This window comes from Paramisgurnus dabryanus, chromosome 4 (assembly GCF_030506205.2).
Source record: "Paramisgurnus dabryanus chromosome 4, PD_genome_1.1, whole genome shotgun sequence".
In the NCBI taxonomy this organism is placed as follows: Eukaryota; Metazoa; Chordata; class Actinopteri; order Cypriniformes; family Cobitidae; genus Paramisgurnus; species Paramisgurnus dabryanus.
In genome coordinates this window covers 45,853,350-46,141,707 of record NC_133340.1, presented here as the reverse complement: position 1 = coordinate 46,141,707, position 288,358 = coordinate 45,853,350, and the positions used below count along the sequence as shown (strand labels likewise).

Here is a 288,358-nt window from a genome sequence, read left to right as displayed (position 1 = left end):
GCATGATGCTAACATGATTAGCATGAAGCTAGCATGATGCTAGCATGATTAGCATGAAGCTAGCATGATGCTAGCATGATTAGCATGAAGCTAGCATGATGCTAGCATGATTAGCATGAAGCTAGCATGATGCTAGCATGATTAGCATGAAGCTAGCATGATGCTAGCATGATTAGCATGAAGCTAGCATGATGCTAGCATGATGCTAACATGATTAGCATGAAGCTAGCATGATGCTAGCATGATGCTAACATGATTAGCATGAAGCTAGCATGATGCTAACATGATTAGCATGAAGCTAACATGATGCTAGCATGATTAGCATGAAGCTAGCATGATGCTAGCATGATTAGCATGAAGCTAGCATGATGCTAGCATGATTAGCATGATGCTAGCATGATTAGCATGAAGCTAGCATGATGCTAGCATGATTAGCATGAAGCTAGCATGATGCTAGCATGATTAGCATGAAGCTAGCATGATGCTAGCATGATTAGCATGAAGCTAGCATGATGCTAGCATGATTAGCATGAAGCTAGCATGATGCTAGCATGATTAGCATGAAGCTAGCATGATGCTAGCATGATTAGCATGAAGCTAGCATGATGCTAGCATGATTAGCATGAAGCTAGGATGATTTAGTATGAAGCTAACATGATGCTAGCATGATTAGCATGAGGCTAGCATGATGCTAGCATGATTAGCATGAAGCTAGCATGATTTAGCATGATGCTAGCATGATTTAGCATGAAGTTAGAAAGATTTATTATGCAATTAGCATAAAGCTAGCATGAAACTAGCATGAAGCTAGTATGACTTAGCATGGAGCTAGCATGAAGCTAACATGACCCAAAGACCCAACCCCCATGTCTCTATGATGTTCAGATCTAGAGATATAATGCTTTGTTTATTATGTTGCTAGGGTGCTCATATTTGGTTGCTAGGGGCGTGGCTTAATACCTCAATAAGAATCCTAAGAGACTGATTGGATTCCTGAGTAAAATGAGCCCACCCCTATTTCTCTATGACACTCTGGTGCAAAGATATCCATCTGGGCTTTTTATAATGGTAGTCTATGGGAGATGTTGCTAGGGTACCCAAAATTGTTGCTAGGGGCGTGGCTTAATAGCTTTGGGGTGATCCTAAGAGACTGATTGGATGCCTGAGTATAATGAGCCCACCCCCATGTCTCTATGACATTCTAAAGTGAAGATATTCCATCTGGGACGCTTTTATTCCCTTTTATGGGCATGTTTCCTGCCCCATTATAAGTCAATGGGAAATTTTGGGGGCCTCTTACACCCCAGGGGTAAAGCTTACACCCCATTGTTAGGTATGTTCTTACACAGCCTGTCAGCCTCTTTAAATGTGGTAAGCCACAAGTTTCTACAAGTTTCTCACTCACAGCTATGACCCATCAAAGTTTGTCTCAATGTTAAGTCAATGGAAATTTTGGGGTCTTTGAGCCCCCCGTTTAGGAATTCGGAAGGTCCCATCAGTTAGAAAAGATATAGCACACTAAGTCAGACCAGTCTGAAGGTCCGTGGAAAATTTGGTGTATGTAGCTTGAAAGCTCTAGGACGAGTTAGTGTCAGAAATTTAGTCTCAGAAGAAAGCGGAATAATAATAATAACTAGATATTAAAGTTTGAAGACAAACTTTATGTTGGCTTGAAAAAGCGTAGCCTGAACGTTTAAAACGGATTGACAGAAGTTTAGTTTAGTAGGCTATCTGGCAGTTAGTATGTTTAAGTATAAAGCTAACATGATTAGCATGAAGCTAGCATGAAGCTACCATGATTAGCATGAAGCTAGCATGATGCTAGCATGATTAGCATGAAGCTAACATGAAGCTAGCATGATTAGCATGTAGCTAGCATGATGTTAGCATGATTAGCATGTAGCTAGCATGAAGCTAGCATGATGCTAGCATGATTAGCATGAAGCTAGCATGATGCTAGCATGATTAGCATGAAGCTAGCATGATGCTAGCATGATTAGCATGAAGCTAGCATGATGCTAGCATGATTAGCATGAAGCTAGCATGATGCTAGCATGATGTTAGCATGATTAGCATGAAGCTAGCATGATGCTAGCATGATTAGCATGAAGCTAGCATGATTAGCATGAAGCTAGCATGATGCTAGCATGATTAGCATGTAGCTAGCATGAAGCTAGCATGAAGCTAGCATGATGCTAGCATGATTAGCATGAAGCTAGCATGATTAGCATGAAGCTAGCATGATGTTAGCATGATTAGCATGTAGCTAGCATGATGCTAGCATGATTAGCATGAAGCTAGCATGATGCTAGCATGATTAGCATGAAGCTAGCATGATGCTAGCATGATTAGCATGAAGCTAGCATGATGCTAGCATGATTAGCATGAAGCTAGCATGATGCTAGCATGATTAGCATGAAGCTAGCATGATGCTAGCATGATTAGCATGAAGTTAGCATGATGCTAGCATGATTAGCATGAAGCTAGCATGAAGCTAGCATGATGCTAGCATGATTAGCATGAAGCTAGCATGATGTTAGCATGATTAGCATGAAGCTAGCATGATGTTAGCATGATTAGCATGAAGCTAGCATGAAGCTAGCATGATGCTAGCATGATTAGCATGAAGCTAGCATGATGCTAGCATGATTAGCATGAAGCTAGCATGATTAGCATGAAGCTAGCATGATGCTAGCATGATTAGCATGTAGCTAGCATGATGTTAGCATGATTAGCATGAAGCTAGCATGAAGCTAGCATGATGCTAGCATGATTAGCATGAAGCTAGTATGATGCTAGCATGATTAGCATGAAGCTAGCATGATTAGCATGAAGCTAGCATGATGCTAGCATGATTAGCATGTAGCTAGCATGAATCTAGCATGAAGCTAGCATGATGCTAGCATGATTAGCATGAAGCTAACATGATGCTAGCATGATTAGCATGAAGCTAGCATGATTAGCATGAAGCTAGCATGATGCTAGCATGATTAGCATGTAGCTAGCATGAAGCTAGCACGATTAGCATGAAGCTAGCAAGATGCTAGCACGATTAGCATGAAGCTAGCATAAAGCTAGCATGATTAGCATGAAACTAGCATGATTCTAGCATGATTAGCATGAAGCTAGCATGATGCTAGCATGATTAGCATGAAGCTAGCATGATGCTAGCATGATTAGCATGAAGCTAGCATGAAACTAGCAAGATTAGCATGAAGCTAGCATGAAGCTAGCATGAGAATAGCATGATTAGCATGAAGCTAGCATGATTTAACGTGAAGCTAGCATGATTAGCATGATGCTAGCATGATTAGCATTAAGCTAGCACTATTTAGCGTGCAGCTAACAAGATTTAACATGAAGTTAGCATGATTTAGCATGAAGTTAGCAAGATTTATTATGAAATTAGCATAAAGCTAGCATGAAACTAGCATGAAGCTAGTATGACTTAGCATGGAGCTAGCATGAAGCTAACATGACCCAAAGACCCAACCCCCATGTCTCTATGATGTTCAGATCCAGAGATATAAGGCTTTGTTTATTATGTTGCTAGGGTGCTCAAATTGGTTGCTAGGGGCGTGGTTTAATACCTCAGTAGGAATCCTAAGAGACTGATTGGATGCCTGAGTAAAATGAGCCCACCCCTATGTCTCTATGACACTCTGGTGTAAAGATATCCATCTGGGCTTTTTATAATGGTAGTCTATGGGAGATGTTGCTAGGGTACCCAAAATTGTTGCTAGGGGCGTGGCTTAATAGCTCTGGGGCGATCCTAAGAGACTGATTGGATGACTGAGTAAAATGAGCCCACCCCCATGTCTATACGACACTCTAAAGTGAAGATATTCCATCTGGGACGCTTTTAATCCCTTATATGGGCATGTTTCCTGCCCCATTATAAGTCAATGGGAAATTTTGGGGGCCTCTTACACCCCAGGGGTACAGCTTACACCTTAATGTGATGTATGTTCTTACAGAGCCTGTCAGCCTCCTTAAATGTGGTAAGCCACAAGTTTCTACAAGTTTCTCACTCGCAGCTATGGCCCGTCAAAGTTTGTCTCCATGTTAAGTAAATGGGAAATTTGGGGTGTTTGAGCGCCCCGTTTAGGAATTCGGAAGGTCCCATCAGTTAGAAAAGATATAGCACACTAAGTCAGACCAGTCTGAAGGTCCGTGGAAAATTTGGTGCATGTAGCTTGAAAGCTCTAGGACGAGTTAGTGTCCAAAATTTTGGGGTGCTAAGAAGAATAATAATAACTAGATATTAAAGTTTGAGGACAAACTTTATGTTGGCTTGAAAAAGCGTAGCCTGAACATTTAAAATGGTTTGACAGAAGTTTATTTTAGTAGGCTATCTGGCTGTTAGCATGATTAGCATGAAGTTAGCATGATTAGCATGAAGCTAGCATGATTAGCATGAAGCTAGCATGATGTTAGCATGATAAGTATGAAGCTAGCATGAAGCTAACATGATTAGCATGAAGCTAACATGAAGCTAACATGATTAGCATGAAGCTAGCATGATGCTAGCATGATTAGCATGAAGCTAGCATGAAGCTAACATGATTAGCATGAAGCTAGAATGAAGCTAACATTTATTCCATTGCTAGGGTACTAAGTTTGGTTGCTAGGGAGAAAATTGGCATCCCATAATGATCAACCTTCAAGCCACAAGTAAAACGGTCCAACCCCCGTGTCTCTATGATGTTCTGAAGCGGAGATATAAGGCTTTGTTTATTCAGTTGCTAGGGTACTAAGTTTGGTTGCTAGGGAGAAAATTGGCATCCCATAATGATCAACCTTCAAGCCACAAGTAAAACGGTCCAACCCCGTGTCTCTATGATGTTCTGAAGCGGAGATATAAGGCTTTGTTTATTCCGTTGCTAGGGTACTAAGTTTGGTTGCTAGGGAGAAAATTGGCATCCCATAATGATCAACCTTCAAGCCACAAGTAAAACGGTCCAACCCCCGTGTCTCTATGATGTTCTGAAGCGGAGATATAAGGCTTTGTTTATTTCGTTGCTAGGGTACTAAGTTTGGTTGCTAGGGAGAAAATTGGCATCCCATAATGATCAACCTTCAAGCCACAAGTAAAACGGTCCAACCCCCATGTCTCTACAATGTTCTGATGCTGAGATATAAGGCTTTGTTCATTCCATTGCTAGGGTACTAAGTTTGGTTGCTAGGGAGAAAATTGGCATCCCATAATGATCAACCTTCAAGCCACAAGTAAAACGGTCCAACCCCCATGTCTCTACAATGTTCTGATGCTGAGATATAAGGCTTTGTACATTCCGTTGCTAGGGTACTAAGTTTGGTTGCTAGGGAGAAAATTGGCATCCCATAATGATCAACCTTCAAGCCACAAGTAAAACGGTCCAACCCCGTGTCTCTATGATGTTCTGAAGCGGAGATATAAGGCTTTGTTTATTCCGTTGCTAGGGTACTAAGTTTGGTTGCTAGGGAGAAAATTGGCATCCCATAATGATCAACCTTCAAGCCACAAGTAAAACGGTCCAACCCCCGTGTCTCTATGATGTTCTGAAGCGGAGATATAAGGCTTTGTTTATTCCGTTGCTAGGGTACTAAGTTTGGTTGCTAGGGAGAAAATTGGCATCCCATAATGATCAACCTTCAAGCCACAAGTAAAACGGTCCAACCCCCGTGTCTCTATGATGTTCTGAAGCGGAGATATAAGGCTTTGTTTATTCCGTTGCTAGGGTACTTAGTTTGGTTGCTAGGGAGAAAATTGGCATCCCATAATGATCAACCTTCAAGCCACAAGTAAAACGGTCCAACCCCCGTGTCTCTATGATGTTCTGAAGCGGAGATATAAGGCTTTGTTTATTCCGTTGCTAGGGTACTAAGTTTGGTTGCTAGGGAGAAAATTGGCATCCCATAATGATCACACTTAAAGCCACAAGTAAAACGGTCCAACCCCCGTGTCTCTACAATGTTCTGATGCTGAGATATAAGGCTTTGTTTATTCCGTTGCTAGGGTACTAAGTTTGGTTGCTAGGGAGGAAATTGGCATCCAATAATAATCACCCTTCAAGCCACAAGTAAAACGGTCCAACCCCCGTGTCTCTAAGATGTTCTGAAGCGGAGAAATAAGGCTTTGTTTATTCCGTTGCTAGGGTACTAAGTTTGGTTGCTAGGGAAAAAAATGGCATCCCATAATGATCAACCTTCAAGCCACAAGTAAAACGGTCCAACCCCCGTGTCTCTATGATGTTCTGAAGCGGAGATATAAGGCTTTGTTTATTCCGTTGCTAGGGTACTAAGTTTGGTTGCTAGGGAGGAAATTGGCATCCCATAATAATCAACCTTCAAGCCACAAGTAAAACGGTCCAACCCCCGTGTCTCTATGATGTTCTGAAGCGGAGATATAAGGCTTTGTTTATTCCGTTGCTAGGGTACTAAGTTTGGTTGCTAGGGAGGAAATTGGCATCCCATAATAATCAACCTTCAAGCCACAAGTAAAACGGTCCAACCCCCGTGTCTCTAAGATGTTCTGAAGCGGAGAAATAAGGCTTTGTTTATTCCGTTGCTAGGGTACTAAGTTTGGTTGCTAGGGAGAAAAATGGCATCCCATAATGATCAACCTTCAAGCCACAAGTAGAACGGTCAAACCCCCATGTCTCTACGACACTCTAAAGTGAAGATATTCCATCTGGGACGCTTTTATTCCCTTATATGGGTATGTTTCCTGCCCCATTATAAGTCAATGGGAGATTTTGGGGGCCCCTTACACCCCAGGGGTACAGCTTACACCCCATTGTGATGTATGTTCTTACACAGCCTGTCAGACTCCTTAGATGTGGTAAGCCACAAGTTTCTACAAGTTTCTCACTCGCAGCTATGACTCGTCAAAGTTTGTCTCAATGTTAAGTCAATGGAAATTTTGGGGTGTTTGAGCCCCCCGTTTAGGAATTCGGAAGGTCCCATCAGTTAGAAAAGATATAGCACACTAAGTCAGACCAGGCTGAAGGTCTGTGGAAAATTTGGTGCATGTAGCTTGAAAGCCCTAGGACGAGTTAGTGTCAGAAATTTGGGGTAGAATAATAATAATAACTAGATATTAAAGTTTGAAGACAAACTTTATGTTGGCTTGAAAAAGCGTAGCCTGAACGTTTTAAACGGTTTGACAGAAGTTTAGTTTAGTAGGCTGTCTGGCAGTTAGTATGTTTAAGTATAAAGGTAGCATGATTAGCATGAAGCTAGCATGATGTTAGCATGATTAGCATGAAGCTAGCATGATGTTAGCATGATTAGCATGAAGCTAGCATGATGCTGGCATGATTAGCATGAAGCTAGCATGATGTTGGCATGATTAGCATGAAGCTAGCATGATGCTAACATGATTAGCATGAAGCTAGCATGATGCTAGCATGATTAGCATGAAACTAGCATGATGCTAGCATGATTACCATGAAGCTAGCATGATGCTAGCATGATTAGCATGAAGCTAGCATGATGCTAGCATGATTAGCATGAAGCTAGCATGATGCTAGCATGATTAGCATGAAGCTAGCATGATGCTAGCATGATTAGCATGAAGCTAGCATGATGCTAGCATGATTAGCATGAAGCTAGCATGATGCTAGCATGATTAGCATGAAGCTAGCATGATGCTAGCATGATTAGCATGAAGCTAGCATGATGCTAGCATGATTAGCATGAAGCTAGCATGATGCTAGCATGATTAGCATGAAGCTAGCATGATGCTAGCATGATTAACATGAAGTTAGCATGATGCTAGCATGATTATCATGAAGCTAGCATGATGCTAGCTTGATTAGCATGATTAGCATGAAGCTAGCATGATGCTAGCATGATTAGCATGAAGCTAGCATGATGCTAGCATGATTAGCATGAAGCTAGCATGATGCTAGCATGATTAGCATGAAGCTAGCATGATGCTAGCATGATTAGCATGAAGGTAGCATGATGCTAGCATGATAAGCATGAAGCTAGCATGATGCTAGCATGATTAGCATTGAAACTAGCATGATGCTAGCATGATTAGCATGAAGCTAGGATGATTAAGTATGAAGCTAGCATGATGTTAGCATGATTAGCATGAAGCTAGCATGATGCTAGCATGATTAGCATGAAGCTAGCATGATGCTAGCACTATTTAGCGTGCAGCTAACAAGATTTAACATGAAGTTAGCATGATTAGCATGAAGCTAGCATGATGCTAGCATGATTAGCATGAAGCTAGCATGATGCTAGCATGATTAGCATGATGCTAGCATGATTAGCATGAAGCTAGCATGATGCTAGCATGATTAGCATGAAGCTAGCATGATGCTAGCATGATTAGCATGAAGCTAGCATGATGCTAGCTTGATTAGCATGAAGCTAGCATGATGCTAGCATGATTAGCATGAAGCTAGCATGATGCTAGCATGATTAGCATGAAGCTAGCATGATGCTAGCATGATTAGCATGAAGCTAGCATGATGCTAGCATGATTAGCATGAAGCTAGCATGATGCTAGCATGATTAGCATGAAGCTAGCATGATGCTAGCATGATAAGCATGAAGCTAGCATGATGCTAGCATGATTAGCATGAAGCTAGCATGATGCTAGCATGATTAGCATGAAGCTAGGATGATTAAGTATGAAGCTAGCATGATGCTAGCATGATTAGCATGAAGCTAGCATGATGCTAGCATGATTAGCATGAAGCTAGCATGATGCTAGCACTATTTAGCGTGCAGCTAACAAGATTTAACATGAAGTTAGCATGATTTAGCATGAAGTTAGCAAGATTTATTATGAAATTAGCATAAAGCTAGCATGAAACTAGCATGAAGCTAGTATGACTTAGCATGGAGCTAGCATGAAGCTAGCATGACCCAAAGACCCAACCCCCATGTCTCTATGATGTTCAGACCAAGAGATATAAGGCTTTGTTTATTATGTTGCTAGGGTGCTCAAATTTGGTTGCTAGGGGCGTGGCTTAATGCCTCAATAAGAATCCTATTAAGACTGATTGGATGCCTGAGTAAAATGAGCCCACCCCTATGTCTCTATGACACTCTGGTGTAAAGATATCCATCTGGGCTTTTTATAATGGTAGTCTATGGGAGATGTTGCTAGGGTACCCAAAATTGTTGCTAGGGGCGTGGTTAAATAGCTTTGGGGCGATCCTAAGAGACTGATTGGATGACTGAGTAAAATGAGCCCACCCCCATGTCTCTACGACACTCTAAAGTAAAGATATTCCATCTGGGACGCTTTTATTCCCTTATATGGGCATGTTCCCTGCCCCATTATAAGTCAATGGGAAATTTTGGGGGCCTCTTACACCCCAGGGGTATAGCTTACACCCCATTGTGATGTATGTTCTTACAGAGCCTGTCAGCCACCTTAAATGTGGTATGCCACAAGTTTCTACAAGTTTCTCACTCACAGCTATGACCCGTCAAAGTTTGTCTCAATGTTAAGTCAATGGAAATTTTGGGGTGTTCGAGACCCCCGTTTAGGAATTCGGAAGGTCCCATCAGTTAGAAAAGATATAGCACACTAAGTCAGACCAGTCTGAAGGTCTGTGGAAAATTTGGTGCATGTAGCTTGAAAGCCCTAGGACGAGTTAGTGTCAGAAATTTGGGGTAGAATAATAATAATAATAAAATATAAGTTTAATAGCAATAACAATATATTGGCTTTTTCAAAGCCAACATAATAAAATATAAGTTTAATAGCAATAACAATATATTGGCTTTTTCAAAGCCAACATAACTAGATATTAAAGTTTGAAGACAAACTTTATGTTGGCTTGAAAAAGCGAGTCTGAACATTTTTAACAATTTCACAGGATAAACGTTTACTTGAGAAGTTTAGTTTAGTCTAGCTGTTTGCATGTTTTAGTATGATGCTAGCATGATTAAACAAAGTTACAATGACTTAACATGAAGCTAACACCATTTAACATCATTTAACAAAGTTAACAGTATGTTAGCATAATTTAGAATGAAGTTAGCATGATTTAGCATAAAGTTAGCATGATTTAATACAAAGCTATAGCCTATAGTTTAGCATGAAGCTCCCTGCTGAAAAAAACTGCATCACACCAGCATGGATCAGCGTGGAAATTATGCTGGTTTGATGCTGGTTTAGCTGGTGGTTACAAGCACCAAAACACAACATATGCTGGTCTTGCTGGTATGACCAGCATGGGATGCTGGTGCTACTGCTTGTTTGGTGCTGGTTTAGCTTGTGCTAATGCTGGTGCTGGTTTAGCTTGTGTTCAGTAGCTAACCAGCACCAAAACACAACATATGCTGGTCTTGCTGGTAGGCTATGCTGCTTTGTTCAGCAGGGCTAGCTTGATTTAATATGAGGCTAGCTAGGATGATTAGCTAGGATGCTGCTATGCAGTTGCTATGTAATTGTAAGCTACAAGATCAGAGTATGCAGTAAACATGAAGGTCTTGATGCTTGAAACTTCAATATATTTAAATTCATTATTAGTTGGGAAAACATTTATGCAGCATTTTTCGGACAATAATGTAATGCATAATGATATTCATGTTTTTTTACGTCTGGGAACTGATACACAGTATACTTTAATGCACACTGCTGTTGTTTGTATGTGAATATTGATGCATCTTTTCCTTTATCTATGTTTTAGACAAGATAAATAGGATGTTGACCTTTGATTTTTCCCAGCTGGTGCTTTACTGCAACATCTATGTGAATTGTTTGCCATTTAAGAGGTTCACAAATAGTCACTAGGATAATGACACTGATGATAGTGTGTCTGTACCTATCAGTGCCATCTTATCACTGTGTAATATTTTAGGCCAGAGCTTCCCAAACTTAACACTGGTAAGCCCCCCCAAAAACATAGCAAAAGCTCCACGACCCCCCCCCCCCCATTTGTAGTATAACATATCTTTTTAATAAAGCCGATTGTCTCTTTGCACATTACCAACATTTAATAACCAGTTTTTAAGAATCTCACGTGAATCATGAGAACTATGGAAAGTATTTTATATTCTGTTGAAAGATGACGTAAAAATTCTTTACAAATAAATGAAGAGTTAAACGAGATAAATCCATTTTTTAACATTTTTGTGAAAATATGTTTATTATTATGTTATCATGTTATTATTTTGTTTTATGGTGCTACTTAGCTGTATGTTTTAAGTTTTGAAGGTTTAAATCAAAACAAAACAACTGCAGTTGAATTGAAATTAATTGGAATGCACAACCAAAAAACAAGATTTCTGAACATTTAAAAAAATGGTGGTTATCTCGTTTTGCAACGAAACTCTTCATATATAAAACCATAACCCTACATACTTTCTGCATAGTATTTACCATTATAACACAAAGGGGTGGTTTCCCGGACAAGGATTAGACTAGTCCTAGACTAAAATAAATATAAGAGCTGTCCAAACTGAAAACAACATGCACTGACATATCTTAAAATACATCAGTGCCCTTTGTTTTTCCTTAAAATGCACGCCAGTATGTTTTTAGTAAGGCATGTTTATTCAAACTAGTTATATTTCATAATTAAACTAAGGCCTTGTCCTGTCTTAAGCTAATCCCAGTCTGGGAAACCACCCAAAAGTGTGTAACAGAAGCTACATAGCTCACAAATAGTTCATAAATCTATTGCAATTAATTACATAACTATGTTAAAAAATATTTAAAAAAAATATAAAAACGTTTAAGCAATGTATCTCACCTCAGTATAATAAAAAAATGAAATAAATATAAATAAATATAAATATATACATAAATACGCTTTAAAATCACATGATTTTTTTATTTAGCCTAGTCAAGGTCCCCCGCAGTACTGCGACGGCCCACTGGGGGGCAGCGCCCACAGTTTGGGAAGCACTGTTTAAGGCAAAGAATTTATCAATTTATTGTAGAATTGTCCATTTTGGGCATTTCTCAAAGTTAATCAATTAAATAAAATAACGAACAAAATGATAAGCATTTTATATATATAGGAGCAAATGAGTTCATATGGCCATTGATAGCATTATATTTATTTTATTTTCATTTATATTACTGTTTAAGGAAGGTTTTCTTGTTTTATTATTTTTAATATTATGGTTTAATATTGTCTGCCCCGTATCCAAAGCTCAAATGTGATAATATTTTATATATATTTTTGAAATACTTTTGTTACACGACTAGTATTCTGGTATTAGGTAACATCACGTGATTAATTCAAACCAATGAGACGACAGCTTTGGACGAGAGTCTGTATAGCTAATGAGCTTGCTTCACTGGTTTTGCCTTCACTGAGCGAGCGCCACTTTCTCAGCTATCTCTTGAGGTAGGTCAAATTTCCTCATAAAAGTCTTAAAATTTCACAGACAGACGGTGGATTAATCAATTTGATGATTTTAAATATGTCGATTGTTAATTTAGATGAGTGTAATATTACTTACGTTTAAACAATAAAAAAATATAACGGATTATCTTCTGCTATCATTGTTTTCTGAGGTAAATTATGCGTTGGAAAAAAAACAAACGGATAGTTCAAATAATTGTAGCCTAAGAAATTGTGGCTAAAGCCCATTTTTATTGTTTATATGATTTTAGTTTGATATATTGTTAATGTGAACCGTTAAACGGACGGACCGACCGAACAATTTCAGTGAGGGAAAAGGTAACCGTTAACTTAAGTGGTTGTCAGACACTCAGGCGTCTGCCTGTTTTTGGTAACAAAAATCAGCTTAACCGAGGTTATATGGATGGTAGGAACAACCACTTAAGTTGTGGACTAACATATGCAATTATATATAATAAATGCATGGTGTCGTCTATAGAAGAATAACATAACGTTACGTTACTCGAAGCTACAGTGACATCTGCAGGCGAGGCTTTACTTAAATGCCTTGTTTGTTCATGAGTTTTTTACGTGTTTCATATTTTATCATAGTTTTTTACGTTCATTTTGAAGTTATGGTAACTTAACTTATTTGTTTAAGATACGTTTGGTAGGCGCGAACCCGGGAGGTCGCGCCCAGCTTGAGCTTCCGCATTATTAACACTGTTAGCTTCACTGTTATTTGCGATAGACGAAAAATGTTTGAATAAAGAGCCTAGGTAGGGGGAAGTACGCAAAATACATGGGTTTTTTCTAGTGTAACGTTTATTAATATGTTGGAGGCAATTCCTCAAAATATACTTTATAAAATATACTATTGTAAACAGAATATGGTTGGTATATCAACCCTTATGATTTGATAATAATGTATGTTTTTTTTCTCTTCCCCCTGTACTTTTGTTACATCATTTTTTTGCTGTCTAGACATTTTTGTGGTAAGTCATTTATATAACAATCTCTGTTGCAACATAATACTTTTTTTCTGAACAGTTAACCTTGCACATGATATTTAAATAGTAATGTTTAATTTTTCTTTCTTTTGCTCTTTTGAAAACATTTAACTGCTTTAGCTAAGTAAGTATTATTTTTGAATGTCAAATTTTTACTAAATGTACAAGTTATGACATATTTTATTTAGATATTTAGTGACCATTTCTTTTTCTTCTGTTTGATTTTCTTTAGACCTCAGCCAAATTCCTGGTTTTGCTGGGCAACAGCACCTATTTCATACAATTTTGTTATAGCGAACCCAAAGGCTCTTTTCAGAGCCATCCACATTGCGTCACTGGTAAGTCATTTTCAATTACTTTTGAATCAGTAATTGCCTAATGACATTATAACATTGTTTTTCTGTTAATGTAACAGATATTGTTTACCAATGTTTATTGTTGTTTGTCAGTTTTGGCCATTTCAGCATGTTTGAAATAGGGGTGTAACGGTTCAAATTACTCACGTTTCGGTGCGTATCACGGCTTAGGGTCACAGTTTCAGTACACATTGGTCACAACAGGCTGCTTTACAAAAATAAAAACCTAAGCCGTTTTTAACCTCTGCCAAAATCAACATTTTCACTTAAGAGCACTTGTATTATTATACTATATACCAGCTTTACTGTGCAATTCAATATGAACATAAAATAGCTTAGAACACTGGGTTACTTTTTATATTCTATGCCGCTATCTTCAAGTTTTTTTTGCAAGAAGATAGGTTTGTTAAAATTCAAACACAGAAGGCAATTTGTGCTGTTTCTGTCTCACCTGCGATCGTGTGCTATCAACAAAACCCTGGTGATGACGTGTAAAGCGACTCGTCATATTAGATGTATTGCCTTAGGCATACAGCACTTGCGAATTTTACAGTTTTGTCCACATTTTCTTGAGCATCGCTGCTGCAGTAGACTTAAATGCAGCTGGGGATGACTCTGTTAGCGTCTTTTCTCCTTCGTTTGCCGTGCTAAACGGTCTGTGAAACACACAAACACGCGAGGATGAACTGTGAGGTTGGCAACAAATTTGCATACTTCGAGTTGATTGGACAGGTACTCTCACCTTAACACATGCAGAGATTATTCAGAACCATACATTTGCTTTTTTATGCATCGTTTTTTCACCAAACTATAATAGAAATGTGTGGTCGAATTAAACACGGTGCACGTGCGTCCCAAACTGTGGGCGGAAAACAGGACGATTCGATTCTTTACCGAGAACCGTTACACTCCTAGTTTGAAAGTAAAACTGACTTTATTGAAGATGTACTCCACCTTCAGAAATAAAAATGATAGATTTTTTTACTTAGCCCCATCTAAGTCATCTAAGGTGTTTATGCCTTTTTTTCATCAGCTGAACACAATCAGAGTTCTAATTATTAATATCCTGGCTCCTTTTTGCTTTGTAATAAGTTTGATCATGGACCAAACATTCACGATCTCAAAAAAGTCCATCCATCCATCCATCCATCATTAAAGTAATCCATATACAACCCAGTGGTTTAATAAATGTATTTAGAAGCAAAGTATAAGGTTTATAAGAAAAAGTTTAGTTCTGAGCACTTTTAGTGATTAGTTACATATACGTAATTTTATAAAACAAAATCAACTATAGATTTAAATATAGTGGTATGTAAAATCTTATTGGTTCTTGTGTTTCATCATGAGTTGTGACAAAACTGACAGTCGTTAGACACTAAATGTTTTATTGTCTGTTTATTTAAGGTATGTTTTGTAACTAAAAGGTCAAAATATGAATTGTTTTTTTATTAACCCACTGGATACATTAAATTTTGATTACTTTAATAATGGATGGATGCAGTTTTTGGAGCTTCTAAACATTTGGTCTCTGATCAGAGCCATTACAAAGCAAGGAACAGCCAGGGTATTATTTAATATAGGTCTGGTTGTATTCAACTGAACAAAGAAAGACAAACATCTTGGATGACAAGGGGGTGAGTTAAAAAAAATGTTTAATTCTGAAGGTGGCATTTTACAGTTTAGGTTCTATTGTGTTGCCTGATGCGATAATTTATTAAATTAACAATCTTTACATTAATACCACAGGAAAGGAAACATTTTGAACAGGAATATCATATAATTAATTGTTTATTCTGAAGCATATGTGACTAAGTAGATCATTTTGGGTACGACTAAATAAGATCAAGACTTAATTTTTACCAATTATTATAGGACAGCAGAAACACTGAAGTTTGAATGACATTATACTGCACATTGTGGACCTTTGTATTTAGAAACTATTTAGACCCCCTACACAGTTCAATTTTGTTAGGTCTCAATCTGATACTACAATAACCCCCCCCCCCCCCTTATTATTAATCTGCACTCAGTACCCCATTATGAGAAACTGAAAACAGGATTTTGGAAATGTCTAAATGTATTTAAAAGAAGAAAAAAACTGAAATTATTCAGACACTTTACTTGGTAGTTAGTTGAAGCACTTTTTGCAGCAAGTACAGCCTCGAGTCTTTTTGGGAATGACGCAACAAGCTTTGCACATCTGGATTGAAGGAATTTCTGCCATTCTTCCTTTTAAATCCTTTCAAGCTCAGTGAGTTTGGATGTGAACTGTCGGCTGACAGCCATTTTCAGGTCTCTCCAGAGATGCTTGGTGAGGTTGAAGTCAGGGCTTTGGTTGGTCCACTTCTCGCATAGTTGTCCCTAAACCACTACTGTGTTGTCCTTGTTCTTTGCTTAGGGTCATTTTGATAAGGTTTTAGTGAGGATATCTCAGTGGACTCGAGTCAAGGTGTAGAAAATCTCGGCATTGATCAACACAAATAAATGGCACCTAAACAAAATGTCTAGTGTTATCGCAAAGGGTCTGAATACTTAAGTAAATGTGAAATTATTTTTTTCCTTTAAAACATTTTACAGAAATGTCTTAAATTCAGTTTTCACTTTGTCATTATGGGGTACTAGATGTTGATTAATGAGAATGATTTAAATTCTTTTTTTTTTTTTTGAGTCAGAACATTTTAATTAGGCCTTGAAAAGCTGCATCTGACATGGGACTTTTATTAACACACCCCCAGGTTCACAGACAAGGTTTAGTAAAACACATCTTAAGATATGCCAGTGCCATTGATTTGTCTTATGATACACACCAGTAATGTCTTCTTCAAAGGAGTGCTTTTTAAAGATGCTTAATAGGCTTGTCTGTGAAACCAGTCCACAGTGTTTAATATTGTGACTGCGTTAAACTGCATTATCTTTGGAAAGTAATATAATTTTAAATTCTTGAGGTATATATAAATTATTAAAAGGATTAATGCAAACATAACAAATTTGCAAATAAAGTAAAGGGGTTTAAGTACTTTCTAAATACACTGTAAATGTGGTCATGCCTACTTTGAACTAATTTGTCGTTTTTGTTGATTTTGTTTTTCCTAGATTGGACATCTAATTCATCTTTGTAAGTAACAGTTACATATTTCACATTTAAAGCAATAATTCATCTTATGTTTATCAGCTTACCCCCAGGCCATCCAAGATGTAGGTGAATTTGTTTCTTCAGTAAAACACAAATATAGATTTTTAACTCCCAACTGTTTCAGTCTGTCAGATGTATAATGCATGTGGGTGGTAACAAAACTTAGAGGAATGTACAGACAAATCCAAATTAAACTCTGCGGCTCATGACGACAACTCAATGTCCTAAGATACGAAACGATCGGTTTGTGCAAGAAACCGAAAAGTATTTATATAATTTTTTTACCTTCAATACAGCACTATGCCTAAAGGAGTACGTGTGTACACATCTTCTTCTTGGTGTTTAAGGGTGGGTTGCAAACCAACTTCATAAGAGCATACCGCCACCTACTATATCGGTGCCCCGTATAGTGCTTATGCACCCTCATGCAGTGCACCCGATACAATAGGTGGCAGTATGCACCTATGAAGTTGGTTCGCAACCTGTTGGTTCAGTTTTATCTCTTAGGACATTGATGTGTCGTCACGAGCCGCAGAGTTATTTTTCTCTATCAAATTTTAATACCATCCACATGCATATTCACTGAGAGACTGAAGGGTTGGAGTTAAAAATCTACATTTGTGTTTTACTGAAGAAACAAAGTCACCTACAATTCGGATGGCCTGATGGTAAGCTGATAAACATAAAAATTTTATTTTTAGACAAACTATTGCTTTAACAATGGGGGAGAGATGACTGGGATTTTATTAAAATAATTTTCCTAAGGCTGAATAATATTACTCAACATAAAATTTGTACAGATTAAAAAATTACTACATATCACATACCTGGCTGTCAGAATATTGCGCATTACATGCCCAAAACATAAGATCATACATCGTCCTGCTGTCTAGTCAATCTGAACACAACAAACCCATGTGTAGTCACATCCTTGTTTCTGCCAAAATGGCAAAGCCAATATGGTTTAAAGGTAGCATCTAGTAACTGCAATGCACAATTGATTTTCACTGCCTGGTTACTTTATGACCTCATGAAGGAACATACACTATTAAATTTAATCAGCAGTTTGCATGGAAAATGAAAAATATTATATGATTTTAAAAGAAGAAATCAGAGTCAGTTTGTGTCATACACTTAACACTGTACAGAGCATCAGCTTTTGACTGCCCCACCCTTAACAGAATGGACATACAGACTGGACCTATATTCTGTGTAACCAAGATAATTCAGCCTTTTCAAAAACTGATATTAGAGTGTAGTTTTAATATGATCTTAATACTTTGAGTTTAAACAAAAATTTTAACTTATTTTTGTCCTGCAATATGTTTTGTACAATTAAGTATGTACTGTTAATCATTCTGTAATATGCGTGCTATTTTGACTTTAGAATGTAACTAACTTGTTTTTTTTCTCTTTGTGTTGTGTTTGTTTGTCATGTCCTGTCCTGACCTTTATATACATTTTCTTTCAAACTTTTATCTTGCTAAAATCATTGCTTCTCTTCTATTCTGTACTTTTACTTCACAAACACCTGGCTGCGCATTTCAAAACGTTGCTGCTTTGCTTGCTTGCTTCCTCTTCAAACGCATCCAAACCGCATTTAAACACTGCAAAACATGCCATGCATACCCAAGCAGCTTGCCTCTTAAAAACTGCCAGGAAACCCAAAAAATCACCGATTCAACTAAAAAAACAAAGCCTACAATTTCTACCCAAAAAAAACGACCCAATTTTTTACCCCACCCAACCAATCTGTTGCCCTAACCCCCATACACCGACTTTCCCCAAAACAGAACGCCCTTTTAACTTTTTGCTTTGACAGAAAAAGTGAGAACAGAACTACCTACAGCTCCAGTGTGCCCTGCTGCCTTGAGTGTCTTCACAAAGCAACGTTGATTAGAGGACTGCGTTGGGAAATCAACACCATCAACACACACAATAATTTACTATAGTTTTAAAATTACATAATTTCCTATAGTCTTTTAGACTGCTTATAATAGATAATACACATTACAGTACTTTTAAAAGTCATTAATATATCAGTAAAAAAAAATTGTTTTTGAAGTTCATCTTTGAAACGTATTACATTTATATCTGAGTCTTTTCACATTTGTCTATACTCTACTAATTAATTGCATTAGTAATATTGCCTTTGGTTATCATTTCTGTACAATATTGGGGTTAACAGTTCAACAGTTCCATTGCTATAGTCTTGTGTGTTTGTATATCTAATTTCTTGACTGTTTTAACGGTGAAATTTTAGTACAGTACTTTAATATATCAGTAAAATATTCTAAGTTTGACTGTTGTTGTAACTGCTATTTGAATAGACTACATTTAAAGGTCATTAAAATATTTTGGTTTGCCAAGTTCCTCTTTGAATCTTACCACATTGTAACATTTACCTTTATTAATTGGTTGCATTTCTGATATTGCTTTTGGTTAACATTTTTGTACAATATTGGGGTTGACAGTATAACAGTTCAATTGCTATAGTTTTGTGTGTTTGTATATTTAATTTGTTGACTTGTTACTAAAATTTCAGTCTTGTACTTTAAAAGCTAATTAATATATCAGTATTATATTTACAGTTTGACTCTTGTTGTAATTGTTATTTGAGTGCAGTACATTTAAAGGTAATTAAAATATCAGTAAAGTATTTTGGTTTGGCAAGTTCATATTTGAATCTTACCACGTTGTAACATTTGCCTTTACTAATTGGTTGCATTACTGGCATTGCCTTTAGTTAACATTTTATAATTCAGTGAAATACAAAGGCTTGACGGTATAACAGTTACATTGTGTGTATGTAAATACAGTAGGTTGACACTTGTTACTGTGGTATACTAGCATAACGTATAATAAGCATTAATATTCATTGAGTGGGTCTTTGTATTTGTTATTAAGGTTTTATCCGGAAATTTGCACTTGTTTAACATACGAAAGGTACTTTGCTATAAACAGATCTTTAGATTTCTAACACCTGTTCCATCGTCATGCCACGTAAAGGTAAACGAAGTGAAGCCCAGAAGCAGCGCAGAAAGGTAGAAGCTTCACTGTGCATTAACTCCGTGTCAAGTGCGAGTGACGTAAGCCCAGACGTGCTTTCTGTTACGGCGTCACACTGTCAAAGTGACCCGAGGTACAGTATATATTCTAGAGGCCAACAGTGCACGTGCAATTCCTTAATGTTTCTCGCGGTGCACAACGAACGTAATGAGCTGGACAGTTTGGAATTAGATGACATTTTAAAGAAAGGTGATGCTTTGTACACTCTTGTCAAGCAAACACTACAGAGTAAAGGACAATTTCGGAGCAATTTCCTTGATTTTGATGAGCTACCGGATAAACTTGAGACAAACTTGTGCTCTTACAACATCATTAAACATGGCCAGAGGTTTGGATTACTAAGAGATGCACCTGCACTAGGCAGCTATGACAACCTCGAGAATACTCTGCAATGTCTCAGAAGTGAAATCAGCAACTGCCTGTTTTTGTGTGGACTTTATTGTGTTGCTTTGTTTAGAGATCGCTCAGGGAGGTTTGGATTTTTTGATTCACACTGCAGAACACCAGATGGCATGTCTACTAATGATGGCACGGGTACTGCTGTAATGTTGACATTTTCACGTTTAGAAGACATGATAGAGAGACTGTTGCTGTTGTTTCAAGGGTGTTTCCAGTTAAGCGATAACGTGCAATTTGATCTGCTGCCAGTATCATTCATAAGCACAACACAATGTACTGATGTCTCCATGGAGTACCTTGAGCCGTGTGTAGCATCTCAAATATGTGAAAAACAATTTCTGTCCACTAATCACCAATGTGCACCTGCTGCATCGTCACAACAGCAAAGTCAGGTAATAAATCCAGTTCAGTGGCCAATCAACATAACAGATGAAGTTGAAATGGAGATTCAAACTACTGTTACTGACAATTTGGACAGAGAGAAAAATGTTCAATTAAATAAACTTTCTCATAACATCTCAAAAGATTCCTCAATTCAAATTATATTGTCAGATCCAAATGATCACTGTTTGGAAACATCCGACTTGAATCAACAATCAAAAAAGCTTAACAAATCCAGAAGGCGCAAGGATTACAAGATAAAATGGCACAAAAAAATGAATTCAAATAAAAAAGCCATGATAAACAACTATAAAAAATCTGAAGAATATAAGAATAAAAAAAGAATTTATGCTATTATGAATTACAGGAATAATGAGGAATACAGAGAGAAAAAGAAGAGAAAAATAATCAGCAGTTACAGTAGTAATGCAAAATTCAGGGAGAGACAAAGAACTTATGTCATAAGAAATTACAGAATGGATGAGCACTTTAGAGAGAGACAAAAAACGTATGTCACAAAAAATTACAGAATGGATGAGCACTTTAGAGAGAGACAAAAATCGTATGTCATAAAAAATTACAGAATGGATGAGCACTTTAGAGAGAGACAAAAATCGTATGTCATAAAAAATTACAGAATGGATGAGCACTTCAGAGAGAGACAAAAAACGTATGCCATGAGAAATTACAGGAACAGTGATAAATTAAAGGAAAAGCATAAGGGGTACATAACTGATAGATATTCAAGAGATGCAATTTTTAGGCAAAGGCTAAAAGACTATTATAAAAACCGGTGCAAAATAGATTTAAACTTCTATGAACAAAGAAAGGTCATGTTTCAAAAACGTTATCAACATGACTCGCTTTTCAGAGCTCGTCAGAAGGCATATAATTTATTCAAAGCTAAAGACGGGATATCAGCACTCAAATTTCTTCACAAGATAAACTGTGCACAAGACATACAGCACAAATATAAAGTAATTGACTGTGAGCGCCAGGCCACACAAGTGTTCAGACATAACCAACCTGTTGAAATACAGAATCCAGTGATATTGAAGGCATTGCAAACTTTCAGAGACATTATAAAACAGGGACCAACATATATATGCACATGCTGTGCAAGAGCACTCTTCTCAAATCAAGTGCGCACCTGTGATCGTGAAAGCTATCAAAAGAATCCAACAGTTGTTTCACTATGTTTGACAGGTAACTATGTTCACATCTGTTCTGATTGTACTGATCACTGTAAGAGGAACACAGAATGGATCTGTCACAGCTGCCATTCAACGCTTTTGAGAGGTACAATGCCAGACATTGCTGTAGCCAATAAGCTTCAGTTTAGTCCTATTCCTCCAGAGCTATGCAATTTGAATATTCTAGAAAGACATGTTATTGCAAAGTACATTCCTTTCGCTAAAATCTTAACACTTCCTAAAGGCCAACAGAGAGCTATAAAGGGTGCTGTGATTTCAGTTGCATCTGAAGTGGAAACAACAGTTAATTGTTTACCTAGACCAAGAAGTGAATCGCAGCTGCTTACAGTGAAACTGAAAAGACGTCTTTGTTACCAAGGTCATTATCAGTATCAGACTATTAATATGCACAAAGTTTTATCTGCTTTAGGAAAACTTAAAGATATGCATTCCGAATATAAAAATATTGTTATAAATCCATCTCCGCTGGCAGATGAAATGCTGAATGAACAGTCTTTAAATGACAGCAGTGCACACAATGAGCCAGTGGACATTGACAACAACAGCCAAACTGAAAACACAGAACGACAAAGCAATGAAAATGAACATGATAATTCAAGTGATGACCCTGAATCTAATAATGAACAACAATCGGGTCTTGTCTTGGACACATGTCTACAGCCCCCAGATCCTGGTCAACATTTGTTGTCTTATGATGATGGAATATTTTGTATTGCCCCTGCAGAGAAAAACAGTCCTGTAAGCATTTTTAAAATTCCTAAGCTTGAGTCTATGGCATTTCCAGTGCAGTTTCCTGATGGTAAGAACACTTTTGATGAAACTGACAGAGTGAAATGTGTCTCCCCCAGCAGATACTTTAACACCAGGTTATTCTCTGTAGATAACCGTTGCGCGAAGGATACAAACTACATATTTTTTGCACAGTTTGTCACAGAAATGCACATGGCCAAATCTAGTATGTCCATTCAGTTAAGAAAAGCAAAACCTATGACACGTGATGGTCGTAGAATAAACTGTTTACTGCTGCAGAATAAATCTGAGTTAGAAAAACTTGTACACAACAAAGAGGCAACACGTTTCATGCAGCCACTAAGAGGAACACCAGCTTACTGGGAGAAAACTCTGCGTGATTTGTTCTCTATGCTAAGACAACTGGGCACACCTACATTTTTCTGTACATTTAGTGCTGCTGAGATGAGATGGCCAGAAGTTATTACTGCTATTAAAGCCCAACAAGGTGAAACAGTCAACTTTTCTGAATTAGACTGGTCAGAGAAATGTGACATTCTTAAAAGCAACCCAGTCACAGCCATGCGCATGTTTGAAAAACGAGTTGAAGCCTTAATAAGAGATCTAATAATGTCACCTGCTCAACCCATTGGTGAGGTAATTGACTTTTTTTATAGAGTAGAATTTCAACAGCGTGGCTCTCCACACATTCACTGCCTATTTTGGGTGAAAGATTCTCCAGAATTTGAAAAAGATCAAGATGAAGATGTGTGCAATTTTATTGATAAATATATCTCATGTAAACTACCAGACCCAAACAAAGACCCAGAACTGCATAGAATTGTAAGTGAAGTACAGATGCACAGTCGAAACCACTCCAAATCCTGTAGAAAAAACAATAAGCACTGTAGATTTGGATTTCCTAAACCACCCATGAACACGACCATGATAACTCATCCCAGGCCTCCTCCAATAGATCAGTCTGATGAAGAAAATGAAGCAACAGAGGAGAGAGAAAATGACAGTACTGCACAAGCAAAAGCACAACTTCAAAAAGTGTGGGATCTGCTGAATGACACAACACAGAGTTTTGAAACCACAGCACAGCTGCTTCAAAAAGCAAACATGACATATGAAGAATATAAAAAATATTTTCAATGTCTGTCAACATCAAATGTAATTGTCATGGAGAGACGACCACGTGACTGCTGGGTTAATGGCTATAATCCAATGCTGTTAAGAGCCTGGAATGCAAACATGGACATACAGTTCATTATCAATCCATACAGTTGTATCATGTACATTCTCTCATACATTTCAAAAGCTGAACACGAGATGAGTGATTATTTAAAAAAAGTAATAAAAGACTCAAGTCATGATAACATGTCTGACTGTGAAAGCATGAAGCAGGTCATGAATTGCTATGCAAAATCTAGGGAAGTTTCCGCTCAAGAAGCAGTTGCTCGCACATGCAGTCTAAAACTGAAATCATCATCACGAGCTGTCATATTCATACCCACGGATGACAATGCTGTAAAGATGAGTTTACCAATGAAGTATTTACAGACAATGGACCCTGACTTAGAGAATGTGTGGATGACTGGACTGCCAGAAAAGTACAAGGCCAGACCAAACAAACCTGAATTTGATAACATGTGCATGGCAGAATTTGCAAGTGAATACCGCATTGTTTATGGAAGACAGAAAAAGGGTAAAAATGTTTTGGCACTCCAAAAGAATATAGGACACATTCAAAAAAGAACACGGGGTAAACCTGCTGTTATTAGATTTGCTCGTTTCTCAGAGCAAAAAAAACCAGAAAAATACTTTGGAACATTGTTAAAACTCTACCTACCATATCGCACAGATGAACAGCTTAAGTCTCCAAGATTCCCAACATATGAATCATTTTACAAATTTGCTTCAGTAAACCTTCCAGGCACTGATGAACTGCAACGTGTGTGCATGATTGTAAATAGAAACCGTGAAAAGTATGAGAAGCATAATGAGGCAATAGAACAAGCAATTGAGGATTTTGAACAGAACGGTCCAGTCGAGGACGCATGGACAACATTAGCACCGGCAACTGAGGTGATCAGGCTGGAATGCATAATGGAACGTGAACCATCTGATGCAAACGATGAACAAGATGATATTCCTGAATATACAGCATCTTCTTCTGTCAATAATACAGCTATGCCAGTAATAGAAGTTCCCCAGCTCAATTCTGCACAGATTCGCAAAATGTTTCAAAGCTTGAATCAAACACAAGCTTCTGTATTTTATGCAGTGCGAGACTGGTGCAAAAGATGTGTTTCTGGTGAAAACCCACAACAGTTTCTATATTTTTTGAATGGAGGAGCAGGAGTTGGCAAATCACATGTTATTAAATCTATTCACGCAGAAGCATCTAAAATATTGCGCAAACATCCATGTGTGAGAGAGCACACTGACATTTCCAAACCAACAGTTCTTTTAACAGCATTCACGGGTACTGCTGCTTTTAACATTTCTGGTAAAACATTGCACTGTCTTTTAAAACTCCCAAGAAGCTTAAAACCTCCATACCAAGGCCTAGGAAACAGCTTGGATGAAATCAGGGCAGATTTTTCTAACGTACACATTATAATAATAGATGAAATATCTATGGTGTCAAAACAGTTGTTTGCGTATGTTAACTGGAGACTGCAACAGATTAAAGGAAACCAGAAACCTTTTGGCGGATTGTCTGTTCTTGCTGTTGGAGATTTTTTACAACTTCCCCCACTTGGAAAAGCTAGACCACTCTGTGTGTATGAGAATCATGTGTTGGACTTCTGGAAAGATCAATTTCAGATCATAACACTGACACAGATTATGAGACAGAGAGAGGATCTTGAATATGCTGAGCTGCTCAACAGACTAAGAGTAAAACAGAAGCATGATAGGCTCACAGCTGCAGACCAGTGCTTGTTACAAACTGTCATACGTTTGTCTCCTGAAGAGTGTCCCACTGATGCATTACACATTTTTGCAACCAATAAAGAGGTAGACAATCACAACACTGCAGCCATATTCTCTCAATTTTCAAATATTATTACCGTTGATGCCAATGACTACAAAAAAGATCCTCGAACAGGTGAAATGAAAAAGCAAGTTGCACCATTTAAAGGAGACAAAGGTGACCTTATTGACAAACTACAGATTGCAATTGGTGCACGAGTAATGCTTACCAGAAATATTGATGTGGAAGATGGACTGGTTAATGGTACTTTTGGTAAAGTGGCAAAAATTACAACTCAGGAACGAGATGGTGTTCCATGTGTGCTTTTAATTGGTCTTTACCTGGATGATGTAAATGCTGGACATAAACATCGTAACAAAGCACCTGGTGGAGATGACAACATTGTTTATATTGAGAGGTCAGAGGAGCCACTAAAAAAAAAGGGAACAGTTCGAAGACAATTTCCAATGAAACTTGCTTTTGCATGCACTATACACAAAGTTCAAGGAATGACAACTGATCGTGCTGTTGTATCTCTAAAGCATATTTTTGAACCAGGCATGGCATATGTTGCACTAAGCAGAACCACAGCGCTTAGTGGATTGCACATCATAGACTTTGATGAAAAAAAATTTTACTGTGATCCAGAAATAAATGCCTCTTTGGAGAACATGCCAAAAGCTGACTTTCAACATGTCCAACCTCTTCTACACACCGAGTATGATGTAAATTCTCCTCTTACTATCATTCATCATAACATAGAGGGACTACAGTGTCATATGGATGATTTAAAAAGTCATCATGAGCTTTTGTTGGCTGATGTTTTGTGTCTTACTGAAACACACCTGTCTGGCTCATCTGCTCATGAGTGTCTCCAGCTGGAAGGATACAGAATTTATAATCGCAACAGACATACCTCTTACACAAATAATCTACAGTTGGCAAACAAAAATGGTGGTGGAGTAGCCATTTATGTGAGAAATAGCTTACAAGCTCATCCATTGATGTACATACAGAACGTGACAGACCTGGAATATTTGGTTTTAAAAGTAGAACACCCCAAAGAAGCACTGGTCACAATAATCTACAGACCACCTAAATACAACCTAGGAGTGTTTTTGACTAACCTAAATGCCCTTTTGACATCCCTAGAAATCATAAACATCAACCCTGTTATAATTTTAGGAGACTTCAATGAAGACCAGCTGTCCCATGGGAACAAACCCATTTTTAAACTGTTTAATGACAAAGGATATACACAACTGATCCACACTGGGACTACTGAAAACAACACCCTTCTGGATCCTGTGTTTATTAGTAGCACACACTCACATGTCAGAGCAGGAGTACTGCAGACATACTACAGTTATCATGATCCTGTCTACTGTATTTTGGAATAGATACTGTAAGAAATTATCAGCTGTGAAACTTCATCCTGATCAACATGGCAAGTAAACATTAGGACTAACATTGCTTTTAAAACATTCCAGATTAAAAAGATTCCAACAAAATATACCCACTTCAGAGTTTATTAACAACAATATGTCACAAGAACAAAATATATATTATGATGTTATCATATTACATAAATGTGGATGAATTTAATTTATCACACTTACTATCAGGGATGGTGCAACCCTGCCATTTAAATGCACACACACACACACACACACACACACACACACACACACACACACACACACATTCTATTTGATTCATTTTTATCTGTGTGGGGACATTCGGTCCTCACAACGTAAATACCAGGTGTTTGTGCACATGTGCACATGTGCACACACACACACACACACACACACACACACACACACACACACACACACACACATTTCTATCTTTATGGGGACATTTGGTCCTCATAACATTATAAAAACTAGGTATGTGCATGTGCGTAAACAGACAAACACATGCCGATTTCATACTCTTCCAGTTTTCCTATACTATTCATGATTTAAACATTTAAACAGCAACATATACTATAATGCTTTTAAACATGATAAACACATTAAAACTTCTCAAGTGCCCCACTACCAACCCCAAAAAACACCTACATGATAAGAGTTGCCAAATGGGATGGAGCATGAACCAGGTGCATGAGGTGATGATCCAATGACGGGTAAGACTCTCTTTTGGCCAGCGGAGGGCAACCTAAGGCAGGACATCACCGCCCTGGGCACCTGCCCGAGCAGGCAGGTGTGAAATGGATCAAGAAGTGGATATGATGCTTTTTGGGCCAAAAGTATCAAATAGGAGGGGCTGTAAGACATTACAAGCTGCCTCAATCAAAAATCCACCAGATCCTCCCGACCAGCTCCTCAACCACATCATCCTGACAGGCAATTCTGATTTTTGTTGCCACACTACTTGAGTGTGAGATTAAACAATTATGGAGAATCAAATGTGGGTCACTTGAGAATCATCTCTAAATTTGTAAGGCTACATTTTATAGAAAACATACAGCAAGCCAAATGGATGACTTTAATATACACAAATATACATATACAAATGTCTGTGTGTGTGTGTGTGTGTGTGTATCAATACAAATAAATAACTGTTTAAACAAACTTACTTCTTGTGGTTCTTTAATATTTCATTACAGCATATCCAAACCCCTCATACAATAAAATTGTATGTTTAAGCAAGGATGTAAACTCATTTAAATATTAAGCTTAAAGGAACAGTATGTAAGAAATTTATATAAATTAATCATTAAATGGCCCTGAAATGTCACTAGACATTAAGAAATCATTTTCATTTCAAATACTCATATCACTCACAACAGCGGTCCGGCCAAGATATTGTCATTTAAAAAGTGGAGTTGCAGCCCTCAACTGATGTTTATGTTGTCGTTTGGTATATTGGCCACCAGCTGTGTGATTGCAGTACCAGTTTTAGCCACACATTTTGTGATTGCAATACCAGTTTTGGCCACAATCCTACATACTGTTCCTTTAAATGTTTTAACGTTTGTGTTTTAGCATAATAACAACATGAAACACCTTGAATAAGGGCAACACATTTTATCATGTTGTTAGCTTGTTTTACAATAATGATAACATGTTTTAGCATGATACAGTTGTTATATGGTTTTAAAGGTTGTTGCTAGGGTGCTGCTTAGTAGTTTCTAAGGGAACGCTGGGTGGTTGTTATAGTCTTGCTATGTGGTTTGCTAAGATGACAATTTATTTGTATAGCACAATTAAAAACAATAGCTGTCGACTGATATGCCATTGACAATGTAATCAAATTCATACTAAAAATAACAAACAATACAAATAACAAAAAACAGAAATGAACATAAAATCATACAATCACATGATTAATTTGCATGACACAATGTCAATCAAAACCTTTTAAAATGTAAAAAGTTTTTAGTCTGGACTCTGGACTTAAAAGTGAGAAGAGGTGAACTTGTCATATGCTAATTGAAAAGGCATTCCAAAGCCTGGGAGCTGCAATAAAAAAGCTTAATCTCCCATACACTTAAGCCTCAATTTAGGAGTACACAAAGCCTGATTTGATGACCGAAGAGATCTTGAAGGTTGATATTCAGTCAGTAGTTCAGAGAGATAGGTTTGTGCTAAGCCATTTAAAGGTTTGTAGACAAGTAACAATATTTTAAAATTTACTCTAAAATGCACCAAAATACCAGGGGCCATTTCAATAAGGTGGTTCAACCTACTCTGAGTTAAAACTTGAACTCCAAGTTGATTTACCCTGAGATTGGAAACTCTAAGTTTTCGGTTTCATAACAGCTGAAAAGAGTTAGTTTAAGCAACTCTGAGTCTATGAAAAGTCATTACCAAATGAGCTCAGATATTATGATTCACCATGGCAACAGCATGTGAAAAGTGGTCTGGTGTCATGAGCAATTTTGTCCCCCCTTACAATTTTGCTCCCCAAGGTCCCCCCACTGGTATCTAACACTATTGCCTGATCAAAATTTGTCATTGCGATATCATATAGCAGTCTAGCAAACTAATTACTTTGTACAAAATAAAAGCATACAAAATACTTCTTAAATAAAAGCTACAAAATAATATAATAAACTAATATTCATGTTGCACACACGTCAGTAGTTGAGTGTCATAATTTGCCTTAAAATAATCCATATTCAACATTTCTAACATACATATGTTTTTATAGTAAAAGTTTAGTAATATTGGCTTATAAATGATAATTTTAATGTGTGATTCAACTATGTAGTAACCATGTTCTGTATAAGTAATTTATATGCTGTAATTTGCTGTAGTATGCAGCAACAACACATATGTAAATTTAAATATCATATATATCAATAATTGTTGCTTGAGTCAATACATAAGTTTTTATCCTTGTAAAACATTAGAGGTAAATAAATTGAAGACTACACTAAACCGTATATTGAAGATTCAATCCCATGGACAAAAAGAACATGACAGCAGCTACATATGTAATTAGGCATAAAACTTGGGCATAAAAGACTACCTGACTTTACAAAAGTTTGACACTAATAAAACCAAAGATGTTTGCATGATTTATCATGAAGCTAGCATGATTTAACATGACGTTAGCATGATTAGCATGAAACTAGCAAGATGCTAGCATGATAAGCATGAAGCTAGCATGATTTAACATGACGTTAGAATGATTTATCATGAAGCTAGCATGATTTAACATGACGTTAGCATGATTAGCATGAAACTAGCAAGATGCTAACATGATTAGTATGAAGCTAGCATGATGTTAGCATAATTAGCATGAAGTTAGCATGATGTTAGCATGATTAAGATGAAGCTAGCATGATGCTAACATGATTAGCATGAAGCTAGCATGATTACCATACAGCTAACATGATGTTAGCATGATTAGCATGAAGTTAGCATGAAGCTAGCATGATTAGCCTGAAGCTAGCATGAAGCTAACATGATTAGCATAAAGTTAGCATGAAGCTAGCATGATTAACATGAAGCTAGCATGATGATAGCATGATTAGCATGAGGTTAGCATGATGTTAGCATGATTAGCATGAGGCTAGCATGATGTTAGCATTATTAGCATGAAGCTAGCATGATTAGCATGAAGCTAGCATGATGCTAGCATGATTAGCATGAAGCTAACATGATGCTAGCATGATTAGCATGAAGCTAGCATGATGCTAGCATGATTAGCATGAAGCTAGCATGATGCTAACATGATTAGCATGAAGCTAGCATGAAGCTAGCATGATTAGCATGAAGCTAGCATGATGCTAACATGATTACCATGAAGCTAGCATGATGATAGCATGATTACAATGAAGCTAGCATGATGATAGCATGATTACCATGAAGCTAGCATGATTAGCATGAAGCTAGCATGATTAGCATGAAGATAGCATGATTAGCATGAAGCTAGCTTGATGTTATCATGATTAGCATGACGCTAGCATGATGTTAGCATGATTAGCATGAAGCTAGCATGATGCTAACATGATTAGCATGAAGCTAGCATGATGCTAGCATGATTAGCATGAAGCTAGCATGATGCTAGCATGATTAGCATGAAGCTAGCATGATGCTAGCATGATTAGCATGAAGCTAGCATGATGCTAGCATGATTAACATGAAGCTAGCCTGATGCTAGCATGATTAGCATGAAGCTAGCATGATGCTAGCATGATTAGCATGAAGCTAACATGATGATAGCATGATTACCATGAAGCTAACATGATGTTAGCATGATTAGCATGAATCTAGCATGACTCTAACATGATTAACATGAAGCTAGCATGATTCTAGCATGATTAGCATGAAGCTACCATGATGTTAGCATGATTAGCATGAAGCCAGCATGATGCTAGCATGATTAGCATGAAGCTAGCATGATGCTAACATGATTAACATGAAGCTAGCATGATGCTAGCATGATTAGCATGAAGCTAGCATGAGGTTAGCATGATTAACATGAAGTAAACATAAGGTTAGCATGATTAGCGTGAAGCTAACATGATTTAACGTGAAGTTAGCATGATTAGCATGAAGCTAGCATGATGCTAGCATGATTAGCATGAAGCTAACATGATTGTAGCATGATTAGCATGAAGCTAGCATAATTAGCATGAAGCTAACATGATGCTAGCATGATTAGCATGAAGCTAGCATGATGCTAACATGATAAGCATAAAGCTAGCATGAAGTTAGCATGATGTTAGCATGATTAGCATGAAGCTAGCATGATGCTAACATGATTAGCATGAAGCTAGCATGAAGTTAGCATGATGGTACCATGATTAGCATGAAGCTAACATGTTGCTAGCATGATTAGCATGATGATAGCATGATTAGCATAACGCTAGCATGTTGCTAACATGATTAGCATGAAGCTAGCATGATGCTAGCATGAAACTAGCATGAATCTAGCATGATTAGCATGAAGCTAGCATCATTCTAGCATGATTAGCATGAAGCTAGCATGATTCTAGCATGATTAGCATGAAGCTAACATTATGCTAGCATGATTAACATGAAGCTAGCATGATGCTAACATGATAAGCATAAAGCTAGCATGAAGTTAGCATGATGTTAGCATGATTAGCATGAAGCTAGCATGATGCTAGCATGATTAGCATGAAGCTAGCATGAAGTTAGCATGATGGTACCATGATAAGCATGAAGCTAACATGTTGCTAACATGATTAGCATTATGATAGCATGATTAGCATAAAGCTAGCATGTTGCTAGCATGATTAGCATGAAGCTAGCATGATGCTAGCATGAAACTAGCATGATTCTAGCATGATTAGCATGAAGCTAGCATGATTCTAGCATGATTAGCATGAAGCTAGCATGATTCTAGCATGATTAGCATGAAGCTAGCATGATGTTAGCATGATTAGCATGAAGGTAGCATGAGGCTAGCATGATTATCATGAAGTAAGCATGAGGTTAGCATGATTAGCATGAAGCTAGCATGATTTAACGTGAAGCTAGCATGATTAGCATGATGCTAACATGATTAGCATAACGCTAACACTATTTAGCGTGCAGCTAACAAGATTTAACATGAAGTTAGCATGATTTAGCATGAAGTTAGCAAGATTTATTATGAAATTAGCATAAAGCTAGCATGAAACTAGCATGAAGCTAGTATGACTTAGCATGGAGCTAGCTTGAAGCTAACATGACCCAAAGACCCAACCCCCATGTCTCTATGATGTTCAGACCAAGAGATATAAGGCTTTGTTTATTATGTTGCTAGGGTGCTCAAATTTGGTTGCTAGGGGCGTGGCTTAATGCCTCAATAAGAATCCTATTAAGACTGATTGGATGCCTGAGTAAAATGAGCCCACCCCTATGTCTCTATGACACTCTGGTGTAAAGATATCCATCTGGGCTTTTTATAATGGTAGTCTATGGGAGATGTTGCTAGGGTACCCAAAATTGTTGCTAGGGGCGTGGTTAAATAGCTTTGGGGCGATCCTAAGAGACTGATTGGATGACTGAGTAAAATGAGCCCACCCCCATGTCTCTACGACACTCTAAAGTAAAGATATTCCATCTGGGACGCTTTTATTCCCTTATATGGGCATGTTCCCTGCCCCATTATAAGTCAATGGGAAATTTTGGGGGCCTCTTACACCCCAGGGGTATAGCTTACACCCCATTGTGATGTATGTTCTTACAGAGCCTGTCAGCCACCTTAAATGTGGTATGCCACAAGTTTCTACAAGTTTCTCACTCACAGCTATGACCCGTCAAAGTTTGTCTCAATGTTAAGTCAATGGAAATTTTGGGGTGTTCGAGACCCCCGTTTAGGAATTCGGAAGGTCCCATCAGTTAGAAAAGATATAGCACACTAAGTCAGACCAGTCTGAAGGTCTGTGGAAAATTTGGTGCATGTAGCTTGAAAGCCCTAGGACGAGTTAGTGTCAGAAATTTGGGGTAGAATAATAATAATAATAAAATATAAGTTTAATAGCAATAACAATATATTGGCTTTTTCAAAGCCAACATAATAAGTTTAAAAGCAATAACAATATGTTGGCTTTTTCAAGCCAACATAACTAGATATTAAAGTTTGAAGACAAACTTTATGTTGGCTTGAAAAAGCGTAGCCTGAACGTTTAAAACGGTTTGACAGAAGTTTAGTTTAGTAGGCAGTCTGGCAGTTAATATGTTTAAGTATAAAGGTAGCATGATTAGCATGAAGCTAGCATGATGCTAGCATAATTAGCATGATGCTAGCATGATGCTAGCATGATTAGTATGAAACTAGCATGATGCTAGCATGATTAGCATGAAGCTAGCATGATGCTAACATCATTAGCATGAAGCTAGCATGATGCTAGCATGATTAGCATGAAGCTAGCATAATGTTAGCATGATTAGCATGAAGTTAGCATGATGTTAGCATGATTAGCATGAAGCTAGCATGATGTTAGCATGATTAACATGAAGCTAGCATGATTAGCATGAATCTAACATGATGGTAGCATGATTAGCATGAAGCTAGCATGATGCTAACATGATTAGCATGGAGCTAGCATGATGCTAGCATGATTAGCATGAAGCTAGCATAATGTTAGCATGATTAGCATGAAGTTAGCATGATGTTAGCATGATTAGCATGAAGCTAGCATGATGTTAGCATGATTAGTATGAATCTAACATGATGGTAGCATGATTAGCATGAAGCTAGCATGATTAGCATGAATCTAACATGATGGTAGCATGATTAGCATGAAGCTAGCATGATGCTAACATGATTAGCATGAAGCTAGCATGATGCTAGCATGATTAGCATTGAAGCTAGAATGATGGTAACATGATAAGCATGAAGCTAGCATGATGCTAGCATGATGCTAGCATGATTAGCATGAAGCTAGCATGATGCTAGCATGATTAGCATGAAGCTAGCATGATGCTAGCATGATTAGCATGAAGCTAGCATGATTAGCATGAAGCTAGCATGATGCTAGCATGATTAGCATGAAGCTAGCATGATGCCAGCATGATTAGCATGAAGTTAGCATGATGCTAGCATGATTAGCATGATGCTAGCATGATGCTAGCATGATTAGCATGAAGCTAGCATTATTTAGTATGAAGCTAGCATGATGTTAGCATGATTAGCATGAAGCTAGCATGATGCTAGCATGATTAGCATGAAGCTAGCATGATGCTAGCATGATTAGCATGAAGCTAGCATGATTTAGTATGAAGCTAGCATGATGCTAGCATGATTAGCATGAAGCTAGCATGATGCTAGCATGATTAGCATGAAGCTAGCATGATTTAGCATGATGGTAGCATGATTTAGCATGAAGTTAGAAAGATTTATTATGCAATTAGCATAAAGCTAGCATGATGCTAGCATGATTAGCATGAAGCTAGCATGATGCTAGCATGATTAGCATGATGCTAGCATGATGCTAGCATGATTAGCATGAAGCTAGCATGATTTAGTATGAAGCTAGCATGATGTTAGCATGATTAGCATGAAGCTAGCATGATGCTAGCATGATTAGCATGAAGCTAGCATGATGCTAGCATGATTAGCATGAAGCTAGCATGATTTAGCATGAAGCTAGCATGATGTTAGCATGATTAGTATGAATCTAACATGATGGTAGCATGATTAGCATGAAGCTAGCATGATTAGCATGAATCTAACATGATGGTAGCATGATTAGCATGAAGCTAGCATGATGCTAACATGATTAGCATGAAGCTAGCATGATGCTAGCATGATTAGCATGAAGCTAGCATGATGCTAGCATGATAAGCATGAAGCTAGCATGATGCTAGCATGATTAGCATGAAGCTAGCATGATTAGCATGAAGCTAGCATGATGTTAGCATGATTAGCATTGAAGCTAGAATGATGGTAACATGATAAGCATGAAGCTAGCATGATGCTAGCATGATTAGCATGAAGCTAGCATGATGCTAGCATGATTAGCATGAAGCTAGCATGATGCTAGCATGATTAGCATGAAGCTAGCATGATTAGCATGAAGCTAGCATGATGCTAGCATGATTAGCATGAAGCTAGCATGAAGCTAGCATGATGCTAGCATGATTAGCATGAAGCTAGCATGATGCTAGCATGATTAGCATGATGCTAGCATGATGCTAGCATGATTAGCATGAAGCTAGCATGATTTAGTATGAAGCTAGCATGATGTTAGCATGATTAGCATGAAGCTAGCATGATGCTAGCATGATTAGCATGAAGCTAGCATGATGCTAGCATGATTAGCATGAAGCTAGCATGATTTAGTATGAAGCTAGCATGATGCTAGCATGATTAGCATGAAGCTAGCATGATGCTAGCATGATTAGCATGAAGCTAGCATGATTTAGCATGATGGTAGCATGATTTAGCATGAAGTTAGAAAGATTTATTATGCAATTAGCATAAAGCTAGCATGAAACTAGCATGAAGCTAGTATGACTTAGCATGGAGCTAGCATGAAGCTAACATGACCCAAAGACCCAACCCCCATGTCTCTATGATGTTCAGATCCAGAGATATAAGGCTTTGTTTATTATGTTGCTAGGGTGCTCATATTTGGTTGCTAGGGGCGTGGCTTAATACCTCAATAAAAATCCTAAGAGACTGATTGGATTCCTGAGTAAAATGAGCCCACCCCTATGTCTCTATGACACTCTGGTGCAAAGATATCCATCTGGGCTTTTTATAATGGTAGTCTATGGGAGATGTTGCTAGGGTACCCAAAATTGTTGCTAGGGGCGTGGCTTAATAGCTTTGGGGTGATCCTAAGAGACTGATTGGATGCCTGAGTATAATAAGCCCACCCCCATGTCTCTACGACATTCTTAAGTGAAGATATTCCATCTGGGACGCTTTTATTCCCTTTTATGGGCATGTTTCCTGCCCCATTATAAGTCAATGGGAAATTTTGGGGGCCTCTTACACCCCAGGGGTACAGCTTACACCCCATTGTGAGTTATGTTCTTACACAGCCTGTCAGCGTCCTTAAATGTGGTAAGCCACAAGTTTCTACAAGTTTCTCACTCGCAGCTATGACCCATCAAAGTTTGTCTCAATGTTAAGTCAATGGAAATTTTGGGGTGTTCGAGCCCCCCGTTTAGGAATTCGGAAGGTCCCATCAGTTAGAAAAGATATAGCACACTAAGTCAGACCAGTCTGAAGGTCTGTGGAAAGTTTGGTGCATGTAGCTTGAAAGCCCTAGGACGAGTTAGTGTCAGAAATTTTGGGGGGAGAAAAAGAATAATAACTAGATAGTAAAGTTTGAAGACAAACTTTATGTTGGCTTGAGAAAGCGTAGCCTGAACGTTTAAAACGGTTTGACATAAGTTTAGTTTAGTAGGCTATCTGGCTGTTAGTATGTTTAAGTATGAAGGTAGCATGATTTACCATGAAGCTAGCATGATGTTAGCATGATTAGCATGAAGCTAGCATGATGCTAGCATGATTTACCATGAAGCTAGCATGATGTTAGCATGATTAGCATGAAGCTAGCATGATGCTAGCATGATTAGCATGAAGCTAGCATGATGCTAGCATGATTAGCATGAAGCTAGCATGATGTTAGCATGAAGCTAGCATAATGCTAGCATGATTAGCATGAAGCTAGCATGATTAGCATGAAGCTAGCATGATTAGCATGAAGCTAGTATGATGCTAGCATGATTAGCATGAAGCTAGCATGATGCTAGCCTGATTAGCATGAAGCTAGCATGATGCTAGCATGATTAGCATGAAGCTAGCATGATGTTAGCATGATTAGCATGAAGCTAGCATGAAGCTAGCATGATTAGCATGAAGCTAGCATGATGCTAACATGATTAGCATGAAGCTAGCATGATGCTAGCATGATAAGCATGAAGCTAGCATGATGTTAGCATGATTAGCATGAAGCTAGCATGAAGTTAGCATAATTAGCATGAAGCTAGCATGAAGTTAGCATGATTAGCATGAAGCTAGCATGATGTTAGCATGATTAACATGAAGCTAGCATGAAGCTAGCATTATTAGCAGGAAGCTAGCATGAAGCTAACATTTATTGCGTTGCTAGGGTACTAAGTTTGGTTGCTAGGGAGAAAATTGGCATCCCATAATGATCACCCTTCAAGCCACAAGTAAAACGGTCCAACCCCCGTGTCTCTACAATGTTCTGATGCGGAGATATAAGGCTTTGTTTATTCCGTTGCTAGGGTACTAAGTTTGGTTGCTAGGGAGAAAATTGGCATCCCATAATGATCACCCTTCAAGCCACAAGTAAAACGGTCCAACCCCCGTGTCTCTACAATGTTCTGATGCGGAGATATAAGGCTTTGTTTATTCCGTTGCTAGGGTACTAAGTTTGGTTGCTAGGGAGAAAATTGGCATCCCATAATGATCACCCTTCAAGCCACAAGTAAAACGGTCCAACCCCCGTGTCTCTACAATGTTCTGATGCGGAGATATAAGGCTTTGTTTATTCCGTTGCTAGGGTACTAAGTTTGGTTGCTAGGGAGAAAATTGGCATCCCATAATGATCACACTTCAAGCCACAAGTAAAACGGTCCAACCCCCGTGTCTCTATGATGTTCTGAAGCGGAGATATAAGGCTTTGTTTATTCCGTTGCTAGGGTACTAAGTTTGGTTGCTAGGGAGAAAATTGGCATCCCATAATGATTACACGTCAAACCACAAGAAAAACGGTCCAACCCCTGTGTCTCTACGATGTTCAGATCCAGAGATATAAGGCTTTGTTTATTATGTTGCTAGGGTCTTCATATTTTGTTGCTAGGGGCGTGGCTTAATACCTCAATAAGAATCCTAAGAGACTGATTGGATGCCTGAGTAAAATGAGCCCACCCCTATGTCTCTATGACACTCTGGTGCAAAGATATCCATCTGGGCTTTTTATAATGGTAGTCTATGGGAGATGTTGCTAGGGTACCCAAAATTGTTGCTAGGGGCGTGGCTTAATAGCTCTGGGGTGATCCTAAGAGACTGATTGGATGCTTGAGTAAAATGAGCCCACCCCCATGTCTCTAAGACCCTCTAAAGTGAAGATATTCCATCTGGGACGCTTTTATTCCCTTTTATGGGCATGTTTCCTGCCCCATTATAAGTCAATGGGAAATTTTGGGGGCCTCTTACACCCCAGGGGTACAGCTTACACCCCATTGTGAGGTATGTTCTTACACAGCCTGTCAGCCTCCTTAAATGTGGTAAGCCACAAGTTTCTACAAGTTTCTCACTCGCAGCTTTGACCCGTCAAAGTTTGTCTCAATGTTAAGTCAATGGAAATTTTGGGGTGTTTCAGCGCCCCGTTTAGGAATTCGGAAGGTCCCATCAGTTAGAAAAGATATAGCACACCTCGTCAGATCAGACCGAAAGTCTGTCCAAAGTTTGATGGCTGTAGCTTGAAAGCTCTAGGACGAGTTAGAGTTAGAAATTTTAGTCTCAGAAGAAAAGAAGAGGGAATAATAATAAGTTTAAGTGCAACAACAGTATGTTGGCTTTCTCAAGCCAACATAATAATAATAAGTTTAAGTGCAACAACAGTATGTTGGCTTTCTCAAGCCAACATAATAATAAGTTTAATAGCAATAACAATATATTGGCTTTTTCAAAGCCAACATAATAAGTTTAAGAGCAATAACAATATGTTGGCTTTTTCAAGCCAACATAATAAAAAGCCCAGTAAGAACAGTACAGCGCATTTTCAATGCACTGTAATTAACATTTTGTACACATACATTTTAGCAGACATCTTTGTTTCATCTTTGTTGGAAAACAGTTTCTAAAGATACAAGTGAACATCACATGCCTGGCATGTCTTTTTCCAAGCAATGCTAAAGTAAGTGATACACAACAGTATTTGCTATGAGCTGTTACATAAACTTTATGTGGTTCATGTTACCATAGAACTTTAATGTCCAAAAAGTGTAAATATGTCTTTCCACTTCATGGTTTTGTGCTGTGTGCAGTGTAGTGCTGTAAAAGCTGAGGGATGCAGACCTGCAAGAAAGTTATGCTGTTAGCATATATTCTCCATAGAAGTAAAACATAACCCTACATAACTGATGAGAAAATATCACTGATAGCACTAAATTAAGATAAACTATCATGTACATAAACTAAATTCAGAACATCTCCTGAGATGAACATCTGCAGTGTTTAGTTATATAAAAAGCTGTTTTTAGATGCCCATCAACTGATTGTCTAGCTTCTATTTTTAACAATGTTTTAATATGTGTGTTTCTGTTTAAAAACAGGTCATACGCATATAGCATTGTGTCAGTCAGGTGTAGGCTAAACAGTGGTGTTGTGTGTAAACAATAGCGGAATGTATGGAATCATATTACACAGCACACACTTAAAATATCCTGTAGTGCAGCCGTACTGAAAGTTGCCATCAAGGACAACATGCAGCAAATGTGAATTATTGTGTCTAAACTACACGCCATGTAGAGAATCACACGCCATTTAACTTACAAGAGGATATGCATCTCCTCTTGTAAACAATGGTTTCTCAAGGTTGCATACGGCGCAAGACAAGTCATAAAGATATTACATGATAGCAAATATAAATGAGAACAACTGACTTAGTTCATGAATAATATCCTCTTCCTGTCGGTCTTGATGCAGAAAGAGTTTCATTGTTATTCTTAGGTAAAGATGAACTCTTCCTTACTCTTTCCCACTGTCCAAACATAACAGAAGATCTTCCTCACGTGTGTATAATGTTTATCATCCAAACACCTTCACGTGTGTGTATAATGTTTATAATCCAAACACACAGTAATCTTTAAATGTGATAAAACTTTATACTTTGTCAAGTGTTTAAAGAATTGGTTGTTGCTTAGTAATTGCCAAATGAATAACGGGTACCGCCTGTGGGCGTGACCTCATTAAAGATAATGAGGTCAGCAAAGAAAAACGGTACCTCTCATTACTTTCATACAATTTATTTAAACTGGCAATATTTGTTTTTGATTTTAATTAGTTTCTTCAAAGGTAGATATTTCAGGCCTACTTTGGATATATGTATCATGTTTGTGTGACGAGTATTCACGGAGTTTCAATTGATTTTTGTAATGTGTTTTGAGAGACAGTTTGTGGCGACAGACGTCTGTCAGCGCACCCTGTTTATTTTCTTTATTTGACAAAAACACAATGATTTGTTAGCCTGGCTAACACCAGACCAGTCTCCTAGAGAATGAGACGTGGTCTGGGAACCATATGCTAATTTTCTCGTATTTGAGGCGTGGTTTACGAATGCCCAGAGACGTTTATTGGGCGCTACGAATGTCTATCAAATGCGCCTCTACGTAGCTCATAGCCAATCGTTTCAATTATACCAGATGACGTATGTAGAGCGACATCAATTCAAACGCGAACAACTTTTATCGGTACGTGTGCACACAGCTGAAAGCTATGCAACTAAACCTGTAGCTGTATATTGATATTGAAAAGCAACTCAATTTAGTGGCACTGTGACAACCACAGTACAGGCATAATGACAATATGATATTAATAAATACCACTTACCATTTATAAGTTAATTGTACTTCGTTGACGACGATGCCTAGCAGGTTTGTCTATTTTGAGGTGCCGTTAATTTGAACTAAAATGTGCTAAATGTATTTTTAAAATGTATTTAGGTACCACTACATGTACATTTAAACCCATCTTTGTATGAAAGATGGGTTCAAGTTTACGACAAGTGGTAACTAAATATTTTTTTTCCTATACAGAGATAGTATGTTAAAAGCACATTAGTTCATATTTATAGTGTCTTAAAATAGCACAGAAAATAAAAGGCTTTGAACTGGTTCACAGAACTAAAACGAAAACCAGAAACTTTTTATGTTTTGCTTGGAACAGAAACGAAACCAGAAACTTACAAAAAATATATGTTCTGGAACAGAAACGTTTATTTAAAATAATGGTAGCCAGTTAATACCGTTATTTTTTTTTCCCTCTTTGACAAGATTTCTGTCTAATATAACTCGGTGAAGTTCACTTCTGGTCATTGTTGACTCATTGGAGAAATGAGAAGCTTGCCACCAGCAAGTAGCCTACTCAAGCCCAAGTCTCTAATGCTCAATCATAAGAAGTAAATATTGTAGGCTACCAAGTATCTCAAAATGTTTGTTTTTTAATACTGATTAGTGTAACGGATCGCAGTTGATCCAGATCCGTACAGATCACGATCCACGGTTTGGCTCGCATGCGATTCGCGGATTAATTCGCAAATTTAAATAGGGTGAAAGTTGGTATTTCATGCTGCCTGTAGGTGGAGCAGTGACTATCAATGAATTTTGGCATGTAGATGTGTTCTATGGAAGGTATTTTTGGCCTTTTTTTAAATTAATTAATTAAATTATAAAATAATTAAATCATAAAATAAAAAATATGCCCCAAATTTGAAAATAAAATGCTAAAATAAAAATTAAAACATAATTTAATATAATTTCATTTTCATTTTTAACGTGATGAAGCATCATTCCGGCCAAATGGAAAAATTAAATTAAATTGATGATTTGACATTTCATTTTCAATATAATCTTGAGACTGACAATATTAAAATAAAAAGGCAAGCTTGAAAAGGAATCTGTAAATACATTTTTTAAAAGGCTTTTTATTCATGCCCAAGCAATAATAGGGACAAAACTGAAATGTAAAGTTCAGTTTTAATTTTATGTTCTGTTTTTCTTTTTCATTTTCGTTTTAATTTTCGTGTTCATTTTTATTTTCAACTTGTATGCAAATTCAATGTTAATCAGTGGGTGGGGCTTACTTGCTTTTAAAAAGGGGATTGGCTGAAGCAGTGTTGCCAACTAAGTGAATGTGTTGCTTGCCAACTTAGCGACCTTATTGCTACATCTAGCGACTTTTAGACCCATTTAGCCAAACTTAGCGACTGTTTGGATGAATCTCAGCTTCACATCTGTACAGATAGGCTACTGTGTCGATTGTACTGGCCAACGAGTGCGGGTGGCGCTGTCATGGTGAAATGTGTGTCTACCCTCTGTGCATGGAGCTGGGCAGCGAGCAACATTTAGACAGTAGGATTTATTGCATTTTTGTTGGGAAAAAATTTGTTTTTATAATGAATCTTTGAACATCAAATTATGGATTTGAATTTTTTATGTTTTTATAACCTAAAGATGCTATGTGAAAGTTTGTAACAGAAAATAGTGGTTTTCATCACTTTCTTGGTATAGAGAATTAGTCAAAATGGATTTATTGCGTTTTGGAACCAAACTCTTCATATTCTCCACACACACACAAACACAATTCTAAATAGATCAAGAAAAATACTAGGATCAAATCAGGATCGGTATCGACCGATACTCAGAATTCAGGTATTGAAATTTTATCGTAATGGAAAAAGTGGTATCAACCTACCCCTAAAGTCAGGGGTTTTCAACTTTTTGCAACTTACGGCCCAATTTAAATATGCAAATTACCACTCAGTTTCAGTGGCAGCTGGTGCTAAAAACATTTGGGGGGGTGCAAACACACTCAAAATCAAACTTTTACTGTAGTAATGCAGTACTGTTAATAGCCATTTATCAGGTGATGAATATCATTAGGCTACTACTTAGCTAAAATGCTGAAAATGTTACAGTTAAAATCAAACGCACGAAATAAATGTAATATGAATCTGTAATGAACTAATATCAAGGTAATCATTCACACACACACACACACACACACACACACACAAACGCACGCACGCACACACACACACACACACACACACACACACACACACACAGAGGTTGCGATAGACTTTTTCTATCTCCGTCTTTTTTTTTTTTAAAGAGTCCGTCACAGTCAGTTATTATCCGTCATGTCATGTTTTAATTATTTTCATTTTCGTTCACATGTCCATTTCTAATCATAAACTTACAAGACGAGCATACAAGTCAAATGTGTTTATTTATTTGTTTAGAGAACAGCTAAACGGAGACCGTGCATCACTTTACATGTTTAATATCATATGAAGAAGATGAATGAATGTTTTTTTCTCACAGTGACAGCGGAGTCGATAAAACACATGCTGTATTGCTGAACAAACAAATATGAACACATCCAAAACACTATTGCGATTAAAATATCAATAAACGAGTAAAAATCTGAATTGAACTAAACTCCTCTGAAACCATCTTGTGTAATAAACGCATGGAGGCAGATTAATGCAGACTCTTGTCATTAGATTTTGTATCTTTACCTTAGACAGGCGTCTTGTTGCAGCGCTCCTGTAGTGTTTAACTTCAGCAGCCATGCGCAGACCAATCAGTGTATGACATCAAAATATCGCGAGAATGTTTAGAAACCAGGGCATTTGAGCAACACACTGCCACCAACTGGACATGCCTAGGAATTACATTCTCAAGTTAAGTTGTATGGACAATCTGCCAAAATGACGTTCAGATTTTTCTTTATCCTGCTTAAAAATTTTTCCGTCAAAGACTTTTCGTTTAACACGACCGAACACACACTAAAAGATACACTAAAGTTGCCTAATCACAGGCTCTTACATTTGTTTTTGCTTTTATAGCAATAGCACAAGCACATTTTTCCCATCACAACAGACTAAGTACATACAATCCATCAGCTCAATATGCACTATTCGTGAAGTTTCCTTAAAAACAGTGGTTTTCTCGTGGGTGCTTTTTTAAACTCTTCAACAACAAGTTTACCAAGCCATGGAATATACCGGATTATATATGAGCTCTCGCTCTCATTATGTCCATGCAACACAAGCTCAAACGCGCCACAAAAGTTCATGTCGTGCACATCTATCACGCATACAGACGTGATAAAACAGAAAACAGGGAAAAAATAAAACTCAAGACTTACATGATATCCAGCAAGCCAACTCAGTTTGCCATGAGAAGTGGTGGAGCACACAGACAGCCATCATTTGACTTCGTTGGTCGATCTGGTCCAAGCCTCTTAATCCTTTATTTATTCATCAATTAAAGGAACAGTATGTAGGAATGTGGCCAAAACTGGTACTGCAATCACAAAACTTGTGGCCAAAACTGTTACTGCAATCACATAACTGGTGGTCAATACACAACATGACAATATAAACATCAGTTGAGGGCTGCAACTCCACTTTTAAAATATCCTGCCTGGACCACTGTTGTGAGTGATATAAGTATTTGAAATGAAAATTATTTCTTATATTTTTTATATAAATTAATTGATATAAAAGCATATTTTCCTTCATCTCAAGATATTTCACTTGCTTTCACTGATCTGTACTGTAGCTATCAGTTAACACAGCAATCTCCAACGCAGTTATGAGACTCTGAGAACGATCCAATCACAGGAGGTAAAAAACATTAAAAACAATATTGATTCGCTTACAACATAAGTGGGAGGATTTGGGGCGCACAGTCCTGCGCCCCAGGGCAGATCCAAAACCAGCCACTTAGAGCTCAGCCTCAGGTCACATGTTTTTACCCTTTTTACTGACCTACATAGACACTCATTAGGGGTGCGCCCCAGACACACAAACATGACACACACACAATGAACTCAGTTTTGATTTTTAATTGTTTTAAATAAATTATAACATGACTAACAGTAAAATAGTACAAATAAACGATTTTATTTTGTATTAATTTGCACTATATATTTAACTTTTTGGTAACATGTTAAAGTAGCTTTCCTCTCTGGCCAGCTTTAGGGGGCGGCGCCCCCTAGTGACCAGCCGATACTGCTCAGTTCAGAGGGCAACATGTTTTATCTAGCCATATGCATGAGCAGACATGCATAGTAACAAAAAAGCGATAAACAAATGGAAATAATTAAACATTAAAGAAACTGTCACTGTCTTTTTTGCATGTTTGTCACACTTTAATGTTTCAGATCACCAAACACATTTAAATATTACATAATAACACAAGTAAAAACAACATGCAGTTTTTAGATAAAGTTTTTTATTATGAAGGGAAAACAAAATCCAAACCCACATGGCCCTGGTGAAAAAGTACCTGCCCCCTAAACCTAATAACTGGTTGGGCCACACTTAGCAGCAACTGCAGTCAAACATTTGCAATAACTTGCAATGAGTCACAGCGCTGTGGAGGAATTTTGGTCCACTCATTAGGGGTGTGACGGTCATTATATAACCATAAGACCGACGGTTATAGTTGAACACCATCATTAGAAATCTATAACCACCAAAACCGTGTTATTAACTCTTTCACCGCCAGCGTTTTAAAAAAAAGTTGCCAGCCAGCGCCAGCGTTTTTCATGACTTTCACCAAAGTTTAATGCCTTTCAGAAAATGTTCTTCTTTAAATATATAAACATACAATATACCAAATGAAAGAACAGACCCTCTGCTTTCAAACAAAAAAAACCGTTTCATCCTACCTTTAGTGGTTCTTTTGCAATCAGCTTTTGAATATGGGTAGGTTTTTGCAAAAACACCATATTTTGAGCAAAAAGCAGATATAATTCCATTTTTATGACGGACATTTCATAGAGATCACATTCAGAGCGATCTTTAAAACAGACACGGACATGCAGCAGCTTGCCATAGGGCAATACTTCCGGTTTTAAAAAGTTGCGAAAGGGCGCCACCTGGTGGATAATAGCGGTATTGCAGAAAGACGGAAAATCTCGTCATTGGCGGGGGAAGCGTTTTCTCTTAATTGACGAGATATCTCGTCAATGGCGGGGAAAGAGTTAAAATATTTTTTCTAAAAAAAATTATCATGAAGAATTTTTAAATACTAAATAAAACAATTGTTAACAGTCTGTGTTACACGACCCACCATGTTCTCATGCAGTGAAAAATACAGAGCGGAGCAGACACTGACAACGCGCTGACATACAGGACAGACCAGGTTTACTTTCGGTTTCTTTTGAGATTACACATATTATTATTATTATTATTATTATTATTCATTATAATTATTAATTATATTAAACAAAGTCTCACCTTTGAAATCATCTCTTCCTTCTAGTTAATTTATAGCATCAAATAAAAATAAATGACCATGAGAAGGAATGTTGTTTTAATCGCGGAAAGGCATCTCCTCTCCGCTTTTCAAAGTTAAATCTTCCCATGCAAATCTACTATCTTTCCTGAAAGCACATTCACTGCTAAATTACACTTTCACAAGCAAAATTACACTTTCGTGTCAATCCACGAGCATTTAAACGAGCAAAACACCCCACCAACCAATAACCGACGGTTATGTCACCAATTCTGAAACCGGCACACCTCTACCACTCATATTTGCAGAATTGTTGTAATTCAGCCACATTAGAGGGTTTTCGAGCATGAACCACCTTAAAGGTCATACCACAGCATGTCAATATTGAGATCAGGACTTTGACTAGGACACTCCAAAGTCTTCATTTTGTTTTTCTTCAGCCATTTAGAGGTGTCCTACTGTAGAAACCAAGTTCGCTTCGGCTTGAGGTAACAAACAGATGGCCGGACATTGTCCTTCAAGATTTTTTGGTAGACTGCCAGGCCCAGCGCCAGGATGGCAAAACTGGGGGGGCACAAACATTTCTTGTGTGGGCATTCACACTATACCTTATTCTGACCTATTTCCTGCTCCTTTTCATTTATTTATTATGACTTCCTGTATCATTGCCTGTATTATGCCATTTGTACATTCGACTTTCACTTTTAAATCGCCTAACAATCTTGCCTGACAAACATGAATTTACTTTGCTATCTCTTACCTACTCTCAGGCTAAATATTTCCGTGCACAAATGAAAAACGGCGCAGTGAAATTCAGCGATACATGTGGCAATGACGCTGTCATACCATCATCATGGGAAAAAAAGACACAAAAGCGAACTGCAAAAATAAATCTGACGAGAGTTAGTAGTATTCGGACGGGATAAGTTTTACATGGAGGTGGGGTAAAGCAATTTTTATCATGGCTTCTTAGTGATTTTAGTCTCGTTGGAATGCTCCATGTCATTAATAATCATTACGGACAATGTCAGTAAAGATTATGGTGACTTTTACCTTCTGAAAGGTCCGAAGAGATTACCTCAGGTAATACTAATCTAGTGCGACTACATCATCGGTAAATATACACGTAAATTTCATCAGGGCATGAAAAAGTGTGACAAACATGCAAAAAAATCAGGAAGGGAGCCACACTGTAAACCTAAACAGAACAATGTACTCATTTAAAATGAGTGATCTGTACTTAAACAGTGGGTTTGAGTTTAGGGGCAGAAGGAAATAAAACAGATGAAGACTTTATGGAAATGGAAAGTGTCCTGCAGAGAATTATGATTTACACTAAAGATCTCACTAAGCATAACTTTTTATTGTAATATACACGCCACTGCTGATGATTGAATAAATGTATATCTCTTACCCACATATTCACACACTTTTTGATCTACTCAGACTCATAGAGTTAATCACATTTTTCCTTTTGTTTTTTGTTTTTACTCTGTTATGTGTTATGCAGTCTAGATAATAAAGTATAAATGTATAAACTGCTTAATCATAGAATAAGGAACAGTTTCAAAAAACTATATACAAAGTTGTGGCCAACCAAGTCACTTACTCATCTGTATTAACTGAAATAAAATATAAAATATACTGAAAGACTAAAATAAAAATTTAAACTAAGGCTAAACTATAACTGACAACCAGAGGAGGTAAAAAAACTGAAAATAACTAAGTAAGAATGTGAAATTAAAAAACTAAATAAAAAAACAAAATTAAGGGCAAAATTTACTAAATTGGGCTAATTAGCATAGCGCAATTAGCATGGGAGTGGTAATAACTGCTGGTTATTTACTAAAAAGTGCAAATTAAATAACACAGTTTATTTCCATAATGACCAACGCAATCTACTAAGAGCAGCGCAAATTAGTTCAGGGTCACAAATAAGCGGATCTGATCTTGAGTTCAGCACCATGGACATCGCAGTGAAAATTTTGTGGTGTGTAATCCCAGCTAAAGAAGCCATAGTACACTGAAAAGAACTGAAGGACAAAAAATGTAGTTTACAAGATGTTTTGGGCTGGCGCAAGCTGTTAGTTAATCTGGCCCCAAAAATCCAAAACTAAAATAGCGTTGCTGTGTTCATTATATAGTGTTATAGGATTTATGTAAAACCATGGTGGCATAATCAATGACTTTTTGCTGTCACACTATACAGGAACACAAAATAGAATTCAAATATATAAAAACACAAAGTCTTGTCATTTCATTGTGGTGTAACTCTCTTATTTTGCAGAAAGTTAGTGAGAAGGTTGGAGGGGCAGAAGGAACTAAATTAGATGAAGACTTTACGGAAATGGAAAAGGTAAGTGTCCCGCAGAGAGAATTATGTTTTACAGATTTCAAATCTCACTAGCATAGTTATTTATTGTAATATACACACATATGTTTCTAATTTTGGAGGCTTTTCATTAGGCAACCTGTAGACAAACTCAAGGCCGTAGCTAGAGATTGTGGGCCCCCTGATAAAATATAGATGTGGGCCCCCAGCCCCCCACCACCCTCAACCTGTATTATATACTGTATAGACGGTTTCAACAGGAACAACATAAATGGCTTTTGTGGAACAAATGTAACTTCTGATAAAACCATCTAAAAGAAATACAATTATCTAATTTAATTGGCTATGGCAATGATATATCTTACAAGTAGAAACAATGGATTGTTATGTACTGTAGGGGGCGTCCCATACTACATACACAGCTACATACGAACTAATATTACTGCATAATTATGGAGAAACGGTCAATTTTCTTCATTAAATGGCTATAAAAATTACTTTATTTACAAGTAGAAAAAATGGACAGTCATGTCCTGTAGGAAAAATATTGAAAAAATATTGCTGCAAGCAACGATAGTTGACCTTCGCACAGCATTTTATTGCTACATGGTGGCTCCCAAAAAACGACGTAGAATAGACACATTTAGCAATTAAGTGGGTTAGGTATATATCAGTGTACTACTTTGGGCTCTATCATACACCCGGCGCAATGCGTGACGCAAGTGTCTTTTGCTAGTTTCCACCCTGTGCAATTATCATTTTCACGTTTAGCGCCACGTTTTTTAAAAAGCAAATGCATTTGCGCCTGCTTTTGCGCCCATGGGCGTTCTGGTCTGAAAACGAGGTGTGTTCAGGCGCATTGTTGGCGCGTTGCTATTTTGAGGCAAATAAAATAGACTATGCCATTGACCAACAAAAACCTGGTCTAAAGTCTAAAGTCAATGGCCTAATATGTTTTTTGTTATTTAAAGAGCGCATTAGTAATATGCGCCTATAAACGGGACGACAACGCGGGTTTGCTTATCACATACATGAATGCGCAGCAGCACAAAAACCCTTTTAAATATGAAAGATTAAAGGATTAAATGTAAAAGATTATTATTGAGTCTCTTGGACATAAATGAGGACTAATTTTGAGACGTTAGAAGGTGCAAAGAGCTGCTTCACCTGCAGCCTGGTAAGTAAATAAATGCTTTGCTTTAAACAAATGCATCTATTTTTAAATGTTTTTAAATGCTATCTTACGGATTTATTGTACATGATGACACTGTACCTGTGAATATGGTAAGATGAGAAACATTTTAAGTAATGCTTTGTAAAAAAAATCCCATGGCGCTGTTCTAGTGCTGAAACGCTTCGGCTCTTGGCACGTTTGTCATTCTTTATTTCTTGTTTGTATTTAAGAGTACAAACATTTTCTTGCATATTTGCTAATTCTTTTATGAGATTACATTGATTATGTAGGATATCAATACACTTACAGCAATTCAAAGCCTGCTATTTGTACTTCTATGACTGAAAGAAAAAGGCTTTTAAAGATTTAAATTCAAAAAATTAAAATTTCAATAAAAATGAAAACAACAAATTTGATCTGGGTTATAAAAACATGTTATAAGAATGTTTTCTTTTTATAACATTCTTTTCATACTTATATTGCTGTAGAAAGTTGACACCACGACAAGGGCCGTGTTGGAAATTATGACCAAGACAACAGAGTATCTGCAGCCGAATCCAGGTATGTGTTTTAAAAAAAACATTTCTTTATTATAACTAGGGCTGTCAATCGATTAAAATGTTTAATTAGAGTAATCATGAATAATTTCATGTTAATCGTGAGAATAATTTTTGTTAAACATTTTTCTCATCATTTACTATATGCCACAAAGTCAATCATTAGACTGAACAAATTCAATGGTAACACTTTACAATAAGGTTCATTAATTAAACATTAGTTAATACATTAACTAACATGAACTAACCATGACCAATACATTTGTTATTGTATTTGTTAATCTTTGTTAACGTTAGTTAATAGAAATACAGCTGTTCATTGTTAGTTCATGTTAGTTCACAGTGCATTAACTAACGTTAACAAGATTTTAATAACGTATTAAAAAATGCTGAAATTAACATAAACAAATATTAATAAATGCTGTATAAGTGCAGTTCATGATTAGTTCATGTTAACTAATGTTGTTCATTAATGTTAACTAATGAACCTTATTGTAAAGTGTTACCAATTCAATCACTTGCATTTTGAGAGTAAAAATAAATGACTAGATCTATGAGGAATTTTTCTCGTAAACAATTTTGTGCATTATTAGTAAAATCTTTGGCTGCATATATAAATGGTGATAATATAGAGAACACAAGCCACATACAGTACAAAACATATGTGAAACTGGACCACAAAAATAGTCATTAGGGTTGATTTTTTTATTATTATTGAGATTTACACATAATCTGAAATAAATAAGCTTTTTGATGATGTATGGTTTGTTAGGATAGAACAATATTTGGCTGAGATACAATGATTTGAAAATCTGGAATCTAAGATTGCAAAAAAATGGTATACGAGAAAATTGCATTTAAAGTTCAAGTCCAGATAAAGTTTTAGAGTTTTATGTCGTAGCACTTTTTACTGGCTTACTGCTTTAATGATCTTGTTGACTGAATTGGGGAAGTTGTAAGCTTTAACATAAAAAACTAACTTAAATGGAAAAGCCAGTTTCTGGTCAATTTTGATTGCGATTTTGCTGCACGCACTCACAAAAATAAACCTTTGATATAGTTACGGTAGGAAATTTACAAAATATCTTCATGTAACAACATGACCATAATATACTTATGATTTTTGGCATAAAAGAAAAATCAATCATTTTGACTCATGCAATGTATTTTTGTCGTTTTCTACAAATATATCATGCGACTTATGACTGAATTTGTGGTCCATGCTCACATATGGTAAATGAGATACACAGAGATCACCATTTGTCGAAACATGTTTAATGTATATAGAATAATAAGTGAGGGGAATTAAAATGGGTTTATTATTGATTACTAAACTCCAAAGCAACCATTGCACCCTAAATTTAAAGATTTAAATTTAAAATTTAAAGATTACTAAATCTGTTACTAAATTGAAATGTTTGTCATTTGCATAGTTGCTTTGGCAAAGCATCTGTCACAGTCAAAGCCTTACGTTTCACACACACGCGTACCCCACCTCCGCCTTGTCATACAGTACGCCACCTAGTCTGCATCAGGAAAAACACATACTCATGTGCCTTTTGGTAGTTTGTGGATCTAGAACTCTGCCACATGCCAATTGGTCCCCACAGCATTAAAAACATCTCCAGTTACAATCGTGATCTCGGTTCCTTGAGGAACAAAACATTGCGTTAGAAGCTCTGGGATCCGATCCTCCCTTCAATGGCCAATAAAAATAAATACTATAAATATTAGTAAATACTGCCCACTTAAGTGCATACACTGTTTGGCACACTCAATGGGGCATACCGACGAGGCTGCCGCCATCAGCCCTTAAAGTCTCTGATACCGTTTCAACAGCACAGCGCAGCCAAGGCTGAAAGCACTTAGAGCAAATGCCAGATCTTGTTTGCGCTCATCTGATAAAAAATCTCTCAACGAGTCCCAAAAACACAATTTCTTAGAGCACTCTTCTGTATATTCACACACAAACCCAGGTTGTCTAAGTGTGACAGCAGTGCATCTCTGTGGCTAATGAGCACATCTCTGGATTGGCTCAAATCAGCCAGTTGTCCAGATAATTGAGGATGCGCATACCCCTTGCTCTTAGTGGAGTCAGAGCTGCATTTACATTACATTACATTAAATTACATTAAATTACATTTAGAAATTGTGTCCGGGAGAAGAGCCAGCCTGAATGGAAGTACTGTGAACTGGTAGGCAACACCGCCGAATGCAAATTTTAGAAAGTGATTAAATATATATAAAAGTATGCATCTCTCAAATCCTCTAAAATTAACCAATCCCCGGGTCGTATCTGGTAGAGGATCTGTTTCAGTGTGGTCATTTTGAATGCATGTTTGTGCAACGCTCTGCTTATCGGCCTCAGATCCAAAATCAGTCTGAGGTCGACTTTCTTCTTCAAAACGACAAAACAACGTCTGGAGAAGCTCCTTTCTCTCTCCTGCATCGGCACTGTTCTAATGATCGCTTGGCAAGGAATTAGCAGATTTCCTGATGCAACACCAAGCACCCATTTCGATATGATCGGGATGGCTTGCCAGGCACCTAAGTGCGGATACAATCGACAGAGCGCTTTGTGCTTGTTTCACTCCCTCTCATTCTGTAGCCTGTGTGTACTCGCGGTAGTAGTTAGAGCACTGTGAGGAGGAACCATGCTCGGTTTGAGACGGGTCGTGGGTGCTGTGCACAGAGGCAGAGGTCATGAAGTGCCGTTCTCTGTGTTGTCCCGCCCACACTCTCTCAGCAAAGTGTGTTTCATGGGCGCATTTCAGACCTCCTCAGGCAGGTTGTAGAGCAATGTTCTTCACATCCAACCCCGGAGAGCCGGTGCACTGCAGAGTTAAGCTCCAACCTTAATCAAACACACCTGAGCAAGCTAATCACCTGAGCAAGCTAATCAATAGCCGTTTCTCAATATGCGTTCTTGTCTGTACTTGTGTTCTTGTGGACTTGTGAAACGTCATCAGTCGCGGCCCAAGTACTGTTCCAATTCAAAGTTCGCATCAAGCCCAAGTTCACATAAAATCCCCGGATGTGTTCTTGATCCGCCCATTTTATCGAGGATGCATCAGAGGAGACTTGTGTGGACTTATGACAGCGAAGTTTCCCAGAATGCATTTCGCGTCAGGAGTTCGTTCTTCCGAGTCTGAACTTGCAAGTTCGAACTACGAAGGACACAAGTCCGAGTTCGGCATACTTGGTTTTGAGAAACGACTAATGTCTTCATGATCACAAGAAAATCACAGGTAGGTGTGTTTGATTAAGGTTAGAGCTAAACTCTGCAGGGCACCAGCTCTGCAGGGTTGGATGTGAAGAGCACTGTTGTAGAGGAAAGGGTCTCTCTCACGGCGGTTTGGTTAAAGGGAACCAAAAGTCCAACTTTATTGGGGCTCCACTTGAGCGCATCGCTTGATGTCCAGGTCCTGCACGGCCTTGGAGAGGATGCAGACCAACTCATCATAGAAGGAAGTGCTATAAACAACAGGCCCAAGGAGACCCCAGTGGTACCGAGAACAAAGTACTTACTTAAGTAAAATTAAAGAAGTACACGCTTTCAAAGTTCGCAAGTATTAAAGGGCACCTATGGTCAAATTCATGATTTTACATTTCATTTGGTATGTAAGTGTGTATTAGTACATGTTAACAATATGCAAAAAGGTACATACCCAAAAATAAACAATGAATGAAGTTATTGTCTCAAATGTTAATCTCTTTTCTTAGACTACAACAAACACATGGATTGTAGGCAACAGTTTACTTCCTGTGATTGGTGATGTAGACAAGACCGACATTATCATAATTCCTCCCGCTTCGGACTCAGCCTGTAAGTTAACTCCTGTTAGCATTGCATTGTGACCGAGTCTTTCAAACATGGTAAGGGATGACATTAGAGGTTTTCAGGCCAATCACAATGTACAGGTTAGCTGGCCAATCAGGGACACAGCACTTTTCAAATCCATGAGTTTTGTACAAAATTTGTGCTTTTCTGGAAGAGACTGAAATCTGGAGCTAGAAAAATATACGGTATGTGGAAAATATGTTATAAAATGAGTTTTTTAAACATAAACCACGCCAACACATTGTAACATATACACAAAATAACGTTGGGTTTTTTTTGCAATTAAATGTGCACTTTAAAAGTAAAAATGGTACTTATTTTATGCCAGTGCATTGTTTTATTGTCGCTTACCTTATCCCTCTGAAGCAACCTACTGAATTTTTGGTTACTGTGGCTTTTCTTAATTGGAGTAAGGTTATTATAGAGTGAACATTTTTAATTTGTGGATACTATGGTTTTACTGCAAATACCATCCCTGCTGGAAAAATACAATGAATTTGTGAATTAAAGGAGTACATGCTTTCAAAGTTTGCGAGTATTAAAGGGCACCTATGGTCCAATTCATGATTTTACATTCCCTTTGGTGGTACATAACCCCAAATAAACAATAAAGGAAGTTATTGTCTCAAATGTAAATCTCTTTTCTTAGACTACAACAAACATCGATTGTAGGCAACAGTTTACTTCCTGGGAAGTAATTCTTCAATGTGCGTGTCCAATAGTGTTGTTTTTAGGGCTGCACGATTTGGGTAATTTTTCCCATTGCGGTTATTGATGCTAATATTGCGATGTTCGATTGCGATTATAATAAATGGTATCATGAGTCAACTTGATGGGTTTTAAGGAAAATCCACACACAGTTTAGGGATAATGCTAAAATGTGTATTTGTAAAACTAGAAATGTTTTCGTATTGCCACGTGATGTAGCAACTGCTCAGTGTCAGTAATCCTAAATCCAAAATACCACCATACAACAGACGTAGAGTTTTTTTTTCAGCCACCAGATCACTGTCAATCTCCTCTGCATCCATCTTCGCTCTGGTATTTCCGCGCTGCGAACACACAAGTGACAATGCACGCCACACACGTGCATGCCACACATGCACTGCCTTTTTTGTTCGTTTTTTTTTCTTTTTTTAAACAGCAAGAAAAATCATAAAACTGTTATCAGAAAGTTTGTGTTAACAAGTCCACACATTTATTTATTTAATATAATTGCAACATTTTGCTGTCATATAATCGCACAGGCTGACATTGCGATTGCGATGCGATTAATTGTGCAGCACTAGTTGTTTTCGTCAACGATGACGACAACAAAATTATTTCGTTTGATTAAGGTTAGAGCTAAAATGGCTCTAAGGTGACGAAAACATGACGAGACGCTTTTGAGTGTCGTTGACGAGACGAACGAAGTCTGACGTTCAACTTCACAATGCATGTCATTTCTGCCTATTTTGTGTGAAATCAGCAATGTTGCCGCTTCCTATCTTTGTTTTGGGTACACCCAACACCCGGCTTGCGCCTTGCTGCGCACGTGCACCAGATACCACACAACAACAACACACATGCGGCTGCGTGACTGCATTTGTGTGCACTCGTGAGGACGTTTTTTCCCTGTGGTTTTTATGCGCGCAACTTTTGGGTCTGATTAAACGCGATAGAATACCACCAACCTCAAGCGGCACCTGAAGGCTCATCAGGTTGAGATTTTTTCAAAGGTAACGTCTCGGTTACGGATGTAACCCTCGTTCCCTGAAGGAGGGAACGGAGACGTCACGTCGTGACCGACGAATTGGGAACTCGCTTAGAGAGACCAATCTGCTTCGAATACTACTAAAACGCCAATGAACTTGGCATTGAGATATTTGCATAATGCTGGCGCCGCCCCGCCAGGTGCGTATATAAGCAGCAGGTGCAAATGAGGAAATTAGCTTCTTTTTCGCTGAGAAAGCCGGAAAGTGTGACCGGCTGTAACAGCAGGTGGCAGCACCTGTGGCGACGGGACGTGACGTCTCCGTTCCCTCCTTCAGGGAACGAGGGTTACATCCGTAACCGAGACGTTCCCTTTCAGTCGGTCACTACGACGTCACGTCGTGACCGACGAATTGGGAATCCCTACCAAAACGCCACTAGGGGCTGACCTCTTCCAGTGTCTGCGTAAAGCCCTCCGGTTCCACTTAAGGATAAGGAGAATTAGGTTTTAAGGCAGAAGGCCGGGCACTAGATGTTCCTTTAACCCCACAGAAGTGCCAGCGACTGGGAAGCGCCCTACCTGAGCGGGATAGGAACGCTGCGGAAGCCACCACCCGTCTTAAGGGTTAATGGTGGGCGAAAGTCAACCGTAGTTGAGGTAAAATGACAGCCGTGGCTGTGTAAGCAAAGCAGTGCTCTGCTAAGGGAAACGTGGGCTAGTAGGATTAACCCCACGGAAAAATACTCACAAAGGAACCCGGTGGGACACAATGTGGAGCCCGAGCCAACACATAGGTTCGCGAGGATGCAGCTAGTGAAGGCTGACAGCCAATGCTCCGCAACAAAGGCTGCCAAGGCAGCGGAGGAAGAGCAATTCAAACCATTACGCATTTTTGCTCTGAAGGCCTTCCATACTGACACAGTTATGAAGCATCAGTCGGAGGCTGCAAGCCGACCTGCGAGTCTGCTCTCCGTGCCCTCCCTGGTGAGGAAAGAACACGAGAGGATACAGGCTCGATACGAACACTGTAAAATCTAATGAACGTATTAGGTGTCGCCCAACCAGCAGCTCTACAGATGTCTGTTAGCGAGGAACCACGAGCTAGAGCCCAAGATGAGGCAACGCTCCGTGTGGAGTGCGCTCTCAAATTAAAGGGGCAAGGAATGCCCTGAAGATTATAAGCCAGGGCGATAGTATCAACTATCCAATGAGACATCCTCTGCTTAGTGACAGCTTTCCCTTTCTGCTGGCCACCATAACAAACAAAGAGCTGGTCTGAGGTCCGGAGGCTTTGCGTGCGATCCACGTAGAGTCGCAGTGCGCGTACGGGGCACAACAAAGCCATGGTTGGGTCTGCGTCCTCCGGAGGCAGCGCTTGCAAGCTCACCACTTGATCTCTGAAAGGAGTAGTGGGAACTTTGGGCACGTAACCTGGTCTGGGCCTCAATGTTACACTTGAGGCAGCAGGACCAAACTGAAGGCACGAGTCGTCAACAGAGAATGCATGTAAATCCCCTACTCTCTTCACTGAGGCCAATGCTAGCAGGGTCAGAGCTTTCATTGATAAAAGCTTCAGACTCACAGACTGCAAAGGCTCGAACGGGGGGGCCTGCAGGGCTTTCAGCACCATGGACAGGTCCCAGGGAGGAATAGAAGGAGGGCGCGAGGGGTTTAGCCTACGAGCGCCTCTTAGAAATCTTACAACCAAATCATGCTGGCCAACTGTTCTGCCGTTAATAAGTGAGTGATGAGCAGAAATAGCGGCGATATCAACTTTAACGGTGGAGGGTGACAGCCTACCGTCTAACCTATGTTGAAGATATAAAAGCACGGTGTTAATAGGGCATTCTCTGGGGTCCTCGCGTTGCGAAGAGCACCAGGTGACGAAAAGGTTCCATTTAAACGCGTAAGCCCGTCTCGTAGACGGAGCTCGTGCCGCGTTGATTGTGTTAGATACCGCTTGCGGTAAATCACTTAAACCTTGCGCGCGCTCAACGACCACACATGGAGATCCCACAGGTCGGGGCGCGGGTGCCATAATGTGCCCCCTCCTTGAGAAAGAAGGTCCTTCCTCAGGGGAATCCGCCAGGGAGGGGCTGTCGCGAGGAGCATTAACTCTGGAAACCAATTCTTGCTCGTCCAATATGGGGCGATCAGTAAAAGGTTCTCCTCGTCCTGCCTGACCTTGCACAGTGTCTGTGCGATTAAGCTCACTGGGGGGAATGCGTATTTGCGCATCCCCCGAGGCCAGCTGTGTGCCAATGCGTCCACGCCGAGGCTGCCCTCGGTTAGTGAATAAAACAGGCGACAGTGGGTATCGTCCGGCGACGCAAACAGATCTATCTGCGCACGACCGAACTTCTTCCAAATTAGCTGGACCGTCTGGGGGTGGAGTCGCCACTCGCCGGGGCGCGCAGCTCGAGAAAGCGCGTCCGCTGCTGTATTGAGCGAGCCCGGAATGTGAATGGCACGAAGGGACCTCAGATGCTTCTGACTCCAAAGGAGGAGATGACGAGCGAGATGCGACAGGTGACGGGAGCGCAAACCGCCTTGACGGTTGATATACGCAACGGTCGCAGTGTTGTCGGTGCGTACTAGTACATCCTTCCCTCGCAGCTCCGTAGCGAAGCGTACGAGTCCCAGATATACTGCCCACAACTCTCGGCAATTGATATGCCAGTGCAACTGGGGTGCTGTCCACACCCCTGAAGCTGTAAGCTCGTCGTACGTGGCACCCCAGCCCGTGTCGGACGCATCTGTGTGTACAACAGCATGCTGAGCGATCTGTCTCATGGACACACCGGACCTGAGAAACGCGGGGTCCGACCACGGGGGGAATGTTAGGCGACACGCAGGTGTAATGGTTACACGATGGATGCCGGCGCGCCACGCTCTCCTCGGGACTCGATCGTGAAGCCAACGCTGAAGCGGTCTCATATGGAGCAGTCCGAGCGGTGTCACGGCCGCTGCTGCAGCCATATGCCCCAGGAGCTTCTGAAATTGTTTCAGCGGGACCGCATTCTTCCCTCGGAATGAACCGAGGCAAGTCAGAATTGACTGGACGCGCTCTTCTGTCAAACGCGCCGATAAATCGATCGAGTCCAGTTCCATCCCGAGAAAAGAGATCCTCTGCGTGGGGCAGAGTTTGCTCTTTTCCCAGTTGACCCGAAGACCCAAACGGGCGAGATGCCGAAGCGTTAAATCTCTGTGCTCGCACAGCGTCCGTCGAGAATGCGCTATTATAAGCCAATCGTCGAGGTAAGCCAATATGCGAACGCCGCTCTCTCTGAGGGGTTTTAACGCTGCCTCCACTACTTTCGTGAACACACGGGGAGAGAGGGATAGCCCGAACGGTAAAACTTTGTACTGGTATGCCCGTCCCTCGAACGCAAACCGGAGAAACGGTCTGTGACGAGGGATTATGGACACATGAAAGTACGCGTCTTTCAGGTCTATTGCCGCAAACCAATCTTGGGGGCGAATTGAATTGAATATTTGCTTCGGTGTTATCATCCTGAAGGATCTCTTCTGCAGAGATTTGTTCAGAACGCGCAAATCCAAGATCGGTCGCAACCCGCCGCCTTTTTTGGGTACTATAAAATACGGGCTGTAGAAGCCCGATCTCATCTCGGTTGGAGGGACCGGCTCGATCGCGTCCTTCGCCAACAGGACTTCGACCTCTGCACGCAGTACGTGTGCATCGGACGCTTTCACCGTGGTGAAACGAATGCCCGAGAATTTGGGTGTGTGCCGGATGAATTGAATTTCGTAACCGAGGCGAACAGTGCGTAAAACCCAACGAGACGGGCTGGGAAGCTGAAGCCACGCCCCCAGGGACCGTACGAGGGGAATTAACGGCACTGTCGGGGTACCCGCGGTGGGGCGGCTGAGCGGGACAGGTGGTACTGCCGGTACGTCTGCTGAGGCAGCATAAGTATCTACAGTATGTGTGTGTGTGACACTGACCTGAGCCCGCTGAGGGTGACGGTCGTCTGGTCTCCTCAGTGGAGAGCACAGACTCCGAGGAGGGTGCTGGTGGTCCCGTCTCCTCAGCGGAGAGCTGGAACTCCTCAGAACACCCGCTGGCGATAGAGGAGAGGGAGGAAGAGCATGTGAATGCCCGCTCACATCTCTCTCGATCCTCTGAAGACCTGGAGAAGGAATAGGAATGCACTCTTTTTGTGGTTTTGTGGGTGCCGGCTGAGAAGCCGGCGGAACAGAAACAAAAGGAAACCAAAGATTCTCCACCCGGCCCTCTACCGGTGGAGGGAGCGATGCCATCACCGTCTCCCGTAGAGTGATCCCATCCAATCCCAGGTCGCCCGTCTCAGGGCCGCTTCGTCTTCCGTTTGCCACGGGAAGCGGGTGGGGCGGGCGGGGCGGGCTGTCGACGGCTGTTCCCCCTCCGTGGCCTGGAAGATCTTCTAGTGGGGGGGGCGGAGGCAGCCGCCGCAGGGCGCCCTCGGCGAGGAGCAGACGGGCCCGCCGGCGCTGGAGGGCAAGATGCAGGTCGCTTGCGCCGGGGCATGATCTGTGCGATCGCCTCTGTCTGCTTCTGGGCGGCGGAGAACTGCTGGGCAAAGGACTCCACCGACTCACCGAAGAGGCCAGCCTGTGACACTGGAGCGTCCAAAAACTTGTTCTTGTCCGCTTCCGACATGTCAGCCAGACATAGCCATAAGTGGCGTTCCTGGACCACCATCGTGGACATGGCACGACCAATCGCCTGCGCTGTCACCTTCGTAGCGCGAAGAGCCAGGTCAGTGGCAGCCCGGAGCTCCGAAAGGACAGGCGAGTCGTGTCCTCCCTCGTGCAGATCCCTCAAGGCTTTGGCTTGGTGAACCTGCAGCAACGCCATTGCGTGCAGGGCTGAGGCCGCCTCTCCACATGCCTGGTGGGCAGCGCCCGTTAAACCGGAGGACTGTCTGCAGGCACGAGAGGGGAGGGTTGGGCGGTCCTTCCAAGAGGGAGCGTGTGCCGGACACAGCTGCATCGCGACGGCACGCTCCACGGGAGGGATCCCCGTATAACCCTTAGCGGCTCCGCTGGTGAGGGAGGTGAGGGGGGAGGGCTGAAACGGCCGTAATCTCATGGAAAACGGCGACTTCCAGGTTCTAGTCAGCTCCTCGTGCACCTCGGGGAAGAAAGGCACCGGTGGAGAGGGTTGTGAAACCCGGGCAGCTCCAAAGAACCAATCATCCAGGCGGGACGGTTCGGGCTGAGGGGGGGGAACCCACTCTAACCCTACGGTCTCCGCCGCTCGAGCGAGCACGGCCACCATCTCTGGATCGAACTCCGGCGTCCCAACCCGACCAGAGGGAGGAAGGGCGTCGGGGTCCACGTCAGGGGGAGGAGGCCCACCCTCGGATGCTGCGGCGTCGGTGGACCCGGAGGGCGGCACGATGGATTCTAGAGTCATCGTAGAACACGACGCTGAAGTCTCCATCGGCACATCAACCGGCTGTGGACGAGAAGGCTGAGAGCCTGAGGACGAATCCCCCGCTCGGCTCAGCACAGTGATGCGCAGGTCGTCCTTTGAGAGCTTCACAGCCGCACCGTGGCGGCGTTCAGCACTCGCATGACGAGGGTTGCGTTTTTCCCGGAGGAAAGACAACCGTCTGCGCAAATCCACAAGGGACATGTTCTCGCAGTGAGAACACTTACCCCCAGCGAACGCTGCCTCTGCGTGCTCGATGCCCAAACACGAAAGACAACGCTCGTGACCGTCCTTCGGACCCATGTACTTGCCGCACCCAAGATCGCACGGACGAAAAGCCATCCTGAAAAGGACGCTGATGTCCGGATATACGAGAGAGTGGCTGCCTTTAACAAGGCACAAAGCTCTCTCGTATCACTCTTTTAGGGAAATTCACTCAGATGCTTAGTTGATGAGCGCACAGGAAGGCAACGCACACACTAAACTCAAAACAAAATAAAGATGTAGAGTCGTGGAATTAAGCGAAGCGTCCGCTGTGGTACTGCTAGTCCAACCAACTTCAGCAATCGAATCCCACCAGAGTAGAGTAGCTTCTCAGTAGCAGATACTGCCGGCTTTCGAAGCGATAAAAAGCTAATTTCCTCATTTGCACCTGCTGCTTATATACGCACCTGGCGGGGCGGCGCCAGCATTATGCAAATATCTCAATGCCAAGTTCATTGGCGTTTTAGTAGTATTCGAAGCAGATTGGTCTCTCTAAGCGAGTTCCCAATTCGTCGGTCACGACGTGACGTCGTAGTGACCGACTGAAAGGGAACTAACAAGTCACGCTGTTAACATATCATGTACATTCAATTTTTCTCCGACAGTCAGCTTGTGACACATTTCATGGCACGGTCCATGAAAAAAATCCGAACCGTTCGGTTCGCTTGTCTCGGTTCGGAGCGCGTGTGTGCCGCACGGTTCAACGGTTCATGGCATGCGCAATGTAGTCTCATGCCCTGTATGTGACCTCAGATAGCGTGTTTCCCTTTCGCGCGAAAGAAGAGGTGACTGGTTTGGAGTATAAGTACTGCAGGTTATGTTACGTGTAGAAATGGCAAGTGGGAGAGAAAAGGAAGTCTGCCCGCAGTTGGAGGATGCGCCAGCGTCGTATAAGTTTGGTGTGGAAACATATTTTTATTTCATGTTACCTATGATGACAGCGTAAATGAAACAATAGATTGAACTGCAGTCTATGGGTTGAATGTGCTCGAACAGCCACAGGAGATCGCCTTCTCTCCGACCATTTATCTAATCTGAGGTACTGAACACAATGTTTTACGTCTTTTCGTATTCAGCGCTATTTTTAGCCTTTTATTGATAAAATTAAAGCGGCTGATTTCCGCGTAGTTTCATTTTGCTAGCGTGTGAAAGTGGCGCAATCTTATTTCAGAAATTGCCCCTCATAGTAATCACGACAGAAGTAGTCATCTTTGTGTGCTAAAAATGCACATAAAGTTCATGTAGATGGCAATATACATTCTCTTTTTTGCCAAATAAATGAAAAGCATGTTGAAATCATCAATGTCTTCCCTCTTGCTCTATCAAAATCTCATCTGGCTTTCCTCAGAGATGGTCCCAATAATGCGCTTAAAGTCAAATTCAGTTTGTGCATGATTACATGATATAACTTTTTTTTTAAACTGTATCCTAAATTATGGATAATTAATACATTAATAAGATAATACATTTCTGGAGTGTTAAAAATTGAAAGAAAAAATAACAACAAGAACCGTACTAAACCGAGAACCGTGACCATAGAACCGTGATACGAACCGAACCGAGGGTTTTGTGAACCGTGCCACCCCTAATAAAGATCTTAAACAAACTTTAAATAAGAAGAGAATGACCTTTCAAAGGAATGAGACAGACACAGTAAAATAATTAAATAAAGACATTAAATGTAAGATAAAGGAGGCCCAAATACAGTATAAAGGCAAATTTGAAAATAAATTTAAAACTGGGAATGTCAGAGATGCATGGAAAGGACTAAATATAATGATGGGCAAACAACAGAAACGGACACCATTGGCTGTGGTTGACGATCCCTATAGCTATGCAAACAATTTAAATGTTTTTTATTCAAGAATTGACAATCATATAGATATTGAGCATAATGTTTCTCTGATAGAATCTGAACCTATTAGAATAGAGGTAGGGGAGGTTATCAAAGTGCTCCGTAGAATCAAACCAAATAAGGCTACTGGTCCAGATGGCATTAGGGGTATTGTTCTAAAAGAGTGTGCAGTACAACTTGGGTATGTATGTACTAGGCTGTTTCAGATCTTTTTAGATGATGGCTTTGTGCCGGTAGCATGGAAAAATACTACCATTATTCCAGTACCCAAAACCACCTATGCAAAAGATCCTAAGGACCTTTGGCCAATTGCCCTCACATCAGTCCTGTGCATATTGAGCAAGGAACTTTTAGCACAAATTAATGGTTCTGTTGACCCATTACAATTTGCTTTTAAGCCTTATCGGAGTACCATTGATGCCTCCCTGTACCTGACCTTACTTCATAAAGCTCAGCATCATTTAGATAAAACTGATGCTTGTGTCAGAATGTTTTTTATGGATTTTACATCAGCATTTAATACTGTACAGCCACAAATTTTAAAAGGAAGGTTAAAAGATTTAGGTGTACATAGCTGGTTAATTTTATGGATTGAGAAATTTTTAAGCAATAGGCCCCAAAGAGTCTGTGTTAATGCAGTCTCATCTGACTGCATAGTCTTACATTCTGGGTTACCACAGGGATGTGTATTATCCCCTTTGCTCTTCTCTGTTTATACCAATGAGCTCCAGTGCAACAGGGATGATCTTGCTCTGATTAAATATGCAGATGATCTGGTTTTAATTTCTTGCCAAACAGACAGGAACTGTTCCACCTATTTTGAGTATATTGAAAGTCTTGTACAATGGTTTGACAACAGTCATCTACGGTTGAACATTGGAAAGACAAAGGAATTATGTTGTGGGAATCAGAATAAGAAATGCACAACTGCTCTCCCATATGAACAAATTACTATAAAAGGTGTAAAAATAAAGCAAGTCCAAAATTTTAAATATTTAGGCACAATCATCGATGACAAACTCTCGTTCCAGGATAATGTGGACTATGTACATAAGAAAACTAGACAACTTTTAAGTCTATTTAGAAAGTTGTGAAACTTCGACACCGAAAGGAACATTTTAACTACTGTATATAGATCAGTGATTGAAAGCATTTTAACTTACAACATCGTCTCATGGTATGGAAATTTAACAATGAAACACAAGAATAAATTAACACGAGTAATTAATGAAGCGAATAAGATTATCGGCCATAAACAGAGTACATTGCAAGAATTATTCTCACACTTTCTGGAGAAAAGGGCGTTAGCGATTTACTCAGACCAGACTCATCCCCTGCACTACTGCTTTGAGGTCCTAGCTTCCGGGCGTAGGCTACCCGCACCATATGCCAAAAAGAACATTTTTAAAAGATAATTTATTCCATTGACAGTGACTGTTTTAAACCAAACTTTTAACTAGGGCCATTATTGTGAATGTTGTATTAATCAACTGAATCATGTATCTTTTTTTTTAATTAGTATGTATGTATTAAAGACACACTATGCAGTTATTTTACCTTAATATAACAGCTTCAAAGTTATTTCGGTGGTAAACAAAGTCATAGTAAGGCGAATCATCCTCCTGTTGAAGCTCGGGGAGGACGCCGCTACCAAAACCAGCAATGCAAGCTTGAGAGAACCGCCCCTGACAAATCTCGCGAGAAGCACGACTTGCTTTACGGCAACGACGTCACACACGTTAGGCTTGTTCGACTTCATGTGGCGCTGCAAGAACCGACCGCCGGATGACGTCAAAGTACCGCGAGAATGATCCGAGACGGCACTTTGACGTCATCCGGCGGTCGGTTCTTGCAGCGCTGCATGAAGTCAATCAAGCCTATAACAACAACTGCACACGCGAATTTGAGACGTGAGGCTAAACGATTTAAAAGTTAAGAAAGCGCGTTCGGAAGCGAGTAGGAAAAGATAATCTGACCGCGTTAAGAACCGGACAAGAGTCCCACTCGGTCAGGTTTTTACTTGTTGGCGTGAGCTAAAAGACAGCACTGGATGGGATGCTGATCTGGCGATCTTGTTGATGGACTAGTAAGTAAATCTCTCATTTGTAAACTTGTTTGCGGTCTATGTTGTATGTTGTTGCACTTGCTTGTAGTATGTCATGCGATTATCATGACAACAGTTGTCAATATCTCACATAATTATCAGGACATAAATAAGCCTAGAGGTTGTAAATAGTGTGAACAAGCACAATTTGCAAACTATTATGATAAATAGCAATAATCATGTATAGTGACATTATAACGAACAATGTTATGAAATAATGCAACGTACACAATTAACTTTGTCATGGCATTTTGTAATGTTTAATTGTGATTTAGCTGCAATCATGTTAAAACATTATAAGCTAGCAAACGCGGTATTTTATTATTATATGCACTCTACACTTGGAATAAACTTCTTATTATCCGCCTATTACCATCATCTGTAGTTTAGTAGACTATGCAGTAGCCTAATATTTGTATGAAATTGTGAAACATTACCTGGTCATTATCTTTGGAGTACTAGAGTGGGAAATTACGACAGTTGCAAGTATTCTCCAGCGACTCTAGGGGTCGCAGTTTGACAAAAACGCCGAATTGCATAGAGCGGCTTTAAGTATTGTGTGATTTATAATGTGTTTTTATTTTGTGGTGTGTAATGTTGTTGTGGAATGTTTGTTGAAGCCAGTGTCAAACATGAATTTCTGTCCAGTAAATCTGAACAGACAATAAAGTCAAATCAAATCTCTACAAGTTAGCCAGACACAAACTTCCTCTAATGTGCATATTATTTGTTAAATGATCATTGAATGATTCTTGTGAAGGAGAAAGTTCAGAGGTTATGCCGCTCAGACGGTGCCTAATATAGCAGAGGCAGTCCCGCCTCCTTTTGCCATCTTGAGCGTCATTTGCCAACGCGAGTTTCAACTGCACTGGCTTTATGCAATAAGGCCTCAAGGAGTTTGTGATTGGAGGGAGGATCCCATCAGCTTCTGACGCAATGTCGAGAGACCGCTCTCGAAAGGGAACACACCTCCTCCCCACGGCCTACAGTTTAAGCCCGGGCGCAGTGCTGGTGGTCTAACTGACTGTGATTAATTGCTTTAAATTATTTGAAAGCGTTAATGATTAATGAATTAATTGCATGTGTTAACACATTAGCTTTGACAGCCCTAATTATAACCCTATTGTGGAAAGTGGAAATAATCTGTTTTGTGCTTTTATGTTTATGTAGCAACTCGTGCTAAAATGAGTATGATGAGCTCCATGTCTAAAATCCGAGGAGGAGATAAAGGTCCTGGCTACACACAGACTGAAACCATCCTGGCTGAGTCCATGCAAAGGTTTGGCAGGGAACTTGGAGAGGAATCCAACTTCGGTAATGCTTGCTTCCCTTACGAAAAAGAAGTATACTTCAAGTTCATTTTATTAAGTATACTTAAGTAATGTTGGAGTGTAGTTTTAAGTATACTTTATGTAGTAAGTGTACTAACATTTATGTTCTAGTAGTATACTTGTAAGTGTACTGCTTGAATACCGCTTGGGACTAAATTGGCCCACTTTTAGTATATAAAAGTTTACTTCTAAGTGTTCTATAAGTGTAAGAGTAGTCAACTTTAAGTGTACAACTAGTGCACAATTAGTTTTTCATTTGTACTGCAAGTGAACTCATGACTATACTAGTAGTTTAGTTTCTAGACTTTTACTTCAAGTGAACATGCAAGTGTTCTGTTAGTGTACTCTTAGTAAACTAGTAGGTTGCTTATTGTGTGCTGCAGGTATACTTCCAAGTGTTCTTTTAATATACTTTTAGTTAACTAGTAGTTTACTAGTCATATACTGTAAGTGTACATGCAAGTGTTCTGTTAGTGTACATTTAGTAAACTAGTAGGTAACTTATTGTTTACTTATTGTATACTGCTTGTGTAAAAAAGCACTTTGACACTGAGGATCCATCTGCAGGTTTTTAATAAACATACGCGTATTCCAACAGGTAAGGTCAAACAACAGCAAACACAGCAATGTAGGGCAGGCAAATCTCGTAGTCATGGCAAAAGGGTCAGGGCAGGCAACAAACATACTCATAAACCGGGTAAAACAGATAAAGATCAATAAATACAGATAGATATGCAGACAGGCAAACCGCTCAGCAAAGACAGCCGGTACAAATCAAGACTTTGCACTGACTGAATGTTTCCAGAGAGTTTATATAGGTTGTCCAATGAGTTTCAGGTGGCACAGTAATCAGTCCAGGTATGCGGGATTATTGGAAATGGAGTCTAGAATGAAAGTTAATATTCAGGGGATTCAGCCATATATATATATATATATATATATATATATATATATATATATATATATATATATATATATATATATATATATATATATATATATACAATCTCAAATCAGAAAAAGTTGGGACACTGTAGAAATTGTGAGTAGAAAAGAATGGAATAATTTACAAATCTCATAAACTTATATTTTATTCACAATAGAATATAGATAACATATCAAATGTTGAAAGGGAGACATTTTGAAATGTCATGGCTTAATTTGGATTTTATGAGAGCTACACATTTGATAAAAATTTGATATGTTATCTATATTCTATTGTGAATAAAATATAAGTTTATGAGATTTGTAAATTATTCCATTCTTTTTTTTACTCACAATTTCTACAGTGTCCCATTTATTATTTATGTTTGATTAGCTCACTGATAGCATATGAAAGATTGAGCTTCAAATTGAAAGTACAATTAAAAGGTATATGAAAGTATAAAAATTAATACACGGGACATTGTATTGTACTTATATATATATATATATATATATTTATAGTATGATGTTATGTCCACTTAAAGTAAAGTTGAGTAGTAAACTTCTAATTAACAAAAAGTATAGTTAAAGAATACTTGCAAGTATACCTGCAGCACACAATTAGTAACTTACTAGTTTACTAAGTGTACACTAACAGAAACCCTTGCATGTACACTTTCAGTATGAGTACACTAGTTAACTAAAAGTATAGTAAAAGAATACTTGCAAGTATACCTGCAGCACAAAAATAATAACCTACTAGTTTACTAACACTAAAGAGTCTCCATAAAGATAATATACATTTGTACACTACATATACTTTCAAAATTTACTTAAAATATACTGTTTCTAAAGGATGCTAAATAATGTATTTTATAAATATGCTGTCAGTGCATTATTATTATGATAACTTTAACAGATAAAGTATACCTAAAATAAACTTTAAAATAAGTTCAAATTAGTATACTTTAAAAAGTGCACAGAACTTTAACTCCAAGTATATTTTTTGAAAGTATACTTTTAAAAATATACTAAATTATAATTATTTTGAAATATGTTAAAAGTGTAATTGTAAGCAAATATGTTGTAAGCATACTTTCAATATATTCAAAGATGGTACATTTCTTTCTAAATATATTTGTAGTGTACTATTGCATTGTTAAATATACTTGAAATACAATAAAGTATATTTATTTGTCACCAGGGCTAGTCATATGGCTTTTTGCAGCTTTCTTGATGTAGCTTTCGTTGTTGCATTTTTACTTTATACTTTTAAGTATATGTCAGTAAACAAGTATAGGCCAAATATACTTAGACATTTCGGTCAGTATAGATCGAGTATACTTTAGTACAATTTAAGTATATTTCTGAGAAGTACCTAAAGTACATTTTAGAGAAGTACATAAAATGTAAACTGAAAGTATACTTTCTTATTTTCAGTTTAAAGGAAGTATACTTATAGCACACTTGAATAAACTTCTTTTTTGTAAGGGTTGGCTAAAAAGTACATCATATAATCTGGCTTCTATAATTTTGAGATTTATCTGCAATTTACCAAGAACTTCTTTTAAATAGTTATTTTGCAAGTTTTTTATATTGACTGTCAGACAGTATTTTCAAAGTTCAGTTTTCACACCACATGCAGTTAAATATGCCTGTGCCCTGATTTGCTAGGATTCCACATAAAGGACACTAAATTGCTTGTGCAATCTAACAAATTCTCTTATTGTGAGCAAAGTACAGTCATGAAATAAACCCTGTCAGTGTGATCAGGACTCGATCACATAATATTTTATTATCCCGCTTATTAGTTTATTTCTGCGATAACAACCCGCTGCCTCTGCATCATCCCTTTCTTATTACACGCCAATCTAAAATACTTGATTCTGATCCAGAAATTAGGACTGAGGTATGTTATTCACAGATAGAATCTCTAAAACGGATAACCCACAATTCATCTGGGTACTGTGAGTTGTCTTGACAAATTCAGTTTAATACTTGCAAATAAATTCAATATAAATATGTATAATTAATAATACGTTTGAGACTGTAATAGGGGTGGCACGGTTCACAAAACCCTCGGTTCGGTTCGTATCACGGTTCTATGGTCACGGTTCACGGTTCAGTACGGTTCTTGTTGTTATTTTTTCTTTAAATTTTTTACACTCCAGAAATGTATTATCTTATTAATGTATTAATTATCCATAATTTAGGATACAGTATTAAAAAAAGTTATATCATGTAATCATGCACAAACTGAATTTGACTTTAAGCACATTGGACCATCTCTGAGGAAAGCCAGATGAGATTTTGATAGAGCAAGAGGGAAGACATTGATGATTTCAACATGCTTTTCATTTAATTGGCAAAAAAGAGAATGTGTATTGCCATCTACATAAACTTTATGTGCATTTTTAGCACACAAAGATAACTTGCATTTATTAAAATGCCAACTTCAGTGTAGCTCTTAGATTTATCACTGAGAGGCTGCTTTAATACTGAGAGTTTATGTGGACGAGAGAGAAACATAACCTTTGCACCTGTAATATTTAAATCTCTTTAAGTCTCTTTTGTCCACTTTTGACCACTTCTGATTACTTTGAGGGGCAATTTCTGAAATAAGATCGCGCAACTTTCACACGCTAGCAAAATGAAACTACGCGGAAATCAGCCGCTTTAATTTTATCAATGAAAGGCTAAAAATAGCGCTGAATATGAAAAGACGTAAAACATTGTTGTCAGTACCTCAGATTAGATAAATGGTCGGAGAGAAGGCGATCTCCTGTGGCTGTTGGAGCATATTCAACCCATAGACTGCAGTTCTATCTATTGTTTTATTTCCGCTGTCATCATAAGTAACATGAAATAAAAATATGTTTCCACACACCAAACTTATACGACGCTGGCGCATCCTCCAACTGCGGGCAGACTTCCTTTTCTCTCCCACTTGCCATTTCTACACGTAACATAACCCGCAGTACTTACTCCAAACGAGTCACCTCTTCTTTCGCGCGAAAGGGAAACACGCTATCTGAGGTCACATACAGGGCATGAGACTACATTGCGCATGCCATGGACCGTTGAACCGTGCGGTACACACGCGCTCCGAACCGAGACAAGCGAACCGAACGGTTCGGATTTTTTTCATGGACCGTGCCACCCCTAGACTGTAAATATAATGTGTAAATATAATGTGTAAATATACATTATTAAACCAAACTGTATGTTTTTCCTGTTTGAACTTAATCTTGGAAGATTTGCAGTTGTTACAAATTTTAAAGGTTACCAATATTTCAAATAATTCCATATTTCTTGTCGAGTATTTACTCATGTGGCAAGTAGCTGTGTAATAAGCATGATAATGTACATCCAGGGATTTTAAGGCTTGGCACCCTTACTCGCCCTATCCTGCTCCCTCAGATCACCATTAATGTTGAATTGGATTTTAATGATAAAATGTGCTATTTACATTTGCCTCACAATCACATTTGCCTAGTGTATTGTCTTCCTAGAGTGAATAGTAATCCAAAAGAGCAATATTTTAGTTATGGACAGTCTTGACTAAGCGTGCTCCCCAACCTAATAATATGACATAAAATTTCTTGCACTACGGAAAGCAAACACGAAGGCTACGAACATTCCATAATTTTAAGGTTGTATTGCATTAACTAATTTTAACATGGACATTCGAAAATGGATTTAAAAGAAAGACTACAGCATCTGCCACTCTGGGTCTGCGCTCCAAATAAGCAGTGTTGTGCTAAGATGTAGATATGCATTTTTTGTTGTTGTTGTTTTTGTTGTACATAGTAAGATTGTTCAGAGCTCTGTACGTTGCATAGCTGCAGTTTTTGCAGTTTATTACCGAGATGTTTGTTTATAACGCATTAAAACTAAGTAACGTACCAAAGCTCCAACACAAATGTTTTTCCTTTATGCAAATACACCATCCTGATGTTCTACCTTGCAAATTTGTGACCAATGCTTCTGAATGCCAGCATGATAGATATAGATAATAAGTGGTTTACTCTTGTTTTAGGTCTGGCTTTGATTGACGCTGGAGAAGCCATGCGAGAGCTTGGTGAAGTTAAAGATGCTTTAGATATGGAGGTCAAGCAGAACTTTATTGATCCCTTGCAGAATATCCATGATAAAGACTTAAGAGAGATCCAGGTAAGATACAACAAATTCTTTGCAATATGTTTCATAATATTTTAAGGGGACATATCCTGAAAAGTTGACTTTTTCCAAATTTTTTTTTTGTTTTAAGTGCTATAATTGGGTCTCCAGTGCTTCTATCAACCTAGAAAATGTGTAATGCTGAGTTTACACCAAACGCGTTTTGGGTGTCAAAATTTGGGCGTCTACCGCGCGTGGTCAAAATGCACAAAAGCACAATTCGCGCGGACCGCGCACAACGCTCAATTCGCGCCTTTCGCGCGAGCTTCACGCGCGAATGAGGCGGAAACGCGTCTTCCGCGCTGCACGCCTCTTCCGCGCCGCGGGACCTCCTGACGCGCGTCAACGCGTCTTCACATTGACTTAACATTGAAATCACTCGCGCTCAACGCCTCTACCGCGGTTGGTGTAAATGCAGCATAAAAAGAACAACCCAGTAACTTAATTTTGGTAAACCATTCTTTGGCAGGCATGTGACAAAATAGGTCATTGATATCTGGCTCCCCTTGTTATGTCAGAAGGGAATAATATTGCCACTTAATCTGCACTATCCAACCATGGCACTGCCATTTAGTGCAGAGATTAGCTCATCTGCATTTAAAAGGACACACCCAAAAATGGCACATTTTTGCTCACACCTACAAAGTGGAAATTAAACATGCTATAATAAATTATCTATATGGTATTTTGAGCTACAACCTAACATATGTACTCTGGGGTCACCAAAGATTTGACATTTAGAAAAAATCTTGTGAAATGTCCCCTTTATTGAAGTTCAATTAAATTCTCTTTTAACTCTTTCCCCGCCATTGACGAGATTTCTCGTCAATTAAGAGAAAACGCTTCCCCGCCAATGACGAGATATTCCGTCTTTCCGCAATACCGCTATTATCCACCAGGTGGCGCCCTTCCGCAACTTTTTAAAACCGGAAGTATTGCCCTATGCCAAGCTGCTGCATGTCCGTGTCTGTTTTAAAGATCGCTCTGAATCGGATCTCTATGAAAAGTCCGTCATAAAAATGGAATTATTTCTGCTTTTTGCTCAAAATATGGTGTTTTTGCAAAAACCTACCCATATTCAAAAGCTGATTGCAAAAGAACCACTAAAGGTAGGATGAAACGGTTTTTTTTGTTTGAAAGCAGAGGGTCTGTTCTTTCATTTGGTATATTGTATGTTTATATATTTAAAGAAGAACATTTTCTGGAAGGCATTAAACTTTGGTGAAAATCATGAAAAACGCTGGCGCTGGCTGGCAACTTTCTTTAAAAACGCTGGCGGTGAAAGAGTTAATTCCCTTTTTAATTATGTAGGCTATGTTATGAAGCCATTACAGGCATCATACTTTGGGCCAGAGATGCTAAGCAGGGCAAATTAGTGTGAGAGCGCAATTCCAAAAAAGCGCAGGTGGGAGTGGTATTACCTGCAGGTTATTTACAAAAAAGCACAAATAAAATAACACAGGCACAACAGCTAATTTTCATAATGACAAACGCAATCTACTAAGAGCAGCACAAATTAATTCAGGGTCGCAAATAAGCAGAGCTGATGAGTTTTGCATGATCTATTAACGTGTGAAGCGCTTGAGTTCAGCACCACGGACGTCTCAGCTAACAAAGCCATAGGACACTAAAAAGTGAAGGTTTACATTAAGTTTTGAAACACCTGGTATTGTGTGACTTTTCCTAGTGACTCCTCTTTTATTTACTCACCAATTTAAAAAACCTGCTTGGCAAACAATATTTTTGAATAATATGTTTCTCTGGCATTCCAAATAAACCATTAAAAAACATGTTTTAAAAAAAAATCCTTTGCCTTAAATCATGTGCTCTCTGATGCCTCTACTATCAGCTACAATTTCAGCAATTACAAGTGCAAAATGCTTTTTTCTGCGTTAAATATGGTGCAAAAAACAATAATATCACACCAGCAAACATTAGTAAATCACATTGGGTGAATCATTTAAATAATCTCCTCCTATACATTTTGCGTCTTAAAGGGAAACTCAGAAGGCATATGCAATCAGGTCAGTCGCAAAAATAACTAGACCACACTATTTCAGTGCTAATTATCCACTGCATCCCGACCATCGTTATTTAATCCCAAAATGATGGTTTGTGCTGGCACAAGTTGTTAGTAAATCTGGCCCATTGATTACTTAACAATGAGGAAATCCCTGCCCATTCAGGAGACATTGGTCAATTCTTGCCTCACAGGGTGTGATCTTAAAGCGCACCTATGGTCCGATTCACGATTTTACATTTCCGTTGATGTGTGTGTCTTGGTACCTGTTACCGATATGCAAAAAAAAATACATGCCCCAAAGTAAACGATAACGCGAGTGTAACAAACACACAGATTGTAGGCAACAGTTTACTTCCTGTGCCTGTTGACCAAGGCCTTAGCATAGATTCTATCTTCTTCCTTTCTCTCTCTGGACCTACAAGCTTGGAGCTCTTCTGCTCTTCAAGGACCGCCTCCCTGGGGGAACATTCTTCAAACTGTTCTCTGTCTTTGTTTCCTGCTTGGCAAACTTGATCTACCAAACTAAAATCGCTTTGTTACTTTCGTCCCACATTACTTTTGCCTGTAGCAAATCTGCTTTCAAATGAATGTGGTTTCCACATTGAACTTGGAGATTTGGATAGTCGGGTTAAGATGCATTACCTCTAACAAACAGTAGATGGCAGTATGTCTTGGGTGTACTTCTTTGTTTCATCTCTCTTATCCTGACTTACTTGGGCTCAATAGCACCACCTTTTGAGCATTCTCAGTTGGTCTCCTCCCTACTTCCTGTTTATTTTTTCCTTTTTAGTTGTACTATGCCTTATTTTCTTGGCTGTTTTATTATGTAATATGGTCATGACTTATTAATTGTTGTTATTATTTAGATAATAATAATTATTATTATTATTGCTAATGTATTGCTTTATTTATTCATTTAAATTTTTTTCCCTTTCTTGTATTTCATTAGTTCTCAGATACATTTAAGATTCTATTTGGTTGAATCTAAACTTTAATTTAATTTGTTTCATTTTAAACTTTGACTGGATTAATTCAATTGAATTTAACCTTTAATCAAATTAGTTTAATTAAATTTAAACTTCAACAGGATTAATTCCATAAAATTTAAACTTTGATTTGACTTATTTGTTAAATTTGAACTTTGATTTGGCATTATCGCCTTTGTGTGCTTGGACAAGTCTGATTATAGTCAGCTGATCTGGTTATTGGTTCACACCAGTGGTGGACGACAAACCTTCTGTAAAAGTAGAGATACCCAAGGGAAAATCTTACTCCAGTAAAAGTAGAAGTGCTTGATTTAAATTTTACTTGAGTAAAAGTACAAAAGTATTTGCCTCAAAATGTACTTAAGTACAAAAGTACTCTGATTTATTATTATGGCTATATATATCATATCTCAGATTATGTGGAAAATCTCTCTTGTTTTACCAATCTATTAATAGAATGACATTCATTAATCAGACACTGATGTCTTTTAAAATTGTCATAAGCCTAAAACCTTAAAGCCAAGAAAATTCATTTAGAACCAAATTAAATAACAGGAGAGCAATAAGTTTCGTTTCAAGATTTATACAAATGATAATTTGTGTTTGTTACTGTAAATGATAAAAACTAAGCTTTATATACAATTCCTTAAAAGTTTATTTTTAAGAAGAAAAACAAATTAATGAAAAATGTATGATTTATAGACACTACGCTTTATTATTTTGCACAGAATTACCTGCTTGCTAAATTGAGTTTGATCATCTCTGTATTCACTAGGGGTGTCACGATTCTTCAAATCCTCGATTTAATTACATTTTAGATTCTAAGGCCACGATTCGATTCTCGGTTTTTAAAAGATTAATTTTTTTTGAAAGACAAAAATTATATGCCATTATTATTATTATTATTATTATTATTATTATTGCGCTTCTCTCTGTCTCACGTGCACGCGCTCTCACATCTGTCCGAAGTCTAAACATAAACTAAACTGGTGGTTCTCTCACAGACGTGCAGAGAGCTGCGCTCTGTCCGAAGGCAGATCACCAGGTAGTAATCCTGTTTATGATATGCATTACAAGGAGTTGTAGCAATACATCCCTCATATTTAAAATATAAATCGCATTCCGCTGGATCTATGTTTTTTAAGGCAGCTCTGAGAGGTTTATTTTCCCCCACTTGATAAGCCGACCGGACGTGACATGGGGCAGCATCGACGATCCCATTTTTTAATTCGAAGTTCGAGGTTGTGACTTAATTTCGATCGATTTCGATTTAAAATCTAAATCGTGACACCCTTAGTATTCACTTTAGGTACAGAAACAGTTGATCATTTTTATATCATTTGTTTCAGGAATCTCTTTTCTATCATTTGAAAGTGAACACCAACCATAATATTAAATCACAAGAGAGACAATCATGTCAAATATATAGGTTTGGTGCAGATATTTTTCATCTCATCACCGAAATTTAATGAAAGGTTTTCCTGTTTTGTAGCCCAACTTTTGACAAGATAACCACCCTGTTTTAAATACATTTTAAAACTTAAACCTGTCGAAAATAAATCTGTTGTTTGAAGTTTAGTTTGATGAACTCCTATATATGATCTTAAATATGACAGGCAGACCACCTAGCGCATTCGGCTGCATGTGCCTGTCACGATGGGTTACAGGATTAAGGACACAAGTGCAGAGTTCGGGATAAATAAATAACATTTAATGATAACAAGAAACAAACACGAGAATCAAACAACGGGCAGGAAAGTAAACACAGGAACAGACAGGGAATCAGCGACAATGATCCAGCAGTGAGTGTGACACAGACAGGGGTATAAATACACAGACGAAATGACATACAGGTGTGATGAGGCAGATAATTAATTAATGAATGTCCAGGTGACAACAATCGGAACAGAAACAAGACATGACACGGATTAACCGTGACAGTGCCAGCACACAACAGCGCAACATTGTTACAATGAAAAGCCATCCAAACAGACTTAAACTAGATCAGAATTTACCTTTATAATAAATAAATAAAAAAAGTCAGAAGTAACAAGGGGCAGAACAAATGTGACCAAAATGCCTGAAGTGCAGGGGAACAAAAAACAAGGCACAAAATAGTCAAATCAGATAACCTTCTGAAAAAAATTCCTAAAATAACCAAAGTATAGCCAAAATTCACAGTTTTGTCTTTTTAACAGCAGAAGCAAAGAGACAACTGCTTTGCAATGGTTTATTAAACTGGAAACTTCTTACCATATGGACGGTAGCCCTGTCCTGTGGTTGTTGGATTTATTAAAGGATAAGTCCATTTTCTTTTTAAAAAATCCAGATAATTTACTCACCACCATGTCATCCAAAATGTTGATGTGTTTCTTTGTTCATTCAAGAAGAATTTCTGTTTTTTGAGGAAAACATTACAGGATTTTTCTAATTTTAATGGACATTAATGGACTCCAAACACTTAACTCAACACTTAACAGTTTTTTCAACGGAGTTTCAAAGTACTCTAAACGATCCCAAACTAAAAATTAGGGTCTTATCTAGCGAAACGATTGTCATTTTTGACAAGAAAAAAAACATGCACTTTTAACATACGTCTGTCTCCGGTCCTGTGATGCGCCAGAGCGACCTTGCACGTTTGCTTTGATTCATCTCCTGCCTCTTGACCACAGAGACATTCGTCCCAACAACAAGCCACCATGACAGCCGAACAGCAAGAACATGCCAAACTGAGGTATGACTGGAACAAAGTGACTATCAGATCCATGAGCCTGGGCCCAAGCACAGGAACCTTTAATTTCCAGTCAGCGAGTTTATATAAAGTGCACTTGGCAGGTCACCAAGAATTTCTCTGAATGGTAAATTCAAATCAACATGCATTGACCACATTTTTACAAATGTGTATGAGTTGTGTTCACATGTCATATTAGGAGTAGGATGCAGTGATCATAATTTAATCATCACAACAAAGAAAACTAAATTGCCTAAATCTGGTGCAAGGATTGTCTATCGAAGGTCTTACAAAACGTTTGATTCTAATGCGTTTGTGGAAGATGTTGAAAGGTCCACTTGGTCGGCGGTTTGTGACGAGGAGGATGTTAATGCTTCTTTACGTATTTTCATGGATAGGTTTGTGAAAATAGTTGACAAACATGCACCAATTAGAAAAAGGTCGATAAAAGGCAATAATGTTCCTTGGTTAGATGCCGAGCTAAAATCTATTATGAGGGAAAGGGATAATGCCAAAGCTGAAATTCTAAAATCTAAAAGTGATATGGATGAAAGGTATTATTGTAAGTTGAGAAATAAAGTGACAAAGCTAAATAGATTAAAAAAGAAAATATATTTTAGCCAAAAGATTAGTAAGTCATCAAATAATAGCAAGCAATTGTGAAAAGTGATAAATGAAATAATGTGTAAAAAGCCAAAGTGTTCTAATAAGTATTTGGAAACAGCAGCAGAAATACTAAACCTTTGGATATAGCAAATCATTTGAATGACTTTTTTATAAAGAAAACTGAAAATTTAAGATCTAGTATGTTATCATACCCCGAGGATTCACCTTGTAGTAATGTGAAGAACATTATGAGGAATAAATCTTGTTCATTGACATTTGGTACAGTTAGAGAGGAAATTGTTGAAAAGATGTTGCTCTCTCTCCCGGAGGAAAAAACTGCAGGTACAGATCACTTGGATGGTAAAATTTTTAAAACTGTTGCTAACATCTTATGCAAGCTTATTAGTCATATTTTAAATAGATCTGTGATAAGTGGGGTGTTTCCGGAAATTTGGAAGCAGTCCAAAATTATACCTTTATTGAAAGATGATAGATTGGGTCTCACTGAATCAAACTGTAGACCAATTAACATTCTACCTATATTGAGCAAAATATTTGAAAAGTTACTTTTTGATCAAATGATGCAGTACTTTGTATCAAATGATTTGCTCTCCAATTCACAACATGCGTATAAGCCAGGGCACTTCAATAACACTGCATTGGTAGAAATGATAGACCAGTGGTTAACTTTTATGGATGACAAAAAGCTTGTGGGTGCTGTGCTGCTGGATTTCACAGCAGCCTTTGATGTTATTGACCATGACATTTTACTGTCCAAGCTTAAGTGCTATGGGTTTTCACATCTATCTGTATCATTGATAAGCAGTTATCTCTCTGGTAGAAGTCAGCGGGTATTTTTCAATGGGAGCTTTTCTGATTGTAAACAGTTGTCATGTGGTATTCCTCAAGGCAGCTGTTTGGGTCCATTGTTGTTTTCTGTGTTTGTTAATGATCTGTCACATGCTGTGTCAAGAGCAGATGTTGTACTCTATGCAGATGATGCTACAATGTTTTATGCATCACTTACAATAATGGACATAAATTGCACCTTGCAGAGTAAACTTAATGCCATTACAAATTGGGTAACACTTAATAAATTAGCTCTCAATATATCTAAAACTAAATGTATAATCTTTGGTACTAAACGTATGCTTGGTATGCCTTGTAACTTAAATTTATTTATTGATACATCTGTGATAGAGCAGGTGAGTCAGACTAAACTCTTGGGTGTGAAGCTGGATAGTCAGCTCTCTTGGGCTGATCAGAATGACCATATTGTGTCTAAAATGGCCAAAGGCATTGCTGTTTCCCGGAGATGTTCAGTATATTGTCCACCATAAGTTATAAAAACAGTTGTCCAGTCTTCAGTTTTGTCACATCTGGAGTACTGCCCAGTAATTTGGTCCAGTGCTGGACAGGAACATCTGAAAAAATTACAAATCGCTAGAACAGAGCTGCAAGGGTAGCCCTTGGTTGCTCTTTTCGTGGATAAAATGCATACCTGTTTGGGCTGGCTAAATTTTAAGGACAAACTTAATATAAGTCTTCTATGTTATATGCATAAAAATAATCCAAAATCTTTTGTTGATAAATTGGTTTTTAGTGGGTATTGTCACGGACATCAGGTGAGCTCAGGAAACGCGTCAGGTGAGCTCAGGTGTGTTAGTGGTTCCATCTGCAAGGTCCAATTGTATGATAAGAACAGTATTAGTTAGATCAGCATCTGCTTGGAATAAATTGGACTTGATAATAAGGCATATATCCAACATATGTAATTTTAAGAAGACTTTAAAACAGATTACAATTAATAGTCTTATACCAGTTAATTTGTGACTGTTATAGGTGATGATATTTTTTAAATGCTGTATGTGTGTGAATGTGTATATGTGGACAAAAGTATAAATGTGGTTATGTTATATGTATGTTAAACCTATGTATGTTACACTTGGTGTATTTTAAATGTACATATGTTTTAGCACTTTTTTGGCCCCCAGGAAGACTAGCAACCACATTGGTGGAAGCTAATAGGGACCCAAATAAATAAACAAATAAATAAATAAATAAACCAAGGTGTCAGGTATGACCCATCATAGTCGAACCGACCAAAGCCCAAGCTCACATTGTTTAACACACTCACGATCAGCAACACACCAGACATTACCTTGGCTGTCAAGTACACACTGCCTGTTGGACTCTTGCCTGTCAACCACGGTAACTGTCAACTTGCAACTTCAAGTGGAGTGTCCAAGCTGAACCTGTTACTACCTGGTTCACAGCCCGGTCAAGTGCGAGAACCTCCTGTCAAACCAGGCCACACCAGAGGCCTACACCCTGGTAAATTAAAGCCTGCTATTCCTTTGTCCACCTCAGGGGATAGCCATTCAGCACACCACGTGGCCAAGCCCTCATCCACCCACCTTCATTGAAATGGCTGTAGGTCAAACCCCCTCACTGGACTGTCTGTCACCCCATGCCCTTATAAAGCGCATGACAGCGGATGATCACTATGAAGAGATGGACCACATCCTGCACATGCTAACAACTGCTATTGTCTTTTTCCTCACAAAAAAAAGATGGGGAAAGAATGTCAACTTTGACAAACATTACAGCGAAACTCAATCCAGCTGCATCCAAGCCATACCAAGCCCCACCACAGCCAGAACTGAAAAGTTTAATGCGCCTTTGCAATCATTCACAACAGCTCAATGAGACTCTGCACAGCCATTAAAATCTGAAGCTGGCCTGCTTAGTCATGTAAATGAACATTCTGATAAGTGCCAGAACCCAGCTCAAAATCAAATGATATTGAATCCGGCATTTTTTAAGCCACACAAGACTGTGAAGCATGTCTCAGAACTATATTTTTTTCTGTGTAGCCACCTGTGACACTTCATCACGAATTAAGCCACTGCACAACCCACAACTTCTCTTCTGGAAAAGGACTGCCCTTCATGTGTAAATGCTCAGGACCACAGCATGAATGAGCTCACATGGCACCTGTGCCTCAACTCTATGTCTGGCATACACTTACCCAAAGAAGTTCTGTTTAAAGCTGGATTCACCACCACTGTCCCCAAACTGTTCCATACCAACAACAGGACCAGAACATAGGGCATGCTTGCCCCAGTTAAACACTGCCCCCACCAGAATGTGATAAAAGAGCTCTGTTGTGCACTACATGAGTCATCCAACAGGTCTCCATTCATAATGGAGCACAGAATGAGATCAAGGAAATCTGTTATCAACCTGGTTTGTTTCCCAACAGCCAATGCATCCCCACAGCAGGCAAAACGCACACACAGGCAAATGTTCGCCAGCTTTCCAAGGATGCAACGCTGAGGCACGTTGTGCCCAGAGCAGGTGTTCTATGTGTAAATGACAAACCTGACCCACTGCAACACTATCTCTATTTAATCTGCTGAAAAAATGATGTTTGAAACTAATATTATACTTATGCCAGACAAGAGACTCCAATCTTGTCAAAGCCACACCACTCACCAGTACCTCAATGGATTAAACAGGTGCCAGACAACAACAGTTGCTTTTACCTAGTGACAGCTCCAAGAGAGCCTGGATGGATCACAGGTAAAGTATGAACGGCAATATTCACGAGAGGAACATGTTGTGTAGCCACAACGGCGTCGGTTATGCGTCGGTTTTCATTTATACTTTTGCGTTGTCGTCCGCGTCGACGTGCAAACACACGGTAGGCAGTATCCACGCGTGTAACCACAGTAGCAGCGCGACCGCCAGAGAAGAAGAAGCATGGCAAGTTTACCCACAAACAAAGAACAAACAGCAACTTGTTGTGTATGATTTGAGAAGACCAGCAGTGATGGAAGTAAATAAACAGCGACTTTTGTTGCAGTTTGAGTTAAATCACTCCTCAACTTGGCTCATCTTTGTTTTTACCGTCACAAACGGAAATACCTACACTCTAAAAACAAACGGTGCTATATAGCACCAAAAGTGGTTCTTTGCTCGTAATCATACAAGAACCGTTTTAGTGCCATATAGCACCGGTGAAGCACCAGTGAAGCACCTGTGTAGAACCAAATAGTGCTATGTAGAACCATATGTGGTGCTATATGGCCCCTATTTGGTTCTACACAGGTGCTTCACTGGTGCTTCACCGGTGCTATATGGGACTAAAAACGGTTCTTCTTTGATTACGGGCAAAGAACCACTTTTGGTGCTATATAGCACCGTTTGTTTTTAGAGTGTATGATGCAGTTTTTTTTACCTGACGGGAGGGGTGGACCAATCACAGCGCTTGCGGTCGGCGTAGAACTGACGCGCTGTTAAAAATTTTGCAAGGTGCAGGGCGTAGAGCTTACGCACGACTATAAATCGGGCTTTACAGCATCCTCTGCCTGTATGCAACAATGCTGACGACAGTAACGAACCACTTGCAATCCCACTCTCATGACCCAACTGAACATTGTCTGCATAAGTTTACACAAGAACTTTGACCTATGTATTGAGGTATATCTAACATCTGTCCAGGGCCAAAATTGTTGGATCAAATTTAAGGTGGCTAATATATAACATAATACTTAACACCCTGCTTTTTTATTTTCAGTGCAAAAAAGACTCAAATTACTCTGCTGATTTTGGACATACGTATATGATTTATACATCATTCAAAACTGTAAAGTGTGTAAGTTTTATTGTGTCCACTCCCAAAAAAAACTATTAAGAAAATAAACATGATGCACGTTCTGTTCTCTCTCCCTCAGTGAACTATAACTATAACTATAACAGTGTTTCCCAATCCTGTTCCTTGAGTACCCCCTTTCAGAATGTTTTAGATGTCTCCTCATTTTAAACACCTGATTTAAATCATCAGGTTGTTGGGGAGACATGTTAACTGGTGGTGGCCGGTGACCTGTTTTTTGAGGGCGCTCAATGTGAAGTTCATCATAACATGTATGTAGCCCGTCATGTGGGTGGCTCTTCATTTCAAAATATGTGTTTGGCACGTAATCTAAACTTATGTACATGATGCAGGATGTCAAAATAGAAGCCTGCTGCAGATGCTTCGAAGGGGTTTATGATAAAAGAGACGCTCGCATTTGCCAGATACTCACTTATGTGTAACTAGAGTTAAGTGTTAAGTTAGTGTCTTGTGAGTATCTAGGTGAGCATCTATTTTATCATAATCCCTTTTAATACGGTGCAACGGGCATGTATTTTGACCAGACGTGGTTCACATGTGGTTCACATGACACAACGAACACACACTTTGAAATGACAAGCAACACACATGACACTCCAAGCATATATTTTGAATTTGCGCCCCTCGGAAGAGAAGTTACTGGCTGCCACTGATGTTACCCATTCTGGAAGGAGGCTGATGAGTTGAATCAGGTATTGCATAGCAAATATTTCAATGTGTATAATGTGTGATATTTTATGTTTATGATACTACACTCTAAATTCTGCTGGGTTATTTTTAAACAAATGCTGGGTAAATAATGGACAGAACACATTTTGAGTTGTTTTAACAGAATGCTGGGTTGTTTCAACTCATGGTTGAGTTAACAACAACCCAGCATGCATTCTGTCCAATATTTACCCAGCATTGGGTTTTAAAATAACCCAACAGAATTTTAAGTATAAAACATACTGTAACCTTCAAAATTCAAAGGGATAGTTCACCTCTGTTTGGTCCAACCTCCCTCAAAAAAATCTCATGATTTGATAAATAAATTAAATCAGATTCATTTATTAAAATTTGGGGGTAAACTATCCCTTGAAAATGTCATTTTTCTTGAAAGTAAGTTGCAATTCTTCCTATATTCTTTATTTTGTGGCACAAGAAGCGAAGCTTATAAGTGAACCTGAGGATTTAGAATGCTTTTTTAACCTTTTTTTAAAAACAATAATTTACTTATGTCAGTCAGTGATATTGACTTGAGTTTATCAATAAACAACAGACCTTTCCTCGGTGTGACGCTTTAGCCAAAAGACCCTTGTGTACACTATGCTTCAGTAGAAAAATCTTAATAACTTAAACAGTTATTATATTATGTTGTTATGTAATCTAATTATTGATGCAACAATTAAATATAAAATGCTTGGTGATCACTGGCTAAATTGTCTTTGAGAGAGGCAAAGCTTTGAAATCCATCAATTTGAATAAACATTGTCAGTAGCTGAACGTCAGTTTATACGTTTTTTCTCCATTGCTAACTTTCTTCACAGCATCACCTGAAGAAGCTGGAAGGTCGAAGGTTGGACTTTGACTATAAGAAGAAAAGGCAAGGCAAAGTGACAGATGATGAGCTCAAACAGGCACTGGAGAAGTTTGACGATTCGAAGGAAATAGCAGAACAAAGCATGTTTAACATTCTAGAAAGTGATGTAAGAACTCTTTTCAGCCTGTGACCTGTCATATGCTTACCCTTTAACAATGTATTTTACACACTGATCCTTATTCACAATCAATGAGCTGTCATCTACTCTCTTGTGTAATACTTAATACATGTTGTAATTGTGTTTGAGCAGATCGAACAGGTGAGTCAGCTTGCTGCTCTGGTTCAAGCTCAGGTGAACTACCACAGACAGGCCACAGAGATCCTTCAGAAGCTGTCCAGCAAGATAGAGGACAGGTTTGTGTTTTTTTTTTTTGCTTAATCTGAGCATGATGTAGAAGCAAATTAAATCTTGCAGAAACATTGACCGTGCAAAATCGTGCAAGTATACAACCATACACTTTTGTAAGGTTAATATGTTATGTAATATGTAAAAAAGTGTAAGTTATTAAGCTGTTAATTGATAACAGATCTGTTAAAGGTAAACCCTATAATGTGGGTGTGATATTGTATAAAGTACTGTTTAAGTTTTTTGCCATATAGACTTATTTCTGTTCTCAAATTGCAGAATAGCAGAAGCTTCCTGTAAGCCAAGAAAAGAGTATGTTCCCAAACCTCGCACCTCCGTAGATTTAAGTGAAAACCATAATGGGAATATTGGCCACAGTGGCCCATCCAGGTCACCAGGTAGGCTAATATCATGAATAAATCTAGGAAATAAACATCCCTCCCTCTTTGCTTTAATAAATCTTAATTTCTGTCATTTTTCAGCTCCAATGGACCAGCCTTGTTGTCGGGCACTTTATGATTTTGATGCTGAAAATGAGGGTGAGCTGGGCTTCAAAGAAGGAGACATCATCACCTTAACCAACAAGATTGATGAGAACTGGTATGAAGGAATGGTCAGTGGGCAGTCTGGCTTCTTCCCGGTCAACTATGTAGATGTCCTTGTAGCTTTGCCCCACTAAGTCCTATGCATGTAGTCTTATCATTACTGTACCTGAAAAATATTATTGCTTCTTCTGTAAGAGAAGAATAAACAGCACAAAAAGCCCTATTGTTGTTTATTTGCATAGAAAATGAACAAGGAAGACTTTTGGGTTGCCCTTCCCTACATATTATTTCTGGTTGCGTTGGAATGCTACCACTTTACTGTATTATTTACTTACTTAAAACTTTTTTTGAGATTCACCTGATATCTGCTTTGCCTGCTGCTATGTATCCTAAATGTTCTGATTGTTGTCCGAGTGCATTTTTGCCTGTTTCCAATGTTAACAACAAACCATGATTTGCTCTCCTTACTGTGTGTGTGCGTGCATGTGTGCGCGTGTGTGTGTGTGACTATAAATATGCTTGGGTTGAGTCTGATACCTGTAATCTAAATCAATGGAAATGCATATAATTTATTAAAAAAATTTTCATGTAAAGTATGCAAGTTCTGAACCAGCCGTGAAAAAAAATTATTAGAATATGAAAGACTTTTTATGTTTTCCTAAAAGAGGTTTTCAAACTTAAGCCAATGTTGCTATAAGTCAGCAGATCCGTTTTCAAAAAGCAACAAATGTTAAGCCGTTTATTGGTTTATTTCTGTAAAGAGTGTTAAGTATTTTAAAACAAAGGAATGACACACATCACCTTTAATTACATTTAATAAAAAAATTAGGTGCATTTCTGGTTGTAAATGATGTACAATTATGTGAATGATTTTAAACTGATAGTATATGTATACACCTGCATTCAGAGATTAAAGTTTGAAAAAGTTATTTAGGTAATGTTCTATTTATTAATATTAAATGGAAGATCCCTTTTGTTGAAAATCAGAATCATAGTGTAAATTAACAGAAAATATTTCTTTATTTTCCTCGGTGAGCTCTGTACAGCCTTTTTTGTGTTTTATTTCCATTTTGTGTGTAGTCATGTAATTGTAGTTACATATGTTACATTTGGATAAGTGTTACAGAATATACTTGCAGATAAGAAACAGGCACTTAATATTTATTCTTATTTACTAAAGGAGTATTTAGGGATAAAGTCCTACATATCATCTCCTTATCAGCATGCATTTTGAATGAATTCTAAATGACAGGCCTGTACTGAAGAAAGGGAAAAAATGAACTACAATAAATGCAATAAATTAATGCTGCATGCGGTCTATGTGTATTTTATTTGACAGCCAGTAGGTGATGCTGCCTCAAAACAGACTAAACAGACTCAGAAGCCATTGTGTCTAAAAGCAAATTCACACTTGATCTAAAAAACATTTGTTGGTTAAGTGTGAATAAGATTGCTGTTGTTTGGTGTTTGTTGGATCAGTGTGAATTTAGTATTAATGTGTGTATAAATTAACTAAACAAAAGACTTGAATATTTTGTGAAATTTACATTATTTGCCAAGATTTTAAGTTTTTTGATGTCAACTAAATGATGAAATTGTATTCCACTTGCTTACCCATTATTTAGTTACACTTATGTTGAGGTATAACATGCAGTTTTATTTAGGTTGCACTTTCTTTTTACAAATTCATTAATTTGTAGCTACATGTCAACAAACTCTCATTACAATATTAGTAGACTGTTAGGGGTATACTCTAAAAACAAACAGTGCTAAATATCACTAAAAGTGGTTCATTGGCTCGTAATCATATGGGATCCATTTTAAGTGCTATATAGCACTTATGTAGTACCTGTGTAGAACCATATTGCGCTATATAGAACCATATTTGGTGCTATAGTGGTGCTATATAACCTCCAGATGGTGCTTTATAGGTGCTATATAGCACTAAAAATGGTTCCCCTATGATTACAAGCTTTTAGTGCTATTAAGCACAAATTTTTGAGTGTATGGTTATGAAATTGGTTAGGGTTAGTAGATGTAAGATGTCTAAAGTTGTTTGTGGTTCATGTTTACTTCAAGCTATCAGACATGGAACCAAAAAAACGTACAAAACCATCAATAAAAAATCAATTTCCATGCAATTGAAATTGAATGCCATATTTCCATTTTCTCAGGAAGACCATAAGACTTATATTCAGTCAGATTTCTTTATTATATTATCATATATGCCATATGTATACAGCCATTTTAAAGTGTATTTAGAGTGTAAAATGACATTTTCATATTGAAATTAAGACATATTCAGAAAAAAGACAGCAATATCTGCACAGTGAATCAACAGGTTCAGAAGATATTTATCAACGTTTTGTTGTCAGGCGAATAAATATCTTTTAGAGCTGAGAATTAAATATGTTGACATTGTTCTCTTTATATTGATTATGACCTTTTTGTCTGGCACCTGAGCCCAATTAGGGTTTTGGATTTGCAACTTTTTTGTATTTTTAAATCATGACAATTTAACCTTACCTTTATTGGTCACAACATTTCAAGGTCTGTTATCCCTGCCAAAACTGATAACACATCATTAATTTGGGTATTGCAAGTCATTTTGACTATATGTCAATGTATCACTTATACCTATATGTTTAATGTATCAAATGAGCTAATAAAACACTTTGTGGTCTTTAGTATCCAATTATTTACTTAGTGTACATTCACACAGTTGATATAGCACTTTAAAGTGATACAAGGCCCTGTCAGGGTTTATTTTGCGATAAGAACTGGCTGGATGCACATTATTTCTTACTTCTCCACTGACTGAAATATTAATAGCATGACGGGGTGGGGAGAGCCAGAGCTTTCACCTGCCTTTTACTCACCGATACTTTCAACCTCCACTTCAGTGTGGCCCGCCCAGACACTGGCACGCCAGGGATGTGTCACTTTACTCCAACTGTACTTACAGTCAGCGAGGCATGTCACATCCACCCATTCTACGCTCCACCCCACGGCTTCATGTACACAAACCAACCAGAAAGCGCTATCACACAGCCACAGTGTAAACATAAGCCCAGTTCCCAGACTCACTGCGTGTCGGCAAACACACCTAACAGTGTGCATTGCATACACTGTGACGGAAAGTACATATTTATTTACTTATTTGTGCTATTTGTATTTCATGTTTGTGTCACATGAACCTTAGTATGTCTACATATAGTAAAATATGTGGATGGCTTTTTGTTTATACAGGTATGTAGTATGATAGTACACTTTTTCATTATCATACTGTATTTATTAATTAAAGAGATTTTAAAGATGAAAATTGTTAGTTAAAATCAAATTTCACTACATTCATTAGTGAAAAGGAACAAACCTAGCCGTTGAGTTAAATCAACCCAGAAAATTATTATATTTGATCCAACAAACAACCAAGGTTGGTTCGTCCCTTTTTGACTCAATGCAGGGTTGAAAATAACCCTGCATTTTTGTATAAGTGTATTAATAGAATTTAAAATAAAATAACTATTTTGCTTTGAGTGCATCTTACCATTTTTGCTTTGTACTGGGGTAGATTTCAACGAAAAATGTCAAATTATATCCTGTTAGTCTTTCCTAATACTCCTAATTTTCTTTATCAAAAAATTTCTAAATGATCATCATCTAGAATGTGACATAATTGTTTGCTTTTATTAAATGTGTATTCTTTAATAAAAAGTTACAGAAACTATATCCTTTAAATGTCATTGTAAATTTAACATAGTGTTTCAGTATCTTTAAATGACAAAATAGTTACAGTATGGAAAAAAGTCTCAACCAATTGTATGAGGCTCTTGCTCTTTTAAGAATTTATAAAGAAAATTATTAAAAGAATAAAAAATAATCAAATTTACAAACATTGAATACTGATTTTTTTGCAGGTTTCAGAAGTTTAATAAAAAGAAAAAAGCACACACATCAACCTCAAATGGGTGCTCGACCAAAAATCAAGAGGATTTAATGTAAAGTCGACACACCAAAGTTTCAAACATATAAAAATGTATTAAATACATTTTTGATAGGTTTAGACCTTTAGTATTCTGACTTTACATTTAACCCTGGTTTCAGAAGTTTCACATTACAGGAGTGAGCCAATACGTATTAATATGTACAAAATATATTATGCACTATTATCAGTATAATAATCCAAATTACCTGAGAGGACGACATAATGTGGACCTCATATATTTATTTACAATCAGACTTCAATCAAGTCTCATGCAAGATACTGCTCCAAACAGCCCAAATATGCATTAGTGAATCAAATAGGAATTTCAGAGGACTTACTTAGTTATTAAAACATTAAACTTTCTGTGTTTAATGAGTGCCATGGACATATGTGACCCTGTCTGTGAAATCTAATTTTGAGATTATTACATTGTTTTTACAATGATTTCAATTTTTGACATAACCTTAGTCAAGTCAATATTAAATATATCCAGGTAATATTTTCACAGTTCTTTACATTATATATGATTATTTGATTTACAAAACAATACATCACAAACTATTTTCACAGACTGTGTCACATATCATCATAAGTCCAGTCAGTGATGTAGGACATCACATGAAATTGTCAATTACTGTCTAAAAATGTTACATGCCAACAACATGTAATAAGTCACTCTTGAGGGGATGTGGGGACTGGCAGAGGAGACTGTCTCAGCCTGTGTTCTTACATGTTCACTTGCTGGTGTTCTCACATACTTTTCTTTGAGCAGCAAGCTGAGCTCTCATCACCAAGCAGAGGTTGATAATTCCTTGTCTTTCAGCTCCCCTCAAAAGAGCTTGTGATTGGAGATGACAAATGAGGCGGTAAGACAGGTCAGACTGCAATAAACTCAGGTGTGCTAACATGACTGTTAGTGTGTGTGTTAATGCTTGAATGCAAGAGATAAAACCCATCTAACAATAGTTTAAACTAAAGTCTGCTGTGAACAATCTTCATTAATTGATATTAGTGTCATACAAAAACTGATTGTATGTATGCATGTCTGTAAGGTGCAAATTATAAATAAAATACATATTTATGTTATGGTACAGGTCTTTTTGTGATGAGAAAGAGAGGAGAGGAGAGAGAGAGCATGCAATTGAACATGTGGTTACTATGTAGAATAGATAATCTAAATTGTGTATCTTAAACTTGTTATCATTAATGTAGTAAGTGATTTACAGTAAGCACACAAGCAGTGCCAAATAGGAGTTAAAGTTAAGAAAGAAAGACAGAAAGAAATAAGCAAAGAAAGAAAAGGTTAGAAGTGGCAGTCGGAATGTGTGTGGGTGGAAGATGGAGGATTCTTGCTGAATATTGTGTCTAACAAAAAGTGTGCCTGTCTGCACCAATGCTCTAAAAGTGGGCCTGGAGCCTATTTTATGACCTAATGTCCAAACCTGTGTCATACCTCCAATCAATCAGGATTTGTGCAGGAATTTTGATGAGGGGATAGATAGCAAAATAGAACAGTGGACAGATTCTATCCTTAATTTGTCTTGATTTTATCCTCAGGTAATGTGTAAACATTGATTTGAAAATGTTTAATGTCAAAAGCAATCTGCTAAAACAGATCCTAGTAATTAAGTAAATACAATTAGCAATACGCAATGGTCACTTGTCTATTACATAACATTTCTTGTTATTTTTAATAAAAAAAAACTATTATTTGGTCAAATTATTATTATTATTTAGTTTATATGCTGTGTTTGTATTAAATGCAAAATAACATAGTTGTTAGCATTTGATACAGACACAACATAAAAGACATTTATATGATTGGCAGAAATACAGTGGGTAGATGAGTGACAGGTGGACACATATTTGGGTGCAGGTATAGAAAAAAACAAAGCAGCCGTTCACCCTCAGTGTCAGCTAAAGAAGCAGGCACACACCATGCAAAACAGCTCAGTGAGAGCACCATTTGTTGTGCAAATATACTAGTATATGCAAATGATGCCACTCACACATTCACATATACTTTGACATGACATGGGACAGCCACAAAAAGGATGACAAGCACAAATAAAAAACTGATTTAGAAAACATCAATGTGTATTTTTCAGAAGCATCTGTATCTGTGTTCCCTGGGAATCAAACTAACCCAATGCTCTACCGACTGAGTATATACAGTCTTTATTTATTTCTGACATGGTATGGATTGGAAATACTAATGCATTACATGCATGGATTGAGAAATATTCATATAATTGTAAATCTGTATTTTGATTATTTAACTACAAAATTAACTATACAATTAAAAAGCATTCATCATGTAAAAAGCTCCTATACTGTAGGAGCATTAATTGAGGTGTCTACAATATAAGACTCTTCCAAAAGAGTCCCATGCACAAATCATATATGCAAGTCTAAACCCAAAATGCACCTGCTGTAGTCTAACCCAAGGCGGTGGGAGTTGTTTATTGATAGGGATTAGTCTGATTGTCAAGGTGCTTCCCTGTCCAAGGTGAGCCTGTCTCTCTAGAACAAAACCTTACCTTTTCACCCTTTAAACCACGCACTGATATACCAATCAGGTATGAATTGCAGTTGGTGGAAAAGAAGGAGCTACTTGCTGCTGTAAATGCTTTTCAAGCATTACCGAGGACCAAGGTTTCATCTTCAAGTGAAAAAACTAAGCATTGGAGATAAGAGTTAACCACCGGTGTTAACAAAGAAGGAAATTAGTGCATCATGGGCTCATAATCAGACTACTGCCAGTAATAATAAGCTAAATCCAGCCCACAAAGTAAAGAAAATCAAGTTTGTGAGAGCTTGAATACTTGTGCACAAGATGTAGCTTGTGTTGGCTCTCTGCCTTAAGAACAGGTAATCCAGCAGTGTCAGTGATTGAGGAGATACAAATCCTGCAGTAACAGACATGCAGGTGGCACTGGAAAAGAACTGCATACCATGCAGTTTTTTTCTTTTTGTCTTTGTTAGGCATCCCTAAATGCCAAACATCTCTACTTCTCTTTCTTTCACTCTTCCTTTCTCTTTTTAACTATCTTTAAGAATTGATGATAGATAGATAGATAGATAGATAGATAGATAGATAGATAGATAGATAGATAGATAGATAGATAGATAGATAGATAGATAGATAGATAGATAGATAGATAGATAGATAGATAGATAGATAGATAGATAGATAGATAGATAGATAGATGTTTACCCCAAAACAAATCCTGACAACACTTACTTAGATCTACAGTAGATGAAAGATTAAACATTACATGACATTCATGTGAGATGTAGAGCGCTCAAAACGATAGACATTAAAAATATAAACTTGTTTAGTGACGGACGTACAAACACAAATCTGGATTATACCCTTTAAATCGTTGATACGTTTCAAATGGCTCATTCCAGTCATCACTTTGTCATTTTAAGCAATACATGTATAAACAACAAATTAAAACATGAAATCTCATCAAGGGAAACTTCATTTTATCATCATGACCCAATGAGGCGTGGTCACATCTGTCCTCTTAGACAACCAGTTTCTCTAATGAGAAAGAACATTCCATGGAGAACATTGAACCTTTACATTCACAATACGACTGAATTGGGCAACCCATTCAGAGGCAGGCAGGGGGAAAAAGAATGAGCTTTCGAGCCAACTGAAGTCTGGATCTGTACTTTGGTGGCCAATATTTCAGTGCATGTTCTCAGACACTGGAAGACGATATTTGCACATTACGCACAGAAGGTCACAGACACAGAGACAAAGGATGATTTTGTTCAAATATCTTATTTAGTTCCAGCCAAATATACAAGTAAACTTTGTAGATCGATTCCAGTAATTTCAGTTTGAATTGTTTATGGCGTAATTCTTATGTTAAGAAGAGACACAAACCAGACATGCACACCAGCCACCCAGACTTCTAATTCAGACAGATGTACACTTTAAAGCAATGCAGATTGCCATGTCAATACAGCCAGGTGGCTGGCTTTTCGAGGGCCATAAAGAGTGAACGTTAGCCGACAGAGGCAGCATTCTGCTTCAGTTATGTAAACTGGCCAGGCCTGAGAGCCAGTCAACCGGCACTGGGAGTTTGCATTGCCATTGACAGGGTTTGAGTCCAATGCAAAAGGCAAACATCCACCAGATACACACAAACAAACACGCATGCAACCATGAATACACCAATGCACAATACACAAATGAAAATATCACCAAATAAGTAACAGGCCTTTATACAATGTAATAAATAATAGCCTGAGGTACAAGAGCAAGCCGTGTAATACATATTACATTACTTAATACTTTATTACTAATATATCACTTTATTGCCATAATAAAAATAAGATTTGTTCAGATAATTTTATTCGTAAGATCCAACAGGCAATATAAATGGAAGAGCATCATTTGTTAATATAATGTTCTGAAGTGAGTTTTTATCAATGGTTCACATAATCACCTAAAAATGTAAGAATACCTTTAGATTTTGCTAAATAAACCATTATGAAGAGCTAAACAAGCAATAACCTGTGAGACGAGCAACGAAGTATTAGTTATACACTAAACAATTAAGCAATTTGTTATGTTTATTAATCTAAACCAACCAGCGTGAGAAACATGAGTAAGATCAAAACAAAACAAATAAACTATCATCTGCCACATGGGGTTATTTAAAGAGCCAATGGTTACTGTATGTATAAATGCTAGACACTTTTATATTTTTAAAGTATAATAATGTTGCTGCCAGTATTAAAGGAAATTAACAGTGAATGTGAAATTAAAAATATTTTTAATTAAATAACCAGCGATTTATTAAATTAAAACAGAATAATTAAAGTGATATAACAGAGGTGTGTAACAGATGAGGGAATGAGAAAACTACTTGGCTTATTATAAAGCAAAACCATAGTAGTCATGTATTTTTATATAGCAACTATTTAAAGTGACATGTCTTTCAAGATAAATGCTCCAGTTTTTTTTGCATGGCACCATTTTTCACCTGAAGAGTGAGGGGGTGTCAGAGGCCTTTGCATGGCTTATAATGACAAAACACTGCTTTACATAATTCATCAATGGATGGTCTCTTGGACCATTTTAATAAGTGCAATATAACACTATGCGAGTCTTAAAAAAAGATGTATCAAGACATAAATATTAATATGTGAAAACATTTATCAAATACTTATAACCTATATAATACTACACCACAGAACAAAATGTAAACCGAAACGTAATAATCGCATCACTGCAGCTGTATGTACAGTACGACCTTAAGCTTGTTTTTGTGCAAAGTATTTCTTTTTTTTAGGATAATAATTGGTCCTTTTTAACAAATATGGTAAATTAAACACATTGCAGCTTATTTTCTAGTAAAGTCTCTCTGTGTTTTAGTTTTTTTTTTAATGCTTTATGCTGGGAACGGATTGACAGTTTGGAGAAATGTTGTCATACCAATTTATTTCATTATGTCACATGGTTAAGAATGTTTTTTGCTGGCTGATATTGTTACATTGTAATGCCAAGATTAAACATGTGCAATGATTTTTAGCTGTTTTGTTTTTGTCTTAGCACCTTGCTTGAAAATGAAAAGGTTATTCACTGTCTTCCAGAATATGTCAGGAGTAAGGATTATTGTTTACACTAGAAATGTAAAATATGTGGTCATATGTGTTTCTGATTACCTCCAAATGTGGTTTGAGTGATTTTAGCTCAAATCCATTTGGACCCTGTTTACACTTGTAATTAGCATTGTGATCACACAATTATTTATGTTCCATTTGTAAATGTGGATGTATGTGACACTGTCTGTGAAATATGACAACTACAAAGAAATTAGATGACCCAACACTAGTGAAAGATGACACTGGCCAAAAAGGTCTTCAAAGGACTTTATACGACACCATTCTGAACAACAATTAAACATTTTCTTTGTGTTTTTTTTGGTTGTAGTTATGTTTTTTTTATTTTTGATTTAATGTATGTTGAGTTATATATGTATGTATATATGTATATTTATATATATTCTTTAAAGCTGCTTTGCAACAGTGTAAACTGTGAAATGCGCTTTACAAAAAAGTTGAATTCAACTGAACTGTATTAAAATCTAATCTAGAATTAAAGTTTGTTTTAAGTAATTTATTTAAATCTGTGACATGACCTTGGTCAATATTAAACGCATGCATCCTGGTTATATTTTCACATGTTTTTTACATTATGTAGGATGATTTTATGTAGAAAAAAGATGTATCATATATCAGCTCAGCCAATGTAATCCTAGCTATCTACAACATATTCGTATAGATTTGTCAGCATGGCACACCTTTTTACAAAATTTTATGCCAACACTAAAATGCCAACAAACTCAAACATTCTAATTTAATTCAAACAAACATTCAATAATTATTGAAATTATTTAAGAATTGAGCATGAATCTTAGCTTTCAATGTTAACCCCAGTATTAGGGGGTTGGAGGAGCTGGTAACAGAACTGTTTTTGTCAAATGTTAATATTTAATCCAGTATTGTTTGTTAAATGCTGCACATTGTTTAGGTAATCTTGGTGTTCTATGCCAGTGGTTCTTAACTGGTGTGGCCATGTGTGGCCCACATTTTTTACATGATCATCAAGCCGTGACCCACATTTTTAAGAATTTGAATCTAGAAAAATTCTCTCTCAGTAACTGGTAACACACACATGTACTGTCCAAATTACCCTAATTTTAGCCTAAATTAAAAAAAAAAAAAATCACCAAGAATGATAAATAAATAGTAAGTGAGTTGAACTGAACCAAAGAAGAAAACCACTTTCGCATTGATTTATGTGCTTGAACAGCGAACCCAGTCCCACGGAGTTGCGTATAAATAGCACAAAGTGTGAAAATCCATACATACGCCAAATTCCAATCGTAGTCATCGAACGCTCACAAAACCTCATTCATTTATGCCGTGGGGGAAAACAAACCATTGAAATCAATAGTCGTAGACCTTGTTAGGCACTTTATCTTTACTTTTTGTGATGAATACAAAAGATTTTTGCTTGGTGCAATACCGAAAAGTTGCTGTGTGGCTTTCTGCACCTCTAGTATGTTTTAAAACCCCAAAAGGTTTTTATATACAGCCGAATAAACCAATAGAGCCAGCTCCCTGGTGTTGTGTGATGTTAAAACAGTCCCACAAACCCACAAAAAAAAAATGTATTTTTCATGTTGTTCTGCGATTATATTTCTGTGTGATAATACATTTGTAGACTTTTGGGAAGATGAACACATCTGTGGGTTTTGATTGAATGACCCTCAACATTAGTTTGCATGTACGGAGCAGTATGCGCTGATGCAAGCTGAAAATGATCACAGATAACAATTCTATATAATGTTCATATACACACTAGAAAACTACTACTACTAAAATAGCAGGTTGTAGTAAATGCACTTAGGTTTAAAAATGGTTTAAAATGCACTAATCGAATGCACTAAAAGAATAAAATCCGCTATCACTTTGCTGTTTATTATTAGATTTGGGTCATTCCACGAAATCAGTTCCTCTTGTGTCCCTAAGAAATAAACTGACTTGACATACTATAGCAACAGATAAATCTGTGATTTCAAAACATAAATACTGTGTATTGTTTTATTAATATTACACCAAAGTAAAGCCAATTAAATATTATTTTAAATTAAAATAGTTTTTATTCTAATAAGGTTTTGGGCCTGTCCCTTGCTTTGATTGTTCTACTTTTTGTTTGTTGACTTTTAATGTGCAAATTGAATGCAAAATGATACAAAAAATCATGTTTGCATATTGTTCTAAGTATAGTCTTATTGTCAAGCAATGATTTAGCTTAAGTACATTATTTTTATGTACTATAAATCATTTAATTGTGTCCCTGATTTCGTGCCCCCCACCACTTAGGGCATCATGCATTGTCAACCCTGTTACCATTTTTTAAGTATACATGTTAACACTTATTCCTTTAGAGGCAGTTTCCCAGACAGGGTTTAGATTAATCCAGGACTATGACTTATTTATTCAGGACATTTAAGTGTGTTTTTACAAACATACCTTAAAAAAAGAACATCACTGATGTGCATTCTGGGACAAAACAATGGCACTGGTATATGTTAAGATATGTCAATGCAAGATGTTTTTAAAGTGCAAACATGCATTTAAGTCTAGGACTAGGATAAGCCCCGTCCGGGAAACCGCCCCTTAATGTAATATAATCATTATCTACAGGTAATATCCCTTTAAAGTGTACAACATGTGCATTTGTGATTTGATCTGTCAGTAAATATTGTAATAGTAAATAGTAATAAAATAAAAAATTACATAGCTGAGAGGCACGATACAATTTCTAGTCATTTTAAGTTGTCTTCATTTCATACATATATTTTTTTATTAAACAAAACTTTTTTTAGTTTTTTTAGTTGAAAAGGCACAGAATTCACAGAACGAACTATTAATGTGAACACGTATGTCAGATATGAGTCATGTCTTAAGGAAACATGAACATTCGGTACCAAAATTGGAAATGGTCAAAAAATGATATCTGTGCATGAAGACTTGCGGTGACAAAACCCCAATCAGGAACAAAAATATGTTGGGAAACGGAACATCCCACTAGGATCCTTTGGGTTTTTTTGTCCAGTCACAGATACTGTGCAATCAATCTGACCCAATACTGCTTAATTTTTTTTCTTGTTTTTTGTTGTGTGGCAAAAGTGATTTTATGGGTTTATGGGATTTTATGGGCTATGGGTTAACACCATTAATTTCCAATGAGGGGGACTGAATTGTTTTCCCCCACACAGCCACAACTCCAGCTATGACATGACACCAACCAAGTCTATTGTATCTTAGCAATAAGCCTTTCAAAATAAAAGTCCTCAAAAAAGTAACAAAATTACGTTTTGTTGTTTCTGTGACAGCACTCTCTGCGACCCACTCAAAATGGTCTCACCAGTTGAGGAACACTATTCTCTGCATTCTTTGCATTTATCACACATCATATAGACACAGCAGCTGTAGATGGTTTCAAGATAAGCAAACAGCTTTTTTAGACTAAACGTGATTTCCGGTAGACTTCCACACAAAATTAATAACAACAGTCCTTTTACAGTAGTTTATTTCTGATAAGAAGGGAAATAAATGACAAGTAAATTACCTTCGTTCATACATCATATCTAATGCGTATCAACGATTACACTGAGCTAATATTACTGTGTAAAATAAATGTATACAATGTTAGTTACAGGTCCTTGAATTCTTGCCTGCCTGTCAAACCTCTTCTCACAGTTTTGATTCATGCTCATCATCTCTTCCCTTGTCACCCTGTTACTGTTTAACATAGTAATGATTGTACTGTATACACTGAAATGTATTTTTATTTTATTTTTTATTTTATACATTCAAAGAAGATTTGAGCTAGACCAATTTATTTTTCCTACAGTTTAATAAACCCTGTTTCAGCTGAAATCATAAAATCATGCAAATAAAAAAAAACAAAGTTACTACCCTGAAATGGCACCGAATAGTAGGAATGACCCAACCACGACATCATGCATCTGTTGAAACCGTCTATACTGTAGTGAATTGTGTAAGCAGGGCAAGTTGTGGGTTCAATCCACAAAGAACACATACTACAATGTAAGGCTTAAATTCACTGTGAATTACTTTGGATAAAAATGTCTGTCATATGTAAACGTAAGCTGTGTGGTACAGTAGCAACATATCATGGTGCAGTAGTACACTGTCAGAAATAAAGGTACAAAACTGTACCTTTTCTGTCACTGGGGCTGTACCCTAAGTTTCCTTTTTATACCTTTACAGGAATACAAAACTGAATACAATTTTGGGTAGATTACCGTACCTTAAGGACCTACATTGTTAGAAAAAAGTTGAAATATGTACCCTAGCTGTCAATGGGGCAGCACCCATTAAAAAGGTAATTGTATGGACCATTAGGTACAGATATGTAAACATTTAGTACCAATATGTACCTTTGAGATACTAATATGTATTTTTGAGGTACTAATAAGCTCTCTTTGGTCCCAGAATGTACTTCTGAGGTACTAAAATGAAATCCTTAGGTGCAAAGCTATACTTTTCGAAAGGGTACAGCCCGAGTGACAGAAAAGGTACAGTTTTGTACCTTTATTTCTGAGAGTGTATGTTATTCTAAAAATAGTATTGAATTTCTGCAGAAAATAACCAAATTGTATATAGAAAATGCATCCTGTATTCAATACTTTTGTTACATGCAACAGAGCAAAATAAAACCATTTAATTTAAGGTGATGTTACTTTCAAAATAACCTTGCATGTCGAGATTTTTGTACCCCACAGAAGGCATACCCAATAAAGACACTGTATAATGTCATTTCTATGTACTGTAATAACATCTACAATTCTACGTAAAGTAGTCTTTAACTGTACAAAAGTATTTTGGAATTTCTATTGGTACTTTGTTGACAGCAATTATATCACTGCTTTATAACAAATCACTTGATATATTAATTTAGCACTGATGCATAACAATAAACAAAATGTACTGTATAGCTTGTATGCAATGCAATGCTTATTTGTATAAATTGCACAAGGGTGGGCAGCCCTTAGGAAATATCCTCAATAAATCCAAGGGATTACCCTCAAATGACAGGTGAGGAATCTCCCTGTAAGCCCAAACAAGGTTTAACCTTTGTAAAAAAAAAGATCATTGTGTTGGCGTCTGTCTGAGAAACAGCCCAGTCTTTGGAGATAAGTTTACTGTTCGTCTGAAGCATTTCAGAAAAAAACCTCCCCAAACAGACACTTGAATTAGCCTCAAGTGCAGATTCCTAACAAGAGGTTTTACCTCAGTGTTTGTAAAGTTCTCACTGCCTCCAGCATGAATCATACCAGTAAATATAATGCATTCGGCTCACCTGCTCACAGGATAAATCAGAGGTGGGACAGGGAGGTTGTTTAAGGACAGAGATTTATTTTGTGTTTATCAAGTACTGGTTCCATTAAAGTGCTAGGCATTATATAATACAGTAGCATTTGTACTTTTTAATTATCTTTATTTAACGTCTTCCCAACATGGAAATAGGATACGTGACCTAGGTATCAGCCTGTCAATACCCACACACCAAAATGTGACCCAGATTTGCATGCTGTTAAAACAGAGGGAGGCACACACTGAGGCACACACTCACATATTTACATCTTCTCACACAAATGAAACCGCCTGACACGGCACTAAAGAAAAAATACACAAGAAAGACCATGGTTACCACTAAAAGAGCTATTAGGGCTTAATAGTGCACCACTTTAGCCTAAATGTATCCCAATATGTTTTGCTTGCAACAAAAATAAACATACATGTCATCTTTTAGTTCCTAGTGTTTTCAGTTTGAGTATAAAAATACGTTAATGGATAGAAATAAACTGATACATGTAGGCAAAAGTGAGATGACAATATTGCCAGGAGCCACTAATTATCAGCACAAATAAAAACAAATTAGATAGACTTTTATACGTTTGATATTTAAAGTTAATACCTAAAGCTGTCAATTTTCTTATCTGATTTTATAAAGTATTTCAATTAAAAAAAATCTATTTTATGTTACACACACTTAAACTAAAAATAATTTGTAAAAATAGTATTTTAACAAATCTGATGCCTTTCACAAACAAGACTGCAATTTCTTTAAACTAAAATTTGAAAAGAAAATGGTAACAATTGTAAGAGTGCTTAAAGAAATCAGCAGAGGTATGTGCTATTAGCCACGTGATGGATAACCTGCTTGAAGAGGTGTGGCTAATAACTCTACAGGTAGACTGTTCCTCAGGTAACATAGCCAGTTATTGACTGTCCTCTTCTCTCCTCAACTTTACGAAGACTGAGAGACTACACATTCGAATAAGGCTGTTTATGTGAGTTCTATCTTTTTTGAAACATGTAAGAAGTGTTCAGGAAAAAAGGGCAGCATAGAAAATCTCAACAATCTAAAATGAAGTGACTTTAGAACTGAACACTGAAAGAAACTGACATTTGTCTTTGGGGATTTGAAGTGCTGCAATATGCCTGTCATTTTTTCACCACAATAATTCCAACAAGAAGATCTGTTGCTCCTGACAAAGGTTTGGCTCATCTAAACTGCTGGATTTACCTGACAAAAAGAAAGTGTTGGTGTCAGACTATTTACAAAACTGCTACTTGTTGGGACTCACTGTAACCAGTCATGCCTGTGGTTAAAGTGGAGAGTGATTCTCCCTCTGAGACCACTCTTCCAGTGAATGACAGTCAGAGAGCAGAGCCACAAAGGGGGCGGCGGAGGAAGAGGCCACTTCAGCGAGGCAAACCACCGTACAGCTACATAGCTCTGATCTCCATGGCGATTGCTAACTCACCTGACCGCAAGCTCACGCTTGGGGGGATCTACAAGTTCATCACTGAGAGGTTTCCTTTCTATAGGGACAACTCTAAGAAATGGCAGAACTCCATTCGCCATAACTTGACCCTCAATGACTGTTTTATTAAGATCCCGCGAGAGCCTGGTAGACCAGGAAAGGGCAACTACTGGGCACTGGATCCCAACGCAGAAGACATGTTCGAAAGTGGCAGCTTTCTACGCCGTCGAAAACGCTTTAAGCGCAGTGACTTCACTACATATTCAACATACGTGCATGAGTCTCCTGTCTTCCCATCAGTACAGATTGCACGATCAGCCTATGCCAACACTGTCTACTCGAACATGGCAATGAGCCCGCCTTATGCACAACAACTACCTTCCGCCTATTACCAGTCCTCCTCACCAAGCTTTGACTCGGGTCAGTCAAGGGTCTTCAGAATCAATTCTCTCATTGGATCGCCTAGCAGGATGGGTCAAACTGCGGAGATGATGCCTCAGCAGTCATGCCGCAGTTTCAGCCCAGAGAGCGGTTCCTGCAGTTTGGGAGGGCCAGGCTTCCAGCATCAGTCCTGCAATGGTGATACCGTGCTGTCATGCTGCTCTACCTCCTCAAACAACATGGCCTTTGCTTACTCCAGCCAGGGACATGGACAAACTCAGGTATCATACCCACAAGGCAGCACGCAGACCTATGGGCCAACAGGGAGGGTGGCCATCTCCAGTTTGTCTCCCCTTGCTGGTGATGCCGTTGGTGACCCATATGGTCGAACATCTCCAGCACAGCTGGGCTCCTTTGTTCAATACAATACCTCTGGTCCAGTAGGCAGCTCAGGACCTTACATCAGACATCCAGCTTACTCAGGTAACATGGACAGATTCGTGTCAGCCACTTAAAAAAAAGGTGAAGGTTGATCTTCCAATTGCGCGGACTACTGCCTGAATGACACGTTTGGAGGAATGTTTGAGGAGATATTTAAGAACATTTTAGGCAATATAAAAAAAAACTTTACATTGAACTAAAATTATGTTAATGAAAAAACATGGAAAATGTGATATTTAAACTGCTTTTTTTCATTAGAGTGGAAATTTAATGTGACTCTTTTAACACGTCTGTAAAGAAACTTTACATTATTGTAAAAAATGCACAAAGTGCTAAAGTTCAAAACTTTTTTTTAAATCAGGGTTTTAACTACATGAGTGAAATGTGTTTATAGATTTTGTATATACTCTTTGTTTAACTGCCAGCTATGGTGACAAAAGTGTAAATGGTTTCCAATGATCCATTTAATTATTTCATTGATATAAAAATCTTTCTACATAAGGATGTGTGTGACTGTATTTTTAAAAATACCATGAGAATTTCTCAAAAAGCATATTATATTTACATTTTAACAAACAAAATTAATTTCAGATATTGAAAATATTTCTTTCAGCTATACGCTAGAACCCATATTAACTAAAAATGTTATTATTAACTGACTGTAAAAAATAAAAAACCCAAACTAAAACGTTTTAGAGACTGAAAAGCAAAAATCCAAATCAATCCAAATCAAAGCAACCTTACAAGTAAATCGTAAATAGTTTCAAAAAAAAAAAAAAAAAAATTGGTGCAACTAGTGAACAAGCAAATGCAATTTTTTTTTTTTGATATTCGTACACTAGTTAAGACATTCCGGGACAGAGAAACTTTTTAATATTGTGCATTGACAGGAACACAACCTTTGCGGCAAGCTTTTAATCAAACGTTAAAACCAAATCAGAATTAAAATTTAACACTGTTGCTTCTAATAATTACATAGTTTTATAAACAATTAAATCTGTGTAGTATAACCAATCAGAAATAAATGGTTAGTTCGCCACAGCAAGTGTGGTAACAATTTCTAGACTGTAATCCAGAAATAATCCCTAATCTTTAAGCTTTCATTGAGATTGTGGACATGTTTTTTTTCCTAAATGCAAAAAGTAGTTTGTCATATTTTGCACTTATTTTTATAAATGTTCTGTATGTGCATGGCATGGTGGTGCAAAAGAAATTGCTGAGATCAACTGCTGCTATGTAGACAAACATTTGTTACAATTATAGTCTTCAGATCCTACAAAACTTGTTTACTGAAAATAATTTGGAACGATTACAAACATTTAGCTTTTACATTTTACAAAACCTACCAAGGAATTACTTTCAACGCATTATAAAGCTGTTGTTTATTTTCTAGTCAAAGTACATTTTAAACCTCAAATTTACCAAAACAAATCCAAAATAATTTTCCAGTCATTACTCCATCTACTATGAAATATTATTTAAGAATGAATAATCAAGTATGAATTACTCAAGTCCTTAAGTCAACAGTGTTAGTTCTACATATAACATTTTGATGATGTAATATTCATCCTTCGCATTTGTACAATTCTTCCGAAATGTAACACAACTGTATTAAACACAAAGAGAAGGCCTGAAGAAATGCTGAAAAGGAACACTTAAGCCGTCAACTTGCGTAAAGCTTTTATATGGACGCTGAAAAAAGACCGAGGTATTGAGTATCACTGAAGCAGAAGAGCAAATTAGGCTGAACATTGTCCCAGGATTGTTCACAAGCACTAGCAAAATCAGAATTACTATGATGAAAAGATAAAGTCCAGTAATTAACCAATCAATTCCGCCTTTTTATCATATACTGCTGTATGACAATCAGTGAAAAGTCGGTGTTAAACCCTGTTAAGGCTTTTATTAGAAGATATTTTTGACACACTTTATTTTTTCAAGATTGTGACAATTTACAGAATGAGCTGATTGGCTCACATTTTAACAGCCACATAACACATGCTTTAGTTTAAATAAGAACTTAAACTAATGTTAAATAATAATAAAAAACATTTAAATGCTTAAAAAATAACAGAATTGGCAATGTTGTCAGAACTTATCCAAGGAATTCTACAAGTTTCTGTAGCTCAGGACAGCTTTTGACAAGATCAGGAATAGAAGACAATGTCTGTGGGTGAGAAATTGTATTTGTTAATATATTTTCCAACATATATTTGATTAAAAAAAAAAAAAGTTTTTTAGGGCTTCACTCACCCGCCTCACTGTCTCAATCATATCATCAAGCATATGTAGTTCTCGTTCCAGTTTACTCTGGTTCATGGCATGGACCCTTTGCTAAAGAGCCAATTCAGTTTATACATCATCAGAACATGCATTAATACACAGTATACAAACAATCACCAATATAAGTCAATAAACCTTTTTTGATTAATTAAAAAACATGCAGGGTTTTATCAGTTTTACCTACAAAACACTTTTATTACACAAGGAAAAATAAACAAAAAGTTTTTTTACTTCAGAAAAATAACACATGGTTATCTTTGTGACTCTGCATAAGAAATATAAGCACTTACATGTCTTTTTGCTCGCTCTAGGACCTTCGCACGATTTTCCTCAGTTTCCATTAAATTTGCCTTGAGTTTCTCAACCTTAGAAACAATACATTTGTGTAATGTAAGAGTAAAAAGCTTACTATAGAGTCATTAACATATTCAAATAGGATAAGTATATAATTGTGAATTTACTGAGATTTATTTTATTTCAATTTGATACTGAGATTAAGTTACAGCCAAAACTAGGCACTTTGTTTATTGGCATTTAGGGATATATTGTCAAACTAGAGTTTAATTGTACTATGTGTTTAATAGAATATCTACCATACCTCTCTGAGCAGTTTAATTCGATCATCTAGTGCTGTAGTACTGGCTGCTGATTGGAAGCCTGTTTGCTTAAGCGCCTCTCTTAGAACCTGAGCCTCCACCTGTGCCTGCTGCAGCGATCGACGCAAATCGGCAACCTCTCGACGCAACTCCTGTTTACCACAAGCACAACAAACATAAGTTACTATACAACAAGGTATCCAACATGGTGTCTGTGAGGTGCCCGCCAAAGCACATTCTATAAATAGTCTCAATTGTAATATTTATTATTTTTTACATATTCTTTATATTAGCTTGGCTTGGTTTAAGTGTGTTAACATTTTAAACAATACTAAAACAGTAGCCCTCCAGATTGTTTTATCCACTGTGGTAGCCCTTGCTCACAAAAAGGTTGAAGACTCCTGCTATACAACATAATATTTTTTTTTCATATTAAAATGATAAAATTGTGTGGTTATCGCAAAATGTAGAAATATTACATTTGTTTTATCATTGTATACATACACTATTTTCTGCTCTGTATTTTTGAGCTGCTTCCATGTTTTCCTCCAACTCACTACAGAGTTTCCTCAGGCTTCTTTCATCCTAAAAAAACAAAATATGGCTTAATAAATATTGATCAAAAATAGCGACCAAAAAATGGCATATAAAAAGTCTGGAAAACCAACTTCTTGTCAGCAAGTGATTACCTGAGCTTTCTGCTGCAGGGCCGCAGCATCCTTCTCCACTTGAGTCTGCAGTTTCTCTACATTATGCCTTAGCTCTGAGATCTCAATTTTGTCTCTTTGAGACGTTTCCTGCTGCGCCTCCTGGAGGCCACATCTAAAACAGAAAATCAATCATAAGCGCTACAAACATGTGTAGGGTAAGATGACAACAACAACTACTTTTGTTCCACTACTGTTTGATAATCATTATCCATTCTGGTTATGGATATGATTTAAATTACCGGTATGTGTTATTTTCCTGTCTACTGCAATCATAGATTAACTCATACGAATGGCTCATCCAAAAAAACTATTTATGTTCATTAATATAAGAGAAAATAAAAGAAAAAGCACACACAACAACCTCACATGGATGCTCAACTAAAAATCATTTTAGAAAAGTACAAGCCTAAGTAAAGTCAACACACCAAAGCTCCAAATACATCAAAAAAAATTTAATTGAAAGACTTCCAAATGGCGTGTGATGTTTAGAGCAGACTCTTTATCAGACAAACACCTATTTTTATATCTCCAGGTGATCAAAAAACATATTCCACCACAATACATGAATAATACCGTAGTAATAATTCGTTATTGAAATGAAAACTAATAAACCAAAATGAAACAAAGGGAAAAAATATTAATCAAGTAGGAAAAGAAAGTTATAAAAAAAAAATCTCAAAATAAACATTTCAACAAATGATAATACCACCTGCAAGCACATAAAACAATATAGTCAATTGAAATATAACCCAAACCCTTAAAGAAATAGTTTAACAAATTACTAAAAGAATGTCAAATTCGTCATTCTATTCCATGGGGGTTATCGTGTCTAATGTAAAAATCCAAAAGCCTCATGCTTTAAAGGCAGTTTATTAACATCCCATTAACACTTAAAAAGCAACTATTGTGTGATTCACGATTTTACATTTCCTTTGGTGTGTAAGTATGTATCACGTCAGGTTAACAATATGCAAAAGGTACAAATACCAAAGTAAACGATGACGCAAGTTATTGTTTCCAGCGTAAATCTCTTTTCTTAGACTACAACAAACACATGGAATGTAGGCAACAGTTATCATATCATTATCACAATTCCGCCCGCTTCTCACTCACAGCCTGTAAGTAGCCTGTTTTCATATTTAAAGAATTTACTAGTGACTAAACCATGATTCAAACACAAGTTGGAGCAGTAGAGAGAAGCACTTGTTTGTCATTTCTACGATCATAAATGCAGACATGGTTTTAATGTTTTAGTAATCCTTACCAATCCGTTACATCCTGCTCTTATAGATAAGGTAGTAAAGACGATAAAAACATGGCATCACGTTTCCAGCTGACGACAGAGGTATTCAGACCAATCACCACGTATTGTTTAGCTGGCCAATCGGAGGATACTGCACCTTTCAGAACGATGAGCTTTGTACCAAATCAACGTGTTTCAAGGAGGCAGGGCATAGAAGAGCAACAATAATGTACGGTATGTGGAAAATAATGTGTTTTTTAACCAAACCATGCAAACACATTGCATTGCAGAAAATACACAAAATAATGTTGTTTTTAGCAACTCAATAGGGTCTGCAACTACATTGGGAAGTAACGGGATTTGGGGAGTAACCGATTACATGTAACGAGATTACAGATAAAAAAAATTGTATCCCGATTACGTAATTGGTTATAGTTATGTAAAAGTACATACAAATGTAAAAAATATCTGTAGAAATGACAGTATTACTGGCAACTGATTGCCAGTAACTTACTGTAAATTTAAATTGATGTTATTTACTGGCAACATGTTAACAAGTTAAATGAACATTAAATATTAACAAGTCTTTATCTTTACAGAATAAAACTAAAATAACAGCCTCACGCAAAGCAGTCTGGGAAACATAATCTGAAGGAAAAAAACAGAAAAAGCATGAGGATTTCTGGTTCCCAGAACGCTTTCCATGAGGCTGTTATTTTTTTATTCTGTAAAGACTAGGGATCCACCGATAGGATTTTTTGGGCCGATACCGATTTAAACAGACAAACTTCTGGCCGATACCGATATTAAACACTTGTATACAATACTATACAGTTGGTCTATTAGCTAGTTTATTTCTGCATTAAATTATTTTTACTGAACATGGATTGGATCTAATTAACATTCAACTGACCAACATAATAAGAGAGGCACAAATTAAGCTAAAACAAATATAATAAGACAGCATGGCAACCTTCAAAGGTGGTTTTTGCTATTCAGCATTGATTTTATTAACAACATTAACTCATTTTTTACATATAAAGGATTTCTTTATGCAGTTAATTAATAAACAATTGATATTGGCCTTTCTCGTGCTATTGCTGATGGTTTCAAATTCATAAAAAATCAGCCGATAAATATCGGCGGCCGATACATCGGTGCATCACTAGTAAAGACAAAGACTTGTTAATGTTTAATGTTCATTTAACTTTGAACAAACTGTTGCCAGTAAATAACAAATTTAAATCTTCAGTAAGTTACTGGCAACCAGCTGCATAAATTACAGCAAATTTTTTGTAATAATCAGATTACAGTTACATTTTGTCAAAAAATAGGAACCCTCACAGGATTACAATGGTTTCACTTAAAACTAAATAAATTATTATTTTGGTATAATAAAACTTGTTTTTAAACACTGCTTGTTTTTGTTTTCAGTGATGACTCACGTGAGCCACCTGCTGGTAAATAACACACTACATTCTCTACAGACACAAACTGTCTCAACTAGCTGTGATTCAATGATCCCTGTGGGAAAATCATGTTAGCTTGAATGTTGTGTTTGTTAGTGCTTTAAAAATCTGTGGTTGGTATAATTGCAGTTGTAAGTTTTCTAGTGGTTCCGGAAACTGTATAAATTAACACAAGAGTAGTCAACTCACAATGTCTCTTCTCAATTTCTTCTTGCAGAGAAATAAAAAAGATGTTAGCTGTATAGGTTGGGGAACTACTACCACTGCCAACGTCCTAGGCTAAATTATGGCTTCAGTCAGCATTTTAAAATAAAAATTTAACTGTAGATTGTGTAGACTTTTTAATTATTGGTTTAAACTATAATTATTTTTCCTCTAAATTGTAATTGTAACAGAATACATTTTGTAAGTAACCCTCCCAAGTCTGCATTTTAGGATCTTGATGTGTAATCGCACAACAATGTTCTGAAATACATGTTTTTAGAGTTTTACTGGTCTTACCTACATAACATAAACCACAAGGGCAACACAACATACATCACATTAGCAGTCTTACCAGAAATGGTGCCTCGAATGTTGAAAATATTTGGGGTGTGAGGATGTGTAAAGGTTAATAATTTGTATGTGAAATTATAATGTTGACAGTTTCATATCCATAATTTTATTCAAGAAATAAGGAGCAGGTGTCATATCGGCTCTAAGCAGAAAGTTATGTGTAATTTTTTTGGTGCATATCACATTTTCACCCCCCCCACTCAAAAGGGGGTGACAGTTAAAGGGTTAAAGTGAGAACAATTAAGTGAAAAAAAAATTACATTTTGAAAGTAGACACAACTTTTACTGTGTATATGAGCATTTGAGTACTCACATGGTCTGTCGCAGAGCTTGCTGTTCTGTGTCTTTCTGGACTCTCAGCTGGTCAATGGTGAACTGTAGGTCTGAAATGGTCTCACCAAGATCAGCCAACAGCTCCAACACACAGCTTCGTCTCTCTTCTAAAAACATTGAAATAAAAGTACACTGACATAACAATTTGGCACCAACTAATTGCATGATATATGACTATGATGAAACTTATACACACACACACACACACACACACACACTCTAAACACCCAGCACAAAACTGAAGAACAAAAACTTGGCTACATTTTCATCTAAATCTAACACAATAGCAAACATGTCAACACAAAACCTGTCAACACAATCCCTCATAAAACATGCGTCCCTCATTCGTCTTTATTCATTGGGTGTTCGAGTGTCCTCAATTAAAAAGGCAAATCTCCTCGGCTCCACAACCACTCTTTACCTCCAGTCTTGGGGCATGGTGAGTGGGCAGTAGGGGTGTGCAATTAATAGTTTTTTAATTTAGATTTTTACTAAAAAAACTTTCAAGCAAGTGCGCTGAGGAGAGTTGGAGCTAAACCCTGCAGGATACCCGCCGAAGAAGATTTAGATTACTGAAGATTTAGATGATTTTAAAATGATGGTTGGGCATGGCAAAATGGCTGCCCAAACGCTTATGGTGGCTTCACTTCTTGCTGATATGTTAGCGTTCTACGTGCAATCCAGTCATTTATATAGATCAGTGATTGTGATTCATTGTGAGCAGACATTTTAAGAAGCTTAAATGTTAGCTTAACTGCTAACAAGCTCCATTAACAAGTTTGATGGAATAACATTAGGAATAAAACGGATCATGACCAAAAAGAGAACTATGCCATTAACTTACTTCTGATTGGCCAAAATATTCCAGGCACTGTACCAAGGATGTTTTAGAGGAAAGACAGCTTGAGACTTTATTGTGTGCTTGCTGACCAAAGGGGGTCCCAGCCCCAGTAACTTTTACAACTAAAATAATTCTGAAACATTTACAATTTCTGTAAGTCAATGAAAGTCCTGCCAGTGACCAAAAAAAGTCATCACACAATGAAGAACTAACAGGCCAATTTTTAAAATTGAAAAGTAGATAGTAGAAACAATCTTAGCTGTCATTTATATTTAGCTATTATGTTTAAGCCTGATAACTGCTACCGTGTACGAGTATGTTTGAGTACAGATTTATTATTGTGTTCTTATAAGTGTGTAGTAACCAGGTACCTTTCACTTCTGTGTGTGCAGTTGAGGGTATTCGGGTGAAAGCACTGATTTCACTGCCAATGCTATCTTGTTGCATCTCGCTCTCCTCTGTAAAAAAAAAATACAGGACAACATTGAATATGACATCAAATTTATTTTAATTACCTACTTTTATCTCTAATTGACATTCTTTACATTTTTTACAACATGCTTTTATTGAAGTGGCATACCCAACACACCTGAACCCACAGAATGCTCCTTCTCAGGATCTTGTGTCTTCATCATTGCCACCATAATGGAATCCACAAAGGAACCAGAGGGATGTTGATAAGACTGTACTATCTTATCTGAGCTCTCAGATACCTGTGCAGTAGAAGAAACAAATTACTAGGTAACCGTTATCATGGGTGGAGCTGAAATAGATTTGAACTTAGAATGCACCTTGAAATACTCTGACCTTAAAAAAGGCACAGCATAAATATCATGTCACAAGTTTAAAACAAAGACCTCATTGCTTAGGGATTCCTTTATAGTGTTAGAAATACAGCAGACTCGTTGATTCAGAAGAATGACATCATTAGATGCCTGGGCGATCTTCTCTCCTTGTTCCAGCAGCATGTGGCGAGCCTTTTCTCGTGTACTGTCCAGCTCTCCCTGAAGAGAGTCCTTCTCAAACCTTAGGAAAGAGCATCAGATTAAGGACCCACTTGTTCTAAAAGAAACCGTACAGTAGCCAAATTTGGACAGGAATACGTTACCGAAGTTGTTCCAGTGACAGTTTGAGGTCTTCACACTCCAGATTTCTCTCTCTGAGGCCCTGTAAGTGACAGCAAAGCAGTCTCTCACTTTCCTCCATCTGTTCCCGTGCCATTTCATTCTCTGCCTGCAGAAACTGATAGAACAAGGTATGTGAGGAACTGGTATGGCAAAAGGGTTGAAAACATATTCTTAAATTGTTCTATGGAATGAAGTCCCCTAACCTCTGTCATTTCTTTGACACTGGAGAGTTCAGTTTGAAGCCGTGCAAGTTTACTGAGCTGATGGTGATTCATCTCAGCCTCAGCATGGAGCTTTTGAATTAGGGTTTCTCTCTGTGATAGCACAGCCTCATAATCTTCTATTTGTTTTTTGGATGACTCCAATGCTGCTTCCAGACTACAAAAGCATTTATATAACCATATGCATATAAAGAATGTCTTGTACTAATTAAATGACATTAACAAAAGCATACAGAAAGAATACATACCAGTTCACTCTGTCAGCAGCCTGATGACTCTCATGCAAAGCCTGCTGTGACCTAAAGTAGACAAATCATTTTTAAATATATGTAGGGAATATTGGTAAATCCAACAATATTAGTGCTTCTGTTTACTGTAATAATTTACTTTATCTATTTTATGTTCCGGGAGTAATACTACTATAAATGGTTTTTTTTGTCATTTAACATTTATACACTCTCTACAACATGGTATTTAAAGCTGTGTTTTCATATCATTGTTATCGGTATAGCCATCCAGAGACTGAGGCAACCAAAAGAAAAATTAAAATAATTCAAAAGGTCAAATTTGGTTGAAAATGACACACTTGCTAGTCTCTGAAGCGAGGGTCTGTTCTAGAAAGGTGTAAGATGCCAGTGTGGACGTGACAGTAACTGAGAGCTCAGTATTGGTCCTCTGCAGCTGGGAACGCTCTTCTTCTGCCTGACTCAACTGCTCCCTTAGCACTGACATCTCTGAACAAATACACAAAGTGTCAAGCAAAAACTTTACCCTCATGAACGAAACAGACAATGACTATATAGACCACTGTGGTACCTGAAGTCATGATGGTCTGCTGCACGTTCAAGTCTGCAATCTGTTCACTGGCATCTTGCAATCTTGAACTCAATTGCTCTAGTTCATTTTCCATCTAAGGATTTATGGAAAGAGTGATGGAGATAAAGTGTGATATTGTTATCTGGAGAGAAATTAAAAGGCGGCATCACAAAAAACAGGACTATCCCATAAAGGTGTTACTGGTGAAAATCTGACCAGGTCTCTCTCCTCCCAAGCTCTGTCTCTCATGGCCAGATGCTGCTTGCTCTGCTCCATGGCATTCATGGCTCTGTGATGGAGCTTGTGAAGCACTGGGTATGTCCTCTGAATCAGCTCTTGAGCTTTTCTCAGCTGCCAACAGGTAAAAAACATTTTTTTTAATTGCCGCTTCCTTACAAAAGTTAATTTTTTTAACTTTTAGTCTACATAGTGTAAAGTTAAAGAGTGCAGACTGACAGATTTATGTGAAGTCTTACCTCCTCTAACAAACTTGTGTGATCTTCATGCTTCCTTCTGAGATGGACATTAGCAGCGCCGATGGACTCTGTATATAACTTATTCAGTTCAATCTAGAAGAGTTTAAACAATCAATAAATTTCTTGACAAAAAAAAAACAGAGCCATTGACAATTATGAACAGTTTGCATTTCCTCTCACTGTCTACAAATAAAAACAATGTATATCAACTAAAATTACAAAGAAGATTTGCACTGTAATTGTGACGGGTTACTAAAAGATATGCATTTCTTCAGCAATGAGTATTATTTTAGGAGTTTCAATTTTAGTAATTGCCCTTATTTTATTGCATGCCTGTGCTCTGATCAATTCTCAGTTATATTACTCTTAACTAAGGAGAATACTATCTTTTCAAATAGTGAGGCAGTTGAAAAAAGCAGACCAAGGATGGGTAGGCCAGCTTGAGGGCCGACATCAGTTCCTGGTGAGATCCAACATTGCGTTCCAGCTCTGCCACCTGAGCAGCATGATACTCCCTCAGCTGCTGAGTTACACTGAAGGCCTGCACACAAAGACAAACATTTACTATAAGAAGAGTCAAGGTCAATATATTTCCAAAAAATTGCAATATCAGGTTCCGGATATATGGTTCATTAAATAGCCATGTACCAAAACCAGGGCAAAATACATATTCTCACCGCTTCCTTCTCCTCTAAAGCATTTTCCATGTTCTTTCTCATGTCCGTCATCTTCTCCACCATACGCTGCAGTGTCTCCCTGTACCTCCTGTACAAAGACTTCATCTGCCTGACCTACATCACATACATCTTACCATGAGCTGTGATTTATAGGAAAGGATCATCCAAAGAGCTGGAAATACTGATAAGTAACTGATAATTGATTAAGATAAAATACATACTTGTTCAGATAAGGTTTCCTGATCAACATGAACAATGTCTCCAATCTGTTTCATTGTGAAGATGGCATCCTCTGTGCATGTCTTAACAGAATTCTGCAGAAGAATTACATTGGTTTTACACTTGATTTTTAAGATTCCTTAGACCTTAAAGGAATAGTCTACTCATTTTCAATATTAAAATATGTTATTACCTTAACTAAGAACTGTTGAATCATCCCTCTATCATCTGTGTGTGTGCACGTAAGCGCTGGAGCGCGCTGCGACGCTACGATAGCATTTAGCTTAGCCCCATTCATTCAATGCTGCCATTTAGAGATAAAGTTAGAAGTGACCAAACACATCAACGTTTTTCCTATTTAAGACGAGTAGTTATACGAGCAAGTTTGGTGGTACAAAATAAAACGTAGTGCTTTTCTAAGCGGATTTAAAAGAGGAACTATATTTTATGGCGTAATAGCACTTTTGGGAGTACTTCGACTCGCCTGAAAAGTCCGCTCCCCTTCTCACTCTCATAATGGGAGAGGGAGGGTGTTACTGCGCCAAGTCGAAGTACTTTTGTATGTAAAAGTATGTTTTATTTTGTACCACCAAACTTGCTCGTATAACTACTCGTCTTAAATAGGAAAAACGTTGATGTGTTTGGTCACTTCTAACTTTATCTCTAAATGGTACCATTGAATGAATGGGGCTAAGCTAAATGCTATCGTAGCGTCGCAGCGCGCTCCAGCGCTTACGTGCACACACACAGATGATAGAGGGATGATTCAACAGTTCTTAGTTAAGGTAATAACATATTTTAATATTGAAAATGAGTAGACTATTCCTTTAAATTATTCATGAATTTGCAGGCCATCTCTCACCATTCCAACCCTCATTTCTTGAATGCTGTTATATAAACTCTGAAGAATTTCCTGATCATGCTCGAGACTCTGAATTTTCTGCTGGGCAATCACATACAAATCTTTGTATGTCCCATTCTGACAAAACGAAAACAAAGACCATTAAAAAGCTAATTTCTTTAATAAAATAAATATAACGTTTTCCTTGATACTCATTACTTTTTTGTACAGGCGCAACACACACAAAAAAAACCCCTGCTAAATCTTATATGTTCAGCATTGTCAATGACATTTTGACAGTCCCTTAGGTTCTGTATAGATGGTGCTTTCCCCAACAGGATAATCTCACTGATTTATAATTGTCACACAGCTGTATATTACACATTAAAAAGGTTCTGGCTGTGATTTTGTTGCTTAGCGCAGCATTTCGTTTTCATTATTAATATAACAAAGTAATTACTTGATGCGTGATATGTGTGGCGTCACACCTGGATACAACAAAGAATTAAGCTACTGTACATGCTCTTACCTGTCTGAGCTCTGTGTGGTCTGTCTGGATAAGTTTATCTCTAAGATCAGAAGGAGAAGTTTCTTTGCTTGGATTATAACCCCGTGCAGAGGCGAGCTGCTGGGAGAGGACCTCCACCATGATGAGAGTGGAAGTCAGTCTCTGCTCCACTTCTGATCTGGACAGATGCTCCAGGTTTCCAGAGGTCCATCTTCAAAGAGAATTACAAAGAGACAGTATAGATAAAATTCATGCAACAATTCATGCAATACATTTCGTCAAAACAGCTGCTAAACTTGACTTACTTCCATAGCAGAGAATCCGTTATTGTGCTGGAATCAGAAACATTAACCTCCTTCACAATCTCCATTGCTGCTGAAGTATTAATGCTCTTTTCCATTCTCTGAACTGGGGTTCTGCACACAGAAACACTACGCTTCTCTATCGGAGAAGTGCCTATTGAAGCACTGCAACAGTTTACCGGTGCTGGACCCACCACTTTCCCAGACGCAAGCATCAACAGTTCAGCCATTTGTCTGAGCTGTTCCTGAAGAGGGCCGTTGCTCAAAACAGCAGGGTCAATTGACATCTTCTGATCCTGTCCAGAAGCCAATTTAACTTCCAGATCGTTTTCTTGGGGTGGTTTTACAGGAGTAGGTGTGTAGCTAAATGGATTTGCCAGGGTTGTGGAGTTGAACTGTGGAGGAGGCAAGGGACTCTCTGGAAGCTCAGGCCACAGATGGCTCAACACGGGATCATGCAAAACACTTCTGCTTACAGTGGACGTCTTCGGAGTACATGAACCTATTAGGGCAATAGAACTGGCATAGTCTTGCTGGACAGAGACAGCTTCACCAGACTGATCACACAGGCGCATAACTTCTATCTCTGGAAGAATTTCCACTGCTTTTAAGCCCAGTGCATTATCGTTGACATTGCTGGTTTCTGGATTAGTATTTTCAGAAAAGGCATCTTGATGACAAGATACAACCTCCTTTTCCTCAGCATGCGAAAATGCCTCTAGATGTTGGTCAGGGTGTTTCTCCATAACCAAGATTTCATCATTGGACACCTTTTGTTTATTGCCACTGATGGACTGCTCAGTATCTAACTGTACAACATCTGAACTTACAATCTCATCTTCACAATGGCTCAGTGTTGACAAGTGCTGGCTTGTCTGTTTGCTGACAAGTGATGTCTCCGCTTCCATTTTACAGCAAATAACAGATCCAGACATTTTTTCTTGTATTGCATTTCCAGATTTTTCTGTGAGGCTTGCTGAACAAATCTGTGACTTGGTACAGTCCTCAATTTCAGTGCTCGTCACATTGTGGACCTCTGCCTTCCCCACTGATAAATCAACATTTTCTTCAATATTACAGTATATGTGATCAATGTGTTTGCTTCCAGTCGTCCAAACAGCAATGCCTGGACCATCATCTTCACTGATGTCATTCAAACAGCACTGACTCTGTAACTGAGCAGAATTTTCCATACACAAAGATATTTCAGACACCTTAGATAGATCAACAATTTCAATTTCAACCCCAGAGCAACAAAAGGATTTAAATGTGATATCTCCTTGTCTAGTAGATTGGATATCATCACATCTTTCAGTGGGATCAGCATGCCCATGATTGTTTAGGTTGGCTGGATTTGTAGTCTCAGAATCAGTAGTGACATTTTCATCAGTTGACTGAGAGGTTGTATTTTGGCTGTTGTCTTCATTTGAAGACACATGGGACTGCAGATTACAGTAAGAGTAATTCATAGGCTGACAATTTACTGATAAATCATCAGTGCACCTTTCAGAAATGTGAGTATTGGTACCAGGATATTGTATATGATTTCCTGATGCTAGGTTCTGTGTGAGAATTGATTCATCAGAATTGACTGAGCCATCTGATATCTGAACCTCCCCACTCAAGCACAGGAGTGTTACATTTCCCAGTTCACAAGCAGAGACCTCTTCCTTCTGATCTGAACCACAAAATCTCCTCTCATGAGAGTATGGATGTTCAATATGCTCTTCATTGGTCTGATTATCATTTGTGCACTCTACTTCATAGGTTTCATTTAGGTCAGTTTCAGGTGGTTGATTATTCTCCATAGCCAGACGCTTAATGAGAATAGACTCATTGGACATTACATGTTCATCCTCAACTAGAACTTCTCCTTCAAGACACACAAAAGACTTTAATGTAACGTCCTGATGTTCATCTGTGACTTTTACAGTTTGTCCATCACTACAGACAGCCGGTTTGCTGTTGGATTTTTCCTCAGAGACATCTTCATGCTGGTTAAAAAAATAGTGGTTAATGACAAAATAAAAACATTTAATAAGTAACTAGACTTAATGCAAAATAATGAAACGAAAACTGCAGTGATCTGAGAACATACCTTGATTTTAGGGACCAGCTCATGCATTGATGCATGTTTAGAAATTAAATGAGTGTCCTGTAAATTTTCCAGTTCATTTTGTACATCTCTGAATGGGGTTCTGTCGGATCTTGGCTGAAGGTGAACATACAAGTACATCATTATGATACAAATGCTATCACTGATATGATTTTCACAGTCACAACATGGATTTCATTTAACATAGTTTCATATAGTACAAGGGGAACTTACATGTGACAATCCACGGATTGATGACATGTTTAATGTCAATCTGTAGTTACACAAACAAACAAATACACAAGTGGGTAAACAAATACACATAATAAACACAATGAAAAACGAAACAAGTCCACACAGTATATTCAAATCATATTAAACTGCTCTCTTGATTTGACATTTTGTGCATACAGCAATGAAAACACGTTTCAAACACTAGACCTGTTAGTTATAATAATATTTCCCGGCGGCAACTGTCAAAGCGATCGAAAATCCTTTTTCAATAAGTTAACATCCCACGATATATCGTCGGTTAAACATAATCATTTAAAATTGGTTTCTACAAAGGTTCTGAAAAGAATCCTCACAATACTAAAACACGTAGCATTAATTAACAAGAAATGTCATTAAATAATTTCTGCTAGTAAGTAACCTTGCTGTAGTCTGAAATGATTATTTCATAGTAAGTAAATCTTTGAATAGTTTTAGCTTTGACCTTCTGAATAATACAATAACAGACCATTGCTTATAACAGACAGAGCCAAAACATTACTGACCATCGACAAGCCCTCCGTAGCATTATTAAGATGCAAAACAAAATGTGATTCATTCTTACCTCTACGTCGCATAAATACAATAAAAGCTAACTTGATGGTTATTTTGGTCGTTGATTTAGTTAAATAAACAAAATAAGCGTTACTGGTTTAACCGCCACTCTCACATTCAAAATATGACGCACAATCATCGCATTGGATGAAACTAGCGAGTAAAATACGGAACCCCGTTAAGCTCAAACGTTGTAAACAAAACGCGTGTGGAAAATTACACCGCCATCCAGTCAATGGTACATTAGAGGGATAGGTGGCGCTAATGCACTAAAAGTCTACGATCCGCATAAAACAGGAAGAAGAACACTGCCATCTAGCGTGTAGTTTAAAGGAAACCTTATTTTACAGCCGTTGTTAGTGTACAGCAATGTACGTATTTGTACTCAAAAAATATAAAATGTATGATAACAACTGCACATAACAATAAACAAAACAAAAAAACCGATAGGACAGCAATGAGCTGGTTAATTCAAATGCCTTGTTCAGTAGCCAAAAATAACTGCATTTAAATTTTTTATTAGATTTAAATGCCTTTCTACGTCACTCTCGGCTCCCCATATGCACCAAGTAAAAGTCAACATTTTGTTGCAGGCATTATTTTGTAAAAGCTTTGATAGTATGATGTTTATTAAAAAAAAACCCTGCGTGAGTATTTGGTCGTCCAACATTTTTCTGACGGAACACGTGTTCCAGAGGCAGAGCACCGGAAGGAACAAACACACTTTGCCATTACAGAATAAAATACATTATTATCTGAAGAATTCGTTTTTGTTGTAGCGTTTTGCAATCACTAAAATGTCGACCCAAGTATGCAGTTGTGCCGAACAAGTCAGAAAACTTACACAACAAGTATCAGTAATGAGAAGAGAGATTAAAAATCTCAGGTAGGTCCCAAAATTAGTATGATTTGCACATAAGTAACATATGTTATCCTGAAACGATAAACTACTCCATTTATTTAATTCTTTACATTTGTGTTAATCAAACAGACAGCAGATAGACGGATCCATACGATCACATAAGAAACAGGTTTCATCTCTTCAATCGATGTTGACAGACTGTGTGAATTTAAACCGTGGTCTACAGTTACAGAGCAAACCCCCATCTCAGAGCCCCAGTAGGATGAATCTGTTACAAGGTAGATAAATCAATTAATCTTAGAGCAACACACTTTCATTTACCGTAGTAATGTTTGTCATGTGAATCATTTTGAGATGTTAAAGATGTCAGCTGGGATTCTGCTTTTTACTATGTTTAATACTATTTCAGGGCACATTCAAACTGTACCGATTGGATATATGAATTCATGTTTTGCTGTCAAAAGTGGCACTCCACGACAACCCACCATATGCAGTTCCTCCCGGGCCAGCCTGAAGATTGAATCATCAGTCTTCAATAACCCTGATCATTCTTTAGTCGGGCTGGAACAATACTCCCATATCTGGTGTGTAGTAAAATCATGACTGGTTAAAGGGGTAGTTTGCACAAAAATTTAAATTCTGTTATCATTTTTCACTTCTCATGTCGCTGTACAGCAGTAAACCATAAACATATTCTGTTTTAACCAATACAATCATTATGCCTTAAAATTGACATATGATGAACAAAAAAATAATAATAATATTTAAAAATAGCCTGACTTGGCACCCTGACAGTGTAGGAAAGCAATTGATTTTAAGTATTTGAAGTTTGCCTGGTACCGCTTGAAAACAAATCTGAGAAATTGCAACACCTCATGGACAGTTGGACATGTAGTGACCTATTTTGTCTGTTACATTGCAGGATAATTTTTCTCTTCCATATGAATGGTCAACTTAGCTACAAAGCTAAAGTCAAGCCACCACGCCTGAATGGTGAGAAAGTAGGGGTGTACTCCACCCGTAGCCCCCACAGGCCAAATGCTTTGGGACTGACTTTGGCTAAACTGGAAAAAATCACAGGTAACAGATAAATAGATTATGGCAAAACTGTGATTATCATGCCTTATTTGTTTTTGCATTATTGCTACAAAAAATACAGCAACATCTATCTATAGTGTTAAGAACATATGGGGGTGGTTTCCCGGACAGGGATTGCCTTAAACCAGGCCTAGGCCTAAGTTTAATTAGGAAATATAACTAGTTTTAACAAACGTGCCTTACTAAAAACATTACTTGTGTGCATTTTCAGGCAAAACAAATGGCACTCATGTATTTTAAGATATGTCAGTGCAAGTTGTTTTCAGTTGGACAGCTCTTACATTTATTTTAGTCTAGGACTAGACTAATCCCTGTCCGGGAAACCGCCCCATGGTTTCCCTGACGGGGGTTTATGATTCCTAGACAGGTTTTCTAGACTAGGCCTTAGTTATATTAGTACATGTAAGTAGTTTTTACAAACATACCTTACAAAAATCAAAATATGTCAGTGCAAACTGTTTTCTGTTAGACTTTTCAAACATGCATATTAGTCTTGGACTAGACTTAAACCCTGTCCAGTAAACCGACCCATGAACTTGTAATCCACCAGAATGGTCTTAATATTTTACAAACATACCTTACAATGTTTTTTGTAAGGTATGTTTGTAAAAACTACTTAAATGTCTTAAAGGAAAACACCACCGTTTTTCAATATTTTACTATGTTCTTACCTTAACTTAGACAAATGAATACATACCTATCATTTCTCTATGAGTGCACTTAATCTTTGTACAGCGCCTCGTCGTGAATGTGTTAGCATTTAGCCAGCCCCGTTTATTCCTTAGGATCCAAACAGGGATTAACTTAGAAAGCACCAAACACTTTCATGTTTTCCCTATTTAAAGACTGTTATATGAGTAGTTACATGAGTAAGTATGGTGGCATAAAATAAAAAGTGGCAATTTTTTTAAACGGATAAAAAATGAGAACTATATTGTATGGCAGAAGAGCTCTTAGTTTGCAGCACTTCGACCTTGGGCACAGTAATATTGCTGGAAGTTTGAGCAAGAGTCGGAGGAGTCAGGAGTGATGATGTTACTGCGCGCTGAGGTCGAAATGCTGCAAATTAAGTCCTCTTCCAACAATATAGTTCTCATTTTTTATCTGCTTAAAAATCGCCACATTTTATTTTGTGCCACCATACTTACTCGTGAAACTACTCATGTAACAGACTTCAAATAGGGAAAACATGGAAGTGTTTGTTGGCTTTCTAAATTCATCCCTGTATGGATCCCAAGGAGTGAATGGGGCTAGGCTAAATGCTAACACAATCACAACGCGCTGTACAAAGATTATACATGCATTGAAAAATATAGGTATGTATTAATTTGTCTAAATTGATGTATGAACATAGCAAAATATTGAAAAATGCTGGTGTTTTTAGTATAACTAAACCCTGTATGGGAAACTGCCCCTAAAAGTTCTTCTAGTTCTCCTACGGCCCAGTAGCTCTTAATTTGTTTTAATTTGTACTTAATTTGGACTTAATTTGTTTTCATATGCATCAGAGTCAGACATGTTATACGGTGCAAACAAACACATTCAGGAAAGTAATTACATTTTGTGTCTTTTATATAATCAGAAACAAGCTTTCTCATAAACAAACATCACTGACTAAAAGTACATGATCTGAATTTAATATAAATATAATTGAATAAATATAATTTATTATAGGACTTATTACCATATTAGACATAAACTTTTGTCATTTGATTTTCAAGGGGATACAATTTACCTGTCAGGAGTTGATATTATCTCTGGAACACCTGTCCTAGACATCAAACCATATATTCCAGACTATGATTCTCCAACAACAAGGACTGACAACACCAGTAGCGAACATAGACAAACTTCATCATTTACAGACCCTCAAGTGCCTCAAGACATGGAGCTAGATGAAGAACCAGACATCTTACAGGCATCTTTTGAACATTCTTCAGAGCTTTGCCCAGAAACAAGCATCTCATGTCCTGCCAGTAATTCAGATTTGTCCTGGACAAAAATCTCTAAATCCAGAGACGTCAGTGATATGCTAGCAGAAGTGAAAGACTACCTCAAACAAGAGCAGTTCACTGAAAACGCAGCTGAGGACAAAAAGAAGGATGCTCTTGGGAGCAGTTTAACAGGAACAACCCCTATCAGTTCATCCAGGCTAAACTTTGGACAAGAGTTACACAGCAGTATTGCTGCTTGGGTCAGGGCGCCCCCTGTCAGTAACCTTGATGTCCGCTTTACTGTACATGCAGAGAAGGAGCTCAAAGAGTTTGTTCCCTGTGACAGTACAGGTACTGCAGTCACAATTTATTTTGATATTTTTAACATTATAAAAACATTATATTTATATATATTCTCAGCCTGAATTTGATCTGCTGTTTTTTAGTTATTTTAAGCGTAATGTTGCAACTGCTTTTATTTGAAATATCAGTAGATATACTGATGCTTTTTTCTAGTTTAGCCGGTGGTCATATTTGTAACTCTCAGTTTTGATTTAACAGAAAGCAAAAGGCCAAAGTTCCAGTTCTTGAAGGGGCCTGATGAAGCCGTGGCGGCCATTCACGGCATACTCTCAGCTGACCCCAGATCAGTATATCGCCGTAAACGTTGTCAAGACCGCTTGTTCTTCTTCACTCTGGATACAGCTGACATCACCTGCTGGTTTGGCGATGGCTTTGCTGAAGTTGTGAGAGTCAGGCCTGTGCAGAACTGACAGTCTGACCATCCCAAACCATTTTTGCTCATGATAGGAGTACTGGAGTTCCAAAGTCAAATTAATACTAAAATGTTTATTTATCAGTGTACTGATATTGTTTCTTTATAGTTACTCTGTCACAGATAAAACGTTGCCCATATATTTGAATGTAAGGAAAATAAACAAAAGATGAAATTTGATAATCTGTTTCTTTATAGTTACTCTATGTCACAAATACTTTACTTACTCATTCATTTAGCAGACGCTTTTATCCAAAGCGACTTACAATTGCTATATATGTCAGAGGTCGCACGCCTCTGGACCAACTAGGGGTTAAGTGTCTTGCTCAGGGACACAATGGTGTATCACAGTGGATTCGAACCCGGGTCTCCCACACCAAATGCAAGTGTCTTATCCACTGCGCTATCACCACCACCTAAATAAAACATTGACCCATATATTTGAATGTGAATGTAAGGAAAGTAAACAAAATATGAAATATAAACAAAGAAAAAATATAAAATTTGTTTAAAGTCAGTTGTACAAATAATTTGTGACTTCTTAACTTGTGATTTAAGTTTTAGTAAAATTACTTAAACTTTAGTAAACTTTAAACTTATTCACAGAGTACTGATGTGTAGCATATATAAACACAAAAACACATGAATAATTTGAATAAATATACATTTGTTCTTGTTGTAGGATTCCAATAAAATTATTTGGCAAACATGTTTGCTTTGTATTACGCACGACAGGTACTCAAATAAGGGGCTCAGGTATATTCTCAGGTAAGCTTTCTGGATAGGAAGGAACAGTAGCTGGAGGAAATGCTGACACTGAGGCTTGACTCTGTTCAGGCGCATCAGCCCACCGCTGTTCATCGTCACCTAAAAACAAATATACACTAATTCATTTGGTCTAACAAAATAGCAGTATTTTCTATACACACATGTTAAATTTTCTTGTGTTACAATGACTTATCTGATCTTAAAGGCAGACTAATGCTGTTATACTTAAGAACTGTATTGAGCACTTTCTGCTAATACCTGTATCAATTATAAGCCTTTTTGGAGGCATGTCTTCCTCCTCATCAGGTCCCAAATCCTCAATGAGAAATGTCTCGAGAGGTTTTTCCTGTATTGTTTCCACAGACACGGGCACTGGTTGTGGTTCAGCTGGTTGTAAAGCTGCTGTCTCGACTTCTGTGGATAATGCAGGTAGTGGAATGGGAAGTGCGACGGAGGTAGGACCTATTTCCTGACCCACAGAGATATCTTCTGGTACAACTACAGGGTGCTGTTTTCTTGGACGACCTTTCCTTCCTGGGGTACCACTGAACCTCTTTTTGGCTCTTTTGATGCTTTGTTCCCTATGGCCATTGTTAGGAGAATATTACTGTACATTCAGAATTAGATCATTTAAAAAAAATGCTGTTCTTTTTAAAGGTTTTAACATAGTGTCTTATATTTTGTACATCTGTAAATACCGTAATGTAATATAAATAGAAAACAATATCACTGCTCATCAGCCTATCCCAGCGGTTTATTTAAAACTCTCCTCCCCACCATATCAACATGATCTTTACCCATAAACCCACTGGTTTGTTGCCTTTTCTTCTGCCTCAGCCTTTCGTTTCTTTAGCAGGTCTCTGTCTCTCAGCCTTAGTCGAATGCCACCTATCATCAACAAAAATCACTCAGTCCTTTGTTGTATGCCTCCTGTCATAATTCAGCAGGTTTTGCAGTTTTCCTAACATTTGCTATAGAACATGCAAGTTATCTTCAAATTAACATTTTTACAGCCAGTATCAAACATACTCAACACAACTTGATGGTCCAAGCCAGAGTTAACAACAGCACTGCTACAAATTCTTTCCCAAAAATATATGAGCAATTGTGGATGTGACATTTGCAGTCAAAACTTGAAATATAAATTCTCAGAGAATGCATTCATTACCAATATATTGAACCTTCTGTTTATATTTTCTTAAAAACCTGACAATAGAGTACAGACATCTAAAGGACACTAAAGACTAAACTAAGCAGTAATAACCAACAAATGGAGAAGTGATGGCTCTTCAAAAAACATTATTATTTTTTTAATTTTTGTATGCGTAATTATGAGGAAGAAACAGTGTTATGAAAGTCACATCCATCTGTTATGTACGTGACAATTCAAAAATGTGCACTTAATTATGGAAAATGTATATTTTAAAAAATGCTTTAAAACTTAAACAGAGACTTTGCATAGGTATTTGAACCACCAAATATATTGACATTTGAGATATCAGTATATGGTTTAATATACTACAAATAAGCAGGGTATAACAAATTATCCACAAAATAAAAAGAATGCTTTCATTCATAACTTCAAATCTTGAATAAAATTCAGGTCATTTTAACTTTTGAAAACAGACTTTGAGCGTCACCAATGGAACAAAAAAGTTAAGCCATTAAGCCATCAAGCAGTCCTTTACAAGGTTAATGTTTTTATTTAGTTTCGGATTGATTTAAAAGTCATACCTTCATTAGAAAGTTTTATTTCGGTTGGAGGGATCTCTCTATCCAATGTCTCTTCCATTTTGTTGCACTATCACAAGAATATTGAGAATTAAAACAGAGCAAAGAAATTGCGCCCATTTACTTTTCTTGCCCCTGAGAGAATAATTATCTGGTTAAACATTACCACACTGCTGGGAGAGTTTGTGCAGTTGTGCTCTTATCTTATTTGCAGAGGTGGAGGACTTGGCACAATACTCATAGAAGAAAGTAAAAAAGGAGGTCATACCACTGGCTTCTAGCCCTGATGGCAGTACTGTTTAGATATGTTGAATGTATGTTTTTCTGCTATCACAAGAGATCATCTTGGCTGTCCTAAAGGGCCAATGGCTGTAGACACGTAGTAAAAATATATGTTATAATTTTACATATAGCCTGATTAATTAAAATGACCATCTGATATAAATGGGGTTACTGTAATTATTTACTGTAGCTAAGACAAAAAATGAATTTTGAAGTTTTAGAAAAAACTCCTTAAGATAAATCACAAGTGGACAAGATGCTTCTGTACACATGTAAATTATTATTATTTTTAACTCATGCATAAGTAATTGCATCATCAATAAACATGCATGAGTCTGTCACAAACATGAGTCACAGCCCTTAAGAAGTCATTGAATGCAAAGGATGTGGTGCCCAAACATTATGGGGCATAAATCAAGTATGTCATAGTCTCAGAATGTTATGGTGCACAATGTTTTTTTTTTATTTCTACATGAACGAGCAAATTTTTTGAAAATGCTTTAAATACAAAACAAACTGAAGGAAATAAAAAACATATTGCGTATGTATACCACTAATTAAAAACAACACAGTCTAGATTTTAATACATGAGCAAGGGGCAGCAAATATCCCTTCCATAATAAACTGTATCATTTTTTAAAATTATATTAAGTAATATTTTAAAAAAATAGACATGCAGAATCTGACATGAAAGACTCTTCTGTATTTTCATGTAATTTGAATACTCAAAAGGGCAGTAGGAGGCCTGTCTTCTTTTGCTAGACATACATAACCATTTTATCTCTGCTGTTCCTTTTCTGGGTGTGTTTACAATCTTTCCAAAACACATTGATGTTTGCAGTCCCACCAAAGATACTATCACCTCACTCTGAATAGCTGATTAAGTTATACATAAAATATTAATATTTATAAATAAAAACATGGTGAATATTTAAATGTAATATTGTACATAAAACAGAAACAAGTACAATAAAATCTTATTTATTCATTCATTACACCCTGTAAAAGCTTATGTTTTTCTTTTACATTGTTTTATTTACATTCGATGTTCATTTAGCCATTGATATAATGTGGTTGCCTTCATCAACACAATTAAATAATTTAATTAAGTAAAACTAAATAAAATGACACTGACAAAAAATGATATGAAAAGGACCACCCATTTCCTAAGGAAACCTAAAGCCATTTTCAAAATGATAAGTTGTCTGAACTGTATGTAATTTTGCATTGATAAGTGGGTTGTTATTAAGCCGGAATAGAATTTCATGAAATAAGCATTGTAGTATTCATACTATGGTATACACTTGGTCATACCACGGGCGTTTGAATGCTTTATTGTGATTTGTAAATAAATGTTCCACGACTATGTATTATTTTTCAATAAACGCACACCTAACCTGTCAAATGTCTTAAAAATCCTTACAGAAAAGAGTTCTGCGTTATGTGCATTATTTTCGAATAATTCAACACCCTGTTGTCAATTATTCATTACTTGTGCGAAACATCTTTATATTCTTCATTATGCATAAGAGCAATTACTGGACTTAATTATGCCAACAAGATGGCATAAAATCACAAATCTCTCACTACTGTTTGCACACAGTTATTGTTGAAACTGGGCCAGAGTTCTCACAGTCAATTCTGTTTTATTATCTAAAGCTGTACACCTTTTTGGTATTTAGCAGCTATCATATTAAGTGTCTGTCTAGTGTAGGTGAGCTTTGACCACTTCTTTGTCAATAAAGTTTGTCCATGTAAACATATGGTGTGATGTTTATAAATGAAACATTAAAAACATCAAAGTGTTTCACTGGTCACGATTATAAACATTTGTATAATTGTGACAAATAGAATTGCAATTCAGAACTGCAAATCTCTTGATGTTTCACTCAATTCCATCCCGCTCCTGTACTTCACTAAGTTTTGATAGTATGAAAGAAATATAAAATGCAATTGATTGAAAAACAAAATGATTCCCTCTCCTGGTACATGCTGAACAGCAAACAATTTAACATGTAATTTTACAGGCTATATATCAACAATAGTCTACTAAATGTACACAAAGAAACTAGTATAATTACTTTAATATGTGCAGTAGTAAATAATATAAAAAAAATATATATTTCTGATTTTAAACATATTGTTTTAAGCTACAAAACTCTTACGTTTGTTAACAGTAAGTTAATCTGCAGTAACAGATAAATTAAACTAGGCAGTATGTAAATAATTAATTAGTGATTGGTGTATTATGTTTTTAATAATACTTGAAATGTAATTTAATGGTAAAACCTTGTCAACTAAAGCTGTGCTTAATGTCAAAGTTGTGAGCAATCAATAAAGTGGTCCGTTGCCCAGACACATATTAAATGTAAACCTAATAGAGGCAAATTCATTTATGTTTAACTACCAGTTAAAATGCATTTTATTTCAGCACTAAAGTGACACAGTTTTGGAAAAAGCATACAAAGTATAATACAACACAAACATACATTAATTACTTTAGTAAAAAAATATGACCTATGCTGTTAAGTGTTGTCACCTAATTTGTTTTTACATCTATATCTTACTTTCACATTTAATTTTGCACTAAATGCACCTCATTTTTTTATTTCTATTTGAACGACTTGTACGCAGTCCGGCTGCAAATGCTTTGGCGAATGTAAAAATGTACAGTTTTTGTCATGCCAAAAAAAGCAAACTTAAAATTAAAACTCTGACTGACACCGCAATAAACTGCATCAAAATTAACGCATGTATGGTATATGTACGATTACAAATTACATTTTTACATTTTCATATAAAAATACTAGCGTCAACTTTTTACATACTGTAATGCAGCACTGTTTCATGACGTTTGTTTGTGAGACTGCAGTGGACGTGGTTGGCCAGAGATGGCGCTATTGAGTATATATTTGTTTCAGTGCCGTTTCCCCCCATGGTTTCTGCTCTCCCAGAGTAACTTGGTGCTGGGCTCAGATCATTATACAGTCCCATATTCTCCCTCCATTAAGGCATCTTTTTACCTTTTGGGCTGAACAGAAATCCCCCCAAAACCCAAGAGGAAATAGTCCAACTTTTGAGGGCGATATGGACATGAAAAAGAGGATTCACTTGGAGCTGAGGAACAGGACACCGTCTGATGTGAGTAATTTTGAAGCAAACCTTTAGTTTTGTGCCCAGCCATGCTAGCTGTGCTACTTTCTACTTCCACTGACCTGTGTGTAGTTTAACGGTAAGCACATGGGTGTAATGCCCCTAGCATAGAGTTAGAGGAGAAAGTGCTGCATGTATATTTACATCGTTAATGTCCATTCATCTTGTTTTGATACGAAATGATCCAGACTATGTAGTTATTTTGGAGGGCTGAATACGTTATTGCAGCATTTTATGATCCTCGTGTTGCTTGTGTGTATTCATGATCTGGTACGATCACAAATACTGAATATTTGCTCTTTTAACGTCGGTGTGGTTGGATATGGATGGGAAGGTTTATTTCACAGTGGTGGCCATTTTTGTTGCTAACATGAGGCGCCCTTTTATTACAAAGCACTTAAAAGCTAAATAAACCTGAAATATTTTGAAGACGGACAAACAGTAAAATTTTCTGAAACAGTGTCAAACGTTTAAACCGTCGCCTTTCAATAACGTTTCATGTTTTCTTCAGGACACTACGTTGTTTAAAGAGTAATGTTAAAAGAGGAGTAGCTCATAAAAAGTAAGGTAGCGTTCGATGGACAAACAGTCGCATTATGAATGTGTTCTTTATAGTGACAGACGTTTTGGTTTATGTATGAAAAGAATAAAACTACTTAAGTGTTACTTAAACTGCGATGAGGTGTGTAATAGCCGACGATAAAACGTGTGATGTCCAACACGCTATTAATAAGATTGTGTTTTATTCGCTATATTGCTACTCTCGTGTAAGACGCTGGTTCCCGCCATTACTCACCATTACACCCCACGCGCCAATACTGACCCAACTATTGCTCGATAGTCGACGTATTTATATATTCGTTCGAATGATTTTTCAAATGTACATTTAAAATGTAATGCATGTCTATTGTAGAACAATGTGCGCAACGGCTGTACAAACGGGTTGAGTAAAAAGAAGCCACACGTGCTAGTTTGATCGGTCACAACGTCTAAACGTTCAAGAACACTTGTACATAAATTGAACATCGCGTAAAACATCAAAATGTTGGCTAAATAACGGCGAAGGGTCACGTTTGCAAACAAAGTGTTTGAGGTTTGGTTTAATTTATAGAGAAACGTGAGCAAGGTCTGTCTGAGGAGGCGCCATGTTGTCAAGAAAGAAACTCTCCATTTTTGTCTCTCTGATTTCCGCTCTATCTTCGTCTTTCGCCGTAGGAATACGCCATCGACATGTAGCTTCCATCTTACATAAGCTATAAAATACCACCAATTTGCAGTGTAACAAATAAAATCACGATGGTGGCGTCTTTATGATATGTCCATGTTGCCTGCCCGGCGGCTTGCAATCTGCTCTTTTCTCATTGGTGACTCAATGCCACAGTCTTAGCCATAGGGTAAAACAACAACAGCAACAGACTACAATAACTATTCGGTGGTTTTAATGTTTCTTTCGAGACTATTGTATAAACAAAATATGGCACATCAAATGGGCCAAATTCCTCACCAATCTGTAAAAGTGTATTAGTTTTTCTTTTCTAGTTGGGCAACTTTTTAACCCAGCTACATTTTGTTTAATGTCAATGTTGGCCAATGTGACCATCTTTGCCTGTAAACACAATATACTAGACTTGCACTTCCTTTAGTTTGTTTTATTTTTGTAATATTTTCCCTCTATTGTTCTTTTTAGGTACGAGAACTTGTTCTTGACAACTGCAGATCAAATGAAGGGAAAATTGAAGGCCTTACAGCAGATTTTGTAAATCTTGAATTTTTAAGTTTGATAAATGTTGGCCTACTCTCAGTTTCCAACCTTCCAAAACTTGGAAAGCTTAAAAAGGTAATCACATTTACATGTACACTACGCATTTAAATTGATCTATTTGCTTGTCTCTGTTAAGCATGTGTGTAGTGTCAAACAACACAGTTTTGGATTCTAATATGACTTCTGTTTGAACTCTTTTAGTTGGAACTCAGTGATAACAGAATCTCAGGTGGCCTTGATGTTTTAGCTGAAAAACTCCCCAATCTCACACATCTAAACCTTAGTGGAAACAAACTGAAAGACATCAGCACATTGGAACCCTTGGTTTGTACACATTTCTCACTTTGACCACCACATACAATGCAGTTTTTACACGCTACCATTACAGCAATTAATATAGCTGCTGCACTTATCAGTAACAAAAATGGTTTGCTTGTTCTCTTTGGCAGAAAAAGCTTGACCATTTGAAGAGTCTCGATCTTTTCAATTGTGAAGTCACAAACTTGAATGACTACAGGGAAAGTGTGTTCAAGCTCCTTCCACAGCTCACATATCTTGATGGCTATGACATGGATGACCAAGAGGCATCAGATTCTGATGGAGAAGCTGACGGAGATGGAGTCGATGATGATGATGATGATGATGAGGGTAAGGATGCTTTAAACTTCAGCGTTTAAACAATGTTGTTACTCTGTTTGAGGGTATTTATGTTCATCTGTATCACTTTCGATGCAGAAGGAGAAGAAGAGGAGGACGAGGATGGAGAAGAGGAGGAGTTTGATGAAGATGAGGATGATGATGATGATGAAGTTGAAGGTGAAGAGGATGAGGAGGATGCCAGTGGAGAAGATGAGGTAACTGTTGATTCTCTTCTGACTAAAGGAACCTACAACATAAACTTGTGTGTGCTTATGAATAGCTCAGTAACGCAACATTGTGTTTGCAGAGCAAAAGGTCATGAGTTTGAAATGTTAAAAAAAATTATACCAGAGGTGTAAAGAGTAGCTGAAAACCATACTTGAGGAAAAAACAGTTACTTTAATGCAAAATTACTCTGTAATAACATGAGAGGGAGCTAGAACAATAAGACTTTCACAAAAACAATTTTTAAGCTTGTAAAATATTGTCTGTTATCGGCAAAATCACTGCTATTATCCACTTTGAACTTTTTGCCAATATTACACACTCCTAGGCAGCGCCTGTCCATTACATTACATTTATTCATTTTGCAGACGTTTTTATCCAAAGCGAGTAGGGCTGGGCCAAAATATTAGATTATTTGAATATTATTATTTTTTTCTCCACATTATTAGCATTAATGCAAAGACTGCCAAGCAGGAAGTGCTCTCTACCCTCCCGCTCTATAGGTGGCGGCGTGGTGCTGAAAGACAACTGCTCATGTTTGGCTAGAGCAGGGGTGGGCAATTCTGGTCCTGTAGGGCCATTGTCCTGCAGAATTTAGCTCCAACCATAATCAAGCATACCTGAAAAATCTAATAAAAGATTTCAGTATCCCCTGCAAATTAAGTTTAGGTGTGCTTGATTGGGGTTGGAGCTAAACTCTGCAGGACTGTGGACCTCCAGGACCAGAATTGCCCACCCCTGGGCTAGAGGCTTGGCAGATGTTCTGCATTACTGTTAATGTTACATTTCTTGCTACTTTTGTATTGATGTCTCTGCTTTTGAGCTCTCAGAGCAGATCCGTTCACTTGCATTATGTGACAGAACACTGGGGTTTCTGCAAAATATCTTATTGTTCTACTGACGAAAAATGTCACCAAACATATATCGGCTGGCCTGTTTGAAGGACTTTTTGTGCAAGTTTAAAATCAAATGAGAAATCAATTTAGTAATTTAATAATTCATTAATTCAATTTAATAACATAAAAAGTAAATAAATCAAACAATTTTAAATGGACAAATTAATAGACATTTTTAAAAGTGTCTCTTAAATTCATGCTTTAAAATGTAGTTAAATAAATTAATAAAACTGTGAATATGAAAATCATTTTTTATTGAAAATAAATAGACCATTTAAAACTCTTTAATATATGATTTAAAACCTAGATAAATAAAACAATTAAATAGTACATTAAATAATTTAAATGGCTATTTTAAATTGAGTTTTTTAAAAGCATTTGCCCATTGCATTTCTCTCTCTATTTGCCAATTGCTTTTCATTGTCTTTTTTTTTTCAAATGCTTTTTTATCCAATTGTCAATCGGGTTTGAAAATGCCATTGAACAGTACACAAGTGGGAGCAACCAATCAACTTTGTTGACAAATTGTCAATTGTTGCAAAGCAGCTTTACATGAGTAGATGTAGAGGAGAACACAGAAAATCAATAGATGGTATAAGAAGTAGAATATAGCGGCTAAGAGTAAACCGTACAAGCGAGCGTATTAATAATGTAACGTATACAGTACAGTGCTAAGTTAAGCCAAAGTTGGCTGACTCTCCCTGGGACGAAAAAACCCCCTAGAAGAAAACCCGGCGGGAAAAACTCCTAGAAGGACAAAAACCCTTGGGAGAAATTAATATATATATATATATATATATGACACGGTAGGGATAGGAAGTGGGTAAGCAGATTAAACTTGTTCAGCCGGTGGTCGTTGGTCGCGCATCAGCCGGGCATCACGTTGAAGGACAGCCAGTAGATCAGTGGTGCGAAGTCAGTTTTAAGATACACCTCCTCTCCAAGATATTACATTCAAGGCAAATTTAAGACAGAATGTCTTTGGTCAGTAGGAAAGATCTACCATCAACGTGAACATTTACTCCATGCCAATAGTCCTTCATATACTCTAGCACAAGCAAAACATGAATGGGGCACATAAGTGTCATAGTCGCGTTGTTATGCGTAATTCGCCAGAAAGAGATGGGAGTTATGTACAAAAAAGTTATTAACCGAGACTCATACCGCCCTTAAAACTATCCACTCACTAGTTATCTTTTAATATGAGCAGAAAAACAAACATGTTGATAATGCTCTTTTGTGAATGAGGTGGCTTACAAAGGGATCTTACAGCGTTTTTGAATTATTAAATTAAATTATTTTTATTTAATTTTAAACTGGCACAAAGTCCCACATAGGCCCAATGGTCAGTAAATAAACTTCATATTGAAAGTATGCTACAGTGTTCTTTATTTATTACAGTTTGTTGAACTTAGTTCATTTATTTTTCATTTTTCTTTCATTTAAATAACCTACCCTTTACGGTGTAAGTAATTACTGTGCTGCTAGTTTCTGATTTGGGAGTGAGAGGCTACCTTATTTAAAGTATTGCTCTTAACAGACCTGTGTTTTTTCAATAATGCAGGGTCCATTATCTGAGCATATAAGCCCTTATTGTGTGAGGTGAATGCACGCTTCCTGCTCGCACGGTTTTGTAGTTTATTAAAAGTGTCAAGTGTCCATATTTCACCAAAATGTGACACTGCACTTCCTTGGCTCCACAGCAACACACCCGCCATGCGTGAAGTTAATAGGATGAATGGTTCTCAACATAATAAAAAATGCAACACAGTTGCAGAGATTTCTGCCTTTATTAGAGAGAATATTTGTTCAGCCCCCTCCCTCTGAAGCCTAAAATATTCGGTGTTGATTACTACCAAAGCTTTGAAACTCAAAAACAGGTTTTCGGACCAGCCCTAAAAGCGACTTACAAATGAGGTAAACAATGGAAGCAATCTCATAAACAAAAGGACAGCAGTGCATAACTGCTCTGAAACTTAAATTGGTTTATAATTTTTTTGATAAAGGAAAGTTTATGAAAGAACACAGGAAAAGGAGAAATAGTTAGTACTAGCAGTGCAGGGTCAGGTGTAAATGTGTCTTCAGTCGATGTTTGAAGGTTGCTAACGATTCTGCTGCTTTTGATTGATGTGTTAATTGATATGAAACACCTGCCATTGGGCAAGCTATTGCTTCACGTTCATGTGGAGAGTAGCCTCATTTGGTGCATATAGACAAATCACATCAATGCCCTGCAGATGGCGATATCACTTCTTTTACTGAAGAAATAAGCCCCAGCAGATAAAGTTGCCAACTTGCCGTGCATAATGTAATGAACAATGGTAAGTGTCAGTTACAATGTAGTGGATTAAAGAGTACATGTATTGAATTAAATATGTAGTTATGTAGAAAGTATAAGCTGCTTATGTTTAATTCTCTGGTAAAGTACAAAGTAGCCAAACACATAGTCGAGTACAGTATTTAAGTCCATTTACTCCAATACCTTGCATTGGTGGTTCTGAAACTGGGGGCCGTGAGATGTGCCAGGTTCCCCTAGTTTTCTGTCATTTTATTTTAAATACATGAATTTATCATTAATTCTGTGTAATTAAACCTCAGAAAAGTAAAGCTACTAAAACAGCACTGCATTGTATAACATAATAAGTTTTGTTTAATTAAAGTTTTAAAAGTTTAAAGTTTTAGATTGTTTTATGTCATACATTTTCTTCTGGGGAGCCCTGAAGGGATGCACCATACACAAGGGGGGGCATGCTGATAAAGTCTAGGAACCACTGCTTACACCTCTGCTGTATACTTTGTTATGCATTGTAAGTCACTTTGGATGAAATCGTCTGCTAAAATGCATAAATGTAAATTGCATGGGCTTGCTTGTTTGTTTTAGGAAGAAGACTTTGGTCAGGATGGAGAAGTAGATGATGAAGATGAGGATGATGACGACGATGATGATGAAGGTAATTTAAAATAAAGCAAATGCAGATTTTATGGCTATTGTTTTTGTTGTCTTGAAGAGATCATATACATTTTTAACTTTATTTAGTGTGAAGTGTTGCTCTTTGAGTATAACCACCCAAAGAGAGATACTAAACAGAAAATGCTTATTAAAGGGGACATTTTACATGACCTTTTTAAGATGTCAAATAAATCTCTGGTGTCCCCAAAGTACATATGTGAAGTTTTAGCTTAAAATATCATATAGATAATTTATTATAGCATGTTAAAAGTATCACTAGATAAATGTGCCATTTTGGGTGTTTCTTTTAACATTCAAATGAGCTGATCTCTGTACTAAATAGCAGTGGCATGGGTGGATAGTGCAGATTAAGGGGCGGTATTTTCCCCTTCTGACATCACCAGAGGAGCCAAATTTCAATTGCCTATTTTTTTTACATGCTTGTGGAGAATGGTTTACCAAAACTAAGTTACTGGGTTAATCTTTATCACATTTTCTACGTTGATAAAAGTACTGGGGACCCAATTATAGCCCTTAAACATGGAAAAAGTCCGATTTTCATGGTAAATCCCCTTTAACAGAAAATACTGACAGAGCTACAATGAAACTGTCACAATATCCCTCATTTAAATTCCCATATAAGTCATACGCAAAAAGTGGATGAGGCCTGTGGCCGGTTGCATAAACATAGCAGTGACATTAAGACTCCGTCTTAAGAATGATTCTGACTAACTAGCAATTGGTTAAGGCTAATCACTCTTATTAGTTGGATTTAAATTAGACCGATCTACCTTTCTATGTAACAAACTTAAAACATTTATGATCAGTCTTGAAGAAAAAAATTCATGACTAACTTTTAAGACTAGTCTTAAAGTTTTATGCAACCGGCCACTGGTTGAGCTGCTTAAAGGGCTGGGTATACTTTTATCCTCATCCGCCTCGCTTCTGCAAATGGCCGCACAGCTTTTAAACCATACTTAACCATGGATACGCGCAGATGGTGGCATTTGGCACATACACAGTACAAATGATTTTTGATTTAAATGATTACTCTACCAGGCAGGCAGGGCAGCATTGATTCGGGATTTACAGGACACATAAAATGGCACTAGAAAAAATGGCACACACCATCGTGCTTGTTCAAAATTTTTATAATCTAACTTGAGTTTGAATTGATAATGCAGAATTTAAGCAATTTTTAGCATGCATCATACTAAAAAGAATGAAAACAAAATCAAAACTTTGTTAAAAGGCATAAATGGACCCATTTAAGTAATTGTTTACAGTTCTAACACTATTTATCTCTTAGAAGAAGAGGAAGGAGGAAAAGGTGAGAAGAGAAAACGAGAAGCTGAAGATGAGGATGATGATGATGATGATGAGGATGATTAAGAGCCAATGAACAACTCCGTTACCAACCCTTCCCTTCTTCTCCTTTTCAACAACTTGGCTATCCCATCAACCTTGCTACCCCTCCACCCCCTTTTTCTACCCAAGCGCTAAGCTCCCTGTGGGGGCAAGACTGTACTGGACGGGTGGAGCTGTGCATAAGGAGCCTACGAGCTGAATGAGAGCCTTCTGGATCGGTGGCTTACTCAGCATTCCACAAGTCTACTGTCAATCCCCTGCCCGTTTGTGTTTCAAAACCTGTGGGGACTTTGGGGACTGGTATTTAGTTTTGGGTCTGTGCTTTTAATATTTTGTTAAAATGATTTTTTTCTTCTTTTTTTGACATTTCCTCCCCATTTAGTTTTTGTTTTCCAATTCCCAATAAGAATGCTATAGCAAATGTGTAACAAGCGAGCCATAATTTTAGTGTGGCAGTCTGTGGCACAAATCAAGGTTGTAGCTACATTTTTACTTTCTGTAAAACAAAAACAAACTTTGTAAATAAAATAACATTTTGTGCTTTGCTCGCGCTCCTATGTTTCTCTCCTTTGTCTTAACGTTTAGTTGAAGACAAAGAATAGCTTTTCATATAAGTGTGTATTATATTATATTTTTTCAAATCTATTTCAAATCTGTTCAGATTTAATGTAGTCTGAGAGCTTGAGAAAATTGAAAGGTATGATTTGTTCAATCTTGATCTAAACCACTTTAATCAAATTCAATTTGATGTGGATTTAAGAGGCGGACTGCTGTGTCTGTAGTTGTGACAAAAACGTACCCTCTTTAAAAGTGTTATGAATGACATGTCCCCATCACAAGTCTGTAATTCTCTACCAACAGTGATGGCAGCAACATACATTGCATGTTTTACCTTTTTATGCTGTTGCCATCATCAACTGTAATTCCAACTAATGTGGTTCTTCCCGCAAAAGCATTGTAATTTTTGTTGAATACAGAGCTTATTTTTGCAATAATTCAAAAGTCCGCTACCTTCGGTTGGCCTACAAAAGTGTGTCATCACTGCGGCACTATTTGAAATATTTTGTGTGCTAAAGAGACACTGATTTCGGTTTACACTTGTCCATGATGCATTCGTAATTTTTTAGCAGTTTAAAAATGTATCATACTAATTATTTAGACTGATATGAGTGTGTGTCTCCCACTCAATCCAGTGATATAAGGCTTTATCTTTCCAGCCACCTCAGCTATTTTAGCACAACACCCTTATTCATCATCCAGGACCTTGAGAGTAGTGTTTAATGACCAGCTCAACTCCTTAGACCACATATGAAAACTCCACAGTCATACAGATTTGCATTGTTGTGTATCAATAGCATCAGGCACTTTATCTGATTATGATACTCGACTCCTTACACTCAGAGCTTTTAACCCAGGGTAATTTGTAATGTAAAAGCATTCATGTTTCACATTGTTCATACCTAACCCTGGAATATGATTTTACGCAGTACATTTCAGGGCTCAATGTAAAAAAAGTTTTATACTGGCCTGGTCGGGCCAGTGGTTCAGGTTTTCACTGGTCCCTCTAAAAAATGTCAGTGTCACAAATTTAAAAATAATTCAAAAGTCAAATATAATTGTATACATATACGACAGACACGTTCCAATGAAAAATGGCTTTCAATCTTTTCTGCTTTACCTGAAGACTGACTGCAAACGGTGCACAATATTGCATTGTTTCTTTCATTGTGTTTTACTCAAGTAAATGTCTGCTTCCAAGATGTTAAATAATATACATCGATAAAAATATTTTTTAGTGACTAAGGGTGAAGCACTGGCCCAATCGGCAAGTGACAATACTTTTTACTGGCCAGAACGTTTTTCACGCTTGACCTGGGCCACCAGGCAGTCCTTTATGTTGAGCCCCGCATTTGAAACCATGGGTCTAAGTTTTCATGAAATCAATAAGTTAAAAAAAAATATTAATTCTGTTTTATTAATAATAATATTAATTGGAACAAATACAACTTTTCTTAATTTAAAGAAAACATCTACTCTTACTGCTATAAATCACCCAAATGGGCAATAAATAAATGAGTCTTTACAGAGTCCAGATAACATGCTTTGCTTGTAAAGTGCTAGTACAGCCCATATAAATAATTAGTATATCATTTGTTATGATTGCTTTTTTGCACTGCTGCATCATGTTAAAGTATACATTCTGGAGCAGGAATTCGAGGGTCAAAAGCAGTTCTTACCCAGGTTTAAAAAGATGGTAGGTTTAGATAGGCTATGAGATGTGTGGTAGAGAGTTGCCTGTAAAAGACATACCCACGAAATAATTTGTTGTCAATTTGAGTGACACATAGAATTAAATTCTGATAGAAAGGATAGACTAAGAATAGAAAACAGCAGTCCAGTGTCACCTTTCTATCAGGATCATTGTGTAATTTTAGCCTTTTGGAAGTTCCTCTTATTTTATATCTTATTGACTGCTTTTCTTAATCATTCAGCCCACGTATTTTTTTATGAAAGAAAATATTAGATAATAGATAAGCATTTTAGGCAAGTGACCCTAAACTTTTGACCAGCAGAATGAATCTTACTGAAAACTGTCAATGAGACTAGGGTTATTTACCATGGTCCAAATGATTTGTTAAAAATGATTTTGTTTAGAAATCAAAAAAGAGCCTGCAATGAAGACAAGTTTTAACAATATTTAGTATATAATTTAGAGAAATATCAGAGCAACAGAACAATTTAAAATAGCATCTTCAGGTTTGCATTCTAATATATTCTAAGAGTGCACATGTACAGAATATGTAAACAAACCATTATAAAATAATTTGTACAAATTATGGCAAAACTTAGTGTTGCATCATTGGTTCGTTTACAAAGCAGCAAACAGTGGGTAAGGGGAAGGCAGTGGGTTACATTTTTAATTTACCTGACAAATCAGTTGTGGCCAATAGTTCAATTCAAAACCTAAAGATGGCCTTTCTTATAACCCCAACTCATTCAAATTGTGTCTTACTAGTGCATGATGGGATTTGGAATTTTCACAGCATTTAATCAGATAAACAACCAATAAATTTGGTCTTGTTCTAAACTTTGGATTTACATTTTTTACAGCATCAAACTTTCTTGTCACAACACTCATCCATTTTCAAAACACATTTAAAATAGCAAATAAATCAGCAAAAAAACATTTTAACTCATCAATTATAATTATATCCCCCTGTATAAAACACAAACATGCTCATTCAAGATAGACATTTTCAAAATTAAAAAAAAATTCAAGTAAAATGACAAACATTTTTGGATAGTGCTAAAGTGTAAAAAAAAGTCCTGAAAAAATTTGTTTATGTGGATAAAAAACACAAACAATGACTTACATAAACAGTTTTACGAAAAGAGAATGAAGCTTGAGAGTGTGTTTCCGTACAGTGTACTGACATGAGGGTGTAAGATGGGTTCTTGTGAATGTTAATGAGAAAGGCAGAGCTTTGATGTTGCGATGTACCAGGCCAGTCACTCTCAGGTGGTATGCAAGTTTCTTACATTTTTGATCTCCAGTTCGAGCTGTTTTATCCGCACGTCCTTTTGGTTAAGCAGCTCCTTCAACCTTCGGATCTCATCCTGCTGCTTATAAAAAACTTGCCGTAGCTATATGCAGAAACGCAAACATCAAGTTAGACCAACAAACATTCCCTTACAGACTAGAACATTCAAGATAAGAAAGATAACTATCAAAGCAGTACTCAATATTCAGCTTCTTAGCCTGTTCTCAGCCTCTTAGCTTTTAACTCTTTCCCTGTCAGCATTTTTTTAAGTTGCCAGCCAGTGCCAGCATTTTTTGATGATTTTCACAAAAGTTTGATGCTTCCAAAAATTGTCTTCTTTATATAATATATAAACATAAAATATATCAAATGCACAAAAGGCTGAGATAAATAGATTTTTGTGAAGACTTTTGTTAGCAATCAGATTCAGAATGATGATCAAAACATACGGCTTGGCCCGTCTATATTAACAAATAAATATTTTTGTAAGCTGGTAAAAAAGATAATCCAAATAAAAAGTTATTTTCCTTATTTAAAATTCTTTTCCAATTAGGTATACATTTTTTTCTTAAGTTTTACAAAAATGCAAATTTTGGTTCTTGTATTTTATTTACTTGACACAGAACATTTAAATGACCATTATGCCCTGCAGTTCAAGACGGAAAGATAGTTTTATGGTTTCACATTCAGATTTCTATTGGCTATGAATCCGCAGAGCAATGCTTCATGCATGTGAACATCATCACATTATATTCATTATTATTTGTAAATTTATGTGACGCTGGTCCTCTGGCCCAATATCCGTGTTTAATTATTGTTACTTGTTTATATTAAAACGCATAGATTATGACTCGCAAGACAGAACACCAACAAGACTAAAACAACCATAATAAGTTGTCCATGTTGATTTGTGATTTTTTTATACAGCAAAGTGTTTTTTGACAGTCAAATTATTTTAAGCCAATAAATGCAGAAATATGAAACGGTAGGTGTTTACAATTAACAGCTATTTTCAATAAACATACAGTCAGTGTTCATGCCAATTAGATTGTTTTAGATAAGAGCATGGTTTGTTAAAATTTTCACAAACAAATTTAGTCACAAATGATATAATCTTACAATTATGTTGTATAACAGTGGAAACCAACCCTGTTCCTGGAGATCCACTGTCCTGCAGAATTCTGCTCCAACCCCAATCCAACACATCTGAACCTGGCAATCAAGCATTTCAGGGCTACCTAAAAATTAGAGTCAGGTGTGTCGAAGCTGGGTTGGAACTAAAATATGCATGAGAGTAGATCTCCAGGAACAGGGTTGGTCACCCCTGTTGTATAATAATAGCTGTCCGGGCCATTGCATAAATAAACTTATCAAGTTAGGCTAAAACTATTCAGGTGGGTCTTACAAAGAACCATAAAACCATAGTAATTTGTGAATTGTTTCTTCTTCTTTATTTCTTTATGCCATTCCAGCATCTACGGCTATATTCATGGCCAGAACAAGTTAACTGTGAATTGTTTCACAGTATATATTTACATTTACCCTTGATTTAGTTCCAAATATAAGAATATATATAACATAACAAACTGCTTTTACTGTTTTAGACATCTTTCTGTAGTAATACTGCACAGTAATGTATATCTTCAAGAAAACTGGAGGCCTCCAGTTCCTTAAATGACCTCCCACACTAGTCAAACTGGACTTAAATTGACTTTAAAGGACAAGTTCGGTATTTTAGACTTAAAGCCCTGTTTTCAGATTGTTTATTGTGAAATAGAATGGTTTTGACTGAAATTTCGACATATGCGGCTGCCCTGAGAATTTTCGCGTGTTTGTGTTTCATCTCCCACCTCTACAATGGGTTTAATGGTGCACTGGAACAATCCTTCCTAAAATGCATTAAACTTTCGTTTACAAAGACGTGAAACTCACCGAGTGGTCAGGGGTGCTCACTGATATGCTCACACAAAAATCGCTGCAAAAGACGCATTCCAACAGGTTTTATCGTAGTTTTTACCAACTCCATTGACTTGTATTAGATGTCCTGTGAGGTACGGTATTACTCCGCGCCGGGAACTTTGTTTCTATTCTTGCAATTGGCAATGGCGGAGTAGCGCCACCACCTGGGCTGGAGTGTCTATTATTCAAGCTCTAAGCGGAAGAATGTACGGGTGTGAGCCGTTTGGAAAAATAGGTCCACAAGTTAACAACGAATGCTAAAACACCTGTTGGAAAGCATCTTTTGCAGCGATTTTTGTGTGAGCATATCAGTGAACACCCCTGACCGCTCGGTGAGTTTCACGTCTTTGTAAACGAAAGTTTAATGCATTTTAGGAAGGATTGTTCCAGTGCACCATTAAACCCATTGTAGAGGTGTAAGGTGAAACACAAACACGCGAAAAATCTCAGGGCAGCCGCAAATGTCGAAATTTCAGTCAAAACCATTCCATTTCACCATAAACAATCTGAAAACAGGGCTTTAAGTCTAAAATACCGAACTTGTCCTTTAAAACAAGTAAATTGGCTCTGACTGCAACACTGCATATTAATTGAAAATAGCTGTTTGTAAAAAAAACATTTTAAACTGTGTATCTGGCATTCACCGGCTTAAAATAATTTGACAAGAAGAAATTCGCTAAATTTCATTCATGCGTAGAAAGATGATATTTACATGCATGAAGGAACACCCTGCAATCACTCCAAAGAAGTCTGAATGTGAAACCGCTAATAATTGTGTTTTTCAAAATTTAGTTTTTTTATCATTTTTTTAGCAAGGTGCAAAAAGTCATTAAAAAAATCTGAAAATACGTAATATTTTTGGGGGGAGGGGGTAGAATGTTCTAAATACAGTTCGAATTACAATTTTGACATTTAACATATCTCATTTTTCTTATTACGGTTTAAAAAGGAAAAATAAATGCACACAAAAGTGCATTCCACATACACAGAGTATTTACTGCTTTTGTATGCATATATGCTAGGTAAGAGTGCCACCTAGTGCATAATAACAGAAATATGGATTGCGGTAAAAACTTTGGCAGGGAGGTGTTTTCTCTTAATTTAACATTATACTGTACATACCTTACTTCAAGCCATTAAAACCCTTGTTTACTGCAAAGCTCATTATATATAACATACCTCGTTTTCTGTTTTAGGCGGTGAGCACTGTGTGACATCTAGTTGTCTGTTGCTGACGTTGCTTTGAGAGCTGCTGTTTCCATCTGTGAATGGAAGCTGTGCGGTGGAGTGGGATGCGTTGGGTTCATTTTCCTCTTTAGCATTCGGCTTTTCCTGAATTAGCTGCGGCAAACCTGGTCGACTCCTAGAACGGTGCGTCTCAAACGAATTCAGCTCCGCATACGAGTCCTGTTTACTTCCAGGCTTAAGTGACATCATCACAGGATCTTAAAAACAAAAGGGAGTTATTAAGACTCAGACCCTCTTAGATCCCTTAGGTCTGGTAAATATTATTCACAAATTTGCTGTAAATCATTATTTCATAGGTGGCTAGCTTTAAGGCAGGAGTCAGGATGCACATAGTCAAAATAGTAGCCATATTTTTTCCAGTCTACATAAATTCTGGTCTTTTATGCAAGAAATGTGCAAGAACTTTCAAAAAGGAAGGATCAAAGCAACATCTTAGGGACATTTAAAACTAAAGGGGGAAGTAAGCATGGCATATGCTCTGGCAGCAAGAGGGCTGCATACGGTAAAAAAAATGATGAAAAATGTTGCGACCGAATTGTTGCAGTGTGCAGCATATGGTCTAAGCACTGATAATCTGACCTTCCGCTTCTGTAACCTGTAAAGCAATGCTGACATCACTAATGCACTGACGCACAGCACGAGGACTCAACTTCTTTGGTCGACCCTTGCAAGGTCTGATCCGAATGTAACCCATCTTGGTAAAGCTCTGTATGACCCTGGCCACTGTACTTCTTACAGCCTAGGCCATCTTTGTGGAAAGCAACAATTTTAATTTTCAAATCCTCAGAGAGTTCTTTGTCATGTTCAACATCCAGTGGTCAGTATGACAGAGTTGTACTCAAAGCACCAAAATTTAACTGATCTAATACAATATACGCAAATTTGTATCGTCCTGTCAAGCAGATAAAAACATGAACATGATAAATGATGATTCGTTTCTATAGTATTGTCCCTTGAGAAGATAAACTAAAATAGTTGCAGAAATGTGAGGGGTTGTTCTCAATTTCGTGAGATACTGTATATAACTTCCTTTTTTTAGCTGAACACAGAAAATTACTTTATATCTACAAATAATAGTAGCAAATAAAGAACTTTAAATCTTGCCAGTCTTGTAAACAGCTGTCTTATAACAGATTTTGTCATGAGAAACGCACAAACATTTACATTTGGACACTTGGTTCATCTTCAGAGAGACTTACTTTGTCCAAAGTAAGAAAAAACAATAGAGCGATTTGTTTTAGGCAAGCAATAGTATGAGAAGTGCTATACAAACCCTTAATCCAAAGAACCAAATCAACATGTTGATTCATGTATAAGGACATGTAAGACTCTAACCTTTATCCACACCACGGAGCCACTCATCTGCTGTCATGGAAGGCTTGTTCCCAGCTGTCGTAGGGTAAATGTCCTCTTGATAGGACTCTGACTGTAGAAAAGAAAATGAAAACAGAATTTTTAACTTGTTAGGTATGAGCACAGATAAACTAACTAGAAAACTAGTTCTATCTAGTACTCTATCAACCAAATGGCAAATCTAAAGTGTCCTCTGTATTTAAATACCCTTCTTGGAACAATCATGGACAGGGGTTCTATGAGGCTTTTGATTGTCACCAGCTTGTAGAATCTGAACACTTCACAGGAACACACATCAAGTCCTCGCTTTGGCATAACACCTGAAAGACAATCCAAGGACACACATACTGATTACAAACTTGTTGTCTTATGCAAAACTTATTTTTAGAATAATTTTAAGGTAAATGCCATATAAAAATAGTTGGACACTTGGGCTAAAAAAAAACCTAATTTTTCTATAATAATGAGACTTATGTGTGCAAATCATTTTTGGGGCATGTTAAATTAGTAAGATTGACTACAACTGTCATCTCATATTGTACATACTTAATGAGGCTAAACTGAACATTCTCTAACAAGTTAATATTTGTGACCACGCCTGTGAAAAAGCCATGTCTGTATGCGTATTTATGTTGCATGTATACACGGTAACATATACAGTAATGAGTTTAATTTACTTAGAAAATGCAAGGAAACTGATAACTTTTCGACTCTCCTCAGAGAAGTGATAGCCAGAAGAAGTTTTGAAAGACAAAACTTGAAGAGGTGCATTTTTAAGAGCCCTTCAAACACAATGACCAGGTCCTACAGGTATGTCGGCACACTAGTGCAACTAACAGGCTTTAGCCTATGAGTGCCACAAAGGAAGCATAATAAAAGTGTGTATTCTAACCAATGTTCCTTTTAAAAATCAAATGATAAGCGGAGGCATAAGCCACATAAACCTTCAGCGTGGAAGGGGTTAGCCCCGCAGAGAATCCCTCCTGCAGAAATTCTAGTACTACACTAACAGGGCAGAAGATGATGAGCTGCGCACCATCAGATGAACACAATCCACTTCCACTTCAGGGCATAAAGCTTTCTTGTGGAAACTTCTATGAGGCCAACCCCGTAGCTTCCATATCTCTGGGTGGGGTGGAGAATCGCACCCCCGGCTGAGACAGAAGATACCCCCTGACTGGGATCTCCCACAAAGGGCTCTCCAGAAGAAACATGAGGACTTGGATGGCCTGGACGGGGCTATTAACAACAAATGCACCCTCTTCTGGTGAATCTTGCCAAGAACTCCCGGGAGTATATACATCTACACATACTTACCTTGAAAAAGGGGAGGCTCCATGTGGAAAACTGCACATTTTCCCTCAAACAAATATCATAAGCGGTAGATGAAGATACCTGTGCGTCTTCAGTACTTTCTGTCTCGATGCTCAGCGCATGCATCTCCACGGAGATAGACAGCTGAAACGTCTGGCTCTCGCACCAGTCAGAAGTGCAGCGCGGAGATCCGATACAGATGAGAGAGCGCCGGATATCGCAGGGATAGGCAGAGATATGTCCACCTGTCCACCTTTTAGATGTGCAAACCTCTCTGAGCGCAACCTCCGTGCTGTTTCGGCAGCAGTGGGCCAGAGCCACAAGGAACGCAAGGCTGATAGCCTTTTTCAAATGGCGAACAGCAGGAGCGTAACGTGTGAAGACACAGCCCAGGACCAAAGCCGCAAGGGATGCAAGCCTGATCGTCCCTCTCAAAAAGCGCCAAGAGCATAGCATGCTGACGGGGAAACCCTTGCAGTGTGCACAGCCAGGTCCCACGAGAGCTGACTGTGCGTGCTGCACTACTTCAGACCACACACAGATCGTGTGTGTCTATGCCTGAAATACAGCGATTAAAGGGAGGAACTTATGGTCTAACTGATGCTACAAACTCACATACACAGAGTGCTTGCTGAAGACGTAAAAACTGGACACCCCTTTTATACATCCTGGTCCATACGCCTAGGACATATCATCTCCCGATTGGACTTTATAGAAGCAGTCATGGTAAGGCATTCCCCAAAGCATTGCTATGGTGATGCAACAACATGTGTTGAATTGGGTTCATGTATACCGAATGATCACCTGAATGGTGACTTCACAAAAAACTACATTTTTTACTGCAAAAAACGTAAATATTAAGGGGTGGTTTTCTGGACAGGGATTAGACTAGTCATAGACTAAAATAAATGTAAAAGTTGTCCAAACTAAAAACAACTTGCACAGACATATCTTAAAATACATCAGTACCCTTTGTTTTACCTCAAAATGCACACAAGTGATGTTTTTAGTAATGCGTGTTTGTTAAAACTAGTTATATTTCCTAATTAAACTAAGGTCTAGTCCTGGCTTAAGCTAATCCCTGTCCGGGAAACCACCCTTAAGAGATTTAACTTCCACAACATCTTATTAAAATCGATTTAAATGCCCCATCAGTTCTTAGTCTTTGACCAAAATTAATCATCAAATATTCACGCACAAAGGATTATGGGTATTTTTCAAAGTACTTTGTACTTATAATTTTAAGTTCATTACACTTTTTCTGATATTTAAAGCATGTGAAGTATTTACTCACAAAACCTGAAAAGTGAAAGAAATGACAAACAAAAAACAATCTTCCAAATAGCTTTTAAACCATCTTTGCTATTCAAAATTTGTGTGCTTCTGGCTACAGTTGAGAAATACTCACCCATTCCCTTTTGTGGAAGAAGAGATCGGTATTCTGTCAAGAAGTGCACATATGGCTTTTCTAGGCTGATTTCATAGTATCTGATATTACCATCACCCTAAAGCATACAGAGGATTGTGTTAATGATAATCCTCTACCATTAATGCAGGACAAAAAACTGTTGCCAATCTGAGTGTATGTACTTACTTTTCCAGCTATGTACAGCATGTGTGTGTCAGGGTCATAGAAAGGGAAGAGAACCCCAGAGGAACCATCTAAGTCTTCTGAATAGCACGGCTGAGAAAGGTCGTCCTGCAACACACATGTACATTTTTATGTAGGATTTAAAACATTGATTATACTTTTTGTTGTTGTTATTGAAGCTCTGAATCATAAAAATTAATAGTACAGTAGAGTATGCATGATATTTCTCATAATTAATTCATAGTAAAAGACTCAAGATCTTATAATTCATCTAAAAAAACCTTCTCCAACAACCTAAAACAGTGAATACATAAAAAATAATCATCGATGGTAGACAGTTGAGTGTAAAAATTTCATAAGGTGATCTATTGTCTTCCTGAACATCAAAGATATCTTCTTGTTGTAGTGTATGAGTTGTATCTGCTAAATGTTGGAGCCACTGATCAGTGGTTTGAACTAGTGATAGACCGATATATCGGCCGGCCGGTTTTATGTGTATCGGCATCGGCCGATATGTGGCTGCTGTGTTTGCCGATTTTTTCCGGCATTCTTTATAGAGAGAGTGCTGGAAACAGCAAGCGATTGCAGGTCATGTGACTAAAAACAGCCAACCTTTCCATAACAACATCGAAAGCTCAGCCTAACAGCTGATCATAGCTGCACAAAGCAGGTTTTTATTTCTCATCTCTATATATATTTGTAGTAGTAAAGTGCTACAAATCAGTATCCTTTGCTGATAGTTCCTCGTCATTGTGGAGAGTGCAGTTCATGGTTCAATAGCACCCTCACCTGTTTTTACTATTTGTTAAATATAGTATTTTTTTAAGTTTAATAAATGTTACATTTTTAAATTGAGACTTTTGGCGTCATCGTGCCATTTTTATGACGTAAATTGAGTAAGCAAAAGTGGTATCGACTCCAAATATCGGCTCAAGGAAATAGGCAGCCTGTATCGGTCATCGGCTAAGGCTGATGAAACAAAAATCGGTATCGGCATCAGCACTAAAAAAATTCATATCGGTTAATCCCTAAACTCACTAACATAAGCTACTGCTGGGAAGAAATGCAATGTGCAGAAGATGCAAAACAACCAACGCATGTGCAGTACCTGGAGGATCTATTCTATAGAACAAGGGGCACCTTCTAATGCGGTTCCATTTAAAGAGTTCAGACACGAAAGCCGCTAAATGCCACCTCTGGCAAAAATGAGATAACGTACTATACATTCATCAAATACTTTGGGGTCAAATCCATTTGAGAAAATCCTTTAGGAGTCTGATATAAAATGCTAATTAACAAGAAACCATTCCAGACACACTTAGGAGGTTTTGCATCTGAACTCTTTATTTGTTACCTCAATAAATACATTTTAAAAAGTGCTTAGGAAGCCCGTACCTGATCCCAAAGTGCAATCTGACGATGGTTCCAGTGTGAACTGCCTGTAGAAAGGAGCATTTTCAGGTTTCCTAGAAATAGCACTTTACTGGCTCGGTGTGTCTTGCAATTTGTCTCCTGCAATCACGCAGTAAATGTGGGTTTAAGAATAATGGCACATTTTCTCTCTCACACACACTGTTTTGTGGGGGGAGTAAATGTCTAACAGTTTTAAGCACAACTTAATCATCTTAGCATGAAAATAAAATAATCACTTCTCTTATCTGAGAAACATAGAGAGTCGTATTATATACGTATGTGTGTATGTTTGTAAGCTGGAAGGTGTCCTTAAGTTATACGAAAATCTCCCATAAATTTAAAATAACATGTATTATTATTATTATTATTATTATTATTATGCTTGACCTCTGTGTAACGCTGATCATCAACATTGCTCTTCTAAATGTATTTGTTTTAAATGTATGATGTCAGAGAAACATACTGTGCAACAGGAAGTACAGCAATATGACTAATGGACACATACACGTAAAAGGACTCCAGTGCGCGGATCGATCACTCTGATCTTCTTGTCTTTGCAAGATGTGGCGAGTCTGCTGCCGTCTGTGTTGAAGGACATAGACAAAACCACATCTGTGTGCATACTTATGGACTTTACAGGGTTCTTGATCACCTGTTCAGGAACATCCAGATTCCACACCATGACCTATAGATGATTATACACAGGAAATGTCAATTTAAAACTTCACAGTAAATCTATAAAACAAACCAAATTAGATTAAGGTGATGCTTTAGATGGTTTCTACAGGAAAGAACCTTACAGCTACATCTAGGGCTAACATTCCAAGCTCGGAGCCCTTCCTTCGGACAGCATGCCAAAAATGCTTTATTATCATATTACTCTATTGATATATGCTAATGGAAACTTGTGAAATCCAAGTAAAGTCTTTTTAGTATTTTAAATGATTTGAATGTTTATTTTGAATCTCAAATTGGATTCTTGTAACTCATGCACGTCTTGAGTATCGATCACAGGGAAGATAAATTATTTGGTCCAAAGTCCAAAGACTAGATATATTTCTCACCCAGCTAAAACACATTTTACGGTTTAAATTAAATGTTCTGTATTTTTGTGGTTTAGTATAGTTAACATAATGATTATGTGGAGTGTTAAACAAGTTTACTATGAATGTGAATATTTAAAATGCTTTCCTGGGGCCTAATTTACTGAAACCTTGTCCTTCTTCATTCCCTAGCACAGTGTGTATAGTACAGGTACCTGGTAGTCATATCCAGTACTGAAAATAAGGTTGTTGGCTGTGGGGTGCCACTCAATGAGACCAACACGCCGAGAATGACCCTGCAGCTCTTTCCAGGGCACTGTGATGTTCTTCGTGACACCATGTTCAGGAATGTCCCAGATCTTTACCTGAATAACAACGTAGATATATGACAATGTATGTTAATAAAGTAAAAATGTAGTTCAAGTGTATCAAGAACATCTAAATTTAGCAAATAACAGTTTATTTGTTCAGATCACTTCAGATAAACATTAATCAGATCAGTTTAATTAGATGGACTGAATTTTAACCTCCTAAGACCCAAGCTTTGGTTTGTCTCTTTTTAAGATTTCTTCCAGCTATTTTGGGGTTAGGAAGAACCAATAAATTAAATAACTTTGAACACGAAGCAGTGTCATTGTCCATGTTTGTGTACAACAGGTTCCAGTTACACAGAATTAAGTATTATGGTGCAAACAACAAAAAATGTGATGTCCACGTATGTGGACACATCAGGTCTTAGGAGGTTAAAAGAATTAATTTAAAGTATTTGTCATATTCAGACTTACTGTGGCATCCTCTGAACAGGAGGCTATGCAGAAGTCATTAAAAGGATTCCATTTGATGTCGAGCACGTTGCCTCTGTGACCAGACACCTTTGGATGATGAGGATCGATCTTACCAGTCTGAGATTACAAAGATACATATTAATGTATACATACAGGTATACCTACTTAACATCTATTTTCGGTCAAAATGAATAACATCTATATATATATATATATATATATATATATACACACACATTCAAATTGGTTTAAATGATTCCCTTGTTCCATTGGATTTATGCACTTGTGAAAAGTGAAAATAAATGGCAGATCTATTTTCTGAAAACAAGTCTAAATATAATATGTAAATGGTCTACTGCAAAACAAGATACGGATACTGACTTAAAATAGGATTAAAACATTTTTTTGTTGAAGAACAAACAAAACAAGAAAGACCTTACAAGTTAGGGCAAGAATCATAGCATCCCACACTTCTCTTTAGAAGACAGAAGCAAGTCTCAGCAAGAAGAGCATCCTTTAGTAGTCAAATCTAAATGTTATTTGCATTACATTGAAATGTTGTGGTAAGTCAGGCTACTGTATGGTTTGCTTGCTACTAAACTATATGTTATTGCACACATATATTAAAATACGTTTTAGTTGACGGCTGATGTCTGGGGGTTGAGAAATACGATACAAAAAGATGCCTTAAGCAATTTATGTAACCTTTGTCATTCCTGAGACATAAGGTAATACATCGCTGAACATAACACAGGCAAATAACCAGGCAGACGTGTTTGTACAAAAATGTACCCCTATAAATAAGCAAAACTTGGCTAAATTACAAACATATTTGTGCAGTTTTTTTCTAGGGTAAGGGTGTGGGTTAAGGTTGGTTTGTAGATCGCTAGGCAAATGTATCTAAAAGGGTGTTTGGTGGCCCTAAAGAAAGAACATGAGAGAACACTAGACTGAAAGAATCTGTCTAAAAACAATAAGAAACACTAAATAGACAGTAATCTGTATATTTAAAAGATCACCTTAAAGCCAAAGAAATGAGGGAGGATGTCTCACTCACATGATAGATGGACAGCACAAGGAAAGCTCCGCCCCCTGCACATTCAGTGATGACCGCGATAAAGTGAGGGTTGATAGAGCAGAGGTGATTGTCATGAACGCTCCGGGTGATGGGCACACCATCATAACAATTCTCCTTTGAGGCTGGCTTCCCAAACACATGGCGAAACTTGGAGCTACGGTACTGAGGACGCCATGTCATCTGGAGAGAAACAGAACGATCAATTACCAAAAAAATTTTTCAGGGCTGTACATTTTATAAATAGTAATAATAACAAAATAAAACAATTAATCAGTTTGTTTGCTGAAAAAAAAAGTTTAGTCTTATGTTTATAAGACCAGCTAAAATACTCCAATCTCTAGCCATTGCAACTGCAATAAAAATTTGTAAAAAAAAAATGTACTGCCTCTAAATCTGCAGGTTAGAACTAAACACACCTCACCGCATGTAAAGTAAAACTGTCAAGAATGCATAACTGAGAACTGTGTTTGAGCAGCTCACAAAATACTGAAGTTATGATTCATTCATGAAAAAACAATTGAGCATTTCCAACATTATAAATCTGACCTGCCGTAAAAATGTGATTTAACTTTCCACATAAACTATTAATTTGCAGTTTTATAAAAAGGTGTAGGGTTAAACCACACAGATAATACAGAGATAAATAAAATCCAGAAATAAAGTCTAGATATTTACATGCCTAACAATTCTTGATGATGGGAAATTATAGGAAACATACTTAAACCAGCAGAGTTTGGCCTCTGAGACACTGATCAGTATTATGTCTAAACATTGACAGGTTGTGCTTTACCAATTTAATATGATTGGATAGGAAGTTTTTGTAATGTTTGCGTCCATTAGTATGGCTGTTAAAAAAGCCAGAACATTTGTCATAACATGGTCACATGGACATAAGTCAGATTGGCACTGAAAGTTTTAAAAAGTTATATTATGTTTCTATTTAACCTCTCAAATGTTAAACATGTTGACACAGCTAAAACATAGTGACTTCATAAATGAAGCACTGTTGTGACAAAGTTTGATTATTTACATCTCTACACACCACTACTCAAATAAAACTTTTCTGGATGCAATGCAATTCCTCTATATCCCGCTATAGCAACATAAAATAAAGAATCTATTCAAATGGTTGTCAATCACAAAGTTGTAAACATCCTTTACCCCTTCCGTATTCAGTTATTAAATATTTACATTGATATAATACTTCGCTGCCAAAAGAAATATCCATGTGGCAATTGTTGTCATCCACCTCTGCAGGAAACACTAGTCGAGTTCTTCTAAAATGGTTAGTTACACTGAATTTCACAAGCAAAACGTCTGTTACAAGGTTGATGACCATGGAGATAAATGCATTGTGAAACCAGTATGTCAGTTCATAGTGATGACAGATAATGTTCTACTGTAATAGAAACTAAATCTAATCTTATCATAATAAAATCTGGTGTTGCTCCAAAAGTTGCTGGATGTACAGTTGCGAATTAGTCTTTGAAAAATAATGACAGATTCTTTAAACAATTAACAGTCAATTGTTATAACATTTTTTGGGGGTGACTGAGTATACTTCAATTTTCTTTGATCTGCTATGCTCTGTGGATAGTGTGAGGGACAAACATCTAGCTGGGTGAAATTGTACAAATCTGAATGCATCGTCTGTGCACAGTGACCGTTCTAATAGGCCATTGTGTTATTTTGGGATGAGTTTTAAAAAGCATTTTTCCACCCATGAAGACCGCTGCTAGAACAAGATTGAAGAAGGGTTGTTCCAAATGAAAGTGACCAATTAAATCTCTTAAAGAGCAGCTATTGCATTGCTAAAAAAAACAATGTTATTTTGTGTATCTGGTATAAAACAATGTGTTTGCATGGTTTATGGTTAAAAAACACTTAATTTTTTCACATACCGTACATTTTTGTAAGTCCTAATTTTACTATCTTTCTGAAACGCATGGATTTGAAAAGCTCTGTGTCCCTGATTGGCCAGCTAATCTGTACGTTGCAATTGGTCTGAATACATCTGACGTCAGACAGAAATGTGACGCTGCTTCCCATGTTTGAAAGATTTGCGCACAATGCAATGCTAACAGGAGTTAACTACAGGCTGTGAGTCCGAAGCAGAAGGAATTATGATAATGTCAGTCTTGTCTACATCACCAATCCCAGGAAGTAAACTGTTGCCTACAATCCATGTGTTTGTTATAGTTCAAGAAAAGAGATTTTCGTTGGAGACAATAACTTGCGTCATGGTCTACTTTGGGGTATGTACCTTTTGCATATCGTTTGTAATACACACCTACACACCAAAGGAAATGTAAAATTTTGAATCTGACCATTGGTGCTCTTTAACAAAAGACTGTTAGCAAAGTGTGCATATGAGGGTCAATTAAGGAAGTAATTTCGCCATTTATGATCACATAATTGCACTTGCAAATTATTTTTTAACTGGAGCAGTAGATTTGAGCTTCAACTTGGGATGTTAAGCCCTTTTAAAATGATACCTTATTATGTATTTACATTATTTAACATGTGACCGTACTGTAAAGTAAAAAAGCTGAAATAAAGCTTTCAATAAAGTACAACCATACCTGGAGTGAGAAACAATTTTTTTTCCTGTGCCTTACTGGTCAAGGAAGCACAACTGTTTATAGCTCATAGGCCATAAGTTTGTGATTTGATATTTAACATAATAATGAAAATGAATTATCTGCTCACCAAATTCTGCTATTCAAATTACGTCACAAAACTTAGTTTACAAAAGTGTTTGAATGTTATTAAATCATTCTGTCATGTTTGAGCTGCTTTTAAAAACTGGTGTAATGATTAATAGAAAGATGGATTAAACACTGTGGGTGTGGAGGTAGGTAACAATAAATCTAATAGATAGAAATCAAGGTAATACGTGACAACCTAAAAAATTTTGAAGCACAGTAACTAAAACAACCACAGCTTAAAGGGCAAACATCATTCAGACAGAATGTATCGATTACATTTTTCCTAACTAAAAGTTTAACATTTTGCTACAATCATTTCCACAACTAATTAAGAAAATATGCAGTTCTTCTGTCAAAAATTTCACCACAATATACATTTTAAAGCCTAGAAATGCAAATGACAATGACTGTAAATAGCATTAATACATGTAGCATGTGCATCATTAGCATTGTGACATAATACCATGTTTCCCTGTAAGCCCCTAGGCTGAACTGAACTCTTATAGTGCTTCAGAGTCTGAAAGGCCACAAAACCACCATTTATTGTGGAAAATACTCACCCTGTCTGTGCTGACACACAAAGACCTGACAGAAAATAGAGAGATGCACAAAATGAAAGTGAAGAATGGTTTGTCCCTGTTTGGCAACTTCCACAGGCAGAGTTATAAATCCATTCCAGGAAGAGAATCAAAATAAAGAGTGGGAAAATGAGACGTTAAAAAAAGCAGATGTCAAGCGTCTGCCCCGCAGCCAAAACATGGACAGAATGCAAGCGGCACGTCCAGTGTTTGTGAGCAAAGCAGGTAAGAGATCATTTGTGCACACTCCCTAAAAGGGTGGTGCCTTACAGCAGAAAGAGGAGTTCCTCACAGGCTCTGTGTGATTGTATGACAAGTAAAACTCAGATGAACTACTGCATCATCCAAACGCATTTAATGCCTTGTCCACGCTGCACACAAATCTGATTTGTTTTTTAAACTTTCAGACTGACTGTCCCACAATGTCATCAATACCTGAATTCTAACTACACAAAGTGATATAGGCTAATAACCACAAGGCATATGCGAGAACATATAAACAAGCATTTTATTCACTGATGCATATACAATGCTGTGTTCAAACAGTACACAGTAAATCACACATACAGCCGCAGGATTGCAGTTTTTCTGAATTGCTAAAACACTCCATCTGAACAAAATTCCCAGTGGCTTAAACCCATTTGTCAACTCATTCACTCTTTTGGCAAAACCTAAAACAAGAGGTTACACACTTTTTGCAAAACCCCAGCACTTCTTGTGCAAAACTCTAAACACAGGCAACAGAAGATAAACACAACTACAACACAGTCATCATCAAGTAAACACAACAAATCTAAATTCTTTACACTTTTTACTAATGATGTTTCTTTCCAATTGTACGCAATATAAACGAGTGTACAGGTGGTACAGATGTTTTATATGTTTATATCAACAATGAATGGGAACAATCTGAGAGGTAGAGGAGGAAGAGTGATTGAGAAAGAGCAAAACCCTATATAGAGGAATTGCAGTTGTCCTGTGTAGGTGTGGTGTGTTGTTAAGAGTACTGGCAAAGGACAAAGTTATCTGTGGTGTGGATGAAAGCTTATGGTCAGAAAGTTGAGATGCTGAGACAGACAGACATTTTTCTTTCATTGACTTGCAGTTGCACATTTTTGAGTACTGCAAAATGATTTACAATTTGAGTATTGTGCAGTTGGACTGCTGAATTTCTACAGGGTACTGTGCTGGATCTACAGACATTTAAAACTTACTATTACTGTACTTGCAGTATATTTTTCCGCAACCATATACTGTGTATGCGGTTTTCCATTTTTTGACGTAATGTCTAATGAATACTCTATAGTGTTTTGGATATTGACTGGTTGTGTGTATGTTCTGAAAACATTGTTTGATTTTGAGCACAGATGGATTTGAAGGGAGTTGTTTGATGTTGCCAGTAGTCGGAGGTTTGAAGATTTGATTTTGTGGCCAAACTGTGTTTTGCCTTTAATCATAATTTCTACATGTGACCATTTCAGTCCCGTGTCTGTTGATTTCCAACAAAAACAAACCTCAGGCGTGACTATAATGTAAGCAATGTAAAAGTCTAAGAGCATGCACAGACATAAGAAAGATGTGAATAAAAATCAAGGTTATTCCATCATTCCATCAAATAATCACTTTTGAATCATCCCTAAATATAATGAAAAACATTAGCATTGTGTTTAAAAAAAAATAATATAAACTTGATCTAAATGATCTAAAAACATTGCATCTTTTTGTCAGTTTCTCTGGTTTCAGTTGTCTGTAGATAAATGCAAAAAAACAAACATAATTTTTATTAGGAATTTAGCAGAAATGTTGTCAGTAGTTGACAGAATGAAACAAGTATACCTACCTATAATTAGTAAATATTTTTTTATAATCCTGAAGTGGTCTCCTAATTTTTTTTGTAGCTGTATTTTACTGTATGAGGAAGAAATAATGACTGTGTTCTGACACCAAGGACAATATGGCGCACTTTGTATGACGTCGCAGATATGTCACGGTCTGAATGATAAAACCCCCTTGAAATCTAAACATAATTTTGAAACCATATTTCATATTGTTCAGACTACAAAAACTTTTGATCACACAAAAACTATATTTTTACATACCTACTTCACATTTGTTGCACTACACAATGTAGAGCACAATCCTGAACAAGGATCCTTAGCATTATCACATTATTTAAATTCTGTAAAAATATGCTTATACACGGAGGATGCATTAAAAAATATGCATAACACACAGATACACAGAGAATGAAAACTGCCGTTGTGGTGGGGCATCATGTGTTATAAGATATGGGACATAAGAAATAACAACACACAGGTACAAAATCCAGTCCATAGGTCAGACTCAGTCTGATAGAGCAGACGAAAGTAGAAGCAGTTCTATAAAACAAGCTAAGAATATACTTGGTATTATTGAGTTAACATAGTGATGTGTGTGAAAGTGAAGACCTGTGAGAAATTAGATGATCTGTGTTATGTTTTTTGCTGACTCCTGCAGTTGAACATCGATCACTAAAAAGAAGCTTTCACGCTACCATCAGTTGTTTCATGCTCTGCTATCTGAGCAATTTAAAAGCTGTCTAACAGGAAGCTTTCTGAAGGCTTCAAAAGATGAATAATGTCCAGATAGTACAGAAATTATGCTGATGACTTGCAAGGAGAAAAAAGCTCTATAGGCCTAGTCTAGATCTTAGTCAAGTCACAATGTCTTTGATCTTAATAGGGGTGATCTGCATTTTCACAATACAACGCCTAGTCTAAGTTTCTGGGCTATTAAGACTCCACCAAATCCTATGTACATCCCTGAGATACTGAGATACTATAGATGGGCACTACCTTGTATTGTCTGGAGCATGTTGTTATGTTAATGGAACCTAAAATGCACAGTAAGAGCTGTTTATCCTGTTTTAAATCTTTACTTTTGCGATCTGATTAGACTGTGAGACTTCACTGGGTCACATTTGTTTTGATTTAAAATTAAATACAGATTTACATATTACATATATAAATATATATATATATATATATATATATATATACTTTATACTATTTATTAAACTCTGCTAAGGTGTTTATTCACAAGAATGAAGGTCAAATGGTGGTTGACAAAATTGTAAATATATTCAAGTTACAGCGATTTCCAACACATTTGTGTAATGAAGTTTTGCATTTGCCCCTCCATACATTCTGCTCTCAAGCAGTTTGCTTAGCAAATAGGGTAATGGATCATTGAGGCACTTGCAGGAGGTGAATTACCTTAAGCTCTGTTTATAACGCATTAGTTGATCAGGTGAAACCATTTGGTGAGTATCAATTTTACCAATTTTGTAACGGATATAGAAACATGCAAATGCATTAGTGATGCACTAAATCTGAAGTCCAAAATTAATTTGCGCTGGTTTGCTTTTTTAAAGCAGGAACATTGAATTTGACTGTCAAACATTACATTTGAATGATAATTTCCATCCTAGAAAAAAACTTGCAGAACCTAGCAGGATAAATATATCTTCAGCATTCATGGTAACTTCTGACAAAACAGAGTGTCTATTTATAACTCTTTTATAATTAAATTTAAAATATATGTGAGAAGTCAAAACAATGCACTACACAAACAAGCACAGCTTGAATAAAGTAGTCTTGAGTAGCTTTGGTTTGTTATTGCTCATAAAAAGATGGTTTTGACATACAACCAATGCAGAATCTATTGGGCTATATTTTGTTTGGCTGGATTCTCTGTCTAAAATAGGTCATACATTTTCATCCCTCCCTCAAACAGTGAAAATGCAAAGTATGCTAAAAAGGAAAATATGATGTATTTGAGAAAGATTGAGCGCACCTATATTGCTTTAATCTGTGACCAACTAAAAATGTATGTTGTAATACCATGGAATAGTTAGCATGAAAAGAAATATTTAAGCATTTTGCAGATGCTTTTTTCGAATAGCACAAAAGTTATATTCCTATAAAAATATTTTGTTTGCGTGAAATATTGTCCATTCATAATATTTACTGCATAAATGAAGGAAACTATATAGCCCAATAATGCAAACAATTCACCATCTGCTCACCTATACACTATGACATTTAGAAGAGTTCATGTAACAAAAAACTAAATCAATATGTTTATGGAGGGAAGGGATGCACTGCACAAACAAACTGTATAATGACTAGAGCATTACAGAGGCCAGTTAAGTCAGGAAGATTCCATTCATAAACCCACTTAAGCAGAGAGAATGATGGGAAATGCTCTTTGATGGTTTTTAGAGTGGGTGACTTTTTAGAGTAGGTGAACTGTGAAACAAATAATCATGGAATGAAGGGAGGATTGGCAGAGATAATTTTGATTTTAATGCACTACCATTCTATGAGACATGAGTCATTAGACAGATGTGCATTAAAACCCACAAACAACTAGGCCTAATATCCCAATATAGGATGCAATGAATTTAATGGTGAACTTGAAAATTGATACTATGTTCAAAATGTATGCAGGTTTACAGACTGTACAGAGACGGGAGGGGGCAATAAAGGAGAGGCAGATTTTCGAACTTAGATGGGTAAAGGATTGGAGTATCAAATGAACATGCATACAAGGACTTATGTATTATGATGTGGCATTCCCTACACTAGGGCTGCTTGTTTATGGGCAATTGTAATCCCAATTATTTGAGTAAAAATTTAACATGATTACTCAGTGACTTTGAAAACATGCATTTATTTAAACTTCTTATTAAGTAAGTGTTGCAATAGGCTACACGTATCAAAGCAGTGGTGCCTTCGAAAGCGCCTTACAAAAACACAGCATGCAATTTATATTTGAATCGCACAATAATTGTTTACCTTGATTATCTTGTTTTTGTAATTGTTTTAATCAAAAATTAACATTTTCTTGTAAAAAGTCTTACTACCAAGTTTAACATTAGGCAAAGCATTTATGCATTCAACATAGATCATAAAACGTTTAAATTGATTGAGAATGTAAACATTATTGTGCTTTTTGTCCAGCTCCTGTTCAAATCTACATGTGGTTTTAGGAGACCCTTGACCTCAGCAATATGGCGGCTGATGGCATTCGATTCAGGTGCAAATGTAGCGTAAATGTATGTCTATGCAATAAAGACATTCTAATCAAAGGGCATTAAAAGTACACCATCTCTGAAGTTTCTTAAGGTCAGCCAATCAGAATAATGCGTATCTAGATAAAGAAAGTGTTTTCCAGTATTGCCTGGAATATATGTGAGTGTGCACTGTGACCCTGAAATTTATAAAGTTATAACGTTATAAACTCCAAGAAAGAAAGTGGAAGCAAATAAAAATGCTACTTAGTTACTTTACCTGCACTTGCAAATGTAAAGTTAAATCAATTCATATAAAAACTATGCAACACGGACAACAGAAACAGAGTAATTTTTGACTCAGGGCTCAGAGGCATGTTTGCACACGACCACACCTCCATTTAGCATGTCTTACCCTGAGGACTTTGACACCTGGCAACCTTCAAGAGCTCTTCACCAGAAGCCATGGGTGTCTGTTTCACTAAAGCCACCCCATTTCCTCCTGATATTAACCATTATGTTTGAAAATGTATAAGGCAGTGGCTGATGTTATGATGGACTGTGAGATTTGTATAAGCATTTTGGAAAAGTCCATACAAAATAAATAATAGTTATGTAAATCACAACAAACCCTAAACTGAAAAGTACCAATTTAATTATTTATTTAAGTATTTGAAAGCTAAGGCTAAATATTAATAATGTTGTCTCATGTAGCCTAATTATCACCAAAAGGAAGTTGAAGGTGGACATAGCTCATCAGGTAAAACAATTTTGTATTCTACGCTTTATAAATGTGTCCCCATAGGAAATTCCAGAATTGAAACACACCATATATAAAGTGTTTGTTTAGTTTAAAGCTTCTGAAACTCAAAAATAGTGTAGGTACTAAACATATAGATGAGAAGATTACAGTAAATCAATCACAAATATAGGATCACAAACAGTAATTTTGTTGTCGCTGTGATATTCAGAGCATTATGATATTAAAAGCATCACTTTGATAATTGTAAGGATCACCCAATTAATAAAAAATACCCAAAATAAAATGAAAGATAACACTACCCTGAACATTTACATGGCATCTACACAGAAAAGTGTAGGTAAGTGAGAGGACAATTATTTGCTTTCTTACCTTTGTGATGATGATGATGATGAAGCAGTATGAGTAAAAACAACAGTACGACCCGCGGCTTCTAAATCCGCGTCTTTTTAAATGAGTCACTCACAGAAATGTGTCAGAGTGAGAGAGAGGGAGAGAGATTGAAATTGGGGGAGAGAAGGGGGGGGAGAGAGAGAGAGAGAGAGAGAGTGAGAGAGAGAGTTCATATATGCCGCAGTGTTTGAGGTGAGGCGCGAGCAGTGCATTGGGTGGCAACTGTACAATGACAAGACGTGTATCTTCCTTAAGGTGGCGTTTTTGTCATATTAGAGACGTCTTCACACTGTCTTTGCAATAGTCTTCGAATTTAGAGTCATGCTTGTTAATCGAGAAACAAATTTCACCGTAACCGAGAAAAGACTGAATTAAGCTTTAAAACTCACAAACGAATGATATTGGTCCAGTGAAATAATGCGCGTGGAAATGTAACAGATTTCACGTGATTCTGCCGTCTCCAGCTGCAGCCCCGCAGCGCCACACAAGAGGTTTGTTCGACATACGGCGCCGTAAGAACCGACAGCCGGATGACGTCAAAGTTCCACGAGACGACAAGCGTTTGAAAGCAAACTCCTCCGTATGATTTCGCGAATCGCTCTCGCGGTACAAGCGTAAAATTCAGGCCACCCGTCTCAGGGCGGAAGTGATGTTGAACCATATGATCTTATTTTTACATCAAATTTTGATAGGATTTATATGTGTCTTTAATAACAATAACTAAAAATACTAAAACATAATTATATCTGTTGATTTATTAACATTTATTTTCATAGTTAACTAATGCAACATCATTAGTGTTTCCTTTCTGAAAAATCCAGCTAAGACCAGCATAAGCTTGTAGCTGGCTTTAGCCGGTTTAAGCTGGTCTTCCCAGCCTGGCAAAGCTGGTCAAGCTGGTGGGTCTGGTCTTCCAGCCTGACCAGCTAAGTCCAGCTAGACCAGCTTAAAAGTGACCAAAACACAGCTAGACCAGCTTGCTACACCAGCAATACCAGCTAAAACCAAGCTGGGAGACCAGCTAAAACCAGCTCACCAGATTATGCTGGTCTTAGCTGGATATTTCAGAAGGGTTGCCATTTGACTCTTTACTTCTATTTACTTTGTTCATTATCAGTATCTACTTAATAGTTCATTTCATTTTTTATTTATTTATTTAAAAAAGGGCAATGTACATTAATCAACATTACCATAATGTATATTGTACCAGAGTTAGCTCAAAAGTGCTAATTTTCATCGGCAGTCCTCCGGCCAGGTGTAAAAAAGGCACCCTTAAAAATTATCACAATTATAAAATCACAAAATAAAATTACATACAACAAATTGTAGCTAGCAAATACAATTCATAGAAAATAACTATAAATGTATAAATACACACAAAAAGAATTAGTACCCACAGGTTTAGCTCTCTACAAGCCATTTTTTTGCATTCTTTTTGAATGAAAATGTTCATTGGGTAACAAATACTTAAAAACAAAACAAAACATAAAAACTTAAAAAAAAAACATAAAAAGTGATACTTGTACTTTTCATATAAACAAACATTTCAACACAAAATATAAAACTACAATTATATTTTAATCTATCTGCTATTGCAATAAAAGTAATACATGGCAATAGCAAATTGAAACTCTTGTAAAAAACAGTTCACTCTTAGTCCTTTTTTAGTATTTATTTCAGAAAAAAGATTCAGTGTTTTCCTGAAATAAAAAACAAAACTTAAAGGGCTCCCTGGAACTTTTCAGCTGTTCCATGAGATTATTAAGGCTCCTTTACTTGTCCTCTTCTTCCATTTTAAGGAAAAGAGGCTCTTCCATGGGCCCCAACCGAGATGGTAGCCCCTGGGGGATTTGGTGCCATATGCAAACTGTGTACTTTGCGTATAGGGAGAAGCGGTGCTGTTTGTTTGTGTTAGGTGCTTTAGAATAATGTATAAAACAATGAAACATATAATGCATGAACTATGCATTAAATAACACAATAAAGAACCGGCCTCAACACAAAATGGCCATTTACAACACTGAATCTACAAAGAAAAGAACACACGCGCATGCACGCGCACGCACGCACGCACACACACACACACACACACACACACAAAGATAAATGAAGATAGGTTTATGTTTAATAATAAATGTGAAAGATTTAATTGCACACAATTGTTACTTAGTGGGTATGATAAACAGTGATAAACAAATTCGTGTGTGTCATAAAATGTCTGCCGTGGGCCCACCCCTCACTACCGACCTGACACGGGTGCCTGGATCATGTGCCTTGAAATGTGTGGCACTGCGGAGCTGCAGTTAGATACTATTGTGTATTTTCGTTACTGCATCAATAGTTTGGACAATTATTTTGCTCAATCAACAATGTTTATATTTCAAAAAGAAATCCATTATGCTGCCTATGAAGGCTATCCAAATACGTTTCCCGGAGCTGCCTTCATGCCACGAAGTTATTTCCTCTTGAGGCAGCGAGATAACATGTTAACTGCCTTGGGTTTCGGACGGATGCCTACTCTTTATTCCAGTTCCCTGGCTTTCAAAGGGTATGACCAAAGTTCTTTTAAAGGGAATATTTCACAAGACTTTTTTTAAGATGTCAAATAAATCTTTGGTGTTCTTAGAGTATGTATGTGAAGTTCTAGCTTAAAATACCATATAGATAATTTATTATAACATGGTGTTATAGGTATGAGCAAAAATTTGGGCATTTTTGAGCATGTCCTTTTAAATGCAAATGAGCTGATCTCTGCACTAAATGGAAGTGCTGTGGTTGGAAAGTGCAGATTAAGGGGCTGTATTATCCCCTTCTGACATCACAAGGGGAGCCAAATTTGAATTACCTATTCCTGCTTGCAGATAATGGTTTACCAAGTAAATGGGTTGTTCTTTTTCACATTTTCTATAGGTTTATAGAAGCACTGGGGACTCAATTATAGCACTTAAACACGGGAAAACAAAAAACAGATTTTCATGTTCTGTCCCATTTAAGGAATTTGTGTCACTCCACTGCCATATTTGCAACACATGTCTTGTTAGAACAAGGCTCTCAATTAGCTACCTAGCTCCTGAAGTCTTGAATAAGTATATCGTGTGGGCAGTTTCGGGCACTGGTAAGGACCCTTTAGCTTATTCACATTGGGACAGTGTTCAGTTATTTTCATGTGACGTGGCTGCTTAAGTGTGTTGTGATAATTGACAGCTGTCATTCATCAACAATCGGCAAAACCAATATCTCTAATTTTTAAACGCTGGTATATTATGAAAAACACTTTCATTGTTCTCTTACACATCCTTGCGTACATTTTTGGAGGAATATTACATTTAAATATTAAGTAGATTGTTGTCCCTTCCTGTCTAACAGTGTGTGTTTATTAAAACTAAAACAAATGTTTGTCTTTATAAAAGCTCTATCATTAAGTTTATTTAGTTGGCTCACACGATTTTCGGTTGTAGAGCTACGATCTCCCCAATTCATATCAATACCAGACTGTAAGAAAATATGGACGTAGTGTCTGTGACGTCACCCATAGGTTTGTGAAGAGTTTTTTTGAAGCCAGTTGTTGAAACCATTCCAGCCTACCCTGCTGAAAAAAACAGCATCAAACCAGCATGGGAATTATGCGGGTTTATGCTGGTTTAGCTGGTGGTCACAGCATACCAGCACCAAAACACAACATATGACCAGCATGGGATGCTGGTGCTAATGCTGGTTTAGCTGGTGCTAATGCTGGTGCTGGTTTGATGCTGGTTTAGCTGGTGTTCACTAGCAAACCAGCACCAAAACACAACATATACTGGTCTTGCTGGTATGCTAGTTTTTTCAGCAGGGTATAGCTCGACAGTAGTGACAGCAGTGGCAGTTCACCTGTCACCCAAGTGGCCACACCTTTAATTATGCAGAACTTTAAAGCTTAATATAAAAAAAAGCTTAAGTTATAAAAAAATTAACCCTCTCACAGTTGTAATGAAGGGCAAAATTAGCTAGACCAAACCATTTGTACCAGGCTGTAAACACATTAATTTCTGCTGTTATTTTGGCACTTAAAAATGGGAGTCTATGGGAATTAACTCCCTTTTGGATCCAGCTTCTAGCGGACAGTCAATGAATTGCAGTTTTAAATCACTTACTTGTTGGCTTCACGATATAGATCGGAAGGTTGCACCTTGATCAATACCAGTGATGCATCTTGTTAACATTAAATATCTTTGGTGTGATGCGCACTGTGGTGGAGTGGAAGCTGACTGGAAGATAATGATAAATTACATAACATAACCTGTGTCTCAAAACCTGATTAATCCTTACGAAAATGTGGTAAAAGTTTAATAACCATATTTTTTGTATGTGCATTGATTACTAATAGCAAAACTGTGGTTTTGGTACAGTAACCATGTTTTTTTTACTGTAGTAAAACCATGGTTAATTTTCATAAGGGAATAGTCAGAATTTGTAGATTTAGTGCCTATGCCGTTTTTTATTTTGGCATTTCATTTATCATTTAATGCACCAATTGTGACTTTTATCATTTTATTTTATTGTTACATTTTTGTTACTTTGTTGACTTTACAAAAGCATCAAATAATCGGGATAATGAATAATTAGATATATGTCATGTAGTGCAGAATAAGCACTAAATAATTAAATAATAATAATAAACTGAGCAGATTGTCAAACATTTTATAATTTTGCTTAGTAATTTACAAATTAATTAATTCCTAGTATCTATTTAACATTTGCTCATTATTATTTTATTAATTACAAAAGGTGAATTCATTTTCGATATAAAACTAATATCTTGCTTCACCTGTTGCCTTCAACCCTTCAGTAGCTTGCAGCCAGTCATAAACTGGGATTTTTTTGTCTATGTCAGAGTTCTAATTCATCCAGGGCATAACAAATTTTACGATTCATATTATTTTCTATTGATTTGTAATTGATTCTCATTTACATTACATTAAGCCAGTGTTCTTCACTCCCAACCCTGGAGAGCCGGTGCCCTACAGAGTTTAGCTCCAACCTTAATCAAACACACCTGCAAGCTAATCAATGTCTTTATGATCACTAGAAAATCACATGTAGGTGTGTTTGATTAAGGTTGGAGCTAAACTCTGCAGGGCATCGGCTCTCCAGGATTGGGAGTGAAGAACACTGCATTAAGCCAATGCTTTTATTCACGGTGACTTACAAATGAGGTAAACAATAGAAGGAATTAGAACAACACAAGAATTATTGAAAATCTATATTTATGTATATATTGCATCTTCATCATATATCCTACTGTTTCCTGGTGAAGCATCTAATGTGCCTAATATGTCTGCATATTTCTATGTGGAAAAATCTATCACTTTAATAACACAGCTGTAAAAAACTGTAATTTAAAAGCCAAAAAATCACAAATAAGTATTAAAGTTTATTCTTATGTGGTTTGTTTATCCATAAATTAAACCAACTGTTCCAAAATACATATCCAGTCTTAGAGAAACTTAAAGTATATGCAGGTCTTCAGCAGTGTTCTGAAAAACAAAACATGGGAAACAGTATGGCAGTGTGAACTTAACACAAGTGGGCTGAAAGTGTTTGATCATATGTTAATATACAATTGTATTAAAAAATAGCAGTGTACTAAAAAAAGGAAATAAAGTGCAAAAAGAGTTTATTTCCTTATTTCAAATGGGTTTAAAACATAACATTCAATTCTGAATCAAAGCGTTAACTAAATTGATCAAGTCTGCAAAGAAAATAAATATTAATCGGTTTCTCTGTAGAAACTTAAAACTGAAGAAATTTCTTAAAGATTTAACCTCACTTTAAACTATTTAATGACTAATATTTAGCATAACCACTGTAATTTATAACTGCAGCACATCTGTGCCAAATCGAGTCAACCAACCTTTGGCATCTAGAAACAGGTATTTCAACCCAGGATCCACAGTTCCTGTCAATTTTTAAGTTTTGCTTCAGAAACTTCATTTTTAATGTGGGGTAGAGATCAAGGGATTGAGCTGGCCATTCGTTAACCTCAATCTTTTTTGTCTGGAACCAAGATTTTGCCCACTTGCTTGTGTTTTTGGGGTTGTTGTCTTGTTGAAACACCCATTTCAGGGGTATCTCCTCTTCTGCAAAGGGCAACATAATCTATTCACGTAATTATGAGGTATTCAAACTGATCCATGTTCACTTGTATACAATAAATATGCCCAACACGTCAGTATGAAAAATATCCCAATACCATGATTTTTGCACTACCATGCTTAACTGTTTTTACATTAAACTGTGGCTTGAATTCAGTACCCGGGGGATGCGTGAGGTTCTGTTAATAACCACTAAACCCGAAAAAGAAAAATGTTACTTTCATCAGGTCACAAAATGTTACGCCATGTGTCTTTTGGCCAGTTGATGTGATTCTGAAGTTGATGACTGCCACAGTACTTACAGATCATATTTGATCTTTCTAGAGGTGATAAATGGCTGAATCTTTGCCATCTTAAATTTTCTTTGATCTGTTTTAAAAGTAGTTGCTTGATTTCTTTTACATGTTTCAGTTTTTGTTGCCATTTTAAAGCATTTGAAATCATTTTAGCTGAGCATCCTAAAATTTGCTGAATGTCTTTATACGGTTTCCCCAGATCAACTTTTTAAATAAAATTGCTTCGTTCCTCTGAGCAATGTTTTGAGCGGCCCATTTAACTCAGAAATTTAGCAGAAGATTGATTTTATGGCAATGGGCAAAACATTTGCTTCCACTTTCTTAATAAAGGAAGAAAATTAGCTGTTTTTCACAGAATTAACCAGTTTTCCAATTAAACTTCACACTGCTATTATTTTGATTATGCCACTTTCAATAAATGAGTCAATAACTCAAGAACAAATAGTATGGGCTCTACTGTTTTTCTATTACATCTATATAATTTTCAATGCAGAAATACTACTACTACTAACAGTGGTTTATCAGGTTAATGATGTTGCACTTCTTTTTTTAACACAACTGTAAACTGAAAATTGCTGACATGGATTAACAGAAGAAGAAAATTATTTCCTTAGGATGTCTTTAAAAGGGAATGTTCTATTTAATGGCCAGCAATCCAACGCAAAATAAACATTAATCTGAACAAAACTTAACTGACAAGTGTATCACTATGCACCTGAGCAGAGAAGGCAAGTTTTGCAAAACACATACATCAATGAAGCCATTAACTCAAGCAGTTCCCAAGCAGTGTGAAAAAGCAGAGTAAAGTATTTCGCACTATATCATAAAAAAGAGGAGCAAATATTTTCTTTATTTTCTCTTCTTCATTATCAGTGCAAAAAGCAATCCAGACAGAATATTTTAGATCTGCGTCTCCTCTATATCTGTATTTGATTAGGACATACCCACTGGGAATTTTGACCTGAAAAGAAATAATTTCTCTGTGTTTATTATCCAAAATATTAGTCAAGATGCAATTTGAAGTTTTTTTTTTTTAATTAGATGGGTCCAGTTCTATTAGGTAGGTAAATGTAATCCTTGCATTGCTTTGCCACTGAGAAGCAAACTCTAAAAAAATTAAAAAGGTACTGTAGGTTTGGAGCGAAAAATTTGCTGTAAGGGTCCCAAGGCCTTCAATCTTTTTCTCTAGCATGTAAATGAGAAGTTAATGTTAGCAGTCATTCACTTTCGCTAAGTCACTGCTTTTTATTCATCACAATCCTCTTCACCCTCATCTTCTTCATCATCATCATCATCATCATCAAACTGGTCCTTTGAATCCAGATCATCCTCATCTTCAATCTTCAGGGAAACAATGAAACCAAAACCATCAATTAAAATAAAAATGCTTAAAAATACACCACAAAAGAATTTTAGACAAAGAACTAAGACTAAGATAACCCGTAGAAGTTTTTAAGCTAAATTAAAAACTCAAGTTCTTGAGTACAGTTAAAAAATTACCGTTTCTCCCAAGTCCTTGAGTCTCTGTTTCAGAGACAGAATCTTCTGATCCTGGTCAGCAAGCAGCATGAGAAGATCATCCTGTTCCTTCTTGGACTCCTGCACATCCTGCTGCAACTTGCTCTTCTCTGCTTGCAAGATGGCTACTGAACTTGTGGCTGAAGCAAGATCTTTCTCCATTGATTCTTTGCTCTCCAAAAGAGTTTTAACTTCCCCCTATAACACAGTAAAAAATGTCAATTCATTTTAGCAGCAAAAAGAGAGAATCTAAATGCACATTAGAAAGTCTTTAATCCAAAGGAACATGAATTAAAATATGAAATTGATAGTAAATGATGCACAGGAGTAGTGATAGACCGATATTTATATTTTTTAGAAATAAAAAATAAATATTTCCAATTGGCCAGCAAATTTTTCTGTTACTTTAATTTGTTGTTTGTAATGAGAAGACACTCCGTTTTAAAGCCGAAGTCTGACAGATGGTAAAATGACCAATCATTACACACAACAACACTGGTGTGTAACAAAGTCTTATTCAAACACTAGCGTGATATATCAGATCAACATTAATTAGGTTTTGTAAATAAGTGTTACATACTTTAAAAGAATATATTTATAATTATACAATTGTTCTTTGTGGTTCTCGAATTGAATTGGCTGAAAGCCATGATAAGCATTTAGGAGAGAGTATAAGCATAGTGTACATACTTTTGTGGAGGTCGGAGGAACAGAGCTGCAGCAAAGTACCCTCACTAAAGTGTGTACATACGGAGGCGTATTTTCATTTATTTAGTTTTAAATATGGATTTTCGAAGACAAAAAAGGCATGTATTACCCTTAGAAGGCCTTTGTTTATCCCCCTGGAGCCGGTTGGATTACTTTTGTGAAGGATGGATGCACAATTTTGGAATTGAAGAAAGTGGACCCCATATCTTTCCATTTTATAAACTAAAAGATCTAGGACATTTTCTAAAATAAATGAAAATATGTGCAAAATGATGGACAGATGCATCTCGGACGGCTTGAGGGTGAGTAAATCATGTGTTTAATATCATTTTTGGCCGAACTATCCCTTTAAGCTGCAAGGTCACTCACATATCTGTAACTGGAAAAAGCTGTTTATTCAATTGCACAAATGCTGTTTTTAAAGAATTTCTGTCTCAATCAGTTCCCTAGCTTCATAGATGATAAAACAGAGGTTTTTGAGGGAGTTGCGAGACTCATAGCATGGGATCGAGCAATAAAAACAATCACTTTGTCTTTATTTAGAGTGTCTGTTTACGCTTGTCCCCCTTTCCCCCCCATCTCTCTCGACTGATTAAAAAAAAAACAGGTTAAATTACTAGATAAAAACAATTTACTATTTTGTTTCATTTAGTAAAGATAAGAACAAAGCCTGTAAAAAAAAACAGTATCGGCCAATTGGCCATACTGCTCTCTAAAATCAGTATCGGCCATAAAAAACACATATCGGTCAACCACTACACAGGATAGGCTCCAGCCCTCCCACAACCTTTCAGAGGACAAACAGGTTTGGCAGATACATTGATGAAGCACAGGTAGCAAGAAATAAACCCATAATTTTGAGTACACACCTTAAGCTTTTGTGTTTCAGCATTCTGAGTAGAGAGTCTGCCCTCTAATTCTGAAATCTTCTCTAAGTAACCACTATCTTCTCCAGTGACTTGGACTGCAGCCTGAAACAAACCAATAGTGAACTTAATAAGCATATAAGTAGAAAACAAACACGGAATCACTTTTTACACAGAAAGGCATTTAAAATGGTCCAAATCGCAGCCAGCCGAACTTAGCCCGCCCACATTTCAGGTCGGGAAGTTCGGTCTGGTGTCGCTCCGTTGTGCGCAACTATGCTCGAACAAAAGCTGGGCAAACCAATTAAATTGTCAGGGAGGGCTTTATACAATGATGGACAAATGATCAACAGTAACAAAATCAACCACGTCACCAAAAAGCAATTGAGATGTGAAGATTCTGTCATCGAGTCTGTTCTAAAAGATATCGACAGTGCATTAATTTTATTAGAGGCATTTGTTGATCGAAAATGTTTTTTCCGTCCCTCCTACAGGATTCTGCAAAAGTTTAATTTATCAGCTGGCTCCGATGGTCACCAAGAAGATGGGACACAATGAAAATGGGCAACTAGGCGTGCACGACAACGTGGATATAATAAGCGGTCGTTGCCAGCTCCTTTTCGGAAGCCTGTGGATGAAGTTCATCTAACCTACAAATGGTACAAGAAAGTCTGACTTTATGACTTAGTAAATAACTCACAATTTCATGACATGAATAAAATGTTGTAAACATAGTAGGTGTCAATGTACGTTCGCTAACTCAGACTTAGTACAATCATAATGTTAGTCTCATTGTAGTGAAATAACTAGCAGTTCAGGTCAGGCTGCAAAAGGACAGATGCCATTTCAACGTACGTCACACACTCGGTTGCTCTGTTTGGTTGTAGGTCTATCCAATTGAGTGCAGAGGCAGACTCAAATTCTGTCTGGAACTGAGTACGACAACTTCAGGCTAAGTTTTAAGTGCAAGATTCTACAACATGGTCTGTGGGTCAGACTACAATGCAGTAAACTAAAACATTAGTACCACACTCACCATGGTCTCAGATCTTTTAAGGAGCTCCTGTCTTTCAGTCTGCAGCTGTGAAATTTCCGCTGTCTGGCTCTGCAGCTGAGCTTTCAGCAACTCCATCTCCTGCAAACACCCACAAAAATGTCTTTTTAGCTTCATTTAAATGTTTGGTGTAGTCATGAGCAGGTACAGATCAGTGTATATTGTTAGAATACTATTAAAGCTTTAATGAACATTGTACAAGTAGGGACTGCACTTTACCTTTAACATTTCTGTGTTGTTTGAAGTTGATCCCTCTCCTGATGGTATGCCCTCAGCTTTCTGTGTGATACAAACCAAATTATTTCCAAATATACCACTACAAAATAATACTACTGGAAAAGGTCAAGAAGGTATAATAATAATAAACAGCAGCAATTGCGGGGTCAAGGCAAGAAAGGATAAAAAGTTGAGTTGGGGTAAAAAGAGCCTACCCCCATGTCTCTACGATGTTATGATGCTGAGATATAAGTTGCTAAATGGTTGCTAGGACACTCTGTTTGGTTGCTAGGGAGTGAATTGGTATCAGACAATGATTATACTCCAAGCCACGAAATTAATCATCCATGATGAGTCATGGTTTTAGATGTAAGTTTGCAGTAGTTGTAAGCAAAAATAAAAAAAATAATATCTTGAGGCCACGAGGTGATGCTATGATGAAACATGCATGTTTTAGGAATAATTCAGTATGGCGAAAAATTTTCACGTCATAGGGTGCAATCAAATCATCATGAGGCAAGGATCAGAAGTTATAAGCAAAACCGAACGTGAAATCTGGACTGTTGTGGGCGTTAGCGGGTTTGACATAGATGGTCCAAATTTGGTGTCCTCTATCTGAGTGCAAAATAACTTCATAACTTTGCTACGTACACTTCTATGGGCAGCCATAGACGCAATGACAAAATAATAATAACAACTAAACTAACAATTTCCATGGGGGTTTTCGTCCATTCTGGGATTGATCCCCTAATAATAAGGGTTTGGGGTGAGGATGAAGAGCTGAACATACCAGGCTGGTAATTACATTGTCCTTTTCAGTGAGTTGTGTCTGGAGTAGTTGGTTTTGTCTGCGTAGTTCCTCGATTTGTTCTCTGAGCTGGCTTAGCATTTCTGACTGCAGGCCATTCACATGGGTTCCCTCTGCATTATTACCTGTCTGCTGATTATCTTTACCTGCAGAAAATAAACCATTAGTAGCATGTTGACCATTTCCTTTAAATATAAACTTTAAATAAAACTGATATTTTAACTCTTCAATACAGGAACTCTCTATAATAACTTGTGTCCTTCATCTTCAGTTTGTGTTTTTATATTATATACTTCAGTTTCACTTGGTCAAAATCCGGTCAGGATTTGGTCTCGTCTTAGCTTCTAGTTCATTGTTACAGGGTTCTGACAGTACCATGTTTTGTGTGTGGGCATAATCTTGTTTATTCAGGCCATGTGCTCGCTTCTCTGTCTTGTCTCTCTCGTCTCCTCGATAATCATCCCATTATTGTTTGATTATGTTCTCCTGCTACCTTCTTGATTTGCACCCTTATTTAATGTCCTAATGTCTATTGTCCTGTGCTCATTCACCTGATCTGAGATGTCTATGTCTTGTTTGAAGCAGTAGCTTTCAAGTTTGTTCATCTAGTCTGCTACAAGTTGTTTTATTAGTCCTCTCAATCTAGTGTCGATTTTGTCTAAGTCTGTTTCGACTAGTTTACAATTTGGTCCTGTTTTTCCCCACCGTGGGTTTTGCTTTCTTGTTTCATATGTCAGTCTGCAACTGGGTTCCTCTACATCCGCGTTTATGACAAATTCATTGTTATAATAACAATTATTAATGTTTATGACCTAATAAAAATTTTATGAAGTCATTATAAAGTTTTAAATATGATAATAAACCTCTTTGAGAGACTTTGTACTCAAGCCCTGCCTGTTTTCTCCTACTGAATGCCCCTCTCCTACTGAATTTCTGACCATTACTACAATAACTTTCAAAATTACATAATAATGACGATGCAATATTAATTGGTTCAAATAAAATATAAAAAACCAAGTAAACATGTGATTTTATTAAACAAAAATATTGATATACATGTAATAAAAACATTGTTATGTATTATAACAAATGTCGGCAGAGGGCGCTAGCAGACTTGCGGATTTTATTTTACTTTCACTTTAGATTGAGAAAACGCTTACTTTTAGCCAATCAATGTTTAAATATATTTAAATCTTTAATATTTGTCCAGTTCTTTACAATCTTTACATGCAGACATTAAATCATGTAAACTCAGAGTAAGGGTTTAATCTGCTGAGACACTTCTCATGTGAATGGTCAACAAACACAATGGGCCCTATTTTAAGGTTCTGAAATGCAAGTGCGAAGCGCAATGCGCAAGTGACTTTGTGGGCGGATCTTGGGCACTGTTGCTATTTTCCCGGCGGGATAAATAACTCTTGCGCCAGGCGCAAATCAATAAGGGGTTGGTCTGAAGTAGGTTCATTATTCATAGGTGTGGTTTGGGCGTAACGTCAAATAAACCAATCAGAACGCCATCCAACATTCCCTTTAAACGCAAGGGCGCAAGTTCCATTAATTTTAATCAATGTTTTGTTGATACGTTTTGTGAACATATTAATATTTAATGCTCATTTAGCCAATTGCGCTTTTTGCTATTTCTTTGTTGCTAGCGGAGGACGTGCACAGACCTCACACACTTTTAAAAATTAATGTTATATTAATTTTCCTTTAGCCAGACACGCTTTTTTGTCGGAGAACGCATGTGAGGGAACACACACGCACTGGACAGCGACGGGTAAGGGAAGATGACTGAAGAATACAGTCAGTTCGTATGAAATTTTTCAAATGGACTATAAGATCATAAATATGCGTGAAATGGTTGAAGAGGAACTCCATACATTAAAGCAATAAGCATTTTTTGTAGGCTAAAGCTATACTTCACCTCTTATTATTTTTGATTGAAGTTTGTATTTGCTGACATTTATTTTGCTTCAAGTTCGCTACTGTTTAGTACTGCTCACTTGAATGCTTTCTTTTTAAATCATAAAGACCTTTCTGTTTGGTTTATAACATCAACATTAACCTATTAATCATATTAATGTGTTGTAGGAGGGAGCTAGAACAATATAAAACTTTCCCCAACACATTTTTATAGGTTCAAAAATAGTGTCTGTTGTAGTTGCCGGCAAAGGATCCAGGTATGAATTTTTGTGAATATTGCACACCCCTAGGCTGCATAAATGCGCAAAGGTAACCTATTATTAGAGTAATAAGTTATTTTACACTTTTATGCGCATGCCCAGTTACGTGATTGGTCATGTTTCATGCGTTTATGGTCGTGTCTAGTGTAGATGAAGATTCTTTTTAAAATGGCAGTATAAACAAGGATCGTTTTCATTTTAAAATGCCGTTTTAAAATGCAAATGCTCTAATGTAAACAGGGCCTCAGACTTTATACCCAAACAAACATTATTGGAAACCCAAACAAAAAAAGCAAACGCCGTATATAATGCATTCACTGTGAAAAGTTTTGCCACAAACTCAACGTTATGTTTTTTGGTTTCATGCCACTAACATAGGGCTCCACAATAAATCACATGCGATTGTCATGCACATCTCGTCAGTAAAGCCGGTTCTTTGTTCAGTAGTAAATCGCCATCACCTGCTTTCAGATTGAGCCACATTTACTACACAGACAAGCTGGGCAATTATTGCAATATCTGGAAAAAATTTCCACATTCATTATCGCAGATGTATCGCAATACATTTTAAAAGATCTGTTAAGTAAGGGATAATGTAGAGGCAGCCGGTAGTTATCGGGAAATAAGCCCCGACAGTGTGATCAGGACCCGACGCGAAGCGGAGTTATCGGGAAATAAGCCCCGACAGTGTGATCAGGACCCGACGCGAAGCGGAGGGTCTTGTATCACACTGAAGGGGCTTATTTCCCGATAACTACCGGCTGACTCTACATTATCCCGCTTATTACACGGCTACTTGTCACATAAGAAAAAAAACTGGACATGAATATGAATTTGAAACATTTTATTGGCATATTTGTTTTAAATTAACATTTTTATCCTTCCGCGAAACTTTGCACAGATGCATAAAATGATCGTAATACCTTATTAAGATCCTCTGCTTCATACTTGTCTGTCTCCATTTTTTTCTCTTTAACCAGTCTTTGAGAAGTTTTAATGCCCATTCTGTATTTTTTTGTGTGTTGGCTTCGTAGCTGTCATGCTCTATTTTGTCAAGTTCAGTCTCGCTCTCTGTGTCTTGTCGTGGTTGTCCAGTGTTTGTCACAAGATGGCGCCAAACAAACAGTAATCTTTATTGGCGCGAAGCGATCTTACTCGTAAAAGTAGTACCGGCTATGCGTTATTATTTTGGAGCGGTTATTATTCGAAAAGAACGAACCTGCAAATGTCTCAACTGACCAATCAGAATCAAGCATTCCAGAGAGCCGTGTAATAAGTTCTAATAATTTTGGCCACCAAAATTATTGCAGTAGGAGTACAGTGAGCAAAGATTCTCTTTTTTCAGAAACTTTGAAATACCTAGTTTGAGTTTAAGGACGTTGTACTGGTCCTTGTGCTGCTGGATCTGAGAAAGCTGCTGTGTTACGGTGTTCTGCAGTTTCTCATTTTGGGTAGTTAGTGATGCCATTTGCTCCTTCAGCTCATTTATTTGAGAGTCCTGAAAACAAAGAGGAATACAACCAATTTCTTGAACACATCTTGAATGTTATCCATATAACTATAAACCACATGTAAGTATAAGGAAAAATGCACAATAAATCTCTTTTGGTGGAGAGTAGTTTTTCCTTTTTTATTTTCCTTAAAAAAAGCAATAGTAAAACATGAATTTTAAAGAGGCTTGCTTAATTGTAAATTTTAACACAGTTTGCAAATAAAGTAAAGCAAACTACTTATCATTTTGTATTTACAGAAAATATGAATGTGAGGGATGGCATCTGTGAAAGCCAGCCACAATAAACGTTTAAACGGTCTCCGAGTGAGCCAATGAAGAATTGTCATTGCAACCCACTGTTTAAAATCATTAAACCCCCTTTACACGATTACTGCTCTCACTGCCCAACAGTGCCCAGACGTATTTTAATGTTCCGATATGATAATAAAATATAACACATCTTGTTTGACTTGTTCTTTTAAAGGTCCCATTCTTCTGTGTTTTTGAAGCTTTGATTATGTTTACGGTGCGCAATATAACATGTGTTCATGTTTCGCCTGTAAAAAAAAAATCGCAGTACTTTTGACAAATTAACTTTTCTCTATACCGCTGTTTTCACTGTCCTAAAAATGGACTGATGTCTTTCTTGTACTATGAATTCCTTCTTCAGAAATACATAACGAGTTCTGATTGTGAAGCTGGTTTAGTGTGTTATAATTGGACAGCAGCGTAGATTAGCTGTCGACTGGCGTATTGCTGTAGGCCGAGGTTAGTCAAAAACTCAGAATATTGACATCATACATTCGTGAAGTGAAGGGCTGCAGTCCAAACCTGACGTTCTCTGTAGTCCTTGATAAGCGAATTCTGTTAAAGATAATATATCGCTTGGATCTAAACTTTGAGCTTTATCATTTGGCAGCCATTATTTATGCTCTAACAGCAACCTTACACGCTAACAAAAGTTTGAAAAATGGGATGATGAAAAATGGCCGCTTTAAAGTGAAGCAAAGAAAATAAATATTAAGCTGCAAATAGCAGTGTCAACATTTTTCTCTGTAGACACTTAAAACTAGAGACATTTTTAAGATTTAACTTCTTTAAACTATTGAATTACTAATATTTAGTAACATAACCATTGTTATTGATAACTGCTGCACATCTGTCTCAAATCGAGTTACCCAACTTCTGGTACCTAGAAACTTTTTTAGGTTTTGTATGGAGCTTTAAATATGACAAAACGATTTGAATTTGAAATCCATAAACTTGAATTATAGACAAGTGTAATAAAATATAACTGAATAATTTGATGCCCTATTTGTAAAGATTTGTATTTTCAAAGAGTGAATTTATAGTTTTAAAAAATACAGCTTCAGGTAGATAAAGAGAAAAGTCAAAACACCAAATTCAATTTTCTAAAATTCAAAGTGCAGAAATTCAGATCGTGCAGAAAGTGGGTCATAGGTCAAGCTTCCGGTGTAAACAGGGAAGAGTAGTAGATCTCGGAAAAGTCCAACAGACAGCTACATGCAGACGAATGCTTATATGCTTTGACTTTGATACCCTTCTGCTATTATTTTAACGAAATTAAATTATGTTTTAAAAGGCATTTGTTCAAATGGATCTCTTCATATGCATGATTAACACGTTCAGAGGATTTGTCAAGTTCAAAGCGGTTAAAACAGACAGACGCTACTTTATGATAATTCTGCTCTCGCTCTGTAGAATAACGTATTTTTATAAGTTTTGTGCGGATTTGTCATGGTAAAGGGGTGTAAAAAATACTATGATCGCCAGCTGGCCGTTTATCAACTTCCTGGCACATACAGACGCTAATGTGCCCCGAAAATTGTCCAGTATTCAACAAAGAAATTATATAAAAGAAATAACAGAATAGCTCAATATAGTTCAAATGGAAATATAGCTCATAATACAAAAATTACATCTCTGCATATTGTGGTTCAGAGATGACACCCCTCCCGTGAGACGGAGTCAGAAATAGTCGATGCACCAGTAAAAAATGAATATGAGGAAAAATGTCCTCATTAAAGTTTACCATGGTTTTGTCAAAGTATAACCACGGTATTTATCGTATTGGCTGTGTTACCACATTTTTATTAAAAATAAATTTTCGTGCATGACATTTTCAGTAGCTCATGGTGGTCATATGTGGCCGGTGCTGATATCGCTGAACTCATTTGTTGTCAACCAGTATTGTTCAATACATAGAGCTTATTTGACAAAACATATGTTATTAAGATAATATAATACTTGGTAATTAAGTTATAAAAGCAGCAGGCGACGCGGAGGGATGTACTTATTTATCTGGGCGAATTATCCCTGGGCAAGGACATGTGTCATAAAGAAGCCGACGTGAAGCAAACAGGCGGCGGAGAACACACACATTAATAATGTGGTAAAAAGTGTGGTTAATTTGGGTGTTTTAGCTAACGTTACAACGGTTTAAACCTCAGAATCAAGGATCAGAACTAACCTTTTAATAATCACCAGGCAAAACAATAATATTATACTCGAATGAGCTCATAAAAACAAATCTTCGATTATTCGGTTATTTAAATGATGTTTATAGTTTAAAGGGCCCATGTCACAGGACTTTTTTAAGATGTCAAATTAATCTTTGGTGTCCCCAGAGCACATATGTGAAGTTTTAGCTCAAAATACCATATAAATAATTTATTATAGCATGTTAAAATTGACACTTTGTTGGTGTGTGCAAAAATGTGCCGTTTTGGGTGTGTCCTTTAAAATGCACATGAGCAGATGAAGTGCAAACATTGATCACAACGATGGTTGTTTGTTGAAATTGAAACTCAATTGTTCTGTGAATTATTTTCTCTCTGCAATAAATTGCAGTGCTGTGGTTGGATTAAGGGGTTGTATTATTATAATAAGAGCTCCTTATGACATCATAAGGAGAGCCAAATTTCAACGACCTATTTTTTCATGTGCTTGTAGAGAATGGTTTACCAAAACTAAGTTACTGGGTTGATCTTTTTCAAATTTTCTAGGATGATAGCAGCACTAGGGACCCAATCATAGCACTTAAACATGGAAAAAGCCAGATTTTCATGTCATGGCCCCTTTAAGGTTTTCTCATTTAGTCACAATTTTACAACACCCTTAAAATTAGGAAATATCCATAAGACACTTTAATTATTCCTGCTAAAAACAATAGAAACCATCACAGAAATTATTTTAGATTTAATGGGAATTTTATTGGTTGTATATGGAAACTATAACTGTCTCTGTGGGTCTCTACTGGTATGTCCCAAAAAGGAATTCCGTAGCGGTTTAAACGCTAAAACCTACACTGTAAAAAATATTTTTGGGATTTTTAAATAAAGTTGGCATTATCTAAGTATGTTTTACAAACAAATACTATTTTGTCTTTCTACTTCAAAATGTCTTGTTTATTTCAATGACTTCAGTTTCTTTTTATTATTTACTCAAATACATTCGTATATCGTGCATAATTTTACAGAGAGCAGATAACGCGTGATACAATGCAGACGATTATTTAACACGTAACAGTTTATTTGAAAGGCCAGGGGAACATTTTAATCAAAAATATTGTTTGCCAAGCCATGTTATTTAAAAAGTTAATAAAGAGGAGTCTCTATGAGAAGTCACACAATACCAGACGTTTCAAAATTCTTGTACACCTTCACTTTTTAGTGCGAATGGCTTCGTTAGCTGATCCTTGTAGTTGAACTCAAGCCCATCATGCGTTAACTTATCAGCTCTGCATATTTGTGACCCTGAACTAATTTGCGCTGCCCTTAGTAGATTGCGTTGGTCATTATGAAATTCAGCTGTTGCGCCTGTGTTATTTAATTTGCAGGTTTTTTTTGTTAATAACCCGCAGATATTACCTCTCCCATCGGCGCATTTCTGTAATTGGTATGCTGTAAATTCTGTAATCTAAAGCGTTACCCTGTTTTTTACTGAAATTAATTGAATACTGTTTTACTGAGTAAGAGCCCCACCTGGTGGATAATAGGCAGGGAAGCGTTTTACTTAATTAACGAGATAACTCATCAATGGTAGAAAAAATAGTTAAATGTGACAAATCCTCTGAACTTGTTAATCATGCATATAAAGATATCCATTTGAACAAATGCCTTTTAAAACTTAATTAATTTTTCTGGAGTGATAGCAGAAGGTTATCAAAGTCAAAGCATATTAGCATTTGTCTGCATGTAGCTGTCTGTTGGACTTTTCCGAGATCTACTACTCTTCCCTGTGCACACCGGAAGCTTGACCTATGACCCACTTTCTGTAAGATCTGAATTTTTGCGCTTTGAATTTTAGAAAATATATTTTGAATTTGGTGTTTTGAATTTTCTCTTTATCTTGAAAACCTGAAGCTGTATTTTTCAAAACTGTAAATTCACTCTTTGAAAATACATCTCTTTACAAATACGGCATCAAATTATTCAGTTTTATGAAATTACACTTGTATATAGTTCAAGTTTATGGATTTCAAATTCAAATCGTTTTGTCATATTTAAAGCTCCATAGTTTTGCTTCAGAAACTGCTTTTTAATGTCACCCCACAAGTTTTCAAATGGGTAGAGATCAAGGGATTGAGCTGGCCATTCCATAACCTCAAACCTTTTTTCCAGGAAGCAAGACTTTGCCCTCCTGCTTGTGTGTTTTTCTTTTTATGCAAAGGCTGTTCAAGTATTTGGGGTGTTGGGGGGCAGTGGATCATAACAGATCATTTTAGATCATGATGAATGACTAAATCTTTGCCATCCTGACTATTCTTCATTCCGTTTTAACATAGTTGCTTTTTTTCTTTCATGTCCTTTTCTTTTTATATTACTGATATTTTTTTATTATAGATTATAATGATCACAGCGTGTCCCGCTCTTCTGTTCTGCTTAATTCCAGTTTGCAGTCATTTCTTGTTGTGAATGTAATCTGCATTTAAAATCCCCATGTCAAAGAGATGAAAGATAGCTTCTTGTTGCGATGACACATGCATCCTCACTACGGCATGCCCCTTATGGCATTAATTCTCCTATTTGTTCACCCAGGATGCGTTCTGTAAATGTTAAAACAATTTTACAAAATGATCACAGAAACAATTTAGGACGTGTTTGCGTTCAACACAGAAGGCACACTGGCAAATTTATGGGACTTATCCGGAATCTTCTTCTTCCTCTTCCTTTCTTTCTTAACGCCATTCCAGCATCTACGGCTATATTTATGGCGAGGGTAATCCATACACAAGTTTTATTCAGACATGTTGATTCATACCAAAGTTGGGGGAGGGACAATTTGGTATCTCCAATTTGCCTAACTTGCGTGTTTTTGGCCTGTGGGAGGAAACCGGAGTACCCGGAGTAAACCCACGCTGACACAGGGAGAACATGCAGAAACTCCACACAGAAAGGTCACCTCGAACCGGGAACCTTCTTGCTGTGAGGCAACAGTGCTACCCACTGAGCCACTGTGCCGCCCCGACTCAGTGTGCTGTGTGAATGAGGTTAGTGGATATAGTTGTATTGATTTGTTGTTACCTGTTCTCTGATCAGTTCTTTGTACTGGGTGACAATGCTGTCATGCTGTTCTAGTGTTTTCTTCACCTCTTCTTCCTTTTTCTCTTCTTCACTTGACTTAAGCACTGCTTTTGTGATCACACCTATGAGCAAGTAAGATAAGAAAAGTGCATTCAAACACAAAATTGCACTTTTGTACAAAATGTAGTTCCTTATTTGTGTCACCGTAGCTGCATTTTACTACCACATGTAAACTGTAATGAATCTCCACTTAAATACAAATGACTCAAGACCCAATAAGATCTTTACATTAGGTATAAGCAGGGCCCCACATTTGTACAGTCATCCTATGATATCACCGAAAATGGATGATAATACCTAGGGGAACAATGTTTAGTTTGTGTCCTGGACTTCAACACTAACCTTCTAACTCTTTGACAAGTTTGGTGAACTCATGATCAAACATCATGTGTTCTGGTGTAGAAAAGGCTGGTTGAGGTTTCTGGGCAGCACGGGAATACAATTCATGTTTGGTTATGAAGCCCAGCTTCTCCACAAAGTTTTCCTTCCCTATGCGCTTCTCAATCAACTGTTTCAGCTTTTCTCTATTGAAAACAAGAAAAATTAATACATATCATGCATATCAAGAAATGATAATGACACCTTATTAAGTAAAAATTCTTTACATGTTAACATTTTATTTTAATCTACACTCTTACTGACATACATACTGACAGCTAGGGATGTTTGATTCATTCTTTATTACTAAAGACACACGTAGGAACGTACATCTAAAAATAAATAATTGAAAACCCCCAAATATTAACATAATATTAACTATAAACCTAAACCAGGGGCCTGCTGCATACTTTATTCTGATTGGCTGAGAAATGTTTTAATGGGTGTTGTTTATTTTTCTGTAAACCGCACACCTAACCTTTTAATGTCTTAAAAACAAGCACCAGAGAAATGTTTGTGGTAAATGTGGCATAAGAGGAATAATTGACTCCAGTCCTTTGAATTATTTGAAAAAATGCACACCCACATCACTACTTGGGTGTGCAAATATCTTTGAATAATTCAACGGCCCTTCTTCAATTATTCCTTACATATTGGTCTAATGATATATATATATTTTATTTTAGTATAAAGAGGAGGGTCACATTTCCCTTTTCCTCCTATTCCAATGTACAGTATTAATAAAACAATGCTTGAAAAATAGCCAGATTGTTTCATTTAACAGATGTTTTCAAACAAAAGAATATGACAAATTATATAATAAATGGTCTATTGTTTCTTTTTTTAATCACTTCCAGTACATTGGAAGACTCTTATGGGGGATTTATTAACTTTTTGTTTAATATATCAATATATAATATATATCATATGATATAAAACAAATATAGATTTTTTTTGTTAAAAATGAAAGGATATGCATAAACACACATCTCTGACATCAGCTTATGAGTGTGACAAGTTAAGTTACAAGTCAAATTCCATCTCGGATCCATTTCTGAAGTTTAAACTTCATATTCTACCCTTATCAATCACACAGTTAGTACTCTTACAGGCTTTTAAAAAGGAGTTGATTCTTCAGAATCGAGGAATCAATTCTTTTTTTGAATGAAACATAAATGTAAAAAAAGAAATTAACATACTTTGTATAATTCTCTAAGCTGTTGTCATTATAGTAAATACAAATCCCCAACAGCAGCGCACACAGACCCTGAACCAGTCTCTCATCCTCACCCAGGTTTTCAGAGATCTGACCTGTCAGCTAAACAACCAATTTAAGGAAACATAACTTGCAACAAAAGTAAACAGAATTTACAAATTATTCCATTAAAATCTTGAGTCAATTCTAAACAAATGTGTCTCGTGTGATGCAACGCAATTCCCAAACTTACTGGCTGTGATGAAAATAACCAGCCTTAAACTTACTGTATGAACTGAAGATAAACATTAAGTCAACTTTTACCAAACTGACTGGCTGTTATGAAAATGAACCATATTCAAATTTAAGCTTTTAATAGCTTTTTACAAATATAATAGGAACACTGACATGCTGTTTGGATATATATCCATTAAGTTGATCAGGTGTGTGTGTGTATTGGCAGAAGGATACAAAGGGAACATTGTCTTGGTTGTGCAGGAAATGCATGACAGCGATAGGACAGTTGCAGATCCAAGTGCAGAGCAGCATTAGAAGTCCCACTTTCGTCTGCACCCTACTGCCCTGTACATACAAACACAAAAAAACACAGACTTATACTTAACACTCTATGTTTGTTATGATAGAGATTTATTAACTTTCAGCTAACTTATATCCTTCAGCATTTTTGGATTTTATTCCCCTATACTCCTCATTATGCCCATACCTGCAAAGGCAAAATGAATAGTAAGATTGTTGACGGATACCTGTACAAAAAACATCTAACTCTCGTCTTTCAAATGGTGTGCCTTTATTTAGACAATTGACCTTCTGAAGGTCAAACTAGCCTTCGGATAATTAAGAAAGATCAATATAAAAAGTTGTCTGTGATGTGAGAGAACCAAATGTTATTCAACATTTATAGTACCTGGTGTAGACAACACAATTTTAATCCATTTTTAGTGCAATTTATTTGTAGTAGGGTTTCCCGTGGGGTGATGATTTATATACAACAATAAGTGTCGGGACTTAATACTCAATCGTTTTATATCGTATAGCGTTTCATTGTATACGATAAGCAATGCCTATACAGATTCACGACAGAAAACTAGCGAGTTTGATCGTTTTGTCCATGAAGGGTTCTGTCACATCTTTGATGCCGACAACAGGAACACAGAAGCCTTCTGTACACAGCTTTCAGACATTGCACTGATGCATTTAACAGATGGTTTAATCCAAAGCGACTTACAAATGAGGTAAACAATAGAAGCAATCAGAGCAACACAAGAACAGCAAAACATAAGTGCACTAGAACTAGTCTCATCAAGTCTAACACAGTATACATAGCCAAGGGTTAGTTTTTTTTGTATACAATGCATTCAAGCAATACATTTCATCAGTAATACATTGTGACAAGAAAGAGAGGCATTCGTGCTGCTAGGTGGAGCTAGGCAACAGAGGATATTTGTAGTGCTATAGCAATAATACTCCTGCCTCTATGTTGTTTCCTTAAGCTAGGGGCACCTCATTATTTTCGTACAGATTATGAATGTAATTTGATCATGCCTATTCTTTTCCAGTTGTTTACGATCACAGATAAAAAAAAATTATGCAAGAAACATTCTTTATGTGTGTGTTGAGTCCAATCTTAAAATGTTTCAGCAAGTTGTTAGGGGTGCCCAGCATTAAGCATTACTACCACAACAAAGATAAATGCTGGTGAACGATAGCGGAGGCACTTCAGTAACTCTGAAGTCATTCAGTATGTACATAAATATACACAAAAGTCAATTGATACAATTGACACAATAACACGCAAGGGATGCTTGATCGAGAAGTAACGTGTAGTTTGAGGCGTTCTTGTCTACGACATTTAGGAGACAAAATCTGACACAGTGGCTATCATGTAGTCTGCACCAGGCATAAGTCATGAAAAACAAGCAGAGAGAAACTATGAAAGTCAGGGTTTTTCCTCGCTCAAAAGAGGTGGAGGTGGGCCATATTCTAATGCACACATACTGTACATGTGTACCGTGGCTCAACCACACATTTTATATGCGATATGTGTTTAGTTATTCAAAATCAAATGAAATATAACTTTTGCAGTGCTTTGCAGTCTTTGGTGATAGCTGATATACACGGTCATAAACATCTGTGACCTCTGTCATTCTTTCAAATTCATCAAAATCCTTTCTAACTCTCATGTTGTTACAAACCTGTATAAATTTATTTGTTCTGATGAACACAAAGAAAGATATTTTGAGAAATGTTTGTAACCAAACAGATGAGTACCTATTATATAGTTGGAAAAATAATACTATGGAAGTGAATGGGGCTCAACAACGTTTGGTTACAAATGACCTTAAAAAATCTTCCTTTGTGTTCATCAGAACAATAACATTTATACAGGTTTGTAACAACATAAGAGTAAGTAAATGATGAAAACATTTTCATTTTTGGATGATTTATCCCTTTAAGATCCTAATCCTTGATCTAATAATAGTGTTATATTTAATAAATTATAGTTAATAATAAGTCTTAATAAAATGTGGAGAAAAGCACTTTTATGCCATCTGTTTTGTTGTTCACTCACTGAGGGGCTGTTTACACTTGGTAATAATATGTTTTTTATAGATCGGATCACAAGTGGACGAGAGAGACGCATTACGTTTACACCTGGTATTTAAATCCGTCTCTTTTGTCCACTTTCGACCGCTACTGTCCTGAATGCTGTGAGGGGGTGGTCTGTGAGAAGGTGGGCGAGTCTCTCTGCTGTCATTCAAACCCAAGCGTAGTAATTTTGAGTTTATATGGACGCAAACTAATATTATGTCGGAGTCCACTGCTTGTTCAGCAAGTAAACATGCTGCACAGAGTTTTGTACGTGTGTATGTAAGAGCTTTCTCTGAATTTTCAGCGCAATTGATGAAATGGGATCGCGCAACTTTCACACGCTTTCAAAGCGAAACTACAGAGATCAGCCACTTTAGTTTTATCAATAAAAGGCTAAAATAGCGCTGTTCACCGTATGTTCACGCCAGAAGTCAAAAAAAGACGTAAAACTTGTGTTTAATACCTCAGATTAGATAAATGGGGGGAGAGAAGGCGGTCGCGTGTGGCTGTTCGAACACATTCAACCACATGTGTGTTCCGCAACTCCAAAGCGATCTGATCGAAAGTGGTTTCGACTACCTCTGGATTAGGCATGGGCCGGTTACCGGTTTCAAGGTATACCGAGGTTTAAAACAGTCAAGGTTTCAAAACCACTAAAATGTTCTGTGATACCGTTTCCAAGGTATGAGCTGTGCTTATACAAAATTCATTAAATCATGAAGTCATGTGATTGATTTGATGTTTACATTTAATATATATTACGAAAATATTATATATGTTTTGAAAGCATATTATAATTTAAAGGCTTTATTGTACCTGGCATTTGAAAATAACACATTTTAGTGTTGCAATGGCAATACCGCAACACCGTGAAACCGTGGTATTTTTGCTAAAGGTTATCATACCGCCAGAATCTTATACCGGCCCATGCCTACTCTGGATGTGGTTGAAAGTGGTCGAAAGTGGACGAAAGCTCAAAACGTTTTGAACACCGTTTACACCTGGCATTAACGTCGTCCACTTGTGATCTGATCGACGACAACGCATGTTAATGCCAAGTGTAAACAGCCTCTAAGTGAGCTCTAATTGATTCACTTGGTGATTAACTGTTTTAACCATTCAGAAAAATGAATCGATTTAAAAGAATAATTAGTTTTCAAGCCATTACTGGTCACATTGTGTCAAAGGCAAAGAACGCGATTGCGATGTTGAAACACCAAACATTTTTATGCAGGAAAAACCCTGGTAAGTGTTCTAACTGTAAGCGTTGTAATTTAAAAAGACCCGAAACCATACAGCTACAGAGACCACAATCCATATCCTATCACCGTTGTGACTTAAAAAAATGCATTTATCTCTAGATCACTCCTGGCATACCTGTAACTAGACAACTGGTTGAAAATCTGTTAGTGACAGAGTCAAAGCATTATGTTAAAAGGTTACTTGAAAAACAGTAGTAGCAAATATTAGAACACAAGCTCAAGACCACAGTGACCCAAGCAAGACAGCACAATATACTATCGTTTTAGCACTGACATTGCTATGTGCACATCTGTAATAGTCGCAGAACATGCAGAGCACTTCTTTTGAAAGGGAAACCATTTCAGATGCCTTTGCCAGGGCTACAGTAAAACAAGATAGTTTTCAAAACGGCAGAGATAATTTTTTCTGGTAAATGCCTTGTTGTACACACCCCCTAACAGCAACATCATGAACCACTGATAAGTCTTAACATCATGCATAAATTTAATAACGTTATTGTTAATGCATTATAAAGCACTCATTTATAAAAAAACAAAATTAACCCAATCTCATTATATACACACACATTTATATGTAGAAATAAATCTGATATGAATCGGATACATGTATTTGCATATTTATTCATTGAAAATATGACATTGGCAAATGACGTCCACTTAGGTGGACACCACCCGCTATCACGACTCTTCTTCGCAGCGCAATGAAGGATGACGGCTCCACTTAGGAGAGTAATGTTAAAGTTTTATGTCTTATTACAGAAATAAAGCTCTATAATATTGTATAATCAATTTGTCTCTGTCCATTGCATATCGCGAGATTACGTCCACTGTGGTTTAAGCTGTTCTGGGTCAGTATGTCTACCTTGAATTGTTTTGCCAAGTGTTTAGTGTAAATGCTGATATCAGATATGAGTCGCTTTTTAAACGATGTAAGCGGGTGGTCAATCAAATCGGATACAGGCAACACATCAGAACTGGGCATCAAGACTAGCTGTGTAAATCCAGCCTTAAAGTCCACCTGTGGGGAAAATCAGGTTTTTATTGTTGTTTATATGTCTATGTGGCGTTTTTAATATGATTTAAGACAAGCCATGTGCAACTTATCATTCAACACCATTACTGAATATTTTCTTCATAAAATCTCATTCCCGCAGTTTAAAATCGCCTTGGTTTCAATGCAGTTGAATGCATGGATCAATAGTTTGAGTCATAGAAATTATGTATTCATGCTGCATAGACTCAGCGCTAAAACGATTGTAGCACAGATTGCCCACACATGCTGCTTTAACCTGTTAGGTAGCGTGCACACTAGGGCTGTGTATCGCCAACAATTCCCCGATACGATACGTATCCTGATACAATGGTCCCGATACGATGCGCATCACGATACAAGACTATTTTGAATTACATTTTTGTTCAGAATTTAGTAAAATTATTATTATTATTTTTATTATTATTTGTTTATTGTACATTGTACATTGAATAAGCAGTGTTGTAACAGTTGTGTTTTTGCCATTCATTTATTAGCTATTAGAAATATTTAAAATCCCAGAGTTAGTACTTAACTTATGTTTTTTTAAAAGCAGTTTTACAAAGATGGTGCCTTACTCTTGTCTCTCATTATTCTACATCTATGAATATATCTATAAACATGCAGTCAGACTTAACACTATTTAATAGAAATCAGATTATTAATGTGACAGTTATAGTTTGAAGTAGCTCTGTATCTCTTCTCTAGACATACACTTGTCACATGCAAATCTTTGTCGTGTTTCTTCTCAAATGCGTTAGTACTGTTTTATAAGAGCATGGCTAATAAAGCCCTGTGCAGTAGTATAGGCTAAGATACTGAACTCATTGACTTTAATGAGCACGCGAGAGAGAGAGAGAGAGAGAGAGCGCGAGTATGCGGCTCACTATGCAGACACGTGCGCCAGCGAGACAGACACGCAAAGTGAAAGTATACCCCGCCACCTTTAACTCTACGTACTCCGCGGGACACATGCGTCCTTTCCATATGGATCACGGATCAACAGCAATTCATCACGTTACTTTCAAAAATACATCCGAATTGATACGGAAGGTGCTGTATCGATGCACGCATCGTCAGGCGTCCATGACGATGTATCGTCGTATCGATATTTTGAACACAGCACTAGTGCACACCAAAGCTTTTACGCTGGCTGATGCATTTTTTTCACTCTAAAAACTGACGCTTGGTGATTTTTCCTCGCTCACCGACAAGTTGAAAAATAAATTTGGGTGAAAACCTCAGCTCATCAATGCCAGTTCTCACACGGCCGTCCAATAACAGTTGAGAAGGGGCGAGATGAACATTACAACAATCAACCGGCACATCTTTCAACGACTGATAAACAAAGCAGAAGTATCACAGCAACCAAAGCGCTTAGCATAAAAAAATCTGGCAGTTGGCATCTGCCTGGCGTTTTCAGATGCTTTTAAAAGCTTTGCTGTGCACACCCCGGAGGCGGGGACTATTTCACATATTCATGTCTATGGTCCAAGCAGTGCAATTGCTTAGAGGCGTGGACTAATTGGCATATTCATAGATCTGCATATACTAAATAAGGCAACTAAGCAAGTTCGTTTCATTTGTAAAGTTTAAAATATGGATATCATTGGCATCATTGTCTGTGTGTATTTACATACTGGATTAGCGGCTTTTGTTTGTTTTGTTTTTGCCTCCGCCCCCAAAGGGAAAAAGTCACACAAAGATCATTAAATTGCACTCCCTAAAGGACGCAACTTTTTTTACGGCGCTGTTTGGATTATCTATTTAACTTCCTCCCTACTTTTAAATACAAACTTTGAAGGCAGGTTCATGTGTTTACAGAAACCTAAAGTGTAATCTCATATACAGTGTTACGATGTAAAAAGTCCTCCAATTGTATATTATATTCTTTTACCAGACGTTCATGCGAAATCTGATGTAAACAATAGACTATACACTCACCGGCCACTTTATTAGGTACACCTTACTAGTACCCGGTTGGATCCCCTTTTGCCTTTAGAACTGCCTTAATCATTCGTGGCATAGATTCAACAAGGTACTGGAAGAATTTCTCAAAGATTTTGGTCCATATTAACATGATAGCATCACGCAGTTGCTGCAGATTTATTGGTTACACATTAGGGGTGTGCAAAAAATCAATTCACATTTGAATCGCGATTCAAGCGTTGCCGATTCAGAATCGATTCATAGAATTCCAAAAATCTATTCATATATTTTTTTTTGTAATGCCGTGTTACTCCTGAAATGAGTTTATCTCAGTATTCCCGTAGATGGCGCTGCGTCGAATTCACATTGATGCGGCGCCTGAACACTCTTGTCATAACCAACAGAAGAATTGCAGCAAAAGTCAGTCGGCGCAAAAAATGGCAAATCTCACAGAAAGAGTTCTTCAACCTGCTCCATCCTCACTGAAGGCAATAGTTTGGACACATTTCGGCTTTTATAACCTTGAGGGAAAGACGGAACTTGACAGGACTCATGCTATATGCAGGCTTTGCAAAGCAAAAGTTAAGTATCATGGAAACACCACAAATGTGAGAAATCACATGGTACGCCATCAACCCAGAGATTAACATTAAAGACCCGGACGAACAACAACCTAAAGTAACTAATTTGCCCGTCAACCAACGCACTCTCTTTCAATGCTCTAAACTCCCACCGAACTCAGAACTGGCAAAGAAAATAACGCAATCCATTAGGGGTGTGCAAAAAAATCGATTCACATTTGAATCGCGATTCAAGCTTTGCCGATTCAGAATCGATTCATAGAATGCCGTGTAACTATTGTCCTGAAATTAGTTTATCTCAGTTTTCCCATAGATGGCGTTGCTGCGTCGTATTCACTCTGACTAGGGGTGTGCAAAAAAATCGATTCACATTTGAATCGCGATTCAAGCTTTGCCGATTCTGAATCGATTCATAGAATTCCAAAAATCGATTCATACATTTTTTTTGTAATGCCGTTTTACTATTATCCTGAAATGAGTTTATCTCAGTATTCCCATGACGCTGCATCGTATTCACTCTGACGCCTGCACACTCTTGTCACAGTATTTCCCACACATTGACTTTACTTGGGTGCTGTGCCTAGTTATATCAACATGTGCCCAAGTATTTCTGGCGTCAAATTTTATCTTTTTTGTTTTTCTGTGATGATGACACTCTTTAATAATGACATTTTGTGTGCGACATGATGAGCTTGGTGTCCGTTCACGTGCTCTCTGTTTCGCAATGAATTGGGATGCGACGCGAACAAGCTCGTGTCACATTGTATCCTTCATGTTTCTGAACTTGAGCAGAGTTTTACCATTAGAGAACTTCACGGAGCACCCGCGGACCGTATGGTTCCGGGTTTGTATTTGAAATGGTCAGTCAGGTCCGGGTCAGTCAAAGTTAAATTACTTCGGGTCCCGAGTCTGATTAGGGAGTAAAACCCGAGTCGATCGGAGAATGACCGTGAGCGCTACCATGCTAAAGCTCGCGTGCAGTTCAGCGTGCCGACGGTTTCTATGGCGATAAAAACGGGCTCTTTTCTAACATTATTAATAAACCATATCTTTTCCAAAATCTATTGCACTGAACGAGCAAAGCTCAAGCTAGCTCAAGATTTACAAAACGCAAAGCTGTAATGTAAAGTCCCCTGTAACTGGGACAGCAAGCAGACTTTTGAATCTGAAATAATTAGTGGATTTAGCTTATTTTTAATTGGCAAGAGAGAAATAGAGAGGCACTTTCCTTGCTTCTGCTCTATCTAATAGAAATAATAACCATTATAACACCAGTAACATTTATAATCTATAGACCTGCACTGTCTATCATTTATATACTATATTATTGTATTTTTTGAGTTTGATAAAAGGGGTCATCTAATTGCTTCATATCAGTTTTTGACAAAGTAATATCAAACTACATTTAATTTGTTGTGTTTCTTTTCTTTTAAATTGTATATCTCCTACAATCAGTCACATAGGAAGAAGTAAACTACATTTACATACTGTGAATCGTTTTTTAAAATCAAGAATTGTTTTTGAATCGAAAATCGATTTTGAATCGAATCTTGAGCCTAAAAATCGGAATCGGATCGAATCGTGAAATTTTCTGAATCGTGCACCCCTAACTCTGACGCCTGCACACTCTTGTCACAGTGTTTCCCACACATTGACTTTACTTGGGCGCGCTGCCCAGTTATATTAACAAGTGCCCAAGTATATCTGGCATCAAATTTTGTCTTTTTTTTTTTTTGTGATGATGACACTCTTTAATAATGACATTTTGTGTGCGACATGATGAATTCGATATGCGTTCACGTGCTCTCTGTTTCTCAATGAATTGGGATGCGACGCGAACAAGCTCGTGTCACATTGTATCCTTCATGTTTCTGAACTTGAGCAGAGTTTTAACATTAGAGGAGTTCACAGAGCACCCGCGGACCGTATGGTTCCGGGTTTGTATTTGAAATGGTCAGTCGGGTGCAGGTCAGTCATAGTTAAATTACTTCGGGTCCCAAGTCTGATTAATATTGTGTGTAAACCCGAGTCGATCGGAGAATGGCCGTGAGCGCTGCCGCGCTAAAGCTCGCGTGCAGTTTCAGCGTGCCGAAGGTCTCTATGGCGATAACAACTGGCTCTTGTTTTGAAAGTCACGACCACGCACTGGATTTTCTTTCTCCCGTTTTTTTCTATTATTATTAACCATATATTTTCTAAAATCTATTGCACTGAACGAGCAAAGCTCAAGCTGACTCAAGATTTACAAAGTGCAAAACAGGTGTAATGTAATGTCCCCTGTAACTGGGACAGCAAGTAGACTTTTGAATCAGAAATAATGAGTGGATTTAACTTTTTTTAATCGGCAAGAGAGAAATAGAAAGAGAGGCACTTTTCCTGCTTCTGCTCTAGGGGTGTCCTCGACTAAGGATTTACATATTCGAATCAGAATTTTCGAATCTTTCCATAGTCGACCGATAGTCGAATCATCTATGTTTGTATGCATGGGTTGGGAGGGGGCCAGACCAGGTACAAATTGGTAACTTTTATTTTCTTTCACAAACCGCACACATAAACAACTGTCTGATAAAGTGACCAAAACTGTCTTTCAAGTAATAAACGAAGACAAAACTGACGATGCATTTATATATATATTTTTTAAGGTAAAATGTAAGGCAACATTTGTTTAATTATTCCTCATAACATTTTAAAGCCACGATCTACAGAACATCACACAAAAATACATTTTGATAACTAAACCTAAAAAAATAACAAAGGTAATCCTGCCTTGGAAACTCCGGCTACAATTAAGTGTTTTTATTTAATTTGGAGATAGCGCGTCAAAGCAGTCATGACCAAAAAAACCCGACAAATGAGAAATGACAAATAATTTGTGATTGTGACTGTAAATGATAAAAACTAATCTTTATTTACAATTCATTAAACGTTAATTTATAACAAGAAAAACACTGAAATTAATGATTATATAGACACTACGCGTTATTATTTAGCACAGAAATACCTGCTTGCTTGCTTTGACTTTGATCATCTCTGTATTCACTTTAGATACAGAAAGACCGGATGATATTATTTATTTCAGGAATCTCTTTGCTATAATTTGAAAGTGAACACCGACTGACCATAATATTAAATCACAAGAAAGACATTCGTGTCAGGCAGAAATAGGTTCGGTGCAGATACTAGTTTCCGTTTCATCACCGAAATAAAAAAAAAAACAGCTTACATATTTTGTAGTTTAACTTTAAGATAGACAATATATGTTTTAAATACATTTTAAAAACTTATACTCGTCGAAAAACATCCGTTTTTTAATGTTTAGTTTGATGAACTCCTAAATATGAGACGCAGAGCACCTAACCGTTCGGCTAAATTACATGCGCAAGCATGGCCAGCACGCAATAGCGCAACATCGATACAACGAAAAGCTATCCAAAATTTACATACTTAAATTAGATCGGAATTTACGTTTATAATAAATACAATTTTTTTAATAAAATAAGGTCAGAAGTAACAAAGTGCAGAACAAATATGCAAAATGCCTCAAGTGCACGGAAACAAAACACAAGCCAAATAGTTAAATCAGATAACCCAAAGTGATTTATAAATAAAATAAAATATAGAAATTATTAAAAGAACGAAAGACATAGTTTAATTTGCCAGCTTTGTCTTTTAAATGTCGAAACAAAGAGGCAAGGCTTTAATAACATAGAGACCTCTTATGGACGTGAAGTCCGGTCACAGGGGTTGTTGGATTTATTAACGCATTTTAAAAATATTTATTGAAAGCTGCTACTTCACATATTATTTGCAGCATTATCATAATATGCAGTATATTAATATATTGTGAGAAAGCTGTTATATGTGAAATCAGATAATGTGTGCACCCATACGGCCAAAATTAAATGATCCTCATTTCATAACACATCTGCGACGATTCGACTATGAGATTGGTAGTCGAATCAGGCTTCTCCTATCAATGCATCGAATCTTCGACTATTCGGGGTCACCCCTATTCTGCTCTATCTAATAGAAATAATAACCATTATAACACCAGTCACATTTATAATCTATAGACCTGCACTGTCTATCATTAATATACTATATTATTGTATTTAATAGAGTTTGATAAAAGGGGTCATCTAATTGCTTCATAACAGTTTTTATTTTTGCATAAAGACAAAGTAATATTAAACTACATTTAATTTGTTGTGTTTCTTTTCTTTAAAATTGTATATCTTCTACAATCAGTCACATAGAAAAAAGTAAAATACGTTTACATACTGTGAATCGATTTTTAAAATTGAGAATCGTTTTTGAATCGAAAATCGATTTTAAATCGAATCTTGAGGCTAAAAATCGGAATCGAATCGTGAAATTTTGTGAATCGTGCACCCCTACAATCCATAGCCTACTGCATTGCAAAAGACTTGCGCCCCTACAGCATGGTAGACAATGATGGCTTTCGATTTATGCATAATCGAGCCCAGGTATACTATACCATCCCGTCGCCTTTTTACCGAAAAAAAAAACGATACCTCAACTATATCAAGAGACAAAGCAACAGGTCACGTGCGGCTTGCATCAAGAGCAGTTCAATCGTATGTCACGTTTACAGCTCACTTTATTACCGATTGTTGGCAACTTGAGTCTCTTGTTTTGCAAACTCGTGCAATGAATGAGAGCCACACAGGAGCACATATAAATGAGATGTTTCTGACTGTTGCTCAGGAATGGCATCTCACAACCTCCGACCTAGTAATCGTCACAGATAATGCTGCCAACATGCTAGCTGCTACGAAGATGGGCAACTTCGAGCACGTTAAGTGTTTCGCACACACCATTAACCTCGCCGCTCAAAGAGCTTTGAAACTGCCGACTGTGTCACGTTTGCTGGGGAGGATTAGGAGAATCACAGGATTTTTTCACCGCAGCACCAGCGCAAGTCATATCCTCGAGCAGACACAGAAACTTCTCAAACTGCCTCCTCATAAGTTAAAGACGGACGTGGCTACTAGATGGAACAGTGCCTTCGATATGATTGAAAAATTCCTCGAGCAACAACCACCCATTTGCGCTGTGCTTCTCTCTCCCGAGGTGAGAAAAAGTGGAACAGATATCTGTACCCTGAGCGAAGCGGATGTTACCAGTGCCGAAGAAATCGCGTTGACCCTGAAACCAATAAAGGATGCAACCAACATCATGTGTGAGGATAGCACACCGACTTTGTCCGTGATTGCTTCATTGCATGCACAGTGACTCCACGACACAGAAACAGGCTTCAGCTGTGAAACTCAAATGGTCCGAAAAATCAAGCAGGCCATTCACGAAGATCTGTTGAAGAGATACTCGACTTTGGCTGATAAAAATATGCTCTTCACAGCTTCAATTTTGGACCCAAGATTTAAAGCCCTTCCATTTCTCTCCCAAGATGAGCAGCATGACTTACAACTCAAAGTGACAGCTGAAGCTGCAGCACTTGAGGTAGGCTAACTATTTCTATCTTTAACAGTAAAACATGTAAAACAATGTTGTAAAACTGTACTATATCAAAACTGTATTATATCACAATTATGTGTTTAACACATAATTATTAGCACAATCATACACTGTGTGTGTGTGTGTGTGTGTGTGTGTGTGTACCTGGTAATTATCACGTTGTGGGGACCAATTGTCCCCACAAAGATAGGAATACCAGTGTTTTTGTGACCTCGTGGGGACATTTTGATGTCCCCATGAGGAAACAAGCTTATAAATCCAACAGAATGATGTTTATTGGAAATGTGAAGTAGCAGAAAGGTTTCTGTGATGGTTGGGGTTAGGGAATGGGGTAGGTAAGGGGAATAGAATATACAGTTTGTATGGTATAAAATGCATTACGTCTATGGAATGTCCCCACAAAACATGGAAACCAGAATGTGTGTGTGTGTGTGTGTGTGTGTGTGTGTGTGTGTGTGTGTGTGTGATGAATGTTACTTGTGGCCAGATGCACCAATATGTGACCCTGGACCAGGTTCTTATATGTAATTTTTTAAACTTGAGATTTATAAATCAGCTGAACTAAAACGATTTAAAAATCTGGAATCTCAGAGTGCAAAAAAATCTAAATATTAAGAAAATTGCTTTTTAAGTTTTCCATTTTTGGAAACAATTGTGCTGCATTCACTCACAAAAATAAATTTTGTTATGTTTAAGGTAGGAAATTTACAAAATATCTTCATGGATCATTATCTTGATTTTTGGCATAAAAGAAAAATCAATAATTTTAACCCATACAATGTTTTGTTGGCTATTGCCACAAAAATACCCGTATGACTTGTTTTGTGGTCCAGGGTCACATATTTTTGATGTATTACATTTTATCTTGTAGTGGGACCTTGTTATTATATACAAGGGAAGGGGTTATAACACTGAACTTGAAATTTAAATATAAGCGCTTATTTGTTGATTGTGATTTCTTTTATGATCTTTCACTGCAGCAAGAGGTGGGTCCTAATTATGCTGAAGTGCCCATGCCCAGACGAAGGGCTAAAATATGAAATTGAAGGCCTTCCTGGACCCAAAAGAAGATGTACTGCACTGGAGAGCCTGTTAGGCAAGACATTCAGTGATGCCGGGGTGGTCCCTAAATCCTCCAACACCAGAGCTGAGGAGAAGATGAAAAAGTATCTGGAAACAACCTCTCCATTATCACTCTCAGAAGACCCCCTCATCTGGTGGAGGAGCCATGAGACTGTCTTTCCTCTCCTGGCTAAGTTAGCTAAGCACTATTTATGCATCCCTGGTACTAGCGTTGCGTCAGAGAGAGTGTTCTCAACTGCCGGAGACATAATAACTGCACAGCGGAGCATGCTCCCTCCAGAACACGTAGACCAGCTTCTGTTTCTGCAAAAGAATTTACACATTCCAGGAAGTGGTGGACTATAAACTGGTTACACACACCTAAATGTTGATCCATTATGTGATTCTGATACATCACAGTTCTGTTGAATGGACTATATTGCCAGAAATTCAAAAAAGAAAGCGCCTATAGTTTTATGAAGTTCAATGTGCCCAGTCGAGTTCACATTTCAACAGATAACCTGTTAGCCTACAGCACTTTAAAGCTAAATGACACTTGAAATGTTGCAAAAGAATTTACACATTCCAGCAAGTGGTGGACTAAACTGGTTACACACACCTAAATGTTGATCCATTATGTGATTCTGATACATCACAGTTCTGTTGAATGGACTATATAGCCAGAGTTCTAAAAAGAAAGGGCCTATAGTTTTATGAAGTTCAATGTGCCCAGTCGACTTCACATTTCAACAGATAAGCCTACAGCACTTTAAAGCTAAATGACACTTGAAATGTATTTGAAAGCTGGCCAAAGCTTGGCACTTTGCACTTTTTAGTTGCAAAAGTTTTTATTTTTGCATAATTACATAAAGTAATATCAAACTACATTTAATTTGTTGTGTTTCTTTTCTTTAAAATTGTATATCTACTACAATCAATCACATAGGCAAAAGTAAACTACATTTACATACTGTGAATAGTTTTTTTTTAATCGAGAATCGTTTTTGAATCGAAAATCGATTTTGAATGGAATCTTGAGCCTAAAAATCGGAATCGAATCGCGAATTTTCTGAATTGTGCACCCATCCATGGTGCGAATCTCCCATTTCACCACATCCCAAAGGTGCTCTATTGGATTGAGATCTGGGAACCGTGGATGCCATTGGAGTACAGTGAACTCATTGTCATGTCCAAGAAATCAGTCTGAGATGATTTGCGCTTTATGACATGGCGCGTTATCCTGCTGGAAGTAGCCATCAGAGGATGGGTACACTGTGATCATAAAGGGATGGACATGGTCAGCAACAATACCCAGGTAGGCTGTGGGGTTGACACGATGCTCAATTGGTACTAATCGGTCCAAAGTGTGCCAAGAAAATATCCCCCACACCATTACACCACCAGCAGCAGCCTGAGCCATTGATGGATCCATATTTTCATGTTGTTGACACCAAATTCTGACCCTCCATCTCGCAGCAGAAATCAAGACTCATTAGACCAGGCAACGTTTTTCCCACTTCTACTGTCCAATTTCGGTGAGCCTGTGTGAATTGTAGCCTCAGTTTCCTGTTCTTAGCTTTCAGGAGTGGCACCCGGTGTGGTCTTCTGCTGCTGTAGCCCATCCACCTCAAGGTTCGACATGTTGTGTGTTCAGAGATGCTCTTATGCATACCTCGGTTGTAACAAGTGGTTATTTGAGTTACCGTTGCCTTTCTATCAGCTCGAACCAGTCTGGCCATTCTCCTCTGACCTCTGGCATCAACAAGCCATTTGCACCCAGAGAACTGCCACTCACTGGATATTTTCTCTTTTTCTGACCATTCTCTGTAAACCCTACAGATGGTTGTGCGTGAAAATACCAGTAGATCAGCAGTTTCTGAAATACTCTGGCCAGCCCGTTTGGCACCAACAACCATGCCACGTTCAAAAAAAAAAAAACTTAAAACACCTTTCTTCCCCATTCTGACTCTCGGTTTGAACTTCAGCAGATTGTCTTGACCATGTCTACATGCCTAAATGCATTGAGTTGCTGCCATGTGATTGGCTGTTTAGAAAATTGCGTTAACGGGCAGTTGGACAGGTGTACCTAATAAAGTGGCTGGTGAGTGTATATCTATATTTCACGGATTATACGCATTTGTGGACAAAAATGGTCATTGGATGATTCACACATCTGAAACAGACTGGATTCGACTTGTGATCAACACAAACGGCTTTAATCTCAAAACGGCTTTACAGGGGGTATGGCTTAGCTTAATGAAATGTAAATGAGCCCTATTGTCATTCCCAGCAGGAGAGAGGTTAAACTTTAAAGTCTTTTTCTCCGCTTTGAGATTTTTTGAGTTCCTACATTCAAACGGCCACAACTTCTCCTAATATTATCAGATTTCAAAGCTTAGAGACTACACTTTAACAGAATCTGTGAACAACTCAAATTGCCCCAGATCCGACTTGTGTCCCTACTTTCCGTGATCGGTCACATTTTATGAAATAACTGAAAATGTGTTTGTTTGAAAGATGCTAGAAATTTATCTTGGATGGCTTGAGAATAAGTAAAAGGTCACTTTCATTTTTGGGCAAACTATCCCTTTAAGTAAATGGTGGGTTTTGGGGATCATGGAAGGCATTCTGGAATGTTGAAGAAACTTTTCTCGTAAGATGCCATTCTAAACAGCAAAAAAATTATGATTTTTTTTGTTTACAAAATGTGACAAAAATAATCATAAATGTACGTTTTTTAGGTGTTTGTTTACGTGAAGGTTAAGTGATTATTTTGTTTTTTATTTTAAAAAAATTTACTTAGTAGCCATCTGAAAGGGGTGAACAACAGCAGATTTTAAAGAGCCAAAATTAGATCCAAAATATCTGTATCTTACAGAACATATCAGAAAATACCACAGCAGTTTAAAAAAATCAAATGGTAAAGCTAAAGGGTTGCCAGGGTAAGTTAGGAAATACAACAAACAGACCAGAAACAAAGCAAACAGAAGAACAGCAAAACAGCTAATAAACACCCAATGTGGAAAATGGGTCACCCTGCTGAGGCCAAGCCACACCATCACATTAAATTGTTCACACACAAAGTACTCACCCTCCGGCTGAGCTTATCACCCTGCAAAAATCACAGCACATTTCATTTTGAAAGTGACCACAAGCTACTATTCTGATGAGTTCCCAGTTTCCCAAAATTCATTTACGTTAAGATTTAAAAAACAGGCCAAAATCTGACACCATTGACCGTCTTGTTCTACTGAAAAGTCTGTACATTGGCAAAACAATGCTCTGTACTTGGCAAGTCCAGCCCAGCGCTGTTAAAAGACTGGGTCTAGATGGTGAATAGTCATGATGTAAGTTGTAACCAATAAAAATAGCATAGTTTTACAAGCAGATTTTGACGATTAATTTAGGAGCATACTAGCACACCAACTACATCCAAAACACAACATATGCTTGTCTTTTCAACAGCGAGCATTGAAAATAAATAAATAAATAAAATAAATGATAGAAATAACCCCTTGACTAAACATTAAAGTCTACAATTAAAATCTCAAGCTGTTAGATTTGTTTTTGCACAGGGCTGCCTTTGGCCCAATAAAACTTAAAACTCAAAAACGTCTAAAAAGCCTTTAAAAGGTTGAGGTACCTGGGATAGAATATTGGTGCATTGCTGCAGAAGGGAAACAGGTGGCTTGCCCAGACTGGTGGCCAACTGTACCCGCAGCAGCTGTTCTTTCTGGGTGAGGTTATCCTGCAGCGCATGAGCCAGAGCCACAGCGGCACACCAGTTTGACAGAGAGTCTGCTGAAAACAAACCTCCACACAACAGTTGTCCCGCTGAGATTGAATTAGCTAAGGGATGGAGAGACAAAAATGGTAAAGAGAAGGCTAATAAAAAGTTTTAAAATCCATGTACATTTATGTGGTTTTCTAAACATTTCTGTTGGACAGTGTTTTCATAAGACACATATCTACAAATGTGGTGGTTAACTGACAGGTAACTGTTGATGTTTACATTCCTTAGGAAAGCTCATATATTACATTACATTTATGTATCATATTACATTATATTACATTCACCATCTATAGTTGAAGGCAGTAATGTCGCTACTATCTCCCCCTGTCCTTTATGGTTCTTGTACAGGAAGCACTGGAAACAGTAAAGCACAGCACAGCGCAGAACAAACGGCTGTCTCTCGTTCACCATAGACATGAGGAGAACCACAATTGCAGGCCTGAAGAAAACACCAACAAATGTGTTTATATTTCCTATTCTTCAACAAATAACACAGAATACATTTCATTGGGCATTTCTTCAACAGGCAGTGCTAAGGACAACCAGACCTTGGTGGATTGGAAGGTGCGTTAACAGATGCAAAGTAATCCTGATTCACTTCAGATCCACGGATGACTTCCGACACAGTATTAATGGTCTGCAACAAGAAGGACAAACAGTTAGATGCCTTTGATAATAATCACTATTTTAATGCGTCTATAAGACGTATAAAAACAATGGCTTTGTACACAGTGTACTACATTACATTCCTTCAAACTGTATGGTCATGCTGATACTTTACAAGGACTGCGCTTTTGCTATGGTAACAAGATGGCTATCAGCGCATTGTCAAGTGGCCTTAATAGAACATTGAGCCATCATGTTTTGGCCGAGGGGGCATGTGCAAAAACGGATTTTGCATGCAACCTCAAAATCAGAGAAGCGCCTATTAATTTGTTACTTGTCTTTTTATCTGTTTAATACACACCATATTATCAGTTCTTTGCTGCATTCTCATCACTTTTAGTTACGTACTATCTGAAAACCTTGTCAGAAAAGTACACAACACTTCCAAACCAGAGTACGGTAATGTGCAGTTAACCCTCAATGTGTAAAAAAAGGTATTGTTAAAAATGTGTCTCAAAGTAATAGAAGTACATTTCTAGATTCATTTCTAGATACAGTGCCAGAGTTCACATACAGTATGAGTAAAAATTTAGTGCAAAATGCATTTCAAGTTTTTAATAATTGCAAATAAAAATGAAAGTTGAAAATAAAAGTAACTTGTAGTTTACTGCATTATTGCTTTTGAAACGTTAAACATTAAAATCAATCATGTGAGTTTTATGTCATTTTCATTTTTTATATACTATATTCATGTAAAATTACATTAATTTTATAACATTAAGCATTTGTTGTGCAAATGCAGTAATGGCACATTTGAGCAGCAATATAAATGTTTTGAGGCGCACTTTCTTTAAAATGTAATCAATTACTCTCCCTACATAATTTATTTTATAAAACACTGTTGATATATGTATTTTAGAGGCTTAGACCTTTCCAACAATATATAGTTTGTTGTGATATACATAAAATTTATATGGAAAATATTGACGTAAACTTAGGTGTCCCATGAGCGGGACAGCGCCACTTACAAGTCATTAAAGAGAACGTAAATAAACATAAATGCTATATCATATGTAGCTTCTGCATGTCACTACTCTGAATTAACTTTTAACACTTTTTTTTTTCCACATGAAGGAATGGGGGCTCAGAAGATTGTTAGAAATATAATGGAAGTGCCAAGGAAAACACTGTGAACGCTCTATAAAATTTCGTTTAATAATTGCTTATGCACAAATTTCTGTGAGCTGTGCACAATGTGCCCCCTTAAAAATTATTGGTGCACATATCTATCATAACATCAAAATGAGGTTTAATCATGTGTGAAAAAAGCCAGTGAGACTTAAAATCTGAGAGCAGTCTGACCTCTGTGAGGATGTCTGCAGGAACACCTGTAGCCATGAGGATGGTACACAGCTGTTGGAGGAGACCACACTGGAACATGGCCTTCTGACAGCTAGCTGTTGCCCCTGGAGAGTTCACTGGAGAAACCATTACTCGCACCAGCTAAATTTTGACCAAAGAGATAAAATCCAACAGTAAATTACAATTTATCCATAAATAAGCATATACGGCAAATATTTTCTACTAGTCAAGGAAGGTCATCTTGATCTCTATTATAATGATGATAAAGACTTGCCATATGATACTATTTTTTTTTATTATAAATACAATTTTTTTATGATGACGAAATTCCAGATTACAATATCTAACACAACTTAATACAATGCACTAGCCTGTAGGCTGCACATTAACTCTTTCCCCGCCATTGACGAGATATCTCGTCAATTAAGAGAAAACGCTTCCCCGCCAATGACGAGATTTACCGTCTTTCCGCAATACCGCTATTATCCACCAGGTGGCGCCCTTCCGCAACTTTTTAAAACCGGAAGTATTGCCCTATGGCAAGCTGCTGCATGTCCGTGTCTGTTTTAAGGATCGCTCTGGATGGGATCTCTATGAAAAGTCCGTCACAAAAATGGAATTATTTTTGCTTTTTGCTCAAAATATGGTGTTTTTGCAAAAACCTACCCATATTCAAAAGCTGATTGCAAAAGAACCACTAAAGGTAGGATGAAACGGTTTTTTTTGTTTGAAAGCAGAGGGTCTGTTCTTTCATTTGGTATATTGTATGTTTATATATTTAAAGAAGAACATTTTCTGGAAGGCATTAAACTTTGGTGAAAATCATGAAAAACGCTGGCGCTGGCTGGCAACTTTTTTTAAAAACGCTGGCAGTGAAAGAGTTAATATAGATTTAACTAGCTATTTCACAATGGTTTGGAAAGTGGCTATTTTGTAGATGTCTGTTTAATTTTTATTTACACAACTTAAAATCCAATTGGTGTCACTGAAATTTGGTCATATTTGTATCATGTACCTGAAGCATTAAATGAAGGTTGGTGACCTTCTGTGCTGACCAACCAGAGTTGTCATCCCCCACCTCAAACCAAGGTTTCATCCTTTGAATATAAGAGCCTTCCTTGAAAAAGTTCTGGTTGGAGCTATTGTTCTTCAGGAGGTTGAGCAACAATAAGAGACAGTCCTCCACCACAATACCTGTGCAGTGAGGATGGAGATGAAAAATTACCTTTACGAATTCACGGATTTCAAATTCTAAGAGACCAATATGTTTTGTCCAAATAAAATGATGTTTTAAATGTTTACCTCCATCACTTGAACCCTCCTCTGTGATGATATCAAGAAGTCTTTCAAAAGCATTTTCAAAAGCCACAATTTTCTGAATTGCAGCATTGCCTTTGGTTAGCTGCTGAAGCAGCAGGAGACCCTTAATGAGCAAAAAAGTAAAATTATTTAACATTTTCAGTTTCATAATCAAAACAAAAAGAACATGCAAATGAGAATCAATATCACTTACATCATTTCGAATTACTTCTCTTGAGTCAGCAAGTAGATCCATTAACCTGGAGACTCCTGCCAAATGAAGCAACATATTACATATAATCACTGTATATCAGAAATTGGGCACATTAAGTTTCTTTTAGTTTTGATTTCACTTGAATCAAAGTTAATTCTTTGACAAAGAAGTGAAGTGTGCATCTAAGGCTGAGGACAAAACATCACAAGTCGCCCAGAAGTGGAATTTCTCACATACATCTACAAATGACTACAGTGGTATGGGCGCCCTAAGTATTGGGTATAAGATGGGTGTATGGGTGTAAGATTAGGACGATTCTAAGTTCCCTGGTCACACAATGGGCCCAGCCGAAGCCCATACATTACTTTATTATTTTAGTATTTAAATAGCAACGTTGCACAGTAAACTATTAAGAAGAGCACTAGGGCTGCACGATTCAAGCTAAAATGTGAATCACGATTTTTTCCATGGGAATTGAGATCCCGATTCTCTCACCCGATTCTCTTTTTTTTTACAAAAACATTTATTATGCACTTAATAAAAAAAAAAAACGTGCTACAGGACTTTCAGTTATAATAACGTGTCTTAAAAGTCTCTTTCTTATTTTAGACCCCTTAAAATTTAGAGTAATTTAACATTTGTTAACGTTAGCTGTTAAATTGCACCTGTGCTTTTTGTACTATCACACTGGCCAACCTTAAAACTTTAAAAACACTAACGTTAAACCTTTAAAAGACTAAACAATCAACATTTTGAGGCATCAGAGAGAAACGCAGACATGTAACAATGTTCCCCTCATGCTAAAAACCTTTTCTAATGGAGAACTTGTGGCGGTGACACAGAGGCCGTTTCTCAATCTGAAGGCTGCAGCCTCTATGGAGGTCGCATTTCTAAACTGCGCATCATAATTTCAGAATATTAACAATTAACGTTATAAAGATGACTAATATTTTTAGTTAATAATAAAATGTTGAAGTATGTTTATGACTTGCGAATGTAATGCTCCGTTAACTCAAATGAACCAGGCTTGATGACGTATACAGCCTGCATATGCGACCTCCGGAGGTTCCAGCCTTCCGATTTAGGTAGGTCCTGAGGTAAATAATTTCCTTGCCTTCTTGCATCTTCAGTTTCTCCGTCGCCACCAGGATTTTCCACAATGACGCTCGTTAATCCTCTCTTTTTGGTGAAAATTGCCGCTCCAAATCCACCAAGTAAACGACTGTGTTTAGGTCTGCCGCCTTGTTATACGTCACGCGAGTGACAGCGGAACGCCGCAAATGAGATGAGAGAGAGGAAAGAAACGATCGGGTCTGATTGGTGAATGAATAGGGTTTGGTTTTACCCTGTATGAGTGTGTGTTAGCAAGTTTGACTGATATTCTTGGATTGTAATCTAAATACGTGAACACGTAAACGCAGAATCTGAATACAGGGAAATACTGTATATGCAAGTGAATCGCCGTCATTCAAAATGAAGATCGCATATCTGTATGAATCGAGATCGTGATTCTTTTTCGATTAATCGTGCACCCCTTTCTTAGACTGTGCCAATGGGAAGTATTGAAATTCAACCTATTTACATTACAATACATTACAAATGAAATTTTGATATGTATTGAAAACTAAGTAAAAAAATATGACTATTCAAAATAAATGAGTGCCAATATAGTCTGTATTATAAAGACAATAACACTGGATTTACACTTACATAACATCTTTAAAATATTATAAATACACATATGATATAACATAGACACCCAAAGTAATCATGCCAAAAAAAATGTAGGGGATTTCAGAGTCAAATTCTTGGGTGGGTTTATTCAAGAGCTCAACAGGGTTTTGGACTTACCCATGGGGCTCACAAGGATGATCCCCTGAACCTGAGCACATTGGTTTTTCAAAAGTGCAGTTAGAAGCTTAACGCCCGGCCAACGCACGTGAAAGTCAAACTCCTACCACAGACAAAACAGTAAAAATAGAAAAATCATGAAAAAAAAAAAAAAAAACGGATTCAAGAAAGGCAGAAAATAGGTTGTCACATTATGCCTACTTCCAACAGTGTAAGGAGAAGTGTGATATTTTCCGGTTCTTGGATGAACTTCTCAGTAAACTGAACTCCAATATCATCCTCCTGCTTTTGCTGGTTCTCCTCTAAAAGAGAAAATGAGATACAAAGAAACTTATTTTTGCTTATTTTTACTTCATATATTCAACAAAGAAAATGTAGGGAAAAACAAAAACAGTGAGAAAATGCCATATTGCGTTGTGATACTAGGTGGGGATCGCTTTCCAACAGGATGTAACTGTAAAAAGGCAGTAAATCAGCTTTTTATATTATGAAGCAATGGGATGAAATAGCAGTGAAATGTGTCTGCGGACACGAAGTGTATTAATACATAGAGGGAAAACAAATAAAGCACACCAACCCATAAGTTAAAGGAATAGTTTACCCAAAATGAAAACTCATTTATCAATGTCTCACCGTGTCCTAACTAGCCGCAAGATGCAATAAAAGGTATCTTTTCAAATAGGCTGTGTAATATTTTAATGAAAACTGCTTAAGCAAGACCTGAATTTTACTGTCAATGTGTTTATTATGCAAATTGTATTTTATGAGTTTGATCATGGTTTGTGTTAAAAGTGATATAAGAATTTATTTTAGGTGCTTTTTTACTGACACATGTCGAGAGTGCATTATTGTTGCGCAAAAGTGCTATTAATGTTGCCTTTTTTACACAGTAATTTCAGTAAATTCTCATGAAATTACGCAGTGATTTTCCGTTCTTTCACCAGTAAGATATCATTTACGCATCATGACCAAAACACCAGTTGGTATAATACAATTTGGTGTGAAGGCGGAAGTTACCTCTATAAACTGCCACGCGGCGAGGTCAGTGTAACAATGGTCAAAAATCAGTGTAACAATGGCGGGTTATGACTTCATATCAATAGTGCGTACACTGAATCGTGCAGTTGCTCAAGACCAATCAAAACCTTGGATTTGGTGACCTTGCATTTGGAGAGGAGTCGCAACCTGAATCTTGAACACCAGTAATGTTTAAACATAGGCTTCACAGAGAGTGTGCGAAGGACATGGGCATTGGACAATTCGGCAAACTTTGGTGAAGAGATGTGGACGTAATGTGTAAGAAACGTCAAAAACGTCTGTAAACAGTGCGAGGGTACTGCACTTGCATCTATAGTAAGAAGGAAGATATTAAGACAACGACTTATACTGTAGGTACAAAGATACTTGTAGTTTGTTTCAGTTAAAAATGCAAGGCGCAACGCGTCAAAACGTTATGATTGGCCCAAAGCTGTCAGCGCGTTCTGACATCGTCATTTCTATATGCCAGTAATTCTTATTCTTCATTCACACATAGGGCTTACCAGTAAATTACTGCTAATCTTACAACCTCTCTTACTGATAAACTGGCAGAACTGATTTACTAGAGGTTCTGTTCACACAACTTGTTAACTGCAATTTACCCTGTGTGTGAAAAGGACTTATTGGAGAGGGCGAATCTCTTCATTTGTAGGTTTCTTTTTCTTGCCTGGACGCATGCTTTCAGATATGTGTGATCTCTATGAATTTCTCACTGCTCTTGCCCAGAGTGTGCACACAATTCCCCTTGCCTAAAGTGTGCAGTCAGACTGCGCCCGTGCATTCACAAATCCATCAGTGCTTGAGCTCTCAATGTTGGGCTGGGTGCAGGGAGTGCTCATGGGAGTTGTAGTTTTGTAGTGTTGCATTGCCCATTGTATATTACTTCACATAACCTTTAAAAAAACTACAATAAACAAACTATTCAATCTGCCAAAGTGGCTTGTGGGAGTAATTGTCTTCCCTGGCCGCAACAGTGTTAATGTCAAGCCCTGTTGATTAATAATATTCATAATGTGCAAAACTTTCATTAAATGAGATCTTTGTGTATTCAGAGCGGTCGACATGACATCACAGAAACCGCTTCTAAATTGCGACATTGCGTGACTTGTTAGGCCAAAAGATACCCATTATCGCGTGTCACATCTGGTTAGGACATGGTGTAGATATGATCTTGACAAAAGCTATTACAGTACATGGCTTTACATGACTTAGCAAATGAGTTACATAAAATACTTTCTTAACATTTGGGATTGACAACCTAAGGGTTGTTCCCTTTTCATAAAATGGAAAGACTGGCCTGGATGTGTTTTTTAAACTTTAAACTTTTTGCTGCACGTAAGAAAACTACATGGGTTTACAATGACATGAGGTGAATACATGAACTAATTTTTCATTTTTGGTTAAATTATTCCTTCAAGAAACTGGGGCAGTGGATAAGGTGAAATGCATAAAAACAAATAAAAATGAAGAAGATAGAAGATAACAGGAAAAGACAAAACAACCCATCAAAGCTTGACCTTTTCCCACATAGCACACTTTTAGATACAATAATGTTATCTTAACATTAAAGATATTTATGCAGTTAGTGCAGCAATAACATGACCTTAAACTAAACTACAACATAAAAGTAGAGCCTGGACGACTTATCTGCTGATATGAACCGGTCGCAGAAATATCGGCACCAATGTATGGCGCCGATTTGCAACCGATATAATTTTTTACACAACACAATAGATAAGTGCAGATAAGTGCTTGTTCATGGTCTAATTACTTAGTCTGTCCAGCAGAGTGCGCTCCATTGTTTACTACTGGCAACCCAGGTCACTAAAGAGACACCAGACAACTCTTACTTCAAAGAGGTCTCTTATTCTCGTACTACGTAATAAAGTCTATAAAATCCCGTCTGTTACTCACACAATGTGCTTATCATACTTGTTTGCTATATTTGTAGGCTATGGTTTGAGACCGCGAACAAAATCGTGAATCTAGTGATAAAAACGGAAGTTACTGTATAGTGCAGAACTTCCTGGAATATAATTTTTTTCATACATAAACAAAAAACAGGTCGCTTAAATCAAACCTCTATGAAAATTAACCATGGTTTTACTACAGATAAACCCAAAAAGCCATGTTTACTATGGTAAATCCATGGTTACCACAAAATAACATTGTTTAACCACAGTTAAACCATGGATACTGTAGTAAAACCATGGCCTTCTATTAATAATCAATACACACAAAAACATGGTTACACTTTTACCACAAAAAGCATGGTAAACTTTTATAATAGAATCGCTTTATAGTATACAGCGAAGTGATTGGTGTGAGTGTATTGTATGTGAATATTAAACTGCAAAAAGTCTATTTGAATAAAGTCCTCATGTCCTGCATGTTCATCAGATCGCTATCAGCTTTTTTAACTCCCTGAGTCCCTAATATCAGTAACCCCCCCCCAAAACAAACCCATATCGGTTGAGCTCTACATAAGATCGAAAAAGATCAACAGTCTGTTACTGAATCCCCAGTAGCCAATTTAACATGAAACACTGATATTAAGTCTTTTACCAAAAAGTTTAGAATTAAAAAAAAAATTAATACAAATAATTTCATCTCTGTTTTTAAATTTTTTTTAAAGTTTCAACTGAACCTTGAGAGCATATTTTCTCAATTTAAGAGAACAGGTGTGCAAGGTGAGGTGTTGGCGACATTGCTCTTTAACTTAGGGTGTTTTAAGACCTGAGCTTTTGATTCGAAACCTGGTGCATTAACTCCCTTGGTTCGGTTCGTTTAGGCATATGTGAACACAGCATTCGCGCTCGGATCCCCACCAAAACAACCGATCCGAGACCGCCTGAATGAGTAGGGCCCTATAATTTCCTCGATCACGGAATCGCAGACTGAATCACAGAATTGGCAAATAAACACAGAATCTAGTATTAACGCGGAATTTCGCAGAATTTTACATATTTTGAATACAATTCTGCTTTTGTGGGGAGACGAACGTATGTCTGGGGGAAATGCAGACCGGAGGAAGGAAATCTGGGCGACACACCCCAGAAACGGCTATTGTTCACTGTGAGCGCAAAGATACATGCACTCTCTCATCCACGTCTGTCTCACTGCACCTCTCCCACCACGTGCACGCGCTCTCGCATCTGTCCAGAGTCCGAACACAAATCCTCATGTATTTGTTCAGTTTTATGCATTTCAAGCGAGCTGAGGCACACTAACTATCCCTCGCATTTAAAAAATAACAATCTGCATCATGGCGCCACTCTCTGTCTCTCTTTCGCTCACACATGCAAGCAAAGAGCTGCGTGCTCATGCTTTCCTAAGTCAGATCACTTTCTGTGTATGTTTGTAAAGTTATGTGCATTTCAAGCGATCGTGTATAAAATATGGATCGCATTCTGCTGGACCAATGTGTTTAAGGCACTTCTGAAGGCACCACTGCTTTGACACCTTTTGCCTTCTGCAACAACACTAAACAATGCATTGAATTGAGTTGTGTGTTTGTGTGTGTGTGTGTGTGTGTGTGTGCGCGTGTGTAAATGCATGTTTTACAGTCATTGAGTAATCGTCTTATAAAATGGAATCTGCAAAAATTAAAACGGAGAAAACGGAATTTGGGAAAAAATAAAACGGATTTTATAGGGCCCTAAATGAGGTGGTCTCGGCCCAATTGCAAACAAACTCTGGAACAGTTCGTCTCAGTCTGAACGCAATCCGACCCAAAGGACTAACGAACAGGCCATCTTATTGCTTTTTTAACCATGAACATACCTGATAGCTCTTTTATGACGAGTTCTTGTGAGCACGTCAGAACCATTCATAACCAAAGCGCACCTGTTCCTTATAAAATGTCTTCTAATTGCTCTTCTCCGCAATAAGTACATGGTAAAAATGTTAGGCATTAAAATGCCTAAGCTTTGTTTAAATTTTTTTTTTAAACAATTAAATAAGAGTAAAAATGCACGTGCCTTGAATTAACAAAGTCTAGTTTGTTTGGAATTATTGCCTTGTGAATGCGAACCGAACCAACATGAAATATCAACGTTGTAGCGATTTGACCCCTGATTTCAGAACAAAGCAATCGATCTACAGGCATGAAAACACCCTTAGGCTGATTAAACGAAATCTGCTATGATATGAAAGGACGAAACCAGTTAAAAGTTCCGTTCACCGTAAATAACCAACACAGGAAAAAACATCTATCTATAAAACTGGTCAGGAGTAAAATGCTGGGGGATGACTGAGGTTTTTAATGCATGGGAAGGCTAGTGGTTAGACAGCATCATGCACAGAAAAAGTGCTTTACCTTCAGAATCATCTGGATTAAACATGAAAAGAAAAAGGAGTAAGATCAGATATACAATAATTGCTCTACATAAAAAAAAACATATACAGCAAAGACACTAGTATTAGACCAAAATGTTTACTGAATGTGACAGAAGTACCTTAATGAAAAAAAAAAATTATTAAAAATGCACCAGCGAATTGGCCGCCGATATTATCACCAAATATTTTATCAATTTAAAAACCTCTTAAATGGCGTCGTCCCGTGTATGGGACACCGGAGTTTACTTCTAGATTTTTTTGTGCATTCTAATCTTATCATGACAAACTATATATAATTAGAAAGAGCTAATACTCTGGGTTACATATTTCAATAGTGTTTTATAAACAAAATTATGTAGGGAGAGTAATTGATACATTTATAAAAAAAGACTTTGTCTTAAAAAAATTATATCCTGCTAAATGTCACTATCCCGGCAGTGGGAAATCAATATTCGACATTTTGCAAATGAATCTAATCATACTGTAAACATAATTAACAAACTATAATTGTTGGAAAGCTCTAAGATGAGTTTTTCATATTTCATATACCATTTTGAAAAAATTAAAAGACATAGTGAGAGGCATTTTCTTAAATGTCATGGGCAAACAGGTGGGCCCAAGTTGTTACTGAATATTAATAACATCAATACTCTAGTCTTTAAACTAAAATCGCAACTTTAAATTTTCCGGTCTTAGTACATGATGTAACTACAGAAGAGTCAAGTTTTAAATAGGAAAAATATTGAAATTCTTTGGTTATTTTGTGCAATGACAGCGGTCTAATCAGATTCAATGGATTACGCTACACTATGCTAAAAGTGGTACCATCAGACCAGGAGATCGGCTGAATGAATTTCAAAATAGTAAATAGCAAATGTTTAATTCTAGGGGAGCTGGAAAATGAGCATATTTTAAAAAAGGTGCGTCACTTTAAATAATTTATCAGGTCTACCAAGAAAGAATGTATACTACAAAACAATGAAAGCAATGGTAAGAAACAAGGCAAAGAGCAAAAAATGATGACAGCAAAGTGGTAGGCTATATCGGTTTCTGATAAATGCATGGTGTGGAGAAGGATGTAACTCTTTAGAAAAAAAACTGTTATAATTTTATTTTAAAATACTTTGACTTTAATAGTGACATTTTTTCAATTAAAATATCTGCTCAAGATAAGGACATTTTTATTATTATTATGTAAAAACAGAAAATCAGCCAAGAAAATTATCATATCGGCTATCGGCTGCCATAATTGCAAAATACCGTAATCGGTCAGAGCAAAACCATATTGGTCAACCTCTACAAACATGGCAGGTGTCTCTTTAAAAAAATAAAAGTTGCTCAGCTTTCCTTTTCCCATTAAGAACATGGGATGCTGCACTGAATAGTCTCTCACTGTCTGTGCTGGTGCTTATGGCACATAAATACCTGCGTGCAATCCGTGCAAGCAATGGAAAGTGGTCTCTGCATGCGCAACAGTTAAGGGGATTGTCGCTTCTGGAATTGCGTAGTGCAGCTAGATAAGTCTCTATTTGTTGTGCGGCTGCACTTGTTCTAACACTGCTATGGATCGGGATGCTTACCTGAATAACTTCTTCAAACATCTCAGAAAGTAAGGGAGTGTACGCCACCTCACTTGTCTGTGAACGGATGGGAGGGGTAGGGCGACATTTTTTTCGGCTGGGTTTTTATTTTGACCCAAAACCAATAATGCCATTTCTGGCAGCTGCAATTTCTGTGCACCACTGCCAAATTCCAGAGTTATATTAATTTGAAGGTGCAAATCACATTTTCACTTCCCCCTCATTAACAGGGCTGTGTCAATAAATGCTACGATCAGGATTTTTGCAAATAATACCAGTACCGATTTCTTGTCGTCATGATACCAATGCCTGATAATGCTTCTTCAAGCTGATATGAAATAGGAATGCGCACAAATGGTTGAATAGTCGATCTCCAATAATAATTCAAATAAAGAAAAAAATGCTACTTAAAGGCGCTCTAAGCGAATCTGTGTGACGTCCCTTCTTGTTGACATTCGAAGTGTTATCAAACAAAACGGAGCATAGCTAACTCCTCCCCTCCCCCTTACTTTCGTGCTTTCTGAACGAGTCATGAAAGCGCCCAAACCCCATTTCCAAATCGTTCTCATCGTTTATTGGCTGGAACAATTTGTAATGTTTCGTGGTGGTAGGTTTGACCACTTTTTTGCAGTTATCGAAGCCTGGTCTGTCTACAGAGACCGCGTTTTTTTACAGTGTGTTCAGAGGACAGACAGCTAACAGATAGTGGGGAGATGTTTACTTTATGAAACAAAAAATGTTTTATGGCCTAAAACGTGTGAATTCGCTTAGAGCACCTTTAAATTTTTGTTTGTTTTTAATGCACCACCACAGGGTTAAAGGGATAGTTCAGCCAAAAATGATATTAAACCCAAGATTTACTCACCCCCAAGCTGTCTGAGTTGCATATGTCCATCGTTTTTCAGACAAACACATTTTCGGATATTTTAGAAAATGTTTTAGATCTTTCAGTTGATTTAATGTAATGTTACGGGGTCCACGACCTTCAAGTCCAAAAAAAGTGCGTCCATCCTTCACAAATTAAATCCAAACGGCTCCAGGATGATAAACAAAGGTCTTCTGAGGGTAATCCGTGCGGTGTTGTTGTAGAAATATCCATATTTAAAACTTTATTAACGAAAATAAATACCTCCGGTAGCGCTGCCATCTTAGACTCCTCTGAATTCAGGAGAGAGTATTAGCGTAGTGTACGCACTTTTCTTAGTGACGTATGACAAATTCGGAGGGCGGGCTCACAGAGCAGCAGCAGAGTAGCCTCCGTAGGCTGCGTAAGCTCTCATCCTGAATGCAGACTTGACTAAGATGGCGTCGCTACCGGAAGGTAGTTATTTTAGTTTGTAAAGTTTTAAATATGGATATTTCTACAACAACACCGTGCGTATTACCCTCAGGAGACCTTTGATTATCATCCTGGAGCCGTTTGGATTTATTTTGTGAAGGATGGACGCACTTTTTTTGGGCTTGAAGGTCGTGGACCCCGTAACATTACATTTAATCAACTGAAAGATCTAAAACATTTTCTAAAATATCCGAAAATGTGTTTGTCTGAAAAACGATGGACATATGCAACTCGGACAGCTTGGGGGTGAGTAAATCATGGGTTTAATATCATTTTTGGCCGAACTATCCCTTTAAGGCTCATGCTCATTTAATGCTTCAACTTTTACAGACAGTAAAAAGTGATATCAATGCATCCTTATTTGGGACCTGATCGATGTTAAAAAAGTTAATAAAAGTGTCAAGACTCGAAAACTATCTTCCTCTTGCTGACTGACAAATCATACATCGTTTTGACATTTTTTATATAGAAGAACATGTCAAAATTTTGAAAATTTGTTCATGCCGACTCAATTGCAAGTACGGGTCACAAATGTTAAATGGATTAAATCCATGTTGGATGATTATGATTTAATGATGCAGCAATAAACTATTTCAAATTTAATATAACGAGATCAAAACAGTGAAATATTTTAATTGAGAAGGTGGCAAATATCAGTAAAATAGGTAACGGAATTGATCAATAGTTTGCTAAAATCTGTATCCTATCGGTGCATTCCTAATAATTATGTTATACTTAGGACTGAGAAAACAGACATGAATTACAGGTTTCTAGGCGATTTCTGGACACTAAAACTAATAAACGTAAAAGTGAGCTAGAAAACAAAAAAAATTGAACATACCTTGTTCCTCCTCTTCATCATTGCAAACAATATTGTATAATGTGTCCAAAGCATAACCCAGGATTTCAGTGTCTGAGCTGTTTCAAAAAAAAAAAAAACAAGAAAAATTCACATTGTGTGTTAAAAACCCCAAACTCCATATCACGCCACATCAACTAAAGAAGAAAAAAAAGATTTAATGATTGTAATGCTTTGAAATAGTTTTAATCATACCTATCAGTCTGCAGTATATGAATCAAATGGTCCATTGCCTTTGTTCCCACCTCTGAACGGTATTTCTGTAAAATAAAGTGTAAAACTAGGATAAAAGAGTGTCCGAAAGTGATCTCCAGATGCCATATATGCCATATCAGAATATGAGGTGTGTGATACAAAATGGAGACAATGCTAAAAATTTCCAACTTATTTATAAAAAAAAAAAATGGCGAACTACAGCATATGAGGCAATTATTCTTATATACAAAAATGCATAAAAAGCTCACTGGAAATAAAACATAAATTCACAACAGTTATAAATATTTTGGTGATCATATCTTGTTTCTTCTGTACCTTGACTCAATAACCTTTGTGCATATTTAGTAATTTGTAAATACAGTGGGGGAAATATATATTTGATACCCTGCTAATTTTGTAAGTTTCCCCACTTCAGGCATGTGACTTCAGGCTAATGCCAAAAAAGAAGGAAGGCAGGCCCTAAAACCAACCCAACCCCTAATGCAAACCCAACATACACACAATAATACATACACAAAAAATACAATCAAATAAAATATTATTTAATTCTAAATGGCAATATTAGATTACAAATGAAACATTTTAGCAAATAGAAATACCCTAAACAACGTTTAATTTTGCAAAGCTGTAACAAGTGGCATCCCCTCACTACTTTGCATGTGCAAGAATTTCATTTTGTAATAATCTGTACAGGTGCTAGTCAGATAATTAGAATATCATCAAAAAGTTTATTTATTTCACTAATTCTATTCAACAAGTGACACTTGTATATTATATTAATTCATTACACACAGACTAATATATTTCAAATGTTTATTTCTTTTAATTTTGATAATTATAACCTTTATCTCCAAAATCAGTATCTTAGAAAATTAGAATATTGTGAAAAGGTTAAATATTAAAGACACCTGGTGCCACACTCTATCACAATCATGGGGAAAATTGCTGACTTGACAGTTGTCCAAAAGAAAACCATTGACACCTTGCACAAGGAGAGCAAGACAAAAAAGGTCTATGAAGGCTGGCTGGTCACAGAACTCTGTATACATGGGTTTCAGTCATGTGACTTTTTACGTTATGCCGCCATCTTGAGGACCTACCGAGTACCAGTAGGCTACTGACAAGCATTGGCTGGCTTGCTACGATTTACGGATTTCTTATCTTTTACTGTCTATGATTCTTATGGATACGGGAAATGGCTACGAAAGACAACATGTCGCACCTCGACTGTCATGAAAAGAAACGCGACTTTAAAAAAATATACCTTGGTTTGGGTGTGATGCCTACTCAATCCCCGATACGTTCTTCCAGCCGCTGTTCGCTGCTACCGAACTACCACTATTTTACAACACTAAGGCGGCGCGTCACAACATGAAACTTTGCTCGAAGTATCACCTGGATCTCTACTCATGAACGCGAACATTGAGAACATTGTTTGTGTACACAGAGTTTAATAAAAAAAAAGTTTTGTACAACTGATTTTGGCTGTTATGGTGTCTGCTCGTCATCCCTGCCAGACGGAAATAATCGATTTCTGAATGCGAATGAATGAATCTCATATGAGGCTCCTTTTTCAACTAGAAGGTCAATATTGTTTTTCACTTGCGACAAAACAACAAATTATCTGTGCATTTATATGGAACTATGCTTAAGGAGCTATCCATCTTTACTCTCCTCCCTCCTTACGTTCCATTCGCAGATCGATACATCTAGACTGGGAAGATGGCGGCGAGCGGAAGCCAAATCAACCAAAGTCAGTTGTTCAAAACCTTCTTTTTAGTAAACTCTTTGTTCACAAACAATGTTCTCAATGCTCGAGTTCACGTGTAGAGACACAGGCGATACTTCGAGCAAAATATCATGTTTTGTCGAGCCTTCTTAGTGTTGTAAAAATAGCGATTTTGATGCTCACAACATATTGAAGGCATAGCTTCTAGTTCTTTTGCGACCACTTCAGGTCCTCAAAATGGTGGAAGACAAGAGAGTGACGCCAGCTGAAACCCATGTATATAAGCACATTAATAGAGAGGCAAAGGGAATGAAAAGATGTGGTAGAAAAAAGTGTAAAAGTGTAAAAGCAATAAGGATAACCGCACCCTGGAGAGTATTGTGAAACAAAACCCATTCCAAAATGTGGGGGAGATTCACAAAGAGTGGACTGCAGCTGGAGTTAGTGCTTCAAGAACTACTACGCACAGATGTATGCAAGACATGGGTTTTAGCTGGGTGTTAAGCCACTCCTGAACAACAGACAGCGTCATAAGCGTCTCGCCTGGTCTAAAGACAAAAAGGACTAGACTGCTGCTTAGTGGTCCGAAGTTATGTTCTCTGATGAAAGTAAATTTTGCATTCCCTTTGGAAATCAGGGTCCCAGAGTCTGGAGGAAGAGAGGAGAGGCACACAATTGAGCTTGCTTAAGGTCCAGTGTAAAGTTTCCACAGTCAGTGAAGGTTGGGGTGCCATCTCATCTGCTGGTGTTGGTCCACTGTTTTCTGATGTCCAAGGTCAATGCAGCCGTATACCAGGAAGTTTTAGAGCACTTCATGCTTCCTGCTGCTGACCAACTTTATGAAGGTGCAGATTTCAATTTCTAACAGGACTTGGCACCTGCACACAGTGCCAAAGCTACCAGTACCTGGTTTAAGGACCATGGTATCCCTGTTCTTAATTGTCCAGCAAACTCGCCTGACCTTAACCCCACAGAAAATCTATAGGGTATTGTGAAGAGGAAGATGCGATATGCCAGACCCAACAATGCAGAAGAGCTGAAGTAGGGTTGGGCGATTGGCAATTGATGATGGTTACGTTAAACCATCGCAATGGTTTTACTTTATTATTTCAACTTAAGAAGAGTTGTGCACTTTTTTATTTGAATATATATTTTTACATAAATACTATTTTGTACTTAAAAGCTATAATTTTGTTATTTTACGAACCCAATGACTCCTCCGCGCTTTCCAATAGGTTGCACGTAAATTTCTGTGCATATGTGCCACCAGTACTCCGTCAGAGCGGGTCTTCAGCACCGCGGCGAGCAGCCAGCACTTCCATCCGCAGCTTATTAAAACTACACAAAGTGAACAACGAAATTGAAACATGATCTGTGTATGTAAATCCTGAGTTTCGGTCGGAGTGTTGTTCCAGTTTTCTTGTTCTTGGCGTTCGCTGAATTCTGGGTTCTTAAACTGCCGCTTCAGAGCAGTATAGCCACATAGCTATGTAAAAATTAGCACGATCTGCCGAGACACTACAATAGGCTACTAATAAAATATTAATATGGGCTGTTTTCTTGTACAAAATTAAATATTTTAAGTTAAATGTACAACATGTCAAAAGACAAGATTCTAGCAATGTCAAGATCAAATGCCTGACAGGATATTTTCACAGACTTAACACACGTCCCGTCTCGGCATAGACTACAGCAGGGGTTTTCAAACTTTTTGTGTGTGTGGACCACTATTTGTAATCAAGAATTTTCGCGGACCACCTCATAATACTTATTATAAAATGTCTACACAAAGTCCTGCACATCTAAATAGTCTTACTAGCAGTAAAACTATAACTGGTCATCACATCAGTACAACATGTTTCTTAACCTTATATCAGTATTATTTATATACATATTCTCAGTGTTGGGAAAGTTCACTTTCTACATGAACTAGTTTAGTTCACAGTTCACAAATTTTAAAATGAATTAGTTCAGTTCATAGTTCATATTTGAAAATGTTAAACTAGTTCACAGTTCCAAAAATGAACAAATTTATAGTTATTTTTTCCCATATTTTTTTTAAAATGATTGCCATTATAGCCCATATAGAACCACCACAGACAGCAATTATTTGATCAGTTTTAACACTGAAGCTTAATGCGTCAGATTCATCTTCATATCCAACTTTAAATCCTTATCCAACCAGGGTTTACATTGGCATTGTCTTTTAATTTTTGTATTTGCTTGCACATACCTTGAAAGGCTAGTTGGGTGGGGGTCGCACCCCGGGCGAGAAGCGCTGCGAGGCATTGCGTGTATGACAACTCGCAGGTATTGCACACCACACATGCACGTTAAATAGCGTGAGCTTAGTCAAAGTATATTTCAAGATCCGGAATATGCGTTAGCAGCCTATGTTAATCGTTAACATTTTGAACGACGTTAAACTGAGAGAGCGTGCCGTTCACAGGCACCAGAATGAATGAGTTCACAGTAACGTTCATTAGGCAGTAATACAGTACAGTACGTTCAGTTTACGTATGAACGAGTTTGTATATTAAAATATACATATTCTTATTTTGCCTTTACACTGAGCACCTGCAGTACCCTCACGGATCACTAGTGGTCCGCGGACCACAGTTTGGGAATGGCCGGATTACAGTATTTAAAAAAGCATATATGCAGTAGTTTTATTTTCAATTTAAATTATAGAGCAATTCCAGCAAAGATTTTAGGTTAACTACAGTCTATAGAAGAGTTAGTGTATGTCGACTCGCAGCGGAGAGGGTGGGGGCGTGGCATCACGACAGAATCTCTCCATCGTGATGTCAATCAACCATCATGATGGACGATGATATCGTCCATCGGCACAACCCTAAGCTGAAGGTCACTATCAGAGCAACCTGGGCTCTCATAACACCTGAGCAGTGCCACAGACTGATCGACTCCATGCCACGCTGCATTGCTGCAGTAATTCAGGCAAAAGGAGCCCCAACTAAGTATTAAGTGCTGTACATGTTTATTTTTTTCTAGTCCATACTTTTCAGTTGGCTAAGATTTCTACAAATCCTTTCTTTGTATTGGTCTTAAGAAATTTTCTGAGATACTGAATTTGGGATTTTCCTTAGTTGTCAATTATAATCATCAAAATTTAAAGATATAAACAATTATGATATAAAGATATAAACAATTAATTAAATTAAATTGAAAATATAACTAATGCATATATGCTATTTTAAATACTGTAGTCTACGCCTGAGACGTGACGTGTGTTAGTCTGTGAAAATATCCTGTCAGGCATTTGATCTTGACATTGTTAGAATCTTGCCTTTTGACATTTAACTTAAAATATTTAATTTTGTACAAGAAAACAGCCCATACGAATACATTATTAGTAGCCTATTGTAGTGTCTCGGGAGATTGTGCTCATTGTTACATAGGTCTGTGGCTATACTGCACTGTAGCTGCAGATTAAGACATAAACCCAGAATTCAGCGAACGTCAAGAACAATAAAACGGGAACAACACTCCGACTGAAACGCGGGATTTACATAAACAGACCATGTTTAAATTTCAATGTTTCTGGCCAGAAATTGTGCATCCTATTGGAAAGAGTCATTAGTTGGGTTAGAAAAAGAACGAAATTATAGCTTTTATAAATACAACAAATTATTTATGTAAAGATATACATTTAAATAAAAAGTTCACAACTCTTCTTAAGTGGAAGTAATGAAGTAAAATAACAAATAATAATTATATAATAACGAAAAATTAAAATACCTCCCCACCTAACGATATCATCGTCCATCACGATGATTTAACGTAACCATTGTCAACTGCCAATTTAGGGGACATCGCCCAACCCTAGTGTGTAAAAGGGTTCACTGAACTTAATGGCGAGATGTATGAATGAAGAGAATTTTAAACGCATCGAGAAACATATCAACACAGTTTTATTAATATAAGTTCTTTATCTTCCTTACAACAAGATTCCTTTAATACGAGTTCTCCATTTCTGTGCACAGTTAATCCTGATATAACTGGAACTATTGAGCCTAATGAGAGTATTGTGAAATTTCAAAATCAAGAGTTTATATTTAAAATAGGAAATTGTCTTAAAGGGGACATTTCACAAGACTTTTAAGATGTCAAATTAATCTTTGGTGTCCCCAGGGTACCTTTGTGAAGTTCTAGATTAAAATACCATATGGATAATTTACTATAGCATGTTAGAATTGTAGGTGTGAGCTAAATATGCCGTTTTTGGGTGTTTCCTTTTAAATGCAAATAAGATAATCTCTGCACTAAATGGCATTGCCATGAATGAATAGTGCAGATTAAGGGGCTGTGTTATCACCTTATGACATCACAAGGGGAGCCAAAAATCAATTACCAAATTTTCTGCTTTGTTCTTTTTCACATTTTCTAGGTTGATAGAAGCACTGGGGACTCAATTATTGCACTCAAACATGGAAAAAAGTCAGATTTTCATGATATGTCTTTTTTAACATATGATGAACAAAATGTATAAATGTATACAATTATATTTGACTTGAATTATTATTATTTAAAATATGAGAAACTGAAATCTTTTTTCTTAGGGCTAGTGAAAATTTTGGCAGGGCAAGTGAAAACCTGAACCACTGGCCCGACCAGGCCAGTATAAAAAATTATTTGCATTGAGCCTCGAGTTACTAAGCTGGACATCTTTTTTGATCACTATTATGAGTATATATTTGCCAATATTAAAATGTACATAAATATATCACAGTGGAATTTGAGAACTTTGCTAATTCCATAAACTGAAGGAAAATATACTATCAACTCCAAACTCTAACATGTTAATTACTTGCTTATAACATCTAATTGTATAGTCATATAACTTGAATAAATGATGACAAAAAAATGTATCTTGTTGAAATAATCATGTCTGATTATCTGAAGGGACTGATATACTGTAGCAGCACCTGATCACAACACTCATATTCTATCAACATGACAAGCATGAATTGCTGGTCACCTTGGACAGAGACTTGAGGGCTCGGACAGCATCTCTTCGATCCTCCAACAGGGTGGATGAGGCCACACGGTCACACAACCTCTGAACCTGGAAATAAACAATAATGAACTCATAATGCCTACACATAAACATTACACACACACATAAAAAGTGCTAATTTGTGCAATGCATAGCAATGTGATGCAATTACAGATTATAATTAAATAAACAGCATAAAACTCACTCATTGCTTTTTGTTTCAATATTTACGAAGTTTCATTGACTTTGACTAAACAAATCATCATAAACAAAAAATGAAACTCACTGTCTCTGCTCCTGTAGGTTGTGGGCCTGTTTGTTGTCCTCCGATAACTCCAAAGAGGTAATTCATCTTTCTTCGTGTTTACGTGAGTAATAATAATCTACAGCTTGATCGTCAGAATTTAAGGTCAATTAAAGCTGGGACTCTCCAGGGCAGGTATAGAGTAAATGTTATTAAAACAGCTGCTGTCCGATGTTGATCTCACAGCGCACCTCTACGCACGCAGCCCGGAACTGACGCGGATGCGCACGCGCAGATACGTGGCGATACGTGGCTGACCATAGGACCAACAATCTCTTAAAGAAACAGTTACACAAAATATAGTATATGCGTAGAAATAGCTCGTACACACTTTTAATAAAAACAGGATCTTTAGTGTGAGAGATTCAAGAGTATGTGACTTTTATTTGATTTAGAGTCAGAAAAAATTCTTGCACTGGTTAACTTCATTAGTTAACATGAACAAACAGCCCTTCTACATAATTTTTTATTTATCTGAACGTTAATTTAAAAATCTTTTAAAAATCCAAATAACCAAATACATTTCCAAATATATACATTTGTCTACATTTTCTAAGCAATAGATATTGATCAGTGTTGCCATCCATTAGCCATTATTGTCAAAGCATGATTTTCAATATATATATTTTTTTTTTTGCAACTTAAGACGTGTAGTGTATTTTTATTTTTGTTTTAGTTAAGTTAATAAATCCTGATAGCATATAAATTGCATAAGAAGTGAATGTTGTTATAGTTATTACCTCAGGAAAGATAGTGTTAATGTATGTATGTTCCATATTTTGAAATATATGTATTTTTGTGAGTCTCAACATTCTTTAGTTCTAAGTTCTGTTCTAAATAATATGCTGTTGGGTTTGTTATTTGCCATTTTTGTTTATGTATGAAATTTTACCATTGGCCTATATAATCAATAAGACAATAACTAAATTTTTTATTTTGTGAGTTTGAATATCAAGTATTCCACATCAATCCAGAAAGACTGAGTAAATATACATTGATAAAATAAATGTTTTATGGATTCCAATTTGCCAAAAAAATACAGGTAACCTCCATGTCTCTAAAATTTGGAGACTACTTGTTTCACTGGATAAATTAAATGAACCAATATATAACTTCTTTAACCTTATTGGTGAGACAGTATTTATAGACTCCAAACCTCTTTCCATTCAATCTGACTATATAAGGAATTCCAGTATGGTTTACATTAGGCAAATATTTCTATATAAAGTTTCTAGAATATTTAGGGGAGAGTTGGGTGATTTGTGCCAGGTAGGAAGTAGTTCCACCCCTTGTTTCTGGAAAAGCATAAAAGAAATTAGTCATGTGACCACATAATTTTGAAAAACCATCACTTTTACGTATCCTCAAAAAAAGAGAGACACATGGCATGCTAGGTAAGCACTTTTTAGCTCCAAAAACAGTTTTTTTCCTTTAAAAGTAAAATTTCTATGATTAAGGTTTTTTGATTGTAGTGTTATAGATAGCTTTGAAAATATTTCACACGTTTTAGTGCTTTAGCAGGCTACACAATGAGTCTACACAGTTAGCATAATGTTAGCTTTTATCTGCTGGATCATGCTAATTGTTCAGACTTTTGTAGGTCTGATGTGATTTGTGCCAAAGGGCCTGGGTTAAGTTTTGCCAGAGGTGATGTGCTCAATAAACTACCCACACCCCAAAATCTTGTTGGTACAGCCATAAGACAGCATAAGTTTATATTCCCCTGCAGTATTGACAAGTGGGATGTTAAATAGTAGGCCAGATCCAGACCACCTAGACCTACATACTCACAGAGGATAAACTGGAGAAGTGAGGAGATGGACATGCCTCATCAGTGTTTGACTTAGGCCTACCTGCCATTTGTTTCATTTAGCTAACATTGATTTCAGTTTTGTTATTAAAGAGAAGTTTTATTAAGTTTTTAAGTGGCCAAATCACAATAGGATGTTTAGAAATTAGTCTAATCACTTTATTCTTATATATTACATAATTGACAGACAGCTTCTGTGTATGTCAACAGGCATCTATTGTCAAAGCCACTTTGCCTGAAATTATTCAGAAATATCATATATCGTGTATTTAAGTTGTGTTTTTCCAAAAACTACAAAATATGACTTATTCCAACAGTTTAATAGAGTGACAATATCTAAATAAACCTTAAATGAGTAATTGTGTATTGAATTTGTCTTGCTTTAAGATAGCATTACAGTTCATAACATTCAAATATTCTGTTTTATTTCAGAAATCACTGGCACAATTTACCCCAACTTATTTTACCTAAAGGCACAACTTACCCCGCACCAGGGACAAGTTGTGCCACAAGACCACTTTTTTCCCAAAAGCTATATTTCTGAAACAATTTATTTCAGATCCAAAGTTATTGTTCTCAGAGATGCACAACATCCTGAAATATACGTACACCCTTAAGTTGAAGGCCTGTCATGGCCTCACTTTAAAGTCACTTTGAGTAAAAACTGGCACAAATCACCCCACTCTCCACCCCACTCTCCTCTTACTTTCATAAGATGTATATTCTGAGAAAAGTTGAATAAGTCCACTAGGTATGGCACTATTGCAAACTCCTTAACAGTTACTGGAATCTTATAGTGATTAAGGAATTCACAATAATTTAAGAGGTGACCATTATCTTTAAATAACAGCCTACCCAATATTATATTATTATCATAGCAATTTTTTTTATAAAATAAGGATTTGTTTTTATATACAATATTCTTGTTATTCCAAATAACAGACCTATGTGAAGAAAAGTTTAGGCTATCTTTGAGCATCCAAAAAAAAAACCTGTTTATGGAAACCTGACAGTTTTATCGGAACCTTGTTTATATCAAAATTGGATCTAAAAAAAATCTATGCCACCCAATTTTTTCAAAAATTATTTCTCGTATGATATTCCATATATTACCTTTCATCCACTTATTTTTAAAACATTTAGCAGTATTAAAGTCTAGACATTTTGACCACCTTGCTCAATGGATTGCATAGAACTAACTTTTTAATATGTTGTCTGTTCTTCTATGTGAAATTAAAAAAAATAATATCCACCCCTTTTATAACTGATTGTGGGACTTCTAGTGCAAGAGCTGTATACAGTAATTGTGATAATGCTTGTGTCTTGTATAGTAATATTCTAAGTTTTTATGACAGATCTCTCATTAACCATGCATTTTACATTTTTTTTATTTTTCCAATAATTGGTGTAAAATGTAATTTATCTCCTTTTGATCTTTACAGATATTAATACCTATATTCTACTACCTCTTTCTACTAAAAATATCTTTTAGGTTACATGTTTTTAAGGGAAATAATACACACTTTTTAATGTTCACAAATAAGTAATAGATGCAAAAATATTAAAACAAACAATAGTTTTTCTAAAATCAGTTTCATTTGGTAAAAAAATGGCAGTGTCATCTGCTAGTTGTGAGTATTTTAGTTCTTTCACCAAAAGCTAAATGCCATTAAAAGGGTATTTTTTTCCATGTTAAAGTGCTATAATTGGGTCCCCAATTATTGTATCAACCTAGAAAATTCTCTGAAAGCATGTGAAAAAATAGGTCACTGAAATTTGGCTCTGCTTGTGATGTCAGAAGGGGATAATACCTCCCCTTAATCTGCACTATCCAACCACGTCACTGCCATTTAGTGCAGAGATCATATCATTTTTAAATTAAAGTACAAAAAACAGCAAATTTTTGCTTACACCTACAAAGTGGCAATTTTAACAGCTATGGGGTACTTTGAGCTAGAAATTCACATACATACTCACATACATACACATACAATTTCAAAAAACGATTTATTTAACATTTAAAAAGTCTTATGAAATGTCCCCTTTAAAGGCCACTTAAGTACTTTTTAACAGGAGTGATTTACAAGGCCAACCCAATCAGCACTGAACTGAACTCCTCATCAGCAGTGATTTACAAAGTCAACCCAGCTGGCCTTGAACTGAACAAGGGATTAGTTGCTCTGGTCTTGAAGAAGACATTGGTCTCCATGTGATCCATCAATGCTTCCTGGAAATTATGCTGCTAGAAGCTTCCTTTACTGTCCTCACAATGCGTGGGTCTACAAAGCTAGACAGCAAGTTAACATGTGAATTGGGACCTCTAATAATGTCTCAAGGCATAACTTTTCTTGATATAATTAAAGAAGTCACAGTCTTTTCCGTTTTCCTCTTATTCCCTGCTGAAAAAAACAGCATCAAACCAGCATGGACCAGCATGGGAATTATGCTGGTCTATGCTGGTTTAGCTGGTGGTCACAGCATACCAGCATCAAAACACAACATATGCTGGTATGACCAGCATGGGATGCTGGTGCTAATGCTGGTTTAGCTGGTGCTAATGCTGGTTTGGTGCTGGTTTAGCTGGTGCTAATGCTGGTGCTGATGCTGGTTTGATGCTGGTTTAGCTGGTGTTCACTTGCAAACCAGCACCAAAACACAACATATGCTGGTCTTGCTGGTATGCTGGTTTTTTCAGCAGGGTTTACTTTGTAAAATTGTAAATACAAAACAAACAGATACACATACTGTATAAATATAAACTGAACACAATTATGTGTTTTACAAGCAGTTCAATAAGTTCATTACCCTTCTAAAATATCTAGTTTTAGATTAACTTTTATGCTCTGGTTTGCAGAAGTGTTCTTAATGTAAACAAAAGAACTTTAAATTACTCACAGACGAATAGCATCTCAGGAAAAGTGTAAAGAAAACTTTTGATGCACCATACATGTGAAACCACTACTCTCTGATATAACTGGATAAAATGGCTGAACAACCAGTAGATGGCAGTATAACATCAAAAAGTCATTTCAAAATAGAAGTCATATTAGGAGGCAGCACACTCCCCGCCTGGCACCATCGTTGGTGCCACTACCATATGATTAGTACAGTCTTTAAGTAGTGTTTGCCTCAGATAAAAGAACTATGATTTCTGTAACTGGCCTCAAAAAAACGTTTTTACAGTTCTTTCCTTTGCAACTCTTACTTCCACTTTTCGTACTTTGCCATGTTGGCTTGGGAACGTGTTAACAATAAGTCCCACTGGCCACTCATTCCTGTGTACTTGGCTATCTTTGTGCAATACAAAATCTCCAACATTAATGTTAGGCTTGTCCTCGGTCCACATCCTGCGGTTTTGTAACGAGGACACGTACTCCCTGCTGAAAAAAACTATAAAACCATTACAGAAAATTCTAATGGTTTCCATTAAAATACCAATAGGAACCATTAGCTTTTACCATTAAAAACATTTCACTGTAGTGTGTTTTAAGCCATATTCCATTAGAACCAATAAATATTCCATTAGAACCAATACATAGAACCAATAGAACCAATGCATACCATTAGAGGCCAACAAAAACCAATACACTGTAGTGTGTTTTGGGCCATATTCCATTAGAACCAATATAATTCCCAATAAAACCAATAACACCATTAGAATTTTCTGTAATGGTTTTATTGTTTTTTTATAGCAGGGCTCTCCCCGCCATCGTTTCCAGAAAGTGTCTGCCAAACACTGAACTTGCTTCCGCTGCTTACCATATAGACTAGAAGTATCAAAGTTTCCAGAAGGGGCTGACAAGGCACTCGTTTTCTGCGTTAAAAGCACTGTAGGGGAGAGGACTGTTGGGTTTTCAGGGTCAGTAGCAGTGGCGGCTGGTCACTAAGGGGCGCTGGGCGCCACCCCCCAAAGTTGGCCAAAGAAGAAAGCTACTTCAACATCTTACAAAAAAGTTAAATATATAATGCAATTTAATACAAATTCAATCGTTTAGTGGTACTATTTCACTGTAAGTCATGTTATCATTCATTTAAAAAAAAATTAAAATCAAGAGTTCGTTGTGTGTGTGTCATGTTTGTGTGTCTGGGGCGCACCCCTAATAAGTGTCTATGTAGGTTAGTAAAAAGGGTAAAAACATGTGACCTGAGGCTGAGCTCTAATTGGCTGGTTTCGGATCCGCCCTGGGGCGCAGGACTGTGCGCCCCAAACCCTCCCATGTTGTAAGTGAATCAGAATAGTTTTTTATGTATTTGACCTCATGTGATTGGATCGTTTTCAGAGTCTCATAACCGCGTTACAGATTGCCATGTAACTGCTAGATACAATACTGATCAGTGAAAGCAAGTGAAATACCTTGAGATTAAAGAAAATATGATTTTATGCTTACAAAATCACCCTTTACATGACGTTCAGTTGAAGAATAAATAAAGGATTAAGGAGCTTGGACCAGATTGAGCAGCAGGAAATGATCATGGTCGAGTTTACATGCTTTTCTGGCAAACGGAGTTGGCTAATGTTAGCTGGATGCTATGTAAGTCAAATGCCTTTTATTATTTCCCTGTTTGCTGTTTATAAGGGCTGCCTTTGCGTGGACATGATGCTCAGATAATCCGGTATTTTCCATGGCTTGGTCAACTTTGTTGAAACGTACTGATCTGTTATTAGGCAACTTTACTGTGTGTGTGTGTGTGTGTGTTTGTGTGCGTGTGTGTGTCAGATCACGTTAACCAAAGAGTAATGTAAGAGCATGAGATCAATCTCCAGAACAAAAGTTAAACTGCGTTGTCTATCTGAGGTAAAAACACAAAATCTAATGACAAGAGTCTGCATTTATCTGTCTTCGTGCATTTATTACATAAGATGGTTTTAAATATTTAATTCAATTCAGATTTTTACACGCCTGTTGCTATTTAATCGCAATAGTATTTTGTGATTTGATTTGTTCATATTTACCTGTTCAGCACAAAGTTTTATCGCCTCAGCTGTATCATGTCACTGTGAGAAAAAAATATTAATTCATCTGCTTCATGTGATCCGAAATGACGGATACTTGACTGTCGGGATTTTCAAATGAAATAGTCTAACGCAAACTCTGGTGTGTGTACGTGTGTGTGTGAATGATTACCATGATTAGTTCATTACTAATAATAAACCTACATTATACTCAAATTTGCCCACTAGTGGTCAGTAGACACCGGAAGTAAAGGTCTTGCGTTCATGATAGCCATGACTTCTGCCATTAAGGTGCTTAAGACTTCATGTGTGAGTTGGTTTGACCCATTTTTTAACAGCATGGCATCCAGAATGTGCCTGCTTACCCCAATGAGTCTTTCCCATGAGCACCCCCATATGCGAAGAATGTGGGGGGGCTCATGAGAAATACACTTGTAATTTGAACACTTCATGTTGAACAGATCCAATAATTAAATCCTTGGCTTTGACAAGCTCTGTGACACTGCATGGTTCTATGTAGTGTATCCATCTTTTGTCGCCTGGCTGGTGTGGTTCTTGGAAAGAATTTGCAACATGAATGAGTTTGGCCATGGTGCGAGTGATTATTTGCCAACTTGAAAAACGCTCAAAGCGATGACAACCCAGTTGTGTTTGGCTTTTGGTTATGAAGGTAATAACATCAGGCTGGATTTCATCATCTGTCTCAGGATTTACAAGAGAGAAAGAAGTTTTCTCAGAAAACTCTTCCGTCTGAATGTGTGATAGAAAGGACGGTCCTGAAAGCCAGTTTGTGTGTGGCAGCAGAATGGCTGGTACAGGTCTCGTTGCGTGATCTGCAGGGTTTTCTCAGTGCTGATATAAAACCATTGATCAGGGTGTGTAGATTTTCTGATTCTAGACACCCGGTTGAATACATACATGTAAAACCTCCTGCTAGTGTTGTGAATGTACCCCAACACTATTTTACTGTCTGTAAAGAAATTGACAGCATCCCAAAGAATGTCCATCTTATCTTTGAGGAGATCATACAGTTCAACTGCTAACACAGATGCGCACAGTTCTAACCGTGAAGCTGTATGTGCAGGTCTTGGTGCAAGCTTGGATTTTCCCATAATAAATCCAAAATGACATTGCTCTTCCTGGTCGATAGCTCTCAGGTAAGCGACAGCCCCTATTGCTGTTGTTGAGGCATCTGAACATTTCCAGAGTTCTTTTCTCTTTGTTGTAGTGAATGAAACTGGAATGTAACATCTTTTAATCTTGACATGTTCAATTGCATCTAAGGATTCTTTCCACTTATTCCATTCTGCTTGTTTTTGGGATGGAAGTGGGGCGTCCCATTCATGCTGTTCAAGTGTGAGTTCTCTAACTATAGCTTTGCCCTTTATTGTTATGGGTGCTACAAATCCTAAAGGACCCTAGATACTATTTACCATAGAAAGAACGCCTCTTCTTGTGTAAGGGTTTTCATCATGAGAAACCTGGAATGTGAAGCTGTCAGTTTCCAAATTCCATAAAAGTCCCAAGCTTCGCTGGACAGGAAGGGTCTCTGTACTAAGATCAAGATCTTTTATACTCACTGCACGATCTTCCACTGGGAAAGCATTCACCACTTGCTTGTCATTTGAGGCGATTATATGTAGTAACAAATTGTATTCGGCAAGCATTTCTCTGGTTCTTGTCAGAATATCAATGGCATCTTCAGAGGTAGTTACAGAGGAAAGACAGTCATCTACATAAAACTGCTTCTCCACTAACCTTTTAGCATCAGTGCCATGTTCTTTTTCACCCTCTTGAGCTGCTTTCCTCATGCAGTAGATGGCTACAGTGGGTGATGGGCTGTTGCCAAAGACATGTAGCTTCATCCTGTAGTTCTTTTTTGTGTCATTGTTCTCATACCACAGGAATCTTAGATAATCGCGATGCTCTTCCTGAACAACAAAACAATAGAAAATTTGTTGCACATCTGCAAAAAATGCAATAGGCTCTCTCCTTAAGCGCAGAAGGACCCCAAGAAAAGTATTATTTAAATCTGGGCCACGAAGCAGGACATTGTTCAATGACACTCCCTCATATTCAGCACTGGATTCAAACACAACTCTTATCTGTGCTGGCTTTTGGGGGTGGTATACTCCAAATGTTGGAAGATACCAGTTTTCCTTGCCTTCTTTCAAGGGTGGAGCAACCTCTGCATGACCATTGTTCAGCATTTTTTGCATAAATTCTGTAAAGTGCCTTTTCATGTCTGGTTTCTTTTCGAATGTTTTCTGAAGAGAGCAGAAACGTTTCTTTGCTTGTTATTTGTTTCTTGGTAGGCGACGCCTCGTAGATCGAAAAGGCAGGGGAGCAACCAAGCTGTTCCCTTCATCTTGGTATACTGATTGCTGCATGATATCCAAGAACTTCCTGTCATCCACAGACAATGTTGGTTTATCATCATTCTTAGATCCTTGAAACACTGAAGAACCTATACTGTCTGTAATAACAGAAATTTTATTACCAAGGCCTATGTCTTCCGAGTAGGACAAGGCATTTAATCATTGGTGAAGTAGTGTTGAATTGAAATTTTCTTTTACTTGGATGTTATTTGGACAAGGATAACAGATGGACGGAAGACCATTCAGAAGCATGTTCGCTTTAAAGACACTTACAACTGGTGGTTTATGAACTGTTCCTAAACAGACTTCACACACAATGACCCAACCTAAGTCGAGACGTTGAGCAAAGGGATTGTTGTGGGGCCCATTTATTTGCTCACATATCTTGTGTACTCTCAATATGTCTCGTCCTAACAACAGCAGGATAGGAGCATTGGGATCCACAGCTGGAATTTTATTTGCCACTGGCTGTAGGTGAGGATGGTGCTGGGCTAACACCGGAGATGGAATCTCTGACCTATCATTAGGTATTATGTCACATTCAATGAGAGTGGAGAGCTGTATTTGTAGCTTCCCATTAATTGGCCCGATTATGAAATTGGAAGCTCTTCTGCCTAATGTGTCTGTCATTCCCGAGCATGTTTTCAGTGTGTATGGGCTAGAATTAGTCTTAATGTCAAAGATGTTAAAAAACTCAGCGTTTGCTTAAGAATGGTTGCTTTGTTCATCAAGAACCGCATACATTGTTACAGCTTCCTCTCTCCTACCAGCTGGAAACACTTTGACCAGACTTATTTTTGAACATGAGCATGGGCTGTGAGTGTTGGTCTTACCACAGATTTCTGTACATTTTGATGCAACTGAGAGATCCATGTCCTCGTTCAGATTTTTATCCTCTTTTTCGGCTGCAACCACTGCTGGTGTCGGAGGAGGACCTGGATGCATAGCTGAAATATGCTTTTTAACTTTTACATTCTAAGCCCTCAAGTGTTGTTTTACAATCTTTGGCTACATTTTGAGTTGAACCACAACACATGAAACAGATTCTGTTCTTTTTGAGGAATGTTTTTCTATCATCTAAAGACTTGTTTCTAAAACGTTTGCACTTTTTGAAAGGGTGAGCTGTAAGATCTGTTGGAACATCTGTTTTATACACTTGTAGTGGAACTTTTTGTCTCACAACCTTTTCTGTCTTAGAGAACTGACTTGTCGGTGTAGGAAAGAAAATGCTTGGGTCATTCCTGATTTTGGCCTGTTGCCTCACAAATCTAGAGAAGATTATGAATGGTGGAAATGGTACCTTGTACTGTTCCTTGTATTTAAATCCTTCAGTTACCCATTTTTCCTGTAGGCTGTATGGGAGTTTTTCCACTATGGGTTTTAATCCGCAAGTTGTGTCCAAATATGCAAGACCAGAAAGGTATCCCTCAGTTTTAGCACATTCCAGTTCCAGTAGGATGTCTCCCAACACTCTGAGTTTGTGACTATCTTTGTTGCCTAATCTTGGAAAAATCCTCCAGTTTTTTTTAACAATGCATGCTCCACCACCTCTGGTGCTCCATAACTTTCCTCAAGTCTTTGCCACAACATGCACAGTCCTGTTCAGGATGAAGTATATTTACAGAGCGAATTCTTTTTGCGTGCACTGATGACTCAGGTCCTAACCATTTTGTCATTAAATCCAGTTCCTCCTGGGCGGATAAGTTAAGATCTTTAAGCACTCTTAAAGGATGCTTTCCATGACCAGTAATTTTCAGGATGGTCATCAAATCAGCAGACTGGAACTCACAATTTCTTTATGGATTAGATGCCTTGCGAGGTCATACTTAGTCTTATGGTCTTGCTCTGGAGGCTCCTTTTCTATCTTTACAGAATATTGTGGCCACGTTTGGTAGTTCAACTGATCGGTTGGTGTTTTTAAGGTACAATCTTCTTTTGTTGTGAACTGGTTGCCGGTGGGTTGTAACTGTGTTTTAGGCATTTCTGCATATTCTACTTTGCTGAAATATTCAGATGATTTATCTCTGGTTGGAAGATCTTCCAGACTGACTCGTGAAAGCCTTTGCACATAGTCACTAGTCCGTTCAGCTGGGCTAAGAGGTTGTTCGGGAACTTGGGGTCATCCACTAAGTCTCCGCTTTCAATCGCTTCTTCATAAGCTGCGGCTTCAGCTAATGCAACAGCAACTGCCTTTTGGCTTTTGAGAACATGAAGATTTGCCTCTAAATCAGCCTTTTTCTTCATTACATCTGCTTCCTGTTCAGCAAATGACAGCTAGGCAGGGGCTGCTTTAGCCTTAGCTCGTGCTTTGATTGTTGCAGAACCTATTGATGACTGTGTGCTACTTTTTGAGAATTTTGATACTTTCAACTGAATGGACCTACTATCAGCACTTCTTGGAGACATCATTCTTTTAGATTGTTCTGCAGTTTTTTCCAATGATGCATTTTCTTGTTGCACTGCAGCATTTGTTTGAGTGATTTCTAATTGATATTGTTTTCCTGAACGTAGACTCATAGTGGATGTGCAAAGTTTTCTTGTGCTTAACCTGCTGAGTTTCTCGTCTTTTTACTTTACTGTCCTCACAATGCGTTGGTCTACAAAGCTAGACAGTAAGTTAACATGTGAATTGGGACCTCCAATAATGCCTCAGGCATAACTTTTCTTGATATAATTAAAGGAGTCTCAGTCTTTTCCATTATCCTCTTATTTACTTTGTAAAACTGTAAATACAAAACAAACAGATACACATACAGATACACATACTGTATAAATATAAACTGAACACAATTATGTGTTATACAAGCAGTTCAATTAGACATTACCCTTCTTAAATATCTAGTTTTAGATTAACTTTCATGCTCTGGTTTGCAGAAGTGTTCTTAATGTAAACAAAAGAACTTTAAATTACTCACAGACGAATAGCATCTCAGGAAAAGTGTAAAGAAAACTCTTTATGCACCATACATGAAACCATGTGCTCTGCACTGCTCTCTGATAGAACTGAACAAAATGGCTGAACAACCAGTAGATGGCAGTATAACTCATCAAAAAGTCATTTCAAAATAGAAGTCATATTAGGAGGCAGCACACTTCCCATTAACTTGTCAAACAAATAGGTTGTTGAAAACACAATGAGAACACTTACCAAACATGCTTTTAAATTAGGACAAAACAAAAAAGTTTTTAAATTGTAGATGATTTAAATTGAATTAAGACACACATATTGCATGAAAAAGCAAAGCAGCTGACCACACAGTTCTAGGAGACCAAAACAACTGCAAAGAAAACTTTAAAATATCATGGAAGGATCAATCTACTTGCTTTGTTAAGATAAAAGAGAAATTGCATGCAAGAAGTTTACCATAAAAGCATTATAGAACAATGAAGGTGCAGACATGACCACTTTCATTGTGCACAACCACACTGTCCCTAGAGGGATTCAAACCTAGGACCTTCTGCATGGAAGACAAAGACTCTATCACTGTGCCACAGAGGTCTTGCTGCTAGGCAAAGCACAAACATAGAGTTGATGCTTGCAGAATCAGCCCAGATGTGGTTTATCACACAGACAGCTTCAACAGCCATTCTATAACCTGTGTTTTGCTGAAACATTGCACTAGCTGGGAATTGGACCAAGGATATAGCTGGTTCAGTAACAAGGTTTTCAAAGGTTGTCAAAGCTCCCTGTGTGAAACTGGCACCTTGGTTATGGTCAATACAAGCAGGCTGGTCATTGGTTCAGTTAGGAGGATGTTAATCCAGACTGTGCTGTTTTTGTGGTCTCTGTGCTGAGGAGAGAATTATACCAATGCATTAGGAGACCACAGCAACTGCACAGACAGGTAGAAAATCAACAGAGAAACAGACTAGATGCTTGTTAAGAGCATTAGTAACATTGTTGCTTTTTAATAGCAAGGAGCCTGTAGAGAAGGGCAGATAATTATACTACATTATCAGCCCCCATCATTTTAAAGACCACTTAAGTACATTTTAAAAGGAGTGATTTACAAGGCCAACCCTATGAGCACTGAACTGAACTCCTCATCAGCAGTGATTTACAGAGTCAACCCAGCTGACCTTGAACTGAACAAGAGATTAACCTAGGTGCTCTGGTCTTGAACAAGATATTGGTCTCCATGTGATCCAACAATGCTTCCTGGAAATTATGCTGCTAGAAGCTTCCCCTTAACTTGTCAAAGAAATAGGCTGTTGAAAACACTATGAGAACACTTACCAAACATGCTTTTAAATTAGGACCAAACAAAAAAGTTTTTAAATTGTAGATGATTTAAATTGAATTAAGTCACACATATTGCATGAAAAAGCAAAGCAGCTGACCACACAGTTCTAGGAAACCAAAACAACTGCAAAGAAAACTTTAAAATATCATGTAACGATCAAGCTACTTGCTTTGTTAAGATAAAAGAGAAATTGCATGCAAGAAGCTTATCTTGCTGCTAAGCAAAGCACAAACATAAAGTTGATGCTTGTAGAATCAGCCCAAATGTGGTTTATCACACAGACAGTTTCAACAGCCATTCTATAACCTGTGTTTTACTGAAACATTGCACTAGCTGAGAATTGGACCAAGGATATAGCTGGTTGTTACTTTGTTCAGTAACAAGGTTGTCAAAGCTCCCTGTGTGAAACTGGCACCTTGGTTATGGTCAATACAAGCAGGCTGGTCATTGGTTCAGTTAGAAGGATGTTAATCCAGACTGTGCTGTTTTTGTGGTCTCTGTGCTGAGGAGAGAATTATACCAATGCATTAGGAGACCACAGCAACTGCACAGACAGGTAGAAAATCAACAGAGAAACAGACTAGATGCTTGTTAAGAGCATTAGTAACATTGTTGCTTTTTAATAGCAAGGAGCCTGTAGAGAAGGGCAGATAATTATACTACTTTATCAGCCCAAATCATTTTAAAGACCACTTAAGTACATTTTAAAAGGAGTGATTTACAAGGCCAAACCCTATCATCACTGAACTGAACCCATCATCAGCAGTGATTAACAAAGTCAACCCAGCTGATCTTGAACTGAACAAGAGATTAACCTAGTTGCTCTGGTCTTGAACAAGATATTGGTCTCCATGTGATCCATCAATGCTTCCTGGAAATTATGCTGCTAGAAGCTTCCCCTTAACTTGTCAAAGAAACAGGTTGTTGAAAAAACTATGAGAACACTTACCAATATGCTTTTAAATTAGGACAAAACTAAAAAGTTTTTAAATTGTAGATGATTTAAATTGAATTAAGTCACACATATTGCATGAAAAAGCAAAGCAGCTGACCACACAGTTCTAGGAAACCAAAACAATTGCAAAGAAATCTTTAAAATATCATGGAAGGATCAAGCTACTTGCTTTGTTAAGATAAAAGAGAAATTGCATGCAAGACGCTTACCATAAAAAAACTGTTGATCAATGGAAGTGCAGATATAACCACTTTCATGGTGTCCACCCACACTGACCCTAGAGGGATTCAAACCTAGGACCTTCCGCAAAGAGGACAAAGACTCTACCACTGTGCCAAAGAGGTCTTGCTGCCAAAAAAAGCACAAACATAAAGTTGATGCTTGTAGAATCAGCCCAAATGTGGTTTATCACACAGTCAGCTTCAACAGCCATTCTATAACCTGTGTTATACTGAAACATTGCAATAGCTGAGAATTGGACCAAGGATATAGCTGGTTGTTACTTTGTTCAGTAACAAGGTTGTCAAAGCTCCGTGTGTGAAACTGGCACCTTGGTTATGGTCAATACAAGCAGGCTGGTCATTGGTTCAGTTAGGAGGATGTTAATCCAGACTGTGCTGTTTTTGTGGTCTCTGTGCTGAGGAGAGAATTATACCAATGCATTAGGAGACCACAGCAACTGCACAGACAGGTAGAAACTCAACAGAGAAACAGACTAGATGCTTGTTAACATTGTTGCTTTTTAATAGCATGGAGCCTGTAGAGAAGGGCAAATAATTATACTACTTTATAAGCCCCCATCATTTTAAAGACCACTTAAGTACATTTTAAAAGGAGTGATTTACAAGGCCAACCCTATTAGCACTGAACTGAACTCCTCATCAGCAGTGATTTACAAAGTCAACCCAGCTGACCTTGAACTGAACAAGAGATTAACCTAGTTGCTCTGGTCTTGAACAAGATATTGGTCTCCATGTGATCCATCAATGCTTCCTGGAAATTATGCTGCTAGAAGCTTCCCCTTAACTTGTCAAACAAATAGGTTTTTGAAAACACTATGAGAACACTTACCAAACATGCTTTTAAATTAGGACGAAACCAAAAAAGTTTTTAAATTGTAGATGATGATGACACCTGTGAAAACAATGGTAGTTTTAATGGTTTTCAGTGGGGCATTTTTGTCCCTAGGATCACATTAGTCGTTTTTTGCGTAGCTTAGGGTGTTTTCACATATACACTGTTTAGGTCGGCCCAAATGACGTGTCGCTCCGAGTACGATTCGTTTGGGTCAGTGTGAACACAACAGCCGCACTTGGGTGCACACTAAACGGCCGCTCCGAAACCACTCTAAACAGGTGGTCTCGGAGCGGCTGTCGCCGAACTCTGGGTCGACCCACCTGTGGGGTGAGCGCTGCTCGACCTCGGGCCGAACCAAATACAGGAAGTTCTCCAAATGTTTGAGACACTGGGCTTCCGTCGTGACGCGAGCCGGGTGTTATATTGTGGGTTAACAACAAACAAGCCAATCCTGGTCCGTTGCTGAGGTTCGCTGTCTCCTTTACGTTTGAGCTGATGATTTTATAAATGCATAGCTGTCTTCCACACACAAATAGTGACATTACGGGCTTTTTAGCAAACGGCTTCGTGAGAAAGGCTTTAATAGAACAGCTACGCAATTTCGCGTTAAAGCAAAGAAACTTCGCAAAGACGTGCATCGTTTATCTCCACATCTTGATAGCTGCGCTCTCCCTGTCAGGCTGGTTGTCGTGGAAACGTGGGGGTGGTCATGAGACGGTAAGAGCTGTCAGAGACCAATGACAGCGCTGACCGTTGTCACATGGTGTACAGTGCGGCATTTCGAGTACAGTAAAAAAATATGTGAACACGGACCGCACTAACTGAAAAATGATACAATGTATTTTGGTGCGCTCCGAGGCCGCACCACGGTGCGCACCAACATATGTGAAAACACTCTTAGCCATTTTAAGCTAAATTAAAAAACTGAAACCAAAATTCTAAAATTTATCAAAAATGATTAACCTCTGGCAAATTTGGGCAATATTCAATCATCACAGTCCAGATGGTTTAAAAATCTAAATTAAAATGGCACAAAATGTCCCTAGGATCTCTTAAGAGTTAATGTGTATGGCCATAGTTTGTGTTACAAGTTTTAAAAAAAAGGTGAGAAAGGTGGCGTATTCCCCTACCTATACTAAATCTTGTTGTAATTCCATGTGGTAACTTAAGATATTTCAATCATTATAATGTTTTAATTGCTTGTTTAAAGAAAGTTAAAAAAAAAAAAAAAAAATCTTTCTACAAATATATGTGCAAAAATGTTTGCATCATTATTTATTAGTGTAATGGGGCACCGATTTTCTAAATATAAATCCTTATTAGGCTTTGGTACTATTTTATATAAAAATATACAATTTCCCCATTCAGTCCACAACGTCATTAGCGGTAAGCCAGTAGAGAGGGCTAAACGAACCTTAATTTTTTTGCACCCTGATTCTAGATTTTCAAATCGTTTTATCATGGCCAAATATTGTTCTATAACAAACCATAGATCAATAAGCTTATTAAGTGTTGTATGAATGGTGATGTATAAATATTTGGTATTGTGGTCCACGGTTACAAATATTATTATTATTATTAATTCATGCTTTGAGGGTGAAGTATGTAAATTATAATTGATCAGAAAATAAAAATACACAATAACAAACTGCACAAATTTGTTTATTGTCACATATAACACACTCAGAGCTGAAACTGAAATAAAAATACAACATCAGTACAAAAAGCTTATGTTCTTTGTCCAAAATTACAGAACATCTAAAAATGTAAACCTATTATCTGGATGAAAAAAACCCGAAAATTTTTACAGAAGCATTACAGGTTTTTTTTAAGAGAATTGTTTAAATCATATGTAAAAAAAAAAACTGAATTTAAGTCAGATGCATATTCAGCGATAAAAAGCACAGTTATGAGACCAAGCTGTATAATGTGATTTCTTATTTCCCTTTCAAAGTATTTGGCTGATTGAAGTGCTGTAAGTCTAAATAGAAAGGCCATTGTGGCATTTATTTACACAGTTATTCTAATCAACCAGGTCCAAACATAAAACAAGAGCTAGGTAGTCAACATGGGGAAAGGGTCTATAGGAAGGACGCACAGTACCAACATACTATCTTGAGAACCTTCCATGTATATCTGCAGCCAACATTTTTTGAGAAGAAAACAGGTCTTTAAAAAAAAATAAAAGTCAATGCAATGTCCCTGATGAGGATTGTCCAAGAAATATTGCAAAGAGTGCAATCTACCTAACACGGAAGACAATAAACATCAAAAATAGCGCTACATCTCAAATCAGTGCAAGTATTAGACTGAGAACAACTGCAAAAGGACAGCAGTGCCAACTGCAATAAATGTTTCTCCAACATACAACATTTCTGAATCACAAAGATATACAATAGATGTGGATGTCAACAAATAGATAAAAAAATTACACGACAGAAAAAAACAATATTACTTTGTGTATATATGGATGATTTACATTTCTATTCTGTTTAAATAGCTTTTAACAAGATATATCTCTCATGTCTGTCTAGAAAATACTTAAACATTTTGGCAAACTTCTTTTCTAATCAAAAACAGAGAAAATTATTATAAAAACGATATCATCACCAAACAATGCAGAACTCAAAACTAAAGGTCATACATTCACCAGTAAAGATTCTCTGCACTCTGTGTGGCACTGTCACGTCCTTAAAAAAGGTTCAGAATGAAACTTGTATCACAAAAACATTATTGTTATGAAACTTAATTTTCATAAAGTGACTTTGCCTTTAGAAAAAAAAACATTCAGCATATACTCAAATTTCCCATTCACAAAAATCATGAAACCTTTTCACTTTACAATTTTTCAACTACTGCTTCATGCACTTGTTTAGAAAGAGAGGACTTTTCGGCATATTTGAAACAAATATATGTATATTTAAAATATAAAATGAAAATATGTATACGTTATTGTCTTTTCTGTCCTCATAAAAGTTTCTTCATGATCACCTATTCTTTCAGAGTCAGATTAAGTACTTTTAGCTCACAACCACTTTCCTCAATCAATTTATTTAAAGGCTAGTCAAACAAAATAAAAACTACTAAAATATATATTCTAAAGGCCATCTTTTAATCTGCACAATTTTCAGCAATTGTAACTAGAAAGTAAATAAAGTACAAAAATGTCACAGAGTAGAGGTTAAACTTAAAACTATAAAAACTAAATCTAACTGATCCAACTTCCCCCAAAATGTTGTAATTGCAACCATATGATAAATCACAGACCAAAGGATTTACAGTACAGTTTTAAAGTGAAAAACATAATATATGTTGAGCCAATGTGTTACTCAAGTCATGTATCTGTTTCACATGAGCAGCAGAAATTCCAAATACAAAAAGGTATAAAATATTAAAGAAAATTAAAGGACAAAAATTGAAGTACAATGTATATGTTTTTACATTGATTTCAATTGTAATTAATGAACATTGTACCATTTCCAAACTACAGGTGGAACTCTTCAACGCCGGGGACCGGCAGCAAAACGACCCTCACTCAGACCAGCACCTTTACTAGTCCCCACGCCTGGTTTAGGTACAGCACCACCTCGCGACGGTGGACCCCTGCCATCGCGGTCTCGCATCATACCACTTCTGGCAATGCCACGCGGCCCACCTGCACCTCGATCATTACGCCTTGCGTCTCTTCGATCCTCTCCACCACGAGTTTCCCGTTCACGCATGGCCCTCGTCTTTTTTTCCTCCACGTTGAGACGCACCTCACCACGGAACATAATGGGCTGAACACAGATGTAGGGAGAGACAACAGAAAGGTTAAAAAATGTAAATGCAGTCATTATTTACGTAATGCTCAATTGGTCTTTGTTCTTTGCAACCAAAACCAAAGTTTTTTTACAGTCACAGTTTTTTACACTTGGTGTGAATGTTTACAGCCTCTTCTCAGGATTAAAAAACCCCACAAAAGCATCATTAAATATTCCATGTGACTCGTGCCACATATTTTATGTGTATTGTCGTGGAGTTATTTAATGATACTTCAGCATCCTTTAAAAGCTTGAGAAGGGGGGGGACACTATTCACTACAACTGTAAACAATAAACAACACAATATTTATAATCCCCATTTTGGTTCTGAGGAACAAAGAAACCCGGATTTGAGCAACATGAGGGGCTGAGTAAATGAAAAAAATCTATGATTTTCGGATTAACTAACCATTAACACCTTACATTTAGTGACAAAAATATAAAACTGATTTCTTACTTTGATTCCTAAAATTCTTTGCACCGGTTCTGAATCATCAAAGACAACAAAGCCAAAGTTGGGTATCTTTCCTCCAGTGCCTTTGGTGTTAATTCGTAACTCAACAACATTTCCAAATGCTTGATGGGAGAGACAAAGCACAAGCACAATTGTAGATATGAGATTGAATTGATTTCCTCTTTGTTAGGTATGAGGGAACAGGTTGCATCAACACCACCCCCCCAAAAAAAATAATAAACTTACTCATAAAGAAGTCTTTGAGTTCACTCTCATCAATGTCATGAGGAAGATTTCCAACAAATAGCTGATGACTGTCTGGATACCGGAAGAGCCTTCTGTTGTCAATCTCACTCGACTCATCACTTCTTCCTGAGCAACATACAGGTGGAATTTCATCAACTATGACTACGTAGGCACCAACAGCACCAATCATTCTGTGTCTGTCAACACTGTCTGATTAAGCAGATTAGTATAAACAGCCCAAGCATATTCGCAGCTGAAAGACATAATTACCTTTATTTACGAAGCTGAAATGTGGTTTTCCAGTTTGAGATTCCGAGATGCCATCTAATGATGTAATAAATAAAAATGTATCATTGAACAAAAAAGCAACCGAAAAACATGTCTCATGGGAATAGACCATAAATGACACAAGACTAAACAACGACAAACATTTGTGACCCTGCCTATGAAAACCCAGCTGAAGTAAAAAAAAATTATGATTTTCTAGATATAATCATCCTACAGATACAGAATGTAAAGAACATTCTGTGAAAAAATACCCTTGACACCTTTAATACTGACTGAGGCCAAATACTGATATTAAAGTGAAATCAAACTTTGATGCTCATAATCTACACTTTGCATGGCTTTCACATGCAGGGTCACATTTAATTAAAATATTTTCTAAAGACACTTTTGGAAAGACAACATAAATATTTAGTTTTACCAGATCTAGGTCCTCTCAAGTTTACAAAGGGTCTGTCACGGACACGCTGGTCACATGGATGAATTAAAGCTGGTGAAGCGTCAAGCTTGGTCTCAAGTCTGGGCTAAGAGCAGAAAAAAAAACATGGAAAAAAACATAGATCAATTTTAAAAACTTGGGCCTAAAAAACGACAGTTTAAATTTAGTATTAAAGGTAGCTCTTATAGGGGCCATTTTCTAGAAAGGGCTTAAGCTAGTCCTAGACTAAAATGCTTTTTTGAGATGTCTAACTTAAAACGGCTTGCACTAACATCAGGCCATTGCCACGGGGGGCATTAGGGGGCCGTGCCCACCCAGATGACACAACGTGCCCCCCTAATCTTATGGTCAAGCTTCTTATTGAAGGTAAAAAAAAAAATATGTGAACTCACTTTTATTGCGCATGAACGCTCTTGCTCTCTCTTGGTTAAAGGGCGCCCTCTTCAGTAGTATTTAATCACAGAAATAATACTACTGATTTCTACAACGGTAACTAAAAACGATCTTTAATATTTAAATCAGATAATTTAACGCATTGTTACATTAAACGTAATAATAAAAAAGATAATTATATGAAACAAAATAATATTTAAAATAAAACATCACCAAAATAGCCCCTGTAATCCTTTCTTAGACTCACCCAGAATCGTATAAAGAGAGAGTTACGACACTCACATAGACGTCCATGGTAAGAATAGAATGCGGAAGAAACAGCGTGTCATGTAATGACCTATAGTTTCCAACACAGCACTGAAGCCCATACATTTCAAAGGCACCTGCTGGTAAATCTATTAAATTACTGTTTCTCTTTACATTTTCGGACATTTCATGAATATAGTCAACAGTGGTATTTTATGAACTCAGGTGTAGGTAATGATTATTAATAATAACTAGTTAAATTCTTATATTTTAATGAGTTGTGTATAATGTGTGAATAATATAGATTTAATTGTTTAATATTTCAGGGCTCCAGACTGCCACCAAATGGTGGCATTTTGTCACCAAAATTTAAGAGTGTGCCACTGAATTTTACATCCAGTCGCACATGTGTGACCAGTAAATTTGACCTTTTTTGTCATGTGACACTGAATTTGAAACAGCACATGGTACTTTCTGCATCTGTCATTAAAGTATTTATTAGTAATACAGTGGAAATTAGTAGAAATGTGAATATTTGGTAAGCATGTTGATTTTTGGTGTGTGCCCCTAAATTTTCTGGTTGCACCCCAAAAATTTTCAGTTAGGGGCTACTGTGCTCCTAGTGAAAAAAGTTAGTCTGGAGCCCTGTATTTTATTACTGGTGGCCATCTACTTTAATATATACTTATCATATCTTTTATATCTATTTTACGAGTAACACTATGGGGTAATAGCGAGTAGCTAAATGCCTCACAAATGCCTCACGTTTCTGTTATGTTTCACTGTTACAAATAACCGCGTCTGCGTTCTTTTTTGTGATTTTAATATAGTAAAAGTTTAGGAATTATGTTTTCAGCAGATTGATAGCCATTTATATAGCCATATTTTTGCTACAAAAATAAAAGATAAACTGTGTTTTATAATCTTAACCCTGTCTGGGAAACCGACCCATAAAGAATAAATAGCTAAGTAGCTACCTGTGAGTTTGGTGCTTTGACAACATGGGGTGAACTTCCAGAGGACGGAACAGTCCCACTAAGAGGCAAATTTTTGCTTGTCACGGAGGCCCAAGAGAAAGTCTGAAATGACAACCATGATTCAGCATAACAAAATATATTGAAATAAATAAGTACTAAGTCATACAGTTCAAGATTTAACTTTATTGGGGATTTTTGCAAACAAAATGACTGACTTTTAGTTTTTTGTAATTATGATACCATAAATACTTGCCTAATGTAATGCCTTATTGATTAACAATAAAATAAGAACAAAGCAGCAAATGAAAATAAGACATAAATATAAACAAAGATACAGACACAACCAGTGCTTTAAGTTTGGGTACCGTTTGTTCTTGATTAACATCAAGAACACAGGCTTGCAGTGGGTATATTTGGTTGCTGTCACTTAAAGTTCCCCATTAAACTGTTTTTCTTTCAGTATAAATATGTAAGGCCTAAGTAAATATATAAACTGGTATAGGCCAAAACGCTAAAAAAAATGAGCATACAGGAGATATAGGAATTCAAATTGCAGTTTTAATGCAGCTTTAAAGGGCTCTAAAAGGGCTCCTATCTAGCAAAAGGATTTTCGGCAAGAAAAAAAATGCACTTTTAACCCGCAACTTATCGTCTTGCACCATCCGTGTGACACGCCATCGTATGGAAAACTACCACCCCAGTGATTACAAGTGGGAGAAAGAGGACCGTTCCAACGTTGTTGTGTGTGGAATGATACTAATTAATATCTTTGTCTCAGTTTTTTGTTTACAATGGTCCGCAAATGTGCGTTTCATATTTGTGACGCTTGACCTTTCGATGTGCTCATGCATTATGTAAGGTCGCACTTACACGTCACATGGCTGGTCGAAGATTAGTTGTGGGTTTAAAAGTTTAAACGAAAATGACAATAATTTTGCTAGATAAGTCCCTTATGCCTCGTTTGGGATCGTTTAGAGCCCTTTGAAGCTGCATTGAAACTGCGTTTTTAAACTGCATTTAAACTGTAAACTGTTGAGGTCCAATAAAGTGTTTTAAAATTTAGACAATTCCTGGAATGTTTTTCTCAAAAAAAAAAAAAAAAATTAATTTCTTCTCGACTGAAAGACATCAACATTTTGGATCACATGGGGGTGAGTAAATTATCAGGATTTTTTTAAGAAAGTGGAATATTCCTTTAAACGTCAGCTTCTCATTAAATATCCTTTCCAATCGAATGCCCTCTAGATGCTGAAGCACCCCTCCCCCTACATTGCGCAGAACCTCTGCCTAAAAATCACAAGTGCAGCTTTGCAGGACTGTGCTATAAACAAGACACTATTGGTTTTTTAAAAAAGGGGAAGGGTCTTCTCAATAGTTCCACACTGACTTCCTGTTTCAATCTTCTTTGGAAGGCATAAGAGCATAAAATGTACGTCCAATCATTGCATTTGTTTCAAATGCGAAGACAGAATGTCCAACTTGTCTGTCAAATTACTTATTTGCATACCTCCGCACACCCTGTTCATGCAGACAATCTCATATTATCAACAATGTTATCAAGTCCACAGTTTTCCTGGGGAACTGGACTATTCACTCTTAGGACTGATGTGTTAAAAACAACACATTAGTGTTGATTTTGGAACAACACACTAAATGCGTTGTCCCAGAATCCAACCATCTCTGTGTTATTATTAAAAAAACGCATTTTGTGATCCTTTTCACCCCACTTGTTTTAATTTAACACAAAATCAACACAAAATGTGTTAAAAAACACATAATATGTTAAAAGCTTAACACAAAAAGAAGTAAAAGATGAACACATCCTTTCTAAGAGTGTTTTCCAACTCTCTGGTTGTTTTTTCCAGCAAGTTAAATAATTCAGTTATCTACAGTTCATCAGCTGTAAATCTTAAGGTAAGATGATTTTATTTATGAAAGCAAAGTGTTCGTATTTGGGCTAGGACCATTGATTTATTGATTGGACATTGGGCTGGTTTTGTTATGCAGATCTGGCAAATCTGCATGTTCCATTACACCATGCAGACCAAGCATGGAAGGCAAGCAGCAACTACTTAACATTTCTTCTGAACTGACAAAACATGGCACAGGAAAAGGATGTAAAAACAAATTTTGCGATTTGCGAAACTGGAGTGAAAATCAACTCTAAACTGGTAAACTCAAGGATTTAAAACATTATCATGAATCTTTCGTCAATAAAAAGACAGCAGTCATTAAGAATTAAAATATGAATCTTTAACCAATTAAGACTCTAAATTGCATTGCAAGGTTGTCAAATATTGTGTCAAAGCAGGTAGATTCCCGGTAACATCCAAATATTACGTCACTGCATTTGACCACTGCAAGTAACAATCGGTAAGGCTGTCAGATTTAGAAGTTTTCTGAACTACTTGTGCTGGCAAGGTGAATCACACGAACCAACTCAAAAACATCCTTGTTGTGGCCAGAGAGAACTAATAATAACTAATGGTAGGATGAAGGTTTTTTTTTTTAAAGCAGAGGGTCTGTTCTTTCATTTGATATATTGTATTTTTATATATTTAAAGAAGAACAGTTTCTGGAAGACATTAAACTTTTGTGAAAATCATGAAAAATTCTGGTGCTGGCAACTTATAAAAAAATAAATAAAAGCGCAGCATTTAAAGTATATTCAACCGCAGCTATGTGCAGATCACCACGTTCGACAGTACAAATGATTTCTTATTAAAATGCTTGGGCTGCACGCGGACGACCATGGACAGCGATGCCGATGTCACGTGACAGACAGAATATACTTCGGGCTTAAGGGTGCAGACCCTCGTGAAAGTATACAGCTCAAGTGGTTAAACAACAAGCTTCAGTTAGGGCCTGTTTACAGTTGGTATTAAAATATGTTTTCATCGATCGGATCACAAGTGGACGAGAGAGACATATTACGTTTACACCTGGTATTTAAATCTGTCTCTTTTGCCCACTTTCGACCGCTTCTGTCCTGAATACTGTGAGGGGGCGGTCTGTCGAGACGGTGGGCGAGTCTCTCCGCTGTCATTGTAGTTATGATGAGTTTATATGGATGCAAACTAATATTATGTCGGAGTCCACTGCTTGTCTTGTAAGTAAACATGGGGCACAGTGTTTTGTACATGTTTTTGTTAGAGCTTTCTCTGATATTTCAGCGCAATTGATGAAATAGGATCGCGCAACTTTCACACGCTTGCAAAATGAAACTGTGGAGATCAGCCTCTTTGTTTTGTCAATGAAAGGCTAAAAATAGCGCTGTACACTGTGTGTTCGCGCCAGAAGTCTGAAAAGACGTAAAACATTGTTTTCAGTACCTCAGATTAAATAAATGGGCAGAGAGAAGGCAGTCGCGTGTGGCTGTTCGAACACATTCAACCACATGTGTGTTTACACTACAAAAGCAATCCGATCTAAAGGGGTTTCGACTACCTCTGAATGTGGTTGAAAGTGGGCGAAAGTGGACAAGCTCAAAACGTTTTGAACAACGTTTACACCTGGCATTAACGTCGTCCACTTGTGATCCGATCGATGCAAACGCATGTTAATGACAAGTGTACACAGCCTCTTTCTAATTCCTAAATGACCAGTGGCTGAATGATACACACGTTGAAGTGTTTGCCGTGATGATATTGACATTAAACACCTAACATATGCCATCAACAATTACACTGTAATAACAGAAATGGTACTTCATGTACAAATTGCTCCAAATGTCAAAATTCATGTACCTTAGGTGGTTCTTGTATGTGAGGCGGGGATAACACGGGAACCGGTGATGGTGCCTTCTCCTCAAACTCCTCTAGAATTTTCTCCTCAACCTTAAGCTCCTCGGGCTTGGGTTCCTGTGAAACTTCAGACTCTGTATCCATTACTGGCTCCTCATGTGCTTCTTCAACACCATTGCTACAGCTGAAAGAAGATTTTTGAAGCCAAGAATTACCCAAACTACAGATGTTCAAAAGAAGTATGCTATATCATATTTCCAACCAAATATGCTATACCCATTAGCCTGGGTTTGCCCATGCTGCCATGCACGCAAATTTATTCACGCTGCAAGTCTAGCATGGAAACTATGGACCTTTTTTTGCCCTTGATATAGGGAACCAATCACAGAATGGGGAGGGGCAGCAAGACGATGACGACGCCTATGCGACACACCGAAGCAGTTTTGTTTATTCAACACAGCAGACGCGAAGTAACTTTTCAATGCAGCCTTGGATAGTGTTCTAAGTAGTTTTGAATGCAAGTTTATTTAAAAAATAGAGCAACTTTTGGCTCTAAACAATTTCATACCCAAGAAGGATGTTCGGATATGGCCAGACATTATAGCCACAGAATTTTATAGGACCCAGCTGCTAGGCATCGTCGTTGACAAAGTACAATTAACTTATAAATGGTAAGTGGTATTTATTAATATCATATTGTCATTATGCCTGTACTGTGGTTGTCACAGTGCCACTAAATTGTGTTGCTTTTAAATATCAATATACTGCTACAGGTTTAGTTGCATAGCTTTCAGTACTGATAAAAGTTGTTTACGTTTGAATTGATGTCACTCTACATTTGGTATAATTGAAACGATTGGCTATGAGCTACGTACAGACGCATTTGATAGAGATTCGTAGCGCCCAATAAACGGCTCTGGGCATTCGTAAACCACGCCTCAAATACGAGAAAATGAGCATATGGTTCCCAGACCACCTCTCAATCTCTATGAGACTGGTCTGGTGTTAGCCAGGCTATACACCCATAGCCTTCTGAGTTAAAGTGAATGACACTGTGTATGTGAAGTACCTCACAGGATGTGTTTCATAGTAGGTAGCATTACTAGGACTCTCCTGGAGAGGTTCAGGTGACAGTTGCCTGTCTTCCTGCTCATCAATCTCTTCTTCTGACTCTGTCCAAGGAGAATACATAAGGTAAAAGTTGTGCAAAAATCATGTTTTTTCTAATGTAACAGGCCGTCAAGCAGCTTAGCCTAAATAAATTCCAATGTCAACACATGCAATGCAAATACTTTTGAATAGTCTCATCCATATTACTGTTTTAAACACATACATATAATTATTCTTAATTATAAACTAACCTTCATCAATTTCAACCTCAGAGTCCCCAAAAACTTCATCCTCATATCGAAAGATGTCATTGTGAACGTAAAATTTGTTTGCCACAGAACCCTAGACACAAACACAGTCAAAGATAAACAAAAAGAGGATAATGGTTAGGATAAAATGTGATAATTCATATGACTTTTTTCAACATAATAGCAACAAGGCTAAAATAGAAACGTTAAAAAACACATTTTGCATACATTTTATACACACAAATATGTTTTTTATTTGTAAATCAATTTATGGTTTAATTATTGTCTTTTATTTTATTTACACACATATTTTACAGTTTAAATGCCTGTTGTTGATACTGTTAGGTTAATATTGGGGCTTGTTATATATTTATGTAATTTATGTTCTATTCTTTATATTTAAGTCTTTATCTGTAACTTATTTTACAATGAGAAAAGTTGGCCAACCATATTGTCCTACATATTGAAATACTTTATCATTATGAATAAAAGGTATTCATTGGCATGAACTCCAAGAAATGGGTTATCAGCACAACAATGACCTCACAAAATAGCCACACAATAGTAAATAACCTTAACATCCTTCAGAGGTTAAGTAATGTCTGGTTCACAGTCAATTGCAATCTATTAATCAGTGGTAAGAGGTTGTAAAACAAGGTATGACTACTTCATAGGCACTCTTTGATGTATTTTTAGAAAAACACATATGGTTATAATTATTTTACACACCTCTGGGGCCAGCACAAATGTCTGTAGGAACTTCCGCATAGGTTGTCCACTATTGGAAAGTTCTCCCATTACCTGGACAACCACACCATCGTTCAGGGTGGCATGGGCATCCACATGTCGGATTTTTGTGTGGCACTCACTGAATTGCAGGGACAATACCTTCTTATGTATCTCCTATAGAGAAGCACAAGAAATATTGATGGTTATTTTTATGATCCAGATTTTTTCACAGGTTACACATAAACATAACTAAAATAAGACTTACAGCTTGTCCATACACTGCCTCTGACAGCTGCCCATTCGAATCCAGTCCACCGTGGACGAAAGATGAGTTTCTCCCATAAAATCTAAATAATGAGTACAGAAGCATTTTAAATATTAGATTTTTTTTCTAATAGTCATGAAACATGAAGAACTGATTATGATGTTCTGGCATATACCTATGCAGAAAGTCTGGTGCTTTATTGAGCAGTGTGTAATACTGTCTTACGAACTCCCGCCCTACCAGCAGGGGACTGGGCTTCTCCATCACCATTTCTTTGCTAAAGAGTCAGAAACTTTGAAAAAAATTAAAGATAATAATAATGATGATAACAATAATAATCTGAACAACGTTTAAAAACAAAAGTAATGTTTCTGATAGCAAATTTATTTACCAGATTAATATCTTTGTACTTAGTATCTTTAACCTTTCAAAAGGAACCTAAATGCGTTTCGTTTATTATGATTCTTAAGTAAGAGCTGGATGTGCAGTGCATCAAAACACATGACCATCAAAAACATTATTATTAAAAATCATATTTGGTCTCTAATAACTATAATTAACGCCTTAATCAAAAGTATGACATATAGGTTTAAGCTGTGAAAATGGACACAAAATAAGTATGTAAAAAATAACAAATTAGGATTTCTACATTTGAGTCACTTACCTCTTTCTGTGATCTATGATTTATGTAAGTGATAAGTGATCAAAATAAGAAGTGTTTCAAGTTCAAAAATCAAAACTGTAACAGTTGTATAAGCGTTAATGTCCGCTGCTTGAAATCACACAGCGAGATAAATTTCATCTGTTTAGAATAGATTCTTATTGTCTAACCCCTGCGAACTGGGACCAGAACCCCCGTCACACTAAACCAGCCAATCATATTCTTACACTCTATAACACAATTACGACGTCACTGCAACGCATTATTCACAATCTGTAAACAACTCCACAGTTTACACGATTTACGTGTAAATTCCTACAATGATAACTAGTCTTATACGTTCTTTATATGATCAGGTATTGGTGTTTTTTTAATAAACGGAGATCACTCAATTTCACGTTCATCGAGGGAAGTAAAATTTTACGAAGCATTTCCTTGTGTTACATTTACTAAAGCCCGACTTATTTGTTTAAATGCGCTATAAGTAATTTACTATTTTTGTAATGCATTTCATTTGATAAACAATACGTGTATACACTGGTGTTTTATAAATCACCAATTTAGCGCGAAGGAGTTGCTTTATAAAGTTACAGCTGAAACACAGCACTTCCGTCGGTACGGTTTACTCGAAACACACAAGAGAGAAATAAGAGGCTAGAAAAGAATTTCGTATGATTCAAAACTAATGGCCTTTAGGGGGCGTTTCACGGCTCACACAAACACATTTTCTGGTTAGACACATTAGGAAGTTCTTTGTTTTATTCCCAGTTTTGTCTGTCACAAAGCATAACATAAATACTGGAAAATACATGTACTGTACTGCGATACATTTTAACGATAAGAAAGAAACAAATTTGGTTGGCTCTTTAGCGTTGAGAAAACCTGATAAAGGCGCCTAGCAAATTTTACGTGAAAAAAACGAGACTAATCAAACTTTATTGTAATTTAATTAAAATACACAGTGAATAGATAAAAATGAAGCTAGAAGAAGACAAAAAAAGTTAAAATGCAGTGCTTATGACGTGTTAAGGACGTCGACCCTGTTTCTAAGCCCCGCCCATTTCTAGTAACCCGCTCGTCTTTCTTGACACTCTTCCTGTTTGTCTATTTCTGTAGTCAGAGACCATTGCAAGTGGCATAATAATAGTTGCTGACTGTATTCGTACTTTTTTCAGTGTTAATCGTTTTTCCGGAATAGATTTTGTGTTGTATAAATTGACAAAGCTTAGTGAGTCAGCCCACGCGACATAGCTAACGTTAGCTTAGCAAATCTAGACGTTGTCCGAAACAGAAATGCAGGTGGTACTCCTGTTAGTTAAATTATCATAAAGTGATTAGGTTCATTCGTTGTTTTATTTGAAAATTTATAGTAACCGGTAACCAATGGCAGGAACAGTAAGTCTAGAACTGGACCCTATCTTTCTGAAAGGACTAGGATACCTTCACTCCAAGAGCAAAGACTCCGCAGAGAAACTAAAGGCCCTCTTGGATGAGTCTTTAGCGAGGGGCAGCGATTCAGTTTATAAGACATCACTAAAGGTGATTAATAAAATCTATGTATCTATGTTTAACTGTCAGATGATTTTAAGTTTTAACTTGCTTCTCATTCATTAGGAAGCTGACGTGAGCAAGGTGTCATTACCAAAAATGACCAAGCAAGACTCTAAGTCCTCCTCCAGTTCATCTTCATCATCCAGCAGCAGCAGCAGTAAAACAGGCACCTCAGAGAAGACCAAGAAAGAGGGCGAGAAAAGGTCCCTGGAAAAGGTGTGTATAAAGATATTTGTGCTTTTTCAAATGACTATATATATGACATTATGAGAACCTACTAATTAAAAGTCACTTATATTTAGATTAAGGTTGAGTCTGGCGATGGAGCGGAGCCACCCAAAAAACCTCGTGTTGACAAACAGGACAGCCATTTATCTACAGTTGCTTTTCAAACCAAGGATATTCCAATGCCAGATTTCACAGACAATGAGGAAACCAACGCTGATGACTTCGCCATGGAAATGGGCCTTGCTTGTGTGGTTTGTCGGTGAGTTGTGATGTGACAATGATGACTGGGTCAAATCCCAAAAACGGCTGAGCCTTGAGCAGGCAGCATTGTGACCTTGATCAAGGTGTTTAAAGCAAGGTTACTCCAGAGGAACTGAACCTGTCAGTCAGTTTGGTTTAAAGTTACTGCCAATTGATCTTAGTATGTTAGTATGTATACTTTACTTGATAGATTCAGCACACACCAGTAATCATGAAATAGACAAATACTGTTCACATACAGTATGTGAGTTATGTGTGCGTGAAATCCAGCTTTTCTCTTTTTTTCCTTCTAGACAAATGACAGTCACCTCTGGCAATCAGCTAGTGGAATGTCAAGAGTGTCATAATTTGTATCATCAAGAATGTCACAAACCTCAGGTTACTGACAAGGATGTCAATGACCCACGACTTGTGTGGTACTGTGCTCGCTGCACAAGACAAATGAAGCGAATGGTAAGATGTTATGTCTGTATGTGTGTAACTTCATTACTTAACTGATATGATGGTAGTGACACTCACTGTGGATGTGTTTCTTAATGTCTCAGGCCCAAAAGACACAGAAACCTCCACAAAAACCAGCAGCTCCTTTGGCAACAGCAGTACCAATATTAAAAGATTCACTAGTGAAGAAGGCTGAGGTAAAGCCTAAACCTGAAACAGCAGGTTCATTTCAGGCCTTCAAGAGAACAGAGGTGAAGGTAAGTGTATTTACAACACGCAAAGATAGTATGCAGACTATACTGAGAAAGCAACATATCTTAGAATGATGAGATCAGTATTAGGGATGCACCCAAGCCACTTTTTCCTGCCCTTTATGCATATGCGCATCCCAAGAAGACTTTAAAGGTGCCATAGAATGTAAAACGGTGTTTACCTGGAGATAGATGAATAAGTTCTGTACATGATAATGACCAGCCTGGTCTCACTGTGAATACGTAGTATTAATGCATAGCTTTCATGTTTAAAAAGATGCAAATCTGTCTACATTGTAGGCTTCACCAACATACAGTATAATCGTAGCATTATTACGTTTTTACAGCTACAAAGCGTAAAACAAATCTTTCATACCATAAAGATTACTTTATAATTTCCTTTAATAACCATTTTATAATGTTACAACCCTAACCTTTCCCCTAATGCTGGGCGATAATTCGATAACGATAATTTTACCGATATAAACTTTTTCGATAAAACGATAAGGACAGTTCGATAAGTGATCGATAATGTTTACGCACTGTGCGTAATGTTGCGCGAGCACTTCCGGATGTGGCACGCGCTCTTGGTTTACAATCACAGTGTCCGTTAGACTTGAAGGAGTGGAAGATGAGGCAAGTTATTCATTTATTAGTAGAGACCTATTATTCGCGATGCCGATAACGCGGACAGAATCACGGAATCCAAATGCGCGGAAACATTTTCTTGTGTGTTATGTTGGACGCGCAAACAGGGTTCGTCAAACACAGCAGACACAATAGGTGCAGTATACTGTACTTTCATTCAGCATCTGCCTTGCGCACGCACACGTCCGCACAGCCCTAAAAGTATATTTACAGGACATTCACAAATTCAGGAAACTGAGGAAAAGCAGCAGATCCACCACTGCAGTGAATATAGTGTTTGCGTATGTGCGTTTTCTTTCTTGTTTAAGTGAACATAAACAGCTGTTACTCAGTATATTGAAACTTAAAGCAGTCTGTCTTGGGTCTTAAAGTGACAGTAGTCTGCTGCTTTTGTGTCATAAATGTGTTGATTTCATAACAAATAGATTTACATTTAATACAGATGCATTAAAACAAGATTTTAGTATTTGTATTTGCCATATTCTGAATAAAAAGTAGTTTAAAACCATTATTAACTGTCTGGTTTTTACAATTTTCATTCAGGAGCAAAAATCTGCCTTTAAATTTGACAGGAGTAAATATTTGTTATTTATCATGATAATTATCGATATCGACTGATATGGAAAACATTTTCTTGATAATTTTTTTTGTCATATCGCCCAGCCCTACTTTCCCCAAACCCTTTTTATATAAATTTTTATAATTTTTTTATAGTATAATTTTTCTTATAAAACGGTTAGTTCCAATCCTTGATTCTGATTGGGTGTGCTTTATTCACTATTAGGGGTGTCACGATTCTCCAAATCCTCGATTCGATTACATTTTCGATTCGATCCGATTCTCGATTTTTACATATTTTTTCGAAGACAAAAATGAAATGCCATTATTTATTATTATTATTATAGTTTAACATTAACATGCACATTGCACAACTCGCATGGGGGTTTGTGGGCTTCACTTAATGCGAGAGCTTGTAGAGATAGGATTCCTTCTTGCACGCACATGGACTTAATGTGCGTGTCTTGGACTCATAGCATCTGAAATAAATCCAGCATCATAAGCAGCTGCGCTTCTCTCTGTCTCACGTGCACGCGCCCTCGCATCTGTCCGAAGTCTAAACATAAACTAAAGTAGTAATCCTTATGTATTTGTTCAGTTTTATGCAGTTCATGCGAGCTGAGGCAAACTATTCCTTTTGTTTAAAATAAAACCCGCTGCATCTTTGCGCCTCTCTCACTCTCGCGCACGTGCAGAGAGCTGCGCTCTGTCCAAAGTCAGATCACTAGGTAGTAATCCTGTTTATGATATGCATTTCAAGGAGTTGTAGCATCCCTCGTGTTTAAAATATGATCGCGTTCCGCTGGACAGATGTTTTTAAAAGGCATCTCTGAGAGTTTTTTTCCCTCGCTTGGCAAGCCGACCGGACGTGACATGGAGGCATGGCAGCATCCACGATCCCATTTTTTAATTTGAAGTTCGAAGCTGTGACTTAATTTCGATCGATTTCGATTTAAAATCGAAATCGTGACACCCTTATTCACGATAAATCACGGCTACGACCGCTTCACCCAACGGTTCTGTTTATCAATGCGCCCTTAGCAACCACACGTTTCGGTTTTCTTGTTTTTTATTTGAGCTTTCATGCATATTACACATTGAAACACACACTTGTGTTCATGGCCAGGGACTATTTTTCCTAGCGGAAGGAATGCTTTTTATTGATTTAACTTCATGAAAGTTGCACAATTTTTTCTTTACTTTAATATCGTGTGGTAACCGTTTTACGCTTCGCGTCATGCCTAACAACGCCCTTCAGCCGTTACTTATTCACGATACAGCACAGCCTCTCATACCTTATTGCTTACATAAGGTATTTCTTTTATATCATGCAATGTAATAAACAGAATTAATAAACATGTTTAGAAAATGTAACAATATAACATTTAAAAAATATTTTTTCAGCCGCTAATACAGTCCTACCCCTATACCTACCAGAACAGTTTATTAAAATCATGTAATATTAGAAATGAAAAGCATAACAGTAGGGGTGACCCCGACTAGTCGAAGATTCGATGCATCGATAGGAGAAGCCTGATTCGACTACCAATCTCACAGTCGAATCGTGGCAGATGTGTTATGAAATGAGGATCATTCAATTTTGGCCGTATATGTGCACACATTATCTGATTTCACATATAACAGCTTTCTCACAATATATTAATATACTGCATATTATGATAATGCTGCAAATAATATGTGAAGTAGCAGCTTTCAATAAATATTTTTAAAATGCGTTAATAAATCCAACAACCCCTGTGACCGGGCTACACGTCCATAAGAGGTTTCTATGTTAATAAACCATTGCCTCTTCTTTGTTTCTACATTTAAAAGACAAAGCTGGCAAATGATATTATGCCTTTCGTTCTTTTAATAATTTCTATATTTTATTTTATTTATAAATCACTTTGGGTTATCTGATTTAACTATTTGGCTTGTGTTTTGTTTCCGTGCACTTGAGACATTTTGCATATTTGTTCTGCACTTTGTAACTTCTGACCTTATTTTATTTAAAAAATGTTATTTATTATAAACGTAAATTCTGATCTAATTTAAGTATGTACATTTTGGATAGCTTTTCGTTGTATCGATGTTGCGCTATTGGGTGCTGGCCATGCTTGCGCATGTAATTTAGCCGAACGGGCTAGGTGCTCTGCGTCTCATATTTAGGAGTTCATCAGACTAAACATTAAAAAACGGATGTTTTTCGACGAGTATACGTTTTTAAAATGTATTTAAAACATAGTGGTTATCTTGTCAAAACAGGTAAGCCGTTTTTTTATTTCGGTGATGAAACGGAAGTATCTGCACCGAACCTATTTCTGCCTGACACGAATGTCTTTCTTGTGATTTAATATTATGGTGGGTCGGTGTTCACTTTCAAATGATAGCAAAGAGATTCCTGAAATAAATAATATCATCCGGTCTTTCTGTATATAAAGTTAATACAGAGATGATCAAAGTCAAAGCAAGCAAGCACGTATTTCTGTTCTAAATAATAACGCGTAGTGTCTATAAAATCATTAATTTCAGTGTTTTTCTTGTTATAAATTAACGTTTAATGAATTGTAAATAAAGATTAGTTTTTATCATTTACAGTCACAATCACAAATTATTTGTCATTTCTCATTTGTCGTTTTTTTTTGGTCATGACTGCTTTGACGCGCTATCTCCAAATTAAATAAAAACACTGAATTGTAGCCGGAGTTTCCAAGGCAGGATCACCATTTTTTTAGGTTTAGTTATCAAAATGTCTTTTTGTGTGATGTTCTGTAGATCGTGGCTTTAAAATGTTATGAGGAATAATTAAACAAATGTTGCCTTACATTTGACCTTAAAAAAAAATATATATATAAATGCATCGTCAGTTTTGTCTTCGTTTATTACTTGAAAGACAGTTTTGGTCACTTTATCAGAAAGTTGTTTATGTGTGCTGCTTGTGAAAAAAAATAAAAGTTACCAATTTGTACCTGGTCTGGCCCCCTCCCAACCCATGCACACAAACATAGATGATTCGACTATGGAAAGATTCGACAATTCTGATTCGAATATGTAAATCCTTAGTCGAGGACACCCCTACATAACAGACAGACAAGTGTAATCTCACAATAATACTTTTTTTTTTTGCGAAAGTTCAAATAGTAGTTTAAATGACGATGTGCTGCAGCCATTGTTTTTTCAGGAGTACATTTTTTGAAATACAGAGAAGTATTAAAGTTATTAATCCAAGAAAACGTTTATTCGACTTCTCTGTGTCAAGCCGCGCATTTCAAATTAAAAAAAAAATTGTACTGAAAGACAGCGATGTTGTGAATCTGTGACATAGCACAGAAGAGCCAAGGAGCAAATTTGAGAATAAATAAAATGGAATTTGGGAAAAAAAATCAACGGATTTCATAGGGGCCTAAATTGGTTGTTCCTCAAAATCTTTATTTTTGTCTGATACAGGCTCAAACATATAATGTCTGCTAACTTATGGTGCTTTTTCATTGCATAGTACCCCACGGTTTGGTTTAGTTTGGGTCAGCTTACTTTTGAGAGCTTTTCCATTAGGTGCAGTACGTGGTACCCGATACTTTTTTTTCGTACCACCTCGGTTGGGGTTCCAAGCGACCCGAGCTGATACCAAACGTGATGCGAAAACACTGTAGATCACTGATTGGTCTGAGACAATCGTCACTTCAGCGTCATCGCTATAATGTAAAAGATTAGCTTTACCTCAGTGCTAGCTTGCGCTGTCTCGAGCAAACATGTTGTCATCTGTGCTCTGCTATAAGTTCCCAAACTCCCTCTTAGCGATGAAAAACATCCACATGTTGAGAATCAGGGACACCATAACAGTTTTTTCCAGACTTGCAGTTTTTGGCAGAACATTTGCGACAAGCACGTCAGCATTATATATGCTTCAGGGGTGTGATTCTTCCGGATAAATCCGGAATTCCGGCTTTTCCGACCTGAAAATGAGGCTTTCGTGAATCATGCAAATCCATTTTTTGAGTGTGTGTGTGTGTGTATAAGGCACCGTTATAAATGACCGCATATCACTCCGCAAGTAGTCTTATTTATTTGTCACGATGGAACTTCATTCAAAGCAGAGCTCACTAAGCTTGCAGTCGGATCTCCGGCGTGTGGTAGTGGCTGCGAATAAAAAAAATCATGTGTTCGCCTACAAATAATATGAGAGGAACACATATTTCACTCTCAACCAAACTAACAAACCAGCCAATAAGAAGTAGAATAGGGAGGGGTCTTTGAGGTGTGGCTGAGATCCAGCTGCAGATGCCGCGCGGCCGCGGAGAAGTCATAATAAGTTAACTTTGTCAGCAGGATGAAGAGTAAGTATATGAAGCAGACGACCTAATTGATAAATTACTTAAATCAGTGGTGCTGGGCATGGATAGAAGGATTAGGCAGAGACAAACAGCATTTTAGTAAGAATTTAAGAGAACCTGCCAGGTGTTTGCTGCTTTGACAAAACTGTCCGTTTCAAATCAGGCTATGCCAGTAATGTAAATATCAGATTTCTCATCGAGGTGAAATGCTGTCTCGCGATATCAATATAAAGTTGCTTTTTTTGTCAAAAAGTTTGCTTGCATTATATTATTCTTTAATCACATACGTTAACGCATGCATATACGCAAATCAAATCAAACGTCATCCTGGCGAACAAACACGTACGTTTGCTTCTCTTAATGGTTGGTGAATCTGGCAGTAACGCTTGCGATTACAGAATAATATAATGACAAACACAAACATTCGTGGATCTGGTTTGTGAAATGCGAAGCTCTTTACTGTTGGATGCTTTGCCAAAAGAACTATACAAAAGACAAATGCACTTGATTGCCTTTCCAGAAAGTCACAACATCATTTGAATTAAGTAACTTAAATGTTACAGTATCCACTTTAAATTCAGCGTTCAAATGTTGTAATCAATAATTAATCTGTATTAAATGCCCCCACTAATTATTCTATAAACATTAAACATGTTTTGACCAATGGCGAATCTCATTTATCAAGTTGTGTATATGGTTTGTGTGCCCTATTATTATTACAATATGCAACCAAAGATTTTACTAAAAGGGCACAAATTTGTTTACAAGAACATAAAAATCCTCATAGATGTAGTCACTTATTTTTACTCTCAAAATGCACCACATTAATATATTTACCTTTAAATGCACAAAATGATTTTGTTCAGTCTGATGCAGTGGCAAGGCTATATAATGGTCAGGGTGGCACTTGCCCACGCAGATTGACGATTCGCCATTCAGATCGATCAATTTCGAGGCCAAATTATATTTCAACTGTATTTCATTTTATCTATATGTGTATGTGCGTGTATGCGCGCATATGTATGTAGCCACATCATGGTAGGTGTGCCGTATATTTTCCTGCTTTTTTGTCCTTCGCCAATCACACCTATGATGCTTAAATGCAATATCAATGAGGCTCAGTGGAGTGCCGTCGGCGCAAATATAACAACACGCCTATAATCCCTCCCACTACGAAGTGATACTAAACTCGATGGAAAAGTTAACCAAGCCAAAGTGAGGTGAGCTGACCCGACCCAAACTAAACTAAACCCGTTGGGTACTATGCAATAGAAAAGCGCCATTAATGTGAGCTACTGACATGAGCCTTGCTGTGAAACAACCAATCAGAGCAGAGCCAAATATATTACATATATTTGGAAAGGTCATGAATTATCATTCTGGGGACAAATCCCAGGATTGTAAAGGGACATGTAAAACCATTTCTGGATCATTTTTGCACTTAATAAAGTCACATACCTTCCATGTAGATATCGGAGAACAATTAACATATTAAAACAATGCATTCTTTAGCACCTTTAAAGCAACACTATGTAGTTTCCATGTAAAAATGACTTACAGCTCCCCCATGTGGTTGAAAAGTGCAACAGTGCCTGGTATAAGACACTCTTCTGCAGGCAGGGGGAGGGGCGGGGCTGTGTGCTCTACCCTCCACCGCCACTTTCAGAGTGTGCTTGTAGCAGCTAGGAGGCTGCTCAGGTTGCAGCAACAGTACAATTTGTCCAGTTAAAAGTTGTTCTATCACTGAAATAATTTTAGAGACATTATTTAAAGGTAAAAAAACTACATAATGTTGCTTTGATACTAGTTCATGAAAACATTTATGGTGCTTTTACAAAACTTTGTCCTAAATAGATTGACCGAAAAACCATATTAACGTACCATATCAGATTTGGATCAGTCTTGTTAGTCCGTACCCGATCCAGCAAAAAAGATCTGGATTGCCCCGATACCCTTCCTAGGTATCGTATTGGTGCATACGCATGATGCTCTTCTTCAATAAGTTTTATTTTTCTATTTAGACATCTGCAACATCAGGAATCTCTTCTGGCAGCAGCTCGTCTTTGCCCCCAGGTGGTGGCCTTACAGGGTGGGCCGCTTTTACAAAGACTTCTAATGTGGGACCCTCCAGTACCAAGTTAGGCACCAGTCAGCCAGGTGGTAGTAAATCTACCCCACCTCCATCAGGTTCTAAAGCTGTGGGACTTTCTGCACTGGCCAATGTTAAACCAGGTCTGGCCACCAAACCATCTGGAGGCAGCAGTGGTGGAACTGGTAATGGGAACAATGGCTCCAGCACAGTGCCCATTAAACCACCCCCTCCCCTCACACTTGGAAAGCAGGTATTGAGCCGTTCAACGAGTGGAGACAGTTTGGGAAAAATGACTGTGACTGGATCATTGTCACCTGGGACAGCACCGTCTAGCAGCCTTGGAGGCAATGGTGGGTCAGGAAACAATGGAGGGGGCAATGGGGGCAATACGGGTAGCAGTAATAACAACGGGGGAAAAGCATCAGCTGATGGAAAAGCACCCACTTCCCAGGAGTCTCAGCTCAATGCTATGAAACGTCTGCAAATGGTAAAGAAAAAAGCAGCACAGAAGAAACTGAAAAAATGAAAAAAAAAGAGGGTGAAAACGCAGGATTATTTTGTTAGAGCAAAACAAATATTATATGTGAGGTCAGATACTTGAATTTCATTGTTACTGCTCATTCTGATGGTTTGGTTTGAAGATGTGCCTCATTCTTTCTTAACCAGCCACATTAATGCAAACAAGCTGCTCCATGTTAATGATGTGTTAAATAAATAACATATTTTTTAATAAAATTTTGATTATTGTTATTTTTTACTTTTAAGGAACCAACTAAATGCAATACTTATAAAGCAATGTAGGCACTCAAGGTTATAAATAAGGGGCTCAGATGCAAAAGCTGCTAAACTCCACCTCTGTCAAAAACAATATAATGATATTAAGCGAATGCTCTCAGCACTTACTACTCATCAAATACTTTCATTTCAAATCCGCCATTCAGAAATACCTGTTTGTTGGCAGAATCCATTTAGAGACTGATTAAAAAAGCTCATTTACAAGAAAAAAAAAAACGAAATTACTATATGCACAAGCAAATAGACAAAAGGTCAGCTGCATGATTTTTATTCATTTATTACATAAACTCTTATATATTTATATTACTATATACAATTACAAATTAGTAATTTTCATCTGCTTTTGCAAAATATGTTTTCTCTAGTAAATAACAATTACTATTCAAGCAAACACTGTTGGTAGCATCACATGTAGTGCAAAAACCTGTGCAGGATTGGCCTTCAGGATTAAGTTGTTTTAATATATTTTTCTTTAAATTACGTTATTATAGACAAACAAGACAATTAAGACAAACAAACAAAATATCTGTTTTAAGCATATGACATTTTTCCAAGGTAGTTTGCAGGAACGTAGCCTTTTTGTCCATTAGCTTCAGCAAGCCACCATTCTTTATTCCCACTGAGGTCTGAAAACTTTAGGATACGAACATGCTGGTACTCTTGAAGTGTGAGCTCTTGATCACAACGTGCCTGGAATGCATAAACTGCATAGAACTAAAAAGAATTAAGAAAAATTTAATGAGTCCAACATGTCCAGTAGATATCCATGGACAATACAGTAAATATACACATAAAATTGACCCAATTTACTTAACAAATGTTCCCGGGGCCCATTTAAATAAGAAGATTCAACCAACTCTGAGTTAGAACTTTGAGTTGGTTTACACTTAGATAGAAAACTTTTGGTTTTAGAACAGCTGATCTGAGTTAGTTCAAGCAACTCTGTGTAAACTGACTTTGAGTAAAACGGACACTCCACTTTTTTGAAAAGAAGCTTATTTTCCAGCTCCCCTAGAGTTAAACAATTGATTTTTACCGTTTTGGAATCCATTCAGCCGATCTTTTAGCATAGCTTAGCATAATTCATTGAATCTGATTAGACCATTAGCATCACACTCCAAAATGAACAAAGAGTTTTGATATTTTTCCTATTTAAAGCTCCACTGTGTACTTTTTTGAGTTAATTCTTAGCAAAAATCCATGTTTTCTTTCAAAAGTATGTGCTCATTCATGTGTAATTACTTCCACCCCACTAATCAAAGTATTCTCGTAAGTGTAGAATCTGCTATTTAAAATGCATACCGTCGAATCGCTCTCTGGCTGAATCCATGTTGTGCCTCCATCTTTGAAATACATTTGCCGACGAGGGACATTCCTGAAATTCAAGCTCCGCCTTTCGCGCTTTCAGACTACACTCACGCTGGCCGCTAGCTGAAGCCTCCGGAGGTTGCATGTGTAGGCGGTATACGTCATCATGACAGTCTTATTTCAGAATATTAACAATTATAAAGCTGACAATTATTCTTAGTTAATTGTAAATTGATGTAATATGCTTATGACTTGCGAATGTAATGCTCAGTTAATTTAAATAAACCAGGCTTGATGACGTATCCAGCCTGCGACCTGCGTAGCTGAATCCTTCGGATTTTACAACAGCCGCACACCGTGATGAACCTGCAATCTAATGCTTTGATTTGAAAGCCTGTTGAGACATATTCTCGAGGATATTAAAACAAGTCACCAAGGAAGCGAAACGGGGATTTTAAACGACAACGCGACAGGAAAAACATCAAGACTTAAGTCAATATTGGAGTTAGTTTTCCAAGATGGGGCTCAAGGGACACTGAAGTTGCACTTTCTATTTTCTCCACAGGTAATTCAGCATATTCGTTTACATCGTTTACAATCTATACAGTCTATGTTGTAAACTTGAAGTTTTATAGTTCCTTGGCTAACTATAGCATGGTTATGCAGTTAGTGTAAACACGCATGTGGTTTAATGTGTTCGAACAGACACACGCCGTCTCTCCGCCCATTTATGTAATCTGAGTTACTGAGATAAATGTTTTTCATCTTTTCTGACCTCTAGCACAAACACACGGTGACAGCCCTATTTTTAGCCTTTCATTGATAAAACGCCGCTGATCTGCGCGTCTTTCGTTTCATTTTACAAGCGTGTGAAAGTTGAGCGATCTTATTTCACTAATATCAGAGAAAGCTCTTACATATAAACGGACATGTAACGTTTACTTAAAACATAAGCATTGGACTAATACATAATATTATTTTGCGTCCATTTAAACCCGTCATTACTCCAGCTCATGATTAAATGACAGGAGAGGGACTCGTCCACAGACCATCTCCTCAGTAATCTGGAGATAAGCGGTCGAAAATTGACAAAAAGAGACGGATTTAAACACCAAGTGTAAACGTAATGTGTCTCTCTCGTCCACTTGTGATCTGATCGATGAAAACACATCTTAATACCAAGTTGAACAGCCCCTGTGATATTTTTCCTCGCGTCGATGAAAAAGGAGTGTCTAAGCTACGTTTATGGTTGGTTTTTGTATGTGATTTTAAGCGGACATATCATGACAATCAGACTTTTTCCATGTTAAACATAAATCTGTGTGCTTTGATGGATCACAGGCAAAGGACATTGCAAATTGTTCATTTTTTTTTCATTGCTTTTGCTTTGTAGCTACTGGAAGCCATGTTAACCTTGGCATGACACGGCCGGGCCACCGTACGAGTTAAAACGCGTTCCAAATGGTGGGGGCTAGAAAGTAATATTCAGTTGGTTGTCATATAGACTTTTACCGCTAGATGGGAGTAGATCTTACACAGTGGAGCTTTAAAACTTAACTCTTCTGTGGTCACATTGTGTACTAAGGCCAACGGAAAATTAAAAGTAGATTTTTTTTAGGCCGATATGGCTAGGAACTATACTCTCATTCTGGCATAATAATCAAGGACTTTGCTGCTGTACCATAGATGCAGCAGGCACAATGATATTACGCAGTGCCCGAAAATAGTCCCCTTGGTAACTTTCAATAGCTGGGGACTATTTTCGGGCACTGCGTAATATCATTGCTAATGGTCTAATCAGATTAAATTATTTATGCCAAGCTATGCTAAAAGTGGTACCACCTGACCTGGAGATCAGCTGAATGAATTCCAAAATGGTAAAACTCAATTGTTTAACTCTAGGGGAGCTGGAAAATAAACCTTTTTTCAAAAAAGTGGAGTGTCCCTTTAAGTCCGCAACCACTATGAAAAGCCATAATCAATGGAGCTCAATTATTACAATTCACCATGGCAACAGCAGTTGAAAAAGAGGTTCTTATACTTTTCACTAGTAAAACTGGAAGTCCTGCTGCATGTGTACAGCAACTACGAGCATATATTTTAAAAAGTAGGTGTAAGTTATGCAATCCCATTGACACAAAAGAACATGACAGCAGCTAAAAATGAAATTAGGCATAAGATACCGGACTTTACAAATGTTTGACATTAATATAAAACCATGTGTAGCTGGTATTCAAACTCAGGGTGCCGAAAGCACATCTGTGCTGCACACAGCAGCACTACCTATTACACCAGCAGCTTTAATGCTTTGAAACGTAACTTCCTGCAAATTCATGCATCATCATCATCCACAGAATCCTCTATTAAAGGACATGACATTTTAGTCACATGGACCATTGGGTTTCAAGTGTTTTTTCCTTGGGCCCTATGTACCTACAGTTGTGCTCAAAAATTATTCATATTCAGGCCACATTTTTTTATTATTGAATTATATTTATTGAATAAGTGAATTTTTATTTTGTGATTAGGTAATATCTGACTGAAAATGACACAAGAATGTGGGCAAAGACTGTAAGACATTGTCTTTTTTTACATTTTGACAAAATGTCCTATGTTCATAATTTATGTTATTTTAATATTTGCTTATTATAGAAATGCCAGTCATATTGTCTTTAAGGAAAGAAGTTAGGGAAAAAACATTTAATTCCCCAGTCAGTAAGAAGAACCAATAGCCATAAACCAAATCTGTATATGTTTCCTTAGGGCAATTATAATGATAGTCTTTCTGAAATGTTATTTCCTGACTTACAAATCTGTATATCCAATACATATAAAAAAGGCTGTTGTACTACAAAGAATATTTTTGTGTATCTTACATGTTGCTCCTGAGAGGGGTCCTCCTCGTCCAGTGGTTCAGAAGGAGATATACTGTCTGAGGTGCTGTAATGACCGAAGCTACGTGTACTACTGCTCCTGCTGCTTGACACAAACAGACTTAAATTGTCAAAGTCATCTGTTCTCTCAGTCACCTCGCGCTGGGGGTTGTAGGATTTTAGGAATGAAGAATAAACATAACCCTGCGTACCTACAACAAGAGTGGAATTTCAGTTTCAGCTTTTAAGCAAATCTATGCAAAAAATGGAAATCTTAAGATTACGGATACCACACAATAATTAAGGTAACATATACTTGAAAGCAATTTTTTACCCTGTATTAAAGTGCGTGTTGCAGGTTTTTTTTTTTTACGAATTTGTGCAACTTGCTTGTGTGTAATAACCATTTAAAGTGTTATCCATTGTATTTTATGTTGTTGGGTATCACAAAACCCGAAAAAGTATGAAAAAGTACAGCGGTTTGCAATGATTCTCCTTTCCCCCACAACGCACTGTATGACGTCACGCTGGGGAGAGAATTTACCAAAGCCGCATTGAGAGCATTGAGAATGACTATAGAAAGACGAGTAAAGTACAGTTTTGATAGCGCAGATTATAGATAGATAGACAGACAGACAGACAGACAGATGGATAGGCTAGTATAGTGAGATAGGCAGACAGCCAGATAGCATAACGTTAGCATATCTTCGTGTAGAAAGTAAACAAACAATTAACATACTCGTGCATGCTGGCTTGAGGGGGTCCATGATCCTGCCTGAAATGGGTGTAACTTTATGCGATCTTCAGCACAAACGGTTTTGGCAGCATGTCTCTAATCCTGGAAGGTGAGTGAGGCACGTCACATCTGTTCGCGGGGACCAGCGACCCAAACGCACTCACTTTCTTACAGCCAGTAGCGGAATGGCAATCGAGAGAGTCGGGACTTTCCCGGTGGGTCGATCTGATAATAGTTATACGTTTCGAGTTAACAACACCGTCTGGCGGCGTGATGTGCGCCGGTTCCCGCAGCCCGCTGGTCAAAGTGCAGCCTCTCTGCTCAACAAAGTATATGAAAGTGCTCAACCTGTTCGGCAGGTCCAAACATGTACAGGATTTATAAAAATACGGTGATCAATGAGCGGTTCCTCCTCAAATGGCATAGTCTGGCGTGATGTTAAAAGCCGCCGAACGCCTGTTTATTACAGTATGTATGCGGTCGGATCCGAGTGTGCTGCAGCTGCTGACTGCTGCGTATAAAATGATCGTGTGATTCGTTATCGCATAAACAATATAACAAAGCATTCTTTTATTTCACAAAACAATATATTTGAGATATTATTTGATAGACTAGTAAGTGTGGATTAAGTATGTTTAAAAATCTCTAGCCTGGTGGTCAGGACATGAATGGATCAAATCAGCAGATTTGCGAAGTTTTATTTATCTTCACAGATATCATAAATAATAATTATCATGGTAACTTTGCAGGATAACACATTATATATTTCCTACGATGTATATATGATTTCCAAATTGTATACGTAAGTATTAAACAGCAATAAATGTCTCATCTATCTCTATGGCTCTGACTGAGGCTTTCTCCACTTCTACCCAACGTGACGTCATCGCAGAATTGCGTAAAAAAACGTTAATACCAAAAACGTAAAAAAAGTGGTCTTTAAGACCATTTTTGAGACATTTTAAAAATTATACACATATCTTGAGTATGTACCCATTAATCAACAGTGGTGGTTAACCTGCAACACGCCCTTTAAGGGCTTTTGTGGCTAAATTATTTTATTACCCAATAACCTGAAATACACACAGTAGTTGATACAGGCAATAAGTCACCTGACAGACATAGTAACAAACAGAGCATTGGCCCTGTTGTGAAGCAACAGTCTCTGTGGATGTAATGAGAGGCTAGTTGAAAGACTTGTGATGAAAAAAATCATATGGGATTTCATTACTCATTGCTGAAAGTCATGGAGTGCTACTTCAGAAACAATGCTTTTTAAAATTTCCAAGCCTTTTTAATGCTTAAGTTTAGGGATGCACCAAATGGATTTTTGTCTGATACCCATTAACAAACAACTAGTATAATACAATGTAAGAACACAGGTCAAATTTTATTTCTGAAATTCTCTTATTTGAAGTTGTTTAAACGCTCATATAATTTACAATATTTTCGCAAACTTTATTTTGTACAGATAATTTTGAATGTCCAATTTTTATTTATTTTACAAGGAAAAAATATTGGATTATGCAACTGAGAATATACAAGTGCCTTTACACAGGTAATTTCAGTGTTTTCATTCAGCCTTTTCATGCTATAACTAATATGCTGATAGTTTTAAATTGATCGCAATTTGGATACATTTGTGCTCATAAGTTTACATACCCTGTCAGAATTGATCATTTCTTGGCCATTTTTCAAAGAATATGAATGATAACAAAAAACGTTTCTTTCACTCATGGTTTGGCTGAAGCCATTTCTTATTAATCACCTGTGTTTATTTTTTTAAATCATAATGAAAACAGAAACTACCCAAATGACCCTGATCGTATGTGTGTCTGTACCTGGTAATTATCACGTTGTACAAATATAGGAATACCAGTATTTTTGTGAAATATAAATCTAACAGAATGATGTTTATTGAAAATGTGAAGTAGCAGAAAGTTTTCTGTGATGGATTAGGGGAAGGGAATAGAATACAGTTTGTACAGTATAAAAAACATTACGTCTATGGAATGTCCCCACAAAACATGAAAACGTGTTTGTGTGTGCATGCGTGCGTGCGCGCGCGCAGTGCGTTTGCATTGACGTTTCTGGATTTTGAGTCATGGGGAAAGCAAAAGAATTGTCAAAGGATCTGCGGGAAAATGTAGAACTGTATAAAATAGGAAAGGGATACAAAAGATATCCTAGTAACTGAGAATCCCAATCAGTAGAGTTCAAACTGTAATTAAGAAGGGGAAAAGGAGGGGTTCTGATAAAACCACAACCACAAACTGTCAGGAAAATTCTTCGGAATGGAAAGAAAAACCTACAAATATCTAAAGGTAAAATACAGGACCCTTTGAAAACATGGTGTTTCAAGATGCACAATAAGGAGGCACTCCATTATAACGTCACCTTAAGAAAGCCTTTACTATGCAAATGGCACAAAGTATCTTGCTTACAATACGGCAAACAGCACATAGACTCAAACTTTCTGACACAAAGTTATTTGAAGTGATGAGACCAAAATTAAACTTTTTGGCAACGACTTTAAATGTTACATTTGGAGAGGAGTCAACAAGGCCAATGATGAAATTTACATCATTGAAACAGAGGTGGATCGCTGATGTTTTGGGCATATGTGAGCTAAAAAGGCACAGAAAATCTGGTCAAAATTGATGGCAAGATGAATGCAGTATGTAATAAAAAAAAAACTGAAGGAAAATTTGCACTCATCAGCCCGGAAGCTGTGCGTGGAACGAACTTGGACATTTCAACATGTCAATGATCCAAAACATTAGGCCAAGTCAACATTTCATTGGCTACAACAGCATAAAGTGAAGGTTCTGGAGTGGTCATCTCAGTCTCCTGACCACAATATCATTGAGCCACTCTGGGGAGATCTTAAACGTTCAGTTTGTTCAAGACAGCCCAAGAATTTATGAATGGAATGGGCAGCTTTACCATCTGAGAAGATAAAGAGCCTCATTCACAACTACCACAAAATACTTCAAGCTGTCATTGATGTTAATAGGGGCAATACATGGCATTAAGAACTGGGGCATGTAAACTTTTGACCAGGGTCATTTGGGTAGTTTCTGTTGTCATTATGATTTAAAAAGAGTAAACACAGTTGTTTGATAATAAATGGCTTCAGCCAAACAATAACATGAGTGAAAAAAACTTTTTGTGTTATCATTCATATTCATATTCATATATCAGTGGCGGATACATTGGTGCATCACTACTTTAGTTAAAATTTTGTGTTCTGCAGTGAAATGTTAGTGTAGTTTATAGCGTAAATTTGGGTCATTGTTAATTCTGCATGAACATAAGGGATGAATAAACATATTGAAACAGACTTACACCCAGTGTCCACCAGCCAGCGGCTTGTGCTGCCCATAGGGTCTTTTTCTTCTAGCAGGGCCACAAGTTCCCCCTCTAGCAGGCTGATGTCTTGTTCTTGACAGGCATTGCAGTTACGCTTCAACTGATATAACCGATCCACGGGATACTCTTCCAGGAGCCGGGTTCTGTGTTCTTCTGTTTGTCTGTGAATCTCTGGGGCCTGTGAGATTTGATAGTGCTTATAAAAGATTTATCCTGAAAGCTGTAAAATCACTCATATTTGTATTTTATAGAGGTGCTCCTGTATTGCTAAGTGGTAGGGCATTGCGTTAGCAGCGCAAAAGGTCATGGGTTTGAACCCAGGGAACACGTTGCTAAAAATGAATACCTAAATGTTTACCTGGTAATAAATGTAAATAAAAGAAAAATATGTATTTTTAAACTTACCATTTTCCTTTCCCGTTTCTCAAAGCTCACTTTGCGTTCCATCAGCTTTTGAGAATTCTCTTTGACAAAAGATAGGTTGCTCAACTCTTCCATAATAGAATTTTGGACTTCACTTAAGTTCGACAAGGGAACCTAATTGCAATAACAAAACACATTAAACTGCAGTTAGACAATGCTTAATACAGGTACATGTTTGCATGTTTGTGGCAGTATTCTTTTACAGAATGGGCTTGCTTTTTTAAAATTTTAATGTGGAGACTATTATTATGCACTGAATGGGAACTTTATGCTTTGGGTTTTCTGAAAAACTATATATGTATACCTGAAGATGATAGGCTAATGGTTTTTGGTAACACAATGGTTGCAGGTTTGGATTCAGCAGTAACCCGATAATAACTTACTGAATTACAATTTTGCCCTCGAGCACTTGACCGTGAGATTGCTAGAAGAATGGTTTCTGAACAAATATTGATAATTCTTGTTTTTTTACGTTTTTTAAGCAGGAATCATTTAAAAAAAAAATTATCTGTTTTTAACTCACCGGTAGCTGTTGTATGGGTGGCTGGGCAGCATCCATCAGCTCTCTTATTAATTTTACTATGAAAATCAAGCAGTTGGTGAGAACTGTCCTTACAGCTTGATTAAAACATTTCAGCTCGTCAAGCAGCTGGGCATTGAGGGCGTCATAGTCCTTTTTGGCCTGGCCCTGTTCTTCTTTGGAGGACCGGGAATCCAGCTGGCTGCAATAGTCCAACAGTTTATCATAGCGCTTTTGGATAAGCTTTTGGGGAGATGCAAACATTCCCAGCAGGGTGGAGAGAGGAGCCAAAACCAGATGCTCCATCTGATCTTTCTGAGAAACAGCAACCATTTGAATATTTTAGCTGGAAGGATGCTTACCTATACCAAATGGTTAGATGTTTTTACTCAAAAGTTTGTGTGAGAGGAAACACTACTTACAAACTTTTTATATGGGTCATTGCCATTTTTCTTTGTCTGAAAGCCGTTTGTGTCTATCTTGTCTGGATCCTTCATTATAGCTTCGAGGTCCTGTGCGTTCTGAACTGCAATGGATATCATCTCCTATAATATAAAGGGAAAAGTAAAAAAACAGAATAGATTAACTTTTGTAGGTCTCCAATAAACCTAAAGTTAAATGAGGTTTGTTTAAGCATCTTTTTGTGTTTATACCTGAGTGAAAAGCAAGTAACAGTGGATATTTTTCACCAGCTGTCTCACAGCTTTCTCAAGGTTACGGAAATGTTTCTCCTCCTTGTCAAACCTTTCATCTCTCACCTGTAAAAATAAAAGCAGTAATAATGACACACTCTTTAACATTATCTTGACAGATGTTTGAATTTTTTATTATAGTACCTGGGGCTCAACACCAGTGAGAATTTTGATGTGGCTTGTCAGGCGTTCCGATTTTTTCCTAATAGAATGAATGTTGAACTTGTTGAGTTTGCCCATCAGTGAGGTTTCATCATCAGACCTTTTATACTTCAGCACTGAAATGACAACCACTGATTTAGTATATAAAACTTTTAAAATCAAGTACCACCTCATAAAATATATGAATTTCTTTTTTCTGATGAACACGAAAGAAGATATTTTGAGAAATGATGGTAAACACACAGCAGTAAGTGACTTCCATAGTAGGAATAAAAAAATATAATGGAATTTAATCGGTACCATCAACTGTGTGCTTACCATCATTTATCAAAATATTTTCTTAGTCATTTATCACAATACATTTATCACAATACAAAAAATATTTTTTACTACTATGGAAGTCTATGGTCACTTACTGCTGTGTGTTTACCGTCATTTCTCAAAATATCTTCTTTTGTGTTCATCAGAAAAAAATAAATTCATACAGGTTTAGAACAACATGAGGATGAGTAAATGATGACAGAATTTTCATTTTAAAGTGAACTATCCATTTAACTACGTTTTTTAAACGTGTTTAAACATTTTTGTCATCATTTACTTTATGCCACAGAGTACTACTAAAAGCAATCAAACAAATTCAGTAACTTAGACATTTAAAGGTAAATACATCAATGCGGTGCATTCAACTAAAACACAATTTCCTTAGCAACAGACAGCAAGTAGTACTGATGGGCTTAAAGGAATATTCCATTTTCTTAAAAGAAAAATCCAGATAATTTACTCACCACCATGTCATCCAAAATGTTGATGTCTTTCTTTGTTCAGTCGAGAAGAAATTATGTTTTTTGAGGAAAACAATGCAGGATTTTTCTCATTTTAATGGACTTTAATAGAGCCCAACATTTCATACTTAACACTTAACAGTTTTTTCAACAGAGTTTCAAAAGACTCTAAACGATCCCAAACGAGACATAAGGGTCTTATCTAGCAAAACGATTGTCATTTTTGACAATAAAAATAACAAATATACACTTTTAAAGCACAACTTCTCGTTTAAATCCGGTCCAGCGCAACCTAACGTAAATGCGTAGTGACGTAGGGAGGTCACGTGTTACATATATAAAACGCACATTTGCGGACCATTGTAAACAATAAACTGACACAAAGACATTAGTTGACATACAACAACGTAGGAACGGCCCTCGTTCTCAACACTTGTAAACACTGGGGCGGAGTTTCGCGATCGTCCTCTGTGACCTCTTGACGTATTGCGTGGGGTCACGTTGGCGCATCACGACTGGATTTAAACGAGAAGTTGTGCTTTAAAAGTGTATATTTGTTATTTTTATTGTCAAAAATGACAATTGTTTTGCTAGATAAGACCCTAATGCCTCGTTTGGGATCATTTAGAGTCCTTTGAAACTCCGTTGAAAAAAACTGTTAAGTGTTGAGTTAAGTATTAAATGTTGGGCTCTATTAAAGTCCATTAAAATGAGAAAAATCCTGCAATGTTTTCCTCAAAAAACATAATTTCTTCTCGACTGAACAAAGAAAGACATCAACATTTTGGATGACATGGTGGTGAGTAAATTATCTGGATTTTTCTTTTAAGAAAATTGAATATTCCTTTAATTGCATCTTCTGCTCTCTCTATCAATACCGGAGGACCACAGGCTGTGCGTTAAGTCCGTTCTTCTTTACACTCTACACAAATGACAATATCAGCCCTTTGCATAAAATACTTAAAGACGGAGTGCAAAATGTTTGAAAAAGTATTTGGAAAAGGGAGTCGGTCCGACTACCAAAACACACTTGTAGCCAATCAGCAGTAAGGGGTGTGTCTACTAACCGACATCCTTGCCGGGGTACCGTATTTGTGGGTCGGGTCTACCAAGAGAATGTCCAGATTCTATTGGGGTAGGGGCGATTTTGTTAGGTGATTTCAAATATCAACATTGGCTTTTTTAACATTGTGCACTCCGCCTTTAATATATTCTGATGCCACAGCCATTCTTGCTCTGCTTAAAGATAACAACTCCTCTGGATTATCACACCACTGTCATGCACTTTACTCAGTGGTGTGATTATAACCACCTGAATCTTAATAATAGCAAGACAAAAGAGCTGATAGTCCGTGCCTCTTCACCCCAGCGCCTATTGTTATTCACAATCGAACAGTTGAAATAGTGGACAGTTTCAGATATCTTGGAGTAACACTGGACTACACACTTAACTTTGATCAGCATTATGGACATTCAGAAAATAACTCATCAAAGACTGTCATTTACAAACTCAAAGGACTTAAGGTTGACCTCGATTATTATTGCTACTTTAACAAAGCATTATTCACTCAATTTTATTGTATTTTTCAACTATTTTTCAAACTCACAAAGGTGTCTATTATTGCTGCAAAAGTTATAGGTCTTCCAACACCTAAACTAACAGAACTCAATAAAAGAGCTATTAGACACATTGCCATTTCAATAGAACAGGATTCCACACATCCATTTAATGAGTATCTAGCCCCACTGCTCTCAGGGCGCAGGTACAGGGCAGTGTTGTAGAAAAGAATTTCCCCTTTTGGGACAATAAAAGTTAAAGTCTTAAAGTCTTTGAGAGTAAAAATATGTCACAATGAACTGCATTTAAATTTGGTTGTTACTTCGCCTTTTAGTGCTTAATCCTGTTCTAATTTACGGGACTGACAACCGCATTCTACAACCGAATTAACTCCCGCAAAATTCAGGTAGTGCAACCGCATTTACAGAAACTGCATTTTTGCATCTCTCTTCATTGTGTGTACATAACCAAACAGAAAAACTAGTTGTTAATGAAGTATTTAAACATGCATCATTGACATGACAGGTATCTCTACTGAAAAAATAAATGCCTAGAAGTTTTTTTATGCTTGGTGCAGAAAATGACAAAGGCACAAGTGTTTGCTGACTACACTGTAAAAAAAATCCGTAGAAATTACAATGGTATTGCAGCTGGGTTGCCGGTAAATTACCGTAGATTTAAATTTAGGTTATTTACTGGCAAGAGTTTGTTCAAAGTTAAATAAATTTTAAATATTAACAAGTCTATGGGCTCTATTTTAACGATCTGAAACGCAAGTGCGAAGCGCAACGCGCAAGTGACTTTGTGGGCGGATCTTGGGCGCTGTTGCTATTTTCCCGGCGTGAGAAATAACTCTTGCGCCGGGCGCAAATCAATAAGAGGTTGGTCTGAAGTAGGTTCATTATTCAAAGGTGTGGTTTGGGCGTAACGTCAAATAAACCAATCAGAACGCTAGCCAACATTCCCTTTAAACGCAAGGGCGCAAGTTCCATGGCGGGTTGCTATTATTATGACGGATTTACCAGGCGCACGCCAGGAGCGGTTTACAGCCGAGGAGACCCACGTTCTTGTACGGGGGAATCCCACGCTTGCCAGCATAAATCGGGCACGCCGTGTAACGGGAGGTGGATCTGCCTCAGGACTTGACGCCAGCAGAGGACATCGCTGCGTCCACCCTCACCGCTGAAAGGGTTTGGGGGCTTTGAAATCGGACCCAAGAAACGCAAGCAAGGTCCAACCCCAAAGTACTCTTACAAATCAAGTTCATATACATTAAGGTTTCTTATGAAAACATTTTAACTATTATTTACATAAAATTAACGTAATACAGCCACACAACAAAGTTATGAAAATATTTTAATCGTTATTTGCATGAGAATAAATAAAAAATATCACCACAATGCTCACCACTATGATTCCCCTTATCTCGTGTATTAATATTTTTAAGTGTAACAATTTATGATTTGCAAAAATAACTGTTGCATCTGTGTAGATTAGATAAGCAAAGTGTATGCGCGTTGTGCACGCTATACATTATGGTCAAGCATGCGCCCTTAAAATAGCATAATGAACCACGCGCAACGCGCCACTGACTTTAGACTAGTTTTTTTTGGTTAGTAGCGCAATTGTTTTTTGAAACTGCAAAATAGCATAAGAGATGGTTTGCGCCGCAACACGCCTCCTTTTTGCGCTGAACCGCCCAGGGAGCGCAAGTTCATTCCCTAGTTTGCTGACGTGCATCTGTGGAGGGAAAAACCCCGCTGTGCGCCGGCGCAAAATACGAATGATACATGCGTCACTGACAAAGTCAATTGCGCTGGGTGCAAGATAGGGCCCTTTATCTTTACAGAATAAAACTATACAATAACAGCCGCATGCAAAGCATTCTGGGAACCAGAAATCATCATAAACCTTTTTCTGTTTTTTGCTTCAGATTTTGTTTCCCAAAATGTTTTGCTTGATGCTGTTTTTCTAGGTTTATTCTGTAAAGACAAAGACTTGTAAATGTTTAATGTTCATTTAACTTTGAACAAAATGTTGCCAGTAAATAACATAAATTTAAATCTACGGTATTTTACCGGCAACCCAGCTGCAAATTTATACGGAATTTTTTTACAGTGTAGTGTTGCCAGAACTTGTATGAAAAATACAGTGAACAAGAAAAATCCAATGATAAACCGAAATAAATCTGGCTTTGCATCGACAGCTTCTCATTTTACTAACACCAAAAACGTGATCGCTTCATAAGCCAAAAGCCATAAACGGTTAAGCGCCACAACGGCATATCTGTCTGTCTGTCTGTCTGTCTGTCTCAAATGTTTAACTCATCAATTAAGTGATCCTCACGTACCACTGGAGGGAGCTCCACTTTGAGAACCACTGTACTAAATAATAAAAACTCTGACATGGACATGAATCTGTGAAACCATGTTTAATTAAGTTAGGGAGGCGCTTTTATCCCCATATGTGTGCAGATTGAATAATCTGCATTCTTTAAGGCCTAACTTCTTATGTAAACTTTCTAGAAATGTGCACTACATATAGCATAAACAACTTCTCACCTATGTCTTTCCTCCTCTTGAACTCATTAATGTTGATGTTTATAATCTTCACAGTGGTCAGAGCTTCCTGTAAAGGCCTGTTGTCCGGGTGGTCAGTGGGTGTGGTATTCCACAATTCGGCCAATAGCAGTGGGTATTTCATAACACGCTGCACTGGTTTAATGAGCAGAGAACCCATATCAAGCAAATTCGGCTTCCCTCTACAAAATAACATTGAAAAAACGACTTAAGAAAAAACATGTTACTTTAGGTTGGCTATTTCAGGTATAAGTGTCTAATAAAAGTAAACCTAAACTACTATGTACCACAGTCTAAAATAAACTTTGCAGGAATTTGTATGTATTTAACGAGTTGACAAATTTTTATGAATTCTTACAAATACTTACAATTATTATAAAAACAACAATGAAACCCCATCCATAATCCTGCCACTGCGGTAAAAGCTAATTGTACACAAACGTATATAAGTGTGGTCGTACAAATTATTACAAATTAGCCACCTCATAAAATACATACAAATTTCCATGAGGCTGTGCTAAATTAACATATGTAAAAATGTCTAAATGTCTTTTTACTTTCTGGGTTGTGTTATTTACAACAGTGTTTAGGTCATAAAAGGGTACTTACTCTTGATCATATATTTGCCTGTGGAGGGGTAGACAACAAATTATTAATGTGCACAGGCCAACAGCCAAAACAGTATACTTTTAGTTAGGGGTAAATGCATTTAACATCCGTACTTTAGTGCTGATATACATCTCTTAAAATGCTGCTGGATTTCCTCATGTCCATCATAAGACTTGAGTGAAGCATTGGCTTCGTCATGATGATAGCAGTAAATCTTGTAAACATCTTCCAAGACAGATTTGGCCTGGATAAACACTTCTCCTAAAAAAATCATTATTTTGTTAGAATAAGGTTTGTTACTTAAAGCAATGTTTACATGACCCTGTGAAATCCAGGGTAAAGTCTTTTAGGAGCATCAAAGTTTAATTTCATTTACACTTTAATTTCACATTAGTTTCAAATTTTGACCTGGCCTTTCTCAGTCAATATATATAAAAATATCAAGGTTATATTTTCACACACAGTAATGTTCTTTATGATGAATGAGTTATGTAGATAATAGTAAATATGTTTTGGATCATAAATATGTTTAAACAAAAAATACCTATTAGGTGTGTTTCAGGGTCAGGATCAGCTATGGCGTCTTGCAGTCTTTGGAGCAGCTCAGCAGAAACAAAACACACAGACTCAAAGTTGGTAAACAATCGATCCACATCTACCACCTAAAGAAAATCCAGTAGAGTCCATTAATCAATGTGGCTTTTGTGGCTTTTTTTATTCACTTATAACCTGTTATTGCTTAGCTCCACTTCAGTTCACTCCAATTAAGGAAGAATTTTCATTTATGTTTGAAAGAATAGTTGAAGAGCTCAGATGCAAAACCCTTTATGTGCATCTGACAAGTTTTCTTGTAAATTAGCATGTTTTATCAGACTCGTAATGGATTCTGCCAACAAACTGGTATTTCTGAATGGTGTGACGCCAGGGTTAAGTGGATCTGAAGCAAAAGTATTTGTAAATGTATGTGCCAAGATCATTCGGTTATCATTATCTCATTTTTGAGGAGGTGGCATTTAGCGGCTGAAAATCTGGTCGTGTGGCTGTTATGTTATGGGACTATGAACATGCCTGAGCTGCTCTTAAAGGAAGCAGAACCTCTCTTATGCAAAGATCCAAGTCCGTCTGATAATCTCCCTCTGTCCTAACCAGCTCCTCAATGACCTTTAACCGTTTCATCATCCTCCTTTGGCGGATCTCTTCTGGATCCATGCACGGAGAACTGGGTGATGAGAGATCATAGGGGCACATTTTCTCTGAGAACCATAAAAGATCAATTGTACATATTAGATGTATGAAAACATATTTAAAAGGTAAATATTCAAACCCATATGATATTTTGTCATATTTGGCTCAATCAAGGTTTCAAAATGTTTCTCAAAACAATATCCAAATTGCTCTTGGATTGACCTGAAATACTACCCAATAGAATTGTATTATTATGGTCACTATAATTGTAGGTTCTTTTTAGCTGTGCTATTCTTTTAATAACTCATAAATAGATATCAAAAAGCACATACCTAGGCAAACAAACAAAATTATATATGTCTACTAGCAGACTGCAAGTTAAATTTGGTATGTGCTTTAGGAAGTGAGATAATTCTTTGTTTCATGATCAACTCCATGTTACACTTCCTCCTTACAGTGTGTGAGCGAGCTAGAGAGAGAAAGGCTACAGGCAAAGGTGGGGCCAAGAGTCATATTACTTTTGGCACAGTGATGTAATGCTGATGTCTGTGCAGGTCTTCTGTAGCTTCCTGCAAACAGTCATGGCTAAAAGATGGATCTATTCTTCACATAGACAAATCTTTTGAATCTTTTCTGATACATTTCTTTATAGTGGCCTCATTGTAGTACAATCTTTAAAATAAAGGTGCTTCATAATGCCATAGAAAAACCATTTGTGGCTGAATGGTTCCATAAAGAACTTTAAATTACCAGTGTTTTTTTGTGGTGAAGGTTCTTTAGTTTATAACCATGAAAGAAATGGTTCTGTTAAAGAACCATTGACTGTGCAAAAGCATGCACATCAGCATTAAATGGATGCTCGACCAAAGTAAGAAGATTAAATGTAAGTCAGCACACCAAAGCTACAAACGTATTAAAGTGTATTTAACATGGTGTGCGATGTTTCAAGCACACAGACTCTTCATTAGAGGGTGCACTGATATAATCTGAGAAGCAGGTTTCAGACAATGTAGTATGAGACAATGGAGGAGTTGAATTTCACTCTCATTCACAAAATCACATAAAAGATATCTGCCTTAAGAATCCCCATAATATATGGTGCATACTTAAGGCATAAAATCAGGAAGGTTACTTTTCATTCATGATGGAAAGCTTGTGAGCTTTATGGCAGGTAATAAAGCGAATCACTATCAGCAAAGTCATAACAGCATATCAGTCATCAGTAATAAATTAATCTGGTGAACCAGCATCTTAGCCAACTCTCGTGAAAGGAACATTCAAAGCCTGTCAGAAGACTTTTCATTGGAGCTAATTGAAACATGCTGCACAGAACGGAAAACATTACAGGACTAACTCTAGTTATGGGTGTTCTGTAAATGTTGATTCACCTTTAATTGCTTTGTATTGTATCAATAATTATTAGCCTATCAGGCAATCAACCACTACGACGCCCACTGTTTCTGGCTGGTTTGATTCAATAACACAAAGTAAACATACATGATCCAAACATTTCTCTGAAACACACACACACGCACAAGTGAAACCAGCCCCGCAAGTGCCTAGTAAGAGCTCATGTGATCAAGTGTTTGCTTTGGAATTTTTTTCCACTTGAACAGACATAAAGGTATCAGGAGAATAAATTACTTGCACATTTATAACATATTGTACTACATTCATACCCACCTAAAAACACATTTTTATTTCCATCATTAAATTATTGTTGAGTTGTGCAGCATGATGTCTGAGTGACCCGGAACTCAAGCACTGGGTTTTATTAGCATTTCCCGTTCAGTAAAGGCATCACAAAGTATTTGACTTCAAATGCGGTCTTTGACAGATGAATTTGTATCATGCAATAAAAACATCCTTAAATGTCTCAAATATATGAATGACATTTAAAAATGATCACAGACGTTTGCTCGAGCCATATGAAGCTATATTTATGGCTCAGAATGGTTTATTTTAACAACTAAAATCTTTAAGATGCAATGTTTGTCTAAATACCATCGATGCTGACAAATCTTTAGTCAGGTTATTGATGTTTCAACACACAATAATGTACTGTAGCTACTGTAAAAATGCTGACATACCTAAACTAACGTGCTGCTTGTTCGTTAAGTGACATTCAATACATCACTATAGATATAACATGGCTTGTTTGTTTGGTAATATAATTGTGAAGTCTCAGAATTATCTATAAACGACAAATAATGTTTATATAAATGCAATTGGCTAAAAACTAGAAACCTGTACAACAAGACCGTTCTCATAGCTATTGCATGTCCTCATGACTTGGTTGGCCTGACAGGCTTCATTCCCTTTTCAGTACGGGTGGTTAAACTAGTTTTGTGAACAGCTGATGTCACTGTCAAATTGTGATGACATTCACATATCGCTGCAATACAGAGTCTCTTGACATTCATTCATTCATTCATTCATATGAAAATGAATAAATCCCATTATATGTCTCATTCATTTACATTTCTTATTCATGCAGTGTGAAAACAATTAAATTTAAATGAACTTATTCCATTATCAGCTGTAGTAACTTCCTGATACAGTAAACAACATAGACATTGTGGCTAAGGTTGTTTACGAATGTTCCACAACCGTGTTCAGCACTGACCGAGGTTCAGTTTGCATATGTGACATCAGTCCAGTGGGAATAATGCACTCTCTGTAACGTAACAACGCAACAGGTGCTAAGCATCAGTACGCACATATGCTCTCTTTTTCTACTTAACTCCACACAAACATCCAATGGAATCTGAGACGGCGGACTTTTGTCTCTATCATCAAGGATTTAATACAAAATCATATCAGGTTTAACCACTTTAAGAGAACCAAACTTTATTCAAATTGTTTAAAAAGCAAACCGTCTATAAGACAACAAATTACCTTTAAGTTTAGCACTATACTCTGTTTTATCAGAATGGCTCCTTCTCACCAAGGTCCCGATGTTGATGTCACCTTTACAATCGCTATCATCCACAATAGTATCTGTCTTCCTTCTCTCCAGGTATCTTAGGAAAGGTCTATTTCTTCTTTTAATGGTTTTATCCTTTTCTTTTTTATCCCCCTTTCCAATGTCTCTTTCATTCCCAATGGCCTGGTTGGGATCCATGTTGACCCCTTTCTAATCTCTCTTGTTTTGCCGTCTGGAGTACAGGTAAAAGAGAGCGAGACAAGGGGAGAGTCTGGGAAGCGGAACAGGTGCAGTGGTGCTCTATTGCTGTGTACACTGACACCATGTAAGTAAACCCTCCCCCTTCTGTTTCCGCCCATACCTGCCACAGGAGAACGAAGGCCACACCTCCTCTTTATATCTGAGTGAAGTGACAGAAAGTATATAGAGATGAAGAATTCTGGTTGTTTGAGATTCTAATCTCCCTCTGTGGTGGCATATATCAATTGATATACTCTGTTAAACATCTTGCAAAGTGGCTATGAAACGTCAAGATAGAATTTGCATACCTGTTGGACATGTGAAATGAATAACCAGAGTTTCACACCAACAATTACAATACAGAAGTAAAACTCTGTCTGTTTATCTATCTTGTGTTTATCTATCTATCTATGGTCACAAAACGTGTAAAAAAACACAATGTAAAACAAAAAATGTATATCAAGAAAAACAATCTTGAAATATGTTGCATACCTACAGTTTATTTGTCAGAATTGTGTTTGAAAATGTATGGTTTTACGTGGGTGCAGACAGAGTTAATATTAAACAAGAAGGAGGGTTTGATGACTTCATTTTTGAAGGACATGACAAAGGTCGCCATGTTCGAACAGGACTGTAAAGTTTTCAAATTGTCAATATTTACAAAGCATTATGACAAAGCTGGTGTATATATAAACACCATGACTAAACATTTCAACCACATGAAATGCAATGGAAAATATCTAACAGCATTGTGAGGGGGGAATCTGTGTTTTTAAATCACAGATTGCTCAAATAGATCAGTTTAAACCAAATAAGGCAAGTCATAATATTGTGCAATAGAAAATTAATAAGAATCTGGTCTGTGTAACGCACAATCAAAATGAATTAAATGAAATATTGTTCAATTTGTCATTAGTTCTTTACAAATGTATAATTATCTTAGTTTAATTTGCATTTCTACGTGTTTTGGTTGTTGATTCACATTTTGATTTTTTTAAACAAAATATATTTATTATTTTAATTGTCCATTTCTGTGTTTGGATCATTATCTAGGGTGTACAGTACTGTACTACTGTTTATATCAGACCACCATTAACTTTGCACAAGATTGTCTGGACAATGCATAATTGAAATGTGCATTAAGTGAAAACACAAGCCGTGAACACACATACACACCCGGAGTGGGCAGTGGGCAGCTATTCCTATACTGTCCAGGGAGAAATTTGGGGTGCTTTGATCAAGGGCACCTAAGTCGCAACCTGCCGACTGTAAGACTCAAACCTGCAACTCTTGGGTTACAAGCTCACCTCTCTAACCACTAGGCTACGAAAGCTACCTTTACAGTAGTTTATTTCTGATAACAGCGGAAATTAATGACAAGTAAATTATCTTCGTTCATATATCACATCTAACGTGTATCAACTATTATACTGAGCAAACGATACTGTGTAAAAAGCCGGCACCGAAGCCGGCAGCTCTGGTCTGGATCCGTTGCGGATCCGCCCCAGAGCCTTTTGCTATCAGCCATTCTCATCATCTCCCCTCGTCTTTAGCAAACCAAAACATTTTATTTTCGACAAGGTATTTGTTTCAGAGATCAGTTTAGCCACTAACCAGACAGAAATAAATACAGACCGGAAGTTCATATCGGTTTAGGTCAGGCAAACTACATTTCACAACCAAACGCACGCGAGAAGTGACAAGGAAACAATGCAAGATCAAGCATGCAACGGAGTTCTCATGTGACACTGGGATTAGAATAAAAAATGGTAGCCCGCAAGAAACTTGCCATACAAATTGCAAGTGCGCTCATTTGCAGCAAATGAAGAAAAAGAAATGAAGATTATGAAGAAGGAAATGGTTGGGTAAACTCCTCCCCGATCTTCCAGCTGGCCTGTATGTTGCTCTTTCGTTGGCTGTAGGTCATTGCCGATGTTATTTTCAGTCAGAACACATTTCACACAGCATGATTTTAAAACGCCGACAGGTCTCGATATCTCATGGCAGATATCTCACGGGTGTCAGTGACTCGTCTGCGATTCTCTTAGATAGCATCTTTGATAGTTGACAAAACTGACAAAAAAAACATGAGACTGAGGCTTGTTGTCGGAGAGCGCTCCCAACCGGACGTGACGAAACGTTCCGGTTTTATAGGACATGGTAAATGTGATTAATGTATGTAGTTTAGTTGTCTGTCTGTATATTACAATTGTCAAAAGTTTCCATTACAGAGATGAGATTGTTAAACTTACATTTCATCAAAATCTGGTTAATCTGGTATTATGAGCTGCATAACAGTGTATATCTAAGAGAAAGAATGAATGAATAGATGCATTCTTTTAACCACAATAGAAAGAAATAGAAAAAGGATCAGATTGAGTTTCTTTGTTAAACCATACAACAGTAACAGGTAGACTATAAAAAGAAATAAAGAGTTCATTATACAATAATAACAATGATGCTGTAAGAACTCCATCATTATCAGTGAGAAATAAATATTTAATGCATTTTTATTGAAGTTGTAAAAGGCATTGCTGTCTTTCTTGGCATTAACCCTAGGTTAGTCATGTATTATTATAGTAAACCACATCAGACAGTTCTTAGCTTTGTTGCATGTTTTGTCAAGATGTGTGATATGTTTTTGATGTTTTTTTTTTTTTAGGATGCAATGAAAGTATTTACTAGAATGACATCTACACTCTTAGAAAGGAATTACACATTTTTGTGCGTTAAGCTTTTAACACATTTTGTGTAATTTTAACACACTCTGTGTCATTTTGTGTTGATTTTGTGTTAAAATATAACACAAGTTGTTTAGTGTGTTGTCCCAGAATCAACACAAATGTGTTGTTTTTAACACATTAGTTATAAGAGTGTAATGTGTGTAAACAAATCCTTACCCTGGATAATTTAAAGAGGTGAGCAACTCCGCAAGTTAGTAGGCTATTTTATGGAATACTATGCGGTTTCTGCAGCGTACTCAGTGATATTTATGGTTTAGTGTACCTGGGCTAATATAATCAGTTAATGCATATTTCAAAACCCTTTCAATGAAAAAAGATGAAAAAAAATCTTAATGATGCTGCCTAAAACAAACTGTTTCCAAAAATGGTATATTGCTTATAATTATTTTGGAGTGTGTCTCTTTTTGTGTGTTTTGTTAGTTGTTAACACATTTTAGATGTTTAATGCTTCAACAGGAATTGGAATGTATGTCAAGGTGACGTAGGAATAAGTTTGAAAATTGCATAAGATTTATTTAAAATGCCACTTACTGATGCAGAGTAGATTTTTTACAGAAAAAAATCTCTCTCTCTCTCTCTCTCTCTCTCGCGCTCTCTCTCTCTCACGCACGCACGCACACACGCACACTCACAATAATATGCTGTTATACTACACATAATAAAAATTAAGCTTTGATTTGGATAGGCCTCCTAAAGGGTTAATGGTGTCACATGATGATCAACAGTAAAAATGACAAATTTGCAAAAGGACAAACCACCAACAATCAAGAATGCATGATTATATGGTGTCATGACTTTGCAATCAAAGTTATAATGGAAGTCAATGGGGCAAAACAGTAAATGAGGGGGGAAAAAATCTGATGCTGCATAACAATGCATCAAAAGCCACTGTTTTTACTAATTTTTGAAGACTGTAAAAAAGGTAAAATAATATCCAGTCCACAATCACTTTTTATATCGAAAATCTGTCATTTAATGTGTTTTTTCGAAATCATTGACATCATTTATGAAATTGGCAATCAGAGTTAAAATCCTGGTGTTTTGTAAACGGTTTTGACCAGTACTGAGGTTGATTAATAGATTTATGCAAAAATCGAAAGAAATATTAATCTGATACATTTTTACAGCCATTTAATTTAGTGGATGTGTTTATCCATGAACAACACGAAAGGGTAGTGAATTTAAACAATGCACAAGGGTT

At 37.2% G+C, this 288,358-nt stretch overlaps 11 protein-coding genes and 1 long non-coding RNA gene across 22 annotated transcripts in view; 6 read left to right on the top strand and 6 right to left on the bottom strand.

Moving 5' to 3' along the window:
• Positions 1–88,389, top strand: part of sh3gl2a (SH3 domain containing GRB2 like 2a, endophilin A1) — a 115,006-nt gene extending 26,617 nt beyond the window's left edge. The window contains exons 2-9 of the mRNA XM_065254863.2: positions 48,806–48,874; positions 50,513–50,585; positions 66,946–67,089; positions 72,070–72,203; positions 84,763–84,921; positions 85,066–85,169; positions 85,441–85,559; positions 85,644–88,389. Of these exons, the coding sequence (XP_065110935.1) occupies positions 48,806–48,874; positions 50,513–50,585; positions 66,946–67,089; positions 72,070–72,203; positions 84,763–84,921; positions 85,066–85,169; positions 85,441–85,559; positions 85,644–85,840 (999 nt within the window). The 3' untranslated portion in view covers positions 85,841–88,389. The remainder of the gene's footprint in view (positions 1–48,805; positions 48,875–50,512; positions 50,586–66,945; positions 67,090–72,069; positions 72,204–84,762; positions 84,922–85,065; positions 85,170–85,440; positions 85,560–85,643) is intronic.
• Positions 13,251–19,641, top strand: LOC135741380 (uncharacterized). The gene is made up of 3 exons (XR_012336585.1): positions 13,251–13,445; positions 13,554–16,792; positions 18,445–19,641. It is a non-coding gene; the product is annotated as an uncharacterized lncRNA (long non-coding RNA).
• A 13,192-nt stretch (positions 88,390–101,581) lies between the features above and the next one.
• On the top strand, positions 101,582–103,255 carry foxe1 (forkhead box E1). The gene has a single exon (XM_065254862.2). It carries the CDS (start codon positions 101,918–101,920, stop codon positions 102,980–102,982), a length of 1,065 nt encoding a protein of 354 aa, XP_065110934.1. The 5' UTR covers positions 101,582–101,917; the 3' UTR covers positions 102,983–103,255.
• A 1,536-nt stretch (positions 103,256–104,791) lies between these two features.
• On the bottom strand, positions 104,792–119,242 carry spag5 (sperm associated antigen 5). 2 transcript variants are annotated; one of them, XM_065254832.2, is made up of 26 exons: positions 118,997–119,242; positions 118,455–118,494; positions 118,224–118,337; positions 116,129–118,119; positions 115,845–116,034; positions 115,337–115,453; positions 114,477–114,569; positions 114,256–114,369; positions 114,000–114,119; positions 113,579–113,671; positions 113,319–113,453; positions 113,103–113,196; positions 112,873–113,020; positions 112,535–112,585; positions 112,269–112,443; positions 112,047–112,180; positions 111,796–111,964; positions 111,528–111,651; positions 111,310–111,396; positions 110,078–110,204; positions 106,477–106,609; positions 106,292–106,372; positions 105,790–105,939; positions 105,482–105,556; positions 105,162–105,242; positions 104,792–105,075 (listed from the first exon to the last, which is right to left on the bottom strand). In XM_065254832.2, the coding sequence occupies exons 2-26, from the start codon at positions 118,479–118,481 to the stop codon at positions 105,004–105,006; spliced, it is 4,695 nt and encodes a 1,564-aa protein (XP_065110904.2). In that variant the 5' UTR covers positions 118,482–118,494; positions 118,997–119,242; the 3' UTR covers positions 104,792–105,003. The 2 variants fall into 2 exon arrangements, with proteins under 2 accessions (XP_065110904.2, XP_065110903.2); XM_065254831.2 differs by having other exon boundaries at positions 119,056–119,242.
• A 369-nt stretch (positions 119,243–119,611) lies between these two features.
• On the top strand, positions 119,612–124,224 carry trmo (tRNA methyltransferase O). The gene is made up of 6 exons (XM_065254860.2): positions 119,612–119,931; positions 120,037–120,185; positions 120,317–120,491; positions 120,830–120,987; positions 122,727–123,290; positions 123,501–124,224. The coding sequence occupies exons 1-6, from the start codon at positions 119,843–119,845 to the stop codon at positions 123,710–123,712; spliced, it is 1,347 nt and encodes a 448-aa protein (XP_065110932.2). The 5' UTR covers positions 119,612–119,842; the 3' UTR covers positions 123,713–124,224.
• A 137-nt stretch (positions 124,225–124,361) lies between these two features.
• hemgn (hemogen) lies at positions 124,362–126,386 on the bottom strand. 2 transcript variants are annotated; one of them, XM_065254873.2, is made up of 4 exons: positions 126,217–126,386; positions 125,280–125,370; positions 124,741–125,063; positions 124,362–124,581 (listed from the first exon to the last, which is right to left on the bottom strand). In XM_065254873.2, exons 1-4 carry the CDS (start codon positions 126,272–126,274, stop codon positions 124,454–124,456), a joined length of 600 nt encoding a protein of 199 aa, XP_065110945.2. In that variant the 5' UTR covers positions 126,275–126,386; the 3' UTR covers positions 124,362–124,453. The 2 variants fall into 2 exon arrangements, with proteins under 2 accessions (XP_065110945.2, XP_065110946.2); XM_065254874.2 differs by having other exon boundaries at positions 125,292–125,370; positions 126,217–126,385.
• Positions 126,387–129,418: 3,032 nt separating this feature from the next.
• anp32b (acidic (leucine-rich) nuclear phosphoprotein 32 family, member B) lies at positions 129,419–138,033 on the top strand. Of its 4 annotated transcripts, none has more exons than XM_065254872.2 (7): positions 129,419–129,636; positions 131,336–131,485; positions 131,612–131,734; positions 131,860–132,058; positions 132,146–132,264; positions 136,052–136,121; positions 137,430–138,033. In XM_065254872.2, exons 1-7 carry the CDS (start codon positions 129,583–129,585, stop codon positions 137,510–137,512), a joined length of 798 nt encoding a protein of 265 aa, XP_065110944.2. In that variant the 5' UTR covers positions 129,419–129,582; the 3' UTR covers positions 137,513–138,033. The 4 variants fall into 4 exon arrangements, with proteins under 4 accessions (XP_065110944.2, XP_065110942.2, XP_065110941.2 ...); XM_065254870.2 differs by lacking the exon at positions 129,419–129,636 and adding an exon at positions 130,211–130,330 and having other exon boundaries at positions 137,433–138,033; XM_065254869.2 differs by lacking the exon at positions 129,419–129,636 and adding an exon at positions 130,211–130,330.
• Positions 138,034–140,170: 2,137 nt separating this feature from the next.
• coro2aa (coronin 2Aa) lies at positions 140,171–162,440 on the bottom strand. Of its 2 annotated transcripts, none has more exons than XM_065254855.2 (12): positions 162,286–162,440; positions 152,794–152,994; positions 151,737–151,853; positions 151,167–151,316; positions 150,414–150,593; positions 149,891–150,007; positions 148,499–148,603; positions 148,313–148,409; positions 145,798–145,910; positions 145,573–145,663; positions 144,169–144,434; positions 140,171–141,133 (listed from the first exon to the last, which is right to left on the bottom strand). In XM_065254855.2, exons 2-12 carry the CDS (start codon positions 152,992–152,994, stop codon positions 141,005–141,007), a joined length of 1,566 nt encoding a protein of 521 aa, XP_065110927.2. In that variant the 5' UTR covers positions 162,286–162,440; the 3' UTR covers positions 140,171–141,004. The 2 variants fall into 2 exon arrangements, with proteins under 2 accessions (XP_065110927.2, XP_065110925.2); XM_065254853.2 differs by lacking the exon at positions 162,286–162,440 and adding an exon at positions 156,083–156,336.
• A 6,928-nt stretch (positions 162,441–169,368) lies between these two features.
• On the bottom strand, positions 169,369–224,498 carry uso1 (USO1 vesicle transport factor). 4 transcript variants are annotated; one of them, XM_065254840.2, is made up of 26 exons: positions 224,258–224,498; positions 223,954–224,040; positions 217,205–217,269; positions 216,992–217,068; positions 213,212–213,223; positions 208,057–208,157; positions 207,856–207,958; positions 206,005–206,060; positions 205,794–205,914; positions 205,507–205,685; positions 204,492–204,632; positions 203,072–203,160; positions 202,808–202,962; positions 202,374–202,579; positions 201,822–201,842; positions 185,232–185,342; positions 184,765–184,883; positions 183,530–183,711; positions 183,128–183,249; positions 177,449–177,587; positions 173,889–174,052; positions 173,102–173,161; positions 172,865–172,963; positions 171,832–171,933; positions 170,237–170,452; positions 169,369–170,077 (listed from the first exon to the last, which is right to left on the bottom strand). In XM_065254840.2, exons 1-26 carry the CDS (start codon positions 224,321–224,323, stop codon positions 169,982–169,984), a joined length of 2,889 nt encoding a protein of 962 aa, XP_065110912.2. In that variant the 5' UTR covers positions 224,324–224,498; the 3' UTR covers positions 169,369–169,981. The 4 variants fall into 4 exon arrangements, with proteins under 4 accessions (XP_065110912.2, XP_065110914.2, XP_065110913.2 ...); XM_065254842.2 differs by lacking the exon at positions 201,822–201,842; XM_065254841.2 differs by lacking the exon at positions 213,212–213,223.
• Positions 224,499–241,339: 16,841 nt separating this feature from the next.
• Positions 241,340–253,723, bottom strand: g3bp2a (G3BP stress granule assembly factor 2a). 2 transcript variants are annotated; one of them, XM_065254858.2, is made up of 13 exons: positions 253,296–253,723; positions 252,807–252,908; positions 252,632–252,713; positions 252,367–252,540; positions 251,641–251,731; positions 251,349–251,451; positions 250,283–250,463; positions 246,537–246,638; positions 244,903–245,005; positions 244,467–244,520; positions 244,197–244,322; positions 243,954–244,072; positions 241,340–243,472 (listed from the first exon to the last, which is right to left on the bottom strand). In XM_065254858.2, exons 2-13 carry the CDS (start codon positions 252,899–252,901, stop codon positions 243,194–243,196), a joined length of 1,509 nt encoding a protein of 502 aa, XP_065110930.2. In that variant the 5' UTR covers positions 252,902–252,908; positions 253,296–253,723; the 3' UTR covers positions 241,340–243,193. The 2 variants fall into 2 exon arrangements, with proteins under 2 accessions (XP_065110930.2, XP_065110928.2); XM_065254856.2 differs by having other exon boundaries at positions 252,807–252,923; positions 253,296–253,722.
• Positions 253,724–254,350: 627 nt separating this feature from the next.
• On the top strand, positions 254,351–264,388 carry ints12 (integrator complex subunit 12). The gene is made up of 6 exons (XM_065254859.2): positions 254,351–254,831; positions 254,907–255,059; positions 255,146–255,330; positions 255,626–255,785; positions 255,878–256,030; positions 263,583–264,388. Exons 1-6 carry the CDS (start codon positions 254,676–254,678, stop codon positions 264,177–264,179), a joined length of 1,404 nt encoding a protein of 467 aa, XP_065110931.1. The 5' UTR covers positions 254,351–254,675; the 3' UTR covers positions 264,180–264,388.
• arhgef38 (Rho guanine nucleotide exchange factor (GEF) 38) lies at positions 264,094–284,491 on the bottom strand. The gene is made up of 14 exons (XM_065254846.2): positions 284,146–284,491; positions 281,131–281,315; positions 280,607–280,724; positions 280,176–280,323; positions 280,063–280,080; positions 279,436–279,635; positions 274,517–274,650; positions 274,334–274,438; positions 274,103–274,225; positions 273,684–273,995; positions 273,143–273,274; positions 272,714–272,915; positions 268,633–268,841; positions 264,094–265,162 (listed from the first exon to the last, which is right to left on the bottom strand). Exons 1-14 carry the CDS (start codon positions 284,369–284,371, stop codon positions 264,980–264,982), a joined length of 2,295 nt encoding a protein of 764 aa, XP_065110918.1. The 5' UTR covers positions 284,372–284,491; the 3' UTR covers positions 264,094–264,979.
• Positions 284,492–288,358: the final 3,867 nt, after the last annotated feature.

Excerpts from the sequence above, each read along its gene's own strand:
- foxe1 (XM_065254862.2), top strand. The coding sequence starts at position 101,918 with ATGCCTGTGGTTAAAGTGGAGAGTGATTCTCCCTCTGAGACCACTCTT.
- spag5 (XM_065254832.2), bottom strand. The coding sequence starts at position 118,481 with ATGTCATCAATCCGTGGATTGTCACAT. Across the intron at positions 115,454-115,844 it reads ACCACACAGAGCTCAGACAG|AATGGGACATACAAAGATTT; the intron begins GTAAGAGCATGT and ends TCGTTTTGTCAG. Across the intron at positions 105,076-105,161 it reads TGATTGAGACAGTGAGGCGG|ACATTGTCTTCTATTCCTGA; the intron begins GTGAGTGAAGCC and ends TCTCACCCACAG.
- trmo (XM_065254860.2), top strand. The coding sequence starts at position 119,843 with ATGTCGACCCAAGTATGCAGTTGTGCCGAACAAGTCAGAAAACTTACA. Across the intron at positions 120,186-120,316 it reads TAGGATGAATCTGTTACAAG|GGCACATTCAAACTGTACCG; the intron begins GTAGATAAATCA and ends ATACTATTTCAG. Across the intron at positions 120,492-120,829 it reads GAACAATACTCCCATATCTG|GATAATTTTTCTCTTCCATA; the intron begins GTGTGTAGTAAA and ends GTTACATTGCAG.
- hemgn (XM_065254873.2), bottom strand. The coding sequence starts at position 126,274 with ATGGAAGAGACATTGGATAGAGAGATCCCTCCAACCGAAATAAAACTT. Across the intron at positions 125,371-126,216 it reads AATAAAACTTTCTAATGAAG|GTGGCATTCGACTAAGGCTG; the intron begins GTATGACTTTTA and ends TGTTGATGATAG. Across the intron at positions 125,064-125,279 it reads ACAAACCAGTGGGTTTATGG|GGAACAAAGCATCAAAAGAG; the intron begins GTAAAGATCATG and ends CAATGGCCATAG.
- anp32b (XM_065254869.2), top strand. The coding sequence starts at position 130,226 with ATGGACAAACAGTCGCATTATGAATGTGTTCTTTATAGTGACAGACGT. Across the intron at positions 131,486-131,611 it reads AACTTGGAAAGCTTAAAAAG|TTGGAACTCAGTGATAACAG; the intron begins GTAATCACATTT and ends GAACTCTTTTAG. Across the intron at positions 136,122-137,429 it reads TGACGACGATGATGATGAAG|AAGAAGAGGAAGGAGGAAAA; the intron begins GTAATTTAAAAT and ends TTTATCTCTTAG.
- coro2aa (XM_065254855.2), bottom strand. The coding sequence starts at position 152,994 with ATGACATGGCGTCCTCAGTACCGTAGCTCCAAGTTTCGCCATGTGTTT. Across the intron at positions 150,594-151,166 it reads GTACTGGATATGACTACCAG|GTCATGGTGTGGAATCTGGA; the intron begins GTACCTGTACTA and ends AATCATCTATAG. Across the intron at positions 145,911-148,312 it reads TCTTCCACAAAAGGGAATGG|GTGTTATGCCAAAGCGAGGA; the intron begins GTGAGTATTTCT and ends ATTGTCTTTCAG.
- uso1 (XM_065254840.2), bottom strand. The coding sequence starts at position 224,323 with ATGAATTACCTCTTTGGAGTTATCGGAGGACAACAAACAGGCCCACAA. Across the intron at positions 183,712-184,764 it reads AGCTTAGAGAATTATACAAA|AGAAAAGCTGAAACAGTTGA; the intron begins GTATGTTAATTT and ends TGTTTTCAATAG. Across the intron at positions 172,964-173,101 it reads ACAACACAGAAATGTTAAAG|GAGATGGAGTTGCTGAAAGC; the intron begins GTAAAGTGCAGT and ends GGGTGTTTGCAG.
- g3bp2a (XM_065254858.2), bottom strand. The coding sequence starts at position 252,901 with ATGGTGATGGAGAAGCCCAGTCCCCTGCTGGTAGGGCGGGAGTTCGTA. Across the intron at positions 251,452-251,640 it reads TGAGGTTGAAATTGATGAAG|AGTCAGAAGAAGAGATTGAT; the intron begins GTTAGTTTATAA and ends CTCCTTGGACAG. Across the intron at positions 246,639-250,282 it reads ACATACAAGAACCACCTAAG|ACTTTCTCTTGGGCCTCCGT; the intron begins GTACATGAATTT and ends TTGTCATTTCAG.
- ints12 (XM_065254859.2), top strand. The coding sequence starts at position 254,676 with ATGGCAGGAACAGTAAGTCTAGAACTGGACCCTATCTTTCTGAAAGGA. Across the intron at positions 255,331-255,625 it reads CTTGCTTGTGTGGTTTGTCG|ACAAATGACAGTCACCTCTG; the intron begins GTGAGTTGTGAT and ends TTTTCCTTCTAG. Across the intron at positions 255,786-255,877 it reads CAAGACAAATGAAGCGAATG|GCCCAAAAGACACAGAAACC; the intron begins GTAAGATGTTAT and ends TTAATGTCTCAG.
- arhgef38 (XM_065254846.2), bottom strand. The coding sequence starts at position 284,371 with ATGGATCCCAACCAGGCCATTGGGAATGAAAGAGACATTGGAAAGGGG. Across the intron at positions 281,316-284,145 it reads GTATAGTGCTAAACTTAAAG|AGAAAATGTGCCCCTATGAT; the intron begins GTAATTTGTTGT and ends TATGGTTCTCAG. Across the intron at positions 274,226-274,333 it reads GTTACTTGCTTTTCACTCAG|GAGATGATATCCATTGCAGT; the intron begins GTATAAACACAA and ends TTTATATTATAG.